The 270,315-nt window shown below is 35.7% G+C and overlaps 21 protein-coding genes and 4 long non-coding RNA genes across 32 annotated transcripts; 13 read left to right on the forward strand and 12 right to left on the reverse strand.

Moving 5' to 3' along the window:
• The first annotated feature begins 13,726 nt into the window (after positions 1-13,726).
• LOC132307663 (uncharacterized) lies at positions 13,727-32,044 on the forward strand. The gene is made up of 9 exons (XM_059805486.1): positions 13,727-14,319; positions 15,251-15,367; positions 16,690-16,772; positions 20,742-21,175; positions 23,168-23,343; positions 24,577-24,662; positions 26,674-26,807; positions 29,999-30,304; positions 31,061-32,044. Exons 1-9 carry the CDS (start codon positions 13,990-13,992, stop codon positions 31,240-31,242), a joined length of 1,848 nt encoding a protein of 615 aa, XP_059661469.1. The 5' UTR covers positions 13,727-13,989; the 3' UTR covers positions 31,243-32,044.
• A 1,317-nt stretch (positions 32,045-33,361) lies between these two features.
• On the forward strand, positions 33,362-36,230 carry LOC132307664 (ras-related protein RABA1f-like). The gene is made up of 2 exons (XM_059805488.1): positions 33,362-33,739; positions 35,428-36,230. The coding sequence occupies exons 1-2, from the start codon at positions 33,519-33,521 to the stop codon at positions 35,858-35,860; spliced, it is 654 nt and encodes a 217-aa protein (XP_059661471.1). The 5' UTR covers positions 33,362-33,518; the 3' UTR covers positions 35,861-36,230.
• Positions 36,231-37,443: 1,213 nt separating this feature from the next.
• On the reverse strand, positions 37,444-44,415 carry LOC132307665 (probable E3 ubiquitin-protein ligase ZFP1). 2 transcript variants are annotated; one of them, XM_059805489.1, is made up of 7 exons: positions 44,257-44,415; positions 42,416-42,577; positions 40,029-40,916; positions 39,239-39,633; positions 38,838-38,936; positions 38,436-38,600; positions 37,444-37,897 (listed from the first exon to the last, which is right to left on the reverse strand). In XM_059805489.1, the coding sequence occupies exons 3-7, from the start codon at positions 40,882-40,884 to the stop codon at positions 37,751-37,753; spliced, it is 1,662 nt and encodes a 553-aa protein (XP_059661472.1). In that variant the 5' UTR covers positions 40,885-40,916; positions 42,416-42,577; positions 44,257-44,415; the 3' UTR covers positions 37,444-37,750. The 2 variants fall into 2 exon arrangements, with proteins under 2 accessions (XP_059661472.1, XP_059661473.1); XM_059805490.1 differs by having other exon boundaries at positions 44,379-44,410.
• A 4,323-nt stretch (positions 44,416-48,738) lies between these two features.
• On the reverse strand, positions 48,739-51,596 carry LOC132307666 (uncharacterized). Of its 2 annotated transcripts, none has more exons than XR_009482291.1 (3): positions 51,456-51,596; positions 50,895-51,002; positions 48,739-49,171 (listed from the first exon to the last, which is right to left on the reverse strand). It is a non-coding gene; the product is annotated as an uncharacterized LOC132307666 (long non-coding RNA). The 2 variants fall into 2 exon arrangements; XR_009482290.1 differs by lacking the exon at positions 51,456-51,596 and adding an exon at positions 51,197-51,447.
• Positions 51,597-57,609: 6,013 nt separating this feature from the next.
• Positions 57,610-59,892, reverse strand: LOC132307667 (uncharacterized). Its single transcript, XR_009482292.1, has 3 exons — positions 59,507-59,892; positions 58,026-58,188; positions 57,610-57,882 (listed from the first exon to the last, which is right to left on the reverse strand). It is a non-coding gene; the product is annotated as an uncharacterized LOC132307667 (long non-coding RNA).
• A 1,947-nt stretch (positions 59,893-61,839) lies between these two features.
• Positions 61,840-70,253, forward strand: LOC132307668 (uncharacterized). Its single transcript, XM_059805491.1, has 9 exons — positions 61,840-62,144; positions 62,231-62,309; positions 62,418-62,496; positions 62,996-63,080; positions 65,230-65,338; positions 66,919-67,007; positions 67,082-67,146; positions 67,246-67,324; positions 69,497-70,253. The coding sequence occupies exons 1-9, from the start codon at positions 62,076-62,078 to the stop codon at positions 69,689-69,691; spliced, it is 849 nt and encodes a 282-aa protein (XP_059661474.1). The 5' UTR covers positions 61,840-62,075; the 3' UTR covers positions 69,692-70,253.
• Positions 70,254-73,927: 3,674 nt separating this feature from the next.
• On the forward strand, positions 73,928-78,449 carry LOC132307669 (transcription elongation factor 1 homolog). Its single transcript, XM_059805492.1, has 5 exons — positions 73,928-74,071; positions 75,759-75,891; positions 76,763-76,833; positions 77,997-78,018; positions 78,107-78,449. Exons 2-5 carry the CDS (start codon positions 75,779-75,781, stop codon positions 78,174-78,176), a joined length of 276 nt encoding a protein of 91 aa, XP_059661475.1. The 5' UTR covers positions 73,928-74,071; positions 75,759-75,778; the 3' UTR covers positions 78,177-78,449.
• Positions 78,450-80,037: 1,588 nt separating this feature from the next.
• Positions 80,038-90,450, forward strand: LOC132307671 (protein SAWADEE HOMEODOMAIN HOMOLOG 2). The gene is made up of 9 exons (XM_059805493.1): positions 80,038-80,249; positions 81,258-81,343; positions 81,455-81,500; positions 81,574-81,730; positions 86,239-86,302; positions 86,430-86,481; positions 88,512-88,655; positions 88,797-88,916; positions 89,437-90,450. Exons 1-9 carry the CDS (start codon positions 80,196-80,198, stop codon positions 90,208-90,210), a joined length of 1,497 nt encoding a protein of 498 aa, XP_059661476.1. The 5' UTR covers positions 80,038-80,195; the 3' UTR covers positions 90,211-90,450.
• A 5,194-nt stretch (positions 90,451-95,644) lies between these two features.
• LOC132307672 (uncharacterized) lies at positions 95,645-98,005 on the forward strand. The gene has a single exon (XM_059805494.1). The coding sequence runs from the start codon at positions 95,721-95,723 to the stop codon at positions 97,905-97,907; it is 2,187 nt and encodes a 728-aa protein (XP_059661477.1). The 5' UTR covers positions 95,645-95,720; the 3' UTR covers positions 97,908-98,005.
• Positions 98,006-102,232: 4,227 nt separating this feature from the next.
• LOC132307674 (uncharacterized) lies at positions 102,233-103,430 on the forward strand. Its single transcript, XM_059805497.1, has 2 exons — positions 102,233-102,562; positions 102,662-103,430. Exons 1-2 carry the CDS (start codon positions 102,389-102,391, stop codon positions 103,322-103,324), a joined length of 837 nt encoding a protein of 278 aa, XP_059661480.1. The 5' UTR covers positions 102,233-102,388; the 3' UTR covers positions 103,325-103,430.
• Positions 103,033-107,660, reverse strand: LOC132307675 (uncharacterized). Its single transcript, XR_009482293.1, has 5 exons — positions 106,799-107,660; positions 106,569-106,692; positions 105,352-105,366; positions 104,996-105,258; positions 103,033-103,132 (listed from the first exon to the last, which is right to left on the reverse strand). It is a non-coding gene; the product is annotated as an uncharacterized LOC132307675 (long non-coding RNA).
• Positions 107,661-108,058: 398 nt separating this feature from the next.
• On the reverse strand, positions 108,059-114,571 carry LOC132307673 (uncharacterized exonuclease domain-containing protein At3g15140). Its single transcript, XM_059805495.1, has 6 exons — positions 114,273-114,571; positions 113,837-114,039; positions 109,633-109,713; positions 109,299-109,424; positions 108,865-108,988; positions 108,059-108,363 (listed from the first exon to the last, which is right to left on the reverse strand). Exons 1-6 carry the CDS (start codon positions 114,513-114,515, stop codon positions 108,163-108,165), a joined length of 978 nt encoding a protein of 325 aa, XP_059661478.1. The 5' UTR covers positions 114,516-114,571; the 3' UTR covers positions 108,059-108,162.
• An 8,709-nt stretch (positions 114,572-123,280) lies between these two features.
• On the reverse strand, positions 123,281-123,975 carry LOC132310358 (homeobox-leucine zipper protein ATHB-52). The gene has a single exon (XM_059808542.1). The coding sequence runs from the start codon at positions 123,972-123,974 to the stop codon at positions 123,369-123,371; it is 606 nt and encodes a 201-aa protein (XP_059664525.1). The 5' UTR covers position 123,975; the 3' UTR covers positions 123,281-123,368.
• Positions 123,976-139,545: 15,570 nt separating this feature from the next.
• LOC132310360 (uncharacterized) lies at positions 139,546-140,708 on the reverse strand. Its single transcript, XR_009482594.1, has 2 exons — positions 140,292-140,708; positions 139,546-139,932 (listed from the first exon to the last, which is right to left on the reverse strand). It is a non-coding gene; the product is annotated as an uncharacterized LOC132310360 (long non-coding RNA).
• Positions 140,709-142,577: 1,869 nt separating this feature from the next.
• Positions 142,578-145,636, reverse strand: LOC132307676 (uncharacterized protein At4g28440-like). The gene is made up of 2 exons (XM_059805498.1): positions 145,228-145,636; positions 142,578-143,083 (listed from the first exon to the last, which is right to left on the reverse strand). Exons 1-2 carry the CDS (start codon positions 145,466-145,468, stop codon positions 142,893-142,895), a joined length of 432 nt encoding a protein of 143 aa, XP_059661481.1. The 5' UTR covers positions 145,469-145,636; the 3' UTR covers positions 142,578-142,892.
• A 1,355-nt stretch (positions 145,637-146,991) lies between these two features.
• On the reverse strand, positions 146,992-150,522 carry LOC132307677 (D-amino-acid transaminase, chloroplastic-like). The gene is made up of 5 exons (XM_059805499.1): positions 150,283-150,522; positions 150,114-150,166; positions 148,623-148,798; positions 147,653-148,326; positions 146,992-147,404 (listed from the first exon to the last, which is right to left on the reverse strand). Exons 1-5 carry the CDS (start codon positions 150,317-150,319, stop codon positions 147,307-147,309), a joined length of 1,038 nt encoding a protein of 345 aa, XP_059661482.1. The 5' UTR covers positions 150,320-150,522; the 3' UTR covers positions 146,992-147,306.
• Positions 150,523-151,446: 924 nt separating this feature from the next.
• On the forward strand, positions 151,447-155,538 carry LOC132307679 (small ribosomal subunit protein bS20c). Its single transcript, XM_059805501.1, has 3 exons — positions 151,447-151,748; positions 151,892-152,058; positions 155,172-155,538. The coding sequence occupies exons 1-3, from the start codon at positions 151,598-151,600 to the stop codon at positions 155,403-155,405; spliced, it is 552 nt and encodes a 183-aa protein (XP_059661484.1). The 5' UTR covers positions 151,447-151,597; the 3' UTR covers positions 155,406-155,538.
• A 148-nt stretch (positions 155,539-155,686) lies between these two features.
• LOC132307678 (ethylene-responsive transcription factor 4-like) lies at positions 155,687-158,021 on the forward strand. Its single transcript, XM_059805500.1, has one exon. It carries the CDS (start codon positions 157,043-157,045, stop codon positions 157,739-157,741), a length of 699 nt encoding a protein of 232 aa, XP_059661483.1. The 5' UTR covers positions 155,687-157,042; the 3' UTR covers positions 157,742-158,021.
• Positions 158,022-163,426: 5,405 nt separating this feature from the next.
• On the forward strand, positions 163,427-169,750 carry LOC132307680 (protein yippee-like At5g53940). The gene is made up of 5 exons (XM_059805502.1): positions 163,427-163,669; positions 168,443-168,486; positions 169,073-169,181; positions 169,295-169,350; positions 169,447-169,750. The coding sequence occupies exons 1-5, from the start codon at positions 163,574-163,576 to the stop codon at positions 169,523-169,525; spliced, it is 384 nt and encodes a 127-aa protein (XP_059661485.1). The 5' UTR covers positions 163,427-163,573; the 3' UTR covers positions 169,526-169,750.
• A 498-nt stretch (positions 169,751-170,248) lies between these two features.
• Positions 170,249-176,082, reverse strand: LOC132307683 (uncharacterized). Of its 3 annotated transcripts, none has more exons than XM_059805507.1 (7): positions 175,695-176,082; positions 174,578-174,661; positions 174,036-174,176; positions 173,161-173,226; positions 172,654-172,821; positions 171,300-171,587; positions 170,249-170,568 (listed from the first exon to the last, which is right to left on the reverse strand). In XM_059805507.1, exons 1-7 carry the CDS (start codon positions 175,971-175,973, stop codon positions 170,455-170,457), a joined length of 1,140 nt encoding a protein of 379 aa, XP_059661490.1. In that variant the 5' UTR covers positions 175,974-176,082; the 3' UTR covers positions 170,249-170,454. The 3 variants fall into 3 exon arrangements, with proteins under 3 accessions (XP_059661490.1, XP_059661489.1, XP_059661492.1); XM_059805506.1 differs by having other exon boundaries at positions 170,250-170,568; positions 171,300-171,629; positions 175,695-176,080; XM_059805509.1 differs by having other exon boundaries at positions 170,250-170,568; positions 171,300-171,629; positions 176,021-176,078.
• A 1,191-nt stretch (positions 176,083-177,273) lies between these two features.
• LOC132307684 (PRA1 family protein H) lies at positions 177,274-182,798 on the forward strand. The gene is made up of 4 exons (XM_059805510.1): positions 177,274-177,794; positions 178,211-178,347; positions 182,216-182,287; positions 182,369-182,798. Exons 1-4 carry the CDS (start codon positions 177,340-177,342, stop codon positions 182,437-182,439), a joined length of 735 nt encoding a protein of 244 aa, XP_059661493.1. The 5' UTR covers positions 177,274-177,339; the 3' UTR covers positions 182,440-182,798.
• Positions 182,799-183,723: 925 nt separating this feature from the next.
• On the reverse strand, positions 183,724-209,689 carry LOC132307681 (uncharacterized). 3 transcript variants are annotated; one of them, XM_059805505.1, is made up of 21 exons: positions 209,395-209,689; positions 208,705-208,822; positions 205,555-205,611; positions 205,195-205,222; positions 204,979-205,101; positions 201,696-201,807; positions 201,464-201,501; positions 201,259-201,312; positions 193,775-193,843; positions 193,486-193,602; positions 193,230-193,298; positions 190,628-190,707; positions 188,412-188,531; positions 188,059-188,332; positions 187,855-187,944; positions 187,579-187,746; positions 186,812-186,945; positions 186,551-186,689; positions 184,467-184,591; positions 184,176-184,358; positions 183,724-183,922 (listed from the first exon to the last, which is right to left on the reverse strand). In XM_059805505.1, the coding sequence occupies exons 2-21, from the start codon at positions 208,797-208,799 to the stop codon at positions 183,883-183,885; spliced, it is 2,115 nt and encodes a 704-aa protein (XP_059661488.1). In that variant the 5' UTR covers positions 208,800-208,822; positions 209,395-209,689; the 3' UTR covers positions 183,724-183,882. The 3 variants fall into 3 exon arrangements, with proteins under 3 accessions (XP_059661488.1, XP_059661487.1, XP_059661486.1); XM_059805504.1 differs by having other exon boundaries at positions 188,059-188,335; positions 208,705-208,831; XM_059805503.1 differs by having other exon boundaries at positions 188,059-188,335; positions 209,395-209,688.
• Positions 209,690-240,722: 31,033 nt separating this feature from the next.
• Positions 240,723-245,029, forward strand: LOC132307685 (probable protein phosphatase 2C 39). The gene is made up of 5 exons (XM_059805511.1): positions 240,723-240,905; positions 242,779-243,027; positions 243,314-243,590; positions 244,010-244,164; positions 244,728-245,029. The coding sequence occupies exons 1-5, from the start codon at positions 240,873-240,875 to the stop codon at positions 244,863-244,865; spliced, it is 852 nt and encodes a 283-aa protein (XP_059661494.1). The 5' UTR covers positions 240,723-240,872; the 3' UTR covers positions 244,866-245,029.
• Positions 245,030-245,833: 804 nt separating this feature from the next.
• Positions 245,834-248,081, reverse strand: LOC132307686 (squamosa promoter-binding-like protein 4). The gene is made up of 2 exons (XM_059805512.1): positions 247,421-248,081; positions 245,834-246,506 (listed from the first exon to the last, which is right to left on the reverse strand). The coding sequence occupies exons 1-2, from the start codon at positions 247,804-247,806 to the stop codon at positions 246,293-246,295; spliced, it is 600 nt and encodes a 199-aa protein (XP_059661495.1). The 5' UTR covers positions 247,807-248,081; the 3' UTR covers positions 245,834-246,292.
• Positions 248,082-253,200: 5,119 nt separating this feature from the next.
• On the forward strand, positions 253,201-258,274 carry LOC132307687 (uncharacterized). Of its 2 annotated transcripts, XM_059805514.1 has the most exons (5): positions 253,201-253,543; positions 254,040-254,261; positions 255,434-255,546; positions 255,900-256,295; positions 257,521-258,274. In XM_059805514.1, the coding sequence occupies exons 1-4, from the start codon at positions 253,358-253,360 to the stop codon at positions 256,267-256,269; spliced, it is 891 nt and encodes a 296-aa protein (XP_059661497.1). In that variant the 5' UTR covers positions 253,201-253,357; the 3' UTR covers positions 256,270-256,295; positions 257,521-258,274. The 2 variants fall into 2 exon arrangements, with proteins under 2 accessions (XP_059661497.1, XP_059661496.1); XM_059805513.1 differs by lacking the exon at positions 257,521-258,274 and having other exon boundaries at positions 255,900-256,471.
• Positions 258,275-270,315: the final 12,041 nt, after the last annotated feature.

Raw genomic sequence — 270,315 nt, forward strand, 5'->3', positions numbered from 1 at the left:
TAAATCCCTATCTCTAATTAGTTTTATTTCACTTTCATTTTAATTAATTGTTTTCTGGTTTAATCAACCAATCTCTATCTTTTGCAATCTTGTGATACGCTAGAGTTGAAGTTAAATTCCAACACGTATAATCCCTTGGGACGATCCCTACTCACTCTTACTACTTTAGTAGTAGTGTTAGTAGTGATTTTTATAAATTTAAACTTAACCTAAAAGGCTTTTCTTGAACCGCACATTCACTACATTAATTTGGTGTGTAGGAACGGCCTCGTCAAATTTTGGCGCCGTTGTCAGGGATTAGGCAACGTCGTATTTGTGGAATTCATTAGGAATTAATACTCTTTTGATCGTGTCCTTACTTTGTTATTATTTTTCTTTAGATTACTTATTGTGTTTGTTCATCTTTGACAAGGAGCATTGAGTTAGGATCCAAGCAAATGAGCCATCAAGCAAATGAGTTAAGCAAGCAAGGAAAAATGCTAAAAATAAAAAAAAATTGCTAAGCTAAGCTTTAAATTTGGAGTTGAAGTGCTGAATGACCTTTGTGAGACTTTCTTACTCAATCCCTTAATTGAATCGTCGGCCCGCGTGGAGGCTAGTTTTTAATTTCTTAGATAAATCGTGAGCCCGCGTGGAGGTAATCTTTAATTGTTCTTTGCTTCATTATTGTTTGAGCATGGGAGTATGGGATCATTGTTTGTGGAGGAAGTTTGTTGATTGTTGATTTGTTGCGAAGGAGGAGTGCTTGCTTGTTTTGTTGTGATTTATGTGTCATTTGTGGTTTTGTATAGACCTTGTCATATCATTCATTCTAGGCTTTCACATGGAAAATCTAGAGGGTAATCTTGGCTACTTAGGCCCACGCTTCATGCAAAACCTACCTCTTAATCAACATGACCCCGGAGTTCAAGCTCCAATTCCTCTAATGGTCCTTCGTGTTCATTATAATCTTTATGCATACCATGCACATACTTGCATTGTGTTGCCTAATTTTGAGGCTAATCAATATGAAATCAAGCCCGAGACCATTCAAATGTGCCCACTCTTTTGTGGCTTGGATGAAGAGGAACCATATAGGCATCTTAATGAATTTCTTGAACTATGTTCCACCGTGAGATACATGGATGTCCCGAAGGAGGTCCTTAAATTACTCCTCTTCCCTTTCACACTTAAAAATAAAGCAAAGCATTGGTTCAATACTTTAGGGTTAAATTCAATAACATCTTGGGCACAAATGCAAAATGAGTTTTTTAAAAAAAATTACCCTGTAAGTTTGACCAATGTAATGTGTGCTTCAATTAGAGAGTTTTCTCAAAGGGAAGGAGAGTTGTTGCATGAGGCTTGGGAGAGATTGAATAACTTGCTAAGAAAGTGTCCACATCATGGTATTCCAAAATGGCAAGTTGTCTAATACTTCTATGAAAGCCTATCCGACATGCAAAAGAACATTGTTGATACCTTATGTGGAGGTTTATATTTTGGAAAACATAAAGATGACATTTGGCACCTCTTTGAAAAAATGAGTGAAAACTCTTTGCACAAATATTACACTTCTCGGCTTGATCATGGTTTTACTAAAAAGGAGAAAAGTGTAACAGTGTGTCAAATTGAAAATTCAAGGGAAATTGTAGCCGAGGTTAAAACTCTTTCTCAAAAACTTGATCAATTCTTGTTGAATCAAAAACCGGCTATCAATGTATCTCCTTTTCATCATACAACTCATCTTTGTGAGCCTTGCATAACATGTTCAAGTGTTTTGCATACTACTTTCGATTGTCCCCATAGACGTGTTGTTAATGAACACTTTGAACAAGTTAATGCTACATTTGCTCACCCTTATTCAAAAGCATATGTTCCATTGTAGAATGAAAGCCCTTATCAAACTAAAAATCTTCAAAGAAAATACACCCACCTCATAAAAGAAATGGAGGTTCTTAAAGGTTCGTCTCTTCTTCTTTCCATCATCAAATAATGAATGACTTCTCACATCCTCAAATGTATGATTCCCAAGTGGGCTTCCATTATCCTCAAGCACTTTCTAGTAATTCCACATTTGAAGACAAGGTTTTGATGGCCTTGGGTAGCTTAGAGAAGGATACCAACTTGTTGCATTCCCACTCTCAATCTATATTAAAGCTTGAATCCCAAATTGGGACCATAGCTAATGCATTGAATGCAAGATAAATTGGGAAATTACCTAGTCAACCCGAGAGGAATCCAAAGGCCCAATTTTGAGTGGAAGCAAACCCTATATCAGGGTATTCTTCCCAAGCTCAAGCGTAAGCCATCACCACCTTGAGAAGTGGTAGGCAAGTGGACAATAGGGTTGAACTACCAAAGGAAGATAGTGAATCGATGCAATCTAAAGTTGTCACCCATCTAATTCCCAATTCCACTCCTACTCCTTTGAATGAAAATGTTCCTAACCGGAATTCTCAATCTTCTCCATCATCCTCTCAAGTTACAAAGTCTTGTGAGCCAAAAGCTCCATTCCCTTATGCTTTAAAAGAAACTTCGCCTTATGAGAGGCAAGAAGGGAAAACACATGACATGATGGAAGTTTTTAAGCAAGTCAATATCAATCTTCCTCTTTTGGATGCCATTAAACAAATTCCACCTTATGCAAAATTCTTGAAAGATCTTTGCACACAAAAGAGGAAGAGTAAGGGACCAAGCCCTAAAATAGTGTTCCTTACGGAGCAAATGAGCTCCATTCTTCAACAAAACACTCCGCTTAAATTCAAAGATCTTGGTGCTCCGACTATTTCTTGCGTAATTGGAACCCATGAAATTCGTAGAACTCTTCTTAACTTAGGTACAAGTGTCAATTTGATTCCTTACTCCATATATGTCCAATTAGGGTTGAATGAATTGAAGCCAACCTCGGTGGTGCTTCAAATGGCTGATTGATCGGTTAAAACATCTAAGGGCATGGTTGAAGACATTCTTGTCAAGGTGGATAAATTCCACTTTCCGGTCGATTTCGTAGTTCTTAATACTGAACCGGTTGTTAATCCCTCCAACCACATCCCAATCATCTTGGGAAGACCGTTCCTTGCCACCGCAAATGCAACAATTAATTGTAGATCCGGGATTATGGACCTATCTTTTGGCAATATGATAATCAAACTTAATGTTTTCCATGCAAGTCGACATCCCATAAATGAAGATAAGGGTTGCCTTATAGATGTGTTAGATGAGGTTGTTAAGGAATCAATTCCAACGATGGTAATGAAACAACCAATTGAGGATAGTCTTTCATCTATTTTATCTGATGATCATCTAGCTTCTTGTCTTCTTGAAATGTATGGAAGTTGTGGATTTGATGATGAAAATTCAATGAATGTAGTAAGCAATCTCATGGAATCTGTTGCAAGCTTAGATTTTCTATCTTGGAAAACTCCAATAGAACCTCTTCCTCCACTCTCTAGCACTCCACCGGTCTCATCTTTAATCTCTCCACCAATTCTTTAGCTTAAAACTCTACCTTCCAATCTCGAGTATGCATTCTTAGGACCAAAAGAGACTCTTCCGGTTATCATTTCTTCAAGTCTTGAAAAAGACCAAGAAGATGGTCTCTTAAGTGTGTTTAAAGAAAATAAGGAAGCCATAGGATGGAATGTGGCGGATCTTAAGGGAATTGACCATTCAATTTGTATGCATCGCATACTTATGGAAGATAATGCAAAACCCTTTAGAGATGCCCAAAGGAGACTTAATCCAAACATGAATGAGGTAGTTAAGAAGGAAGTTGTCAAACTCTTAGATGCCGGAATCATTTACCCAATCTCCGACAGCAAATGGGTGAGTCCAACTCAAGTATTTCCCAAAAAATCAGGGATTATGGTGGTTGAAAATGCAAAGGGTGAGGAAATCTCTAAGCGTACCGCCAATTCATGGCGTGTATGCATTGATTACCACAAATTGAATGCTGTCACTAGAAATGATCACTTTCCCTTGCCATTCATTGATCAAATTCTAGAGAGATTGGCAGGGCAACAATATTATTGCTTCCTTCATGGGTATTCGGGGTACAATCAAGTAGCCCACGACCCACTAGACCAAGAAAAAACCACCTTTACATGTCCATTCGGCACATTTGCTTATAGACGGATGTCTTTTGGTTTGTGCAATGCACCTGCCACATTCCAAAGGTGTATGATATCAATTTTCTCGGATATGGTGGAAGAGTATCCAGAGGTTTTCATAGATGATTTTTCTATTTTTGGGTCTTCATTTAGTGCATGCCTAAAAAATTTAGATCAAGTGCTTAAGAGATGTCGTGAAACTAACCTTGTACTTAGCTGGGAAAAGAGCCATTTCACGATTCAAGAAGGTATTGTTTTGGGTCACGTTATCTCAAAGAGAGGAATAGAGGTAAATAAAGTGAAGGTCGAGCTTATTTCTGAATTGCCTCCACCTTCAACGGTGAGAGAGGTTCGCTCCTTTCTAGGTCATGCTGGCTTTTACCGCTGTTTTATCAAAGACTTTAGCAAAATTGCTCGACCCTTGTACAACCTTCTTGCCAAGAAAACTCCTTTTGTCTTTGACCAAGCATGCCTAGACGCTTTTCATAAATTGCGTAAATTATTATCATCTGCTCCTATCATGCAACCTCCCAATTGGTCATTGCCATTTGAAATCATATGTGATACTTCTGATTATGCCATGGGGGCAGTTTTAGGACAAAGAGTGGGTAAGCTTCCTTGTGCCATATACTATGCAAGTAAAACTTTCTCGGGAGCTCAATTGAATTACTCCACTACCGAGAAAGAATTACTTACTGTAGTATATGCTCTTGATAAATTTCGTTCCTATCTCTTAGGGTCCAAGGTTGTTGTTTATTCTGATCATGCCGCCTTGAGGCATCTATTGACAAAAAGGGAAACAAAACCTAGGCTAATTAAATGGATTTTGTTTATTCAGGAATTCGATTTTGAAATCAAGGACAAGAAAGGCATCAAAAATGTGGTTGCCGATCATCTTTCTAGGTTATCGATAGAGCCTTTCCCTAGTCTACCCATTTGTGACTTTTTTTCGGATGAACAACTCTTTCAAATTTCTAATAGAAAAATGCCTTGGTTTGCCGACATTATGAATTATTTGGCAATAGGCAAGCTACCAACTTCTTGGTCGAAGAACGAAAAGAATCGTTTCTTTGCCAATATCTGGAATTACTATTGGGAAGACCCTGTCTTATACCGATATTGTCCGGATCAAATTGTGAGAAAATGCATTCCGGAGAGTAAAATTCCAAGCGTCCTAGTGTTTTGTCACACTCTTGCATGTGGTGGGCATTTTAGTGTAAAGAAGACCGCCTTGAAGGTTCTTCAAAGTGGGCTCTTTTGGCCCACTATTCATAGAGATGCTTACAATTTTTGCAAATCATGTGAGAGATGTCAAAAGATGGGGACAATGTCTAGAAGAGATGTGATGCCCTTGACCAATATACTTGTTATTGAGATCCATTTCCTATGTCATATGGTTTTCAATACATTCTTCTTGCCGTTAATTATGTTTCCAAATTGGTGGAAGCATGTGCTACCAAAACAAATGACCACTCCGTGGTCATTCAATTCATCAAATCCAATATCTTTGCTCGTTTTGGTATGCCAAGGGCTATAATAAGTGATGGAGGAAAATATTTTTGCAATCAATTCTTGAGGCACTTATTTCTTAAGTACTCTGTCACTCATAAGGTAGTCACTCTCTACCATCCTCAAACAAACGGGCAAGTTGAAGTGTCCAACCGGGAAATTAAGCATATTCTTGAGAAAACGGTTAACACCACCCGGAAGGATTGGTCAAGAAAGCTAAATGATGCTTTGTGGGCTTATCGGACGGCATACAAGACTCCCATTGACATGTCTCCTTATAGACTTGTATATGGAAAGCCTTGCCATCTTTCGGTTGAGCTAGAGCATAAAGTCTCATGGGTAGTTAAAAAGCTCAATTTTGACCTTGATAAAGATGGAAAGAATAAGCCACTTCAATTGAGTGAGTTAAAAGAGTTGAGACACAATGCTTATGATAATGCCAAAATCTACAAAGAACGAACCAAAGCCTTTCATGATAAGCATATTGTGAAAAAGTCTTTGGAACCCAGTCAAAAAGCTTGGCTTTTCAACTCTAGACTGAAACTCTTTCCTGGGAAATTGAGAACCAAATGGGAGGGTCCTTATGAAATCATCTCTGTTATACCTCATAGGGCGGTTGAAATCAAAAACTTGAAGAAGGGGAACATTTTCAAAGTTAATGGACAAAGGTTGAAACCTTACATCGAGGGTCAAGTCTTTCAAAGACATTTGGAAGTTGCACATCTAGTTGACCCGGTGTATAAACACATAGAAGATTGCATTGACAAGGAACCAAAAGCTCCTTTTGAGCTTAATCCAACAAGTTATTCAAAGAACCATTTGTTGGGAAAAGTTCAAAGCATTCATCACCCCAATAAGGAGGGGATGCATAACAAGATCTTTGATTCGGGCTAAAAGAGCCCAACGTCTTGTCAGAGACGTTAAAGACTAGCAAAAACATTCATAGGGTGTCAAAACCCTATTCCTCCCCCATTTCTATCTTAAATTTTATTTCTTGTGAAGTTTAGATACTTGTTTTTGGTTTATATACATTGATAGGAACTGTGATTAGAATTGCATGAGCTTTCATGTCATTATTGAGCATTCTGCATAGTTTAATCGATCTCAAACCTGAGTTCGATCGATCGAACTCCATTATGCATCCAACACTTAGAAAAATTTTCAACCTGCAGAAACCTGCATCCAAATCACCTCTCTGTCCCATCGTTCAAACTAATTCTTAGATCGATCAGGAGACCTTCGATCGATCCAACTTCAAAGTTCGATCGATCTCATGATTCAACACTTAGAAAAATTTTGAGCCTGCATCAACCTGCATATTTCAGCTCTCTATCTCATCGATCGAAACATCCTAAGATCGATCTGAACTTCTTCGATCGATCCAACTTCCAAGTTCGATCGATCTTCAAGTTCCAACACTTAGCCAATTTTCTGAACCAACAACCTGCATATTTTTGCTCTCTGTCCGATCGATCGAACTCTTGTTCCGATCGATCTCAGTTCTCCATTTCATTGTTTGGCTTTGTTTTGACTTTTTCAATTTTGAAAAATCCAAAAATATTTTTTATTTTATTTTATTCACATTTTTGTTTATTAAAAAAAAAAAAAAAAAATTTGTGGAGAGATCATTCAAAGTTCGATTGATCGAACTTATGAGCGACAGTTTTTAAATAGAGGATAAGATCTCATTCTCCCTCATTTCCAAACCCTAGTTCCTACGCCGCCGTAACCTCACCCATTTCCTCCATCTCCGACGAGATCTCCAGAATGAACCAGGTGTCGCTCTCTCTCTCTTCTCGGATCTTCTTCCTCTTCACATTTCATCTCTACTCTCTTTGATTCAAGGTAAGATCCAAGACCCCATTATTGATTTCACACCTCGATTTGTTAAGAGTATGCTTTAAATGTTTGATCCGTTCCAATATTCATGATGATTGTTGGCCATGGATGAAGTTTTAAGCTTTTCATGTATTTATGTCCATATTCGTCTTTATGCCATATCCATTGTAATGAGTCACTTTGATTTTTGGGAGTGTGAGCCATTATAGGTGATTGGAATTGATGATTGTTGTGTTGATGGGCCCACGCATATGTTCGTGTGGGTCCCGTGCTCCCACAGTCACAGATCTGTGACTTCTCATTTTTCACATAACACAGTTCGATCGATCGAACTTGTGTCTCAGATTGATCGAAGTTGTGAGATTGATCTCACTTATTTTCAATCGATCCAACTTTTGTAATCAATCTCACTTCTTTTTCTGATAGATCGAATTTCACAGATCTCACACACACACACACTTCATTCTTCATATCTTGTGTTCATGCTATCTTATATATGCCCAATGCCTGTGATATTCCATATTGGACGCATTTCATACTTATATTGCTTAACATACTTCACATCCTGCCACTTGCATAGATTCATGTCCTATCTGTTTTGCCTATTTTACTTGACATACATGTTTCTATATTGTGCTTCAAATTTCTTATTCTGGCACTAACTCCCATTGTAAGATTTCCTTTTTGCAGACCATAACTAAGAATGACAGTTCTTCTACTTCGGCCACACCTGAGGCTCGTGATCAGATATGTCGCTTAGAAGAGCACCTTCAGAGTTTGGAGGATATGTTAGTTGCCCTTAGAGCTGACATTGCTACCCTTCGTCTGAATATGATGGCCGCCTTTAAAACTGACATTGCTCGCCTTTGTACGGAGATCTTAACTGCCATTGATGACTTAGCCAGAGAGATCCGCGGAGTTCCCTCTGCCTGAGACTCCCAGTCTCTTTATCTTTTTATACTTTCTATCTATGTTATGTGTCTGCTACACTTATGATACTATTATTTTTGCAGCTGGGTCTGTCGACTTTGACACTGGATGTATTGCACTTTATTGTTATTTTTATCTATGATGGATGTCGTATGTTTTTATTGATACATCTGTCTTTTAAATTCCATCAGGTGCATCACAGTGATTTCAGTGAGAGAGTGCTACCCAATTTTTAGGACCACCCTTATACCTCTCTCATCTCTTTATCTGTTTATCCCATTTACACTTGTATGTCCACTGTGCACTGATTATCCCATTTTGTTATCTGATGAGTTTATCCAAGTGCCAATTTTCAGGACCACAGTTCATCCCAAGTTTTGGAGTTTGGGAGGGTCATGCCACCCACTTTGGATACTTTAGTCTCGATTATTCTATGCCTTAGTTGCACTGGTATACTCTTTCCTTTGTTCTCTTGCACATTGAGGACATTGTGTCATTTAAGTTTGGGGGGAATGGTGCTTTGCAGTGTTAGTTTTAAATTCAAAATTTTGAGCATGACTTGTGTATTTGAGGGATATTTCTATGATTGGTCTATATCTAGCTATGATTTTGATCTTTTGAGGACTATATTGCTTAAAATTTAAAAATTGCTTGACTTGAGAGTCCAATACTACTTGTATGCCTTGTGGAAGCCATTTAGAAGTAAATTTTTCAAAAGATTGATATCTTGTTTGTACTTGTGGTCCACATCATCTTGATTTTATGATTGTTTTGAGATTCACTCTAATATTCTACACTAGCACAGGCGCACACTAGCATTCATTTTGGGGTACGTGCTTTGTTAATTATTGAATTGGTTATATCCCAATTGAGCTAGCAGTGCATTGAAATATTTCATTCTTGATAAAGGTGGATAACAACCCCTTTTCACTAAGTAGCCGGGATTCTAGCTTCATTAAGCACTGAACTTCTCGCGCCGAAAGGTGGAGGGCCCAAACTCTAGGTTAATAATTGAAAAAAAAAAAAAAAAAGTTGCAAAAGTAATAAAAAGCGAGGACTTCTCCCAAAAGGTGAGAAGTGGGAAATGATTAGATGGAGGTTGTCTTGATTTGTAACCTAGTTGATTTGAGCTTGTAAGTCCTTAGGGGTGTTTGAACACCTAGTGCCCTAAAGCCGTCTAGTTTGGGAGTCATTGACCTAACGCTCGACCTCATCGATCACTAGAAAGCTTAAAAGATCAACACATTGCACTATGCTTCCATTTTTTATTCTAAAAAAAATAAAAATAATAAAAAAAAAATTAAAAAAATCAAGTGAAAAGAATAAACGCACTTAGAATAATAAAGCTTTAATAAAAGGTCTACTTTTTGTCTTGATGATCGGTACTAGATTTGTGTGCTAGTTTGAGGGTAAGGATGTGAGTAATTCTTTAGTTGGCTTAGATAGCAACATATTTGATGCCGGTCCACTCAAAAGGATTATAGAGTTGTTTTGATTTGCATGATCATTTTTTTTATGTGTGGAGAATCATATTTGCTTGCTTGATGTTAAGATTTTGGGAGATTGCTTAGAAAGGGTTGAAAAATTGCATACTTGAGGTAGTTTTCTTCCAATACTTGTTTGCAATATTGGTACCTCTTGAAAGAATGAGCTTAATGTTTGTGAGTATTATTTCTAGAAACCCTCATAAGACTTCACTTGTCCACTAGGGGTAACCTAGGGGTTTAAAAGGTTTGTTGCATATGTTAAATGAATCGTATTCCCTACGAAAGTGGCGTTATCCATTTATTCCTTTCTAGTTTTAGTTGTTTAGTTGTTCATTTCATTTCTTTACTTCGTAGTTCATTGCTAGGGACTAGCAATATTTAAGTTTGGAGGTGTGATGAGCGCTGAAAAGTACACTTTTAAACCCCTTAAACTTGAGTATTCTAGGACCTTTATCTATCTTATTTTTCCGTTTTAGTACTTATTTGTGTTTTTGTCTATTTCAGGTCAATAATGTTAAAATGGGCTAAAAATGGTTTCTTAAGGCCTTTTTGGAGTCAAACTAAGTCTTAGTGATGATCCGGAGCAGAAAGAGGATGATTTGGAGCAAAAAGAGGCTAATGCTGAAAATCTGCCAAATTGGATCTATCCAACTCTCAAGTTGGATCGATCTAACTTTCTGAAAAAGTTTGATCGATCGAAAATCAAAGTTGGATCGATTGAACATTGCTGGCAGCAAGCTGTCTTATTCCGTGCGCGCCCAAAAGTCCACCTATCATATAGTACGGGATTAGATATTTTTGGGGTTATATTCTTGACTTAGTGACTAAGAAAATGACCTTCTATATAAAGGGAAGTATCCCATTTGTAAATGAGCTTTTTATCTTTTTATTTTTACATTGTATTTTTTATTTTCTCTCTAGCAAAGTTAGAGATTAGGGTTAGAAGAAAAGGGGGAAGTGGAGGCATATCTCAAGATCCATCTCTAGACCACTCTCTCTCTCTCCATCTCTAGAGCTTCAAAGAAGAAGAAGAAGAAGAGGAAGAAGAAGATGGAGCCATATTTAGAGCTTGATTTCATGACCACATCCACCTCCTCCATGATTGGCTAGATCTACACTTAGGGCTTGGATGAGCCCTAAGTCTTATGTAATCTAAACCCTTGTATTTCTATTTTTGGGGATTTATATATATTGTTGTGATTAGTGTTCTAACCTTGTGAATTTCATGAATCTTGGTATATTTATATGATTTCTATGGTTTAATTATTCCTATTAATTCTCTAGTTTATTTACATGTCTATGTGTGATTAAATTAGGAATTATTTCTTACATGATTCATATGGATTAATTCTTTCTATTGATTCTCTATTTGATTACATGTTGTCTTATGTGTGATTATTTGGAAATTAATCTCTACACTAGTTTTTCTATATTAATTGCATGTCTATGTGTAGTTGATTGAAAATCTAGTGATGGCTAAGCATGGGTTTTCATCGAATGGGTTTGTCAATTAATTTGATGGTTTATACTTATACTTAATGGGTTGTTCTACAATTTAATTCATGCTTGTAGGTAGGTAGACAATCTATGCTTGCTTAGATATTCCATGCCTTATTATTATAAATTCCATGATTCTCTAGATTGATTTGTGCTACAATTGTTGCTACTTAGATGGGTCATGCTTAAAATTGATAAGTTGTGCTACACTTAGTTTAGGTTGACAATTCATACATAAATTAGATGGTCTATGCTTAATATTGCAATTGGTAGTCGCATTTTGTTCACAACAATGTATTCCCTATTAATGGAAAACAAGTGGTTAACTACATAAGCTTAGTGGTGATTCCAACACCCTGAGACCTCTCTTCATATCTCTTAAATCTCTATTTCTAATTAGTTTTATTTCACTTTCATTTTAATTAATTGTTTTATAGTTTAATCAACCAATCTTTATCTTTTGCAATCTTGTGATACGCTAGAATTGAAGTTAAATTTCAACACGTATAATCCCTTGGGACGATCCCTACTCACTCTTACTATTTTAGTAGTAGTGTTGGTAGTAACTTTTATAAATTTAAACTTGACCTAAAAGAATTTTCTTGAACCGCACATGCACTACATTAATTTGGCGTGTAGGAACGGCCTCGTCAATGATATATTCAAAGAGAAGAACATGAATGATTTTTTTTTTTTTTTTTTTTTTTTTTTTCTTCTTTCTTTTTTTTTTTTTTTCTCCTTTCTTTTTTTTTTTCTCTGAAATTGAAAATTTTGGGACTCTCTAATAATTTGTAGATAAAGGACCAGTGACAATTGTAATCTTAATAATTGGTGCATTTTGAAAATTATCTTTGTAAAAGAGTTTTAATTAAAATGAAAAATTACGTTTATTTCTCCGATTAAAATTAAAAAAACTGTTTTAAATGTATAAATTGATAGTATGTTAATATATATATATATATATGTGTGTGTGTGTGTGTGTGTGTGTGTGTGTGTGTGTGGCCCGTGTGGGGGAGAGATAAACATAGAAACCGTGGGAATCGTTTCAAAAGAAAGAGTTCACGGCACCCCAATTTTTTTTTACTCCAATAATAATAATAACTACTTTTATCACCTACAAAACTAATTATTATATAAAGAAGTATATCATATGAGAAAGAATTTTGTAGGTGGTAGACTTGAAAATAGAATAATATTTTTGCAGAGTCTTTTTTATTTTTTTCACCCAAAAATCTTAAAATATGGGATTTTGTAGCCATATATAGACGAAAAACATAACATCTTAACTGCTAAAAAATACCGTATTAACGTATATAATTTTGTAAAACTATTTTAACATAAACATTTATTTCTTATATTAAAATTGGGCAAAAAAATGTAAAGGAAAGTAAGAAAAAGAAAGAAAAGAAAGAAGAACCTGTGAATCATTTCAAAGAAAGAATTGGGCAACACCCAAATCTCATGACTCCAACAATTTTAACAGCAGCTTTTATAGACTAAGAATAACATTTTTGCAGGGAGAAAGACGTTTTTTTTTTCTACATATATATAGACCATAGATAACTCTTGACAAGAGGCATCTTAACAATTGATGACTTTTGAAAATTATCGTTATACTTTTTAATACGCAATGGTTTGAAGAGGTGTTAACCAAATGTCAATTAACTTTTCTTTTAACGAAAAATAACTTTTTAAAATGTATTTAAATATTATAAATTGAATATTCTTTTATAGGATATATAGATATGAAAACATACATTTTTATAATTGAGTTTTTATAAAATAATTTTCAAAAAACTGAACATTTTTTGTACAATTTTTTAAAAGTTTTCTGAAAACAAGAAAACTGTTTTTATGGTTACAAACACTAAATTTTTTAGAAAATTGAACCAAATAGAATTTTTATATAGTTTTTAATTTTCAGTTATCTAAAAACAAGACAAAAAATATTTTCAGAAAACCATAAAAATTAATTTTATAAAAATATACATTTTTATAATTGAACTTTCAAAAAACTAAATAAAGTAAAAAAATTTATATAATTTTTTATTTTCAATTCAATGAAAACAAAAAGAGTTACAGGCCAAACAACCCAAAGATGCCCAACAATTCTAAATAATCCGATGGATCTGATTGCAAAGATACACAAATAGAACCGTTGGGAATAGGACAATCCTATGCGATCCTAGTGGATTGATTCTTCCAGTTTTTAACATTGTAAGTCCGTTGGGCCTACAATTTAGCAAGCCCAACCTTTTGGTTTCAATATTTAAGTATATTGGGCCTACAGTTTAGGAAGCCCAACCTTTTGGTAGCCCAATTGCACTTGAAAGGACAGGTTTTTTTATCTGACAAAACCAAATCAGGTTAGAACTTTGGAAACGGAATCGCTAGCGATTCCGCTTCGAAATAGTGCCCAGGGCTCAAACGAAGACGACTGCTACAGTAGCTATCTGGCGATACTGATCTCCGGTGAGCTCCAGCAAACTCCGGTCCAACACAAACCTCATCTCTGTTCCGAAATCGAAGCTCTTAAGCTTGTTTCAAAACATCAATTTTTTTATCCGTTTGATCTTTCTTTTTTTCCTCTCAAAACAAAATCAGAGAAATTGTTGGTTCTCCCTCAAGTGTGCTTGAAGATGATGGAGGATTCAATAATGGAAGTTGAAGGTGATATGAAAAAAGTTAAAACAGCAAGAATGACAATCCAAAGAAGAATTGACAACGGTCACAACATTCCCACACCAGATAGTTTCATCAAGAGAATCATATTATCTATAACGAAGCCATCGTATACTCTACAACGGCTACCAATCAGGAGTTTAAGGTTTGAAAATCGCTGCAGATTACGCCGCCTCTTACACAGACTCGTGCGGCGACACAATTGGAAAGAGGCAAGCGGTGTACTGAGCATGCTGTTGAAAGGGACGGGCAAAGACAAGTCTCCCGCGAGAAATCGCAAGTATATGGTAGGAATGCAATGGTACTTATTCCCCCTTTTTGCTTATGTGATTTGAAATTTCAATTGAAGCTTGAGAGGTCAAACCCTTAATGCAGTATAGTTGCCTCACTCTTAATGAGTAGTATGTTGGCATCAAGATTTTTTTTGGTTCAAGAAATTTTAACTAGGTTAGACTTGGCATTCGAAGTTACAAATATTTTTAACAATTTTTTTGGGTTGGTAAGAGAATTGACACACCCAACTCTCACACTTACACTCACTATTCTCCCAATGGGAATTTTAATCTTCAACCTTAAGGAGGAGGGGATGCCACTTGAGCTAAAGAAGTCCTGTAGCATATTTATTTATTTTTGTATATAAACAAACTGTTTTTCAGTTGATTGAATTTTGGGAAAATTAGAATGAAATCAATTATTGTCTATTATGAAAATCATATTGATGAGGAATTCATTTAGTATAATTAGTTTTCTGTTTTGAAAGTGTTGCGTGTGGGCTTGTTCTTATGTGGGCAAATAGAAGCTAAAAGGGACAAAAGAAAGGAGATAAAGAGAGCATGAGCAAAATGCTAATAGGAAGTAACATGGTTTGGTCATTTTATAAAATTCATGTTCCCTTTCTTTTAAAATTTCATGTGATGCTTTTACTCTGCTAGCTTGTGAGTAGAGGTGGCACCATGCTCAATGTCATTGTGAACAAAATAATGAAGGAAAGAATAGAGATTCCACCAAAGGTTTTCCTTGCAATTGGCATTATAACCCATTACGAAATTACTGAAGAAATATGGGCAGATAATTGTCCATATATGGAAGATTTCTTTGACTAAATTGTGCAGATTTATGTGTGTGGCTTTTTAGCTTACTGATGTGAAAATTTTCAGCTGTATCTTGAATTGAAGTTGGCAGGTCCCATGCTTATGTTTATGTGATTTATATTTTCAGGTTGCAATGAAGCTTCTCAAGCACATAAAAAGTGACAATCTCAAAGCAACAAAGATCCAGAGCGTCTACGATGTTTGGTTGAAAAAGATTGGATGGATGAAAAATTGGCCGTTAGAGGTACTGAAAACATTCTTTATCAGATGACAAAAAATTGTTTCTTACATGCCATATTGCCAAATTTTGGCATGGGTTCTATATACGTAACATGAGGCATTACTCACAACATAATGGAGGTCCAGAGTGGACTGAGTAAGGTGGAATTCCACGCAAACGAGAGAGAGAGAGAGAGAGAGAGAGAGAGAGAGAGAGAGAGAGAGAGGATGGAAGTGTGCAAGTTCACCATTGACTTCCTTGGTGAAGGTTTAGAGGGTGAGGTGAGAGCGAGAGAGTAAGAGAGAGGGTGGTGGTTCCTCTAATTTCCTTCCTCTTTTTTTTTTTTTTTTTTTGGGTCCTTGGAGAATGTCTTTTTAATATGTGAGTTTATTACAAGATAAGAGGGGATTAATTATATGGCAAGGCTAAGGTGCATTATGTGTGTAGATGTCAAATATAACAAGGGTAATAATTTACTAGAATAAATAATGTTAACATGGTTGGTTGAGATGGGGATAGGTTGTGCAGGAGTCAAAATGAAATTTCTCTCTCCACAAGTCAAATTGAGGGTCAACTTAACTACTATGAGAGAGTGGTTTGCATTATTGACGAGTCCTGGACTTCAACCACCAAACCAAGTACCTCTTCAGATCCCAAAAATTCCTAAGTCCTACTTCCAACTCAGATGGCGAGTTCCACAACTTGCGCGTTGGCCACTTGACTTTTAGCTAGGTGGGCCATTATTTATGACGTGGCAAGTGCCATGTGGGATAACACATTTGATACTTACACCAAACAATTTGCATATGCTTTTCTTTAATGTTATTTTATTTTCTCTCCCTCCTTCCTCCCTCCCTCTCTCATTTCTCTCTCTGTTCTGTTGTTGTATTTGTCAAGGTATTCATCGTTAACCTTTTCTAAAATTATTATTGATTTCGGTCATAACTGACAATATATGTCTTGTAATAATAGTTGCTTTTAACATGAGTTACTTAAATATAAGTAGATACATGGGTCAAAGGAGAAAGCAGGAGTGAAGTAGAGTTTTGAATTTATTGAAGTCGTAAAATTGTAATTTTACAACAAAGTATTGGTCTTTAAAAGAACTTTTGCTTTGAGGAAGTGCACATATAGAGTTCACCTTAAAATTTTCCATTCCAATTCAAAGTCAAGGTCAATAGTCCCTTTGGCGCAACTTCAGAGGCAATTATAAGTTCTATTTATGTACTTCTTACATCAGATGAGTCCCATCAATAATGGATATGTTTAAACTAATCATTAAGACAAACTATTATGTGCATGTTTGTCATGTTGACTGTATTTTTGAATTTGTTATAATTGAGCAGCATAGATTTATGGTTCGGCTGGAGTTTATCCTGTATTGTCTTACACAAGGAAATGCTGAGGATGCACACCAGGCTGTTATGTGGTATAGTTATTAATTTCATGTATCTTTTTTTATTTGCATAATCTTGGAAACTGATGTTGTATTAAAACAGTAACAACTAATTAAACCTCCTTGTATTTTAAAGATTCAGCTATCCATATAATAAAGCTTTATGTGGAACTGCACTTATTCCAAAAAGGGTTTCATCTGGCCGTGCTTATTATATAGAAATAAGTCGTAATATTTTTTCATTGGAAAGTTCTGAAAAGGGCATTTATTGTACATGAATCCATTACTTCTCAACATAACAAAGCATAAATGGCATCATGATGCTATGTACTTATATTTTAAAATGTAAATTTCCTGTACTAACATTCCATACATGTTATGTTTTTGTAATTCAATCTTTTCTGGACTCTTGCTAATAGACTTGTGATTTTGGTCATGATTCTAACATGAAGTTTCTATATTGCCTTTTGTACAATTCCACATGTTTGTTTGAGAGGCAAATAGTATAAAGAATCAATCAGAACACGTGTCTAAAAAAATAGTTGTATTTGTTGCAAGTCATTATTGTTGTGTAGTTTATCTTTATCCTTCAACCATGATGAGTTGGTGTTCTCATGATTAATACAGTCTTAGATGCTAGCAATTTATGTTTTGCCATGATGTAGGACAAGAATAGACTCAAATAGAAGAAAGGAAATAAGAGTTTTGGGCTGAAAGTTCAAATGAACAGGATTGGGGTTCAAGAGGTGTTAGTAGAGAGAAAGGATTGAAAACAAGAAAAACCTATTGGAAACACACCAATAGGGTCTAGGCATCACGCCTAGGGAAGGCCTCACACCCTCATATCTTGTGAATCACTCACAAAGAAATTTCATAACACTTTGTTATTCATTCATTGACTGAGTAATCAGAGTTACATAGTATCCTTTTTATAACAACTGATGCCACCCTTGGATTACCCTACAATTGAGGTAATCAAAAGTTGACTCTAGCATAATTAAAGTAACAAATAACTTAATTGATGCAATTTCACCATAATTGATGCAATTTCACCCAATCCCCCCAATTATGCAAGACTGCAAGTGGAACCCACTTCACCTAACATGTGCCAAATCTAGGCTTGAGCTCTAGAATCCTATTTCCCACGCCTTTTATACATTTTAAAATGTTGCTGCCACGGTCCTCTACTTGCTGCCACTGTTCTCTACCATGCCAGCAGAAGGGATGGCAACCAGACCCGGGGGGGGGGGGGGGGGGGGTATTTGGTGCAGTCCCTTTAAAAGCTTTCATCTTTTTTCTTTCTTGTGTTTCATTGGCCTTCTCTGCGTTTATCTTGGTAAGGGTGCGTGGTTTCACAATTTATGTCTCAGTACCCAAGTTTCTTTCCTTTTTCCCCGCAATTGTATCCTGATACTCCGGTATTTCGTTCCTATTCTCCTACAATTCTCTTTCTGGGGCGTAAAATAGCCTCGCTGGCATTTGTGGTCAGAAACCATCCCGGCATTTGAGGGCTGTCTTGCCGAGTTCCCTGTCTATAGGCTGGGGACTCATTAACAGTGAGAGCCATCCCATCTCAAACCCAAGACAGGTTTTCACCCACGATCCCATCCCCCTCGGGACAAGTAATCATAGAGCCTGTCCCTGGCCCGCTACAAGAGAGAGAAAGAGCCAATACGGAGTGGAGAGTTTTCCATTGAAACAAACAGGAATTGAGATTCTTGGAAGCAGATGCCATATCAAACTCTAAAAAATCCTAAGAATGGCTTGTTTGCCGAGCGTAGAGAGCTCTAGTCTCCCGCACATGTAAGCATGTCTGGTGGTGGTTGCGTCTGATGGACGCAATTCTTTTGGAGCATTGCTTCCACAAAAAGAGGGGGGCTTGGATTGAGTGGGAGTTTTTGTTGTTGGGTTGGGGATGGGGGGGGTGGGAGAGGGGACTGCTGAGAGAAGTGCACTCCCTAAAAAGGAAGTTAGGTTAAATATATATGAGTATATTTGAGCATTATTAATTTAAAGAAAGGGGATAGATGTAATTTAATCATGTAATTGGGCAGGGTGGGATAGTAACATACCCGTTCTCGCCCGAACTTGAAACAAGTTTATTCTATATATCTCAAACTTGCCCTTACCCCTAAAATAAGCCTTTATGTGAAACAGAGGGGGGAACAACATAAAGAGAAATATGAATAACACGATAATCAATATTATAGAGCTGAATTGTTTGACATAAAAGCCTTTATGTAGACAGAATATAAACAAATTCTAAAAATTCCTAAAATAATAAAGTACTGAAATATCCCTAAAATTAAAATATTGCTAGAATAATAAAAATAATAATTTAACCCTAATTATCTATTCTTGACCCTTCTCCAAAAGGTACAGGCAGAACACGTGCGGCTCATATGTGCCAGTCATTTCTCATTCTCCATCAACATACCAGTCTCGGATAATTCAACCTACTAGGTTGTAGATATGTTGGGTACTTGGGTATGATTAAGGATCTTGAATCTGGCAAATTGAGTGTAACCTAATTCATACATGTAACTAATTATTAATTTTGGTTTCACTTTTGAATATGTTATTATGGAGAAATTGGAATTTCAATGAATATATAGGATGAATGAGAGAGCCTATATGATTCTTACTGAAACCCCATTTTACTGGCACTGCCCTGGAAATGTTGCCATTTTCCGTCATGGTTGGAATTTTCCCCCATGGGTAGGAAACTACTCAATGCCTTTAAAAGATATAGTGATAAAAAATAAAAAATAAAAAAAAAAGAGAGAAAAAGAAAGAAAAGGATCGACAAGTATAAGGTCAGAAGGATGACAATCCTTTCTAAACCAATGGAAAGAAAAGGGAAGAAGAAACAATGAAAACTGCAACAACAGAAGCAAATAGAAATATCCCAACCATGACAAACGAGCTCGACCTTCTCAAGGAGGGCAGAAATGACTTCTAGGGAACTCTGGTTTGGAGCACTTTTTTTGTTTTGGGTGTGTGTGATAATTTTGGTGCTCTGCTTTTGGCAGAGAAAAAGTCTAAATCATGCATGATTTTTTATTTTTTAAAATGGTTTCCCTCATCATCATATTCTTGTTTGGAGAAGACAGTTTGGTTTTTTATATATAGAGTTCTCCATAATTTTTTATACAACAAATTGCTGGGAAATGCATAATTAGTGACCAGATTTGCTAAAGTTGCGTAATTGATATTATGTCCTGAGATTTATATTGGCTAACCACTACTTAGTGACCTTTAGTGATGATGCTTAGGCAACTAGTGGGCAGTTGCCTAGTCCTAACTTTGTTTTGACGTAGCCCTGGAGATATTCCATATGAAATGTTGCAGTCGATGCCTTTACGGTTAGAATGTGTGCTGCTGACTTGTTTTTCTGCTGGTTTACATGAATTATTTTCTACCCACTCCTTTTGAATTCTTCACTTAGAAAGAAATTTCAAGGGATGGTGTTAATCTTGTTATTGTTTGTTGTTAGCTGGTTCTTAGCTCCATATTCTTTCTGTCTCTCTTCCGTAGTAAGGTTCCTCACCCTTCTCGCTCTATGCTTCTTTTTTTAACACATTTGTATTTTTTCAAAAAAAAATAAAAAATAAAATAGGGCAAAACCAAAACATTTTCAATAGGTTGATCATTTCCCATTAGAGATTGGTTAATAGCCATTTGAATTTTCTAACTTTCCATGTTAACTTTAGTTGATACAAGGGATTATATTCTTAATTACTACACATTCTTGATGAATTTGTGGTTTAAAGACTTTTTCAATCAATTTTAGGTATAATAGAGCATGTGAACGATTTGATGTTCAGCAAAAAAGTGGGCTAACCCTTCTTTTTGGCTTATTGAATATTTGATTTGTTTTTCTCTTTTGTAATGATAAATGCCCTTCAGATTGGAAATAGAAAAACAATAATAATGTGTACTATCGTGGATGAGAAGTTTTGAAGAACTTTATCTTAGTCAATTATGTTGGTCTTTTCTCAGCCTAATGCAAGAATGTGATTCTGGGAATGATCCAATGTCAAATATGGTCGTGGGCTTGACCTTTTTTCAGATGTGGTATTCTTCTATTCCAAAAGAGATGCAGTGGGGGAAATTGGATGAGCCTTACGCTAGTTCGCAATCAGAGACGTTGGGAACAAGGTCCAACACTCCGGTTGAGAGCTTTGAGGAGCATGACACAGTTGATATTTATGAAGCTGATTCGTCTATTAAAAAAGTAGATGTTCATGACGCTGAATCCTCCTCTAGTCGTGATTCGAAAACCTCTGTTAGGAATGAGGCAGACATTGCTTTGGACCAAAGCTTCCAACCCCAAAGCTTCTATGTGAACTCTGCTAAAGACAGTGGACATGATAATTCTTCTTCTTCTAATCATGGTGATGACATGGCATATGCTTCCATTTTCCATTTACGTGGTAAGTTTTGAAGTTCTTTTATTTACTTCTTATTGTAATCTTTGTTTTATATGGTTGGGTTTTTATGATTGAGTAATACTTGGAAATGGATTTAAGAAGTGCATCTGTACTTCACTCATTTTTTGCATGAACAATAAACTAGAGTATTTTGGGAAACTGTTCGGTGGTTCATAATGCAATTTCACATGGATTTTTATTCTTAATCTCTTTTCAATAGGCCTTCTCGCTTTTGCTGATTTTGAGGTCTTGCCTGATGAGATCTTTGATTTGTTTGTATATTGCATATTATTGTTTTCCTGTTGTGTTCATCTCAATTAGCTTTCCTAGTTATATATCTATTCTATTCATTTTTGTTGTATTGCAAGGAACTAGTGCTAATTCTTCAAGCACATGCTTCTGATTTCATCTAGTTCAATTATTGTTTACACTTTGAAGTGTTGATACTCTTGCATATAGATTTAGATTGTATTTGATAAACGCTCTAAATTGGCTTTGTAGGCATAGAAAGCCCGTCTTAAAACTTAAAGGTTGTTTGGCAAGACTCTCCGGATGGGCATCCTAGATGAAGTAACTTCTTTCCAAACTCATTCTGGAGAAGCAGTCCAGGTAGCTTCCGTGGTGACTTCTCAGGGAGCTGGTCATAAACTTGATGTGACAAATTTTTATCTCTCTTAATTATCTTTATGATTTGATACAAAATGACAACCTGTCCTCCACTTCATGTTTTAACTCTTAACTACAACAGCCACCTTATACTGCCTGTATGGAACACAATTACCCCAAAAGAGAAAAAGGTTCTTTTACCCTTTGTCCCTCACTAAATTGGCAAATTATTTATTTATAGACAATATACCAGAAAAAATTGATATGCTTGGTAAAGTGATTTCCCAAATAACACAAGATGAGATTTTGATCTCTCGTGCTTGCTTCAAAAGGATTCTAAGAAGAGGCACCCGTCAAACATCTTTTTGCTCCTTTTCAAAGTCCTTAAAAAGCCTATTACATAAACGGACTCTAAATCAGGAAGTTACTTCAAACAACCATATTTTTTTTATAAGATGGCAGCATACCACTCAATGCGCTGATTCTATCCGCAAGTGTTGGCATTGGCATCAAGACCCACCTGAAAAACTACTGGGAGTATCTGGACACCAGTGAGAGTAATTCTTAATATTATCCATTACATTATGAAGGTCATTTTGACACAAAAAGTTGACATTATTGCCTTTGAAGTACTCTAGAAAGAAAATCACGATAGCATTCTATATATGAAAAACAAAATGTAGAGGATGGACCAGTATTTTCCTCACTTAGCATGCTCAGATGTAAAATCCACTGATCTTGCAATGCACTTTGTGATGATTTCAATAAAGTACTTTTAATTGTAGATTTATTATTATTATTATTTTTAATTTCTTATATAATTTAATTAGAATTTCAGGCTCTTAAACCAAGCCATTATCTCAAGTGGTTTCTTCTCATCCCCCCATATGGGAGGTTGAGGGTGTGTGCATCTTATATATCATAAAAAAGAAGAAAAAAACGATTCAGGTTCTGAAAGAGAGTTTATAAGCATTTCCTTCCCAAAATTATTTACCTTTTGTTTCCTGTTATTTCTCCAGATAAAGATTTTTTATTTTTTTAATTTCTTTTCACATTCGAAGCAAAGATGCTGTGATTATGTGTTTCGGTGGTAGTAAGTCACCTATCTCTGTTAATGGCATACTCAAATGACAGTACGAGTGTGAAAATCAATTCCTAATATGTTGGTAGGTTTTGCTGAAAGCTTATTATTCTTGCTGTGAAAAAGACTTGAGCACTTTCAATTGTACATAGAGTGATAGTGATAGCAACAAATACTACTAATTTCTAAATTTTTAACTTTTGTAAGTGTTTTTCAGGCTTTAGAATATCCTCATTAGATTTGTTTCAATTGTTTCATGAGCATAATGTATATCAGATACTGAGCCTGTATTTGTTCTTCTCTAAAAGGTTTAGATTCATGGCTGTTGCCTTTACGGTTGCCGCATACAAATGAGAATCTAGAAGACTTCAACCATTTGCATAAAGAAATGCTTAATGACTACTATAAGAATGCAGTGAAGTATTTACGACTTGCTCTTTTCGCAACAGCTCCATTATTTGAGGCCTTAGTTCCGTTGATACAGGTAATGTGTATATTTGTTTTCATTCAACGTATGCCAACTTCTTTAATTTAGAATCCCTCTCTCTCTCTCTCTCTCTCTCTCCCCTTCTTGCAGTGAAGAAAATATGATTAAACTGTGTGCTGCTACACCACAGTTCTTCTAGCACACATTGGGTAAGACCACACAACACCATGTTACGCTATCACTATTCATTTGCATTAGCAACTTCACCACTGCCCTAGCTGCACTGTCGGCGCTTTTACCTTTCCGATCGTTCCTTTGTTGAGATTGTGCATGTAAAGATGTATGTATGCAATTACTAAACATAAGTTTCCACTTGTTATGATCATCCTTTTGCCTTAAATAATTCCTTCATACAATTTTATTCGTTGAAAGAGTTGATTGTGAGAGAGAGGAAATGTAATGGTTTTACCCAAATTAGATTGTCACTTTGCTTGTGTGTTTGTATGCATGTGTCCCTGTTATGAGAATGCATAACTCATATTATGGGGCACGTGGTACTTATATAAAAATATTATGGGCATGGGATACATGCCATTACTTCAATCCTTAGATTGGAGTGGTTGCTAAAAAAAGTATTTTTTTTTTTTTTTTTTTTTTTTAATATTTTCCATTAATAAGCAGAATCCTTAGTTAAAATAATTTATGGTTCTCCTTATTTCTTCCTCGTCTATATACCAATGAGGCCTCCAACAAATCCCTGAGGCCTTGCAGATATCACTTTTTCCTCTCTAACTTTTCTTATATTTATTTTATTTTCCCTTGTTTGCTTAAAATAACAAAAGGAGGTTTTGTTGGATGAATGGTGTCATATTGATAAAGGGTAATACAAAACAATATGCTACATAAGAGCCCCAAAAATTTGCAAGAAACATCATGAAAAGTTTATAAATAATAGAAAAACACGGGTCCATAAAATAGGTATAATATACAACATAACATTGTCTAAAATGTTGATATAGGTGCTACCACACCAATTTACTACTACATTAAGTGGTCGGAGATATACACAATATATAAGCAACACAACTCATTTGACTTTGATGACTTGCAGGTCACATTGAGATTGTGCTTTCTTTGTAAATGCATCGAGTTGGCCCTCTTCAACTTGGTTGAGTCAATTCAGATGGCCAATTCTTTATGGTGCTTGTTATTTAAATAGAGCAAGTATTGTAACTCTTTCCTTAATTGAAGTTGAATGTGGATTTTCTATAATCGAGTTTACTTTGCCAGATACTGCTGCTTGGCCATCAAGTTCAGAATGCCCTAAAAGTGCTGGAGAAAGTCTGTCATAATTGTGACACAGCGCTACCTTTAAGGTATATATAAACATATATATATATATATATATATATATATATATATATATATATTGTGTGTGGCTGAGTTATCACTTGTGTTTGGTTGCTAAAGAATTGAGTGAGTTTTGAAGGAAAAATAGAAATTATATTCATGAATAGAAGTAAAACATTCTTTTGGTCGACTAGAGGAATAAGAAAAAAACTTAGAAAATAAGTTTTCAGCTAGAGGTGATAGAAGTAGCAGCGAAATAGGGACAGCAGCTGTGATAGGGTACTAAAGCTGTCCCTTCCTTACACTCGACTTAAACCATCTTTGGACTACCAAGACTGTTTAGTGGTAACCTAAGTCCTGAAAGAATTGTTTTCTTGATAATTGGCACATTATGGCAATGTTTAAATATTCTTTGGTCGAAACAGTGTTCTTAACATCATGAGAGATGGGGTAGCCATGTCAAGGTTTTAAATGACGGCTGTCACTGTGTGTAACAGACTGCTGGGCCATTACATAATTGACAGAGTCACGGTTGTTACTGTTGTGCACAGATATATTTGTGTGTTTTCTATTCACACACAATGACCCATAATGGTGCCCCGACGACCTACATGGTGCCCTAAACCTTGTTGGCAGCATGATGTAAATACCCAGTTTTTCATCTTTTTTACTTTTCTTCCCCTACAACTGAGAAATTCTCCTTCATGGTAGTTTGTAACTTAATACTCACAAGATCTAGCCTCCAAATCTTAAAATACTCGAGATTTGAGCTTCCAGTTTCAATCAAGAGCTTTCAGGAAATTTCTTACTTATCAAAAAAAAAATTGTTTTGAATTTATTCTAATTTCTCACTCTTATCTAAATATCTAACATTATCATTAAATCAGTGTTTGATGTTTGGTATTAAGGAATTTGTTCTTGGATCTTGCTCCATTGCTTCAGATCTATCATTTAACCGATAATTTTTGAAATTGCATATAATATTTATAGACTATTAGTAATTAACTGATCACAAAGTTGCTGAAATCTAATTAGGAATTAGTAAATGGTCTGTGACATGGAGAGATTAGAATGTCATTTCAACGCACCTTATTTGATATCTTTATTTATTTTCACATTGAAGTGCATTTGTAATCATAAATTGGTGAATGTAAAAATTAATATGCTTTATTGTCGACAGTGACTTAATGTTCAACGTACTGGTACTACCCATGTTAAACCATCTTTAATTATTTAACAAGTTTCAATGAAAAAACATTAATATCCCATAATTAACCATATTTCGGGGTAAAAAACATGTATTCCAATGCATTCTCGGCCAGGTTGTATGTTCTTAGAAAAGTTTAATGCCATGAGGACCGTAATACAACATTAACCCGTTACACCTTGTGTCCTTTATGGCAGAAGTGTTTCTGTTACAACAGCATTTCTAAAACCTTGCAGCATCTGTGGTGCCAAAAGGTTGTGGTTGAGTTTGCAGAATGGTGGTAATAATGGTTCTACAGAGAGGTAGTGGAAGTGTGTGAGAGTTCATCCTAGCATAGTAGTTAACTGAATTGATGCTCTTATTATTTACTTATCAAAAAAAAAAAATTGATGCTCTTATTATTTACTTATCAAAAAATAAAATTGATGCTCTTATCATCCCTCTTCCCTGGCCTGCTGAATTTACTATCAAGTTTCTTCTTACCAACAAAGAAAAAATAGTTTTAGGAGCCGTTATCATAATTAGCATAATTCACTGAATTAAGAACCATTTGACAGCACAGCAGTAGATAAACCCTTTCACAAAATATAAGACAAATCTAATTATTTCAGTGTCTGTACTTATTGAGAACAAAAGAATTTTGGAGGAGCTGAATAAAGCATAAAAATGTATAAAAGGTTTAATTAGAGATGAAAGTAGTTGATATTTTCTTATTGTCATTGCCAGATCTACTTGCTCTGGCTACTTGGTGCTTTAAAGGTTCTTATTACCTATAAAAGCACAGATGTAGACCTGGTCTTAATTTATTTTTTTATTGATTTTTGGTGCAGATTGAAAGCCAGTATCTTGGAGCAATTCGATAGAAATAACCATGTTGTGCTTTCAACCTGCTTTGAAGATATTATGAAGAAGGATCCAACATGTAGCCACTCGTTGGCAAAGCTCATCAACATACATAAAAGTGGTACATGCTTGTTTGAAAACTTGATCTCGCACTATTCTGGTCGATAAAAACATAAATATGTATTTATATATTTGATTAAGTAAAATATATCACTAAGGAGTTTTAGAGGAGGCACAATCCAAGTGCACGCGGAATATGCTAGGGGCACCACCTCCACGTAAGCACTCTGCACGCAGTGACGTGAACATATCCCTTCAAACTGATCCATAAAAGACTTGGTGTCAACCATGAAAGTCAAATAGAGACACAGGAAGATTCCGCAACCCCATTTCCATTGAACTTTGTAACAAGAAGTGATTAGATGCCTCTTCAGTTCCTTTATGCTTATAACACCACCTGGGGAGAATCTTTTCTAACCAAATATTCAATTTTCAATACTTTATTAGCGGAGGCCATCCAAGCAATGAAAGTCATGTTGGAAGGAGCTTCTACATCGCAAATCCTTTCTGCCGAAAGGAAGATGGCCTCTGCCCTAATGGCACCTGTAGTAGGAGCTCAAACCAAACTTCCTATTATACCAAGGATTCTAGCTCACTGCATCTTCTCTCCATTGTGCACACTCATTCTGTATAGCATGTGAAAGAAAGAATCCACAATCTTTAATTCCCAGTACTCTACTATGTCAGGGCCACTAAACCACACTTCTTGCTGTCATTCTTGTACAGTCTTCCACGATTATCTTCCTCTCAACTGCAATCAGATAAATTCAGAAAGACATCCTTAACACCCTATAACGACACCACATATTCAAAACCTCACAATTCCATTTCCTGACACAAAAGGCTAGTGCCCTTTTAGAACTCCTCCAATCGATTTTAAATATCTTCCACAAACTGGCCAAATATCATTCTTCAAAACTGCAAGAATTCCAATTCCCTTTGTCAACCTCATACTTCCACTTCATCACTTCAACTAAATACAACCCTTCCTTAATGCAAACCTCCCTGACCCAAAGATTTCCTGAAGGTTCTAAGGCTCCTATACCTGATATACGCTTCCTTAACCAGTTGAAAACTCTATTTTCAATCCACAAGATTATATTTAGTTTTATTTTGGAAGCCTGCTCAAAGGATATCCTTCTGGAACTCCTCCAACCTCTTCCAATACAGGCATGGAGAAAATCAATATAAAATAGGTAAGCAAATTGGATAACATATTCTTCTTGAAGTAAGCTCCCTTCCCTTCCCTTCCCCTTACCCAAAACAAATAAATGAAGTAAAGTTCCCTTCCCTTTGGCAAATACTCTCTTTTCCCTGGACTATTGTTTTTTTTTATATTTTTATTTCTTGTGTTTCAGTTGATCTATGAGGTAGATCGCTCTCTCTATGTATCATTTCTGTTCTTTATATATATATATATATAATTTCACATTCAGGAAAAAAAAGAAAAAAGAAAAAAGAAAAAAGGTGACTTTATATGACAAGCCATGCAGGGGTCCAAGATAAACTATCATGAAGGTACCTGTTCAAGATTTTCGCCAATGGGATATATGATCTCCACTTCACCCACTGCAATCAACTCACTCTTTCCAAGATTCACATTGAGGCCTGAATCCGTCTCAAACAACAGCATGCACCTTAAATAAAGCTTTACACACAAGCTTCTCCTCCAAGGGGATACATGTTTTCCTCTTCACCCACTGGAATCAACTCACTCTTCCCAGGATTGAGATCGAGACCTTAATCTGTGTCAAGCATGCAGCTCAAATAATGCAGATGTTTTTTTTCGACCCCACAGAAGATCAAGGTATCATATGTGAGCAACAGATGTGAGATGGAAACGTCCCGGCTGGACCCAGGAACCTGAATCATCTCTCTCATATAGCCCTGTCTACAATACAGACCTATTAAGCTATCAAACCAACACCCCCATTCACTAAAAAAAAAAAAAAAAAAAAAAAAAGTAGGAATCTACAATACAAGCCTTCATCCACCTTCACTTGTTGCTAATTATCATTCCACATACAACAGAAAACCCAATCCGTATGATCATAGGTGTTCTCTATATCCACGTTGCATTCACATATCTCACTATTTCTCAACCTTGAATTTACACATTCATCACTGACCAATATCCTATAAGAAATCTGTCTGTTCCTTTCAGAAGCATTATGGGTTTCTGACAGCACACAATTTACCACTCTTTTAAGCTTCAAAATGAGAACCTTTGCCCAGGGGCGGAGCTAGGATTTCATTTTAGGGGGGCGCAATGTGCTTGATTTTTTTTTTTTTAACACATTGGTCTGATTATGGCCACAGAAATCAACGTAGGTCTAAACAATTTGTTTCCTTTTTAAAAAATCACAGCAAATTCGTAAAAATCATTTCTACTCCTAAAATGGAGTTTGTTGAAAATCACAGCAATGTAGTGGCTTGCCTTTGTCGACATCTTATGGAAGGTACCAATCAAGCCACTAAGTCTGGATTCTATAATGTCTACTTGAACACCCTTCTTTGGAACAGGAGCATTTTATGATGCGTTAAGGGTCCTCCCTAAATCCCCCTCTTATAGAATTGTGCCATTGTAGTCACCACATGGCCCCACACTGCATCCCAGCCACTCTGAAAGAAGGGAAGGCAAAAACATCTGGATGCAGGACCTCATTCCCATTCAAACTTTTAAATGCCACCGTAACTTCTTGTTGTAATGATTTTTTCGGCCATACCTATTCATCCCTCCTATGGACTCAAAAAACTCCATTCTATCTGTACTTGGACAGGGCTACTTGTCTTGGTATAATGCTTCATATATAACTGCATGATTCATGTTCTCTTCTCCTTTTCCCTACCTAGCTCTTCCCCGTCCACCATAATCCACCTTATATGGCTTGGTGATGAGCATTTGCTAACCTATGAAAAAAAATTGAGTCTTACCCCTTTGTTTAACCATACTGCTGTAGACTTGTCCTCTAGCTGAATCTTTCATTTTTACAAACCTTCCAAGCTCCTGGCCCTGTTTCACTCTCATTTTTATCCCCTCGTTTGTTAATCTTCTTGCTTCCTCCTCCCGATCCAACTCCTTAATAGCAGCTAGCAATTGGACCTTTAAGACCACTAAATAGCAATCAATTTAAAACAAAGAAATCAATGTTAATTATATTTCAAAGTTACCATTTTAACATCATTATCTGTTTAATGTTCTGATTTTAAATCTTTTTCCAATGTATACACCTTTGCATCTGTAATTTGCAGGGTATTATGGCCTTGAACAATTGTTGGAAATGGTTGCTTTGCATTTGGATGCTACTTATGCAGATTGCAATACATGGAAAGAGTTTGCTTGTTGCTTCCTAAAGCTTTCTCAATGTGAAGAAGAACGAATGTCAGTGTGTCTTGATGGAACTCAAGGTGGGCACAAGCAAAGGTACTCGGTTCATTTCAATAGGATGCCACAAATATTTACAGATGGAATTTTAGGAAAGCCTTGGAGGTTCCGCTGTAGATGGTGGCTGACACGTCATTTTAGCCAGAACATACTTGAGTCAGAGCTTGCGGCAGGTATCTTTCCTGTTCTATCTTTATTTAACACAGGGATTTCTTCTATGGTTTCTTCTGATCTTACCTATGGGTTTGGTTTTCAAACTTCTTAATTCCTTGAGAAGTTGATTGGTCGACACTTACATGTTCTGAGGCCCACATCGATGGTATAATGGGTAGTCTTAGTGCTTAAGTGGGTGTGGGGAACCACGAGTGACTAGTCCTTTTGGGCCACAGGCCTGTGACAATGATTGGGCAGAGTTGTTGTGTGCATCATATTCCGAGGAGTGAGTCCCCCTTGCGAGGGCGCAATGATCTGGACAGGGAAAGCCTATCATAGACGTGTAGATGTGTTAGAAATCCACATGAGGTGTGTACTACTAGGTGGTCTTGGGCTTTTTAAGTGTGCACAAACTATCCCAGAAGCGACCAGTCTTTTGGTTGTAGAACCGGCATGGTGACAATTGGCAGTAAACTGTAATTCAAAACAAGAGTTTTTGTTTGACTTTAGTATAAACATAGTTTGATCCAATTAAATTTGACCACTTGGTGTACTGGTTCAATTTGGTTTGCTTGACTAGGTTGGGTTTTGGGTAGGCTCCCCCATTATTTTGCTGGAAACATGAGTTCCTTTACACCATGCTGAAAATTCTAGTAAGAACCACTCACCAAAAGCAATGCACTTTTAAACACCTTTTATGTGGATTTTTTTTTCTTTCAATGTATCCATATAATGAACCGATGTATTAATTTTTTATATATATATTTTCATGACAGGTAACTTAGAGCTCCTAACTTATAAAGCAGCCTGCGCAAGTCATCTTTATGGACAGGACTTTACATATGTTGCGAAGGTTCACAGTTATTTAGAGGATAAAAATGGGGAGTTGTTGAGATACTTGCTGAGACACATGCAGGATTCCGTTGGAATCTATAAAAATTTTGACAGAAATAATTAAATGATGGAATGGTTCTGAGAATGAGAAAATTTGCATGCCTCTTTTCTATATTTTTTTTGGGGTGTGAGGATAAAATATATTACATCAGGAAGAAGAAAATTGATCTCCGTAAGTTATTTATCCCCCGTGTTCTGGGCAATAAAGGTGGTTTCATGGCAATGATGGCGACGCGTGATGAATGGTGGCGGCGATTCGACCAAGAACCTTGCTACGCTACGTGAGCCGATTTCCCAACGTTGGAGGATTCACCGGCGGTGTCAATGAAGACAAGTGGAGCTAACTGCATGGGCTTCTGATGGCAGGACAATGATGATCGCTTGCCAATGGGGTTGGGAATTCCTAGACCATTTTCGATGGATTGGATATTCCAACGATATGTTGAGGGTTTCGATGAATTAATGGGTGGGTTTGAGTTACTTCAAGATGGTGTGATTTGCAGAGGCCTTATGAACAGTTGGATGGGTTTGGAAGATGAAATATGTAGTACTTAGGGTTAGGGTTTTGCTTGATGGTGATTTGGCTTTGGGAAATGCATGGGCATGTTCATAAACGCCCAATTCCCCCGGCCCCCACATCCCAAACGCCCCAAGGCGGGGCCACCCAACTAACCAAACACCAAAAAATAATGGAGTACTAGTATAAAAAATTTATTCAAGTGAAAAAAATGTTATACAAAAAATATTTTACTCCAAAACAAACTGAACAAAAAATATTCAAAACAGTATGGGATGTTTACACTTAGGCCGGTATGAAATGCATTATGTGTTATGATATTGTTTTCTGATATTAGTATTTAAATTTGAACTGCAAAAACAAAAAATTTAGGACGGCTGATATTAGTTGGAAATGATTAACAAAAGATATCATATTTTTTGGCTCAAACCTATATCACCAAATTGGCGATATTGTGTGTTTTGGTAATGTACTAAAGCTGAATTTCCTAAAACAAAATTTCATTACCAAATATGGTTTCGATTTTTATCCAAAAAATTTGGGGCTTGTATGGAATGTGTTATGATATTGTTTTCCTAATATTAGTATTCAAATTTGGACCCCTATTATGTTTGGGACTGCTGATATTGGTTTGGAATAATTAATAACACATTAGATTTTTTGACTCAAATCTATATCACCAAATTGGTGATATTGTGTATTTTGATACTGCGGGGGAGGAATTAAAGCCTGAATTTCTCAAAACAAAATTTTGTTACCAAACATGGTTCAAACTTTTATCCAAAACACTCTTTATAACAAAATGACAAAAAAATAACGCCTAAAACATATATTATCCCAAACGGGCTCTTAAGTTTAGTTTGGGAGGGATTTGGTAATTGAGTAACTTTATTACAAAATTTGTTCTAAATTTTCACATTTACCAAATTTAAGACGCGGATAAGGCTAAACATAATTTTAAATTTGTTTACTTTAAAGTAATCTTTGATGACAAAATAATCTAAATCCACAAATAAGCATTAATCACGCATTAATCACTACAGGATGTCTACAACTATCAAATTTCAAAGGAACTACAAACAATATTTGATGGCAAAATAATCTAAATCAACAGTGATCACAACATTGTGATATTTCTAACCAATTTCAACAAAAATAGAGTTCATATAAACTTTCACAAAAGGTTCAATAGTTTATTTCATGTCAAAAGAATGAAGGAATGATCAAACTTTCACAAAACGTTAATAATAATATTAGTCAAAATCTTATTATACAAATCCATAATATATATATATATATATGGGAACCCTGTATTTGTATAAAAACATACGCATGCAAATTCACGTAAGCACAAGTCTCAGAGTAAGATATAGATGTATATTTACTGTCATTGAAGAAAATTGTTGATGAAAGATGTTGTACATAATTTGCTCTCAAATTAGTGAAATTATTCCAAATTAACTACAATACATACAAATAAAAAGAGAGTTGTATCAGAAAAATACTTTTCAAATATTCAATGGATCCATAAATATTGATATTTAATACTATTTCATTTTGAATAGTATTTTACTCGTCTAGAAGGCTACAAGTCATGCTAATTCATCTAAATTGCTCTGTAAGAATGATTATATTTAAATATTCTTGTTTTAGCAATATTCTTGTTTTTGTAATAGCCATTATAATTTTGCTCTGGAAAAAAAAGTTAGTATTAGGTTTGTTCAAAACTTTCTCAGTGATTATATGTGTATTTGGTCTCTCGTGTGAATTGCGAAAACAAATATCTTCTAGAGAGAGAAAGCGATTGGAATTGGGAAAGATAGATGGCGGCGTACAGAGCTGACGAAGACTACGATTACTTGTTCAAGTTGGTTCTGATCGGTGACTCAGGTGTGGGCAAATCGAATTTGCTATCGAGGTTCGCGAGGAACGAGTTCAGTCTCGAGTCGAAATCTACCATCGGCGTCGAATTCGCCACCCGGAGTATTCGCGTCGATGACAAGGTCGTCAAGGCCCAAATATGGGATACCGCCGGACAAGAAAGGTTTTTTTTCCCTCAAACCCACTTTCCAGTTTTACTATTTTGGTGAATTTCTGTTTGTTTGATCAGAAAATGTGTTGGAATAATTGGTTTTTCGTTCTCCGAGGCTGAATTTTTAGTATGCTGTTGTTTTTCTCAGTTTTCTCGGTAGACAAACACATAGAAATTTCTAAGCCAATATGTTTTGGATCTAACACCTACCCAAATGAAAATTTCATCAATCATTGACTTCTTATGCCTAAAAACTGTATAGAAAGATTCTGGAGAGTAGGTGTAGAAGATACACCTCAAATTATATTCATCCTATCTGTCTACTGAGTCATCAAAATTCTAAGAAGTTATTCAGCTGAAGTATGAAGTCATGCTTATATGAGTCACAATGTTAGTTGGTGTTAGTGGCCTCTTTCATTGAGGAGTTTTAATGGCTAAATAGAGTGCATCTGTTTCTACCGATCTGTGGGTTTTGGAGATCTTTCACTTGAGAGTGAAGTATACTTGATTATTACTTGACATATGACTCTGAGTGGCTCTTTAAGCAGAAATGCTTGATAAAGGAGTTGTTTCTCCTATAGTAGTTGAACTGTATTTGACCTGAAGTTGACATGGGTTTTGTTAGTTGTGTACTACATCTTATATACGGAGACGCAATGTTAGTTGGTGGCCTCTTTCTTTGAGGTGTTTTAATGGCTAAATAGAGTGTATATGTTTCAACTGATCTGTGGATTTTGAAGATCTTCACTTGAGAGTTAAGTATACTTGAATAATATTGGCTTTACAGTTAGGCAGAAATGAGAAGTTGTTTCTCCTATGGTAGTTGAACTGTATTAGACCTGAAGTTGACATGGGTTTTGTTAGTAGTGTTTACAGCTTATAACATCTGATCAATATTGGAGTTTAAATTGGCTCTTTGTTTCTCTTGAGTATAGGCTCCGACTCAATTCCGACCTCTTCTAAAGATGGTACTTTGAGAACCAAGGTGAATGGCTACAATTTACAAAGCAGGGTAGTGATGATGTGGTCCATTGACCTTTCTCCTAGAAATAGACTCAAAGTTGATTCCTTTGAGACTCGTGGATACTTTCAGGAAGTTGAGATTTGCAATTACTGTTTTCTATTTACAAGGCCATTGAATTATGGTAAAATTATAATTAAGATAGCCTTGGTGATTCTTATAAAGTTAGATCAAGTCACTTTGTGGTTGGATAATATGTCTAGAGGATTTCAATTGGATAAGTAGATTCTAAGAGAAAGTAGGGCGCGCACACATATTTGCAGTCTAACGTAATGGAATTGTGATTTTACAGTATTTTCAATAATTTTGAAAAGAATAGGGTGCCCCGAACAGTAGCTTATTTCTCCTCCAAACCCCCAAAAGGGGGTGTATGTGTCGCGGGGGTGTAAAGAGTACTAGCTTAGCTGACTATGGAGGAGTTCAAGCTAAGCTCTTATATGTTTACATTAAAAGAAGTGGTTCATCTGATCTGCGTAGCTTTCCATGGAATGTTTGATGCATACTCTAAATATAATCTGAACAGGTGTCTCAGTGTCTCAATACCTCTGTTTTGTAGGGATTTCGGTTTGACATTACCTTAGAGTTTCCAGCTTACTGTTATGATCAGTCCTTTTTAGTTGTAAATATCTACTCTCTGTATTTAGTTCTTTGAATAATTACTTCATTTTCTTTGCCGAAGATATCGTGCAATCACAAGTGCATACTATCGAGGAGCTGTTGGTGCATTGATTGTGTATGATGTCACCAGACATGTGACATTTGAGAACGTTGAGAGATGGTTAAAAGAGTTACGGGATCACACAGACTCAAACATCGCGATAATGCTCGTGGGGAACAAGGCAGACTTGCGGCACTTGCGTGCTGTTTCCACCGAGGATGCAAAGGCCTTTGCTGAGAGAGAGAACACCTTCTTTATGGAGACATCTGCCCTTGAGTCACTGAATGTTGATAATGCATTCACAGAAGTGCTCACCCAAATACACCGCGTCGCCAGCAGGAAAGCTCTCGATATTGGGAATGATCCTGCAGCCTTGCCTAAAGGGCAAACCATTAATGTCGGAACCAAGGATGATGTTTCGGCTGTGAAAAAAGTTGGTTGCTGCTCTGCCTAAGCACAAAGACGAGGACTGATAAATGATAGGTTATACTCCCTTCCTTGCCCTAAATTCAGGAACTCTGCATTGCAACTCATGGGTTCTCTATGCGTTCAATATCAGAGTTTCAGCAGTCTGAATACCTGAGGTTATCTGAGGTTGGCCTTTTGTTTGGAGTCCTTTTGTAAAGGCAGCATGCTGTTTTCTTAGTTTTTACTCCAGTTTTTACCATCTGTGTTGGTTCATTTGTTAATTGATGCTGTTACTATTGTACTATTTTCACTACATTAGTGTCCAGGAACAAGTTACTGAATTTTGTATCCTACTAAACACTTTTTGTATCCTACTAAACAGTTATAGTTCAATATTGTATGTTAAAGATGTTAAATATGCTTCTCAATTATTGCTGATACAACTACAGCAGAAAACTTTCTTGAGTTGTTGATTAGCATCATCATCCAAGAGAGGTTTGAGGACGGTGTCTTTGGAGGGCAGAGAGGAAATAATCATAAAACCATACAACAAGTGCATAAGAGGAAGGTGTCGTCGGAGACGCCAAAGAAGAAATTTTTCTCATCAAATTTCACCTCAACACTTGACAGTTGAGTCATAAGGTAATGAAAATATAGAGCGATGAATTCAAGTATTTGTGCCTTCACATGTATAATTATACTTGTTTTTTCAGGAGCAATTTGGACATATGCTAATTATTTATTTATCCCACATATACTAAGCAGATAGTTATCATTTCCTTAATCTAAATTTTTTTCCCACTCATTAATGGCAGTGAGAACTCTTATCATATTTAACCATGCCAATAGTATTGTACGACTTGTTAAGGTTTTATATTTTTAAGCTCTCTGTATTTGTTGATTTACATTTTCAAGAACTGTGAAGGAAAGGAAGTGTATCAATATGCCCTATCCCTATTCAAACAATTTGGCTCGTAATCAAATATTACATGTTAAAATATGATTAAATAAAAAGGATAGAACAGCAAAATTTGATAGTAGATCCAATTATTAAGCAAATGTGTCAGCCTTGTGTCAAATTTTTGTTTGCTTGTCGTGATTGGTTCTAGGACAACGTAATAATCTATCATCGCTCCCACTTGAAAGCGAAAATTGCAACTTTCCTTTTAACAGCTCCTAATTCGGAGAAGGATAAAATGATTGGAGATAAGGAGAGGAGCAGAGGAATGGAGACAGGAAAGGAAGAGTGAAATGGAAAGAGGGAAGGAGAGGAGTCGATAGTCTTTCATCTGCTTGGTAGAAGGAATATTGGAAGATTGGGAAGGAAATAAAAAAACCTTCTCTAGTCCGATATTCCTTCCCTCCTCCTAGAAGGGAAGGGAAGGGAGGGAGGGAAAGGAAGTCCTTTTCTCCCTATGTTTTTTGCACTCCAAGAAAATTATAAAGGTAAAACATGTGCATTCGCTCAGCTGCTGCTTTTCTTTCAACACAACCAAACAATATAAAGAAATTATCCCTTTCTTTCCCAAAAGGATACTTCATTCCTTCTTCCCCTTCCTTCCCTTCCAAATTTTCATCTCTAGTACCAAACCGAGTACAAACTGTAAAAACCTAGAATCACACAATCAATACTAATAAACAATAACATTATAAATTTTCACATCGAACACGATTGTGATTATATATTAACATATATCATCAGAACATGAAACATGATCGAATAATGAATGAAAAAGTCTGTACAACTTTCAGAGACAGACATAAAGCCAACAAGTAAATGTTTTGGACAGTGTTGACTGTTGGTCATATCTCTTCAAGCATGTCTATATTTATGTATATAAAATACATTACAAAATACCAACCATCCAAATAAATAGATCAGAGGAAGAATTAAAAGCAATTCTTTTGAATTGGTGTCCAAACATCACTCTTCTTCCTATAAATCCTTTCTTTCAGTAGTCAACGCTGCAGATTTGCAGATGGGGCAGGCATTCTTCACATGCAACCACTTCTTTATGCAATCTACATGGTAGTTATGTCCACAATCCAGAATTCCAATCTTCTCCTGGTTCTTGTAATCAGTCTGAAAAATCCCAACAAGCCCGCACACAAAAATAAAGAGCATTCAGTTGTCTAATAGAGACTCAAGTTAGATGGGATAAATAGTGAGAAGGATGGTGATAGAAACTACTACAATAATCATAGTAACAATTTCATGATTCCGAATTTATTCAATGCCAGATTAACATTTTGGAAAACAATGAAAATGACAGCATGCAGCAAGAACTTAAACTCAGGTCAAGCTTAAATTTTCATATTGAAATAAGCTAAGCATGCTAAAAAGCATATAGAAGGAATAAGAAAACAAAGATGCCAAATGCATTGCCAGCTCAGAATATTCAGAAAAAGTACGGCAATTTAGCAAACCAGTCAGGATTTATTCTGAACAAGATGTGACATTAGTTTATATGTGATGAACTTGGAATACATCTACACCACCTTCACCAATCGAAACAAAAAGAAAAAAAGAACTTGGAAATTTGGGATACACCTTCAGAAGAATCAGAATATCGTAAATAATCAAAATTTTAATCAATAACTAGTTGGATTTATAACAGTACCTGGCAAATGACACAGAAATCAGTTTCCTGGTCCACACATGCCATCTCTTCCAGATTGGTACATGTGGATGAAAGATATGTTCTAGATTTTAGATGTCTTAAGATAGTTTCCTCCGTCAATCCAGTGCCAACATTGCCAATCTGTTCCCCTAATGCAAGAAGCTCCTGAAATTTATTTTTTAAAAAGAAAAATTCAGGTTATTTATATATACCTTTCAGGTCTGCTCGAATTATGAAGTTCAAAACTATAACCATAAGCTATTCTAATACATTATGATTCGATAACCCAACTAAGATTTTTTTTTTGATGTGTCTAAATTATAAATTCTCTCATTTTAAGAACAAGTGATGAACTTTTTTTTTTTTTTTGATAAATAGTGATGAACTGCTTCACTGACTTACCTCGTATGTCATGTGGTCTATATCCAAGCGCATATCTCTATGATGATCAATGGAATTCCTTACTTCATAATTGCCTGAAATCTCTAGTATGGCCACTTCCTACAGGCATCAAACAAAACTATTTAGCCAATTATATGGGGAATATTCAGGGAAAAAATATACATATGGGGAAAAAAATGGTATAAAACACCAAACAATTATGATAGCAGACATAGCAAATATGAAAATAAACATAAACATCAACCAAAAATTTGAAGAGTCAATTATCACTATTTAGCCAATTTATAACGACAAAATAAGCATGAACAGTCAATTACCCTAAAATACCATAAACTTACTTTCAAATAGAACACACACGCTTATATCAGTAAAATGACAGCGAGTCAGTATAAAAAAATTACATCTGTCGGCAGAAATCTAAGGTGAGGTAGATTGCGTTGCCTCGAAGTAGCCTCAAGTATGACTTCTCTTCGTTGAGGACGGTATATCCTAAGGCCAGTTGGTGGAACTGGTCCTGCATATCTAGGCCCTGCCTCCATCCCATCCTGAAAAGGATTCATACTGCTATGTGAAGCACTATTTGCTGAAAGTCTGTGAGGAACAGCGGCTACTTGAGGATGGAAGTTAATATCATGACCTCTCACTCCTTGGATAGGTGGTGTATGATGAAGACTTTGGTGCCCTTGGTGGATGGGAGGATGCAGGAAATTTATGGAATTTCTATTGATAGCTGGCTCTTGATATCCTTGCACACCCATGTTCCCAGCCTCCATGCAACTTCCGTTGACATTGCTCCCTGTGTGTGTGTGTGTGAGAGAGAGAGAGAGAGAGAGATGTAATTAGTTCACTTTGTCATGGGTCTAAGAACTTATCATTAATATTATGTTAATACTTAATATAGGAAGTTAATTGTTCTGTCCTTTCATGGAAAACAGGCAATATGACAACACCTTGAAAATACAGGTGTCTCTACTCGGACAAGAATCATGGAGGAAACCATTTCAATTTTCAACCCAATTATTCAATAACGACTTCACAAAATGAAAGGATGAAAATTACCATTCAAAAATTCTAGCTACCATGACATAGACTAAAAAAACGATTGTTGTAAAATATAAATAGGGATGAAGAAAGAAACAAGACAAAACCTAAAGAAAAAATAATGTCATTATAAAAAGCTGAAAAAATTACCATGCAAATAGGTTAAAGCAGGTGCCTGATTCCAGGTCGAAGTGCCTCCATCACCGCCATTACTATTAAACTGTTGGTCCAACCATGGAGTGCTGGCCATCTGAAAGGGATGTGCGAGATAGTTTCCTTGAATCAAATGGTTACGGTTATGAGCTGCAGAATCCATTCCCATAGCACCTGATCTGTTCCTTGCAGTTCTGTGAGATGCACCGTCCATCATTGTTGGAATCCCATTCACTCTGTACTCAGGCAGTCCAAAAGATGCAGCATCCACCATAGGAACCCCATATTCAAAAGGCCTTGTATTCAAAGGAGCTACTGAAGAACTAGAGCCTGCTGAAGCATTATGATACTGAAAATTCCCTGGGATGCCTTCCGCATTCTTTCTCTTAAAGGAATCTCTGAGGCCATCCATGTAGTAATTGTTCCTTCCATAGTCATTTGAAGGAACTCCAACGATTCCATAATTGCTGGAAGATGGCAATTGCTCATGAGACCCATGGTTTTGTGGGAGAGGGAACACACCGGTACCAGATGGAGGAGTCATGTATGAATTATGGTAACTGGACACAGTAGCAACACCTAAGTCAAGATTTGCAGCAGGATGATGATGCTGAACACCACTATACTGTGTTATCCCATAGAATAAAGCGTTATCATGACGCTCTGGTAGATGACGGACGTCAAAATTCGTTGCGTTCCCTGGAGCAGGTAATATCGTGTGGATATTTGGCTGAGCAAAATTTGTTGCACCCCCAAAAAGCACACAAGGCTCGGGATGGAGATGGCACTGGGCTTGTTGATCCATTTCCAAATCAATCATCGGGCAAGTGCATGGCATATTCCTTTGGCCCATGTTGTTGAATAAAAAGATGCCGTGAATAATTTCTGTTTCAAGAGAAAATATCATCACTGTAGAGATGCAGTAGGACATACCACTTCGATGTATTATTCTAAAAATATACAACTTTACCTTACACTTGACATAAAAATTTGCATAAATTTACAAGTTCAACTCATCCGGTGATTAAGTATAATAAGGAAAAAAACTCTGACAGAGATGAATTCAAGATAGAAATACATACAGCTAATTTATGTTTAATATTTTACTATAATACTGTTATGATGCATCTGGACAAACTAATAAGGTAACATAACTGCACAAAATAAATACTCCTCAACTCAACAAAGCCTTTTCGCAAACTTATAAGGCAACATTACTGCACAAAATAAATACTCCTCAACTAAACAAAGCCTTTTCTCACACAAAATAAATACTCCTAGTACACAAAAAATATTAAGATAAGGGTTGCGTATGGACTATAGAGATGCTCCGCTGGTTAAATCAAAGGCGTTTAAGATACCAGCCAGCCTCTATAAGTCTCGTGCAATTTGGCAGACATTTTATTCTTTATTTTTCAAATTAAATAAAAAAGAAAAACCCTGTAAATGAGAGAGAGTTTGTTTCCTTCCTGCAATGGAAAAGGAAAAAAGAAGAAAAAAAGTTGTTTCCTTGCAAGTTTCAACTAGCCCTATGCTTTCTCGATGAACGATTGAACGCCAGAAGACCACTTACCGGCAATGAACAGACTGTAATTTTGTGCAAAAATCTTTTAGTGACATTAACATAGACAAAGATCTTTGCAATGAATGGACTATTTTGAGTTCAGTTTTGCTATGCTTGAAAATAACACTCACAACTTGAATTTAATAGAGTCTAAACTGATACTCTGAAGAGTTGGGTTATGTTTTCAAATGTTTAAAGGCTGTTTTTTCCCCAAAAAAAAAAAAAAAAGTAAAGTATAAAGTATTACGTAGAAAGTAAATCAATTCCATTAATGAAGTTTTCAGTTGAAACTGAGGTCATGGTTTGTTTAAAAAAATTCATTAATTTGGTTTCATTAAAGCAATTTGGAACATAAAGTTGAGTAACTTTCAGACCCTGGGACTGGCAATAAATTTCCCCGTGATTATGGATTGCTGTCAATAAGAATCATTAACTCCATGTGGGAGGTTCAGGAATTTCCAGTTGCAACAATTGGATGGCAAGCATTCCGTAAGTCGGCAAAGAAGGATGTGGCTAAAGCTGGTTTCATACAATTTTACTTTCTTTTATTTAGATTTTTTCATTTAAATGAAGTAGATAAATGATATGCCAACTCATCAAAAAACTTTTTAGAGGTTGGCTCATATGTGAAGCACCAATTTAGTATAACATGAAGAGGCATTTGCTAAATAAAAAACATGCTCTGTAAACAACCTTTATGTTGTTACTTTTTTGACTTCCAAGTGATAACTAAGCACAGCATCATCCATAATATAACTAATTAGTAGTACATTGTAGAGTTAAAAAAAAACATTACTATTCTTTGAGAAAAGGGAAACACCTCGATGAAAGCAGTGCTAGAAAGCGTTGACTTCATGAAATCATGGACTGTCTGTAAAGTAATGTAGCACACGGCACACCAACAACACACCCTTTTCAGCTTTACCCGAAATAATTTAGCACAGAACCTCTACTTTCAACGATTCTAAATCAATATAGATACCTGTAATAGTCACATAATCAGTAAAATATATCTTTCGTACTTATCAAAAAAAAAAGTAAAATATAGCTTTCATAAAAACCTTATTTCCTTAAAAGGAAAATTAATAAATTAAAGTTGCAGAGTACATTGCCAATTAATAACAACTTCCAAACAAAAGAAAAAGGATGGCAGCAACATTGAGAACAGTATATTGCTAAAAACCTAAGAGGAAGAACATATGCAGGGGAAAAAAAAAAAATGTTCCTGTATTAAGTCTTTGAGTAAAGAGAATATCAAATTCTAAAGTGTGTGGAAGGACCTAATGGAGAAATGGGGGAACAAAAAATTTGTTTCAACCAAGAGAAATGCTAATTTTGGAGTTACACAGGTGAACCGCTGAAAAGTTCCGAACCCAAGGGCAATTCTCTGCTCAACTTGACTTTTGCTCGCATCTCAAATTAATTTTAGTACACTTTAAATCTAATCATAAAACCAAAAATTATTAAAAAAAAAAAGGAATATTTCTTAGATACACATGCTAGGAGTTTAATAAAGACCAGAAAGAACTGGCGTTACCGAAGGATTTTGCTGATAAAAGTTTTGGACCTTCACCCTACAAATGGATCTTAAATACTTTTAGGTCACAAGAACTGCTAAGAGGAGTAAAATGATAATTCATGAAGTGACACTCCAGTTGTTATTAATCTTTTAATAACCCGCTTCAAGCCAATATACTTAGAAGTATATACAGAAAACATCTCTGTAGAAATAGCTTAGTAACAAGTAACAAACACAACTGGGAACAATCATAAACAAAAGAGCACTGCACTGTAAAACAATTTACATTGCCTTTGGTGCCTTTGATTTCGAATTGGGGAGAACTTAGTTGAAATTTAGTTTAAACCTCCATTCCAAATCCATAGCGCAGATTCGGTGCTCCCAAACATTTAGTTACTTTGTTAGTTTATTATAAAATCATGCAAAGAAAGCAGTTTCCTTAAATTAATAAGAAAAACTCATTTCTTTGTTGAAAAAATAATAATAAGCTTGTAATTTTAAAAAATATAAGGAAAAAGAAGAAGAAGACGAAGATTCAAAATTAATTTTTTAGAATCTAAGTTGGTCTGGTATGAGTAACCGGATTTGTCAAGTTAAGTGTTTTGTTTCTGAGAAACAAAAAAAACAACAAAAACACATCGAATTTTTCTTTCTTTGCAAACAATTTTTTTTTTCTCCGTAACCAAACCAAGTATAAAGGAAAGCCAATCAAACAGACATAAAGAGAAGATTTCAACATAATTTCATGATGGGTCAACCATATAGGATATACCTAACAAAACACATACTATCAAAGCATAAAGAAGGCATTTTTACCATCAGATTATCCAGGGCTTCTAAGTTTCAACTTTTTGGGTATTATTGGCAACAAATTCAAATGTATCTTATGCACTTCTGTAATAATAAAGGAAAAAGCCCTAATTTTGAATCAGAGATAAAGAGCATCGTTTAAAACAACAATCCATAGAAACCATGTAATTAAACTTTCATTCAACGGGTAATGCCTGTCTGTTTATACATGCGTATACGTATATATACATATAAGCCAGAATTCTAAAAGGAGATTGAGAAAAAAAGAAGAGAAATCACGGAAGCTCGAAATTGGCGAGAAAAATTCTGGGAAGCAACGAAGGAAAACTAACCAAATCGAGGGTTGATCAGAGCGAGAGATCGAAAGATCTGGGAGAGACAGAAAGTGAAATCTTCTGCGAGAGAAGAGAGAGAGAGAGAGAGAGAGAGAGAGAGAGTTTCAATGGAAGATCACCTGTTGTTCTTCTGTTTCTATTTTACCGTTTTGTTACGGGGCTCTTTGCTTTATGACCATTATTTTATATTTAGACCGTGTTTGGTACAAAATAAGAATATGGTACTCAAAAAGAATATGAATTAAAAGTTTAAAAAGTGATTTTCAAAATCCTATGAAATCAGGAAAAAAAAATCTTGTCTCATAAATTCTGTTTTTACAAGCGTAACACTAAAAGTTCTATAAGTTAAGGTCATTGATTTTTTCTTGAAATATAAGACTTAGTTTGGTTAGACGAAGGTAGTTAAAAAGGAAAAGAAAATGAAAATATTTAGATTTTTTAAAAGTTTGATTAGCAAAAAAAAGAAAATTTTGTGAGAAAGTAATTTTCTATAACCGCCCAATTTTTTTACAAATTTTTTCTACAAAAAACACAATAAATTATACTTTTATGAGAAAACTATATGAAATTCCAATTATATCCCCTTTTCACTTTCTAAAATAAATTATGTTTATGCATGATTTTTGGTAAGAATATTAAAATAGCTACCCCTCTCTTTACATATCAAAAAAAAATTTAATTTTAAAAAAAAATAAAATATGTATTAAATATAAATTTAATTAAACCTAATGTCATATTTAATTAAAAATAAATATTTTAGATAAATCATAGTATTTTTTATTAACTTTCATGTTATCCAAACTATGAAATGGTATTTTCTCACAAATTTCTTAAAAAAAATTCATACTAACCAAATGAATCCTAAAAAATTTATTTATTTTTCTCTTTATTTTACTTTCTTACACTTTCAGTTTTGAGCATTGATTTTCATCTAACCAAAGAGACCCTAAAGAAAAAGTGATTTAGATAAATTTGAATTAAAAGAAACTAAAAAAACAATAAAATACATAAAGCAAAATGAAATGGGCAAAAAAATAAAATAAAATAAATAAATAAAGACAAACTCCACTTTTTGAATCAATATATTATAAAAAGTGTAACGCTTCAAATTCTCTTTAGATTGCTAATATAAAAAATAAGATTTTCTCCATGGAGTATTTGTTTTAGGGCAAAAATTTTATAAGAAAAATAATTTAATTTTCTACGATACCTAATCCTACAAAAAAAACAAAAAATATATATATATACATGGCTAAAGACCTAACACAAGTCTCGTGGTTGCGCATTCTGTCTTTGGCCTGAGTATCAATGCTCAAAAATTAATACCTAAAACAATCGAAAACAATTTAAAGTGTTGTCTTTGGTCAGACTTCTTTTCCTCCCTCCCAAGTTTTTACCTTTTTTTATGTGTATATATATATATATATATATATAAGGGACCAATAAAAGGACACTTTTGAGTTTGTGTGCCTGGTACTTAAGATTGAACCGTAAATTAGTACAACAATTTGTCAATATTGTTTGGAAGAGGTATGGGTACATGTTACAATCTGCAAGAGTGGTGATTACATTTCCACCATGACAATCATAGCCAAACTAATATATATTGACAGTACCACTTTATTACAGTAGTAAGATGTGGTTGTGGTTCAACAGTAAAATTTTCCTATTTAACCGAGAAACCCAAAAAAAAAAAAAAAAAAAAAAAAAAAATCAATTTTCCTAGCAGCCAAACAAAGAAGGGTAAAGAGATAAGTGGGTCCCACGCATTTGGTTAACCTTTCCTATCTGCAGTGCATTCCGAATATTCCTCCCCTGAACCATTGGTGTGCTCTTGGTGAGGGCAACATGGCAAAAGGGTTATTAGTGTATGGGCTACAAGTCCAATAATGAAAGTTTGTGTCCGTCGTCCAGCTTGTAATTTGCTTAAACCAATGGCAATGGGGTTTGAGATCAGATTCTTTCTCACCCAACAAAAGGAATGAGCTGCTCTACTTTCTTTTATCTATTTTTGAAGGTTACCTACACCACTATCACCAACTTCTTCAAGATTCCCCGACTAATTTATATATAGCTTTATACGATAAATTATACCGACCTCTCCCGTAATTTGTCATAACTATAGAGATTTTTTCTGTGATTCAAAAAATTACTTTGACCTTTCTTAAAAATGAAACTAACCTATACAGATCTTCCATCCTAGTGATGGACGGTTAAATGCACTAACAGATTTGTCTAATTTACTGAAATGTCCTCAAATTGTTATGGTAAATGACTATAGCACCATTTGTATGTACAAGAGAGAGGAGATGGACGAAGGATAATATAGAAATTTCAATTTATTTAGTACATAACATCAGCAAAATAACTTGCGTTGACCGTAATAGAACGAAGGTTTATGTATGTTAGTTTCATTTTTATTAAAGGTTGGAATAATTTTTCAAACTATAAGGGATGTACTTGTAATTATGACAAAACATAAGGGAGGTCCATGTAATTTATCCAAATTTATATATAGATCGATGCAAAGATAGGTAACACATTTTAATAAACTCTTATTACAATGTTTTTATTTTGAAATTAAAGGAAATTCAGTTTAATATTTAGGTTCCGTTTGTTTGGATATAAAATATTTTCACACGTCCCGTTCGATGAACTCGACCTGAATCTTTGTCAAATACTAATAATATATATATATATATATATATATATATATATATATATATTACCTTAAAAAGAAAAATGATATCTGACAATCTAAACAAACGAAGTCTTAAATTAAGTTTTCTTCAATTTCAAATTCAAAACATCAATTCGGTATTCACGAATATAGTATAATCACTTAATATCAATTAGGAATTGAAATTCATTTTTTTTTTGTAAAATATCATTTTCATATTTTTACTTTTTTAGGGGCTGTTTGGTTGCAATTCCTCACACGGCTGAGTGTTAAAAAAATATTCATCCGACTGTCACTAAGACAAACATCTGTTTTTATCCAATGTTCTTTTGACGGATTTTATTTTATTTTATTCTTTTTTATGTTCAAAAAGACAAAAAGTCATCATAAAATGCAATAATAGAAGTTTTATTTTTATAATGTGAATATATTGATTCAAGTCCATGCGGACCATGCGCCCATATGCACATGTTATTGACCATCCTGAGTTAGAAAAACGAGTCAAATTGAATTGTGTCAACGTGTCATACGCATAAGTTATCGACCATCCTGAGTTAGAAAAACGAGTCAAATTGAATTGTGTTATGCGCACTACTTTCATGTGTGAATAATTATGAGTCCACCCAACTAGCCATAACTAGTTCTCGAAGGATGAAATGTCTGTACAACTGTATCACAAAATAGGTTGATATGGTCTCATCGTAAATATATAAATAATTTGTAATTATAAAATTAAAAAAATAATAAATAAAGAAAAAAATCTTAGAAGTGATTGAATTTATTTTTAAAAAAATTATTGCGTTTATTTATCACATTCTTAATTTTATAATTATAAATTTTTTCTACATCACCTATCAAAAAAGCTAATTTATTTACCGATGAATAGATAAATCTTGTGCTTTATATTATTTAGTTTCCATCTTTAACTCTATTTATATTGATTTCAATTATAACCCATACTTCTTTTTCTTGCCGCTTTGTATCACCATTTAGTTCCCACTTTGACCATAGATTCCAATTATAACATTATTTTTCTTTCTTTCTTTTTGTCTCCAACACCCCCCTTGAGTTTACGTTAAAAAATAAATAAAAATGTTTACAGAATACTCCACAATTTTTTAGGAAAATAAATGTTTCATATAGTATTTAAGATAAAACAAAAATTATATCAATACACTTTATATCAATATATAAATAATATGCTAGAAGGACAATTAATTAAATGATCTACTTTATATTATTGTTATATAAATTGAATTAATATGATAACAAATAATTAAATAAATAATGTGGACAAATCTAATATGTGATACCATCTCCTTGAAACAAATTACGTCTCGCATGGTGTTAAATGGTATTTGTGACACTTGTCTTTAGATACAACAATCTCTCCATCCATCAATAATGGCACTACGCAACAATGGATCTAGCAAACTAAGGCCTTGCTTCGATTGCATTTCAGAGAATAGTTTTCAAGAACAAAACGATTTTTAGTTTTTTCAGATTTCAAGCCTGCTTGGTTAAGAGAATTTACAAAACAGTTTCCGAAAAACAAAAACTCATAAAACTACTTAGTTGTATGAGTTTTTGAAAATAGTTTTCTGAACTAATAAAATAAATAAAAATATTATTATACATCACTCTTTTATTTCTTTAATTGCTGATATTAACTATTAATGTAAATAAATAAATAAATATATATATATATATATATAAGTGTTGGAGGTGAATTTATTTTAGCAAGTATACTGAATAAAAGTTTCACAAATACAATATATCAAGTTTAATTAAAATTTGACTAAATTTAAATACAATAAAAGAGTTACATTAATTACTTCAAGTGTCATATGCACTTTTAGTTGTACAAACATTAATTTTAGTCATACATAACCAAAACAAAATATTAGAGAATTACACAAATAGGTAATCAAAGCAAAACATTGGAGAATTATAAAAATAACTTCATCTAGCATTGCCTCTGAATAATGCCCATATTTGATTTGTCAGATAAGTTCCAAGGGCTCCCATTTGTGCTGCACCATCATCAGATAAATTAAGTGCATTCAGTACACCAAATTCTTTTTGGTACCTTAGATTTAAAGGAATCTTCATACTCCTGCATCAAATTCAAACACATACAATCTACAAGGTCATCAAAATCTTCATCTGAATTATTAGACGATGAAGACGATGTGTCACTCCAATCTATGTCCATCTTGATTTTCCAAGAACCTAGACAAAACAAAGTTGATGTGCTATAATTAAACTAAAAAATTGAAGAACAGTTTTTTGTAACTCCCAAAACAGAAAACTATTTTTTGTAAACCCTTTTTCGGCAATGAAAGGAGTCAAAAGAACACTTTTTTTTTCTTCCTTTTTTACTGGGGATAAGAAGCAATTTTAACGAAGCATGATCTATAATTAAACTTTCACAACAATCTTACACAGAATTTCCTTCATGAGTTTCTAGTTTAGTTGCAATAAATTGCATTGTTAAACTTCTTGGAAATGGCTAATGGATATTTAAAGGTACAATATCAACATTGGAAGAAAAGTGTTGTGGCACTTTTAAACTATATTTTACTGGCATTTTTTCTCTTGAATATTTTATAAACCAGTAAACCACCACAAATCAATCTAGTGACAATTATAACACATTATTCACATAGGTTTGTTAAGCCCAACTAGTTTGCAGCCACACAGGCAACACTCAATCCCTGAGGACTCTCCATCTCTATGGCATAAGTAAAATTGATTTCTAAAGTCTTCCATATTTGTGTGGAGAGTGTCGAGTATTGTAGAGAAAGTTGAAAGATTATAAAATATTAGATAACTTATAGAGATTTCTAAAATATTTGGGAGTTATGTAAGTTGTAAATATCTATGATATTTATGTGGAGAGTTATAGTTCTAAATAGTAGAATTCAGCCTAGCCCCTTAATTGTAATGAGCCTACCTATATATATATATAGGATGAAAGTTTAGTTGAACCAAAAAGGATAACTGTTGAAGGTGAGGGCCACTGCAAAACACCATTTAGGAGTGTGCAAGCAAGGTGACAAAATTGCTCATCAAATTAACAGGGGAAAAAAATGAACTTTGAGTCCAACATTGAACTCATAGACTGGAAATCAAAAAATAATTTTTTACATGCCACATATTTTTACCAAATAGAAAACAAAAAGTTATGATCACAATTTTTTTTGATATATTTATATTGTATATATCAAAGCCCTAAAAATGAAGAAATCCGGCAAAGTGAATCTCTGTAGTATCAGATTTTTCAAGAACCTACATCAGATCCCTTGTTATAACATGTATGGTTATGTTCTTAGAATTGCCATGAACTAAAAAGCAAATCCCTAATTCTGACTATGTGCTTAGAAAATTTCAATTTAATCAATCAGATTATTCCGAGGCAATTAACACCATCAAATTATTTATTTTGTTGTGAAAAAATAATTAGATGATGCCAACAACATTATGTGAAAATGATTAAAGTAAGATGGACCTTTTCATTATCTTTGCCTGAATTAAATCCCAATTGATACAAGTCAATTAACACCATTGTTTTGTTGTGCTGCATAGTTTTTGTCCCAATTGTTACAAGATCAAAATGAGAGTATAAAGAGCACTAATCTATCAGAAAGAAAAAGAACTATGAATAGAAGACAACTTCATAGTCAAACTGAAAGAGAAATTTAACCCCAAAAGAAGAGAAATGTAAAGCCAAAATTAAGGAACTAACAAAAATAAAATTAGAGCAATACCCAAAATTATTCTTCATAAAAATCCCAAGAAAATCTAACAAGCGCTCAAAATCATCATCAAAAAATAAAAAGAGACTATACCCAGATCAGATGATAGAATAAACAACTAGGTTCGATGGAAAATTCTCAGCTTCAGTCAATAGATATGAATTAATAATATAGAACAGAGGATTAATCAACAATACCCTCAAGAGCGACAGAGAAAGACTCAGCTTAGCTTCTTTAATTTGCTCTCTGCTTCAATCTTGAGAGAGATTAAAAGGGTTGAAAGTCTGAATGAAGGCTTCAGTGATCTACCACGAAACATCAATTTAATTAGCCTCTAAATATATGTATGCATATATATATATATATATTCCATATAAATATTGCTCTACCCGAAATGAAAAAAAAAAAATCTATCAATTGATAAGATCATAGATGATTGTGAGAGAAAAATCGCAGATCTTGTATGGATTAAAGAAATTTGAGGGTTAGAGAGTTCTACTTCAACAGAGAGACGATTGTGAGGAAAGAAGTGCAGATCTGGCTTGAAGAAATTTGAGAGAGGGCTCTTCAAAGAGGAGGAGAATCTGGAGATAAAAGGTCAAAACTCATGTATAGCTAATTTAACGTTGTAAACGAGATCAGAAAGAGAGGTTGAAGAGAATAACGATGCATTGCAGAGGGGTTGAAGAGAGAAAAGATGGATGTTACGCGGTTTTGTGTTATAAACGACCGAGAGTTTACGTAGTTGTTGTCCGTACTTTTAAGTAGCGTTCAGTTCTCCGTGTTTTCCAATTTTGCATCTCAGTGTTTTCAAAACTCTGAAAACAACAAATTGTTGTTCTCTGAAAACCTTTACTCTCTTATCTCAGTTTTCAAAAAACTGTTTTTATAAAACAGATCCAAGCAAGACTAATTTTGCTGTTTTCAAAATTTTGTTACTATAAAAACAAAAAACAGTTTTTATAAATCCAATCCAAGTAGGGCCTAAACTTTTGTGCTATCTTATTTGACTAAAAATGAATTGCGCTCAATCTGAACTACTTGATTCGGACCATTTGTATATATGGATCGAATCACAGGACTTGGGTCAATGTAGCACGGACCACTTGACCATTAGCTATAAGCCACTATGGGTTCAAGAGGTTTGTAGGGAGAGAGGAAATAACTTTGGAGTCTGGGTTCCTAAAGTATCCTCTAATGGTAATTTCCAATTGGGGATAATGTGTATTTATAGATTACCTGTCATCTTTTGGAAATAATGTGTCACTTCAGTTTGCATTATTTTGCCTTACAAAAACACCAAACCATACATTCATTCACTTATATGTGCATGAATAGAATGGAATGAAATGTCAATTAATTTTAACCATTTATTTTTTTGATATGTAATTTAAAATGGGAATGGCTATAATATCAAAATGAAAATTTATTCCACAACTAAACCTATGAAATAAACATTTCATTTCAAAGTAATTTTTTTTTTTTTTATAAAAAAAAAAATCAACTTCCCAAAAAACACTCATATTCCAAATCTAAAATATTTTTGTTATTGCTTCGACTCATATTCCCCAAAAAGTAAATCCCGCTCTAATAGCTCCGAATAAATTAAATATGTGCATTAAGCCACCGCCGCCACCACCTTTGACCATAACCACCTCCGCATTTCACCCCCACCACCTCCATTACCTTCCACTACCATCACTGTCGCCGCCACCATTGTTGCCCCTTCAACCGCCACACCATTGCCGCCGCCACCACCTTCTACCATAACCACCTCCGCATTTCACTCCCACCACCTCCATTACAAAATTGTTCTTACATATTATAAAATATTACTAAATTATATAACTATATATATAATATATTCACTTTTGAAAGTGAAACCCTAGATCTATTCCCTTGCAGCATAGAGAAAAAACATAATTGTTATGCATCAAACATTTGATCATGTTTTAAATTGTTATAATTGTGCTGAAGCTTTATTTAATTATTAGGTTGAAAAATATTACATGGGGCGGGGATGGGGGCTAATGTGGCCCGGCAATGTGGGGATTGGGGAGGGGGTTGAAAATTAAACGGGTATGGGGATGGGAATGGGGGTAAAAAATTTGACCAGGGATGGGGATAGGGAATGAGATCCCCGCCCCACCCCGCCCCATTGCCATCACTACTTCCATCACTACCATCACAGGCTTCTACCAATGCCACCGCTTTCCACCACTAACACCGTCATTGCCACCACCCCTATCATTATTACCACCTCCATTGTCACTACCACCATTACTACCACAACCACAACTTTTGATCGAAAAATTAATCTGATTTATTTCATACCCTTTCGCTCAATGAGAAAATGGGTCAAATTCTACAGGATCAAACCTATGAGACTTAAGGAATATGGAAGGGAATAAAAAAGGAGAGGGAAAAATAAATAAATAAAAATGAAGTAAAAGAACCCAGATTCTAAATGAACAAATTCAAACTTGAAAAGGATCTTTCTGATTCTCGAAGAATGAGGGCCACCACCACCACACTGTCACCGCCTCCACAACCTTCGACTGCCACCGTCACCACCATCGCCACTATCACCACTGCCATCGCCACTGACTTCCACTTTCACCCCCGACACTGCCATCGACTTCCACCACCACCACCACCACCACCACCAACGCCTTCCACCACCACCACCGCCGCCTCTGATCCACTGCCTTCCACCACCACCACCACTGCCTTCCACCACTGTCGCCTTCCATCACCACCGCCGACGCCTTCCATCACCACCACCGATTTTCACTACCACAACAGTCTTCCACCACCGCCACTATTTCTTTTGTAAAAAATGATAGAAAAATATTATTTTGTTAATTTAATTTATTTGTTAATGGGAGTATTTTGAAAAATTCAATTTAAAATTCATTCCATTATAAATTTTAAATTGATCCAATCAAACATTAGAATGATTATTATTATTCCATTCCAACACATTTCATATTTGCGACCAAACAATATAATGAGAATGACCATTCCATTCAATTCTTGCACACCAAACATAATATTATTACACCAAACACGACCAGCCATGGACAGGCCTCTTAGGTTTGAATTGGTTCTTCTCTTAATATCTTCAACCTCTTATGTTCTTCGCAATATTCTTGTATGTCTTAGGGCCTGTTTGGTGTTTGTTCTACCATGTTCTATGTTGTTCCCTGCAGTGCTACAATAGCCCATTTTAGAACACATGTTGTTTGGCCCGTCTTATTGTGTTCTCAACAGTAGTGGAACACTTTCAGAACACATCCACTATTTGGCCCAAAAGGTGGAACAATAATTTGGTGTTCTGTGTTGTTCCAGGCCCATCTTTTTTATTGTAGCGGAGATAATTTTTGTTAGGGCAAATCATTTCAGCCTCCCAATCGCCTCCGTCTCTATTATCGTTCTCAACTCTGGAACTTGCTCCCTCACTCTTTCTGCAATTGCAAACACAAAATCTACAAGGATTAGAAGTTCAAAACCCGCCCTAATCTGTATTCTCGTTCTCAACTCTGGAACTTGCCCCCCCCCCTCTCTCTCTGCAACTGCAAACTACAATATCTACAAGAATTAGAAGTTCAAAATCTACAATTTTTTTGAACTCTGCAATTTAGATCGTGAGTATGGGTTTTGTTTTAATTTTTTTGCAGATTGTGAGTATGGGTTTTGTTTTAATTTTTTTTAGGGCAAATCATTTCAGCCTCCCAAATGCCTCCATCTCTATTCTCTCTCTCTCTCTCTCTCTGCAACTGCAAACTGTTATGGGTTTTGTTTTAATTTTTTTTAGGGCAATTCATTTTAGCCTCCCAAACGCCTCCATCTCTATTCTCGCTCTCTCTCTCTCTGTGCAACGGTAAACTTGTATGGGATTTGTTTTAATTTTTTTTAGGGTAAATCATTTTAACCTCCCAAACGCCTCCATCTCTATTCTCGCCCTCTCTTTGCAACTGCAAACTTATATGGGTTTTGCTTTAATCTTTTTTAGGGCAAATCATTTCAGCTTCCCAAACGCCTCCATCTCTATTCTCGTTCTCAACTCTGCAATATTTTTTTTAGGGAAAATCATTTCAGCCTCCCAATTGCCCTAGTCTCTCTCTCTCTCTGCAACTGCAATTCTGTGTGTATGGGTTTTGTTTTAATTTTTTTTCTAAATCAACTAATCAATCTCTGTAATTATAGTTTTGCAAACTAATCAAGCTTTGTAATTAATTTATTTTAATCATCAAAATAATAATAATAATAATTTCTATTCCAAAATTCTCATTCCAAATTTCCATCCCAAACATGTTTTGTTTCCATTTAAGAACACTACATCACAAAACACTTGTTTTGTTCTAGGCTAGAGTATTACACTACACTACACAACACTTCCCAAATGGGCCCTAACCCATCACGGTCTCCTCCTATTCCGAAGAAGATGTTATGGTATTGGTTGTATTTCTCCTTTTAAAAAAAACACATTAAAAGGCATCAAAGGCATGTGAAATCCAAGCACCAAAAACATGTATATTAATAAATAAATTTGTGGTGTAAAAATAATAATAAAAAAAAAAAGAGTATTTTAAATGTTGAACACCATCAATATATTTTTTCTTTTGGGTAATCATAGTTGTCCACCCATTAATCTTTAGCTTACCATATCAATTGTTGTCTCCATAATTTTACTTTCCTTCACTCATGTATGTCATTGTAAAAAATGATATGTATTACCTCGATTTAAGTGTTGTGGAATAAAATTTACTGATTTAAGTTGAAGATTTTAGGATTTTTTTTCCTATTTGTTCAACTTGATTTGGGTTGAAGATTGGTTAATGACCTTTACAATTGATGGAAGAAGAAATATAAGTCATAAACCATAACAATGATCAAACCCACGAATATAAATTTTTCTTATAGTTTTATAGTGGTTTTTTTTTTTTACCATTTGTAGGTGCAAAATAATAGAAAAGAAGCAACGAACTAGAGATATTGTACAGAGATGAGGGGATATTTTGATGATGTGACCGAACCTAGGATTATCTAGATTGCCTACGTATCTTACCTCATATAGTGTGGGAATCAGGTCGGAACGTAGTTCTGGTGAAGAGAATTGGATCTCTCTTTGGAGACTTTGCCCATTTTTTCTCCCTCCTCTTTATTGAGGGTCCTAAGCCCTTTTTATATAGGAAAAATCCTAATCGATTCTTTTTAGGACTCGCATTGCCTATTCCTTAAGATTTTAAATCACATCATACTATCCTTATAATAAGGATTTGGTTTCCATAGATTATAATCCTTCTTCTAATAGGACTGTTACTAAAATGGGTTTAGTAATGTATTCATAATTGGGCTCGGGGTAGGGCCTTCTTAATGAGTTCAGCCCATTATGCTCAGTTAACCCGGCCCAAGTTTCTTGCAGAGACCCAATTTGAAGGTTGAATAGTCTCATTATTTGTGGTGGTCCCCTTATGTGCTGATGTGTCTTGTCTTAATTGGAAGGGGATATTTTTGCCCCCACACCATTGTTATTGGAGAAAATGGTTCATCTTTGCTGCCATATATTCAGCCACGCGATTCGCGATGGATAGCACGAATTAACCTTGAAGATGTTAAGGGCTCATTTGGCATGCGTTTTGTTTTTGGCTAAAACAGAAATAGTGTTTTTGCTATAGGAATGCTTTGGCAAAAATCGGAAGCACGTTTGTGAATGATGTTTTGCTGTGGAAATGTCGGAAACAGAAATATGCAAAACATGTTTGGCAAGCCATGTGTTTCAAGAATTTTGAAAACAAAACATGTTTTGTAACTCCAGCTATTGTCAAAAAAAATAAAAGAAATAAAAAACATGTTTGGTTATCATTGTTTTTAATTTATTTTTATAAATTTTAAATTTATTTATAAATTTATTCCTATATAAATAGTCATCATATTTTTAATAGATATATTGAAATTTGAACACAAAAACACACACACACACACACACACACACACACACACATATATATATATATATAATCAAAGTGTAATTACAGAAACAACTGCTTCAGTGAAAATGTAGAATGTTAGTTTTAGTAATTGAACTAATAATTTCAACCATTTTGCATATTATCTTGATCTGAAATTACACTTCAAATTATTTGAAATTTCCTGATATAGTTTGTTCCTTTGGTGATAATTGTCCATAGGTTTGTGTTTCTTTTATTTTGCTCATTTTGTGCATTAGCAAAAGAAAAAAAAAAAAAAAAAAATACTACACAACTCTGATAAGAATTTTCGGCTCTTGTAAGTCTGCATTGGTGGGAATTCAACTCCAAAATACAGACTCTTGCCTTCTCTTCTATAAGGAAATGCAAACCCCCACCAAATTACAAACACATCTTTTTTGCTACCAAAAAAAAAAAGAAAAAAGGAAGAGACATAAATGAATGAAGAAAGCCTTCATTTGTGCAAAATATTGGTTCCCATTAATTGCACTACAAAATTCCTATTTTTTTTCCATCCCGAGACCAATGTTTTGGCATCAACTTGAGTCTTGATGATATGTAGAGTTCCATCTTTTTACTGTGCTCTTATGATCTAGATATTAAGATTACCTTTGACATTTATAATCCATTTATTTGGAGTCAAACTTCCATCTACAAAACATCTATCAAGGAGTCAAACATAAAAAAAAAAAAAAAAAAAAAAAAAAGCACCCTGCTAAAATGGAAGCTTGCAAAGAAGCTTCTCAAATCATACTCATTTTTCTGTATTAGGAAAAATGACAAAGAAATTGGGAACAAATTAAACAGTGGATTAAATTAAACAGTAGTAGGTGACATGGGACCAAGGAAAAAGAGGTTTCCTTGTGTCTCCTTCACCTTTTAAAGCATCAAAAGGTCAGAGTTTATCGCACATGAGATATAATTCAAAGTTCAAACACAATTCACTTCATTGTTTACAAATTTCAACAATAGGATTCAAAAATGAAGAAAAAGATGTTTAACAAATAAAAAGATGTTTCCTTATGTTTTCCTTAACTGTTTAGGAAGGTATCAGAAAAACTAAAAAGATCTTACAAGAGACATACTTCAAAAAACACAAATTTCACTTCTATGGAACAAGCTTCAATAGTAGGACACATCATCTTCATAACACCACACATCACCTTCAAGAGAGTATCAATACACTTCATATCTACAATGGTAGCATTTAAGTTGAAATATATTAACAATAATATTAGCCAATAATAGTAAAAGCAAAATAGTAACAGCAAAAATGATATATATTACAAGTCCACAATAGCAACAAATATATTACATATAAAGGAAAAAACATACCATCACTTTCAGGAAGATCAAGAAAGCCCAAGAGAATTCTATATTCGATCAGAAATAGTATTACGCAACTGATCCATTTCTCAAAGTTGAGCCGGAGGCACATGCTCAACAATCTCATCGTCTTCACCATCACTTTAAGGGGGAAAAAACAGTCTCTGTGATACTATAGGGAAAGAAAACAAACTTTAAAATTAAAAAATGAAAAACAGCTAACTAGAACATTGATTTAAAGACATCTTCCAAGGGGTGGGTGTTCTTGGCAAGAAATCATCCTGGGTAAGATTAAGTTGGCATGGTCAGTTCATTACATTGGAGTAACTCCACCAAATTTATATATTGATGGTGAAATGTATGTATTTTCAAGACATAAACAACATATCAGCTAGGTCAAATAAGTTTTTTTCCATCATATATGCATACACTCTCTCTTGCTTTCTCTTAAATAGTTACTCAATAATATTAATCAATCATGCAATAAAATATGCTTAATAATCATCACTTTCCACCAAATTATATATCTATCAGTTGCTCAACAACCATTGATGCAACAGTCAAAATCAGCTTAACAAACCAAACACAACTCATTGTCCACAGACCATAGCTTTTCTTGAACAAGAGATCTAACGGATGGACGTTTTCCTAAAACTAACATGGTCAGGTTAGAAAAATACTGGAACTAACTTTTTCTTTTTATTTTGTATGTAAATGAATATGTGAATTTATATTAGTGCTAGGCTAATTAGCTAATGTACAAAAAAAAAAAAAAAAACAAAAAAAAAAAAAGAAAAGAAAAAGCCTCAACATTCATATTATCCAAAATTATGAAGTACACAGAACATATGAATTATCCTGAACATTTAAAGAGTTGAAATACATAAACCCTTTCAACACAGTAAATAAAACTCAGACAACAGATAACCCAGAATCTTAATGAGACATATTATTGATAATCTATTTTCAGATCGAGATGGTTCGTGCTACTGCACATGTATAATTACCAAGAAATCATCCAACCATATGAACTAATTTCCTTGAACTTCTTGAGGTTCACAACTGTATTTTGAGGTTACTAAACACCCTCCAAAGAAACCTATCAAATCAAAGAAGCTAGCAATCCCAAATTGAGATCACTTACCCACTTCCAAAATCATGCATAATGAGCAAGTATACATATATATATATACACACACGTATATAGGATAGGGAGAGAGGAACAACAGATCCAATCATCGCACTCCTTGGAAATATGGAATACGCAATGACTCCTCAAAATCAACATATCCAACATTACAATATGTTGCTAATACGCAATGAATTTTATCAGGAACCAAAAGCAATTGAATCAAACAACTCAAAAATATACATTTACAAGCAAATATAAACAGAATAAAACCAATTTCATAATAACTTCTCATTTGATTGATTCAAACAAACTGAAACCAGAAAAACCAAATCAAATTGGGGGCATTCAAATTCCTCACCCGCAAGATCACAGAGTCTATAACATTGGCATACTTCACAGCTAAATTGAGCGACGTGCAATCGCATAACACCGCACATGACTCCTTGGAACCTCACCGAGTAGGTCACCGTGGTTCACCACGATCACCGTCAAAAAGGCGGCGACACCAGACCCCAAAGAATGTCCGGCAAAAATCATCTTATACGACGATCCATTTTTGAGCCATAATCACTTCAAATTCTCTGATTCGTGCCTTATTCTTCGACAGAGACAACAAAAGAGCAAAGAACAGTGGTCGGCTTGGTGGATTTCAGCCAAACAAGCACACACAACAGAATCGCCACAAAATCGCCTTTGCTCGAGCTCTCTAGAAAACCCTATAAAATGACTGAAATGTTTTAAGCATGGTTTATATTCGTGTTACAAGTCTGGTTTAAGTTGAGTGATTTTACTTCCTCTGCTACAGTGATTATTTGGGCCAACAGTACCCAAAACATGGTAAAACACCAAAATGATGTTTCAACTTTTGGCCCAAAAATTGAATCTGTTTTGACACTGTTGACAACGAAGCAGACCGAACCAAACATGTTTTGGGCTAAAAAATTACTACTGGCCTGCAACAAAAACACATGAAACAAAACAGATACCAAACAAGGCCTTAGCATTTTACTTGAAGAAGTGTTATATACAAAGAATTACAGTATTTAACAATGGTCTTAAAAATTAAAAAAAAAAAAAAAAACTAGTTAAAAAAAAAAACTAGTTAAAAAAATTATATATATATGAATGTTTGTTCAGCTACATAAAATCACTTTTATTTGACTTGACTGGATAGATGATTTTAATTTTTAGTTCTTTCTTTTTTAAGAAAAGATAATAAAAAAAACAACAACAGATTCAAAAGTTCATTTAAAAAACTTTGTAGTAATATTCAAAAACTTATGTATAAAGACGGTAAAAAAAACACTTTTATAATCTGAAACGTACTCATATAGTCATATACTATAAAAAAACGGATGTTTGTACGAAGAAGTCGTAACCCTAGTTAGTTAATTCGCGTATGATACGTGAATTAAACGCGTATGTATGAATTTTGAAAAAATACTTCCGTTTGTCGATCAAAGTTGAAAGATAAAGTAAAATACGGGTTTTTTTTTATTACTCTGTATCTAACGCGTTTATTCGTTTATTCGTTTTGGTTGCTCTGTTTAATTCGTAACCTAATTATTATTTTTTTTGTTTATGAAATTCACATTTCTAATAACTAATAGCGTATTTTTCTAAAACACAAAATTTTGTAGAAAATCGTAACCTTATTATTATTATTTTTTGTTTACAAAATTCACGTTTGTAATAACGTATTTTTCTAAAACACAAAATATTGTCTTTTCTATCCTCTTTTACTTGGTATAGCCATTATTTTTGAAACTAGCAAAATAATATTATTTGTTGGGCAAACTATTGTGTTTTCTACCCTCTTTTGCTTGGTATAGCCATTATCTTTCAAGCTATCAAAATAATGTTATTTGTTGTGCAATCTCTTATTGTTGTCTCTCCAATTATGATCTTTAATCACAACAATGAAATATATATATATATATATATATATATATATATATATTTGTGGAATACTATAATCTTGAAGAATCATAAGTTTTTATTGATGTTTGTAGATATTTATAGATTTTTTGTTTTGTTGTGAGATATTTTAAATTTTGTTAATATCTTTATTATTATAATTATTTTAGAAGTTTGTAGATTATCACACACTTAGATGTTTTAGTAGAATATTACATTATATACTTATAATTTTTTTTTTTTATGATTATTGTGATAGTGTTAATTGTAATATATTTATTTCATTATTTGTTACATATTTTTTATTGTCCTTATATATATATATATATATAAAAGAAAATAATAAGATGTGTATAGCCGAATTTTTTATCCCGAATTTTAGAGTATATAATGTATTATACACGTACATATTCGTATTCGTGTTTTTACGTCTCCGTATTTTTTTGCCGAATTTTTTAAACGTATTTTAAAAAAAATATCGAATTATACTCCTACATTTCCTTACCCGTTTCGTACCGTATTTTACTAACTATGTTCGTACCCTGTCGTATCTATGTCCAACACCGACACTTCACAAACACGTGTATGACACTTCATATACGTGTCCATAAATAAAAATTAAATTTTATTCTTTTCTACACTTCGTTGAATACTTAGCCAACACTTCCAAACATTTTTTAACACAAGTTTACCGATAATCTTAAAAATAATATAAATGTGTTCAATTTTTTTCTTTAAAAAATATTGACATTTTATGTACATAATCACAAGTGAAATACAAGATGATATTTGTTGATTTGAAACCAAAAAAAAAAAAAAATTATTATGACAAAATATCAGAATAAAAGTCATAACAATAATGATATAATTTTATTATTGAATCATTTAAAAAGAACTCTTACACCAAACGGGGCTTAGTTTCTGTAATATTTGCCGATTAATTTTAGACCGCCGTTGTATGCTCATATGAACAAAAACGAATCCAAAACTTGGAAGCAAAATAACCGAAGATGGGAAGTCAGCTGAAAAACCCTAAGAAGCAGTTGCAGCTAAACCCCAACTGGGCACAACTAAGCGAAGTACACTTCTTCCTCCTATCTTCTCTCTCTACACACCTCCACTTTCTCTCTCTCACTTACTCTGTCTATTCACTTGTGACGCGCAGAAACTCAAAAGCAATGGCTCTAAACCTTATTCAAAGCATCCAGGGAAATCAGAAACAGAAACCCAAAAAACAGTATTAGGTTAATAAATTTGTTTGTTTCTTCTGTTTCTTTATCAATTTTCTAATCATTCGCACTTATCTGATTTTGTCTATATATATATATATGTATGTATACATATTTTAACAGGGAAGCGCAAAGAGAGATCCAATGTGGACCCCGACGATACTCTGCCTAATCCTCTCATTACCACTTCATCCGATTTTAGGTACATGGTCTTGCTTATTTGTGGCCATTTTTATTTATTTATTTCCCAGAAAGTTCACTTCTTTAAGGTTTTTAATTGTTTAGTCTATATTTTAAATATTGGCAAAATCTCTAATTAGCAATGTTTATTTAACAATAGCTAAGTCTGTATGGCAATTTGGCTCAGTTAAATTTAGTTTTTATTTTTTCCTTTTCTTTTCCCGAACAATGGAGAACCAATATATATATATATATATATATATATATATATATATATATTTCATTCCTCTATGTTTCCTTGACAATATAAAGGAGGTAAGCTTAGAAATGTATTTTATTATACATATTTTTCATGTAAACTTTTGAGAAAATGACAATTATTATGTGTATTAGAGACTCTAACAAGGCGATAAGCTTTTCATTCTTATAATAAAATGTACATTATCATGGTTTTTATTTTCTGTCACTTATAAATATTTTATGCTTTAGTTATTGTCATATTACTTATCCACCCTAGACAGTCTGACAGATACAATAGCTATGGACTGTGAAATGGTTGGCATCAGTTCCCTGGGAAACAAAAGCGCCCTTGCACGGGTCACAATGGTATTCTTTAGTTCCACTTGTTTTTGCGTCTCTCATTTTTGTTTTTGTGTGTGTATTTGTATAAACTGATTGTGTAGCATGAAGATCAATGGTATGTTCATGATTTTTAGTTTGCATGTTGTGAAGGGCTTCATGCTTTTTCCAATAGAAAGATGACCTTGAATGCTTCATTTTTTTTACTAGAATTTTGTTTATGAATCATGAAATTTTATATCAAGTGGGGAACACAACAAGAACCAAACAACCAATTGCGTGATCCAAAAGTACAGTTTTCACCTTTAATCTATTTCTGTATGAATTAACTGACCATTTGGAACTACAGAACTGTCCTCTGGCGTAGTGAGTTCTTAGAACCAATAGAATAGTTCTTAGCATTTTCATTATTAGCTTGCTTACTCCCAACAAATTTGTAAAGACTTGGTTGCCTAAATACTAGCTTGAAAACTGCAGGGGCCAGAATTGTTAAGTAGAACGCCATCTTTATCCTGGTGCCCCCTCCTAACCAATCAATCCATCCTTTCTGCAATCCCAAAATGGCCCGAGATCCTTATGTCTCTTCAATCTCCTGTTATGACATTCTTCTGAGATCTCTTTTTACTGAAGATCTCTTAAACATTTACTGCCATGGACATTCATAGTTGACATTTTGTCAATATGCCCCATCTTTTTGGGCTGTGATACTATACTACTTTTGCCATCGTTCTTGATATTCCACCTCCTAATAGTCTTGGAGTTTATCTTTTGATTTTATCCTAATTTAATCTAAACCAGTAGTTGGGTATTTATGTCCTTAATCAGTGTAAATTACTCAATTGATGTGGTTAATTTGTCTGTCAACAAGTTCACCAGTCCTTGAGAGAATTAGTTATCAATGCACACCTGTTCAACTTTAAAAGTTGTGAAAACATAAGAGTAAACATAAAATTTAAATTACTAAACAAGTGTAATCAAACTTGACTTTGTCCAGCAATAAAAAACATTTATCTGTGAGACAAGGGTATGTTTTAGCTAGAAAACTTCAGTTGTTAAAGATGGATTTGAGGCAGTGGAATAAGGAAGTTGTCTGCAAATGGGGTTTGTAACGCTACAGTGATGGAAGAGATTAACGATTTTGACATCAAAGAAGAAAGGTAGGTGCTAGCGGAGGAGGAGAAGGGGCTTAGGGAGGATAGAAAGAAGTGCTTGAGAGAATTGCATTCTTGAGAAAAGGAGTTGAAGACATAAATCTAGAGTACTGGGAACATGCCACTGAAGTGATTTCATTCATAGTTTTGTGCATATGATATGGCAATATTATATCGTGTAGTCCTTTGACAATACTCAGCACAGATTCTGTCACAGATTTCGAATGATATGCAACATTACTGGCTTCCCATGCAGTATATTTGGACAAAAATTTCTCTAAGAGCTTGGTGATAGGTAAGGTCCCGTTTGTTGGTTTTTAAGCAGCAAAATCAAGATGAGTGTTTCAGTAGTGTTGCATTTTATTTATCATGAAACTACACTCATTGGGTGCTTTCTCAAACTTGTGATACGCTAATAGCTCATGTTATAGTTGTGCATAGTTTTCACTTTTCAGCCATGTTACATTGACTTGGGTATGTATGTTGAGTGTGGGTATGTAAATGAATCTCAGACATGTCAAATCTCCAAATAAAAGAACACATGGACATTGCTAATTATTGATATTAAATAATACTTCTATTTTATTTTCAAGAGTAAATAATGTATTTATGTAACATAGTGTTTTTAGGCATTTCACTCATTTTAAAGCAAGTAGTATAATAAATTTGAATTATTGGGTATACTTTTTAGGTGCATCTCCAACCAAAAGTGTCGGACACATATCCATACTCATGCCTGAATATTGTGTCCGGGTACTTCACTTACTTTTGAAGAGTCCATGTAATATAGGTTTCAAGTCAGACAGTGCTTTAACTTGTGAATATCCTAATGCAAGTTTTGTCACCCGTATATTCACAAATGGTATGCAGCATATTTGTCACCCCTGTACTGACAAATATTTTTTATTTCTAATATTCTATTGAGCAACATCCAAGTTTATGTTTCAGATTTTTCAGACTAATTTTTGAGGTACTTCATTAATTTTTAATGTCATTTATTATTGATGAAATCTGGTTTATTGCAGGTAAATAAGTGGGGAAATGTTGTATATGATGAGTATGTTCGCCCACTAGACAGGGTTGTTGACTTCCGTACAGAAATTAGTGGAATCCGACCTCGTGACTTGAGGAAAGGTTGATTTGATCTTTATCTTTGTTGTCACCCCCCTTCCCCAATCCCCCTCCCCCCCCCCCCCCCCCCCCCCCCCCCACCCCACACACACACACACACACACACACACACCCCCACCCACACCCACACACAGAGAGACCTAAGTTTTTGTTCTACAGATTAACAGATGTGTATATATATATATAGCATATTATATGTTAGAGAATCCAAATGATGATTTTTTGCTTTTTTTCCTATTCTTTTCATATTTAAGTGCAATCATATTTTATGTGATGTGTGTATTATGAATGTGTGATATCATGAAAGAGTATTATGACTGTATGATATCATGAAAGAGTACATATGAACTGTTACGATTCTAGACTATCTGAGAGAAATGGTTGGGTCCTGATTTTAGGAAGAAGAAATTTTATCATATATTAAAAATGATACTTTATTAGCAGCATGATTCTGATTTGCAGTTCTCTCCTCTCAGTACCTGGATATCATTCTGGTATGTATCTTCTATTTTCTTGGTATCTGGATGTCCCATGTGGTGTGGATGATGCAAGTGTCTGTGTAATATAGTTATTTTGGTTCAACCTTGCACACATAGCTGAACTTCAGTCTCTGTACCACTTTCAAAGCGTCTTTCGTGTGCCATTGCCAATTAATCTTATTTGTAAATGTTCCATATTAACCTTCCATTTTGACAGACATTTATATGGTTGATGTGCTCCTCAAATGCAATGATTGATCTCTCAACAGTATTCAATTAAAAATTCAGTAGTTTCATATTCCTTCATGGATATGGATAGTCACTGATGTCTAATCTAATGCTTGTGAGCTTATCTATCATCACCATGAAAACAAAGGGAAAATAAATAAATATAGAGCAGTTTTACTCAACAGGCTAAGGATCATTATTCATTGCTTGGTGGAAACTGGAATGGTAAAATTTGGACCGACAAGAGTGAATTTGTGGCTTCAAGTCTGCAATAAGCTACTTTATTCAAAATAAAGCTAAAAGTTAGGTCGGTCTCCAATGTCCCGCTCCTAGTAGTTAGCACCCTGCACAGACAGGATATACTCTGGGTAATTCACTTGAAACCAAGCGATCTCTGAAAGCATTATTCCAGTGCCCTGGAAAGGGTTGGCTGAACTCATGGACATTTCCTTCTCTTGCTGCATCTTTTTTCTAGATTGTGCCAAGATCAACAATTTGATAGAGGCATTTCACGGTTGAAATGTATCTTATATTTTGGTGTTTCCTTTTCTTCCTCTTTTATTTTCTTTCCGTCTTTTTTAAGTGCTCAGATCTTTACAAGATTTGGAAGTTATTGTAATTTTATTAAGAGATGCCTTTTGGCTTTCTCATGGATGAGTTTCATAACTGATTTGTTAATATATTTTCTATATAGTATGATGATTTAGCTTTTATGTTAATGATTTATTTGGATATCTAAATTTACATAGAATTTTCCATGTTACCATGTATTTAACATCTAATACTTAATGCAAATATGGTTTAAGTATTGGAAAATTTCGAAACTATAAGGACATTTGTAGAATGCCTCATGCATATTAATTATGTCATCTGCAGCAAAAGATTTCCGTCTTGTTCAGAAGAAAGTGGCAGAAATGATCAAAGGACGGATTCTCATTGGCCATGCCTTACGCAATGATCTTAAGGTTTGCATATCTGGTTTCCTGGTTTCGTCTCATGAAATAGTCATCCTAGTATTTATAGTTGATTTTCTGTACAGGCATTGCTATTAAGTCATCCAAAGAAGGATGTGCGGGATACCTCGGAGTACCTACCCTTCCTAAAGTACGTCTCCCCTGGCTTATAGTAATTACCCCTATTTGCTGCAGTTGATATTGAACATTAGCTATGAAGTTTCTTATAAACATGTGTGATCATAAACAGGGAAGGGCGTAGTAGGGCACTTAGGCATCTTGCAGCGGAGTTTCTTGGTGTGAAGATTCAAGATGGGGAGCACTGCTCTGTTAGTTACTTGACTTTCTGGTGTTTTCTTTCTTTTTTTTTTTGGTCATTTAATATGCATATTAGTATCCTTTTGCCATTTGTTATAACATGTACAACGAGTATATTGGATAATGCTTCATTTGGTTGGATGAAGCAAAATCCACTTGGAGCTCCAGAATTTTGGCCAGTTTTGTCCACTAATATAGTGAGTTGGCTGAGACTCAGCTGTTTTGGAGGTACTAAGTTGTGTCCAGGCTTGTTTTGGACATGAATTACCTCCCACTGACCTCATTTCATGGACCTGATGTTTCTTGTCGTATAGTAGGTACTTCTGATTGCCAAAATTTGTGAGTATCATGTTCCTTAGGCTTCCCATTAGTTAACGTGGAGATGATGGTTATTTCAAACTGAAAGTTATATCATCTGCTAATTCATTGGCTTTTAAAAGTAATGCCGCTGAACTATCATGCCAATCTTGCAAAATTTAAGCAACTGATAGCATACCTTGTAAAATGAAGAATTTAGAAAGTTAATGGTGGCTGAACTCTGTGTGTGTGTGTGTGTGTGTGTGTTGTAATTGTTATTGTTTTGCTTCTTCTTCTTCAACTGTTTACTTATTACTTTTATTTATTGGGTGAAATGCCCTCACCTATCCTGAGGTTTGTCCATATATCTCCCAGATGAAACCTTTGCCAAAACTATCTCTGACCTCCCCTAACTCAAATAATGGTAACAATGAAAATACTATTTTACCCCTCATCTTTTATCTTCTTCTTCTCCTCTCTTCACCCGGCCCAAACCCACAACAAGACCCACCACCCCTATTTTCTCTCTCTAGAATCTCCAACTCCTCCAATGGCATCGCCAGACACAAGCAAGACCGCCAAACTCGAACGCTACAACAGCTACATCAAAAGAGTAAACAGCACCAAGCTCTTAGCTGCTTCCTCCAAACTCCTCTTTTGCGCCTCCGTTAATTGCCCCAGTCTTGATTTTCTTCTTCACCATGAATTACCCACCACTTTCTGACAGCCACCACCACCACCACCACCTCCACACCACCCACAATTTCCTCTCCTCCACCTTCTACAGCGGCGGTGCCAATTGGGAAAAGCAAGTCCGCCACTCGTCCGCCCAACGCCACCCAACGACTTCTCCGTCATCATCACCGGCGCGCCGGCTTCGTCGATACCCACTGCTCCAACGCCCTGAAAAAGCGTGGCGATGGGTCTCGATAACTTCAACTCCTACTACGACCCGTCCCTGATGGGAAAAAGAACAGAGAGATCTTTGTGATCCAATCCCAGATCAGACAAACCCAATAACAAGCATGTGGGGGCTTTGAAAAATGTTAAATCTATATATTTTGTGTATGTGCATCCAATGAGAGATTAGAGAGTGTTTGGGAATCTGATAAAACAGAGAATTGAAAAGATGAAGAATCCAAGAATGGAATACACAAGAAAAGTATAACACAAAACCCAACCATTCAAGCAGAGGTATACTGTTTATATGAGAAAGAAATAACACAAAAGGAAAATCGTAAACAGAGGCTGACAACTACATGTCATGGTTTTAGAGAGAGAGAGAGAGAAAATTCACCCATATTTATTGTGCAATAAGATGAGAGAGAAAATTGTAATTGTGGAGGTAATTTGGGGATATGGTTGGAATTGAATTGATTTCCTTGTAGCGATTGTTAGGGCTTGGCCGATGGCGTCAAATCCTTACTTCAAGGTGGTCATCGGTCAACGGTGTCTAATTTTGGTATGTGTATATATATGTATGACTTTGTTGTGGGCTTGGGCCGGGTGAGGCTGAGGTGTGCGGTGGGGGTGGTGGTGGTTGGTTGGTGGCGGCGGCTTGGTGGGTGGTGGTGCGATTTTGATTTGCTTGAAGAGAGAGGCGGTGGGTCTCGTTGTGGGTTTGAGCTGGGTAAGGAGAAGAGAAGTAGAAGATAAAAAATGAAGGGTAAAGTAGTATTTTCATTATTACAATTAATTGAGTTAGGGGAGGCCAGAGATAGTTTTGTCAAATGTTTCATCTGGGAGATAATTTTACATTTTCTTTGGGAGGGTTAATTTGTTTTGGTGTTTACTTTGCTATCACTCTTGTATCCACCATGCTCTGCTAGGGCCATCATGAAACTTGAACCCATTTAACAATGTCTTGGTGATGTGTGTTGTTTCAGATAGAAGATGCTCGTGCTGCAATGCTGCTGTATGAGAAAAACAAGAAACAATGGGAGAAGAGTGTCAAAGATTTCACCAGGCTCATGCAAAAGCAGAAGAAACGTAAACCAAAAAGGAAACCAAAAGAAAAAGAAGGTTTAAATACAAACCATGCTGCTGCTACATCTCAGCATCAACTTCCCGTTAGAAGTTAATGCTTCAGAAACAGTCCAACTATACATCAGTTGCTTCATGAAAGTCTATTAGAAAAGTTCGATCGAAGGAAGAAAAGAGCTTACAGGATGATTAAAGATATAGAAGTGAAGAACGGAGTAGAGACAGCAATTGTAACTGCCATGTATAGATCACTCCCATTTTGCGAATCAGCAGCTGTGCCTGCTGCTAAATTTTTGGCAGAATCTATCTTGTTTTACCAGAAGACGACAACGGATTAGATAGGCTCAAAGTGCTATCTCGTGAGATAGCTCATGAGCCAGCTCTGTTCGCAATTGATTTTTCTTCAATGAACAACAATTGTTATTTTGCTATAATAGAGGAGGAAATTGTGTTGTAAACTTCATTTTTGTTATTCTTCTAGAGGAAATTTAGCAATGAACTAGCAGGGATTTATGTAGAATAGATTTTTTGAATTATTAATGAGTGATGTTCTCAAGAGAGCTCTCTATATTTAACCACTCCATTGAGATGGTTTTTTTTATATTTGTGAAAATTTAAATGAGTCATTTAATGACATTACTCATATATTAATTTTGGTCATTTTTAATCAACTATTAACAGTTTTGAGGAATGCACTCACATTGAGACACTGTATGAGAAATAGGTTTCTGATGTGGTGATGATATATTCCATCTTCATTGTACATGATCCGAAGGATTGCCCCTCGGGACTTGATTTCATTCAAGGACAGAGAGTTTTGAGTTGGGATCCTTTGCGGTACAAAATCGTGCGGTGTTGCATTGCATTGAATGGATCTCATTTCAAGCACTTGTGATATGTGCGATTGTAATTTTAGCTTAGCAATTAAATTTTACTTGAAACTTTTCAAATAATTATGTTACAAGTTTGCTTAATAATTACCGTCATCAAAGAATAAATCATCCAGTCTTAACCTTGAATTATGTATAAATAACATGTAGCCATAAGAAAAAGAAAATGACGACTTTTCTTGTATTTTAAGTTTTACTCCAGTTAGCAAAACATTTGTCCAAATCGCATGTGACAGGGCAATTGCCCCTACTCAACTTTTGTTATATTTTAGTTATGTATATTTCAATCCTTTCTTTTTATTAATTGTTATTTTTCTTTCTTTAAGCCTATTTGCCTATCAAATTTTCAAAACCATCAAATTTATCTCTTTCACATTAATCATTGATATCTCTTTGCAGATGACTGGATAGCTCAACTCTTTCAACTCACTCAATTAGAATAACCGATTCTCTCCGGCTTTATTAAGGTCAAGATTGAGCTTTTTAATCGCTCACGTAGCTTTGTGTTCTAACTCAACCGGAAGATGGCAAGGCTTTCCGTAAACAAGTCTGTGATGTAATGTACCATAACAAATGGATTCCAAATGACCTCTATTAAATTAATGTAGTATTACTAAAATACCCCTGTTGATATGTAAGTGACAAATATAAACCATACTTTAATTTATTATGAAGGATTAGACAATGAGCTTACTAGCCTGTGATTGACTGGTCTGTGGCTGAAACTGCGGGCAGCGAGGCTTGATGTGCCCCGACTGCTAACAATGGTGACAAATCACTCATCGGGCTGACCCCGAAGATACTGGAACTGTGGGTGCAGAACGATTCTGCTGTGGTGCCCCTTGTGGGTGTGTACTGTTCCCGGCCTTAGCCTTCTTCCACTGATTCTTGGAAGATGACGGAGCATCGCACTTAAAAACCTCCACACTTAAATTTCAGTAATATCTACTTTATTTTGTGGGGGGAAACTTGTGATTATTTAGTTGTATTATTTGAGTCATGATATTCAGACTCGATATTTAGGCTTATACGTCAAAGTGAAATAATTACCGCCATTGATGCTTGAAGTAAGGTCGGCTGTCAATAGCTCAGTGGTTAATGTCTCTGGTAAATTTTGGAGTATCAGGTTTCGATTCTTTGTACCTACTAATCTAACTTATAACCCTAAAAAAAAAAAAAAAATTATATCTCTTTCACCCTTGTATTATTATTCCTCCAAGGGCAACCGATCTTCTTTCAATATATCTCTTGACCTTAAGCGAGTATTTTTTCACTCAATCTCATACTTTGTGAATAAAACTTTGATTTTAGGTCACAAATAAAAAAGGTAATAATTTTGTTAACATCAATGAATTGATTTATTTTAAATAATTAAAACAATGCCAATGTTTCCCAATTTACTGAAATTATTTCATATATTAAAAGAAATTATCATGCAACATTTAAAATATGAAAAGTCATTTTATATATTTATTTTGGTAAAAAAAAAAATATATATCTTTGACATATGCCCCATTAAATTAAATTTCTCACTTTATCTGTGCATTCAAAGTAAATTTAAACTTTTAACATTTAAACTCGATTTTAGTGTCATCATCCTTTTTTGGTTTTCGTTTTTTTGTCGACGATGGTGGTGTTTGGAGCACTCATAATTCACCATCAGCCGACCCACGTGGACAAAATAATTACTGAAATTTTTTTTTGGAAGTGTCATCATTTCAAGTAAAGATAGCAAAATATCCCATCCCATCAAGTACCCGTTCCACCCCGTCCCATTTAGAATGGTTATGGGGTTGGTTAAATGTGGGGATGACAATTTCTTTTGACCCGTAGTGTCTCTGTCCCACCCCTAATGGGGCGAATTTGGTAGCCCCCTAATTGGCTTTGGGACGGGTATGGTATAATAATTGAAAATTTGAAGCGGGTTCGGGACGGAGCGGATTTAGTGAGAAACCCATCCCAATTATACATGTACCTTTAAAATTTATATATATATATATATATATATATATATATATATATATATATATATGTGTATGTGTGTATATATATATTACTCATATATATATATATAATATTTAATTTTTTTTAAGATCCTTGTTACTTTGTTGTAGGGGGTGACAAAGTTTGACACGACATGAGTTAAACGGGTTTGTGTTGATTTTAAACGGATTTAGTTTGTAAACAAGTTAATACGATTAACACATTTAGCTAATCATATCGTGTTTTGTGTTAAGGTGGTTCAACCTGCGTAATCCGTTTAAGTATACGTGTTATAAATAAATTTATATTTAAGTTCCAGAATAACTATCTAAACTTGTGTCTTATAATTTACTTTTTTGTAAACTAGAGACTATTTAGTAATTTGGTTGGATTATAACTTATATTTTCTTAGTATTCATAATTTGATTGAGTATTATTATTAATTTAACTAATATAATTTTTTGTTTTAGTAAAAAGGTCATTAAACTAGTTACATGTGTAACTCGTTTAATAAACAGGTCGGATTAGTGTTGTAGGTTCTTGAATATTAAACGGGTCGTGTATGGTTTGAGTTATTTACTATAATACCCTTAGGTCGACACGACATGATTATTACCTGCGAACACGAATTGCCATCCCTACAATTTGTTGAAAGTGTCAGTTAATATATAATATTCATTATTTAATAATTTAAAAGCTGAGTTAACTTATTTATCAGCCCAATTTGAGTACAATGAGCTAGTTTTTCTTACTAAATAATAAAAGTGGCATAATTCGTCCCACCCTGCCTCGCAATTAAAAAGAGTACACAGGGCAGAGTCGATACTTTGTTTGCCGAAGTAGGCACGAGAATGATATATCAATTACAAACCCGTCTTATAATAGGGGCAGAGTTGATATGACAGATTTTCTAACGAGGCGGAGTTGGTATTAGCCAAACCCGCCCCAACTCCGCCCCGTTGCCATCTTAGTTAAATGGTTTTGGGGCGGGGATGAGAATTAGGACTGAAAGTCCGCAAAGTTATGGGGCGGGAATGAAAAAAGGTCACCTCGCCGGTTTATAGTGTTAAATTATAATTTTGCCCTTATACTTTATTTTATGTTCAATAATATTAGGATATATTAAACAAACCAACTTTATTTTATTTCAATCACTAAACATTCTTTTGTAGTATTCTTATTTGAGAACTGTTATGTATTCTTTTGATATTTTAACAATAATTTTAGTTTTAAATTTCAATTGAGAAGTTGAATATTGCTTTTATGTGTATAATAAAAAAAAAAAAATTATTTATTATTTATTTTAATTAGATTTGTATTACAATTAGGAAAGAACTTACTCATTCCATCTTAACTTCAATTTTTTATGTTTTTGTTTTTTGGGATCTTCTCAAATATTCAACCCAAATCCCACCCCAAATTATTACACTTTTGAAGGGTAGTTTGGAGAATGTACATTTTTATCAGCCTTCGCACGACGTCGTGATAAGTTGTCTAGAATGTTAGGCGATAAAGTTGGAGAATTTCTCTTAAAATTGAGACCTTTATAAAATCCTTTCAAGTCTGTGAATTTTCTTTGGAGCCGCGAACGGTACGGATTGTCAGGTATGCTTCCGATATTTACATGATCTTTATCAATTTCTTGGTCTACGGCGTTTTGTTTAGGGTTTATTTTTTCTAGTGGGTATCTTCGCGAAATTGAAGTATTTTTATCTGTGTCCTGGATTCCCCTCCTATTTCTAGGGTTAGATATCGATATTCTTATGGGTTCCTAGTGCGCATCTTCCTTTTCAAGTTCGTTTCTGGAGTTCTTAAAATTTTAAAAAATTGATAAAAATTGTTTATTTTTGTTCAGATTAGATTTCCAGTATTCCATGTTTAGGTTCTTCATTTAGGGTTTGTGTAATATGTAGAAGAATTTTAGGAATTGGTTAGTTACCGTATTGGATTTTTTTATATTTGAGAAATTTAAACATTGTTTGGTTAGCACCTTGGAAGTGTTCGTATTGACTTTGGAAGCGAGACTGGTTTGATTTTTTTACTTCAAAAAGGTAAGAGAAGGATTTATAAGATTTCATTAGACATCACTTTAGTGTTTTGATACATCTTTTAATAAGTTCTTCTTTCGGCTAGGGTTTGGTGCTTGCAATTATTAATTATTCTTTTTTGTTGAAAATGGGTCTTTTATGTGATTTCATTACTGCTCTTGCTGTTTAGATTTTGGTTCTCCCTTCCCAGTTTTGGTTGGTATTGGTTGGTGCAGTGGTAAAAGTAAAACCTTGGCGTTTAGTGTGAAGACATGGTCTGAAGTCTCAGGCCTCCACTATGTGCAATTGAAGTCAGAGGATAGGTCACCCTTTATAACTAACTTTACACCTTGATAGGACTAGTCCTGGGCATTCACCTTTTTTCTTGGGGTTGATAAATACTTGGTTATCTCTTGAGTTGCTACTGTATTTGGAGGAAGGAACATTTTGCGTTCTGTTGCTTTTAGTTTTGGGGCTAATGCAGCTAATTTTCTTTCTTTCTTTCTTTCTTTCTTTCTTTCTTGTGGTTCCTTTATGTCTTTGATTTCTTTGAGAAGGTAGGAAGATAATTTTTGATATCCTCACACAGACACACTCTTATATATTTTGAGATTAAGTAGTTCAAAATTCTCATCCTCCACTCAGCTGAGCCCAATACAGCTACTAACTTGTGTAGTTGGCTTTCTCATTTGTCGAGAAACGAAAACAATATTATGTGGTATCTCCCAATATTAAAAAAATTGTTGATTAAAAAATGAGTGGAATGTATTTACATTAGGTTAAAAGTTGGTATTTTATTTTTTGTTTTCACTGTTGTCATTACATTTCCTATTTTTTCTTGTCTATGCTGGTTTTGGGCATTTTGGTACCCAATTGGGAATTTTTCTTGTAGTGCATTATAGTACTGGTTGTATGATTTTGTTATGGATAAATTACTATTTTGAATGTCTTTCTCCTCTTGAGTTAAGAGACTTTTTTACTCTGATAATTTTGTAGGATTTTCAATTTAGTGTTAGATATTGCCTCTTGTCAGATATCTTTTGAATAATCTTAGATTCAATAAGCTCATATTCTGAGTTAGAGGTTGTTACTGCTCATGAAAAACTACTCATAGTACCCGTTAATAAGCATTTTATGAGTCAACTACAGTTTGGCACTTCAAGTTGCTTTTAGTACTTGTAAATTCGTTTTGTTGAATAGAGTTAATGAGCATACTCAATGATATAGCGGATGATGTAATACTTGAAATGCTGATGATACTGCAGGAAAACAACTGATTTGACAAATGGGTAAAAGGAAGTCAAGGGCAAAGCCACCACCTAAGAAGAGAATGGATAAGCTTGATACTGTTTTCAGCTGTCCCTTCTGTAATCATGGGACCAGTGTGGAATGCCGTATGTAAGTGTTTATTAATTGTTATTTGCCCATGTTATATTAATGAAGTTGGGAGAGGTGATTATGCTGAGATATCTTATTTGAGCTCTTCCGAACAATAATTCATGCTTCTGGGTTGTATATGACTGTATGCTTCAACTTATGTTCTTATTAAAACTCCAAATTCATTTAACCTACTTGTTTGTTTTTCGATCAATACAAATAGAATAAATAATCATAAACAAAGATCCCAAAGTCATGAAACACTGAACCAGGTCTTTATGATTTTAACCAATTCAAACAAAATGAAGAAAAATGTATAGTCTGTAACTCAAGACAGTTTTACGCTCATAATTATTTTGTTGAAGATTTTAAAAGTAACTCCTGTTTTGTGATGATTTTATCAGAGCACTTTGTGTCATGTACTTCCTTTCTGAAATTGGAGAATTACCACCTTAAATTCGTTTATACGTGTTCACCTGAAGGTCTGATTAGTGATTTCAGTCTACACAAGTAATATATGCATCTTAGTTTTCCATGGATGCAGGATCTTGTAAAATCATTAATTCTTATAATTAGAATCCGGTCAACAAATACAATTTGAAAAATTTCGAAAAAAATACAATATGAAATAGTAATTTTACTTATCCAGATCCAGTTTTTGAGTTTTAGGGATCTATTTGCCTAGTGGAGCATACATGCCAAAGAGAATCACTATACTTTCAGTATTTCCATATTGTCTCAGTTTTCATTATTTGTTTTTCTGGCATAATATATCGTTGCAATGGATTGATGCAGTGAAAAATATGGAAGGGTTAGATTTTATTTGTTTTGTTGTTTACAGTCTTCAAAATTTTGTTTTACGTACTGAAACATTAAAATTATCTGCTTCCAGTGATATGAAGAACTTGATTGGTGAGGCCGTATGCAGGATTTGCCAAGAAAGCTTTAGCACTACTGTGACAGGTATGTACAAGTTCATTGCTTATAACTGAGAGTTACTCATGTCCAAAAATTTGGTAATACTCTGGGATATGGTGGGACTAGGACTCTGGACTTCCCCACAACCTGTAATGAAAGAGTCAAAACCTAGTAATGGGGCATGGTCTTGTATTTCTGAATTTGATGAAAAAAAAGAAAAATAGAATGGATTATTTATTATGGACTAAAGGAGTGGATTGAGTCTCGCTAATTTTGGATGAAAGAAGAATAAATTTTAAAAACTTTGTTATGAAATAAGGAAGTAACTTTGTTTTGAAAAAACTTTGCAAATTGACAAATTGCTATTAGGATTGGTTTCATCAGCTACTCTTCTACTTCCTCTATTCTAAAAGTCATGTTCCATTTGAAAAGTGTAAAAAGATTGTATATTTTTCAAAATATCCTCAACTTTTGAAAACTTTCCCAACTAAGAATATGGATATAGAGTTGGAATTCCAAAAAGGGACAAGCTGAGGGAGTATAGCACAAGAAATTCCTCATTTTTTAAAATTAACTTGTAATACTTGTAATGGGAGGTCCATAATCCCTAGGCGTACCTTAGTTTATGCACATTTAATTTTGCTGCCACACCACAACCTCAGTTGTAAGTATGAAAGAAAAAGTCCTAATTAATTGTGCCAGAAGACAAAAGAGGAAGCCACAGATAGGTTAGCAATTATGTTCCACTATTGCATCAGTTGGTGTCCAAGAGCTATTACAAGCACAAAAAGACAGAAGGGGAAGTGTTTTCTGCCTCTTTACATGTTAAATTGATGGACAGCATGTAAATGGGGATCAAATTTGGATACCTTTAGGGTATGTTTAAACTTGGAGGATTTAGAGAATATCTGAATCTGATCCAATATAATTATCTAATGATTTTAGAGGATGGTCTAAATTAGAATTCATTGGTTCCTGAACCTATTTGGTATGGTTTCCCCCCTCCCTCCTTTCTCCTCCTTATTATGCTTGCTGTTTTCGCCTTTCGGCATTGAGTGCTTGGTTCCATTGTCTAGTGGTGACAGCATCTCTCTCGCTCAGTAGTTGCGATACAAGCTGGGGATTTTATCTTTATGTTGACTTTAATTTGTTCCTTTCAAATATCTATCTGAGATGAGCTGATCATTCTTATTATCTTTCATTTGCAGCTTTAACCGAAGCTATAGACATGTGAGTTAAATTTATAAGAACCCTAAACTTATTACTTTAATCATTTTACCAGGCATTTCTTGATGTTACTAAATTGTGTTGGCTACAGATATAGTGAATGGATTGATGAATGTGAACGTGTCAACACCGTTGACAACCTCGAAGACGATGGTGCTTAGAAGACAGATCAGATGTTCAGAACTTCTGGTTGTACCATGGAAGGAATAATAGGAAGTCTCTGTTAGTTTAAGAAGTTGTACCATCCATTAGGGAGGTTCTTGATGGGAGAAGATAGCAGATCTGATACTACCGAGGACATCTTTAATGTATATAAAATGTTTTCAAACTATTTGGTATTATGTATTTTATAACATATTATGGATGTTACGAGGATGTTGCAGTTGGTGACAGAATCATCAACTAAAAATTATCTACTCTTATCAGTTTACTTACTGATGCTTTCTGTAGGCAATTGTTGTGTGTTGTTATATGGCAAGAATCTGCAGCATTGACGATCATTTATCCAAAACATTGTTTGGATTCTGAATTAATGCTTCAAACAAAATTGAGACAAGCTTGGAAAGTAATCAGTTAGAGTTGTGTGTTTTTTTTTTAAAGTTAGCTTTGCAAAATAATTTTGCTATTTGCTTTAGCCGTCCGAAACAAGTTTTCTATGTAAATGCGTTGAAGCAAAAGAAGGCTGCTGATTCATAAAATGTCCAAAAACTAGGGACAAAACTGTTTGAGATGGTTTATTTACTGTTTAAATGTGTTTTTAGTTAAAAAAAAATTATGTTTAGATGTGATTGGTAACAATTAAAAGCCCTTTTAATAGTTACCATGTTTAACTCAATAGAGCTTATGAATGAAGTTAGAATTGGGAGTTGTCATCATTAGACAATTTTATTCTTTTTAATTTTTATAAAGATGATTTCTTAATAAAGTTGCTATTATCAAATTTGATAACATCCTATTAAAGGATATTATTGTAAAATTAGTAATAGAAGTGTTTAAAAAAATATTGTTACCAAATAAATAAAAAAATAATTTAATTGTGAAAAGTACTTATTATAATGTGTTACCTAAAATACATTTACTAAGTATAATTTTTTTTTTTACAGCTCTTACTAGTCCAAAAAGAAATTCCATCGAAAAGAAAATTTTTCTTCAGTCATTTTTGCTTTCAGTTTTTTTTTTATTATATGTTATATCACATATTATTTTAAATTTTTAAAAATCAGTTGTAATACTTTTCTCGATCTCTTAGCATTAATTACAACTAGTATTAGGGTTGAAAAAAAAAACATTAGTCATAAAAAACCCATGAGACTATAGCATATCATTTTAAACAAATAACTCACTGATTTACGATTTTAGCAAATGATTCCTTAACTATCACAATTTTTGCATAGTATTCTGAATGTTAAAGGTAATGTTATTTTATCCAAGGGCAATTGAAATAATTCCTTTATCAATTAACTAAGGAAAAAGTTGATAGTCGGAGTTCCAAGTGTTATAGATAATGAGTTTGTGTTTGCTTTAAATTTTTTTTTTTTTTTTTTTTTTTTTTTTAAAATGTTATTGAGATGTCACTTTTGGGATGATAATTTTTTAAGAAGACATGTAATTATTGTATTGTCTTATTTTAAAATTACTAAGTTGGTTTGAATATATATATATAAATTTTTAAAAGTGTAAGGGTATTTTATGAAAAAATGTAAAATATATTTTTTGAATTAAAAAAATGAACAAGTATTTTGGACTACCCAAAAGAAAAAACTGAGAACTAAATTGGGACGAAATTATTTTATTATTATTATTTAAAAAATACTTAAATAAATAAAGTTATATGGCACATTGACCAACTGTGAGTTTGTGGACCAATGTTTTATGTAATGACGAAAGTACCCTTGTCCACATCAGCTATAGTCACGCCTAAAGTGGAATGGTGCCCTTTTATTGTAAGGGCAAATTGGTCTTCACACCCTCTGTCAAGTGCCCTTTCATGGCCTGCTTTTCTTTGCAGATTTACCCTGTTTACTTATTTTGTTTTTGCAGTTCTTTCGACCCGAGATCGGAACCCAACCCAAACGGGCGCTCCTCTCCTCCCTCCACCCTCTCTCTCTCTGAACTTCGACAGTTTTTTTGGACCCTCTCTCTCTCTATAGCGCTGGGAGTTGGACTGAATTGAGGAGCTGATGGGGAGACCTCCGAGTAACGGAGGGCCCGCCTTCCGCTTCAACCCGGCTGAGGTAACCTTCTTCTTTCTTATATATTTGATATATATACACACACACACACACACACACACACACACACTCATATTCACATCAATTGGTTCAATTTATGTGTTTTTATTGTTATAATTGGCTGCTTAGATATCTAGGTTCTGAATATGATGTTGATTTTATCTCGTCGGGAAGTTGAATGTTTTGTGCTATTTTTGTAAGAGTAATGCTCCTAATAGGACCCTATCATGAGAAGAGTCATGAGCTCTACTTATTTGTAATCCAGCTTTCTCATGATTTAATCTCTTTTTTTTTTTGTTCGACTTTCTAGACCATTTCCATTATGGGTTTGCAATTTGGAAGAAAATCTTAAAAATTTCAAAATAATATGTTGTGTACTTGTTATTCTTATATATATACATATATATATGGTTTGAAAGGCTTAAGTTCTACAACATTTGTGGTACAACATCACGTTAGATAGATAGAGTCTAGCAGTTAAAATAATACCTTTGCCTACGATTTTTGCCTCCTTAGAGTTTGTCCATCTGGTGTATAAGGGCTAGACTGGTGCACGAGGCACCCGCCATTGCGTGGTTTGGGGATGGTTAGATGAAATTTTAAAGTTGATAAAACTTCCTGTAGTTCAATTCCTCCTCACCTCCCGTTAAAATTTTGGAGCTACTGTAATTTGAGACAATAACTTTGCTAAAGCAACAACATTTAATATGTGGTAAAAAGATTTTTAGACCTGGTTATGCAATCTAAGATGTTCAATGAAAACATCTTTTTAAAGATCAGATGGAACAAGTTGATCATGCATAATTTAAAATGCATGCCAATAAGGCAATGAAACTCTTCCTTCTTTGCATTACGGGTATCCATTTAATGCATGTGTTAATTAGCCTTCTTTGTCCGGCGTGATACAGTGAAAATGCTATTATGTATGTCATATGTCGATATCGGTTTGGAGGTTTTAGATATATTTGAGAAATACTCAATGATATAATTCATTACTGGCTCTTTCTTAAGGTAGCGGAGATGGAAGCTATTCTGCAGGAACACAATACTCAGGTGCCGACACGTGAAGTTCTCGTAGCTCTTGCTGAGAAGTTCAGGTATTTAGTTAATGTGCATTTCTCTAAGAATAGTAACACTTGGAGGAAACTTCTTGTTTGTATTATCAGCATCAGAAGTAAGGTTGTGATGTGGTTTGTCTTTGGTTGTAGTGCTACAGCAGAACGATCCGGAAAGGTTGTCGTTCAAATGAAACAAGTAAGACACTTTTTGCTTTACTGCATGATGACGACCGATGAAGAATCTTTTGCTAATTTTAATTTCTGTACAGGTATGGAATTGGTTCCAAAATAGGCGGTACGCTCTTAGGGCAAAAGCAGCCAAGGCTCCTGGTCCTGGAAAGTTAAGTGTAACACACACACCTCAGGATGATTCATCTACAGTGAGAAATGTGCCTCAAGCCCCTCAACCCGTACCTGCTCCTCCAGGTAGAATTGGTTTATGTCTATGTCCGAGTCTCTTAAAATCACTTATTGCCTTCCTGAGTTTTAGCATGCTTATTTGGTGGTCGCTAATATTTTTGTCTTATGCTATGTTAAGCTCTAGTTTGTATCCCAACTTGATATTGCTCCCTAGTCACCTGTACTCGATTACTGAGTTTTAGCACACTTATGGGTACTCAATTACTGTATGAGAGTCCATGTTCATTCTCAACTTAACAAAACCTTTGCTATTTGGTATTGGTTATGCGTATCCTGTTTTGTTTGAATTAATGTTTATTGAAATGCCTAAACTATTGAAATGGAGTTGGCTATTTTTTTTTCCCATGTAAGCTTTCATTAAACCACAAAACCAAGAATACAAGGCAACCAGAGAGGCATACCCTCACCATACAATTGACAAAAACTATTTCCAAAACCCAGAAATGATGAAAAAATAAAGTAGAAAACCACCAAAACTTCCAGCCAAAGGCCATTTAGAAGTCAAGCAACTATAAACACAAAACAACCACAATTAGAATCACTCTCCTGCTTAAAAAGCTCAGGAAGAAGAACCAAAAACACCATTATCCGCAAATGACAATCAGACATAGTAATTCTGAAGGTCAGATAGATGAACACCACCAATTGCACTAACTTCCCAGAATATCATTCTGGCTAATTGAACTGCATTTGGAGCTACCCCTTGATGGAAATTCATATTTCTGTTCTTCCAAATACCCCAAATTACAGTATTAAAAAACATTCTATACCATTTGTTCTTTTTAGAATCAGATCTGAAATAATTCTGGAGCCAAAAAATCAATTGGTTCCATGAAGAAATCTGGCTCCAATCCCATTGAAGGACATCAAACAGCCACCTCCAAATAGATCAAGCAAAGGAACACTCAAAAAATGGATGTTCAACACTATCCCCAGCCTTATTACAATTATGATAAACTGAAGTGAGACAAATACCTCTGAGTTGAAGATTGGAGAGAGAAGGAAGTTTATTCTGAAGAGCCAAACAGGTTGTAAAACTTCCTTTAGGCCTGCTTTGATTCCAACACACTTTATACCAGTTCTTTTTAGGATGATTACCTCTCAGACTCTTCCATGCAGACTTGAAAAAGATTTTACCATACTTCCACAATAATATATCAGAAATTGCTTTGGGCCTGCTTTGATTCCAACACACTTTATACCAGTTCTTTTAGAATGCGAATGTTGGAGATCTAATTGAAGCTGAGGATATCTGGTTAATGCTGACAGCAGAAATTGGATTCCAGATATCCTCAGCTTTAATTAGATCTCCAACATTCGCATTCTTTGACAGGTCAAGCCATTTCACAATTCTATGCCCAAAGGCTTGAGGTAGAGATTCACCCTTCCACCATGGATCAAGAAATAATTTCACAGCCTGCGCATCTCCAAACTTAAATGGAACATTTGGAATTAGATCCTTTCTGACTTCCAATAGGTGCTTCCAAAACACAGAAACTTGGAACTACGAGAACAGCTCCAAATAGATGGATTTGCAGCCTTCATGCTTGAAACCGTGCAATCCATAGCTTATCTTTGTCCTGAATAAAACCCCAGAAAAGAGTGGCTTTAGCAGCTCCATCAATTTCTCTCACCTTCCTGATCCCAGCCCACTTTCTGATCTAGGTTTAGTCACCTGACTCCAATTCATGAGGTGGATTCTTTTTGAATTTTCTTTGCTACCTCAAATGAAGGACTTAATCATTTTATCAATCATAGAGGAATAAAAAGCAGGAATCTCGATAGCATAATGATAACACCAATGATTAAAAAATGAAAAAATAACTATTTTTACCAATTCCACTCTGCATGCCAATAATAGTTTCAATGAATTCCAGTTACTAAGCTTGGGAGCTATATTGTCCATCAACCAGCACAATCTGAGTGTTTCAAACTCCTGTCCACCATTGGAAGCCCCGAGTTTTTGATAGGAAATTCACTAACTTGCATTTTCAGAATACTTTTGTGCAATCTTTTCCTCTTAACTGAAGAAGAAAAAAAGTTTCGACTCTTGTCATAGTTCACAGCCAACCCTGAGACTAATTGGAAGGACTGCAGCAATTTCTCTATACTTCTAGCTGTACCCACATCAGCGTTGGCCACAGTCAAGAGGTCATCTGCAAAGAAACAATGAGAAAAGTCCACACCAGCCTTTATAACTGAATGACAGTTGCAAATTTACAGTTTCAACCTCCTCGTGCATTTGGCTAGAGAAAAACTCAGTGACAAGAGTGAAGAGTAACGGAGATAAAGGGCATCCTTGTCTGAGGACTTTCTGAGGTTGGAAGAACCCTGCAGGAGATCCATTGACAATGATGGAGAACCAGGCAGATTCAAGGCATTCCCTAAACCATCCAATCCATCTTCTACCAAACCCATAGGCTTGCAGTAAATTGAAGAGAAAATGCCATGACATAGAGTCATAGTCCTTTTTAAGATCAATCCTTACAGCCATAGATGGTTTCAACCTAAAAGATTTGAAGCCCCTCACTAATTCATTAACCAGAATTACATTGTCATGGAGACTTCTGCCCATTATAAAAGCATTATTTTGTCTACCCACAATATTCCCCAAAATGGAACCCAGTCTGACAGCCATTATTCTAGTAATGATTTTATAGATAGTATAACATAAGGCAATAGGCCTAAAATCACAGGCCTTAAAGCTACTTGTCTTCTTTGGAATTAGGTAGGTAAAGGAGGAATTGATATTCTTAGGCAATTTAGACAGATCAAAAAAGAACTGAATAGCTTTTATTACCTAAGCGGCTCGGCACCCACCACTGCCCAAAACTTCTGAAAGAATCTGGGAGGGAAGCCATCGGGCTCAGGACTCTTGTCTGAACCTGAAAGGAGTGCAACATTTTTAACTTCTTACTGATATAGGGGCTTCCAGCATTTTAGGTTCAGCAGGGGAAATACATTTTCTGACAGCTAGAGGCAAAGAAGATTGAGACTCACTCTGATATTTTTGGAATAATTTTTTAGTAATCAACTAACCATAATTTGGTTGACAGACCTTGGCTGCAGAGTTGGTTATCTTTATCAATTTGGTTAACTGATTATACTGAAATTAAATATATTGATACAGGTTTTGTTGCTTATCTAACTACATTTCATGTGAATACATTTATTTGTGCCTAGTGGTTTTCATTTATGCAATATGTTGCACACATTCTCTTCTATAGCTATTTTTTTAGCTTGAATTGTTACCTCTGGACAGATTATTATTGTACTTTTTTATAGAGTATATCCTAACAGTTTTTTTTTTTTTTCACTAACTATCCTATCGGGAATTTTACTTTTATTTTTATTTGTTGTTGTTGTTTCTTCTTTGAAATCTATTTTCCATTTTCCCATATCTTGTAATCCTAATTGATTCACATAATGACATTACATGTTCAAAAATGTCTCTCTCTGGTTACCGGTGCAATACCCAGTAGCTATCTAAATCAAAGGTTATGAAAGCACATCTTAATGTACTATCATTCAGCTATCTGATTGACCTGAATAGTGAAGAATGTGCATGATTGTAAATGTTACCCTAACGAAATTTCTTGATTTGGATGCACACACTGTACTTTGTATGGTCCTTGCGATGTGAGAGTGGAAGTGTTAACCATGTACGGTAGACAGTGACGGACCTAGAAAATTTTGTGAGGGGGGGTGGACTTTTAATTTGTGGGGGGCAAATTTATATAGTGGATCCATTTTTGTAATTTCAGTGGGGTCATCTTTATAAATTCTCAAAAAATTGGTATAAAATGAAAAAAAAAAAGAATTCCAGCGGGGCGAATTGTAATTTTAGTGAGGGCATCTTCATTAAATCCCAAAAATTTGAAGTATAAAATGCAAAAAAAGAATTCCAGTGGGGGCGAATTGTAATTTTAGTGTCATAAATTCCCAAAAAAATGAAGTATAAAATGCAAAAATAAAAAATCCAGTGGGGGCAGGTCCTATTGTGGGTCCGTGCCTGCGGTAGATGCCTTAACAAATCCAACTTCTGGTTCTGCATATGAAGGGACTGTACCAGAACTTTCTGGCCAAATAATTCGTTCGAGATAAATTGGGTATAATTTTCAAATTGGAAGCATTATTACTACCATGAGAGTCTAAAAGTTTGGCTTGTGACCAAGCAGTACGTTCAAATCTCTTATGTATTATATTTTGAGATGTTCTGTAGTTGCTCATTGAAATCAGTCTTAGGCGTTGAGCTTGTTTCTGATTATTCTCACAGGATGAATTATTATTCTCATAGGAACTTTCTACAATACCTAGCTGTCTGCCGTGATAACTGTCATGTACATCTGTGACTTCTGGCTGTCTTCCCAGTTTTTTTCTATTTGCAAACTTATCTTAGAATGACTTCTGAAATACTTCCACCTTCTTTATAACTTGTTTGAGAATTTCTTTCCACTCGACATCTTATTTCAATTCATTTTCCCTATTTATTTAATTATTTATTCGAAGTACAGGAAGGACTGTTTCAGATAATTCTCAGTTGGAGTTTGAAGCTAAATCTGCAAGGGATGGTGCTTGGTTAGTATTTCTGGCCATTAAGGTTTACAACTTCTGGATGTTGATTATTTAATACTTGACCAGATACTTTCTGATAATTAACTACTACTTTTTGTAAATATTTATTCATTTGTGTTCCTTTCCTCAGGTATGACATTGCAACCTTTCTATCTCATAGATATCTTGATACGATTGATCCGGTATTTCTTGCTGCTGATTTACCTTAATTTATTAATACTAGTAAAAAATTATGTGTAATGCATGTGGTTAAAAATGAATTTGTGATCTTACTGAGTTGTGATTCTAATATTAACAAAATAAAATTACTATTTTAACATCTCTAATATTATTTAAATATTTAAAATTATTTGTTGCTTTGTTTTTGAAAATATTTTATCTTTTATGAATTCCTGAGTTACTTGTGCAAAATGTTTTCTAATCATTTTTATTTATTTATTTATTTTGCTTTTGTTTTTATATTCTTCTTTGCAACTTATCACATCATTGTAGAATTCATCCCGTTCCTCTTCCTTAAAAGAGAGAAGGTATTTACTTTAAGACTATTGATAGATTTAAATGAGTAAAATTTTATCAATAAGTTTTATGAGTAAGATAAGAGTTTTGCCTCAGTTTTTAACTCTAATAGTTTCTCCAGATATCCAATGGGCAACTTACATGAATAAATAAAAATGTAAATACTAGCGACACACACACACACACACATAAAACTGTAGCCCGTCTCAAACATTCAATGTTAAAAATAATATTTAACTTAAGCTACTGCCCCAAAAAACAAAAGTATATATGTATCTTAATGTACTGCATCCTTGGTTGCCTAGTTTTTCATTTATAGCCCCTTTACACTAATATTTAAAAGAAGATATGGATAAAGGAATGAGGAAACAAAATCAAGCAACAGAATTAAAATCCTTTATCTGATTGATCATAGGCATCAATCAATGGCACGAACTCCAAGGAAAGAACCAGGTAATACAGGTTCCTAATGGTTAAGGGTCAATCCAAATGTCAATACTATAAACTTAGGAGAATTGAGATCGATATTACTTACATTATGGTGACATTGGTTGCCGCTAAAAGGAAGCTACCTGCATCAGAATCAAGGCGTAAATAGGATCACTATCTTTGCCAAATGGTTCTTGAGATGAAATCATAGTTGTGTGGATAAACGCCTGACAATTACAGAATTCGATCAACCTATTGCAAAATTTATTCATTAGTTATTAGCCGTTTCCTTTCTTAAACTTCTGCAATATATAAAAGTACTAGTTAGATCTATATTGTATGTGAGAGAGAGAGAGAGAGATTCTAATATTGTGCCGTGGGTTTTCTTTGCGTAGATAATTACGTGAGAAAGATTCTAATAATGTGCCATGGGTTTTCTTTGCGTAGACGATTACAAGAGAGAGGTTAAGTTGCAAACTCGGTGAATTATAAAGTACTGTACGTACATACAACTTTTGTCACTTATATATATATATATATATATATATCTTTTGGATAAAGTATTATAATATAAAGTAGATTAAAAAAAATATAAAGAAATTCTACCTACATTTCATATAGGTATATAAGTTGTTAGAAAGAACATACATACAATGAAACCCCTACCTAGTTTGCATGGATTTGTTATTGTGATTGTTCTCTATTGTTTGTGAATGTGTTCTCTCATGTTTTTTTTTCAATTCTTCATGGCTATTATATCTTTAGAAATATAATATACCATGGGTACTCTACATTACATATATATGCCACTTGATCCTTCACCCATTGGCATGGTTGTCTCTAATCTTTACCATAACTTATCTTATGGTCGCACCAGATTTATGCAAAAACAATGATTGATGGATTAAAATGGTCCTTATTCAGTAACTTGGGATGCTATTCATTTTGCTTCTGATTTCCTTCATGAATTCCTATATTGTGCACAGAACCTTGTCTGAAAAGAACAAAAAAGAAAAAAGTGTACGCAGGACTTCTGTTATTCCACTTTTATTGTTTATACCTGCAAACCAAGTTACAGTTATACTAGTTTTTCTTCTTCTTTTTTATTTTTTTGGTAAGCTAGTTATACTAGTTTTTCTCCTTGAATGTGTGCTAGAAGTTAAAGATGCAGTTCCTTTTTCAATTTGTCTGTCTTTATGGGTTACTTTTTCATGACCCTTTGCATTCTGTTTTTCTCATATAATTGAAATTCTGCTGGCTGTTTCAGGAAGTTCTGGTTCGGTTTGCTGGTTTTGGAGCTGAGGAGGATGAATGGGTTAATGTTCGCAAGCATGTCAGACAGCGGTCTCTCCCATGTGAATCATCAGAATGTGTTGCAGTTCTCCCAGGAGATCTAATACTCTGTTTTCAGGTAGTAATTTTTGTATATTGATGCTATAAAAAAATCCTACGTGGTCAACTGCGTTGTAAAAATATATATTTTTTTATTAGATTTTTTATTTAGATCTAATATTCTTTTATTAGATCATTTTCGATGTTAAATGATTTTCAGGAAGGCAAAGAGCAGGCTCTTTACTTTGATGCCCATGTTATTGATTCACAAAGACGGAGACATGATGTAAGAGGGTGCCGTTGTAGGTTTTTGGTGCGTTATGATCATGATCAGTCTGAGGTAAAAAAATTTAGCACACTTCATTTAGACTTTTTAATATACCACTTTTGATGAATTGATAAAAGGAAACATGTGTTTTGATCCAGAAATTACTTTGATTAATTTGTGGGGATTTTTGGGGTGCTCAACATTTTAACGTGTCATGTAGGAATGGGTTCTAGGTTTTTCACTTGAAATGCGTATTCTTCGTCAATGTCGCTTGGTCACAATTATTTTTTGCAGGTTCCCTCCCTTTTCCAAGTCTTAATGTGAAAGGAACTCCCAATTTTGACACCTTTGATTGAAAAATGAAAACAATTCAATTATTTTGTTTTTGTTTTTATTTAACATAGTTTTTCAGACAGAAAAACACATACCATGTACTCATTCCATTCTTGCATTTAAGAAAAAAGCATGCATTAAAAAGCACATTCTATTGTGCCATCTGACCCTACCATACACCCTGCATTTTGAAGTTACTCATCTTTTGTGCACTTTTGTTGGATAATATTTATTCAATTCTTAATTATTTTACCTTCAGGAAATTGTGCCTCTGAGAAAGGTTTGCCGACGGCCTGAAACTGATTACAGGTTGCAGCAACTTCATGCTGTAAACGAGTCAGCATCTGTTAAGCAGCATAAAATTGATGCGGATCCTTATATAGGCAGCACTTTGAGGGTCTATCCTCCAATTGAAACAGCACAAAAGCAGCAGAAACAAGAGGAACATGCACAGGTAGCAGCAGTCCCCCCTGCTTCTCATGCAAAATTTCCTTCAGCCACCGAAACTAATGTTCTGCAACCAAAAATTGCTGAGACTGAAAGTGTTGGTAATGTGGCAAATTCAAATGTCCAATCGGGTAATGTTGTCACGAGGAATACTAGTAATGTGGCGGGTTCATGTGTCCCACCAGGTAATGTTGTCACGACGAATACTAGTAATGCGGCAGGTTCATGCGTCCCTTCGGGTAATGTTGTCACAACGAATACTAGTAAAGTGGCCGGTTCATGCGTCCCTCCTGGTAATGTTGTCACAACAAATACTAATAAAGTGGCGGATTCATGCGGCCCTCCGGGTAATGTTGTCACGACCAATACTAGTAATGCAGTGGGTTCATGCGTTCCTCCGGGTAATGTTGCCATACCGAGTGCTTCTAATGTAGCAAATTCAAACATCCCACTGGGAAATGTTGTCATGACAAGTACTAGCAATGCGGCAAATTCAAACGTCCCACCGGATAATGTTGTCATGGTGAGTGGTACTGCTAGAAGCAACACCATCAGCGGCTCTGATGAAAATATGCCACTAGGATAGTAATTGGAGTTTGACAGCTTTTTCATTTTCCCTATTTAGATGGGTAAAATTTGATTGTTGGAAACTAGTTGTGACTTTTCCTCAAATTGCTGCAAGTCATATATTAGTTTAGAAAAAGCTTGGAATCATAAGACTCATGTTATTGTTGTATTTACCGGATTCAAAATTTCATTTATGTTACCATGTTTTGTACGATAACTAGCGTCATTGACTCTGGAATCTGGACTCATCTTTGATCAATCTGACTTGGGTTATGTAGCATGAAACCTGCAGATGTCTGCTTTTCACCATCAGATGCTTCATGTCCGTGTCTTTGCATAGTCTTTTGTACATTATTATTATTATTATTATTATTATTATTATTATATATTTTGGGGGAGTGGGGTCCAATACCAACCGTGAGAATTGAATTCATTAATTCGCTAGTCACGGTTTTGACTGTAGCGACTGAAACCTATTGTTTTTGCACTGGGGTGGGTCAACTCTGCAAACATGTTGGATTAATGTAGCACCAACGGGTGGGGTTAATTTAATTGCGGTGCACCGCAGACTACCGACCCCGTTTAATTGCGGTGCACCGCCGACTACCGGCCGCGAATGCTCTCTGACTGACTTTAGCACCGCAATCTTGGATGAGGAATTAGGAACCCGTGTGCACAGGATGGTCTAGTGCAGGAAGGTTAGAAATTACTCTATACCAAATTTTATAGATGGAGTGAATTCTATATTATGTGTTAAGGCTGCAAAAGAATTGATAGATGGAGTGAATTCTGTATTATGTGTTCAGGCTGCAAATATATCGGGTCGAGCTGAACTTGAACATATTCACGAGCAAACCGAACGAAATTGTGTTATCAGTGTGGAGTATAAATTGACCTGCGTAAGGAATGTGGCTCTTAATGGCTGGATGGCAATGTTGTTGTTGGTAACATTAATTATCGGAGTGATTTAGAATGTGAAGGTGGGGTTTGGTCATGGTCAAGGTCACACTCCTAGGTTGGCTGTGCATGGACCACCTGATATTTGTAGTGGTGGAAGATTATGACTCCATGGACCCTACCCAATCCCAAACCTTTTGATCATAAGCCCTACTAACCCACATCACCTGAATTTGGTCCCATTTATATATACCCTAAATCTAGTTTAGTCCACTAAGAAAAGTGATTATGATGGTTACTTAGCTTTTAATTGTAATTTTGTCCTCTTCTGCAGCAACTCTTTTGTCACTCTCTCTGCTCTCTTCAAGTCCCCACATCATTATTGCTGTCCCTTCTATGATTCTGTGATTAAACTAATATCAATGGTCTTGAATAACTATATATCATGTGTGACCATCACTACATTGTAACACCAAATCAACCAATAATCCACTACTCATATTTATTGATTTGTGACGTGTCAATACATTATTAGTGGAAATTGTGTGAAGGTATGGGTATTACCACAGAGGGTACAAACTCCAATGACCTTTCTCACACTCACGCGCTCACTCTACGCAGCTTTCTATCTTTTGGGTGCTAGCACACTGAAATCCGCCAGCCAGGCTTTTGGTTCTATGGAATTGAGTCCCACTCTCGTTTGTTCCGTGTAGATAGATATATAGATATATATTGGATCTCGATGGCCTTATTTGCATGGAATGTTTTTCACCTTTTATAAAAGCGCGTGGGACGAAATAGGGATCGCTTCATAATTCAATTCATGCACATCATCATGGCCTCTTCTCACGGGCTCCAGTCACGTGCACTCCTGGATTCTTCTGTTTCACCTCTAGTCCCCTGTCGGTTCCCCGATGACATCAAATTTCCCAATTAGCCCTACATATTCTTGATAAATATCGAGAATGCCACTAAATTAGATAACGTGAAACCTCTTCTGGTTTGTAAGTGAAGTTCAAATAGGTAGATGCTCCATTGCAACCCTAACAATCGAGTAATAAGCAAAAGAATCAAACTATCTAGGAAAACTCTATGCTTGTTTAAAATTTAATTCACATTTGTTTGTTAAGTAGAATAGTCAAGTTCAAACTCACTCTTAAAAATTATTTAACAAGCTAGTTGAATTATTCTCACATAAATGGTAAATATGCCAATTAGTGCAACCCCGCATAGTCACAGAGGGACCAGTGTTTAATTTTTTTTTTTTTTTTTTAATTTTATATTAAAAGATTTTATATCTGTATAATTGTTTCCTTTAAAATTTTAACATGCACTTATATATATATATATATATATATATATATATATATATATATAATCATGACATAATTGTAAATATATATAATATATCTATCAATTTATCACTTTCTCACATAATATGATATTTTTTTTTCACTTTCCCAAAATATTATATTCTTTCCCACTTAAAAAAAAAAAAAAATCATTGATTATATTTTAATCTATTCTAACAATGTTGCAGTTGAGTTGATTTTCATTCTTCAGGTCAAAGTTACAGCTCAACAAATTCAAGCCACAACTTTATACCACAAATAAATGGATTGTTTCCATCACATTTTCAGTCTTCAACATTTCACAAATTCACAATCCAAACAAAGTAAACAGAGCAACCATTTATCGGTAGACAGATTCGGTCAGTCGTACTTAGAGGATCATAGTCATTTATTTTTAGCTCCAGCTAATCATAGTCATTTATTTTTAGCTCTAGCGGTTGTTTTATACCTTTTGTGTAAAAATATATCCCCCAATAACAACCAATCAATGTCATGTCTGGACCTCACATAATTGTTACAAAATTACTTAATATATGGTTGATTCGTTAATGGAATGAGAAAGAGGGAGGAAAAAAGAATATGCTCATGTGGCTGTATAAAAAGGTTGTGTAAATTTACAATTTTACACATTGGTGACGTGATAGTGTATCTTAACAGACTACTGGAGATAAAAAAGCAGTGTATACAAACAGCTGAAGATAGAGCATCTCCAACCGTTGTGTATATTTTTTTGTACAAATATGATGTGTTAGGATATATTTACACACAAATTTTGGATTATTTATTTTTAGTTATAGTAGTTGTTTTATACCTTTTGTGTAAAAATATATCCTCCAATAACAACCAACCACGTGTTATGCCAGGACCCCACATAATTGTTACAAACCTACTTAATATATGGTTGGCTTTTTAATGAAATGAGAAAGATGGAGGAGAAAATAAATATGCTGATGTGGCTGTCTAAAAATATTGTATAAAATACATAATAATTTTACACATTGATAATGTGACGGTGTATCTTAATAGACTGGTGGAGATTAAAAAAAAAAAATGATATTTTAACATACTGTTGGAGAAATTGAATGAGGAAGAGAAAGAGAAAAAAAAAGTGAGATAAAGATAGAAATTTTTTGGGCCCATTATTAAACCTCTTTTGGTCACCGTCCTCATTGGACCAATAAAAAATAAATATGTCTTCTTTCATTACAAAATCATAGTATATTTATATTTACCTATCATATTTGATTTGGTAAATAAAGATGTACCCACCATATTTAATTTATCCACATCAATAGTGAGACGGTGTACAAGACCAAAATATTGTCCATATAAGAAAATAAAAAAATTTGGGGCCTTTCTATTGGGCAGAGTTTAATAATAGGAATAAAATAAAAATTTTAGGAAGATTATAATATAAACAAATAAAAAAATTGAAATTTATAATATAAGGAAATAAAAATTTTGGGAAGGTAGTAAAATAAACAAATAAATAAAAATTGAAAGTTATAATATAAGGAAATAAAAATTTTGGATTTTTATAGGCTAGAATTTGATGATAGGAAGGAAATAAAATTTTACGAAGCTTATAATATTAAGAAATAAAAAATTTTGAGACGTTCATATTAGTTGGGCCTTAGGTGACCACCTAAGTCACATGGAGCGGACCTAACACATTAAATCTACTTACTTTTACTCACATTTAATGTGTTGAAAATAGAATTAATGTGTTAAAAAATAAAATAAATGGTTTGAATTTTTAAGATACAGAACAAGTATTATAACTTATGCTGCATCAAATGACTCAAAAACACACGTGAAAAGGATAACAATTTACAACAAATTGAAGTAGAGAATCATGAAAGCATTACCATGCTCAACTTCCCGAATAATTTTTTCGTGTTCGAGTTACCCTTCGGCAAATTTGCCAGGATAAAGAAAATAAAAAGGGAGGGGGTTATCGATAAGGAGGCTCCATGGGTATCCCTCATATCCTTTTATGCAAAGGAGAGGCATTTGGTGTCTGTTCCTAAGTGTGTTGTAGTGTTCCCGGGCCGCTATACTAGCCCATTTTGATTCCACAACATGTTTGGCCTGTATTGTTTTGTTCTCAACAGTACCAAAACACTTTCAAAACAAATCTACTATTTGGTCCAAAAGCTGGAACAAGATTTAGGTGTTCTATATTGTTCTAGTCCAATATTTACTGTAGTTAAATAGGCCCTAATGTCGTTCATTCATCCTATTTTTCACAACCACCTCCCACCCTGACGACGACGAAGACGACACTTCTGCTTGCGCTTCTTCCTTCAGCTCCTCTGCCGGCAGTACTATTACTTGTTCGTTGATCTTTTTTAGGGTAAATCGTTTTAGCCTCCCAAACGCCTCCATCTTTATTCTCGTTCTTTCTCTCTCCAACTGCAAACTGTATGGGTTTTGTTTTAATTTTTTTTAGGGCAAATCATTTCAACCTCCCAAACGCCTCCATCTCTCTCGCTCTCTCTTTTTGCAACTGCAAATTGTATGGGTTTTGTTTTAATTTTTTTTAGGGCAAATCATATCAGCCTCCCAAACGCCTTCATCTTTATTCTCGTTCAATTGCCCTAGTCTCTCTCTCTCTCTCCAACTGCAAACTACAAAAGCTACAAGCTTCAGCCGCTCTCTCAACTTTCAAGTTTGCCCCTTCTCTCTCTGCCACTGCTAACGTGTATGGGTTTTGTTTTAATTTTTTTTCTAAATCAACTAATCAAGCTTGTAATTCTTGTTTTGTAAACTAATTAAGCTCTGTAATTAATTTATTTTAATCATAAAATAATAATAATAATTTATATTCCAAAATTCTTACTCCAAATTTTCATTCCAAATATATTTTATTCTCATTTCAAAACGTTAAAATACTTTATTCTATTTTAAGCTAAAACAAAACACTACACCACACAATACTTCTCAATGGGCACCTCAAAAAAGTGCGTCCGGGCAAGAAGAGTACTTTTATGAAGCACCAAGGGTATTGATGTCATATTAATAACCTAGCGTTACTTGTAGTAGTTGCTATTGAACCTTTATAACTATCGTTACTTTTGGATAAAGACAAACCACATTTCGTCATCTTCCATTAAACCTCTCTCCATCTCTATCTCTAATCACTTTCACTCACTCTCTCTCTCTCTCTCTCTCACACACACACGCACACACCCACCCACCCGTTCTTTTCATCTCTTGGATCACTTCCACTCAAAAATATAAACAAGATTTGGTGTATTTCAATGGCCGAAACAGCACAATGACGGACTCAGACAGACCCCACCGGACCGGAAGTTCAAGCAGCGAGCTCTTCATCTGCTTCACCTCTCGCCTTTCATCGTCTTCGTCCTCCATGAAACTCTCTTCAAAGTCAATCTTAAGCCCGGCACGCTCACGAGACCTGCCTGTGACTCTCTCCAACTCTCTCAGTCGGAGACTCAGAAGCAATGGAAGCATGAAAGGAGGCCAAGCGTCGCCGATGTTCCCCACCGGCGGCAAGAAACGAGGTGGTGCATTCGAAAACCCAGAACCCTCGTCTCCCAAAGTGACCTGCATTGGGCAGGTTCGAGTCAAGACCAAGAAACAAGGGAAGAAGATGCGAACCCTCTCGAGAAGGCGAAGCGGCGAGGTGAGTTTTCGGAAATCGGAGCAGAGCCGTGAAGGGTTGAATCAGAATCAGACGCTGTATAATCAACCCAATGTGAGTAGTCAGTTTCATCAACAGAATCAAGAGAGTTTGAATCACAGAAATCAGAGATGGCTTCATTTGCCATTGACGATTTGTGAAGCTCTGAGAGCATTTGGGTCTGAGTTCAGCTGTCTGTTTCCGTGCCGGTCCTCGTGTTCGTCGACGAGCGAGAGGGAGAAGGAAGAGAAGGGTTCTGGATCGAACGGCGGCGGTGGCGGTGGTCGGAGTTCTTGCGGAGCTGTGTTTGCGAGGTGGTTGGTGTCATTACATGAAGTTGGTGAAGGAGGAGGAAAAGGGAGGGATATAGAGTTGGTGGTGGGAGGAGGGGAAGAGGAGATAACAGAGTTTAGTGAGAGAAACTCTAGGAGGTATCATGTGATGGATGAGATTGAAATCAGAGATGAGAAATGTGAATCGAATGGTGGTGGTATTGTGGAGGAAGATGAAGCGAGAGTTAGCATTTGTGTTCCGCCCAAGAATGCTCTGTTGTTGATGAGATGCAGATCTGATCCCATGAGAATTTCAGCTCTCTCTAATCGTTTCTGGGAATCACCTTTGCCCAAAGATGAAGAAGAAGAAGAAGAAGAAGAAGATGATGATAAAAACAAGGATATTAATGGAGACGAAGAAGAACAAGTGAATGTAGTTGAAGAAAGTGAAGTAAAAGATAAGCTGAGAATGGAAATCAAAGAGGATATTGAAGTGTGTGAAAAGAGGGTTTCAGTTTCAGTTTCAGATGAAGCTCATAAAGAACCAGAAAACTTGCAAGAAACAGAGGCAGGGCTTGTAATGGAGATTACACAAGTAGCCGAAAAAGTAAAAGAAGAAAACCCAGAGAATGCTAATGAGGAATTACAAGAACAAGTAGTTCAAGAGGTGAACCAGACAGCAGTAGAAGGAGAAAATGAAGCAGTACCTGATAGAACTTCCACTGAAGCTCTTCTAGATCAAGAAACCCTAGAAATTGAAGAAGCAAAGTTGTTGACTCTAGAAGAAGAAGAGAGAAGAGCGAGTCAGTCTACTTCAATACTGTCAATACATTCAGATTCAGAAGATAAGGACGAAGCAGAGGTTGAGGTATTGGTAGAAGAAGCAGAGAAGTTAACTAAAGAGACAGAGACCCAAGTGAGACTTTTGGGAGAGACACCGACCCAAGAGAGATCTGAACCAGAGGAAGATACCAAAGAAAACCTCGAAGACGACGAAGAAGAAACAGAATCAAAAGAAGAGAGAGAAAGCCACGCAGAGGAAGTAGAGAGAGAAAGTGATCAGGTGAAGGAAGAGAGAGAAAGCTCAGTGTTGCCGGACTGCTTGCTGCTGATGATGTGCGAGCCCAAGCTGTCAATGGAGGTCTCCAAGGAGACGTGGGTCTGCAGTACGGACTTCATCAGATGGTTACCACCAGAAAGACAAGTCAAACCAAAAGACGGTGGTGATGAGCCAAAGAAGAAGAGGGACAGCATTGACTCCAATCCTGCGCTTCCCACTCGCCCTGCGCGAGAACAGCCGCTCCAGCAGCCGCCGCGGTCGTCTTGCTCCTTTCCGTTGCCGGTCACCGGCGTGTCCATGGGGACGGCGATAGAGCAGAAGCTGGTTAGCGCCGTGGGGTACGAGCCGTTCGCGCTCAAACGTTGCAAGTCGGAGCCGATGAGAACGGCGGCTAAGCTCGCACCAGATGCCTGTTTCTGGAAGAACAGGAAGCTTGAGCCTCACCGTGGTGCCACAGTTGGGGTCGGCGCGGCTGGGGTCGGGTTCTGACCCGACCCGGTAAGAGGGTATCATAATATGTAGTCTCTAGTGTTGCACAGTGCTTATACTGTTTTGGCTTGTTAATATATTTTCATTTTTACGATTTATTAATAATTTTTGAAGTAATTCATTTTGAACTTTTTTACTCTCTGGTGCAGTGCACAGTCTGCACCATGCTGTAAAGTTTTCTAACACAATTAATTTAGTTTCAACAATTATTTTTCAAAATAATGTGTTGAAATAAAACTTAATTGTGTTAAAATTTTCTCTCGATGCCATTAAATTGTGTTTAGTACCATTATTTTTCAGTTGAAACAATGCGATGAAACATGATTTAATTACATCAAATACATTCCTAGCTTGCTTCCACCATTCTCATATTGAGCGCGCTTTTACCCTCTCATTCAGTGTGATTTAAATTTTACAGTTTTTATGTGTTTGAATTCGCTCTTGTTTTCACTCCGTATGACTAACGCGCGCACACACACTAGAACATGATAGTAGCTTAGACGAGTGATAGATTTCATATAATCCATATTTAAGAAAGTTGAATTGTATAAATGCAGCCAAATAGCTTTTTATTTGAGTAGTTTAATACTCCCTTTTTAAGGCTTGTTTAACATTCAGTCACATGCCCAGTGAATGAATAGAGATATAATGTTATGAAAATAATTTATGTTCTCTTACTAAGAAGAATCAAAGATCACATTGTGTCCAAACAGATATTAAAAAACACATGGGACAGGTTGGTTCCATATGGAATCTATTGTTCATTGGTTTAAAAATTGAAGTAGGTTTGTACAAGCACGTGATTTTGATCCTCCTTATGCTTCTTTTGTACATCAAACAATGGCCAAATGACAATCTTTTTGGTTGCTTCTACATACACTTAAAACCAATCCTTTAAAGCATTTTTACTTGCCCAAAAAAAGGGTATTGTTTTCAAACCATTTCCTTTGCTTGAAAAGGTAAACACTCACTCTTCTAACAATGCCATTGTCTTTTGATCAAATAGCTTCATGATCCTGTGAAACTTTTGTTTGCCATAATTGACTTCATTTTTCCTTCACATTTATAAGTGCCATCACCCAAAAAAAAAAAAAAAACATTTATAACAATCCACTCCACTCCGCCATATATTATGATATTGTCATATGCTTTGAGTCCAAATTCGCATGATTTTGTTCTTGGGTTTTAACTCCAAAAGGCCCGTACCATTTGAAATTTGGAGTGTACCAATCTTACATGCATACACTTCTCCTTTCAACACATAGGCGACACGGGATTGTGCACCCGTAACCTGCCAACATAGTAGTCTGCTAGTGCCTTGCATCGTTGTATCATTCTCTGATACCATTTATAAAATAAAGATCATTCTAGTATGCTATATATACTGATTTTAAAAGAGATAAACCGTTGATAACTTTAATATTTGGATACTATTTTGTATCAATTGATTGGTTTGTGGATAAATTAAAAGAGAGTAAAATATAGAAAAATATGATTCCTAAACAATCCCTCTACCAACCTAGTTTTTTGTTCAATGGGCAGCAGTCATTTTTGTTAAAGGGATGAACAAGAAGCTATGGTGGATTCATATTTTAAAGAGATCCCAACCCATGATTGTCTTTCCCTATAAAGTATAAACACAAGGATAGTTGCTTTTGGGTTTGAGAAGGTAAATGACAAGGACAATGACAAAAGAAAAGGCTGAGAAGCAAGTGGGGTTGTGTGTTGGGCTTTAACTGGACCCATGGTGGGGCTAAGCCTTTAAAGGCCGCTGATTCTCTTTTTAACAAATTGCACATGACGCCAGTCTGCGCATGACAAGTAAGTCTGTGTTGCTAAACACACATCTTTATGACTACCCTTGAAAGGAGGAGAATGTAGGATGGATATTAGGATAACAAATGACCTAACAAAGGACCCAACCCACTGAATTTATGACCTTTGATTTAATATATCATCTGACTTGTCTCTCTTGTTTTCGGAGGCGTTCAGTCATAATCTAAGACCGCGGTGACCAATTATACACATCAATCACTGTGACCAATTATACACATCAATCGCACTTAAGTAGATTTCTTATTTATTCTATTTCTTTTTTCGTAACTACAATTTTCTCTAAGTAGTTCTCTTGTTCTTAATTGGAACTTGTATAACTGCCGCATTGTTATTTAGGTAAGTACTCACACATCCACAAATAATGTATGTATGAACTCTTCACCTTCAATGGAAGGTAAGAGAGGTTATACTAGTTGAACTAACGTATTTGTTATATCAAACTTAGCGAACACAAGAATAAATGAACACAAAAATTTAGCGTGGTTCGGCAGAGCCTACATTTACGGTGAAGATCTAGCGAAAGCTTTCACTATTCAAAAAATAAGAGATTACAAGTTTCATCCCTTCATTCTCTTTCTCTGCGATTTTCAGTGTTTCTTAGTTCCGCACTCCAAATCCTAAACGCCCTTGTATATCGGATTATAAAAGAGTACTAATTAAAATCCACGACCCATAAGTAAAAAATGAATTTTTTTTTTTTCAAATTCGGGTCACAACATCACAATGTTATTATATTCATGTAAGACTATCATATGATTTTAGACAATGTTTATGTAAATACCAAATAAAAAATGTAGAGATTATAAGGCAAAATGTTCAATATCAATGGTAAAAATAAGCACTTCATCCACAAAGGATGTGGTTTAGGTTACAATCACTTTCACCACACCCACAAAAATGACATTAATACGAAGTGATGGCCGGTGGTTAACAAATTAACAACTACTTAGAAAAAAAGACATGACATAAGAAAGTTGGCAGTCTCACAATATAATATTATTATTTAGGTTCTCACAGCAGCTCCTAAGAAAAAGGCATAAATACATGAAGGAAAAAAGGTATCTAACAGAAATAAAAAAAATAACCACCTGGTTGTATTCAGCTATATATATAGCTTTGATTTTCCACTCAACAAATTCTTCCCTTTTATCTTTTAATAAAGTTAAAAAGACGTGCAAGAAAACAATAAAATATATATATGGAAAAGGACACTCCATCAAACATACTTTTGAATGACATTGTCTCCATTGTAAAATCATGTTACACATTATTGGGTAGGTGGTCATATGGTTGGGCTATAGATGAACATGTCATGCACAGCACATATTTCTGAAAGAGATAAGAACGAAAAATCAAAGCTCTAGAATTCACAGCAATTCAATATCTAACTTGTTAGTTGTTACTTTGAAACTTCATATGAGCTGCGACAGATTAGTCGTTTTTTCACACTTCTAATTAAGCTTATTCAACGGATTAATAAATATTATGGATATATATTATATATGCCACCACCAACCATGTTGAATTTTCTTGGAGCAAGTTGAGTTACTTTGAAATGCAATCCTCCTTGCAAATTTCCATTATGTTTTGTTTTGATGTAAAATGTTCTTAACATGAAAAATATTCTCTCTTATTTTCAGTGAAGTTTGAAAAAAAAAACTGTTCAGTTCTTAAAAATGCATAACAAACACACATATACAAAAGCACACGCATATATATAGTTTATATTGTTTTATATGTAGATTGTTGTATTGTGTGCGTGTGTATTCTATATCTTTACATGCACACACATATTTATGAATTCCGAGTGATGACTTCAAAAAAGAAAAGGAATGTATCTAATTTTTTTCAAAGTACCCTTCATTTTTCCTAATAATGTTGCACAATGCTTTAATAAAATGACTAAAACGTTTTCAAAAAATATTTTAAGTCTAAACAAACAGAGTATTCTACTATAGAAAATGTCCAAGCCAAATTAATCTAAGGGAGAAACAAGACCAAGTGTGGTTCGGTTTTATGCTTATAAGCTTATTCTAAATTCTTAATGAGTGTTGATTCTCGAAGTCATTAAAAATATTAAAACTCCACCACGTTCAAAGAATGACCAAACAAGTTATACATTAATACTGCCCACTTGATAATTGGGAAAGCAACATTTTTAACTTGATCTACATGAAGAACTTAATATGCAGATTATTAATTTCATTATCCATGACCAAACCAGTGGGACATAATGTCAAGCCACATTTAGTTTACCCAGTCCATACACAAACACACACATGTACACAACAAATGGAGTTGGAGGAAGGAATACTTGGATGTAGTTTTGGTCCCGAGTGAGTTAATGACCAAACAATGTAGACATTAATACATGCTCACTTGATAATTGGGACAATGACATTTTAACTTGATCTACATGAAGAGGTTGTGAAGGGTATATGCAGATTATCATTTCCATAATCCATGACCAGAGATTGAGACAAAATGTCAAGCCACGTTTAATTTACAAATCCACCAATGAAACACGAAGCTAAATATTTTAAATTCTATAAATTCACACACACACACACACACACACACACACACACAAATAGACACAGAGAGAGAGAGAGAGAGAGAGAGAGAGAGAGAGAGAGAGAGAGAGAATGGGATGGCAATGGAAGAAGGAATACCTGGATGTAGTTTTGGTCCCAATTGGGTTACTGAACATGTTTGGCTATCACCTCTTCCTTCTCTACAGGGTGCTAAAGCATCCCGACAGGACAATGATCGGCTATGAGAACAATAGCAAGAAAGCTTGGGTTGAGAGAACTATGCAGGTCAGTGAACTCCGTCCCTCTTCATCATTTCAGCAGGTATTAGCATATCTCAGCCAAATTTAGTTTAACCACTTCCACAATATTAATGGGTTTTTGCAGGTTGAAGCCAAGGAAAGAGGGCTAGCTTTACAAGTTATCAATAGCAACATGTCGGCAGCATCTTCTCTGTCTTCAATCTGCCTAGTTCTGAGTTCTCTAATTGGAGCGTGGATCGGAAGCTCTTCGGAAAATGTCTTCACCAGCGATCTTATTTATGGGGACACAAGCAGTTCCATCATTTCCATCAAATATATGACTCTTCTTTCTTTCTTCCTAGTGGCTTTTGCTTCTTTTGTCCAAACTACGAGGAATTTAGTCCATGCCTGTTTCCTCATAACCATGCCAAACACAGAAATTCCTGTAAGCTATGTTGAGAAGGCTGTGCTAAGAGGTAGTTACTACTGGTCAATCGGCATGCGTGCACTCTACTTTGCCACCACCTTGCTATTGTGGATTTTTGGTCCAATCCCGATGTTTGTTTCTTCAGTGATTCTGGTAGCAGTGTTGCATAACCTAGACACCAATTCGACCCTGTTGCATACATTTCAGCCATCCCCAAGTCACAATCGTTTTCAGAAGAATGGAAAGGAAAGAACTTCTATCAGAAGGGTTACTGAGGGCCATGAGAGACCACCAGCACATGGTTATCAGGACATAACAGGAGAAGGTGTCCGCACTGACCAAAACCTGGAACTACAAGAATTTACCTTATCCGATAGATAAATGTCACTAGGTTCACAACCAACCAGCTTGCTTTTTTTTTTTTTTTGATAAGTCAACAAGCTTGTTTTATAGCTGAACGTGTGTAAAATCCATTCATCACTTTCCATTTTCTTGTTAATTATATAAAGTTTCCCAGCTTCAAAACAGTAGATTCTTGAATAGCTTTTGTGGTTCCTACCTGGTATATTTTTCTAGTTTGAGAACTGATTGGTGTGAATCAGTCAATAGAATGTGCAGATCCTCTCCACACCGTTTGGATCCAGAATCCTCCACACCCAGGATCAAGTCTGTAGCTCCTCTCCAAACAGTTCCGGCGAGGAGACTACAGAAGGATCCTGAATGTGGATCAGAAATGGAAGGACCTTGGCTGTTGATTTAATCAACTGATAAGGTCTTTTCTCAGCCCTCCCAGTGCCTCATAGGGTCAGCCGGTAGTTCTGGCCCATATGGAAATCAGCCTACATTGTATTTTACCAACCAAACCTACCAATTCTACAAGTGTTATTAACATTTTTTTTTTTCTTCCCAAATGACATTTATTAACAAAAGAAAGCTATACAACACAGCAAGAGGACATTCCATCCCAATACAAGAGGACTGACAAGTCCCACTTCCAGAACTTCACCACTAAGAACAACACAAGCCGCCAGTTGATCAGCACAATCTGACAATACACATATGACAACAAGAGAAGGCACCATTCTAGACCTACCTTTCTAGCATTTAACAGCAAATTCTCAAAACTAACAACATAGCTTTTACATAAATGCAATTTACAACACCAATGATTAAGAGAATTCACATAACAGTATATGTACTCCTGATTAAAAGCCAGCTGACTCAACAAAACAGTTTCAAAACCCCACCAGACCAGCAACAGGAATAATTCAGAACAGAACATATCAGTCATGGGATAAATTTTGAAAATCAGAAATGGACAGACCCCTCTTGTCCAAAACATCCCATATAATCACTATAGCAGATAAGTGTTATAACACTTACGGATAAACTAGATTGACATCTAGATAGCAATGTTAACAAACAAACAAAGGTCATGATGATATTCCACAACTAAGTAGAGAGAAATAATTTACCAACAAGAACTACTATTAAGGCAGGATGTTAGAAACTTTTGGCTAATCATAAAACAGTGTTGAATAATTGTCAAAATCATCTCCAACAAACCTCTGCCCAATCAATAAGTTGTGCCTTTAGTTTATAAGATTGATCTTTAACCAGGGACAAATAAATCAGGAAATTGCCAAATGTTCGGAGCAGTGGTCTCAATATTTTGGCATTTTCAGGATTCTTTAGTTCCTTTATATGCTGTTCCAGGATTTGTTGTATGTATTTCTTTGTATTCAACTGAAGTACTTTTGGTTGTAGCTTAACCTACTGTATAGAAGTCCAGGAAAATTGGATAAAACGAGAGTTCATGCATTCATGCTTTCTGGTAGTTCCCCAAAGTCTTAGAAAGAAAAGGAAATCATTACTCAAAATCCATATCAACTGCTATTATTACGCATTGGCCTTTACCCAAGCAATCTTTTATAATACTACGCTAATTATTATATAAAGGAGGGATTGCATTGTGATCAAGGAAAAACCAAGACTATAAAATTATATAAACTGAATGGATGTGCTCTACAAATTGGGCAGATGAAATGAAACCTGTTCCTTCAATGTCTTCCATTACTGCGTATTATCTGAACTTTGTTCCTCATCACTGATGTCCGTTTCAGAGCTATCTGTGGGTCTTGGCTGTAAAATTTGTTGAACTTAACTGCACTTCATCTTTATTTTGACTTCTGAGTATCTTTACTAGTAGGATCTCCCATGAAGAAGTTGATAGAAAGCTCGCCCGAGTAAGGGGATAAACCTACAGACTTGATGCCAAGAACAAATATTGATAGCACAATCTGTTAGCAATAGTCCTGCAAATAGTAAATGAAACAGGTCTGTGAACATTTTATATAAAATGACAGGTGATGAAAGTATAAGTCACAGCCTTGAAGGCGTTGCCTTACTGTTATTCGGCGAACCTGAAAGCAGATAAACAAGAACAAATTAGAGTTAAAGGATAAAGAGGAATACTGCAAAGGAAACACAGCAACCATCTTAATTTGTTCCCATATAAGCAAAAAACAACACATTTCATATAAGAATATATATATATATATATATATATATATATATTGTCTGGATTTTTCTTTTACATATTAATATAAGTAGAATATTTTTAGTCTTTGTTTAATTAAATTTTCTGTGACAGTAGTTTACACGAGGCAAGTACATCGAATACATGCCTTTTAGATGTCCCACAAGTTACTCACTGGTTTTTACATGGTTAAGAAAATGAAATTTCGGAACTTTTCCAAACTGACAACTTCATTAGTCATTTTTTTTTTTTTTTGAAAGGTTAAGCAAACTCACACACCCATGCCTCCACTAAGGCTCGAACCCACGACCTCCCCTTTGGGGAGGTAGGTTTGTACCAGCTGGGCTATTGACAACATCATTAGTTGTTAGCATTATTTCTTAGAGTTTGGCTGTCGTAAAGCCTAAAGGGAAACGAGTTTTGATGTTCTATCAAAACATCAGCAGCGAAGTTTATCTCTTAGCTACGTCAGAAATCAGATGATTTACACTTTCATTATTACTAGCAATAGTCCATTTACTCATGTTTATTTGCAGCCCAAATTCTGGCTCATTCCAAGTAAGGGTGGTTTTGTAGATTATTTCAATGATTAGATTAGATATTTTACTACCTTTTACAAAATGTTGTTACGTAGACGATGGATTGAGAGAATGCTCACGAAACTCAACACCCTTAGTTTTTAAATATATGTTCTAGAAAAAGATTCTTGAGGAAAGCCCATTTATCAGATTTTCTTGTTACTACAATTGCTATGCAGAGAAATTGTATCGTAAAGGGACTTGACCATATATACCATAATGGAGGGGAATGATGATTCATGTTTTGATCCTAATTTTCTCGAAAATAAGGTATATGAACTTCATTGCTATTATGTCCACATTAAGTTAATGAGGTAGTGATATTCTTTGAATTGGTACGAGTGTCCTGAAAAAATTACAAATTATGATTTCTAATTGCTAACATTTATCATACTTATCAAAAAAAAAAAAAAAAAAATTGCTAACATTTATCATGAACATGGATTTAACAAGCGAAGGAGAACCAATTCGAATACAAACAAAGAACAAAGGCAGTTGAGAAACTAACCGAGAAATCATCTGAAAGTGTCTGAACAGGCAAAGGTGGAGTCTTGGCGTCCAACCGGTGCCGGGTCATTGCATTGGAGCTATCGATTGCTTTCTCCTTCAACCATGTTTTTACTCTTCAAGACCTAACTTTCGAATTCCACCAAAACCCAATTAATTAGAAACAAAATAAAAGCTCAAGGACAGAACTATATGTCCACACACACGCATACAAGCAAACAGTGGGTATACCATTCTTGGGCTCGCTTTTGCACGAGATGGAGAGAGCGGAAGAGGAAGACAGACACTGGTGGCGACTTGGAGAGGTGAAGGGTCGTCTGTGGTTGCGAAAATGGATGGAGTGGAAGGAGGTAGTTCGATGGGTTCGTCCTCTGGTGCGGTTGTGGTGGGTGGGACTTGGGCAAAGCCATTGTTTGGTTCTGGTTCTGGTTCGGAGGAGGGCTGAGACAATGTGGAGTGGAGGGAGAGCAATGTGGACAAAAGGAAAATGAACAAGGAGACAGTTGGGGATGGGGATGTTGCGTTGGAGGAGAGTAGGTGTTGACAGTTGTTGTGTATCATTGTGGGTTTAGACACAGAGAGAGAGTCTGATTAAGTCCCTATTTTTCCATTTTTCTCTCCTCAAATATCTGCTTTAAAAGGAATGTTTAGTATCGGCTTTGTTATGGGAGACTATTTTCGCACTCTCATTTTTTTTTTATTTTTTCCTTCTTAAATAAATGCACTCGACATCAAATATTACTATTTACCGACTTGTATTACATAAGTTGAGAGAAAAAAAGAAAAAAAAAAAGACTATTTATCCCCAGTTCCTCTTGAAATAGTGCGTTTAGGGATGGACTCCTCTTAGGTCCAAAATTTTTTTCAAAGGAGAGTTTGTGAGTGTCAACTTAAAGAAATATATATATATGTATCTCCCAATTGGTATGTTCAATACTCTCCCATTGCCCATTCATATATGTGTATGAGCGCCCAAACCTGTTTGAAAAAAAAAAAAAAAATCTCCCAATTGGTATGTTCAACCCTCTCTCATTTGCACATACATATGCGTGCGTACGAGCGCCCAAACCTATTTGCAGGCCTATGCATACTCATTGTCTTGTTACCGAGTTGCAATTCCTTGATTGCACACATGGTAAAATCCGTGCTCACCACAGGAGAGCAGTTCATTAAATAGAGCTCAAGCTGAGTTTCCACAGCACTTCTCAAAAATGACTTGGTTCGACTTGACTGATTTACAAACCAAATTGCACAGCAAAAAGCACCAACTCAGTAATTTTCAACATCTTTTCTCAAAACACACAAAACAAGATGCAAATGGCGCCAAAACATAGAGCCAAACTCAGGACCCTCGCATTGCAAGGAGAACACATCCATCGAGTTAAGCAGATATTTGTTCACTTTTATCTGTTGTCATACAATGCCGAAAGAAATTACACCTTCCACAGCCTTCATTGCAATAACGCCAAATCAGCAAAGCAAAGCGGAGACTTATGAGAAATCAAATTCCTCCTTTTTTAGCAATGACATACTATTACAATTGCAATGTAAACCTTGTGCAAAACAAATATGCGGACCAAGCCGTCTGCGAGCATCTACCTAATACGATTTTTAAAAAGAAATTCAACATTTTCGGGAGAATTAGGATTTCTCCTTGCAGTAATCTGTAAAAGTGCACCATCGGCGAGCATCTGTTGCAACACTCTTGCTATGTTTTTTGTGTCATCGATCCCAAGATGGTGACTTCCTAGCAATGGTATTTGAAGTTCCTTCATCATTGTAATCATTCCTGTGGCCTGCCATCCAAATACAGGCCATGTCAATAACAGAAAAGCAAATAGAGAAAGAACACATCACTTGGGAATGATAGAAATTCAGAGTGCAATTTGGTCTGGTCCGCCAAATTGGAGCTGGACCATCCAACATGACATTGGAGGCCAGTTCTATCCCCATATGTGGCAGCAGTGGGTCATCAATTGCATCTTCACTGACTCAATATAAAAGAGATCTTGTTTACAATGCAATTAAATCCAACCTGGACTAAAATTAGAAACCAGTGTCTAGAGTTGAGAAGTTAAGCATTGTATAAACTGTCTCCCTTTAGTCAATTATCAGGTTCATGCGATAAAGCCTTGGTTTGGTTTATGTTTGATGTCAATGAATGAAACACAAATTGCATAGCAACACTAGAAATACAAACTATTTATCTAAGGTAGAAAATGCCACGTCAAGGGTAAACAGAAAAGGAAAAGAGCAGCCAATTTGTAAGAATAAAACTTAACATCTCATGTACTCACCCTCCTATTGTAAAAGTTCAGATAGACATCCTTCAAATTTATCCATTCCATAAAGTAGGAGGGAAGTTTCATCTTTGATACTTTGCATTGCTGAGGTACCTTTGTTTTCAAATCCCAATTCCCACTACCAAAAGTAAAACAAAGATATGTCAGAAAAACAGGTCCTAGATGTTGCTTCCACTTTCCACATATAAAATCATTTATTCTTGTCCACGGAAATGGAAGGCATACAAAGATGTTATTTTGAATCAATGTTGCCCAAATTTACAAATTTATGTTTCTATACATAAGAGAGTGTAGCTTTTGTCTTGAAGTGGCAATTAGGTAGACCCAAATCCAGTTAAACTTGAAGAAGAAACAGAAATGAATAGGTTTGAACCAAAAATTTAGGCGAGCTTCTCTCTCATATAAGCTCTCCAAAACAGTGAACTCACCAAGTTACAAATGCAGCTTTATTTAGAGGCCCACCCAGCTCCTTTCCCCACAAGTGATGCTGAGCCATCCAAACTTCAAATTGTTCAATAACTTCCATAAATGGGATAGCTGTATCATGCCAGACACTGCAAATCTATGTAATCTATATCATCCTCCCAGCATCAATACAGAAAACTAGAAATATCTGTTTTTCAAGGATATCAAACAGCAGATTTTGTAACAATTTTTCCAGACAGAGATCTTCCTTAGGAGGAAGTACGAGTTACTGAATTAAATTGTCACAATATGATAGATATGATTAGTGTGCTAGTTAAAAACGAAATAACAACATACCGATCAACGCCTAGTTTTCCGTACTTTCCCTCAATATATTCGTCTATCCTTTGCACACTCATTTCTGTGGGCCTTACAAACCTGTATGGAACGTGGAAAGAAGAAAGTAAAATCAAGCTCCTTCAATGCAAATTATTGTTTCTAACATAATCATGAAAAGGAAAAGACTTTATTAAAAAAGAAAAAGAAAAAAGAAATCAGCATGAAAGTAATGATCTTGCAGACTGACAAGGAAGGCATCAGTAGTAAAGAATGTCCAATAGCTTTCCAATAAGGTGACTTCTCGGGAGACTCATAATATGAGGATCATTCCTCCATAGATAAGTTAAAGCCAGAAGTTTTATTATGCTCAGAAAGTATGTTTCTCCGATGAAACATCCTCTTATTATCCTTATAGCGATTGTAACCCAACCATCTTTTTGAGGCTGTTTGCCTCGGCAACTTTCACTGTTGATGAATAGTTGAATTGACAGCGCCTGTACAATGGTTTCTTACCATAAAGCGGGGCTACTATGAGGACTTTTGGTCCTTTCTATGAGCTTTTTCTCGAGAAGGTCATACATTTGATTACTGTTTAAAGCCCATATTTCCTGTTTAACTATTTTGTCTTTCGAAGTTAAAGAAATTGTCTGCAAACATTTTTCGTTGATAAGACGATAAATGAAATTCGTACGAAAACCAAGGTTATCGGTTCGATGTTTCATTTGTCGCCATTTCTCTACTGGTATGGTAGGATCCAGAGAAAATTTTCAACTGTGTGTGGCAGTCGTAGCGGTGTGAAGATGTTCTGCTGAATAGGATGGGTAGTCCATAACCAGAGAGGTGACGAAAAGTCTGATCAACCCATTCTTGCTCTAGTCATGGACAACAAATTTCATACTTATTGAGGTCATCCTTTTGGGTAAAGGTGGGAAAGGTCAACACATGAGTAATCTTACTTCAATCATTGCTGAACAAACAGTGCTGAACAAATAGTATTAAAGGGAGCTCTTTTTGAGACAGGTCTTTAATAAAGGTACGGCTATAATTCAGGATTCCTAAAAAACTCTGTAGTTGCTTTTTATCTTGTATGAAATAGGATACTTATTGAGGTCATCCTTTCGGGTAAAGGTGGGAAAGGCCAGAAGAACAAATACATGTTTTCTCTGATCAATCTAATACAGAAGAATTTAACAATTCTGATGGCTTAGAATCTGTTGATGTTGACAAGGTTGGATTGAATACCTCCGATTAAGGCATTAAGGAAAACTTACAATAGTGGTCCAAGCTCGGTGTGAGGCTCTGATACCAAATTAAGATCACTTCTCTTTTCCGAAAAGGAACTGATCAACCCACCATCCTATAACAATAAAGAATTTTAATCTTGATAATCATGAAGCAGATTTTTTAAGCAGGAATCACATTGAAATATCTAACAAAGACATTTCGTTGTCTACAGATCGGTGATCTTTCACTGTTGATGAATAGTTGAATTGACAGCGCCTGTATCGTGTGCTGGATTGGTTGCAAACAGCCTCAAAAAGATGGTTGGGTTACAATCGCTAAAAAGGCGGAAAAACATTTCTTACTTTTTCAAGAATACAAATACTTTTGCAAAAATCAATCGTATTTGTATTCTTGAAAAAGCAAGAAATGTTTTTCCTCCTGGGCAATTTTGAGAAAATAATTTATATATGTTAAATTAAAATCTTTTTCCCAGTCAATTGTGAGGCACTGTCTTAGACGAATCATTTCCCAATAACTGAAAAAGATATTACTATTTGGTTAAATGACAAAAAATTTATCATACCAAAATTACTCTAGAGAACCATCTGGATGGGACAAATTTCATTCTAAGACGTAACTTTATTTACAGTTATCTTCCTTTACAGATGGCTCAGAATCTGTTGATGAAGAAATACAAGCTGACCCACAGCTCGAAATATCTTCCGGTTTTGACTGGTCAATTGAACCTGTCGATTGGGAAGTAATTAACAGTCGCAACATGACCTTCTGGATCTCCAGTACTATTGGATGGCGTGAATCCTTGCTGTAGATCTTCGATTGCTGTTCCGGTTTGAGCAGTCGATGAATTGAGACCCATATTTATCTTGCTCCAGAAGATTTTATTATTCGTACTGATAACCAAGCAGTCAAGGACTTCCACAGATTTAAAGTGATATCAGAGAAATTTTGTCTTAAAAGAGGTTTCATCTTCTTGATGAGAAGTAAACTGCAGTACGAATAATAAAATCTTCTGGAGCAAGATAAATATGAAGTCGTTTTATTGCCAATTTAATTGCCAGAAGATATTTCGGGCTGTGGATCAGCTTGTATTTCTTCATCAACAGATTCTGAGCCATCAGAATTGTTAAATTCTTCAAAGTTAAAGAAATTGTCTTTTCGTTTAACTGTAAAGGAAGAAAGTGGATGTCGGCAACTTTCACTGTTGATGAATAGTTTGTCGGCAACTTTCACTGTTTTGCAAAACGACAAGAAACAATAGAGGTAATAGACTTCTATAATCCTGGACTTCCATTCCTAAACCAGGAGAATCATGATCCATTTTGAGGTTTGAAAGTTGGAGTTTTACTTGAAGAACTCCCCAATCGACAGGTTCCATTGACCAGTCAAAACCGGCAAACAGCCTCAAAAAGATGGTTGGGTTACAATCGCTAAAAAGGCGGCCATCTTTTTGAGGTTGTTTGCCTCGATCACCCATCTGTAACTGAGAATGTTTTACAAGAGAGGGAGAGAGAATACAAAAGATTTCTGAAAAAGAACTTCTGGCAATTAAATAGGTAATAAAACGATTTCATATTTATCTTGCTCCAGAAACAATTCTGATGGCTTAGAATCTGTTGATGAAGAAATACAAGCTGACCCACAGCCCGAAATATCTTCCTCTCATAGTTGAATTGACATCGCCTATATCGTGTGTTGGATTGGTTGCAGTCGGTTAGCATCGGTTTAAATAGATGAACCAAAAGGAAAACAGTCTTCAAGAAGATAAGATGGAATCTTGCTTTGTACTGTTCCTTAAATTGGATGTCGGCAAAAATCTTCAGCAAGTTTGACTGCAAAGCAGGCTTTGGCACCTCTCTGGTTATGGACTACCCATCCTATTCAGCAGAACATCTTCACACCACTGTCGAATTTCTAAACATCCCATTGGTGTCCAAGGTATTGATGCAGAAGCTCCAATGAATGTCATTCAATTTAAAGCAAGGCTCAGAATCTGTTGATGAAGAAATACAAGCTAACCCACAGCCCGAAATATCTTCTAAACAATTCTTTTTGTTTATTAGGAAATCCTTGACTGCTTGGTTATCAGTACGAATAATAAAATCTTCTGGGGAAAAAGATTTTAATTTAACACATATAAATTATTTTCTCAAAATTGCGCCTTTTTAGCGATTGTAACCCAACGATCTTTTTGAGGCTGTTTGCCTCACACCAAATTACTTTGTTTCCCTTATTGATCCTAATATCAAAAAGAGCTCCCTTTAATAAAGAAGTTACAGAAAAATAAAGTGTCCAATTATTATGGAATGTGAACCAAATCAAGTAGTTGCTTGCATTGCAGCCAACCAATGCTTTATAGTTTTACAATAAGTTTTTTTTAATTTTTTTATTTAAGGTTATGAACAAAGATGTGATTTATTAAATTTAATTTTGCTACTGATTAAGATCATATGCTTATTCTATTTGAGTGAGGGTATTTGTTGCCAAAACTTGACTCCAAATATCTAATTCTGTCATGTCCGCCGTGCTATGTCGGCTACTTACAAATGTACTTCTAATCATTTTTCCCAAGAAAAATTAAAACTAACAAGATGCTAACAAGACTATGTGGATGTCTTTAGTGATGGATTACAAATGCAAAAGTATTTTGATTCAAATTTTATTTTAAAACAACCTTGAATAAGTTTGTTTAGCAATATTAATCGTCTCTCTAACTGAAAAGTCAAACCCTTCGAAGTGAAATCTAGAAAAGTCAAACCCTTCTAAGTGAAATCAAGAAATGGTAACTACTGATATATTATCAAATACACTTAACAAAGAAACCACTGAAACGTTTCAGTTTTCAACACTCAACAGGACCTACCAAAAAGCCCTTAAGAAAGAAAAACATTTATATTCCCTAACTCACAGAACAGAATGCACAAAAAGAACAGGTTATTTCAATCATATTTGAACACACCATAAGAAAACGAATTCAAACCTGTGGAAGAAGTCCACAACATCCATGGTTTTTGCATCAATCATCAAAACAGGAAACTCAAGAATCTCAACTTTTCCCTCTAAATCAAGGACAAGAAAAAAATCTAACTGCTGAGACCGCATGTTCCTGCACTCCGACGCATTTAATTTAAGCTCCCCAGAGCAATTATGATTGAATTTCTGTAGGTGTACAGGATCATCCATCTGCAGAATTGAGAACCACAATTAGACCAGCAGCAAATTGATTCTTCTCTTAGACAGTTCGAATCGAACACGTGGTGTGCAAAATACATAGAAATCCAATTACCAGCAAGCCACAGTCAAATTTTACCAGCAACACATTTCAATAAGCAACATATATATACACACACATACTCATGTATGTATGGAAAGGATTGGTTGAATTTAGCTACTTTATGCGCTTTGGGAAAGCTTACCATTGTGCATTTACCCTGCGTGTAGTACAAACACATTGGCTTCCAACGGTTGCTATTCTTGGGGGATGCATATTCAATTGAAGGAGTTGATTCTTGGGTAGAGAGAGAAGCAGAGAGAGTGACTCTACGAATTGATTGAAGAGTGAGAGTGAAAGGAGATACAGATAGAGGATTGAGGGATGACAGAAAACTCCGACGAAACAGAGAAGAACTAGTGACTGTAACCCTAGAAAACGCCATCATAACGACGCGGTGCGGCTTTTCGAGTTTTGGGGGTTTAAGAACGGTTTTAGCAGTGGATATAGTCTCAAAAATGAAAAAAAAAAAAAAAAGAAAAAGTTATACTACATTTTTAGGCTATTATGTTTGGATTTAAAATAATTTTCAAAAAATAATTTTTTTTATTTTTTTGGTATTTGGTTATCGTAAAATATTTGTGAAAAAAAAATATTAAAATTATTCATTAATTTTCGACAAGATATTTTATACTTAGCCCAATAAATTTGACTTTAATTTTAATCTAGACCTTTACCAAATACAAAAATAGTAAATATATATATATTTTACCTCAAAAAAAAAATCTTTTTCAAGAAAAATATTTTACATTAAGACTCCGTTTATTTGGGCTTAAAATATTTTTAAAAAATATTTTTTTTTATTTTCTTATGTTTGGTTGTCGTAAAATAATTACTAAGAAAAAAATATTAAAATATAATAAAAATAAATTATCCATCAATTTTCGGCAACATGCCTAACCTGATGGATTTGACCTCAATCTGGACGTAAACCTATGCCAAATCCCGACAAAATGAAAATAAAAGAATATTTTACTTGAAAAAAAAAATATTTTTTAAAAAACATAGCCTAAATTTTGATTGGTTTGATTTTTGTGACATCTTTTGGCCATTAATATGTAAGTATTAGAGCATCTCCCATTAATATGTCAAATCTTATGTGACATTTGCAACAACTATTTTTTACACCAAGAACTCCTCCAATCATATCTCAAATGCCTACTTGGCATTTAGCATATTATTAAATATGTCAAATTTGACTTATCAAAAAATGGTATGCCAAATAAAATTTTCTCATTATTTTAATCTATAGATCCCACAAACAATTCAAATTTGGCACGAAATTTTAAATATTAATAAATTAATAAATTAGACATATTGATAGAGTATGCTAAAATGTCATATGTCAATTTGTCACATCATACCTCAAATAAATTTAAGGTATGAAACTTGAAGCATTAATTGAAGATGCGCTTAGTCTTGTAGAAGACAATATGGAGTGGATTGTCAATTATACGATTTGAATTGGTGAGATGATTCATGTCCTTTTGTAAGATGAGCATGTTCTCAAATAATTTGTCTAGCAGGTCACTTGTATCATCACATTTCGTTTTAGTATGACTAGTTAATTTATGCCTGAATGTCTCTCTCTTTTATAGTTTAGAAGGTAAAGTGAGAAAACCACTCCAAATGTTTACATTTTGAACAAATAATACATCTATTCTTTATGTTGTATATATAAGTTTGTTAAATTTTAAAAAAACAAAAAACCAAAAAGGCTTATGTTATGTATATAAGTCCCATTAAGTTTGAAAAATGAACAAAAAATGGCTTAAAATTACTGTTGATGTATAAAATTTTAAAAACGTCATTATCTCTTCTAATAATGCCCTTATACACACACACACACACACACACACTGAACTGACAAGGGTAAGTCATTGTCCTCGATAGTAAGAACATCGTTGCAGAATATATCAAGTTATCGTCGCTGTTCTATTGTCGATAGTTTAGATATACGACGGTGATGATGAAGAAACAACCCAAAAAAAAAAAAGAGAAAGAAAAGATAGAAAGTTTAGTCATTTAACATTTAATTAGTTTTTTACGTATTTTTTTATTCAGTTATGGAAGGGTATTTTAGTCTTTTGACATTTAATTCCTTGGTTGCTCTAAAATTAAAGGTTAAAGACTTATTAGAATGTAAAAATAGTAATACACTTTTAAAACGTATAAAAAATTATATACTCTGCACGCATATTATAAAAGTATTTTTTTACCGCAACTCAAATTTAAAATGTGAGAAAGCCATGTAAATTTTTTATATTGTTATTAGTGGAAGGAAATCGATTGATGAAAAGGGCTTTTTGACTTAAATCCTCAATATGAAAGGTCACTTAGGTTCTTAGGTACACTTCATATTCAAACACTTTGAATCCAATGCTCTCCCTCTTTTGTCTAATTATATAGTAGGATCAGCAGCCCTATGTCAGCTGAATATATGTTCAAAATGGAAATGAAATTAAAGTCTATCTATCTCAGCTTTTGACATATTAATTCTCTCAGATGTTGAGACACTATTTTTCCACTTTGGCATGCCATAAGTTAATGACGGACTTTCTTCTTATTATGAAGTCACCAATATTAATGAATCTCAAGAGACTCACTGTCAGCTCTTACTATACATGCATCCTGCGCAATGATCATCTGAAAATATTTTTATATGGTCGTTTACAGAAATCAAAAGCTCTTTTTTTTCTTTTTCTTTTTTTTTTTTTTTTTTTTTTTTTTTTAAGTTAGTACTCAAACTCTTCTAAGAAATTATTTACATTTAAGAGAAGTCAAAAATTAAATTTGATTCTTTATGAGCCAAAAGTAAAAGGAGGAGGATGGTTTTTTTAAAAACACTCTGTTTTTCTTGAAAAAAAAAAAAAATTTCTTGCTATTTCCAGCTAATCAAACGAAGGATAAGAAGAAAAGGCTTCTAGTTCATTCAACGGGAATGTGAAGAAGAAGCAACTTGTAATATTGAAGTTTTAATAATTAAGCCACTTTGGCATGGGAATACAATATATATATATATATATATATATATATATATATATATATATATATACAACTTTGAGTAGGTTTAGCCTTCAAGACCGATGGTCTTCCACAGACCTGCACTAAAAGACTGATGGCCTCTTCCACCGTAGCTATTAGGAGTATGACTATGAGGGAGAAGAATTATGCTCGTCAAAGTATGTAGTTATGGAGGTTTATGCAAAACTACCCTACAATGTTGAAAAAAATGATTATTGTTGATGTCAGATTTTGATATTGTACGTGCGTGTCAGAAGTTGACCCATGGAGCCAAGTTGTTCCACTTTGGCATGCCAAATGGTACTAGAGCCTATTAAATGGAGTTAAGCAATTTGTTGAAGGTTATGTTGACTCTTAAATAAGATGGTTATATATGAACTCTTTACATAAATTTGACTATTTTAAGGATGAATTCATAACTGTTGTTGCTGAATTGTAAATAAGGTTATGTTGACTCTTAAATAAGATTGTTATATATGAACTCTTTACCTACACTTGCATAAATTTGACTATTTTAAGCTCAGTCATGATGAGTTCATAACTCTTGTTGCTGAATTGTTGGGGCATGTTTTGATTAATTGTATGGCCGGTGTCAATAGTTGAGACAACTATTATGAAGTCCTTTGACAAATGAAATAATTTTAAAGAAGAAGAAGATGGAGGAGGAGGAGAGAATGCAAAGGTAATCTCATTTAATTGCGTCCATTGTTCACTTAAGTAAAAGAAAATATTCTCAAAAATAATTGATATTCATCTATATAAAGCATACAATATTGCACATAAACAATTTGAGCCGAAACAATGCACATAAACAATTTGAATCAGATCAGGGACGGACGTAAGAGAATCAGATCAGGGACGGACGTATGTGAGGCCCAGTAGGGTTGTTGGTACCTCTTGGGATTTTTTTTCCGTATATTATATACTTTAAAAGGTAAAGACTCACTAACAGGCCTGTGACCTAGTGGTACCACGCTCTTACCTAAGTAAAGACGTGTGTGTGAGTATCACCTAATAAAAAAAAGAAGATGAAGACTCATATAATACAATTATAAATTTATTGAATGAAATTATTATCAACAAACATTTACGGATTTGAATTAATTATCCTGGTTCAAAAAAAAAAAAAAAAAAAAAAATTATTCTTATTATTATTCAGCATTGCCCCCACTAAAAATTTAAATATATGAGTCCATCACTAGGTCAAATTGAACCCTTCATCTTCTCCTTGAAAGATGAAGATCCTAATATATGTAATTAGAAGTAATAACCCATTTTTAATGTGTATATATTCATAGATTATTTGTTAATAAATAAAATTCATAATCACTATAATCATCCTTGCCTCATTCTCATATAAATGGTGTCCGCTACATGAATTTTCTCTTCAAACTTTTTTATTACATGTCATTTCACCTACTTTAACTTTTAAAAATCATTTCTAATAATCTTATACCATGTTATTTTTTACTAAAATTTCACTTACCTCTCCTGAGATTTGTCAATATTCCACATAGGTCCCTTTACATTTCATAATTCCACTTACCTCTCCTGAGGTTCTAGTTTATGTAACAGATTTTCCCCTGCCTGACCATTTTGCCCTTCTAATGTCTGAAATTACAATAAACATTTCATAGGCAAAACGGTAGAAAAGTCATTGATAGGGGAGATAAGTGAGATTAAGAAACGTAGCGGAGGTGTATGTGAGATTTGATAAACCTTAGGGGAGGTAAGTGAAATTTACCCTATTTTTTTATCACTTTTTCGATCTCTTACCTTTTATTAGAATTAATGTACGTGTACGTGTACGTGTCTAAACCATCTAAGTCTACTATCTCGAATTTTCTCACCAATAGACTTTACCCCTAATTTTTCTCTCACATTTTTATTCGTGGTGTGACGTCCTGGATTTTTTCAATATTTTCAGGCTTTTTTTTTTAATTGTGCATGGGGATGCGTGCCATGGTATTCCGGAAGTTGGTTGGGATGTTTCTTTAGGATTAAAACCCTTAGAAAACTCACTTGAGTTCATTGTGGTCATTTTTGAAATTTTGGACCGGAAGGTTCCCTGTAGGTCCAGGGTTGCCCGATTGCGCGGAAATGGCGAGGGCTTAAATTAAAGGCCTTTGGAAGGCATTATTGTTATATTTTCAGTGCTGCCTTAGTGTAATTTCATGAAAGTTGCTTGGAGGAAGGAAGTAATTAGCTATGAAAATTTGGGTTAAATGACGTAATTAGTAAGAAGTTGTGTGGGACTATATATATGATTTATTTGTAATTTTGGCCACTATTCACCTTCTTATTCCTCACATTTTCTCTCTCTATATCTAATCATATATCAACCTTCATATATAAGTTTCGAAAAGTTTAGATTTAAGGCCCTTAACCCATGATTTTAAGGGTGCTCTAGAATGGAAAGTTCTTCCTCTCCTTCTCCTCTACACACCCATAGAAAGAAATTAGAGATTTGAGCCACTTTGGGATCGAATTCGGGTTTCTTGGAGATAAGATTTAGAAGAGGCGCTAGTTAGAGATATTGTAGAGCATCTCTTGATCTACAACATGAGGTGATTATGAAGTCTATTGGAGCACTTTAAGATTTTGACCTAGTCGTGGACTTGAGCTTATGTGGTTGCTTCAAGAGGAAATGTTGATCTCCTTCGCCTCCTCTTTCATCCTACGGAGCCAGTTTCGCGAGGGAGGTATTTTGATTTCGGTAGGATTAGGGTTTTCACCCTAATTTGAGGTAGAGGTGTCTAATTCATGGAGTCTTGGGGTTTTGTGAGTTTTTATGTGTTGATTTTGTGTTATAGCATGCTATGGTTACATCATTGTAGTAATTTAATTGATTATATGAAACTATAAGTTATTGGCATGTTTTGTATAAGGTTTAGTTGTGTATAATTTATGTCATCTATGTGGAAAAGTGACAAGTATGATTGTATGTTAAATTTGTGCCAATAGTATGCTGAAATGATTTTGTGAGAAAATAGTTAGTATGTCTTATATGATAAAAATATGCCAATCTTGCATGTAAAGATAATTGTGTAAATGTTTAATAAACATGCTTGATATTTGGTAAATTAATTATGTGAAGTAATGCGTTGAGTTTCGTGGTAGAAGCATGCTTGGCATATTCATTTCATGATGCTAGTTAGGTGCATTCGTGGAGGTATTTTAGCTTATGCATTGGGTAGAGAATATATGAGTGGAAAGGGGAATGTAGAAAAGATGAGGTTTCAAGTTAGTGGAATTGTGATGGACGGAAGACAAACGGTAGTCTTATTTTTGAGATTTCGATAACTAGGCCGCAAATGGTTCGATGAGTGGTGGTCTCACGCCAGGAATAGCTAACCAGTGTTCCAAATAGTGGACAAGTCGTAGATTTGTGCCATTTGGAGGTAGTAGCCTCTAGTGTGGATTTGTGTAGTGAGATGGTTGGTTAGGAAAATAAAATTGTGTGTAGGATAAGATCATGGAATTGGTTCGGGAGGATTCATGACATAAGCATTGATTGCATTGTTAGTCTCGTGATGGACTTGTGTGTGTGTGTGTGAATGTGATTAAGTTGATACATATATATTGTTATTAATGCAATGTATAGTTGATTTCATTATTTTTCCCGGAATAACATGATCCTCCTATCTTAACCTTCATTTTCTATATGTGTCTATTTCGGGACTTTAAGAGCGATGTTTTGCAAATACTTTATTGAGCGGTACGTGGTGCTAACCCCTTTTATTACAAACATTTTTCAGGAAAGGAGTTGTTTAGGATGACTTTTGGAGTCAATGGCATGTCTTGATTCATTGTTGATGTATTTTGTTGTAAACACACCTTATTGTATATTTTGAGATTTCAAACTCAATGTTGTTCCTTTCTTTCTTTATAGACATAAACTTATGTACTAATATTAGGGAATGTTTATGTAAGTGATTTCAAATTGATGTAATTGGGGCCAAGGTGCCATTTCATTTCAAAGTATGCTTCCTATGTTAAATGCATACTTTTGCATGCCTCATTTACTCACATATGTTGTAACGACATTTCTATGCCATGTTGTTTGACTTAGATTATTGTTTGGATAGCATTAGGATCCATATATTTGATGTAGGTGAAGTCCATAGCTATTAGTCCTTGTAAACTGGCCATTTTTCACCTCCCAAGGTCTGTCGGCTGGCTGGTGATATAAGCCAGCCGACCGACAGTGCTTTTTTGGCTCGAACAGAATGTAGGGAAGCCTGGGAGGTTGTTTCGGCCGGCTGACCATCCATTTTCGACCAGCTGACCCATGGCTTCAGCCGACCGACACAACCCAGTGTACCAGCTTTCATAGTCCGACTTTAAATGACCATATCTCCTTAATTTAATTCCAAATGGGTCAAATTTGAGTCCAATTTCAAGGCTTTTAAGTCAACTTCCTAACGATACCAATCTCAGCCATATATTCCATTTTTAAAGAAAGTTATGGTCTTTTTAGTACGGACTGCTCTGGGAATTAATCCTTGTAATCGAAGGAGGCGAATGTGTGAAATCACCATTCTTGTGTCTAGAACCTTGCGATATGGGTTCAAATAATCACTTGGACTTATTTTGATCTTGTATGACTTACTCAGAGTCATCTCATTTATTTCCATACCTAGAATTGACCATTTTACCCTTGGGTACGGGTTCGGGTAAGGACCCGGTTAGTGTTTCGGATTCCCGAGTTTCGGTCGTTCTAAGTGGCCTGGCCTACTAGTCACTCCACTCATCCATATTAACATTTTCATTACCGTTACATGAAGGCATTATTCTTTTTTCTTTCTTAGGCCTAACATTCCACTCCATACAATATAGTTGGTCTAATGACGGTCCTATAGAATTTCCTTTTAACTTATGTGTTCTCTTATCACATAAAATTGCACTAGCTTGTCTCCATTTTGTCTAACCTGCTCCAATTCTACTAGTTACATCTATATATCTATTAAATTTGCATTCCATATACTTGGTTTACATCCAATAATTCTCAAACCTTTTGATTCTAATGCATTTAAGCGTCTAAGAGCCAAATTATGATCCTAAAACTTGTATGGATAGGATGGAGTCAACCATATGCCATCCTTGATAAGATACTTGCAATAACTAAGGGCAAATTAATTGTACAGATGTTATATAAGGCTTGTTTGGATAAATAAGAGAGAAAAGAAAAGAGAAAGATAACATTAGTGATGGGAGAAAATAAAAAAGAAAAGAAAAGTTAGTTATAACTTATAACCTATATTTATGTTTCGATAAATTATAAAAGAAAGGAAAGAAAATGATGAGATTTTTATTAATTTGGAAAAGGTAAATAAGAGGAAAATAAAAGAAATTATTTTGACCAATTTACTATCATACCCTGATGTTAAAGTGGGCTCAAATATCTTTTGAATCTATGGTTTTTTTTTTCTTCCTTAAATTATGAAAGCATCACTTAAGTTGCTATCTTTTCTTTTCAAAACTTTCACTTTTGGATGGATAACAAAATCATTTTTCTCCAAATCCTCTCTCCTTTCTCTACTCATTGACAAACCAAATATGAACATCACTATCCCTCTCTCTATCTTTTTTTTCTTTTCTTTTCCTTATAATTTCATCAATGTATCCACACTAAGCCTAAGGAGTTCATACAAATGGTTTGCCTTTATTGATAGACCGCAAAAGTTGAATTGCATGCAATTAAAAAGTCAAGAACTTTATATGAAGGAACTCGAAGTTGAATTACACGCAATAAATTAAAATTAATTTGAATATGATGATTCGGTTATCTCACTTGCCATAATATAACGTTCTCCTTTCATTTCCTGTACTTCTAATTCTTCCAAAATTTAAATTTGAAGATAACGATTATTGAAGTCATAAAAATCAAAACATGGTTCTTATTTGTGAATTCTTAGACAACCTTTCATCACTTCAATCTAGCTTTGATGATCATAAAATCTGATAAAAGTGTTTATTTGTGAAATTTTAAATTATTCATAACACCTTTTCTCACCTTAATTGTTTTTGAATTACCAAAAAATATTAAAGACAAACAAATATTATTCACAAAAAAAAATAAGTACTATATTATCGGTAGTGTCGAAAGTACTAAATATTTACCCTTGAATTACTAAGATTTTCATTGATATTGTTAAAGAGAGACATGCATAACATAAAAATAAAAGGATAAGGGCATGTTTAGTGCCACAATTAATTAACCACAGTGTGAGGACTCATTTATACCCATTAAACAAGCATAGAGCTCCTCAATCTTCAAAGACTCCTCAACATGATCATCACTCACCCAATTAGTAGTAGTAGTAGTAGTAGAATAACTGATCACATGATGATGATCCTGATCATGCATACTAGAGCTCCATCTCTCCTGATCACCACAGCTAGAGAGAGATCTAGAGAGAGAAGAAACAGCCGGAGGTGACACTACTGCTGCTGCTGCTGCTTGGTTCAAACCAAACAACATCTCTCGAGCCTTCTCCAGCTCTCCCCTGAGGTGTTGGACGTCTCGCTCCAGCCGTCTCTTGTCGGCCAATGCCGCTTCAAGATTGAGCCGGAGCTCGTTGTAGTCGAGCTCTAGGCTCTGAGTCTTCCACCGGGCTCGCTTGTTCTGGTACCAGATGGCGATTTGTCGCGGCGGAATGCCGAGCTCGCGGGCGAGACGGAGCTTCCGCTCCGGCTCCAGCTTCTTGTTGGAGTCGAAGCAGGTCTCTAGGAGGCTCACTTGGTCTTGGGTTAGTCTCTTTTTGTTGTGTTTGGACTGGGATGAGTAGTGTCTTTGGTCTTGGGAGTTGAAGAGGTTCATGTTTGCTTGTGTGGAGAGTGGGTAGTGGTTATGAACTTAGGATATTATATACTAGTTGGTGGTTTGTACTTTCAATTCATCTATTGGCTTCGGATGACTTTGTGTTATATAAATAATATACATGTATAATACTACATATAGTGAGTGTGTGTGTGTGTGAGAGAGAGACACAGAGGGGCGGCTTAGGCTGACTTCACATTCATAAAAGCACGTGGTATTCACGTGGGGATGGTCCTACCATGCCAGCGCAAGAAGAAATGCCTTTAATTTATTGGGGTGTAATTAAATATAGTAGAATAAAACTTTATCCCTTATGGGATTAGGAGAACTTGAAATATATATATATTATTAATAATTAAATACGAGCATACAGAAAGAGCTCAGAACAGTTAATTTGACAATTTTTTTTTTTGTTTTTAGGCTGGTCCACTGCTCGAGGCTACCAACTTTTTGTTTTGTTTTTATTTATGATCTATATATGCAGCAAGATTATTAATTTATTACTAAATGAGTGATATGACTAATGACTAAATATATACAAGCTTAATTCTGATAAAAAATAATAATAATAATAATTCAAGCTTGATTTATAATTGCACCATGTTAAATAAAGATTAAGAATAGGATCATAAGACTTTTTTTTCATGCTTATTCGGATCGCTGACACTTGTAGGTGAATCGACCCATGCATTGATCAAAGACACTCATTTCTCACGACTCCAAGAATTCAGGTAAACTAAACTTGTCATACCTTTCTCTCTCTCTAGATCTTCCATTCATTCTCTCTCTATCTTCCATTGACCCTGCTTCCTGTGCTTCTAACTAATGACTAACATCTTCTTATTTGCGAGAAGACATTATACTGTATCAATTTCATCTCTTGTAGTCTTATACAAATTTCCCATATTATTTGTCTAATTCGAAAATTTTGATTCAATGTTAATTTTTATTTCTAAGTCATTTTTGATCATATTCTTTTTATTTATTTATATACTACTTATATGATTATATCACATATTAAATGTCTACTTCGATAATTTTGACTCACAAAAATTGTGAATTAATTTTTGAAAAGGACAACTAATATAAGACGGAGGTAGTATGTTTTATTAGACCCTTCAAATACTACTTTTTTATAATACACTATATTAAAAAAATAATAATACACATTATTAACAACTTGGCCACTTGTTCTAGCCTCACTAGAAATAAGATCAGAAAACTCGAGTAAGTAGATTCGAACCCACAACATTTTCTTTAAAAAGAAGATATCATACCATTGAAATAGATTAATAGTCATTCTCTCAAAATTGTAAGTCTGTATTTACCGTTCTAAACTAGACTTCACATAACTAGTTTTTCAAACTTTGTTCTATGTAAACCATTGTTACAAGACTTACCAAATCAGAATTGTTATGAAAAGTATTTGATGAACACTAAAAAAATTATTCCAAAATTTTTGAGAGCATGCTAATTAACATCTACATATTTAAAATTTTGACTTCACAAATTAAACTTTTAAATGTTTAGCCGTAGAGTTTCTATTATAAAATGAGTGACCATTCAAAGTAAAATTCTGGGTCCTCCACTGGAACATAATGGTCCTTGTGTTTCCTCTAGCATCATCACTAGCCAAATTGTCCAGACCTCAAAAAACACATTTTTGTCCTTGTGATTGAGAATACATAATTTTATAAATATTTTTGACCAAAAATCAGTCAAAATTTGAAACTTTCACTTGCTCCAACCATCTCAATCATTTTCCTGAAGTAAAGAAGATGATCAAAAACAAAAGAAAGGTCTTCCTTTTGTCTTCCCCCTTCCTATAATTATAATATAATCAAGCTTTGAAAATAACAGCCGCCAATTCAATCCCAACCTTTAACAAATTTGACCCTCAATTTTATTGTTGTTTGCCTTTTGTAAGAGCATTTTCAGTAGGTTCTTTGAATTTACCACATCAGTATTTTTTAATATTTACGTCAGTATTTCTCGTAATCACGTCAGCGTTTTAAAATCTCTAAATTTTAGCTATCGAATATACTCCAATGATGCATTTTCACTCTCTAAAAATATTAATATTTTTTAAATTTTAATAAATTTTATTTTTTAACTTTTTCTTAACAGCTATATTTTTAAAATGGCTATGTCATACAAAAAATTTAAACAATACAATAGTTATTATTAAAAACAATACGATAGGACATAAAAGTAAGAAGGAATATTTTTAAAAGTAGATTTTTTTTAACAAAATAATGGTTCAATTATTTTGAGGAAAAAAAAAAAAAAAAAGAGACCAAAAGAAGCCAAAAATCAATTTTTTTGAATTTTTTTACAGACAAATAGAGCCTTAGGAACAGAGTTTTGAACTAGAAAAAAAAAAAATTAAAAAAAAAACTGATGAGGGCCCGCATGGTAGGCCCGCGCTCGCCAAGTGGGTTGTGGTTTTCAACTACTCATTCCCATAGCCATTGGGTGGGGCCCAATTTTTGGATAGACCATTGGAGGAGTCCAATAGCTAAATCTGACCCATAATTGCCCAAAAGGCTCCCATGGAGTTGCTCTAAGAAGTCTTTAATAACATCATCCTTGCCTATATTCTCCGTAAGTATGTGAACAATATGAATTCTATTTTTCCATTCTTTTTTATCATATACCAAATCTTTTTAAAATTTTAATTTTTTAATTATTTTATCTCACGTAAGCTTTGGTTAATATAATGAGGACTAAGATGAAGATTAATGTTTAATGTGGAGGTCACTGCACCTTCACACCAAGGTGTTACAATACGCCCTTCACTCATAACAGATTGGATACTTACTTAATTTCTTATATTTGGAATGTGATTGTGTCATTAGATCATGTTACACTCTTTTCGTACACACACGCGCGCGTATAAGTGCTAACAACTTCTTTTTCAAACAATATGAGATGTGACAAATTATTATCAAACTCGAATTTGATGTGTTTATGCTTAGCAATTAAAGCTTATATCATTTCAAAAAAACAATAATGACCCTTATTAATTTTATATAGACCACTGGTAGAAATTGTCTTGGATTTGAAAGCCATAACTAAAGCTCAACTGATGCAGCCAGAACTTTATATATATTGTTTATGCATGTTTACATAAAAGGTGCATATCATATTGAAGGGTGCATTGTCCCCCCACCACTTAGTTGTAATCTGCAATATTCATGCACCTGTGATGTTTGCATGGGGTCTTGAATGAAAAAATATTAATTAAATTTTGTGTTTATATAAAGATTTTGACATTCTATATACCCATTCAAAGTTCACCAGTCTAACCCTTCAAATGCATGAACATTAACAAATTGATTAAGGCATTAGGGCCCCTACTTGACATTTTTATTTTTTATTTTTTATTGAATTTTAACCATAATACAAATGGAAAAAATCGATAGGCCTCCTAAGTGCGCGCCTCATAAAATATCAGGTCAAAGTATGACATTCTATATACCAAGTTCAAACAGTCTAATTTACCTTTAAAAAAAAAAAAAGAAAAAAGAAAAAGAAAAAAGTTCAAACAGTCTAACCCTTCAAATGCATGAACATTAACAAATCAATCAAGGCATTGGGACCCTACTTGACATTTTTATTTTTAAATTTTTTTATTAAATTTTAACCATAATGCAAATGGAGAAAATTGATGGGTCTGTTAGTGTCTCATGAAGTATAATGTAACGACCCTAGCTGATGCTAAGAATTTTATAAAAAATTCGGCATAACCTCCCCTAAAAAAAAGGCCTACAATACCCTGTTTAAATTCATTTTTAACCTATCATGGCTCAATTTCCGAATTCACGGCAACAGTATATGATCATACACAATCAAATAACACCGATAATTACTTTAACGAAAATTATCCTTCCCATTCGTCAACAAGGTTACATGACAAAGTTTTGCAAAATATACATATATACCTTTATACTTTTAGTGCTTTGCAAAAATAATGGGAAATATACAAAAGACACAAAACTGAGCTTCTAGTATCGCTCAAGCTTGAGGTGGGTTGTCGTTCACCGGTTCTTTTCCAAGACCTGAAAAAAAATGTATAAATAGTAGGGTGAGCTATATGCTCAGTAGGTGACACTTAAGACAAAAATCTTGTGTCCTTGTGAATTCAAGCAAAGTATAGGCCAATGAGAGATAGGGATCATACAACGTAGGGGATCAAATACAACATACAAGTCAATTCCAAGTATAAACAATGCAATGCAATGCAATGAAATGCAATGCATGTCAATGACACTCCCCATTTTCATTCTCAAAATCATCACTTTCAAACGTTAATACAGCCCGCCCTTTGGTAACGCCGCCGCGACATGAAAGGAGGATTGGCTAGTGTCCCTGACCCTTGGTAACCCCGCGGCGTCATTATGGGGCCCAGCTAGCGCAACCACGCTAGGGCGACTCCCTAATCCCCTCTAGGCTATATTAACCTCCGGCCGTTGGTAACCCCGCAGTGACCGGGTTTCGCATAAAACCATTTTATCAAAAACACTTCTCTGAAATTCCCCATATTTATTTCAAGAACAATTTCTCCCATTTCATGCAAACCCAATGGTATGTGCATGCATATATGTTCCATACATTCAATGTCATGGCATTTAAAATTTTCCATCATAAAATTAAACATTCAACATGTTCAACATCTCCCAAGTAATTATTAACACATTAAGATACAACAAAATACATTTAAGCATGTGCATGTATATATATATATGAGCTCAACATCATGAATTGGGAAATTTGGCGCAATTTAAATAAGCATACTCTCATACATCAATTTCAGCATGCTAGCACATAGTAAACATAGGAAATCAACAACTAAATATAATTTGCACATGAACCAACCATATTCAAGATCGTGAAAACCCTCTAGACATCATTAATACCATTATAGATATAATTAACTCTAAATTAAGCATATTTAATACAACATGGAGGTAAAATTCACAATAGAACAAGACTAGAGTGGATTAAGATGCCCCTACCTCAAAATAGGCAAAACCCTAGAAATGGGTTTAAATTTTTGAGCTCCAAGGAAGGTAGCAAAACTAGAATTGCTAGTACTAGAACGTAGAGCTCGTCACACTCGTCGTTTTGCCTCAAACGGTACCTAAATCCGGCAAGTAATGAAGATGGAATCAAGGATTGAAGTTGAAAAAGAAAAAAGAAAAGAAAAAAAGCAGAAGCAGCGAGAGAGAGAGATATGAGCTGCCGAAAGAGAAAACAAATTGGAATTAAATGGGTCTGCAATGACCCTTATAACTCAAGTGGGCCCCATAGTTGAAAAGTCAAAAACTTTACATTCTCCCCAACTTTAAAAAAGATTTCGTCCCCGAAATCAAGACATACCTGGAGAAGAAAACAACGCTGGGTACTTGGACCGAACCTCCTGTTCGAGCTCCCAAGTAGCCTCCTCGACTCCATGGTGTCTCCAAAGGACTTTCACCATTGGTATCGTCTTGTTCCTCAACACCTTCTGCTGAGTGTCAAGGATCTGAACTGGTCCTTCCTCGTAGGAAACATCCTCATCAATATCCACATCAACCCAACTCAAAATGTGAGATGGATCCGGCTCGTACTTTCGTAACATCGATACATGGAAAATATTGTGGACCCTATCCAACTGTGGTGGCAAAGCAAGCCTGTAGGCAACCTCTCCTACTCGGTCCAAAATCTTAAACGGTCCAATAAATCGTGGCGACAACTTGCCACTTTTTCCGAATCTCATCAATCCCTTCCGTGGAGAAACCCGTAGAAAAACGTGGTCTCCCACCTCAAAGGATAACGGTCGTCTCCGCTTATCCGCATAGCTCTTCTGTCGGCTCTGAGCTGTAAGTAACCTCTGTCTTATCAACTTAATCTTCTCAGTAGTCTCGAGTACAATGTCGGGTCCTAAGGCGGCTGTCTCACCTACCTCAGTCCAACAAACAGGAGACCTACAAGGTCTACCATACAACGCCTTAAATGGAGCCATCTGGATGCTCGCCTGATAACTGTTGTTGTAGGCAAACTCAATAAGTGGAAGGTGATCCTCCCAACTACCTCCTAAATCAAGTACACATGCCCGAAGCATATCCTCCAAAATCTGGATAGTACGCTCCGACTGACCGTCCGTCTGTGGATGGAATGTCGTACTAAAATGCAACGCTGAACCAAACGCTACTTGAAGTCCTTCCCAAAACTTCGAAGTGAACTTAGCATCCCTATCTGATACAATGGTTACAGGAACTCCATGTAACCTTACAATCTCCTTTACATAAAGAACACCAAGCTTCTCTGCATCATCTGTTGCCTTAATAGGCAAAAAGTGAGCCGTCTTGGTCAATCTGTCAATGATGACCCATACGGCCTCATTGCCCCTCCGTGACCTTGGAAAACCTGTCACAAAATCCATAGCAATATGCTCCCATTTCCATTGCGCTACAGGTAATGGTTGCAACAAACCAGCTGGCCTCTGATGCTCGGCCTTCACCTGCTGACAGGTAAGGCATCTAGCCACAAACTGTGCAACATCATTCTTCATCCCGCTTCACCAATACTGACGTCTCAAATTGTGATACATTTTAGTACCACCTGGATGAACTGCAAAATGGGAAGTGTGAAACTCCCATAGGACATCCTTACGACATACTGTGGGAACCACCAACAAACCCCTGAACCGTAGACCCCCATCTGCATGCAAGGCCCAATCTTTCACTGTCTCACCACTAGAGATCAAAGCGTGGATGGCATCTAAGTCCGGGTCCTGTCTCTGTGACTCAATCACTCGTACAACAAGAGTAGGCTGAGCCACAAGACTAAATAAGAATGCCGACTCACTGCAACCATCATCATCACAACACTGTAATCCTATCTCTGCCAGATCTTCAAGCATCTTCCACTTCCGAATAGCTAAACTGGCCAAACTTCCACGAGATTTTCGGCTTAAGGCATCAGCTACAACATTTGCCTTACCCGGATGATACTGCAAATCAAAGTTGTAATCTTCCAAGTACTCAACCCATCGTCTCTGTCTGTTGTTCAAGTCCTTTTGGGAGAAAAGGTACTTGAGACTTTTGTGATCTGAAAATACCTCGAATCTCTCACCATACAAGTAGTGTCTCCAACACTTCAAGGCAAACACAACTGCCGCTAACTCCAGATCATGAGTAGGGTAGTTAAGCTCGTGAGTCTTCAACTGTCGAGACCCATAAGCCACTACTCTACCATCCTGCATCGACACACATCCAAACCCGTCACGTGAAGCATCACAATAGATCACATAACCCAAGCCACGCTCAGGTATCACCAACACTGGAGCTGTAGTCAATCTTGTCTTTAATTCCTGGAAAGATGACTCACAGGCCTCATTCCAGACAAACTTGACCCCTTTCCGAGTCAAACGGGTCATAGGAGCTGCCAAACGGGAGAAATCCTTCACAAATCTCCGATAGTAACCCGCTAAACCAAGAAAACTGCGGATCTCAAACACATTCTTGGGTCGCTCCCAAGTCAAAACTGCTTCAACCTTTGATGGATCAATTGATACTCCACCTTCTGAAACAACATGCCCCAAAAACTTCACCTCCTGTAGCCAAAACTCACATTTCTCGTATTTGGCATACAATCGGTGCTCCCGCAAAATCTGTAAAACAATACTCAAATGGACCTCGTGATCTTCCCGAATCCGTGAGTACACAAGAATGTCATCTACGAAAACTACCACAAACTGGTCCAAGTAATCGTGAAAGACGCGGTTCATCAAGTCCATGAATGTCGCTGGCGCATTAGTCAAGCCAAAAGGCATAACAAGGAACTCATAGTGTCCATACCGTGTACCGAATGCTGTCTTCGGGATATCCTCATCCCTAACCCGCAACTGATAATAGCCAGACCTCAAGTCAATCTTCGAGAAACAACTGGCTCCCCTCAACTGATCAAATAAATCATCTATCCTTGGCAAAGGATACTTGTTCTTGATGGTGGCATGATTCAACTTCCGATAATCGATGCACAACCTCAACGAACCATCTTTCTTCTTAGCAAACAAGACCGGTGCGCCCTACGGTGACACACTCGGTCGGATGAAACCTTTCATCCTCAAATCATTAAGCTGCCTCTTCAATTCTTCCAGTTCAATTGGTGCCATACAATACGGTGCCATAGAAATCGGCGCGGTACCTGGCATTTACTCAATAGAGAACTCCACTTCTCGGTGTGGAGGCAACTCTGTCAAATCTTCTGGAAAAACATCCAAGAAGTCACAAACAATCGCCGGATAAACTTCTCCTACGATATCATCTTCTTCGGCTAGAAGACTAGCTAAGAAATAATCACCATGACTTCGTCCACGAACTCCATAAAACGATGAAATGTGGGAATCACTCCGATCTCCCACGAAAAAGAAACAGTCTCCCTCGGGAGTGCAAACTGTAACCCTTCCTCTGTAACAGTCGATCGTGGCATGAAATGAAGCCAACCAATCCATCCCGAGAATAACATCAAAGCTAGTCATCTCCAGGAGGATAAGGTCAAACACAAAGGTCCGCCCGGCTATCACAATGGAGCAATCCCACACAACTCGGCTCAATGACACTGAAACCCTAACTGGCGTATCAACACTCAACGCCCGTTCCAAGAAACTAACTTCCAACCCCGATGCAAGTGCAAATGATGATGAAATGAAAGAATGAAATGCACCAGAGTCAAATAAAACACGGGCCCAACAACCAAACACTGGAAATATACCTTGAAGGACTGACGGTCCAGAAGATGCATCAGTCTGTGCCAGTGCAAAAACACGTCCCTATGGTACCTGTGCCTGAGGACTGCCAACCTGAACACCTGACTGCTGCACTGACATAGTAGGAGTATCCTTCCTAACTGATCGTGAACCCTGTGAAGACATAGTAGGCTGTGGTGGTGGTGGTCTGAAACCTGACTGAACTGTAGCCAATTGTGACGGCTTCTGCTGTGACCCTCTGCCACTAATGGTGTCTGCTCTCTGACTCGGACAATCACGAATCAAGTGACCCTGCTGGCCACACCCATAACAAGCCTTCGGAGCTGACGAAACTGAAGACGATCTCATCGGACGACTGGACTTGTAATGTCCGGGCTGCTGACACTGATAACAAACAACTGCACTCCTGTCAGATCCAGCTGACATAGGAGTGGTAGGAGCAGATCTTGTAGACTGTTGCCCCTAAAACTGAGATGGACTGCCCCTGTTCCTTTTCCAAGAAGATCCCTCTGAGGATGGCCCTGCACCCCTCTTTTGCTTCAATTGCTCTCTTCTTGCATCATTCTCTCTATTATCAGCCTCCAGCATCAAAGCCCTTTCCACTGCTTCAGAGTAAACCTTAATAAACTGTGCCGTGATCAACGGCCTCATTCGATCATTAAGACCCGAGACAAACTTCCGAATCTTGTTAGCTTCATCTCTCACCACTTCTGGAGCAAAACGGGAGAGTGAGGTGAACTTGTTCTCATACTCCGCCATTAACATGTTCCCTTGAATAAGATTATGAAACTGGTCTTGTAACTCCCATCTTTTGGAAAGCGGAAAGTACTTTTCATAGAACAGTTCCTTGAACCTGTCCCAACTCATCTCGTCAATCTTATACTGGTTAGTGATCGATTTCCACCAAACCTTGGCATCCATAGTAAACTTGTAAGTTGCTAGGATGATCTTCAAGTGATCCTCTGTCACATCCATTGAGGTCAACTGAGTTTCGACTTGATCCATATAGTTGTCGGCTACCATTGGATCCGCACCGCCCTCAAACATAACCGGCATCAGCTGAGAAAACACCTTAATGATCTTGAGACGCTTCTGAGCTGGAGTCTCCTCAACTCGAACTGTAGGTTGTGGTACCAACTACGGTTGAGCAACAATCGTTGCCCTCACGACATTTTGCAACAAACGATTAAACTCCAGTGCCACAGAACCTTCACCCACTTCTACGGGTACGGGTGTTTCAACATTCTCTCTTCTTGGGGGAACAGCTCTTGGGGGAATCAAGTCCCTAAGAAGCATGTTCTCATCATTTAGCTCCTCCGGATTGGAGCTGGAGCTCTCACCAACATCACCCCTTGTTAGTCTAGGGCCAACTTCTCTAGGTTCCTCACGCCGTGACATCGTGCTATAAAATGAGAAAATGATTCAGAAACATGACACTAAGGTCCACTGTGGATGACTCAACAAGAATTAATACCGTACAACACTTAGCATGCAAAACTATGCAAGAAACATTTTAAAATAAACAAGTAAGCAAGTAAGCACATAGGCAGTTAAGCATGCTCATTTAAATAAGATACCACGTAGCAAGTAGTCAAGTAAGCAACACAAACAACATTCCATACGACTCTATGTAGGCCTCTACCCGTCGTCCTAAAGGTTTTCGAACCTTTACTCTGATACCAAATATGTAACGATCCTAACTGATGCCAAGAATTTTACAAAAAATTCGGCATAACCTCCCTTAAAAAAAAGGCCTACCATACCCTGTTTAAATTCATTTTTAACCTATCATGGCTCAATTTCCGAATTCACGGCAACAGTATATGATCATACACAATCAAATAACACCAATAATTACTTTAACGAAAATTATCCTTCCCATTCGTCAACAAGGTTACATGACAAAGTTTTGCAAAATATACATATATACCTTTATACTTTTAGTGCTTTGCAAAAATAATGGGAAATATACAAAAGACACAAAACTGAGCTTCTAGTATCGCTCAAGCTTGAGGTGGGTTGTCGTTCACCGGTTCTTTTCCAAGACCTGAAAAAAAATGTATAAATAGTAGGGTGAGCTATATGCTCAGTAGGTGACACTTAAGACACAAATCTTGTGTCCTTGTGAATTCAAGCAAAGCATAGGCCAATGAGAGATAGGGATCATACAACGTAGGGGATCAAATACAACATACAAGTCAATTCCAAGTATAAACAATGCAATGCAATGAAATGAAATGCAATGCATGTCAATGACACTCCCCATTTTCATTCTCAAAATCATCACTTTCAAACGTTAATACAGCCCGCCCTTTGGTAACGCTGCCGCGACACGAAAGGAGGATTGGCTAGTGTCCCTGACCCTTGGTAACCCCGCGGCGTCATTATGGGGCCCAGCTAGCTCAACCACGCTAGGGCGACTCCCTAGTCCCCTCTAAGCTATATTAACCTCCGGCCCGTTGGTAACCCCGCAGCGACCGGGTTTCGCAAAAACCATTTTATCAAAAACACTTCCCTGAAATTCCCCATATTTATTTCAAGAACAATTTCTCCCATTTCATGCAAACCCAATGGTATGTGCATGCATATATGTTCCATACATTCAATGTCATGGCATTTAAAATTTTCCATCATAAAATTAAACATTCAACATGTTCAACATCTCCCAAGTAATTATTAACACATTAAGATACAACAAAATACATTTAAGCATGTGCATGTATATATATATATATGAGCTTAACATCATGAATTGGGAAATTTGGCGCAATTTAAATAAGCATACTCTCATACATCAATTTCAGCATGCTAGCACATAGTAAACATAGGAAATCAACAACTAAATATAATTTGCACATGAACCAACCATATTCAAGATCGTGAAAACCCTCTAGACATCATTAATACCATCATAGATATAATTAACTCTAAATTAAGCATATTTAATACAACATGGAGGTAAAATTCACAATAGAACAAGACTAGAGTGGATTAAGATGCCCCTACCTCAAAATAGGCAAAACCCTAGAAATGGGTTTAAATTTTTGAGCTCCAAGGAAGGTAGCAAAACTGGAATTGCTGGTATTAGAACGTAGAGCTCGTCACACTCGTCGTTTTGCCTCAAACGGCACCTAAATCCGGCAAGTAATGAAGATGGAATCAAAGATTGAAGTTGAAAAAGAAAAAAGAAAAGAAAAAAAGCAGAAGCAGCGAGAGAGAGAGATATGAGCTGCCGAGAGAGAAAACAAATTGGAATTAAATGGGTCTGCAATGACCCTTATAACTCAAGTGGGCCCCATAATTGAAAAGTCAAAAACTTTACATATAAGGTCAAAATTTGACTCCTCTTGGATGCAAACAATTTCTTTAACCTTTTAATTTATATAGAACACTGTTATTTGTTGCGACATACGAGTGTCTGTTGAAACACTAATGTGACACAGTGTTTTCCCTTTGCATAACACTGCAACAGAATACAATGGCACTTTACCAGATTCGAGCAAAGAGGCAAATCCAATTTTGAATAATTAAGAATTGAATTTAAATAAAAAATAATAATAAAAACTTGAAGTCCCATCTTACCATAATGTATTATAATGAGTTGCGAGCCTAACACTAATCAGTAGGATTTGGTGGTGATGTTATAAAACAAAGTATATGTGTAGTTATCAGGCCAGGTTGGTAGTTGGGAGTTTATCTAATAATAACTGAATTTATTTAGTAGTTACAAATTTAAAAAGTGGATAATCGCGAGGATTTCACTTCATTAAAAATAAAAAAATAAAAAAATATATGTGTGGTTGCTGAAGAATCTTTGAGTGATGCTTCCAAAAAGTAACTAGCATTCTGTACTACATGTAGATTTTTTATTATTTATTTATTATTATTATTATTATTTTTTATTTTTTTGTATATTTTTTATGTGCTACTGGCCTTCTTTTTCTATGTTCCCAAGAGTACTCACAAAAATTGCTATAAGAACAATCTATTTTCTATTATAAGGAGTCGATATTTGAAAACGATAAATAAAAAAAGTTTATGTTATGTTTGGAAGTATCGAATTGGTGTCTTAGATTTGAAATTCGAAGGCATTTAGTTCAAAATTTATCCTAAATTTTTTCTAATCTCAAATCCAACGTGTCAATTCAGTAGTGCCAAACATGACATAAGAGCAAGGCGAAGTAAAAAAATGCAAATTAGAATGAGAATGATAATGTATGACATGTTTTAGATGGTATTGATGCTGATTAAATCAATTTATTATTTTTATTATTTAAATTTTTTTGGCAAAAAATACACGTACACACCCACTTGATTACTTGAACCTCCAACTTTTTATTTTAAAGGCGAGAAAGTACTAACAGCCTACAACCTTTAGTAATCACTTCAGTTTGAAACATGGCAAAATCCATCTAAAAAAGAAAAATAAAAAATAAAAAAATGTCAACATTGTCATAAATAAGTTGTGAAGGAATGAAGTTCCAATGTGTTATTAGGCCGGTGCGGTGTAGTGCCAGCCCAGCCGTAGGGCGTGTATTATTTGGGGCTTTATGCAAAACACACTAGCATCATTTTCATTTCTCCTTTAACCTCTACCTCCCTAACCCCACTAACCATCGCTAAAAATGCATAAATACTAATAAACCCCGTTATCAGGAGATCGAAGAACTTGTATATGGTGTCACAGATTGATTGATTTATATGACCACATTTATTTGTAGCTTACCAAAGACATAGAATTAAATAAAAGAGTTGGTGCGACACTGCACATGCACATAAAAATGCCACAGTAGGTCCTTTGCACCCCACCTCCACACAATGGAAGTTTATGGAAGCAAATTGAAGTGTGGTATAATCTACAAATGTCCCTCTTTTTGGATAAGGAGGGCACATAAGCTAATTGGTGGTATTGTTTGAATGCATAATATAAAATTATAATGTCATGAATTGACAGAATTCATATCGAATTCAGATGAAAATAGAACCAAAACCATATTAGCAAAGAGGGATGTATCTTTCTTTGATATGTATGCATTTAATTTGAAAGCTACAAGATGAACTAATTTATTTTAATGAGACATATTTGTACACAACACCCTTTGCAAATGTGGCAATGAAGTTGACACCGTCGTTAATTGATGGAGCAGAAAGTGGACCGGGCTTCGTTATGGCCTGTCCACTCAGCCCAGAGCATTCCATTTCAAGGACGACCCACCAGCCCAAAGATCAAATCCGCCATTCCCAGGCCCGGTCTTTTCATCATTACAGGGCGGACTGATATCTACTATGGCCCAAATATAGGGCCCACTTAATGTCAGCCCAAGTTTGAGAGTGATGAGAGAGGTGTTAGGGCAAATGTGCAGAAGTTAGAGGATGGAAAGAGGATGCCTCAATTGCATACGTCACTGTACTTCCACTTGACACCTATCGTAATGATAAATGGCTCGTCTTGCCTCGTGACCTTCTCTCGAATTCTCAAAACTTCTGTCGCTCCATCCCCGCATGGGCAGAGAACCCGTCGTTGTCCCGGCTGTGCTACCGGAGGCTCTGGGGAAGTCAGAATAGGAGAGCACTCATCTTGGGGTGGGCTTACTACTTAGATGCTTTCAGCAGTTATCCATTCCGCACTTGCTTACCCAGCGTTTACTGTGGGTAACTTTCTGAATATAAAGAGCAATTTCTGTTACCTTCATTAATGTTAGAGAATTGCTTTCCCAGAAGTGTCTCAACAAGCCAATCAAAGATCTCTCACTCTCTCACACACACATACATTTTGTCAATCCAGACAGAAAATCATCTTAACCGATACTTGGGCCCAATAATGAGGCCGAACAGGGAGGACATGTAATGATTTATATATATATATATATGCGGATTGCCATAGTTATTATAAAAGCTTGAAGGTATAGAGAAGAAGACTGGATCAATTGTGATCGTTTTAAAGTCTATTGAGCTTGGTGCATCTTAGTTTCGCTAAATTGTGTAGAAAAACAGAGTAGAAGACCCTCTCCCACCAAGATCAAGGACTTGTAAATAGATTTTCATATTTTACTCTGTTGGATACATGTATGTCTCTTCATTAATATATGATACATATGCTTCTGATGAAAGTTTTACAGGAAACAGGAGTAGTTTGGATGCAAAGTATTGCAAAAAGAGGTTTTCTGCAAATTTTGACAACTGTTGAGTTAATGGAATCTCAGTACAAGGTTGTCCAAGAAATACAATGACCAACGTTAGAGATCGTCTCTTGGAGGTTCGGAAGTTGGAACTGAAAAGACATGAAATGCATGTTCTAGATTGTAGTCTCTAATGAAAATTATAGCTCCATAAGGAAAAACTTTGACGAGTTATGCAATGTATTGGCGATGCCACTTACAATCAACGAATGAATTATGACTTAGGAAGTTCATCGCTAAGATTCATCTAGTTTACGAGTCTCTATATAACATAGAGTGTCCCATAAATAAAATCATCATTTTCATCATCATTGCCTTTATTCCTTGCAAATAAGACAGTCGAGTAAAATGCAAAAAATAATTAAAATGTGATTATAAATCCATAACATAATTGTCTATGCAATTAGACAATAAACAATTTGGGAAATGATTAAGGTGTATAAAGCTCTGCATTACCCTAATTCTTTTTTCCCCTTCTTCAAAAGCAATGGCTAGGGCTTGTTTGCTAGCACCTTGTGTTATTCCAAGAAGAACCAATATTTAGCTACACAAACAGCCTTTCAATAATATTCCCGACTTTTAAACTTTAATCATCTCCAAGAAACAAGAATAAAAAGTTAATTAAGATATCCCAATATTTTAAATTAAATTCCAAAGATACATTGAAAAGAAAAGGGAATACATCATAAAGCTCAAAAAGCATGAAGCCTTTGCTAGTAATTCAACAAGAAAATCACAAGAATTTTGGAAAAATGAATAACCATAACACTTGCAATTACATACTGACTAAAATAATAATGAATGGATGTTGCATATATATATCTATATGTGTGTGTGTGCGCGCGTGCGCGCCTGTGCAAAGGCATTTAGATATGAATTCATACAGAGTAGCACTGAAAATCAGCAAGGAAACTTGTCAATGAACCATCTGATGATTTTAATTGGAAGCTTTATAATGCTCACTGCCAATTTTGCAAGTCCGCCGCAACAAAAGCAGCAAGGGCACAAACAACTCAGCACAGTCCTGTCATTTAGAAAAAAAATGCAATCATTTAATTATTTTATGATAATTTAGTGCAAAATCAATAATAATAGAAAGAGAGCTGTTATATATGTTCATTTTCTATATATATATATATATATTTTTTTTTACTTCTCTCCAACTATGAAGAAAGAAAAACTGCATAAAAGAAGATTGATTGGGATTCATAGTACAGTAATGTTAGTAGGAGAAGAAAACCAAAACTAACATGAGTTGAATAGTATATGTGATGATATATATATATATATATATATGATTTGATTGAGATTCAAAAACATGTGAATTGAAGAAATTTAGGGAAATGAAAATGAAAAAAATGGAATTAAGATGGAAAAACTGACCCGAGGATCCAAACAACAGCACCAACAACAGATAAAATGAGAGCAAGAAAAGCAAAGGGTAGCCCTATCAGGAAACCAATTGGCTTGCAACCTCCTGATTCATTATCTCCCATTCTTCTCTTTACTTGTCAAACTTATTTCTTGATTTCAGAGAGACAGAGACACAGAGATTTTTATTAATGGAGATTGTAATGTAGGAGCCAATTTTACGCGGAATAGGACTTTGGTACCATAATATATAGCTTGACAACACTATCCTCGAGAAAATTACTAAATTTTACCCAGAACTTCCATGTGTTTAATAGAAGGCGATGGGTACTTTCGTCATTTAAAATAGTACAGCCATGAGCCACCATACTTGAACTTGCTTGGTCACACACAGAAGCCTCGTCTCTGGTGTCTGGTCTGACTAATGACGTTTTTAGAGTTTCTAAACGTGTATGACTTTGTACATGCGTATGTGTGTTGTTGGGGGTGTGAAAAGTATGTATATATAAATATATATCATTATATTACTACTCTATTGTAGCACCCATTGACATATTAGATTTATTATATGGTTATATAGTCGTATTCGGACTGCCCAAATACCAGTAGTAACGTGGACGGCTATATTTATTTATAGCTGGCGGGTCAAGCGGGACTGCAGGTTATTTTCTTTGTTTCATGTTAGTCTTCCAGAAGTTTATAAGTTGTGTGATATAATAGTCAAATCTTTTAATCAATTAACAACATCAACTTTCACATTTTTTAAAACCCTATAAATCCGCTTCACATTATCGTGATAAGGTGTGTTGTGACTCAAATATTCAGGCACAGGCACGAAATTCTAGTAGATGGTCACCGTATGGATGTATTACATTTAAAAAGATAAAATTTTAATGATAAAAATATCCTTACAGAATTCTAATTAGCGAAGAGTTTCAATTAATAGTAATATCTCTCACCATCCATCTCTATCTCATAGTCAAACCATTCTTTATTTTTCTCTCACCCTTTTCTCCATTGCCATCATTGATTCCCGATCATAACCAGGATACACAAATATATCACTTTACAATACTTGATGAGGAGGGTTTTCTTCCCGTTATCTCCGGTGTCACCACTGTTGTCGTCACCATCAGGTCGCCCAGAGAGACTACTGGTTTCTCTTCCATGGTGGCATTCTCTCTCTATCCTCTTCAAGTTGATGAACTCGGTTCTCTAAATCTGTCACTCGATCAACGAGTCATTCTTGTTGGTTTCATGCAATAAAATGTTGATCATACCCAACAACTATGCATACATACACGCACCACTTTTCTTTTTTCTTTTTTTGGAGTTATGACAAAAATTTTAAAAACTTGTTATTTATTATTATTATTATTATTTTTTATGTTTTGTGAAATTTAAATTTCGGGAATTGAATTGCAGTATGCTTATATATATATATATATATATATATATATATATATATATATATATATATCTCTGATGATTTCTTTTTTAAAATTTATATATTATTTTACATCTATGTAGAGAGAGAGAGAGAGAGAGAGAGTGTGTGTGTGTGTGTGTTTTGATAAAATTTATAAAAGGAATTTAAAGAATTTTTAATTATAGTTGTTTTTTAAGTAACCCTAAAAAAAGGAGGATGAAAACCAGAAGGTAATAGAAAAGTAATTTTGTCTTTAAAAATTTATATTGTTTTAATGGACATACCAGTGGAACTATTTAATTGCCATATTAATTTATCTTTTTGTGCCATGTACATTCTACCTAATACTATGTAAATTCTGCTTAACAAATCCATTTAATATTTCTGCCTCAGCATCACAACTCTTTTGTAAGATAAGCTATTTGTATTTTTTTACACCCAATAATTACTATTCGAGACCATTACCAACCTTCTACACACCAAACAGCTAAAAAATAAATAAAAATGATGAACACAAAACTATAAAATTATGAAATTATCTCTTTCATATTTTGCAGTTGGGGACTGAGAAATGTCGCATTCAATTCTGCCACTTCGTAGAAAAAGTCTCACATTGAATATCTCCCTTGAGAAACATACCCATTCGATTCTGCATACATACATCACCAAGACTGTTTCTCCACAGGAGCTGTGATTTTATAACAAAGGATTCATTGTCTAAATTCTAAAGGATCACAACCAAATTCTTTTGCCTTTTTAATAATATATATATGATCTCCTGTTTAAATTAATAGAAAATTTGGAATTAACCCAAATGTCATAAGAATGCTGCGACAATGTGCAAAGAAGTGCCCAGAGACAGCAAAGAGTTGAAGCAAAAGTATCCCTATCATTAGCACAAGAATCTTTCTTTTTACACTTCCATTCCATATCCACCAACAACAGGTTTCCCTGCTAATACTAGACAAATCTTACTCCATGGTTGTCATACTAGAAGAAGTATCATCACAAAAGCCGATTTCAGTACAATTGTGCACAAACTTTAAACCATCTAATCTATCTGATAAAAGAAGGAAATATGAACAGTAGCAGATGGCAATAGAAATTAGAGTGAAACCAAGTTTTGCATCATTTAGATTTCTGAGCTTTTCTATATCTCTATTTATAGGCTGCAAAGATCCGATTCACTCTGCCGCCACATTCACCAACTCGTACTCCACCATAGAGAGATTCTTGTCCTCTTTAACCAAAAATGTGACAGGTTCAGTGACCTCAATACGACCCCATTTGTCAACTGCTAGCCTCATATATCCCTTAAACATTACAATCTTTGCATTTCGGAGGATAACAGTTGCACCTGGCTTCATCAAATCAACTGGGCAGAGAGAAATAAAAGCAATAATGATAACAATAAAAAGAAGAAGAAGAGGAAGAAGCTGACTAAAACACATATCAAAATATTTCAAAAAAAAAAAAAAAAAATATTATCAACTCCAACAGTTTCTAGTGCTTTCCACAATTCCTTGAAAATGCAATGAGGTAATCCGATTGAACACCAAGTACTAACCATTTAGAAAGTTCTAACAAAGAAGACTGAAATGTAGAAATAAACATCAAAGGGAAGCCAACTATAGCTTAGATTTATGAAAGAAATGAGTCTGGATAATTAAGTCCGCGATCCAACTACAAATTTCGCCAGTCAGGTACTTGCTGCATCACCATAAATGTCAAGACAAGGAGTTATGATGATGTTATCATCAGTGCCAACAAACTTATCATTAATTTGTGTTTATACAAAATTTTGAGATTTATTTCGTGATTCCAAAATGAACATTATATAGAAACTAAAAATTAAGTCACTTTATTTCAATAAACTTGTTGTCATTAAGTTGATTAATATAAACTCGACAAGTCGTGCATTCAATAGAACAGTTAAAATAAAAGATCAAGCTCACAGTAACACCATTACATCCCTTAAGCCCTTCCCTTGTCCTTCTATAGCTTTAGACTAAACTTAAGTAGTAGATGAGGTACAGTTTTTTTAAACTTCATAATTATACAACATCTCCGTTGAAGTCCTTTCATAAATTTCTTTTGTCCTTCCAAAAAATTCCTAAACTAGTTTATTCATTCTATGGAAGGACCATCCTTCAAGGCCCTTCTCTTGTCCTTCTATAGCTCTGGGCCAAACTTAAGTGCAAGTATAAAATGAGGTCATTTTTTCCATTGAACCTTCAGAATTAGATAATAAATCCCTTAAAGTCCCTTCAAGCAGTTTCTTTGTCCTTCAGGAAAATTCTACAACGTAGTTTACTAAATCATGGAAGGATAACTATAAAACTGCAACCAAGGAATAACTCATTTTTTTCCAAATACAACCGTCATTCGCATTGTACAAGTACTTCAAGGACTTCAGAGTGCATGTACTTCATCCAACAGCTTCTGGTACCAGCTTCATGTGATCGCCATATATTCAAAAACTTTCACGCACTATAACGCACCAAAGAATATTATCCACGTAAACATGTTGAAATTAAAGCGCAGCAAGACGGTGAAAGATCAAATTTACTTTCAGACAGTTTGACAGAAGTTAACAAGCACAAACCACTCAAATCCCCCTTATATGAAAGCCTGTCTGAAAACAATACTAGTGCTCCCCACTTTTTAACAAATATATTATTTTGGCATTTTCATCAAGCTCTGGGTCCTCAGCATCCATTTTTACAACAGATGCAAGGTTGACGTAATCATTTCTTTAGGAAACAAATTATTCAACACCTTCTCCATTATAAATACCAAGTACATAATTATCTTGAATGTTAATTGCAAGAGGACCAAGAGACCAATTTGCAATTCTGACCATCTGCACTGCCCCTAATCTAGCTTAAACAATCAACATTAGATCATTCAAAAATATTTACCATCGGGCTTATCATGAAACCAAATATATCAGATGGGAGTTCCATAAAACCCTTGCATTTATCTATTGATTCCAATATCTTCTTTCTGTTTAATTTTATGAATTATATACCGGACTGCAGCTTCTTACTCCCAACCGTTGACATTATATTTTGCTTTTCTTTCTTTTTACCTGGCAAGGAGGGGGAGGGGAGGGGAGAGGATAGGGTAAGTCGAACATGGGCTCCCACAAGACTTAGGGGAGTAGTGCCTCTACCGACTGGGCTACCCAGCTCACCCCATTAACATTACAAATTAAAGCAGCAAACATCACAAACTAAAGCAGCAAATATAATGAAATTTCTAAGGGCACGTTAAAGAACCCTAAACCAGCAATTTCAGTGTTTCAAATTAGGGCTCTCAGACAACATATAAATGCCAGATGATATCATTCTTTAAAGGGGAAATAAAAGAATCATGTAATAAACTTGGACCAAAAAGAGAACAGAGCATTCCCAAGAAAAAAAGAAGAAAACAGAGCACATTGAAAGTATCATTTCCAAGAATTCCAAATAGATCAAAACCACCATAGGTAAATTGATAGCAGAGAAAGATTAGTACCTTGATCATTGCGCGCAGTGAAGAGAATCGTGCCAGTTTCGTCGCCAACGAGGCATTCGGTAATGCGAGTGTTGCGGAGGTGTTGAGACACCGACTGACCCTTCTGCAACACAGTGTTCGAGTCCAGAACATTCACGGTGAGTGTATGACCGTTCGTTTCCGGTTTGAGGTTATCGACCTTGGTGAACACTGGCTTTCTCAGCCCTGGTTTAGCGACAGTTTGGCGTGTGCTCGACTCCATTGATGACTGAAAACCCTAACCCTAAACCTAACTCTAGCACTGGTTTTAACTGTGATTAAAGGATATCTTTCTCTCTCTTCAGTCTGATTTCTCTCTCTTCTTTCTTCATATTCCCTCAGACTCTCACAGTCTTACTCTTCATATTCCCTCTCAAATTAGAATCTCTCCCTCTCGGCTTCGATTACCATATTTGGGGTTCACGGGATTGGAGAGTTGATTGGTGGGCTCAAGCCCATTGACATTCATCACATGGGTCAAGTAGATTGGGCTCTGTATGTATATGACCAAAAAATTTATAGTGATGAGCATTTCCCTCGTAGTAGGAATGAAATGAGTTAGATTGGGAAATTTTATTTGGTAATTTTACTATTATATCCCTTTTTGATATTTCAACTATATAAACTTTTTCCCGGTATAAATATAATTCAAAATAAAAAGGGCAAAAAGGAGAAAGAATTATTATTATTTTAATTAAAATCGTGACAAAAATTGACAACACACCTGCATGTTCAAAGGAGATTTGAGCCCTTTCTAGCTTGAAATATTCTCCCTGAGGATCTCAGTTAATTTAGAACAACATGGAACCCAGTAATAGGCCATGTCTTCTTCATCAAAGGAAGTATTCATTCACATTTATTGCAATGCAATCTCCTACACCAGTGTTAGTGATAGTCTTCACTAGTAAAACCCACAATATCTTAACATTATTGTATTTAAATCATGGTTCATCGTATCGTTCAGTACACGACATATCGGTCGATACGTGACCCTTTTTTTAAGTCGCGCGGATTTGTTATATAAGAAATCCCAGCTTGAGCCTTTGACGTGGAACTAGCTCGCAGGGGGAATGTGATGGTCAGCGGATGCACTATGTGATCCTCACCTAGGAGATTTGCATTTTCACTCACTAGAAAAGCTAATATGCGACTCGTATCGACCAATTTATACTGACTTTGTCCGAGTCCATTATACTACGACTGTGACCGATATACCGCGATCGTAACCAATATTGCGAACCATGATTTAAATATAGAGAGATTCATTTCTGTTACAATGTCATTTCTTTTATGTGAAGAAGATACCAGCGACAATTATGATTAGAGTTGTAATATAGAGTTTGAAAATCAAACACATTTGACAATATTTATGTGAATACAAGATGATGTCATCATGATATCATTGAATATAATGACATAATCCCAACTCATATAAAAAAGACAGAATTGGATTTCAATTGTATTAATGGTTAGCTAAGCAACCCTCTTGTGTGAACTGGGAAATGGCCATAAGGCTCGATTGGGAAAACTTATACATTTGATGGTCATTACTCATTGTGACAGTGACTCCAGCTTACCATTTTCGGTGAGCCTAACACTGCTCTTGAATCTTTATGATTATGTTTGCTTAGGTCCAATAATAATTGCCAAGAGATTAATTCGCTGCTCCAAAAGCTCATGTACTTCTAGTTAGCCAAAGGAGATAAAAAGAGAATGACAGCTAAGAGAAAGTGTAATGCTTGGGAAGACCATCAAAATAATTTAATTTCAATGAATAAAGTATTTAGAGAGAGAGAGAGAGATATTTTTTAATTGCAAACATAGTTCTGGAGTGATCAGACAAGCTCCAATTGTAGGTATTTCCACAGATGAGATAAGCTTCAATATTTTTACTGAATACTGCTTTTGCCATTTTCATTACAAACAAGCAATAAGACCAGCATGACAGGACATTTGCTAACATACCCAACAAACAAGACAATCATAAGCAGTGAGGTGATTCAAATGCAAAACCAAATGCATTACTTCCCGGTGTAATCTGACTTGAATAACTTTGTTTTCCTATGCATAGAGAACAGGCAGCCTTTGTGTTTCAGGGCCTGCTACCATATCATCCCAAAGTAGATCCGAAAGCGCCATTGTCAATTCTCCTACCTTTCCTGTTACAAACAACCATATAAGAAAGCCATCCATGAGTACATTCTCAAATCACAGTAACAGTCAATTTGTTGAAATTTTCTGATACCGGTTTATCATCTATGCTATAAAGGGGAAACTAGGCCTTTGGTAATTTGAATGCTTTGTCTAACAATGGCTGCTCACTGTATCAGAACTAAGGGGCAATCCAAATCAAAGACCCTTTTTTTCATTTTGAAGTTTAATCAGAATTTTGAGTGTAGTTGCTTACCATCTCCAATGGGTTTCTCATCCCACGTGATGATTGGTAATATAGGAAGTGTGCTTCCAACATACATCATTTCCGCTGCACTTTTGGCTTCATCCACAGTAAGGTTGTCAATTTTCACGCTTGTCAGACGACCCTGCTCAACCAACTTGGGTGCTAGTTCAAGAAGTCTCAAAGCAGTGCATCCACTGAGGATCTTATTGAAGGAAGGCAAAATGAGTTCCTTATCATGGGTTATAAAAGCCACATTCACATTTGGACCCTCGGCAATATAACCTTCATCATCAATCCAGATAGAAGCGAATGCTCCCTTCTCTTCAGCTTCCATTTTTGAAAGGACATTTGGGAGGTAGTTTACATTCTTTGAGGTGGCAAATAGAGGTGACTTCATGGGGATAGTGCATGTTATCACCTTAACACCTTCTTTGCACTGGGAGAAGTCTTCCTTGATCACTACAGCATAGAATGCAGACTTCGGGCACCCTGAAGGCGAGAGTAGGAAATCTCCTGGACCTGAGCTCAACCAGTACCTTAGAGTTCCTTTCTTGCAATGTGATGCTGCTGTAAGCTGAATAAGAATGCTTCGAAGAGTTGACCGAGGAAAGGGAGAAGAGACCTTTGCTTTTGCTGCTGATCTAAGGAAACGATCCAAGTGGACATCCAGCTCGTATAGGTACCTGAAGGAAACAACTAATTTAACAGCTATCAGAAAACCTAATTTTCGTAAGCCCGAGGTTTAGGACCAATCTATGGAACCAAGGTTTCATAAACATGTGTGAAAGAATGTCAGAAAATCTAGAGATTGTAGATTAACAGATAGAACTCAGAAGCATCTGATTGTGTGTCAAATGTAAAGTAGGTCCATTTAATGCGGATCAAAATTTTGACCTGTATGCATAAACATTAAAAGAGTGCTGCTGAATGTAAAGTTGGAGAAATGTTAATATATATGTTAGAGAAATATTTTACCCACCCGTCAAGAATAATAGCTGTATCAAACACACCATGTCCTCGATGCACCATATGATCATCTATTGGGATAACCATCATTGCAGGATCAAGAATAATTCCACCAAAAACACTAGAATACATTGCAGGGTATGGTTGCTCTATCCCAGAATTCCACTTTTCATGCAATTTCTCTTGCAACTGATTGATGCAACAACAAAGAAAAACTAAATAAAGTTACGTAACAGGCTAAACAAGATGGAGTGTTGTAATAACTTCATATTTGGACCTTACTGGGGAAAACTAAAAATAATTTTTATTTAAAAAAAAAAAAAAAACCCTTAATATTTGGTAGTTCAAGAGTAAAAAGCAGTCTTTCACCAATAAGTGACTAAACATATCAAAAAATATATCCACATAATGTTGTTGGGATTGTGATGATAATTATTTTCAAGTACCATGAAAAAAAAAAATTAACATCAAAATTGGGATCAGCTGACTGATACAATCTGGAGCAAAATATTGACAATTACCATCAAAGACAAAATGGCAGATTGGTAAAGTGTTCTAAAACATACACCAACATTCACATCTTTTAACTGAAATAATTTTTCTCATCATTGCACTAGCAATCTATCGTTGGAATTTTTTAAACAAAAGATAAAGTAAACAAAGCTGTGTCAAAGTTGGTATGCATCCATTTCAATTTCTACTAGTACTTTCTCTCTAAAAGCGCGAATAGCATAGCCTGGTTAGATACACCTGAAATTCATTGAATCACTATGAACCTATCCTGGATTGAAACAAGTTCTATATCTAACAATATTTCAACGAAATTCAAATTTCCTTTTTTGATAAGTAAAATTCAAACAAAAAGTATTTGAGAAAAATCCTTTCCAAGAAAACGTTGACTTGCACAGTTTCACATATAAGTAGAGAATATAAGGACCTGTTAAAACCATTAAAAGTCTAAAATATATACAGATCCATCTCTTACCTTTTTGTTTTTCACATTTAATTGAAAATTTGATAACTTCAATTACTTATATTAGCAATAAAAATCTTAAGTGCCATACTTGTGCGCTAATTTCATCCTACCATCACCCTTTTTATTCCTCTTGTTCACGTTTGATCTCCAACTTCACTCTCACGAATATAACTTATGCTCTTCAAACATAAAATGTTCCACAACACCTAGACTTAGAGAGTATTACAATTACATTAAGATATACCAAGTATTTTAACATTTATAAATGAATCAAGAGTCTTTATATCTTAAATTGTTTCAATTGGGCATTTTCAAGAGTACATGGTACACAAACCAGCACATTATACAATCAAGGACCCCAAATTTGGTACAATTTGTTTCCCACATAGATATTATAATAAGCTTTCAGGAAACATTCATTCAAAAGTAGTATCAATTCACTTGAACTAACTACTACACTACCAAGAATTAAACACTAAAAATTAACAAAATAAATAAAGAGGAAGCATAGGATTTTGAGTATTGGACCTCTGATGATGATGAGAAAACATGAACTTTAAAGTCTTGGCCATTCTCAACCTCTGATGTAGCAACCATTGCATCAAAAAGAACAATATCAAACACAGACCACCGATTACTATCAACACAACTCGTTCAAAAAAGAAAACCCTAAAACTAAATTAGAGAATAGTTTTACCTGATTTCTCAACCGTAGAAGAGTTGGAGGTTTCCATGGTGCAGGGAGAGAGAGAGAGACGACAGTGTAGATATAAAAGGAGGAAGATGTGTGTAGTGTGTGTAACTGTGTGTGTTTATATATAACATTATGTAATTTCAAATGCATATGTCATATATGTGTGAAAATAATTCATATTTGTTGGAGAAAATTGCCGTTAGCGTTGGAGTGTTTGGAGAGAAGTGAAAAGCACTGACAGAGACGACGAGAACCGGTGGCTGACTTTTGTCGGGTCTCAAATTAGTATTTTCTTAGCAATATAAAATTGCAATATGAGTTAAATTATATTATAAGGTGGCAAAATGAATCATGATTCATCAATTAACAGTTTATATCAGTTCATTTTAAAATAAGTATGAGTGAATTATTTTAAAATATAATTCAAAATAAAAATTTTGAATAGGTAATTGCTGTCATGTTTATAAAAAAATATAAAAAAATCAATTGCCGTTTGGGTTTTGTTTTTTATTGTGGCTTTTGCTGTGCACAAATACAATACTACACTAAAGTTAGTTGGTTCGACTCTCTCTCTATAATAATTCAAGATCACCTAAAGTAGTTCCCACTCACTAAAATCTCTCTCTTTATATTATTACATATAAAGAGTACATCATTGAAAATGTGTTCAGAAAGTTTTTCACATCCTATGTTATCAAACACTATTTGATCATATTTACCCAAAAATAAAAAATAATATAAAAAAAACACTATTTGATCACAACACTTTTGTACAGGTACACATAAATCCGATTCAAATCATGATCCAATTTGAATTAATTTGATCGATTGGTTCCATTTTGAAAGTAGATTGATTTCTATACTGATTTAATTTAAATGAAACCATAACTGTTATGTGCTGCAGAAATTGCTTGATTTCTATACTGATTTTTCTGAATAGACTTCGTATAATAGGTAACAATAACTGTTATGTGCTGCAGAAGTAGAATTATATAATTTGTAAATAGGCCTTGAGTTGATGATATAGGGCTATTGACGTTTATAACTTGGTTACTCTTGTAATTACTATTGGGTTGTGGTTAGGAAAAAGTTAACTATTGGGCCGTTTAGAGAAGCCCAATCCGGTCTTGTAAGAATTGTAAGAATCGTATCCAAACAGCCCCAAATTCATAACTTCTCTGTCGCTGTGGATAAGATAGGGAAAGAAAGCGGGAGAGTTGAGCTAGCTTTCTTTGACGCTCGTATTTCTTCTTCCGATTTATTCTCTGCAGCAAAATACGAGATCCTTAGAGAGAGAAAGTTTGTGAGAGAGAGAGAAATGGCTGCTGCTATACATTGCCTTTCTACTTGTTGCGTCCTTCCTAACAGATTCAGTGCCCTATCACTCAATGGCTCTCCTTCTGCTCAGCCTAAAGTTTTCAGGTCTCTAAGCTTCTCCGCTAACACATCGCCCACTGTCTTCTCCAAAGGTATTCGAAATTTTCCTATGCAAAAACCCATTTATTTATTTCTTGCTGAAATTGCTTTCATTCATGAATTGAGTTAATCTATTTTTCAATCTCGAACAAAACCCTTGTTCTTGAGTGCCAACATTTTCATCAATATTTTTTAGGATTTTTTTCAACGAATCCCATGGAGGTTCCGATTCGACGCTCCATTGTTTGCGACGCGACTCCAAATAAGAAGCCAGATTCGGCTGCAAAAAGAGCTCGCCAAGCGGAAAAGAGGCGCGTCTACAACAAAGCAAGGAAATCTGAGATCAAAACTCGGATGAAGAAGGTAACCCATTCCAACAATTTGACTTCTTTTTTTTTTTTTTTTTTTGGGTTACATGGTTATCTTTTTTGATTTCATCGAATCCATTTTTTTTTTTTTTTTTCGCTAAATAAGAAAATATGATCAACTGATTCATGTATGCAAATTGGGTATACTTTAATTGACCATTGTTGAATTTCATATGGGTATTTCAGCTTAGAGGTAGTAGTATAGAGATTGTGTTTGCTTCTGATCATGACAATGGCAGTTTATTTGATGTGTTTTGTGTTGTGTGCTGTACTGTAGACTGTGGTAGGGTGGCTGGTCTTTGATCAGGCTTAATTAATAGGTGTACATAATTCTCACACATCTCAAACAGAACAAGCGTACATAGATCTTACCTTTTGTTTCTATTAGTCGCGAAACTTGGAAAGTGAAAACAAACTATCAGGAAACCTTTTGTCAGGCAATTGAGTCTGCCCACAAATAAACTAAAAATGAACTTTTACAGCTATAGAGAATTATATTTATAGCAAGGGAAAGCTGTCAAGATTCTCAATAAAGGAGGAACTTGACCACGGCCAGCCAGCCTGAACTGCTAAAGAAAAGGAGCTATGGAGATGAATGCCCGTAGATTGAGGCTGAGCTGGTTGTCAATGAGTATTGTACTTTGCTAACCAGGCTCGTGAAAGGGAGGGAAAAGCACCAGCTAGTGAGGTGAGGATTGATTACCAATTGCTGTGGTTGGCCATTTTAAAATCGTCTAGACATTTAGAGAGAACAACTAAGACACGGACTCTTTGGCAAACTTTGGTTGTGATTCTCAGTCTGACCATTGGTTTCCCTCTCAATACTCCGCTATACTTTTTATTCTGCACAAATTGTATGCTATTATTCTTAATTCTTCAAATCTTATTCTATAGCATTAGGTCCTTAATTTGTGATATTCAGTTATAAGATTAATTACTCATGATAAGTTACCTTAAAGTACTCAAGAATTGAATAGAATCTAGTCCAAAACCTTACCTGCACTTGAAATCTTCCGCAACTTGCTCTGTTTCAAAAACTCAATTTAAGCTCTGAACTTGTATCTTCTATGTCTTTTCCAGTCGAATCACTTTCAATTCCTCTCTGAAATTGTCTTAATATTTATTTAAGTCTAGGAACTAGGGTTTTGAGTTTGGATTCTAGCTAAGTTTTTGCTAAACTTTTGAATTATTACTCGAATAATCTAATCCTCTTTCAAGTGCTCTATTATTATTATTATTTTAATTGGTTTTAATCATGTTTGACTGGAATATTGCTGGCCAATTTACTTCTTTCAGTTCTCTTCTTCATTCATGGTGTAATGCTGAGTTTGGCTCCTTTTATTTTATAGCGCCTGTGAAACACTTTTTCATTATTCATTCTACCTGTATCTTATCATCTTTCTTTAGCGAAAAACCCTTTATCTACAACTACTATTTACTATTATAGTGATTGGTGATTTCTATATATGAAATCATGAAGAACAGAATGTTTTTGGAGAATTGGAGGCTATATTAATTGAACTTCTGTTTTGCACTTTTTGTGTTAGGTTTTGAAGATTTCTGAATTAATCTGAAAAGATTATTTTGTCAATTACACCACTAATATATGATGTATTAATTTAAATGGAATTCCAGGTGATGAAAACTTACAGGTAACCAAGGATGTAGAATTGCTCATAAAACTGTCTTCCTGATCTACTTTCTGTGATATATTCTTTAGTGGAAATCCCCTTGATCAATTTATGCTCTATGGGACCGACATTGAAGTTCACTTTTATTGGTATATTTTAGATGTATTTGTCATATGAATTAGCGTGAGAATAAATGGTGGCAAGATAATAGATTTTTCAATTGCAAGTACTTTGCATCAACGTCCTCTTATTATGTCTATGTTTTCTAGCATAGATTGTAGGAGAACTGACTTGACATCTTTTCTTTGGGAATATTTGGCACTTCATATATGAATTGAATAAAATCTGATGCTCATTGATACTTCTGAGATGAAGTAATTGCAAAACTACATTATGGAGGGATCATTTGGAATAAATTTTTAGATTCATTGGAACCAAGGTTGACTGCTGGGATCCAGCTTTGGTTGGACCGAGAAAAGAGGGGAATGGAAATGAGTGCTTATTGCTAGGAAAGACGTCAATGACTGATTTTGGTCTCTCAATTATTTTATTCATATAGGTGGGTAAAATGGAGACGAACTTGTTGGGGCTTGGTGGTCAATGCCTTAAAATCAAAACAGGAGGAAAATTATATTCCAATTGATAACCACTATGGTTTATGCAACAGAATTGCTGGTGGTATATCTATGGAGGAGGCATGTTTAACCTTATTATGGATTGGCCAAAAACCAGATTACCAGAAGTTGTAAGAATCTGTGAAGCCCTGGCAATAGCATCAAGGGTAACAAAACAATATATAACCAGTTGAGGTGATTTGGAGTTATATGAAGAAGCTGGTTACTAAATTTTTAGCTGAAATGAGTCAGAATGAGTTGATGGCTTAAAATGGGTACTCACAAGTTATGGATGGAGTTGATCAGAAATCTGGACATAATATCTTTCTTTTTCTTTTATTTATTTTTTTGGTAGTTGAATCACACACACACACCCATTATCATCCCATTGGGGACACGAACTCTCAACCTTCCATTTGAGCTGAGTCTTTGGTGGTAAATCTAGCATAATCAATCGACTGGAATGTAAACAGTATTTCTGTATCAGAGGCCTGAGCCACCAGCATGAGCAGTTAAATTTTTTTTTTTTTTCCTTTCTGTTTTTCAGGGAACCTTTTAGATGCTTCATTTCTTGGTCAATTGCGATTGAACTTTTTCCACCCCTATATTTCCATGAGAATCGTAATACTTTTGATTTCCATCTCTATATCATCCTTTGTTCCTTCTGGTTACAACAATAATATTAGTAGTTATTGAGCAAGAAAAGCCGAAGGTTGAGCAAGAAGGGTGAAGTCACTGTACTAACCATTAAAAAAAAAAAAAAAAAAAATTGATATGTAAATAGAATATCAAATGAAACACCTCATGGTCTTTTGGGAATTATTGTTACCTTCTTTCTTGTATATTTATTTATTTTTCTTCAGGTGCTGGAAGCACTTGATGTGCTCCGAAAGAAACCTGATGCGCAACCTGAGGAAGTCCTTACCATTGAGCAACTGATTGCGGAGGCCTACTCAGTGATTGACAAAGCAGTGAAAGTGGGAACCCTTCACAGGAACACCGGAGCACGGAGGAAGTCCAGGCTTGCGAGAAGAAAGAAGGCGGTTGAAATCCACCATGGCTGGTATACCCCTGGTCCTCCTGTGATCAGTGCTTAGTAGAATTTGCTACCAGATCGTGCAAAAAGGTTATGTACTTTTGTTTTAGTTTTACTTATCTAGGACCACCTCTATTGTATCTGTTACAACTGCTGTATATTTTCTTGCAATATAGCTCTTTCATTTTGATTCACCCCTTGTATTCTTGGTCCTTATTTTGACCATATTCAAAGGGTCTTTCATCTTAGGCGTAGAATTTTATATGGTCATCACTTCTAGTTAAACAGCCATTGCCTGGACCTCATACCTAATTGTTCTAATTATTGCCCTCGTTTTGATGGTTATGACAGTATTAACCTCCTCCTGTTTGATTTTGAAAAGGAAAAAGAAAAAAGAAAAAGGTCTATTCAGAAAAAAGAAATGGAAATTTTTGTTTTATTTTATGATTAGAATCACCCAAAGCACAAAACAAAACAATCAAGGGTCTTGAGATGAACAAATTTGAGAGACCTAATATTAATTTGTAAAAAGGGTGAATCCTCCCAAGTACTCAAATGTTACAATTTCAACTGTTATTGTACAGTAGTAGTGTAAAAATAATACTATGTAATAACAATAAAATCCGGAAGCTAAACCAAGTCAAATGCGGCAGTGATTGAGAATTAATGCCTGTCATTTTTATTTTTTTATTTGTCTTTGCCAGATGGACGAGACTAGGATATATATGGCCTATGTTATCCCTGTCGGAACACGTGTCAACATCATGGTATAGTTACGTTAGTAACCATTGTGAGGTCCAATGGGGTGAGAACGGTTCAAATGGATATCATCGTAACGATCCGTCTCATGCGGAGGAATATGCCGACACCTTTCACCGTCAGCCGCACACAAACAATCAGACTAGCCGTCCGTCATCCTCCCCCCTTTTCGGGAACAAATGGCGCGCGCCGCACACAAACACACAGCCAAGCCCTCTCAACGCCCAGCCTCACTCCCACTCCTTTAAGTAGCCAATATTCATATCTTTTACTAATATAAATCACTACTACAACAATTAATATTGTCTGTTTGTTGGTGGGAAAAAAAAAAAAAAAAAATTTAACCTTTCAAAAAATGTGTATATATATCTTGTTATTAAAAAGAAAACAAAAGAAAAAAAATTGATTAATCAAAAGGAATATATATATATTTTTTTCCTGAAAATACACGTCATGAATCTTTATTAAGAGATTGTGTAAGTTTAACCTTTGAATTTTGTACAACGAAATTTGAAAATTCAATAAGTGAGATTTTGCGTGACTGACAATAGCAACCATTTTTTCCTTTCTAAACGAAATTTTGATCAAGGAAATATGAATATTCATTAATTAATAGAAAGTAGGGTAAGAGCTAATAGATAATTACTTGAATTCGGTCTCATTGCAGCGTTTTCAATTCCCAAACTATCGAGTCAATACAACTCCTACAATTCTTCCTTTTTCTAGTGACGTGGATTGTTTTGAGTGGATTCTAAAACTTCCTTGAATTTAACCCGATCTATTTCCCACATAACAACCTATAACCCACTTTAATTATATACACGCTCCTTCATGGCGCGTGGCTCCTCACTCGACACCCCCTATAAAACTCACTCGACACCCCTTTGCTTTCCTCATAGTCTCTCTCTTTCGATAAGACACCACGTAGTAGTAAAATAAATGGCGCCAAGGGAGAAACCGAACACCGCCGTTAATGGCGGCGAAGACAGATTTAATGGCATGGAATTGCGTTACAGAGGCGTCAGGAAGAGGCCTTGGGGTCGTTACGCAGCCGAAATCAGAGATCCCGGCAAAAAAACCCGCGTCTGGCTAGGCACCTTTGATACCGCCGAAGAAGCGGCGCGTGCTTACGACGCCGCAGCCCGAGATTTCCGAGGCGCCAAGGCCAAGACCAACTTCCCCAGCCCTTCCGAATTCATCGCCTCCTCCGCTGACAACAAAACAACGGCCGTCGCCGCCGTCGCCGTCAATAGCAACGCGCGGAGCACCAGCCAGAGCAGCACCGTTGAGTCATCGGGCTTTGCGCGGCCGATCGCCGCCGCTCCTGTTCCTCCACCGTCGCTTGACCTCAGTTTGGCGCATCTCAGGGGTAGCTGCCATTTCGCCGGATTTATACCGGCGGCGCGACCTCTATTCCTTTTCAACGGCCTTTCGCGTCCTGAGACTCTGAATAATCATCTCAACATGTTCAGAATCAACCGTCCGACGACCGACTTATGGCACAAGATCAACGATGGGATACAGAGCGACTCTGACTCCTCCTCCGTCGTTGATTTCAATTTCTCTAAGAAGCATACCTCCTCTAGAAAAGTACCCGATTTCGATCTCAACCTCCCTCCTTCACCGGAAGTTGTCTAATTTCGCCGGATCATCACCACCACCGGCGACTCGGATCTCTGCTTCGACGATCGTCGTCCTAAATTAACAAAAACATTAATAGGGATAATTGCAGCCTGACAATGTATGGATGTGCTGATATTATATATATATATATAGGAATGAAGAGTTTGTCAAATTTTGGTTAAATTTAATTTTCTCTCTCAATTTTTTGTTTTTGTTATGATCAAAACATTGTTAATTATACAGTTGAGCTAGAGAAACTCTCATTTTTTTTTTTAATAAATCATGTCGTTGAATACATACTGTATACAACTTTGGGAAGTGTTACTGGTAAGATTGAGCTTGTATTTTGGTTCCGTGTGGGTCAGGCTGGCTAGCTAGGCCATGCAAATGAAAACACTAGGCGTACGTTAGATGGTTTCACTGCTTATGATAGCGGTGGTAGACGTGATTGTAATGCAGCCAGAGAGTCATGGTAGAGACCAATTTGTGACGCGTGTATAATCTGTTGTCTGTGACGCACGAATCACTAGGATCAGATCGGACGGTCAGCAAGTTGAAGGAGGTGATTGTGAGAGACTGGGTTCGTGGGAAACTGTCTGATTATTTTATTGCGGGCGGCACCGACGGCGGAGCCGCTTTAGTTAAGCGACCGCGTTTGTTGCTTGGGTGGGCCCTTTGTCGTTGACGAGGTAGATGTCGGCATTCTCCGTGTCACCTGTACCGATATTTAATTGTTGCCCTCTTCACTTTCATTATTTGCACTTTCGACTTTTACACTTGCAAGTGACAACTTTACAACATTTCTTTAAATTTTTAAATTTGTCAATATTAAATTTTTAAATTTGTCAATATTATCACTCTTACCTAACTCTTGGTTACTGTATTATTTTATTTCCATACTGACTAGTACAATAACTTTTAGCATAACACTAATTATCTCGAGATAATATAGACAAATTAAGAAATTAAAGAAATAAATGTGTTTGAATATACCAATAAAATAAAATAATAATACAACAAAATTTATTTTCATTTCATTTGGGGGTTAGTAATACACAAAATGGTAAATTATACTAATTTTTTTAAAATTTGGACAAATCACACAATAGCTAGGTAGGATGGCATTACACATAGATAGGTTAGCTAGCCGCTTTGAAGTGATTGTGATTTTAAATATGAAAAGACAGTAATGTATTTATATTATAGTATTAATATATTGGGTAATTTGCACTTACACCCTCCTGAGGTTTGGGTCAACACCACTCAGCAGCCGGTCAGCGCACTAATTTACATCGACACCCTCTGAGGTTTCAAAAGTGTTCATACACACAGGCACGGACCCAATAGGTGACCAGGAGGGTAGATGTCCCCCCTGGATTTTTAATATTTTCATTTTATACCCTAATTTTTTAAAATTTTATGAAAATGCCTCCCCTAAAATTACAATTTGCCCCACTGGATTCTTTTTTTTTTTTTAGCATTTTATACATCAAATTTTGATAATTTATGAAGATGCCCCTACTAGAATTATAATTTGCCTCACTGATTTTTTTTTTTTCATTTTATACTTTAAAATTTTTAAAATTTATGGAAAAAAACCCTATTAAAATTACAAAAATGAACCCATCATATCATTTTGTACTCACAAATTAAAAAGTCGCCCCCGCCCCCCCCACAAAATTTTCTAGGTCCGTCACTGCATACACACCCCCTCTAATTGAGAAAATGACTATTTTAATCTTTGACTTAGTCAACAAATACATAAAAAGTATAAATTACTAATATAACCCTATAAAACTAAATTTTGAAGGACTAAAATACCCTTCATTTTACATCTCTCTAACCTTACACAATACACATCTATCCTCAAGGTTCGACAACAAATGCTTTAGCAGAGAATAGTGCTGGGAGGCAGAACCGTTAAAGAGAGGTTCGACAATGGCGAGGTTGGAGGAGAGCTTGGAGGCAGCACCGTCGAAGAAGAGGTTTTCTTGGAATAGGGTTTTGGAGTGGAGCCGCGGTAGAGAATAGCGCTAGCCGATTCGCTCCCCGATCTAAAGCTTCAATGCATCAAGGATGTCTCGATCGCCACCGTCGTCGAAAAGAAAAAGTCGTTTCCCTTGGATGAGCCACCGTTCGACTGATTCACTCAACCAGTTATGGGAATTGATGGCGTTGAGCGACGGTGGTGCTGTCTAGCGACGTTAAGGTGTTGTGGCGGCGACGGATTCTGCGATCTTGGCTTGGTCGGAGTTGGTGACTTTTGACAATTGCTCCACCGCGAAGTATTTGGGCAAGTCTGACCTTGAGCGAGAATGGTTCGTCTTGGTGGTATGTGTGCGTGTGTGGGTATGTCAGCAGTGGTTAATGGCACTGGTTGTGGTGTCGGTGATGGCGTTACTGCTATATAGTAGTGGCTGTGTATGTGTTAGGGGGGGTGGGGGTGCAAAGGTGGTTGTGGTTGTGGTGGTGTGTGTGTAGGTGTGACGGTGGTTGTGGCGGGGTAACTGTCGGTGTGGCGGTGGGTGTGCGGTGGCGGTGTAGGTGATTATGTATAGGTGTGACGGTGGTAGGTGGGAGGGGATTAAGAATATTGATTAAGGTTATTTTTGTCAATTAATAGGTTCAGGGGTAAATTAATATGACTTTTGAAACTTCAGGGGTATCAATGTAAACTAATGCGTTGACCGATTATTGAGTGGTGTTGACGCAAACCTCACGAGATGTGAATGCCTTTATATTATAATAATATATTATATTACATTACATTTTATACAAGAAAAGAATAAAATTATTATTTTATAAATTTTGATTAACCCAAAAAAAAAAAAAAAAAAAAAAAAAAAAAAATACACTAAGGATATAATTGAACACAAGTATTAAATCTAATTGTGTAATTTGTCAAAATCTTAAAAGGAGATTAGTATAATTTACTCTTAATTCAATACATAGATTCTTAACTTGAAAATATGGATCGAAAAGATAAGAGGGAGTATTAACTAGATGTTACATGTAGTGTTTGCAGTACTACAAGCAATTGAGAGGATCTTTGACATTGATTGCCATTTCTGTTGTGAATATGTTAAACTTATGTAATTGACAACTTGGACAAAATTAATGCATGACCCATTGACATACAGATTTGTAACTTAATACGAGAGAAAATTAAAATTATATTTTATTTACTGAAAACATAATGGTGACTTGACAGACTTGTATTACTGTTTAATTACCCTAGATATTTTATTTATTTGTGTGGGGAATGGTATTAATTATAGGAACCAAATGGTTCCTATATGCTATAAGAGAAAACCTTGAAGTCAGCTTCACAAGGTTCTACACTTCTACGTTTCTTTTTTATAACAAAACTTAATGACACTTAATGCGGTTTTATTTTATTTTATTTTTGTTTGTGACAAACAACCATTTAATGCAGTCTAAGTCGGTGAAAAATTAATGAGGAGTGTATTTGTATGGATGTAGTAGTAATTAAGCTCAACAACTTGAAAGAAATTCAGATGCATTTTGGACATCCCCTTGAATTATTTGATGGGTACAATTACATTATTTATTAGGGCACTTGGCAATGTTTTCTGGTCTCTCACTTTAAATTATTATTATTATTTTATAAATATCTTCTTCTTCTTCTTTTTTTCTTTGTTTTTTTCTTCTTTTTAACAGTAATATCATCTATCTTATTTTATACTTACATTCATTTTGTGTAAGGATGTTGTATGATATATAAGGATGTTTAAGCAGGTACGTATTAAATTATATATCATCAATATACATTACATCCATGTTTTTAATTTGTTGGGCGAAATTCAAGCTCAAAGAATTTAGAAACGATTCGATTTCAGGTTAAATTAATTTGGAATTAAAATCTTAATAGCATAAACATGATTTTGAGCCGTGAAATATTGATTCACTTTGATATTTTCGTGGGAATAATTCGTTTACTTTTCAAATATATATAATATTTACTTATGAATCGATTTGATCATGTGGATCTGAACTCTCCCTCGTAACATTGCTTATGATTCGTTTACTTATGTTTGCGTAAATTACTTAACTCTCCCTCATGATATAATAATGAAATCCACGTGTCAAAGGGTCGTGTATCGACGGCAGCTTGAGGTGGGGCCCAGTATTGGTGGTCCAGAACCCATGAAAGAAGATTTCCGCCCTCTCCGGGGTATATACGCGAAAGAGGACGTGGACATGGACTTAAACTTGCATGGCTGTTATGGGAGTGGGGACATCTCAATATCAAAGTGGGGTAACTGCGGCTTCAACGATTTGGACTTAATTGCGGTGGTGACGTGTTGAAAATAGAGACAGTGATGAATCCGGCGCGGACTGGTGATTGCTTGGTTGGAAGGGGTGGGTGGTTGGGTGGGACCCACAGAAAATGTGTGGATGTGAGACAGGAGAGATTATTGAATGCCCCGAGTACAGTGAGGGTCATTGAATTATGAATATAGTGGTGAGTCTCACCACATCTAAGGGTTGGTATGTCCCGGGAATATATACCCGAAATATTTAATAATTTTCCGTGAGACAGGTGGTGTTCCTTCTTAAACAGATAGTTAGAAAAGGGAGGTGCAATGTATGTAGGAGAGAGTCTTAAGGTTTAGGGTTTTTGGGCGGCTTTACCTTATCACTAGCAGTTGTAACAACTGTTTGTTGCTTTGTCCCGCCACCATTTTGGCGCATTTTACCTAAGGTGGTCTATTGTTACAAGAGAAAACTTGTCCCACATTGGATCCGGATGGGAAGTGACATGGGTATAAATGGGTGGGTATGCAGCATTACCCAACAGTTCGAACTTTTGGGTAAATGGGCAAGCGCCCACCCGTTTCATTAAGTGATCATAGATATAAAAAAAGGAAAAAGAAAAATTATTACATTATTCAAAACTAATTACTAACGGACAGTCGAATTGATTCAATTTTGTACTTTAACATTTGGATTAATGAATTTCTTCCATTTAAATGGTGTTGCAATGCATTTACATGGGACGGGTGCATGTTACCAATCAATTTCTTATCCCAACGTGTAAAAAGAGAGTATTTTGTGGTGGAACGAGTAAAAAATGTGGAAATCATGTGTCAAGGGAGTTGAGCTCCTTTATTTGAGTGTTCTTCGCTAAGAGGAGAAAATGGTCTCCCGTAGCCTCCCTAGGTGCATTCTTTTTCCTTACAAAAGTTAAAAAATAATGAAAAGTAATTGATGATTTTCTTTTTATGTCATTAATTTTTATAAGAAATTATATTTCTTTAACCTTCAAATAATTCCGAAATAATGAAAGTGATTATCACACTACCTTTCCTCACTAAATAATTCTTGAAATAATAATGGTAGGAACTAAGAAGGATGAAAAAATTGAATGAAAGGAATCTTTTACCTTCCTCTTTCCTTTCCTTTCCTTTCTTTCCTTCTACCAAACATGTTGCTATGAAGAAGTTCTGAACTACCAAATCCATGGTTTGAGAATTTGGGCAGCCCGACCCATTTGCAACTGGCCCACTGGATTTTTTAAGCTAAAATTCTTTTTTGTTCTCAAACCAACATGGAATTGGGCCGCTTGGCATGAACTTAACAGGAACACTAGCACCAGTTATGCGGCCCATCATGTGAGGATGACATACCCAGCCACGTGTCTCGACATTTGGCGTTCAGATTCGACATTTCTGGGATGAAGGTGGGCGGTGTCCTTGTGATGTCATCTAATTCTCTCTCTCTAACGCGCAGACTTTCCAACACAGTCTCTGGATAGTTATATCAATTAGGGTTTGCTGTGAATGAATCATTAGTCAGTGAATTTTAAAGGAGAGAGAGAGAGAGATGGGAAGGATATTCGTGGTGGAACTGGAGGGTAAGGCTTACAGATGCAAGTTCTGCAAAACTCATTTAGCCCTCTCGGGCGAACTTGTTTCCCGGGTATTATTTTCATTTCTCATTTCACTTTATTCCTCTTTCTTTTGTGTGTGTTGTCTGTGTGTTTTTATAAATATGCACACACGTGTTTTTTTTTTTTTTTTTTTTTATTATTATTATTATTATTATTATTATTTTTTATGTGTTGCCAACTTTTCTTCTTCATGTAAAAATTCTTTCAAAGTGATTAAGGCAGATGCTGAACTAGATGTAAAAATTCTTTCAAAGTGATTAAAGCAGATGCTGAACTAGAAGGGGATATTCGTGAAATTATTGTGCATGTCTGTGTTTTTAATTTTTGGAAGAAAAAAAAAGGGGATATTTGTGAAATTATTGTTTTTAAGGAATAGGCTCATGCTATGTTCGGTTGCATGGAATTGGTGCTTTAGAATTAGAATTTGAGAAAAATTAGTTTATAGCATCATATAATATTTGAGGGTTTTAACAATTTCAGTGAGCGAAAAATTTGTTATCAGTTTCTGAAAGCATTGCTGAGAGATGGATGTATCATGTACGGGAAGACAAGAAAGGATAGATTAGAAATGAATACATTCGCAAAATGGTTGTAGTAGCAATAAATGGAGATAAAAATGAGAGAAAATCGATTAAGAATTTAAGAGGTTTGACATTGGCCATGAGCAAAGAGACGACTAGATGTGCCAGTTACGAAGATTTAAATGGTCCACGTTGAGGGTAAATCTAGGGGAAGGGGAAGACTGAAGCTAATGCGGATAAAGTTATTAAGAAATGATATGATAACAGGCGATTTAACTAAAGCTATAGTCTTGGATAGAGCGGAATGGAAAAATAGGATTCATAATTTTATATAGCCGATTTCAAGTAGTAGGGAAAAGGCTTTGTTGAGTTTAGTTGAGTTGTAACTAATTTGAGCCCTTAATTACTTGTTCATATAAGGATATAATTCACAGCATCATATAATTTGAGGATATCTCAGTTAGGCTGGCTGTTAATTACTTGATACAATTTATCTTTTCTGGGATTTCCTAGTATCTATTGGCTATAAAATAAGGGAAGCTCAGTTTAAATGGTTTGACCGTGTGCAATGAAGAACAATACTGCACAAGTGGAAGATTGAAGTGAACTATAGTCAGTGTACTAATAGAGGAAGTGAAAGATCAAAATGAACATGGATTGGATTGAAGTGGTGAAGAAAGATACAATAATGCATGTTTAAGATGATGTTATGATGTTAGACAAAGCATATCGGTGAAACAACCATTGATATAGTCATCCCCAATTATTTGGGACAACATTTTGTTCAGTTGAGCTCTCAAGTGTTTTAGTGGATTGAACTTACCCCTCTTTTTTCTTCTCTCCTTCTTTTTATGTGCTTCATGTGGCACAACGGAAGCAGAAAACAAAACCAACATGGAGATCCGAAAACTAAATAACAAGTAATAATACAAGCACTATGTTCAAAGAGAGGAGATTCCACCATTCATTATTAAAGAAGAGATATTACAACTGTAGAGAATACACACTCCCTACCTCAGGAGAAATTACACCGTTAAGAGGCTTTGAACACCAGATCGTCTACACACACTCAATGCTCAGGCGTGGTGCCGGATACCTACGCCTTTCATGATCTATTACTCCATGAGACACTCACTCAGCATCTCTACCCCACACACTCACTGATTTCTATGCCTTTCACAATCTACCATTCATGCACTGCTGAACACCGCCACATAGACCAAACATATTCTTTTAGTTGATATGCATTTAACGTATACATCTATGCATATTCCATTCACTAGTACACACATTAGTAGTCCAGTGATTTTGAGCCACTTCAGCAAATTTGTTGAGGTGGCTCAAATTCATTTGGCCAGTGATGTGTGTTAGTGAATGGTGAGTCAATGCTTGGTCTATGCTGGTGTGCTTGTTTATGCATTGAATGTGTGTGCAATGAATGGTGTATGTGTGTGGAAGGAGTAATGCATGCATTGAATGAGAAAGTAAAAGGGGGAAAGGTGTCAGAATTGACATATAAAGAATGAGGTTTGTATTTACAGTGCATTTAATGCACTGTTGCCTGTTGGCTAAGGTGGTTTACTTCAAGGGTGGTTTTGGTGAATTGTATGTTGGTAAGCTTTCAAAAGTTAGCCTATAAATATAGGCATGGTAAACAGAGAAGCCCAAATCATGAGTGTGAAGAACAGAGTGAAGAAAAAGAGCCGAGTGAAGAACAGAGCAAGAATGAGTGTACGTATTCGTTTTAGAAGAGTGTGTGTCTTCTTCTAGTGAGTGAGTATGGAACGCTCCTTGGTATTCCGTTGAGAGTTGTAATCCTCTCTTTTCTTGAATAAAAGTTGGTCGTTCTTCGCCCGTGGACATAAGCAATTTACTGAACCACGTACATCTCGTTTTTGGTTGTTTGTGTTATTTCCATCTTATTTTTCCTTTGCTGCCATTGCATATTTGTGTGTGTGATACTGGGCAGATTAATTCCTAACAGTATGCCTACAAAAATTTATGCAATAGTTACTTCAACAAACTCTTCCTCTTCGCAATTCGTGGTCACCAAAAAGTGATATGTTACTGGAAATTGCTGTCTTCATCCATAGCTTAAAAAAATAAGTTATGTGCGTCTATTTATTTTTTATGTAGCATTGTTGTGTGTTGTTCCTGGGCATCACTCTTCACGATTACTTCTTTCATATCCTTTTAGACTGCTTTATTCGCCCTCAGAGTCTCGACATGATGGATAAATTATTGATTGATATCATGTCCACTTCCTGGAAAGGGGTTGGGTGGATAGGTGGTTGTAACAAATAGAAAGTCCCAAAAGACAAAATAGAACCAACAAGAGCATTTTTAGCTATAAAATCAAATAGAACTGCTGTCTAAGTAGCCAGTATGTTCGTTCTTATTTTACTAAATCAAGATGCTTTCTTCTTTTGGAAGCTTACAGAAATCAAGTTGTAATTTACTCTTACCTGGAAAAAGAGCCGACTTTTGTCATAAACCAAAAATCACAGGTTTAAGTGGATTAGTTTATATCAAACACATGAACTATGAAATGTTAAACATGTACATGAACAATGAATCACGGGATTGTAGAACCGTTTGCAAGTACATTTATACGGTATTTGATTGCAGTTTGGATGATTTGTTTCAGGCTCTTTGCCTAGGTGGTATGACTTCCATCTTCCAAAGAGGGGGTCGAGCGTTCAAGCCCCAGTGAGGCAAAATGGGTGTGTGTTACTTACTTTACGATATATATATATATATATATATATATATATATATATATATATATATATATATATATGCTTATGTGTATGTATATACATATACAATATGTTGTCCTAGTGTTTAATTTTTTTCCAATTTTCTCCGAGTTACCATAAGTTGATATTCACCAATGCTTATTTGTGGTGTGTTGTCGGATCATTACCTTACAGCATGCCACATCACTCACTTGAGAAAGAACTATATATTCTGGACAGTGAATATTTCTTTAGTCTGGCTTCTCCATGTTGGCATCACAAGAGGGCATCGTTTTAATTTGTTTCTTCAGTGAATAAATGTACTGCAAGCTGTCAATCTGAGGAACAGGACACTTTTTAGTGCATCCAACTTATGCTAACTCAGACAGCTTCCATTAGAGGGAGCTATAATGTAAGAAGGTATAATGCAACCAACATATAGAATATATAAGTAGTTTCAAAGGGGGAGAGATGTGTATCTGTTGAGCAATGGAGAGGGAATAAGATCGCTGGAGATCTGGCCAGAAAATTGATGGGGTGTGGTCACTGGATTTGGGGCTTTAACTTGCCAAAAATTTTTGGTCGGAGTTACAGTTTCAACCACTAAAATATGTTGAAGTCTCCGGAGTTCTCCACAATCTTTGGTCAGCAAGAGCTTTCGCTGGAGAACTTCTGGTTGGAGAGAGGTTTTTGGTCAGCAAGATCTTCGACCAGTGATTGTTTGGTTTTCTTGTCTTTGGTTGCTGAGAGCTTTTGGTGTTGAAGTGTTATAAACACTAATGAGAGCTTGAATTCTTATCATTCTTGAAAAATTAGACAGCTGAGTGAATATTGCCAAACAACAGCTGCAAATGAACTGATGATAGCCGAAAATATCTGTTTTTGTGAGGCTTGCAGGGATAACTTGGGATTTGGTAGTTTGGTGAGGGTTTCGTCGGCGGCGGCACAGAAATGGGAGGTTTTAGTGACAAAGTTTGTTGTATATGACTTTGATTACCAGAGGATGCCGCATTTAAATATGGAATGTGGATTTGAGACTTTAGAGAGACCACCGGAGAAGGATTGGCCAAACAAACACAACTCTTCTATAACTTCCCAAAATCATGGCTAAGGAATTTGAGATATTAAATTTTCATCCATCTCGTACAAGATTATGCTTGAAATATGCTTCCTATGTTTAATATTTTACAGATGGTTCCAACTCTCACCTCACCTCCTCTCTGGAAGACCACTACCGAGTTTCATATGCTGGGTGGATTATGATACTAACTTACTTTTGGTAATATGTTGCACAAAGTAAGTACAGACTTGACCCTGGAGTGTAATCTTTGGCAGTACACGCTTTTATCATACTTCTTTTTCTCTTTATGAGCTAAATAGTAACTTAATTTTTGTGAGAAGAAATCAAGAATTCTTCCTTTTTTTATCTTATTGTTCTATTTTTGGTTCCTGATCTCTGATTTGCACATTTTATTTTTGCATAGATTTTTTAGTTTTAAACTGCATGTTTCAGATCTCATTTGTTGCTTTGTGATTTGGTCAGGCTTTTCATGGTCGTCAGGGAAAAGCATATCTCTTCAATAGCGCGTGAGTTCTTTGTAGTTCTTTGACAGACCATTTATTTCTGAATATTGTTTATTGTTGGTTAGATTTATCTGCTATCTTATGTTTGTGTAACTTGTGGTTTTATTGATGTTTTGCAATGCGGTTAACATTTTAACTTGTGGTTTTAAGCTGAATTTGACATATTGGCTAGCTTGGTCACATTTGATATCACCATGTTTTTGAGTTTGTCTCCTGAATTTGAATTTAGGCTTGTAAACGGATTGGACTGCATTGTATTCTAATACGATCAGTTAACAAAAAGTTGCTATAAGATCCTATCTGATAGTCTAACAAATAACCCATTATTTAATATGCATCCAGTTTGCTATTTACCTGTATCATTAACATAATACTCTGGATTAATGTTTTTATTCTAATATGTTATTAAGAAAAAAATTGAGTTGATGGACTGAATACTTATATCTGCTGACTTGATATATGTCATGGATGACAAACCTATAATTATTTTGATCCGCCCATGAGAAACTACATGTTGGAGTTAGATTTTCCTTTTCAGATAGAGTACTTCAGTTCACTGAACTTTGTACTACGAGTGTGTCTGATATAGGGTGAATTTCACTGTTGGACCTCAAGAGCAGAGGATGATGCTTTCTGGAATGCACACTGTAGCAGATATTTTCTGCTGCTGTTGCGGACAAATTGTTGGTTGGAAATATGTAATCTCTCTCTCTCTCTCTCACACACACACACACACACATCCATGCACAAATGTTTGTAATGTCACATCAACTTTAGCCTTTAAAAAAACGTTGGCTCTTTCTCAAATCAGGAAGCTGCACATGAGAAGAGCCAGAAGTACAAAGAAGGCAAGTTTGTCCTTGAAAGGTATATACTCTCTAAACTTATGATTCACATCTTTCTCCTCATCGTGCAATTGCCAGCGGTCTCTCATTTGAATATCCTGCACATGTTATGAAACAGAGAGAGGATCATCGATGGACTCGACACCGAATTCTATATCGACACCCACCCTACCATGAGCGATGCCGAAGATCTCTAACTTTTCTCTCACTTTGTATTAATAGAATGTATTCCATATTTTGATGTCGAGAATGGATGCAGTCCTTTCGAAGATGTAAAAGCTGTTTTCTGGTTCTTCAATTTCAGACTGCTAAAACTGCTATGTTGATTTTATGAGCAGTTGAACCTGCTTTGAGATTACCTTTGTTTTTTTTGTTTGTTTGAATGCTTTGACATTTTCTTCACGTTGTGAAGGAAAATCCCACTTGCTGTGTCTTTATCTTTTAAACCTCCACCCCATTAGATGATGTGCTGACATTATGACCGTTGGAACAAGAAAACCATGACCATTAATTCTCTAGAGAAAACTACTTTGTATTTTTTTTTCAGCACTTGTCTTAATAAAGATGGATTTTATTAAGCTCTGCAAGCATCTGCTGAACACATGATTGTTTGCCTACAAGATTTTGATGCGATCCCATTATTGCAACCAGGTTTCATGCAGACGCTATAAAACTTATACAAGTTTCCTACATAACACCATGAATTGAACGGTGGTGACCAGAAGATTTGGCACCGTTTATTTCTATGTTTTGTTCCAGAGACTTGTTTTAGAAATTTAAAAGAATGTTATTCAAAATGAATCCTTAACTCTGCCCAACTTTATTTTCAGAGAGGGGTTTTCAAAAACTGTAGCACTGCTCTGTACTTGGACAAAGAATAGTTTCAGGTGCTGATATGGTTTGCTTTGCAAATGGACATATCTTAGGGCTCTCTTATATGATCAAAGAAGATATATATAAATGAATAATATTACAGTACATGATTCAATACAAAGAAAAAACAACGGCCATTTTCATGCCAGAGAAACCATGCTGTATTGTTCGATACAAGCTTGACCTTGAACTTTGCCAAACAGCATTAGCTTCCCAAGTTTTTACATACTGTTTCAACAAACGGCTCTCCTCTTCAGCTAACAGTAAGATTTCTCTTCTTAGTGCCGGTTACGCAAGCCCAATCATCCATTGTTGACACTGAAATGCCTTCCAAGAATTGTGAATAACGTTCCATAATAAATGGAATCTGCATTAACACACAAGGACACTATTAAGTCAGGTCAAAACACATACCTCTAGTTCAATTAACATGGATCCAAACCTAGGAAAATTCAATAGCTAACATAGAGAACAGTTATGACTTCAAGTGGTTTCATCACATGTATGGGTATGGTTTAAGTGGAAGAACTTGTCATCCTGCATGTTAATGGAGAGGAATATGGAAAATTTTGGTAGCCAAGACAAATTTGTGTTAATGGAGACAATATGGGGAAATTTGTCAGGCTGAGAAAACCTAGCTCAACCACCATTCATATAGATTTCTCATTTTCCATGAGTACACACAATGCAATTTTAGATGCAGGAAACTTTTCACAAACTAGGAATGATTTTCATCCCTCCCCTTTCTTGAAGAAAGAAAGATTCAAATTCACATAATATTTAACCCTAGAAATGCAAACCATAATGTCCCAGACATCAGCTTGGAAGTTGGTACTGATTCTTTTTCGTTTTCCTTCTCGAGTTTACATATGCAGCTACTAGTAGTGGACTATCTTTTCATATTCTTCTCCTCCTCTTTTTTTGGGAACAAGTTAAATAGTTGGAAAATGTCCCTAGCCAGAAACATAGAAGCTTGAAAAAGAATAAATTTTGCAACTGTGAGCTTCCAGAATTTACTATCTCCTGCATTTTCGCTTTCCCCAAAATTTAACCAGCTAAATATGATTCATAGTCAAATCAACAATGCCATGAATATACCTGCTCAGATATGATACCAGAGACACCGACAACTGCTCCAGGCTTGGCATAAGAAACAATATGATCTGCCAAATCCAGTAGAGGATTTAAAAGTATATTTGCAATAACCACATCGTACTTCCCTGTTTCAGTGATGACTCCCGTGCCACATGGATTTGGCCCTTCCACACCTCTACATAACAACTCATTCGTCAAGGGAGGGCTCGGTTTGTTAGGGACAAGATGCAATTGCATTTTCTCAGGTTCTATGTGGTTCAGAGTGGCATTCTGACGTGCAGATGTTATTGCCTGGGAATCAACATCAAATCCAACAGATAGGGCGGCACCAAACTGAATTTTCCATTTGCAAAAACAGATTAAAAATTCGAAAATCTATTGGCGTAGCAAATCAGGAAAGATAAAAATGAATAGAGAGTGGCAAATAGGAATGCATAATAGAAGAAGTGAAGAAGAACAATGTATCCAGTTTTGAAATCGTAAATGAATATGTTGATGACAAAGTGTCCCAAATTAAATAAAATCAAGTTATATGTGCTTGATGAAAGTTAAACAAATAATTTATAGCTTGGGTGAAATATTCAACACAATTTTGTAAATGTTCTGCTGAAAAGAAACATACACTTCATTGGTAACACACCCGGATGAAAAGTTGAAGCAAAACCACAAATAATTGTGATTTGTAAGAGAATATAATACAGGATTAACTATCACCGGCACATGGATGACATTGTCAATAAATAAAAAAAGCAAAGCACTTCTCACCTCATGTAGTTTGATTTTAATCATTTTCACAGTCCCAGTAATTGTTTTAACAGAGAACAGAATAAACACCTGGATGAAAGTTGCTCGTCTTTTAATCACTGGTCATATCTGTACGGAAGCAAAAGCTTTTGTCTTTTTATTAAGCCTAGAAAATTGACTATTTTCAAAGTTCTTTGTGTTACAGTGGCTGGGTATTTTTGGGTGGTCTTTCTTTTTGTTTAGTCCCATTCTCCAAATTCTTCCTCTCATAATTGATTGCTTCTTGCCTCTGAAGAACATTTATCACTTATTTTCAGTTGAATAAGATAGTTTTTGGGAAACCCAAGAAACAACCATAACTAGTTTTCCTCCGTGAAGTGATGAATATATTTCAACTTTAAAGGTGAAGAGATAACGTATGATACTGTGACTCCTTCAGGTCTATAAAGATCAATGAAAAGACAAATGTACCATGAAATACATAGATGTTTAAGTTTGATGGACTAACCATAAGCAACATACTATTTAGGGTAATTAGTTTTCGAGTGACTTTGATATATGAGGCCCCCAGGTACCTAAAGCAAAAATTTCACTTATAACAATATTTGTGTACCTTAAGGGCAGCAATTGCAAGGATCCCAGAACCAGTGCCATAGTCCAAGAAGAGTTCTCCTCCTTTTATTAATCCATGCAGCAGCAGCAGACACAACTTAGTTGTAGGGTGTTCCCCAGTTCCAAATGCCAGTCCAGGATTCAAAATTATATTTGTTGCTTGAAGGTCCTGCAGCAGTTCAAATGATGAAATTTTATTTACGTAAATGCCAACATTAACTATAAAGTTAAATTTGTTTCAGTGAACTGATAGAATTCTTAGTCTTTGTAATATGGAAAACTGATTCTGGAGGAAAGAAGAGGCATATATATATAGATGACTTTAGTAGTACTAAAAGCAGGAAATTCAAGTAGCATGCAATCAGGTGTTCTCTACATAAGTTGAATAAAGAAAATGAACCACAAGCAAAAGCTTAATGATTTTACAGAAGCCAATAAAGACTTGTCCTTTTATATAGAACAACAACTGCAATGGGCCGTTAGAAGGAAACTGCAGATGTAATCATACTGGGGGAGTTCTCCACTCAGGCACAATCCAAAGTCCCTCAGTAACTTCCACTGGCTGAAATGATTCCTGCAAGAGAAAGAACAAATCCAAATGAGACTATTGACAAGATATGATCAAGAATATGATTAATGAGCATAGCTTCCAATATTGAGCAGGTGGGCCAGCCAGTGCCACAATAAATTGAATTACCCAAATAGTGATTAGAAAATCATGAAGTTGTTAGACAAACTAAATTTTAACCAATTTATCATTATATGGAAATTCAAAGTTACTTGCTAATGTCAGACATAATAGTCTCTGACATTAATAGTGAACATACTGTATTCAAAGTTACTTAATAGAGAACATATTGTATACGGAGATATAGACAGACAGACGCACACACGAGAAGGTAAGGGAGTGAATCAGCTCAAGCCATCAAGTTTCACAATGTGCCAAGCACATTGTTCAAAATAGGAAACATTCAACCCATGAATTAACTCCTTGCAAATCTCACAGCAAATAGTGAATAAAGTCGGCAGATGAAGTGGCTTCTAGTCAGCATAGGAATGCCTTTCCGTAAAAGTAATTAATGAAATTTAAAGAGAAAAGAATATTTAAGCAAGCAATATTGATGCAGTGACTGTCAACGTTCCATCCAGTGCACCTGCAGAAGAATAGGATTTCAGGATCCTGCTGAGTGACAGTTTGTCACAGTTTAATGTCTGGCAAAGCCAAAATTATTTGGCTGCCACAATACATCAAAAGATCATAAACAACACTGGACTGTATAGTTTGCATAAAGAAGTAGAAGACATAGAAATGACATAATCAAGGAGACAATAGTATACAAGTTTTTTTCTGAAGCAAAAAATGTATAAAACAATCAATTGAACCTGAGTTTTCTTTATCCAATCAGAATGGTCACCCATAATGACCTCATAACGAGGTATCTCTTTCAAGCCTATGGAATCAGCAGCATGTGAAATGCACTCATCCACATCTTGGCAATTGAAAAATATGGAACTAATGCACACCTGCACGAAAACAGATCTTTTGAGCAAAACTTTAGAACAATTATCCTTTCTCTTTTGTTTTTAGTGATCAGTACACCAGCAAGTGTGATCACATCAGAATTTAGGAACACATTTTTTTTTTTTGATAAGTCCAAAGAATATCTCAACCATCAGAATTTAGCAACACATACCAATATAAAAATGACAGAAAGTCAACAAAAATTAACCAAATAAAAGAGATAAAGATACAAGTTACAAAAAATTAGCCAGATAAAAAAGATGAAGATATGGATTTATTTCAAAGGATTTAACATAAGACTATCCATGTTTCCTTCATAAACAGAAAGTTAAGCCAGTTTCTATGTCCTACTTAAAGTTAGAAATTTTGCAAAATCAGCAGTGAGAGATGGTAAAATGTCTACCTCAGCATTATGCTCATAGATGTCTTGTTCATCCATGCTGGTAGAACTTGCACCAAAACATAAAAGGGATTCCGAAAACATATCCTGATCAATCACAACAACTGTTGAAGTCGCAGTGGAAGCATAATCAAATAAAATAAAAGAATAGGTAAAAACTGATGAGTTTGGAGATGTACGGCCAAAGCCGTTCAGAGCTCCTTTGTGGATGTAGGAGACTTGGCTTCTTATGAAAACACTTAAATTGTTATATATTAGAAGATCTAAGAAGATTTACAAGATTACACTACATGAGACAGTCTTTTATGTAGGACTTGGTTATATAATTGCCATTTAGCACATCTTCTTAACTTTTCATTATCCTAGAAAAATTCATTTATTCTAAATCATATATGTATCTAGACATATACTAGCAAATTCTAAATTATATTTCCAACAAAAACAACATGCAGTTCAGACAAATCTTCATTCAAACTCAGGTCAATAAAGCTTCACTCTCACCATTCGGTCCAATCATAAAATCACAAGTTCTAGATATTTTCATTCATAGAAGATTTGGCTATAGGTTTATCACGAATCCTCCGCCATTGTAGCCCAGTTAAATCACTCTAGCTAAGTCCATGTCTTCATACAAATAAACCCCACAATAAGACAAACATGTTTCAAAATTCCTTTTTCATAACAGTGTGAATGAACGATGATTCACGCTAGTTGTTTACTTGACTCATCCTCCTTCCTCCTAGTTCTGAACTATTTGAAAAATTAATTTAAAAAACAAAATGAAACTAAGTGATGCATTTTCTTCTCTTACTCTAATTGGCAAATAATACATTTATATGGAATTTTAGTACCCATGATTCTTAATTAGCGGGAAAACATGGGAAATTTAATGATATGTGTGTATACATACAATTTTAACAAAAGTAAAAATAAAATTTTCACATAATTAAATTCCAAAAAAGTGAACCAAAAAAAAAAAATTGTTTTATGGTTCAAAGCTCCACAACAAATCATATACATACAAATATGTGTGTATTAAATGAAAAAAGCAATACCACAACAAAATGAAATCCAATTTGGTTAGAAAAAAAAAGAAGGGGGGGGTTAAGAAAGGGCTTACAGCAACATCTTTTGGACAGTGAATGCTAACAGAGATGTAAGGAGGTGTGAAGAGTAACGGAATCTCCGGAGAAGAAGAAGTTGAAAATGTAGCGGGAATCGAAGTGAGCCTCCATTGGGGTAGTGCTTGAGTGGGTGCGGAAGAGAGAGCTGAGAAGTGAGTGAATGGAGATGTTAAAGATGTGGGAGGCCTAGTGCGACGATGAATGTGACGGATGGAGAAGACGGTGGTGTATGCAAGGTGTTTGAAGAAACGACCGCGAAGGAAACAGACTGACATTTTGTTTAGTTTTCTTTTCTGAAGGAGAGAAAGTTAGTCACACCAACCGTTGAGACTTCGCGCCACTCTTTTGCTCCACAGGTAGGTGTAATTTGAGCGGCTTTATTCTTTCCGTCTATAGATGATAGAATACCAAGAAAAAACCAAATAGATGAATTATAAAAGATAATTGAGAAAAAAGATAATGAAAAAAAGAAAAATAAAAAAATAAAGATAATTATGTGAGTTTGTAAAAGGAAAACAAAATTTCATTTTTTTTTTTTTAAGTAGTTAGAAAAAGCTAGTAATGTTCAAGGTTTTTCTGCTTTTACTTTTTTAAGCCAACATAATTTATCATCTTTCTATATTTTTATTTTTTCCTTTCAATTTTTTTCCATTCAAATGTACTCTAAGGTTATGTTTGGTAGGTAAAAAAGAAAGGATTAAATTAATTAAGATAAAAAAAATAAAAAAAGGAAACTGAGGGTACGAACTCCTTATAGTGAACAAATTTAGTATTAATAAAGTTTCGTTAAATTTTAATATATCACTCCAAATCATTCCATTCTCTTCCTTCTTCTGCATTTCAAAAATTTTCCTTTCAATTTTTTTTCCTCTAAGGCTATATTTGGTAGGTGAAAAATAAAGGATTAAATTAATTAAGATAAAAAAAAAAGAAAAAGAAAAAAGAAAGAGAAAACTGAGAGTACGAAACTCCTTATAGCGGACAAATTTAGTATTAATAAAATTTCGTTAAACTTTAATGTATCACTCCAAATCATTCCACTCTTCTTTTTTTTTTTTCCAACATAAAAAATCATCTCTCTCCATTTCTTTTCTTTTAATTTCTTCCTATTTTTTCCCATCCAAACTTAGTCTAAACTCTAAAGTAAGAGAGAGAAATCTTGGATGAAATATTGGTAATACAGATTTGCACTAATTCAACAAATCTTTTAAATAGACCTATTTATTCTTTGAAAAAATGATATATCCACGTTCACTTTTTCTCACACTCACGTTTATTTTTATTTTTTAAAATGTCAATAGTATAATTATATGTAATGTGAAAATATATATATATATATATATATATATATATATATATATATCACACTTCGCAATTATTTTAAAAACTACTCGTACATTCAAAAAATAATTTTGTTATATTATTTTTTAAAAATTTATGGTGGAATGCAAAAATAAATAAAGTGTAATTTCCTTTTTCTTTTTCCTTTCGTTTCATGTGTTATATTATTTTCGTCCCAAATTAAATGTCTTATTTAAAAAACGTGACTCACAAACAGGCATCTGTTTTTGAAACAGGAGGAGTACTTATTTGTCCCCTGGAAAACAAATTCCTAGGGAGGAAAAGTCGGAGGTGGGAAATATGGTGTTCTCATCGAACCCCTTATCTCTGAGCGTCCCCGAGCCCGCATTCGAGTCTTGGCTCCGCGACAGTGGTTACCTCGAAATCCTTGACGAACGGACCTCCGACCTCCACCGCCTCACCTCCGCCACCACCGCCGCCGCCGCCTCCGACCACCGTAACTCCACCACAGCCTCCACTAACTCCGCCACTCCCATCGCGAATGGGTTCTTCCGCTCAGTCTTCTCCTATCTCGCGACCATACTTTCTCTCTTCACCCTCAATCCCTTCGCCAAGCTCACAGCCGACGACTTCTCCGGGGAGACTCCGTCGTGGACCCTTGGATTCATCGGCTTCTGCGACTCCTATTCGTTTCCTTCTTCCCCATCGCAGGCTCGATTGAGGGTTCACGAGAACGTCAAGCGCTACGCTCGCAATTACGCCTCTCTGTTTATCCTATTCTTCGCCTGCTCTCTGTATGCCTCTCTATCTGTCTATTTATTATACTGTGTATGCCCTTTTTAATCTGATTGGTACATTCTGGTTAAAGTCATTGAATTGCTTATACTCTATTCTTGTTTTTGCAAATTGGTTGTGAAAGCAAGTAAAATACTTTGTAAATACTAATTGAATAATGAATTAGACCGTCAGTTGATCTTGTTAGGAGCAGGAGCAGAAGGGTGTTCTAATATTAAATATATTGATTGGGGTTTCCATGTCAGTGTTGGAGTGAGTACATTTTATGGTTTAAGGGGAAGTAGTGGCATTCCTGGGGAGGGATATAGTAAATTAGTTGTTACTGATTATATAGGTATGCATTTTTGCTTCAATTATTTTTCCATGCTAATCATGTGGTTAATAGTTGTTTTTGTTTATTGTTGATGTGCCGTAGGTATCAAATGCCTCTTGCTCTTGTTGGTTTGATATCAAGTTTAGCTCTCTGGGATCTGTTCAGGTTTTGTGCTGAACGGTGGGGTTTAGATCAATACCCTGTCACTCAACAGAGCTTGGTTCGCATTGCCCAATGTGGTGAGTTCATTTAAATTGTTTCCCAATGCTTTTTTCGTAAGCTATTACTTGGTTAGAAACTCATAAGTTTTTCTTCTTTTTATGCATCAAAAAGGGAAGAAACTAATTTGGTGCAGTTGGAGCTTAGTTAAAGACATTATGTAAAGTTTGGGTTTACATTTGTTAAAATTGTTCATTCATAATTGCATGTGATAATGCTAACGGTATAGCAATTTTTATTTTTTATTATTTATTTTTAACCTTGCTTTGTGGGATCCAGTTATGACATATTGCTCCGGCGCTTAGGGCAGGAAGTATGGGTCAAATATTTTTCTTTCGGTATCTGTAGTTTAAGAATAAGAAGAAGCCCCTTCTTTTTTAGGCAGTCCGGGCAAAGAAAGACTTCTTTTTTAGGCAGTCCGGTCAAAGAAAGGCTCTTCTTTCTTAGGCTGCTAGTTAGGGCTCTTGTTCCGTGTGCTATGCATATGATTATTGAATTACTTAGTTTTTCCATCCTCCTTTTTCATTTTATTTGGACCTAGATTTTCTATTTTCATTTTTTTTCTCGAGCTAATACGCTCAAGGAAAAAATATTTTATTGTTACCCTTCACTCTACTATTCCTTTTAGGATTATAACTTTTTCATGAATATTTGACCTTCCTAAACCACAACATCACAGCTACGCTGCTAGAAGTGAATGAGTACCCAAAGGAGCAACAGGAAAGTCACATATTCTGAAATCTAAACGGACAGGGGCCTCCACTTAGGGGTAAAAAAGGTCAGAGCATCAGACAATGATTGGAGTCCCAATTGTCAAGCCCTATTGAATGACGTTCGGAAACATCTTTGCAATTATTTTATGATTAATAATCCCCCAGGCTTTCTTAATAAATAGATGGAGAATTATGACTTTTGGAGATACTTCTAAAGGCTGTGTTTGGGTAAATCTGCACTTGCATGCTTTGAGTAATTTTATTGTTACCACTGTGTTGATTGGACAACTTAATAACATGGAATTCCCCTCCTTAGCGCCAAAGGACAGGCTTCAGCAGTTGCAAATTCCCAAGTTCATTTAAATTTGCCTCTTAATCAAGGATTGCTAGGGTTGTCAATAGCACAGAGCCATCAAAATCCTCAACCCCTCTTCCTGAGATTGCCTATGATATAACTACACAACCCCAACTAGGAAAATTTTCCAAGTAACTAAAATACTTTATCCATCTGACTATAGGAAGATAATTCCAGCTTAGTTGTCCAACCAAAGGGTGGTTGGTTCCTTGAATAACAAGAATTTGGGGCTGGATTGAAAATCATATCTATGACAAACCTTTTATCTTTTTTGCTTTTTCCTACCATGACCAAATTTTTTAATGTTACTTGTAATTCAAATATTTTATTTACTAAGTGCAAACAAAATAAAACTTTTATTTTATCCAAACTTATTAGTCGGCTTCACGATTTGTTTTTTGCTATTCATGTATTCCTAGCACTAAGGAATAAGGAGGAAAACATAGGTAAAAAAAATAAGCAGAAAGCAATGAGAATTAAACAACCACTTATTGGCCTCTAACGGAGGTTGAGGAGGGAAGGAACAGAGTCTTTTTCACCCACTGTTCCACTAAAGGATGTAGCACCAACTTTCCTATGCTCCCTAACCATGGTAGAAAAGGACACAGCTCTAGCTGGCTGCACAGGAGCCGCCACTCCAGCTACTGCCTTTGGTGGTCGAGCCTCCACCCCAACTCCCTCCTGCTGAGCTGGTACCTCTATCCCAGCACGATCTGGCTGTGGTAGAGCACCTCCTCTAGCTCCCATCTGCTGAATTGTACACTCCAAAGTCCTAACCGTATCAGTAAGTGCTCTAAACATCTCCATAATCTCAGGAATACCAAGGTTGGCAGCCGGTCCCAAAGAAGTACCAGCTGTTGTGTCATTGCCTCTGCCCAGGGGCGACTCAATATAATTTGAGGCCTCGGGCGAAAAATATTAAAGTGGTCTTTTAATGTGTAGTATATTAATTTTAAATAATAGTTAATACTATTTATTTAAAAATCACTTTTCTTGCTTTTTATTAGAAAATGGAATAAATTGCTATAATAAACTGCCACCTTCTATTAAAACTCCTAAATATCATTTGTTAGACCCCAATCAATAGTAGAGATTTAATAGTTCAAATCGTTGAAGAGTCCCAAAATGCCATAATATGTTAGAGGATAAATGTGAGTTTAGATGGAGTAAGATAATGAGATTGTAATGAGTGGAGATGAGAAAAAACCTTTGTAATGAGGGGAGGGATAGGGAGAGTTTGTAATGAGATTATGAGAGGAGGATAGGAGGGGGGGTGGAATTGTAATGAGAGAGGAGGAAAATCGTGAGGAATAAGGGGGAAAAAAAAAAAAAAAAAAAAAAAAGAAGATAAAAGTTAATAAGAGAAGATGAAAAGTTATATCAATTCCCACAATTATTGGTCAGATATTTATTCAATAATTAATACAGCTGTTGCAATGATAGAGGAGAAAAGGACTTGAAATGAGGAGAGGAGGGAAAAATAATAATACTAAAAGAGGACGTGAGATAACGATAGAAATTAGGAGTTTTAATAGAAGTTGGAATGAAAAGTTTTAAAATGAATTAAATTCTTTGGGGCCAATATTAAATCTCTACTATTGTTTGAGGTCTAATAATATAAGGAAATAAAAATTTAGGAAGTAGAAATAAAAATTTTAGGGGCCCTCTATTGGCTGGGGCCTTAGGTGACTGCGTAAGTTACCTAAAGCTCCATTTCTTCTTGCCATTTCCTTCAATATAAATTCAAATCTGTTAGTCTCACACATCAATGGTAACTAGTTAGATAGCTAAGCTAAGTAGATAACATATTATCATATATAACCCCATATATTCCTAAATTCTGTATAACAGTTGTGAACAGCAGGTTTCACTTAAACCTAGTGCTATTTTTCTCTTTATATGATGGCAAATTGGCAAATGATGCTAGAAAACTTAGTACGTCACAAGAAAAAAGGCCTAATGTCATGGAGGCGCAGATGTGTTTTGAGTGCCACGTCAAGTGTGTATTAGATGGTCCTTGGCTTCTTATATGGGTTCAAGGAATTGGTTCATTATGACAGCGGTATCAAAACCAGTACAGAAGTACTATCATGTGGTTCTGAAAAACTGTTGTGCAGGTCATAGTGTCATACACGGAGGTGTAGGTCTCCCTTGCAAGGGTGCAAGAGTCTGGCTGGGGGAGCTTGTCATGGATGTGTATACGTGTTTAGCTTTCCATTGAATGTATATTGGGTGGTCCTGGGCTTCTTAAATGGTTACGGTATATCCCATAAATGACAAGTCCTTTTGGTTGTGAAATTGGCCCATTGTGACACCAAGCAGTTGATTTCAATTTCATATTGCAGTTAAGGAAGTGAGCCTGAGTGCATATTTTGACAACAACAAGCTTTTTAGCCTAGTTTTGTAAGGCACCTAATCATCTTTGCCATAAAATGGGGAATGAGAGAGTAAAAAAATTACACTCGAAATTATGTATCTACTTGTATTTTTGCCCCTGCTCGGTTGTTCCGTAGCCGGTTAAATTTTTTTTTTTAATTGGATTGATTATATTTTAAGAATTGGACGTAAAGGATGTTTCTTGACTTAGCAATCAAAGTTGGAAGCCAGTTACATTCATTTGTCAGAGATAGAAATCAAAACTTATTTACTCTTTTCATTATTCAGATAGATATTGGGTTGTCTTCTTTCCTTGTCGTAATGATGATAACTTGTAGCAAAATTGTCGGTCCAAAGAACATGAACTGTATCGTCAGGCATCACTGATGTATGGTTGAAATTGTTTTATTATCTCCAAAATATTAACTGTGCTCGTCATTGCAGCAACTGCCATTATTCTGTTCTGTTTCAATGTTCAGATGGCACTATTCTGTGCTCTTGGTGTCAGTTATGCAGGTGAGTTGGATTTCATGGGCACTCTTTTTAGGGTTTTTTCCCCTTAAATTTGCATTGACTTTTGTATGAATATCTTTGTAGGTATGCTTTTGCATGCCTCATTCCGGAAGCTGACACCAGCAAAGCAACCTACTCGGGGGAGAGGGAAATAGAAGCATTTCAACAGCAAAGAGATACGGTACGGTTAACGTTATTTTTGAAGGCTTGCCTTGTACATATTGCTGAGAGGAATCAAGTTGGCATTAAAGATCGAGGTTAGGGGGTGGTGTTGGGGGGCGATTGGGTGGGGGCCTTCATCCTACTACTAAACAAGAAGGAAGAAAAGGACGATAATAGTCGATGAATTTTTGAAAGCTTTCGTGTAGTTTGTGAGCAAAGACTTGAGGCTTCCCAATCAGGATTAGCTTGGTGATTTTGATTATTATAATCTGTTAATTGTGTAATTTAACCATCTATTTGAGTGTGTAACTGGCTCTATTCATTAATGAAAAGAAGGCTTCATGTTTTCTTACATTGTTTTGTTAGGCGATGTGGTAGCTTCCATCAAATCACACGTGGTAAAAAATATGCCATTGAATCTTGTGGTTTTATGCCATTGTTTTATACTTGTAGCTTCTAATAAATCATTTTCTGCCTACCACTCAAAACTCTCAAAATGTTTCATAAAAAATTCCGTTCATTTTTCATTTCATGCTATTTACATTTAATCAAACGGAGCCAAAAGGACTGCTAGAGATCTCCATTTATAACATATTTGCTTTCAGAAGACATTGTATCCATTCAGAAGTGTACAATCTGTAAATTCCAATTCATTAAACAGCAGGGAGCTTGACTAGTTTATTTTTAAATTTAAATATTATTAGTATTATTTTTATTTATAATTTCATAAAAAATACACTCGCACACCAACTTTCTCCTATAAGAACTTAACAGAAAGCACCATTAGACACTGGTAATGATCACAATTGGGTTGAAAAACAAAGATGAATATTTCTTATAAGCCAGGTAAAAATGTAGTTGCCGATTAAACTCGAATTGACAAAAGAAATTGGCTGCTAAACATCTACATCTCCGAAAGATGCCAACGTGTATCTAATTATGGTTTAGTTGTCCACAGCCTAACTCACATCAGATTTGGGGTTGAAGCAAACCGTGAAGCAGCAATATCATATTTCTTCCTTATTCTTTTATCTGGAACTATTTATGAACCAAAAGGAAAGGAACCAAGAGAAATTAGGAATGCTGAAATAGCCTTTTCAATACGACATTTTTGTCCCATAATGTTTGGCAGACATAAAATGCTGCACAAAACTTGTATCAAGATTACCATGAATACAAAATTTGTACCAAGATAATCATTGACAACTACTCTTATTAATATTATATTGACAATGTGCCAATAGCAACCTAGTTACACATCAAGATTCAACTATAAATGACAAGTAATGAATAATAAAATTTCTTGGACCAAGAGAAGAATAATAATGATAATTAAATACAAGTTCCCTCTATAATGATATTTACATTGAATAAAAATTAAATAATAAACAGAACACACTAATAAGCGCAGACGCAAACCATCTTCCGACCTCCTTTTAAGTTGGGTTCAAATCTCGTGAAGCTTGGCCTTGCCATCTGCAGTGCGCAAGTGTATAGGTCATGAACAAACATATATCGTACTAATAACAAAGGATCAACTTGCATCAGAGCCACTAGAAGAGCAGAGCTAGAGGCACCCACAAGAACAATTTATTGTTGGGCCTTGATCTTCCATTTTCAAGCCATGAGGTCTTGAAATAGGCTGCTCGAGAATTAAGTACTCAGATGCACAATTTTTCCCTAGTACTGAATCAATTATCAGGTATATGAAAACAATCACTTGACAAACCTTGAGAGCAAGAACCTCGCAAGTGAACCTAGATTGGCGTTTGAATGAAGTTCCTTGTTTTGTTGCTTCTTCCGGTTATCGACTTCCACATTTGTATTCTCCGTCTTTTCAGTAGTCGTCTTGCCCTTAGTGAAGATGTGAGCTGCCATCTCCTGCAGATCTTTCAACGAAGCCTCCCTTGAACTGCACATATTTTCTCCCAAATGAGTTGCATAACTATACAACAAAAACCATATTCAAGTATATATATAATGACATGGCAAGCATAAGAGTAAGAAGGAACTAATGAACCTTCCCAGCCGATGGAGCAACCTTGTGACAAGAACTTCACAAGACCCGGGCTTCATTAGCTCCATATCCATGAGTGAATTCACCACTGCATGCACAACCGACCCTTCTGAATCATCAGCAACAGCCTGCATTATATATACCCCAACACATTTATATAGGAAGATTTTGCATCTCAGCCCAATTTGGTCCATAAAACTCTGAAAACTCCTACATGTAGATGCGTATATGTTTGGGGTATAGGATCTACCCAAGACCTTGGTGGAAAGACTAAAAATACTGAAATACCATCATTAAAAATGTGATCCGACTGATTCGCAGACAAGTATTTTCTTAGGAAAAAAATAATAATAACTACCCAATCTAAATTAATAAAAAGAAGGGGACCTTGCTATGACTAAAATCAAATAATGCTCCTAAATTTCCGTGATGGGGCTCATTTATGATTGAATAATGAATTTCAAAGCAAGCCCTAGCTACTATAAATAGCTTATCAAGGAATACCTGGTCAGACTCAAGGTTAGATATATTGGCTACACAGACAGGCTAAAACAATGTTTCTTGGTGGTGCTATAGCTAGCTCAACGGAAAGAACTTGAGAAATGAAGCTCAATATTTGTGCTTATACATATGCCACACATTCGTATTTACTTCTCCAAAAAGCATCTTAGTACTACTATGGTATAAAGGCATTTAAGGACATTCAATATCTCAATAAAATCCTTTGTGTCTGCTTGAGCTACTCTAGAAAACTACAACCAAGTTTTAGGGATGTTATGCACCAAGATTCAAGCCTTCAAACTTTTGAGCTGCGGATCTATATAACAGATAAATCTCGTACTTATTGAACAATAAAAAATAAAAAATATTTGAATAGTTCTTGTCACCTTAGAAGTTGATTTTGATTTGTAAAATATAATTTCTCACGAGTAGCAACGACACACAAGGCTAAGATTGTGACATTGTCACCAAGTAGAATCATTTTTTTACATAATTGACTAATGTTCTCATGTTGAACGCTTTATACCACATAAAACTACATTTTACCATAAAACTAAAAAGAATATTAGGAAAATATGGAAATTTAGTAGTGTCTCCATGTCATTGTGTTTAAGGATTTGGATAAATACCAAAAAAAATTACCCTACCCATGTAACATAGCTCACAACATTATCTAGTCCAGAAGCCCTTATTTATGTCATTCTCAGTGCATCTCAACTCTAACCACCATAGTTTTAGGAAAGAACGTATAGATCCTTCATCTTCTGAATTCATCAAATCCTACTAAACATAAGATTTTTAAAATGGTATCTTAATTAAGTTATGAATGTAACTTTCAGCGCACTTAATCATCAACTTCATACGCCTCTTTCAATCTTTTGTATCCAACTGCCGTATCAAAATCATGGTGTTCTTTGAATTCAGCCGTAATGGATACTTTACAAACTTCCCTCTCAACATATTTGTGTCTTTCAAACCTTTCTCAGCCCTAGTTATGGCCAAGCCTTTTAACAGGAGTGCAGGACCTCTCGGCAAAATGCCATTTCAAACAAGAATTAGGTAACAATCACTTTCAGATTCTACGGAAATATTTTTTCTGCTTTTTACTTAAAAACCAGACATATAAACCCACAGGCATTAATTTCCTATTCCAAACCTTAATCTTTCTCACTCCATTCTATCTTTCCATAAACCAACCTATTCCTTGTTTTGAGGTTTTACTCATTTTCGGACTCCAAACATCTGATCTCTTTCTTTGACACGTTGAAATATGACCACACGTTACGACTAAATCATGTTATAAAATTAAGTTTTCTCCAAGGATAACCTTATACTCCTTACTTATGGTAGTCACCAATGAAGCAGTTTTGAAGATCAAGTCATCATCCGAGTTCAACAATTTTTGTCTACTAAATAATAAATTCATAATGATAACTTTTAATTTTAAAAACGACTCTGCATTTAAGTTGATTTTATATCCAAATGTGGCACTTATAGATATTATTATCTCAAGGATGCCTCAATTCCAAAACTATGAGCAATGCAAGGTTACCTCTATCACAAAAATTGGAGTCCCTAGTGCTCACCTCTTTTAATGAAGGAATGAGCAAAATTGATAATGAGGTGGATGATGATGCTGCAGAAATTCTGGCACGGTCTTCTTCATCACTTACTCGGTGTGATCTTGAAAAGGCATTTTGTGCATCAAGATAATCGCGAGAAGGTCTGAAGTAGGACGGAATGGGGAAGAGGAGAGGGAAAAATAGTATGGCATTCAATTAGAATTTATATAATCAAATCTCAAACATTCCACTCCAAGCCAAAAGACTAGCAGCAAGTCAACATACCCTGAAGAATCATAATTGTTTGTTAATTGCTCTGGTTTTGTACTTTCTTGCTCATCTCTGTTGAGCTTACCCAGTGCAGACCTTTCTCGAGCATTTCCTCCTTTCCTTGATCCCCCTTGAATCACAGCTTTTGCCTGAATGAAATACCAGCAAAATAAAGCATTTTAATGCAAACCAGTAGTCCCATATGTAATATTAGATAATTCTTCAGTGACCAGTATAATTTAGAATTTTAAAATCCAATCAGAAAAATGTCAAAGAATAAGTCCAGAATTAATGGACAAAATTTAAAAGCCAACAACAATTATATGTAATTCAAGGGGAAAAGAGAGAAAGAGTTAATGAATTCTAGAAAGACAAAGATCGAAAAAACACTCTCCACCTATGTCGTGCTTATTGTCTTAACTTTACACAACTGGTCTCAAGGGCGGAAAAAAGGGTAGTATTAGGTATTTTACAGTTGGCATAAAATCTTTGCTACACCCCTCATGAACTCAAATCCAGAATATGAGTAAATAACAGGCATGTCTGAGTTCAGATGATGAACTTCAAGTAGAACATCAAATACCCGGATTTCCATGAAAAATTCAGAGCAAGCTGATAATTTTTGTGACAATTCACAGTTGTCAATGCATATTTAACAAAAACAAATTATTACATAATGAAATTTTGATTTATGATTTGCTTTTTATAAAACTCTGAAATTAACGTACAGTGCTAGCAAGCTAATTGGAATAGACTGTAAACTATTTTAAAAAATAAACTACCTCTGCAAGGTTTACTGCACTGTCTTCAAGTGATGAACTTGAAGTTCTTTCTTGGAACCCCAGTCTGGATTTTGGAGTTCGGGGAGAATCAAAATCGTCATGTTGTCCGCGGTAAACAACAGTGCCACTGGTGGAAGCATCCTCAAAAGAAGCATATGTGCTGCTAGACTAAATGGCATATTGAAACCTAATCAAGATAATGGAAAGGGGGCCACAAGGAGATACACATTTCATCTACTTAAAATTTTCACCATCTCACTCACAGAGTAGAGATACCTGAGTACTATGATCACTAAATACAGCTGATGACTGAACTCGCGACGGTCGTACAACAACAGTTCCTGTCCCACTCACTGACAAATCTTCCTGTAAATTAAGCACATTAAACAGCCTCAGGAGAAATAAGGACAGGCGACTGTGTATCTATCACTGTTCCAAAACATAACAAATGCTCTGAGAGATAAGTTGACTGATTATTACATTATCATGGTAAGAATCTTGGTCCTCATCATGGCTGTTATCTCCGACATCTTCCTCAAGGGAAACTTCTGATGAATCATAAAGGGCACTTCCATAAGTAGATGATGATCGATAACCACCATCAGAATTTTTACTTGGGGTAGCTTGATTGTACGGAACCTCTGCTTTTCTCTCTCTAATTTGAGGTGGTTTCAGAACACTTCTCACTGTTCCAGTACCAGACGATCCGCCAATGCTGAAGTCCCATCCAGCATTTCTTAGGGTTCTTCCCTGACTACTGTATTACTGGTACCAGTCAATCAACAATTAACTTACACAACAAGCATAACAAGTAATCAAGATAGTCAACCCACCTGGCCCGGACAGTTTCTTCACCTCTTGAATCTCTTGTCACCTTCACCGTGTCAGATGCCCCACCTCTAGGGCTGTTTCTAGTTTCAGCTTCTTCTTCTACTTTGAACTTTGGGCGCTCTCTGTCAAGACAATAGCAAACTCAATTAGATCACTATGTTAAATAAGCTAACAAAAATGCTCTTGTGAATAGAATAAAATATCTGTTGATATGCTGACATCTCCATCAATATCTCCAATATCTTCAATGTGCGGAAAATATCTGTGGATGTCTGACATGGATGTCTTTAACAGCAAGCCAGAACAAGCGGAACTATTACTCTGTTTTTTTTCTCCAATTTATTATGACCAAAGTTAAATTTTCTTCCATGCGGTATGCTAATTTAGAACTTTTCATGAGACAAACACACGTCTTTGAATCAGAAATCATCAAGAACTAATGCCCGAGTAATAGTTCAGCTTGTTCTGGCTTGCTGTTAAAGACATCCATGTCAGACATGAACATACATTAATATATTTTTAACACAGATGTAAACTCTAACAGTGTGTTTGAATAAGCAGAAGGGAAAGGAAAGGGAATAATAGCATTAGTTAGGACATGGGAGAGGAAAGAAGAAATGAAAGCTAACTAGGAAGCGGGGAAAAGTAGTGGTGACCCCCTCATCTTGTTTGGGAAAGATGGTGCCTAAAAAAAATAAAAATAAAAATAAAAAGTAAATATATATTTTATCATGCAACTAAAAAGGGTAAAAGATAAATTCACTTGTCATTAGATATAGGGGCAAAAGGGCTTAACTTCCCTTCTTTCCTCCAACTTTTCGGTTTTAGTTCCTCCTTTTTCTTTCATATTCTTCCTCATTTTTAATATAAACATATTTCATCTTCTCCTCTTTTCTTTTCTTTTACTTTCAATTCTCTCAATCGAATAGGCCTAAGGGAGGGACCATCTCCACAGCCCTCTCGGTGCATTTACAGCCTCATTAAAAAGATATTGGGATTTGGCCAGGCCATTCTTCACTAACTGCAAAATAATTGCTCGAAAACGGATAAAAAAAACTTAAAGTATCAACAGAACAAATGATCAGCACACAATAAAAATTCTCTGTTCAAAGAAACAAACGCCTATTCATTCTGTCTCGGCTCTCACGCATCAAAGCATCCTTAAATTCTCTCTCCTCTGTCTCTATGTATATGAATTATGTAGCTTATCGGAAAAATGTAAATATATTATGTACAAATATGTGTACACAGTGAAAGACAACTAAGTGAACCTTGCAAAGATATAAATAAACTAGTCAACTTCAGCTGGTCCTTCCCCATCCTCCATCTTCCCTTCCTACTTGGTCATTTTGCACATCTCACTGTATCCAAGTTGGTCATTGTGTATCTCATTGTACCATCACATGATAAATAGCAAGAACTTGAAAATCAAAAACAAGAGTACACAGTAGAAAAGAAGTTAGTTCATACAAAACTTTAGGACCCTTGGTTCATACAAAACTTTAGGACCCCCCGAGCCACAAGAGAGGTTTCCATATACACAATAAAAATCAGCCTATTTCTCCTCCAATTCTAATTGGAAGTCGTTTTTCTATCCCTTGCCATCTGCCTATATAACCCCCTCGCCACCAGTCCACTATTTACACCATATGATGCCCTCTTAAAAATTTGTAATGTCTATTGGCGTCATTGGGTCTACAAATCAGATTCAAGGCGATCTTAGCAAATTAGTTCTCAGCTGAACTAATCATACCAGGCATGGCCATGCCAGCATCTGGTGGGAATTGTGCGCTAGGCTGACATTTGGCTTGTTACATGCTAGTGCAAATGGGTACACAGAATTTGGGAAGTTACTCGTTCCCAATACAAATATATGGTAGCTACTACTTCACCATGGAAGGAAATATGAATCAGTGAACTTCTAAAACAATGTGCATCAGAGAGAGAAATGTGCGCAGTTTTCAAGTTCGAGTAAACAAAAATGTGTTCTCATTTATTTATTTTTTTCATTTGAAGGTGATTTAGCTATTATGTTAACTTACTCGAATTATCATCAGGTTGAGAAGGGTAGTCAGGTCAAATCCTAGTTTCACAATTACAAGGCTGTGGCTACAGCTAAAAGCAGGCAGATACAGTATCACCCTCATTTTAAGAGCTATAACAGCAAAATTTTATATACATTTGAAGTTAAGATACTAGGAATAGGAAGGCAGCACACCTTATTCTCTCCAAAAGCCTTGGACTCTTCCTAGCGTTCCTGATAAAACGGTGCTTCAGAAGTTCCTTGGCACTTAGCCTCTGAAATCAACAAGACAAAAGATATGGCATGAGAAAATCTATAATTTTCAGCGATGGTCAAGCTTAGTAATGGAAGATCATGCCACCACCTCATCTAATTCCAACTGCATGGTTTTAATAGGCAAAAGGTGGAGACAAACCTTTTGTTCTCTAGTAAGTTGAAGCATTAGATTTATAAATTCTGGTGTATGGATCAAGTAAAGTTGATCCTTTAAATGAACTTCACAACAAATACAGACCATTACAAGCATCTTGTTATTACTTGCTTTCAGCCTAACAAATAGCCACAAAGGAGTCTTGAAACTATATATCAAGTGCTTTTCTATTCATTTAACTGTGTCAAAAGTTACTAACCAAAAATGCCATCATATTGAATTTTCAAAGTTTTCATGCATAAAACATACACAGGAAATGTTACTCTAGACAAGTAAATTCTTTGACACAAATTTGAGAGATGAGAAGACAATCCCATTTCAGACACAGTGACATTCAAGGCTTCATGTCTGAAATCTCAGTCATAAGCAAGTTGCAATATTCATATTATGTGCTTCATAAGTGCCTGAGACTACTGACTGTGCAAACTCTTGTAGGGCAAGCATCAGGGATGCAGCTCAAGGTATCAAACTTATGTTTCATGGATTGTCTCACCTTTCAAAACTATGCATCACTAAAGGAAACATGTACTCCACACCCCAAACTGATTCCATACCGTCACAGATTGAAAATTTTGAAGATAACCTCACTTTTTGTTGGCAAATGTTACCTTTACTCAAGATATAATTTTCTCACAAATTCACACGTTCCATTTCCCAAGACATAGACAGGAAACAACTTCAAAGGAAATTCTGTATTGTTGCATCTAAAACCAACTCTCGTGCAAGAAACTTTAAGGTGCCAAATGTGCATATCTAAATCATAAAAAAATATTGTTATGCACTTATACGTGAAACCCAACCTTTGCAGAGCACTCCAGAATGAGAGTTGGAACCTATAAATTCTTTTTGGGGGTTGCCATATGAACACCATGTTCATGGGAAGAGGAATTTTTTCAATGTATGATTGTGCTCGGTAGTGATAAAAAGGTTGGGCAAACTGAAAATGGAACCTCTACTCCATCAAAGGATCACCTGTTCCGCTCTCGTCACAAGGCCCACAATAAGCAAAGGGGAGTCGACCTCCACTGTCTAGGGCGTTTAGGCTGTTTGGAAAATTGGCATGGACCCTAGGGGAGTCACAACACTTCTAGAAATGCTCCAGCTTGGAAGCTGAATAACATCTCAAGAAAACCATTTCTACCTGATTGAACCCAAACGAAAAACTTCACTAAAACAAAAGTTAATATTTCAACAGGTCATTCAAGGAGAGAAGACTGCCCCTGGTAATTTTTACTCATTCAGTATAGTTATGTCCTTGTATCAAAATTCTTGGTCTCTAAAGAGTTCAATGTCAATTAATTATAGAAGGAAATGTCTGCAATGGACAAAATGGAAACATTACCATAACTGCCAGTAATCCAATAACTTACTATGCCAGAAAAGAAATTGCTGGAAAATGCATTTTGTTTTCATATAGATGTGATTTTTCCAATCTTATCCAACAAACATTCAACACCATGCATAATTTAAATAGTCCTGGTCTTTTTTTCTTTTTTCCTTTTAGTGATTGTAACCTCAATTGGAGGTCCAACCTATGAAATCTACACGGCAAGTGCTAGGAAGAGCAGTTATGTGTCTTTTAGAAGTATCCAAAATGCATGCAACACCATGTAGAGTTTTGAGTATCAGAGATTGTTAAAGTAATTGTCGACATACGGCACCAAGAACTAGAGGGCCAAAACTAGAGTCAGATGACCTCATCCATTCACTTTATATATTGTCTAGATATTGAAAACATCCTGTGAAGTTCTTCTTAACAATTTTCCTTTCTCCTTGTCCTTTTGTTGTCGTGGGAGAGTTGAGGGAAAGGGCAAGTGAAATCTGTCCATAGTTCATTGTTCACACAAATGCATATCTCATCCCAATTATCGTTGGCCATAGTCTAGTGGTGATCCCACCTAACAGAGTGTTGGAGGGAACACTGGAGATTAACATAAACTTCAGTTTTATGTTTGCACGAAGTGGCTGCACTCAAACTTAAACGCGCATCTTCACATTTGTTAGCCCGAAGGCCCTAAAATTTTATCATTGCGCCAAGCAATGGCCCCAATAAGCATCAAATGTACAATATGTGAATTATGAATACATATAAAGATGACACCAGTGTTAACATTCTTAGGCTTTCCAATTTTAAAGACTGATAGCAGAAGCATATCCAATTACATATAACTCAATAAAACCCTTTCTGAAAATTTATAGAATTTGCTACATAAAACTGATTAAGTAAAGTGGATAATAATATAGTCCTAAATAACATGCAGTTTCATGAACAACCCATAAGTTTCTCCATAGTCCATAAGCCAAGAAAGTTTCAAAATAAGAAGAGCCAAATAGAAGGGAAGGGAGTAGGAGGTTATGAGTAACTACCTCGGCTGGCACCTTCTTTAAACACAGCGAAACAAATTCTTTCATAAGACGAGAAAAATGCTCATCCAGCTGCACAACAAACATTAAGCGTCAATGGCTCTGAATTGGAAAGATTGATTAAGGCATATGGTAAAAAGAATCTGACTAATCAAAATCAACCAACAAGAATAGTTAGCCAACATGAAATCAGAAAGCCTACAGGAAGAAGGAAACTAAGAAAAAATGAGAGGGAGAAATTAAATCATAGAAAGTAAACCTGTGGTGGATTTTCTCGAGGTATAATGAAAAGAACTCTCATTGGGTGGAGATCTGCAAGTGGTGGTTCCCCTCTTGCCATCTCAATTGCAGTTATCCCTAAAGACCAAATATCTGCCTGTATCAAGCAAAGACTTCCAGCATATGAAAATTGATCATGGCTCGAAAAACTAGGATATGAGAAATTGAAAGGGGAGAGAAGTCGACATTGATGATGCTTCGATGACAACAAAGAAAAACAAATAACCCAAAAATAAAAAGGCACCAAAGGATACTGATGCAATAGATACCTTCTCATTGTATCCATCTGAATTCTGAATTACTTCTGGAGCCATCCAAAAAGGTGTTCCTACAAACGTCTGTCATTAATAAATGCATTAGTGTGAAGTCATGATGACTCATGCACATATTTTCCCACCTCATTGTAAGGAAATAGAAAACAAAAACAAAAAAGGAAAAACCGAATATAACTATATAACTTTTAGAAAAATCATCCATAGATAGCATAAGTAGGCAGGGATAGGAATCCGGGCAGTCAGAAAGTATTGCTGTGTACTATGAATTTTTTTTCTTTCTTTTTTTATTTTATTTTATTGAACAGCAGAATTTTTTTTTTTAATAAAAAATGGGAGCTTTTACTACACGATCAGCAAAAGGGACTTTTACACATTCAACCGAAATTTCTGTGACCATTAAACCTTGTGTTTATGAAAATGATGATGCCTGTTTGGCACTTAATGTGTGTGTGTGTGTGTGTGTGCGAGCGTGTGAGAGAGAGGAAGAGAGAGAGAGAGAGATTTAATAAAACATAAAAGTATACTTTCTAGTGATAACACGCGTTATACAGCCAAGGGCTATTATTTATTGCTATTATTTATTATACAGAACCATTTCAAACTGAACAATAATCTAAAATATGTACACATCTTCAGCACCAAAACCTCTTTTACTTGTCAAAATATATATATATGTGTGTGTGTGTGTGTACACACAACTCAACAAAGCCTTTTCCCAAAAATTTGGAGCTAACAAAAGTAATTTATAAAAATAAAATAAAATAAGGTATTTGATTCAGGGTGAAAGAACTACAAGGAAAAGAGAGAGGCCAACAAGGAAATTGATGAAAAAAAAGAAAAGAAAAGAAAAAGGGTGTTAGAATGTTATATATATATATATATATGTTGGGCCATTATGTAATTACATTATATTAGTAGGCCCTTGTGTTATTAAGGAGGCTTGTATCCCTTATATAAGCCTATATAGGCTTATTTGGTGTGTGTAGGTGAAAGATATATACATTTGTTCTCTCTGTTCTCTCTATCTCTCATGATAAACAACATGGTATCAGAGCGGGTTGTAGTTGTGATTGCATCTGGGTTGGGTTGTTCTTCTACAAATCAAAATCAAAATCAAAATCAAGATCGAAGCCAACTCTATTCTTCGCTGAAGATTTGTTCGTCGTTCTCAGATCTGACTCGCTGAAGATTTGTTCGTCGTTCTCAAATCTGACGCCTTTCGTTTTGCTGGTCGAGGCTTCCTTGGCTGTCGCAAGTTGCAGAAGCTCCATCATCGCGATCCCTCTCCGCTCCGTTGTTAGATCGCTGTTTTTTTTTGTTGTTGTTGGGTTGTCGTCACCGCTGCAAGGGCTAGGGTGTGTACTAGCCTTGTTTTTCCATTGTGAATCTCGGGTGCTGGAATTTCTTGTCGGTGGTAGCGTTCTGGTTCTTGCCGGCGCTGATTGTGAAGGAGAAGGGTGGTGTTTGGCTGCAGGAGTGAGGCTATTCCAACCCTGGTTTACTAAACCTGGGATAGTTATTCCAACCCTGGTTTCGTAAACCAGGGATAGCCCAGATTCGGCCCGTTTGACCAGATCCGATCCGTTTGTCCAGATCCGACCCGTTTGTCCAGATTCAACCCGTTATCCGGATCCGACCCGCTCGTCCAAATCCGGCCCGTATCCGGATCCGACCCGTTTGCCTAGATCCGACTTGTTCTCGGATCCGACCCGTTTGCCCAGGTTCGGCCCGAATACCAATTCTGCTTCATATTTTCTTCTCTGTTTTGCTGGGTAAGACATGGCCTCCACTTCAGATTTGTTTTCTCCCAATTCTGGTCTTCATTCTTCCATGACTTCTGTTAAACTCAATGGGAAGAACTATATACTGTGGGCTAAATCAGTTAAAATTTTTCTCAAAGGTAGAGGCCTTGGTAATCATCTGACTAAAGAGAAACTCAAGGAAACTGATGCTTCTTTTGATGCATGGGAAAAGGAAGATGCTCAGATCATTTCTGTGATGATAAACAGTATTGAACCCCAAATTAGTACAACTTTACTTTATTTAGATACAGCAAAGGAGATATGGGACAGATTGCAGCAACTGTATTCTGGGACAAGTAATATCACTCATGTTTATGAGCTTTGTAAGCAGTATTATCATCTTGAACAAGGTAGTCACAGTATAGAAGAGTATTATTCCAAAGTTATGGGCATTTGTGAGGGAGCTGAATATGTATCAGCCCATTACTGCTGATGTTCGCAGTATGCAACAACAACGTGAGGACTTTAATGTTGTTCGTTTTCTTACTGGTTTGTCCTCAGTTTATGAGTCTTTTCGTTCACAGATTATGGGCAGTCCCACACTTCCATCTCTTGCTGATGTGTTTTCTAGACTTCAGCGCGCTACACTTGTCAGTGATACCTCCACTTTGAATACTGGGCAGAGTGGTGAGCGTTCAGCATTGATTGTTTCAAAGGGTGAAAATACTGTTTTCCGTGGAGGTCGTGGGGGACGCTCCACACGTGGCGGTCGTGATTCATGGGGAGGACGTGGCCGTGGCAGGGAATCACGAAAATGTACTCATTGTGGTCTTTCTAATCATACTGTGAATTTTTGTTGGGACCTTCATGGGAAACCATCTAGTTATGCAAATCAAGTTTCCTCCTCTCCGAATGATGTTGCTTCTGGGTCTCATAATGTAGTTGAATCAGATACGGTCCCTGTCTCACGTGATGAGTATACTCAGTTTTTGTCTTATAAGCAAGCATCTAATTCATCTTCCACGGCTACCTTTGCCCAGTCAGGTACTGCACCCACATGTCTATTGTCTTCCACTCGCAGTCCTTGGATCATAGACACTGGAGCATCCGATCATATGACTGGATGTTCTTCTCTTCTATCTGATTTTAATTCTGTACCTCCTTCTCAAAGAGTTACCCTTGCTAACGGTTCCTCCGCTAAGGTTTCAGGTTTGGGGACAACTCAACTTAGTGATTCCTTGTCTCTCTCATCTGTTTTATATGTTCCTCAATTTCCCTTTAATTTAATGTCTGTCAGTAAGCTTACTAAATCTCTTCAGTGCTCTGTTACATTTTATCCTACTTTTTGTGTGTTTCAGGATCTCAAGACGAAGAAGACGATTGGTACGGGGAATGAAGCTGGTGGCTTATATTACTTTGATGTGGCACCTTATCCTGTGGCTCTTCAGTCTTCTCTGTCTCCATTCCAGTGGCACTGTCGTCTTGGACACCCGTCACTTCAAGTTTTGCAGCGTCAAGTTCCTAGTCTTAGTAATTTGAAATTCTTGTCATGTGAGGTTTGTCAACTTAGTAAGCACCATCGTGTGTCTTTCAAGTCTAGGGTTAATAATCGTGTCTCTAGTCCTTTTCATTTGGTTCATTCAGATGTATGGGGTCCAATAAAGCATTCTTCAATCAATAAATTTCATTATTTTGTGACATTTGTGGATGATTATTCTCGCCTGACTTGGTTGTTTTTAATGAAAGATCGTTCTGAGTTATTTTTAATTTTTCAAAAATTTCGAAAATAAATCAAAACTCAGTTTGGCTGTCCCATTCGTATTTTACGTTCTGATAATGCTAAGGAATATTCTGCAACCCCTTTTGATACCTATCTTAGTGATAAAGGAATTATTCATCAAAATTCATGTGTTTATACTTCTCAACAAGATGGAGTTGCAGAACGTAAGAATCGACACCTCTTAGAAGTAACCCGTGCTCTTTTGTTTCATATGCGCATGCCTAAACGGTTTTGGGGTGATGCTGTTCTTACTGCCTGTCATCTTATTAACCGTATGCCGTCATCTGTATTACATGGCAAATCTCCACATTCTATTTTATTTCCTGATTCTCCTTTGTTCTCTCACTCCTCGAGTTTTTGGCTGCGTCTGTTATGTCCACAATCTTGGTCCTGGTTTTGATAAACTTGACCCACGTGCCACAAAGTGTGTATTTCTTGGATACTCTCATTCTCATAAAGGTTATCGTTGTTATAATCCTGTTTCTCAACGATACTTTATTAGCGTGGATGTGACCTTTTGTGAGTCCGTCCCATATTTTTCAGATAGTGATTCAATTCTTGATATTACTTCTGAGTCGCTTCTTCCTGCGGTTCCACTTCCCTCACTTTCTCTTCAGCCTAGATCTCCTTTGCCTGCCCCGTTACAGGTGTACACTCGAAGACCAAAGCCATCTGCTGTCGTGCCTCCTCCATCGTCTTCAGAGTCTTTGGATCCAACACCTTCCACTGTGTCTGAATCCTTGCCTATTGCACTACGTAAGGCTCCTCGCTCCTGTGTTACTAAACATCCCATTGCTCAGTATGTCTCTTATAATTCCTTATCGCCATCTTTCTCATGTTTTTCCTCTCAATTGTCTACTACATTTGTTCCTAAAACTGTGCAGGATGCTTTGTCTGATTCGGGCTGGAGGAAAAGCCATGCAAGATGAAATTGATGCTTTGCATCAGAATGACACGTGGAATCTTGTTCCTTTATCTCCAGGTGTCAAACCAGTTGGTTGTCGCTGGGTCTACACTGTGAAGTATATTCCAGATGGTTCCGTTGAGCGGTTAAAAGCTCGTCTTGTTGCCAAAGGTTATACCCAGACTTATGGTATTGACTATGATGAGACGTTTGCCCCTGTTGCTAAGATTTCTTCTATTCGTGTTTTGATTTCTCTTGCTGCTAATAGACATTGGCCTCTGTTTCAGTTAGACGTTAAAAATGCTTTTTTGCATGGTGATTTAGTCGAAGAGGTTTATATGGAGCAACCACCTGGGTTTGTTTCTCAGGGGGAGTCTCTTCACACTGTTTGTCGCCTTAAAAAGGCCCTATATGGATTGAAACAATCTCCACGGGCTTGGTTTGGAAAATTCTCTGAGGCAGCATTAAAATTTGGTCTTAACATATGTCAGACTGACCATTCGGTATTTCACCAGCGCACTAAAGCTGGCTTCATCTTTCTTGTTGTATATGTAGATGATATTGTGATCACAGGTGATGATTCTGAAGGCATTGCTAAGTTGAAATTGTTTCTGCAATATCGATTCCACACTAAAGACTTGGGTAAACTTAGGTATTTCTTGGGTATTGAAGTTGCTAGATCCAAGAAGGGTATAAGTTTATCACAACGAAAATATGTGTTGGATTTATTAGAAGAAACAGGTATGTTGGGTGGTCGCCCGGTTGATGCTCCTATGGATTCGAATACAAAACTTGTGTCTGATAAGGATGATCTATTTAATGATCCGGGCAGATTTTGTCGTCTAGTTGGGAAATTAATTTATCTCACTATCACTCGACTTGATATTTCATATGCAGTTAGTGTTGTAAGTCAGTTTATGGGAGCTCCTAGAATGCCACATTGGATTGCTGTTCTTCGGATTATCCGATATCTCAAGCAAGCTCCAGGTGTTGGGTTACTATATAAATCAAATGGTCATCTCAGGGTGGAAGGTTTTACAGATGCCGATTGGGCTGGTTCTCCTTCAGATAGGAGATCTACTACAGGCTACTACACATTTGTAGGAGGCAATCTTGTTACATGGCGAAGTAAAAAGCAAACGGTGGTAGCTCGATCTAGTGCTGAAGCTGAGTATAGGGCAATGGCTCATACTACTAGTGAGTTGACCTGGATACAACATTTTCTAAAAGAAATTGGGTTGACAGTTGAAGTTCCTACTCCATTGTTCTGTGATAATCAAGCAGCAATTCACATTGCCTCAAATCCTGTGTTTCATGAGAGGACCAAACATATTGAAGTTGATTGTCACTTCATTCGAGAAAAGATATTGCTTGGGAGCATCTCTACTCCATTCGTGAAGTCTGAAGATCAATTAGCTGATATGTTTACCAAAGCATTGGATCATAACCGGTTAAGAACTATCTGTTCCAAGCTAGGATTATTTGATATATATTCTCCAGCTTGAGGGGGAGTGTTAGAATGTTATATATATATATATGTTGGGCCATTATGTAATTACATTATATTAGTAGGCCCTTGTGTTATTAAGGAGGCTTTTATCCCTTATATAAGCCTATATAGGCTTATTTGGTGTGTGTAGGTGAAAGATATATACATTTGTTCTCTCTGTTCTCTCTATCTCTCATGATAAACAACAAAGGGAAACAAGATGGCCTATAATTTAGAAGAGTATATAATAAGATAGAGCCAAATGGGAAACTTTTAAGCATGCTCAGCCCTAAGTGGTTTGGCCTTGAGGCTTTATTGAAAAAAAAATAGAAGAATTTGTAAAGGGGGAACACGGTAAATGAGGGGGCAAAATAGCACTTAAAAGGAGCAGTGATCAGATATTCATTGTTAACATTGCCAAACGAACTATAAGTACCACCAACTTAAAACACACGGCCTTCTTTAAATCTCACTTCTATAGATTAATGAATTAAAACTGTTTAAAATTAATATCACCACTCACATCTACACACACGGAGAAATAACTACCAGACAGAATGCCCACTCATGAGTGGAACAGTTCACAAAAGGAGGGTCCCTAACACTTTAACTTGACAACAAACAACAGCTGAAAGAAGAATGACCTATAAAGTCATCCAACTCAACTCAACAGACTTTTCCCAACTATTTGGGGTCAACTAAATCAATTCCATTCTGCTCTATCTAAGGCCTTTACCTCAATCAAACTACATGTTATAAAATATTTCCTTACTAATTTTACTCAAGTTCATTTTGGTCTTTCCCTGTCCTAGCATTACCCTCAGTGTGGACCATGTTACTCATTCTAATTGGTGCAAACCATGATAACCATCTAATTGATTTTCAGTCATTTTCTCTCCAATGGGTGCTACTTCAACCATCTCACGATTGTGTTCATTTCTAATTTTACCCTATTTTGTCTTCTTTTTTTAATTTTTTTTTTTTATCAGGTAAGTAATCACACACACTTTGCCCACGCCCAGGCTTGAACACCTCCCCCCTCTTTTTTTAGTATGGGGAGGTTATTTCATTGGGATAGAGGCCCTTTCCCTCACATCCATCCCAACATTTACAGTTTCGCTGCACCCACTTTATGCATATACACTGGATTACAACGGATTAGCTGTCCAACATTCGATCTTAGAGGAATACACCAGATTACATAATATCTAGATGCACTCCCCCATTTAACCAATCTTGCCTTGTAACAACTCATCTCCAATTTTCCTTCATTGTGAATTACCAAGCCTAAACAGCAAAAAATGCACTTTTTGATATCTATTGATCCTCAATTTTCACTAAATTCCTTTTTGTATTTCTAGATTTACTAAAATCACACTCCATATTTTCAATTTATTCCAACTGATCTTAAATCTTTTTATTCTAGAGATTCCCTCCAAATCTTTTATTTAGCACTCACCCCTTCTCTAGTTTCATCAATTAAAACAATATCATCAGTATATGACCCAGAAAGTTATCCACAGATATTAATCAAAAATGAAGCCAAACACAAAACAACAATACCTTTCTTCTTGAAATTGTCCGCGTTAATTGCGCAGAAACACCAAAGTCTGCAACCTATCACAAGGTCGATAACATGAACTTTGAGCAAACAAGAAAGTAGTGCATCAGGCTCTGTCCACAATATGTATGCACTTCTTCCAATTATTCAGCCTCAGCATAAGTAATACAAAAAAAAAATCACATTGTTTGAGCACAAGGACTGTACCTTAACATCACCATTCTCAGTCAACAAAATGTTTGCAGCTGCAAAAATTATAATAAGGGCTGTCATTAAACCAATACTTACAGAAGACAAAAGGCACATTTCGTAAGGATATTAACATAGTAGTACAAATGAGAAGGCACTGATTTTTCAAGCAAATGTATATGAAATGAAGCTTTAGTATGAGATTTGTAGAAATGTCTTGGTATCACTATAATACTGATGTATTTAAAACCTTTGATATCTCTGTGAATCTTCCCTTCATTGTGGAGATATTCAATTGCGTGCAGCAAATCGCGTAAGATGCAAGCTATAGACATTTCATCCAGTGGCTGACCTGGTTGAATCTGAATGGGCACAATCTGAATTAGCATCCAAAATAACACTGCTTAAGAGAGAATTAGTTTACATAGATTTATCACAAAATGTGTATTGTAGATATATACATACATCTACACAGACAACAGGAAGGGAAAAGCAATTCATTCTGTCCACTAGTTCAGGAAATTAAAATGCGAAGATGATGATATCAACAAAGTGCACCAAAGAAGTTTTGGTAAATTGCACCACTAAAATGGGCTATCTGGCTAGGTGTACTGAAGAACATTAAATCTAGATTTCTTTTTTCTTTACTTCCTTCTGATCTGCTATACTGGACAATTAGTGTGTCAATAGTATATAAGATCTTTTTCAGTTGCAAAATTATGGCATTAGCTCTAAATCTGAAAAGACTAAATCATAGGAATGGATGGAGGAAAAATAGATAGATCAAAAGACATTAATCAAAAAGAATAAGCTGTTGGAATAAGGTGATGTATGTTACTATCAACTTCACTAGTTCTTCAGAACCTAAAACCTCAGTTACTGCTGGGGAAAGTGGATCAAGCTTGTGGATTTACGAGATCCGGAGAAGGCGAGAAGATTTCATTGAAAAACTGTAGTATGACATAAATGGCAATACAGCGTATAATTTCTATATGAAAAACCCTAAGATAGCTACCAAACTCTGAAGGCTTGCAACAATAGTGAAGGGTGATATTGGTATATCTCATAAACTTAATTTAAATACAAATAAGAATCCTATTTTTTACCAACTGGAGTCGGCTATATGAATCCTATTTTTTTATTCTGTTTTATCTACGGCCACAACCTCAGTCAAACCACATGTTATTAAATCCTCCTTACAATCTCTATACATGTTAATTTTGGTTTCCTCCTTCCCCTAGAATACACTCGATGTGGACCATGTCACTTTTGCTAAATGGTACACTTAGTTGTCTTCTTAACACAACTCCAAACCATCTTAATCGATTCTCCCAATTTATGTCCAATGCTGTTTACTTCAATCATGTAACAAATGTGTTCATTTATAATTCTATCCTTTCTTTTACCGCCGCACATTCATCTCAAGATTCACATTTTCAACACACTATGCATATGCTGTTTCTTATCTGTCCAACATTATGTCCCATAAGAACGGCTAGTCTAATAGCTATTTTATAGAACTTCCCTATCAATCTTAGAGGGATAAGACAATCACACAATATACTAAACACACTCCATTTAACCCATCTTGCCTTGATTATATTATTAACATCACTCTTCATTATGAATAATTGACCCTTAATAACAAAAATGTTCACTTTTTGGTATCTATTGATCCTCAATCTTCACTTTATACCTATTTTTATTTTAGATTTACTAAAATTGCACTCCATATATTTATTTTTATTCCTATTTATGTTACATTTTAAATTCTAAAGTTCCCCTCCAGACCTCAAATTTAGCACCTACTTCTCTAGTTTCATCAATCAAAACAAATATCATAAGCAAATAACATACATCATGGAATCTCATCCTGAATGTATCTCAGTTCATCCAAGGCAGCAAGATATTGGCATAATGCTGACCCTTGATGTAAACCTACAATAATTGAAAATTCACTTGATTTTACAACAACCATTCTAACTGTAGTCGCGCATCCATTATAATTCATAAATGTCCAAATACTTTTCACACCAAAGATAATAAATTCAAATGAATATTTAATGCCAGATTATGCTCTTGCTCCAAAGCAATGATCAAGATTCAAGTTTCTATTAGATAGAACCCCGTATAAAACATTAGTTGAGTCGCTAAATCCTCCTAAAATATAAACCTCCATTGAACTGGAAGAATTGGCATGAATCTCTCTCCAATACTCACTCCCATAAAATTGGTAGCCCATGCCCCAATTTCTTCCACCTATTTATCTTATATTATTTTTCAATATGGATGCAAGGAGTTCCACTCCAGGTCACAACAAGAATATATATAGGTCCCAATCCTCGAGAATAAGGACGTGACTATTTATTATTCAAATTCATTTTTACTCTAGCAACAAGACGAAACTCCACTTAATAGTTAATACCCACATATATTTTAGACATACTTACTTACTTGCATTAATACATGCCTAGGAGCTCAGTGGCAGTATCTATTCTGAAGTGCCTTGAAATTCTGTTTATGCTCATACTCACTCTAGTTTTTGGCTTTAACTCAACACTCCAAGTTTCTAGATCAAGAAAGAACAACGAACCTACTTCAGACAAGTTCCAAAAATTCATATAATGACATTTAGGAGATAGTCACTTACTGAGGAAAATATTACTTTTTAAGAGAGATTTTATGATGAAAAAGGTATTCCAATTACAAAAGAGCTATCATATGATTACTTTTTCCAAGATAAAGTGACTAATCCTTTCCAATAATAGTTTCAGAAATATTTTATGATGAAAAAGGCATTTCGATTACAAAAGAGCTATCAAATGATTAATTGTTCAAACATAAAGTGACTAATCCTTTCCGATAATAGTTTCGGTTCTAAATGCATCCTCTACTAGAGTTTTTATGAACAATTTGATTTCACTCCATTGTTTTAATTTTCCTAAACTAAATTTCTGAATTGGTATATAGTTATATTATATATAACACTTGGGTGATTTGTGCATTTCCAAAACCTTGAATGAAATCCAAGGATATCCACTTACACAGCCATTTTTGTATTGTGCTTCTATGAAGTATAAACCAAGTAGTGGAGCCTTGAGGAAGAAGCTTAACAGTAAATATATAATTTAAGAAATAAGTGGTTTATGCAATTCATTATACAAGGGGCACGGTTAATTGTCATTTGTTTAAAAGAAATTAAAATGACTTTTGCAACCTGATATGCCGTTTAATAACGAATAGAAAAGCTACTTTGCTTGACTCCTTTATCAAATACATCAATATCAACTATATCCATTATATAACAACTAAGCACCAATATGATTTCTGGAATGGTATTTCATTGCAAAGCTAGATGAATATTCTCTCACAAAGAAACAATAAAATGACATGCTTGTAATCTATATGGTACATATGCTATAGATGGAAAATATGAACATTAAAAACAACTATTGAATTCTCAAATTCTTCAAATTGAAAAAACAAAAAACAAAAATTGCAGAAATGTTCTGAAGTGAATACAAGTAACCTACCAGATCAGCAACAGAGCCACCAGCCATGTATTCCATTACAATCCATAATTTCGTTTGGTGGAGGTAGGAACCATAATACTCCGTAATGTATGGAGAACGACATTGTGATAGAACTGCAATTTCCTGGAGCAATGATTTAGATGAGAAACTTAAATAATTTCTTTGCAACAAAATTTTCTTTGCAACAAAATCTCCATCAAGAATGTGGACAAATACCTTCTGAATGTCCTCAATTTCATCCTCTCTGTGGAAGAAAAATTTCAGAACAAACTTCAGAATTAACACAATACACAAACTAAATAATTTATAAATACAACTACAGGTATCTTATGCCGTGATATAATTGGATTTTCTTTCACAGAAGGGTTGTGCAAATCGTTATTGGCCGGGCAGCTATTACCAACGATCAAATTACTCTTTTTGCTTTAGGGCAAAAGGAAACCGTCTGATACTATTTTTTTTCCCTCAGTAGAAGGAGAAAGAGAATACTGGAATCATATATTAGTAGTTGGAGCAAGCATCTAAACTTGTAAAAGTGAGGACAGATTATCAGAACAGAAATATCTATATACTCACGATTCTTCCAAATCAATAACTTTAATAGCAACCTCTTTCTTAAGCTCCTTATCAAACCTGCAAACCAAGACAAACATCAGGGCTACTGCATCAGTGTACAAACAGATCTTCACATTATGATCATAGACTACTAAAAAACTCATGTGTTTGTAACAGTAGAGTTCAATTTATAACTGAGAGAAACACACAAGACATTCGCAGTCTGAACTATAGTCTATATCTGCCTATGTATTTCAGATGTAATCATGGTTAATTTTGAGTCATGAGACACAAGAAAAGTACATCTCTTTGATATAGCCCTGTGTTTCACAATCTTACAGGGATCACAGAGTTAAACAAGTGGACTAAAAAATAATGCAAACTAACATGCATAGGCAGACCTGTGAAGGGACAAATTTTTTTAATAGATTTCCTATGAATAACGAGCATAAAAATATTTAAAAAATAAATAAATAAAAGTAAAATAGCAAATGGCCCCTCCAATGTCTATAAAGATCTCAATTTAAGCCGTATATTTAGGGGGAAAGGTCATGAGGGAACGAACTAGCACCCTATGTTACATTAGAGTATGGCAATTCATACCTATATAGGGGTGGATAGGTCTTATGGATACCTTTTGTGAATAGCTGACTCTTCAAATTTAGTCAATGTCTTTTTCAGTTTATTTAGTTATCAACATGTCTCAATCACAATCATAGATGCATAAAGCAGTAAAAAATAATGTATAGTGTTTATGGATACCTTTTGTGAATAGCTGACTCTTCAAATTTAGTCAATGTCTTTTTCAGTTTATTTAGTTATCAACATGTCTCAATCACAATCATAGATGCATAAAGCAGTAAAAAATAATGTATAGTGTTCAACAGAAATAATTTTTTTGTCATGGATTGTGTTCAACAGTAATTGGAAGCATGTTGGTTATATGAAATTTCTTGCAAGATTTTTGGAAGTAAAAACATGAAAACATGTGTGGTAAAAAAGTGTTGCAAGATTGAGAAACAAGATGGCTAGTTAAAAAAGGCCACCCTTTTTTCTTTCTTGGTACTGTTTACCACTACAGTGTTTTGTTACAGTGCGAAAACCTTAGGAAACACCAATTTGGTGTTTCCGATTTGGACCTCTTTCGGCAAGAAACGTAATACTATTCAAATCGCAACAAAAGTTACCAAACATGTTTTTGGTGTTTTGTTTTATTACAGTACACCACCCGCAACGTAAAACATGAAACAAAAGCAGTTCCCAAACAGGCCCTAAGTTGCAAAATGTTAAACCCAAGAATCCCCTAATAACCTTTGACCCAAACTTATGCCAGACGACCCTTCTCGTATTCTTGATGCTACCAGTCAACAAACTTGATCACCGACGGGTTTAATTGACAGGTTTGCTCCTTGCTTTGAATCACTCAATTATATAGAGTATGATAGTCTCTGGTCTAGAACGATTCTTAAAACTCTCTTTAAAAGATAGAAACTCTCAATAATATATAAAGAGATACTAGACATCTCCTAGACTGACAATAATCTCATATTAATAGCCAATGTAGGAATCCTATATGAAATAGGAAAATAAAAAAAATTAAAATTCTGGTTTTCAAAAGTTCCCAAACAGTTTTATCTTGATTGGTTGATCACAGCAAAGTTCGAGTGATCAAACTGTTACAGTAGTCTTCAAGCGATCGGCTCGCCAGGCTCGATTAATCGACCTATCGATTGAAGCTCACTAGAGTTGATTCAAGTTATGTTTCAGCAATCAAAGCTTTATTTAAAGCTCGCTGTTTTTCAACAATTTTTATGTTCTTAATTTCAGTGAATCCATCAAATTTTTAATAGGTTAATGAGTTTAATTTTGAGAAACAAGTTTAAACACTATTTTTGAGCCTTTAAAAGAGAAAACCTAGGTCTTGGAAGGTCCGTCTATATAACAAATCAATTCAACCTAAATTCCTAAGCCCACTAAGGTTTTATCTTTACCTTATCCTAAACATGTGATTGAGCTTGATGAAAAGTTTGACATGTTCTTTGTTGTTCTTCATCTTCATCACTCCTATAGTTGTAGACAAGCTCAAAACATTTTGTTCAACCACACGACTCAATATTTTAACAGGACAAAATCTAAATATAAGCGCATTACCCTTCTTTTTTTTTCATTTTATGCATATAATGATTTATGAAGTACTTTTGATTAGTAGATAATCTTATCTTAAATATTCTTTTATGTTAAAAATATATACTAAGACCCCTATTGTAAAGAAGAAAAAAAATTATGATTTACAACATTTTAAAACATTACAGAGATGATCCAATATCAGCATTTCACCATAATACTCTCATACTTAAAAATTAGTGAATTGGCATGAGTTGGCATGCATGCACTTCAGAGTAGTTTTACCATCTCCTATGTTACTTAATTTTTGATAAACTACAAGTTATACCATTTGCTATGCCAGTTAAATGTTGATAAACACTCAACATAATAATAAAAGATATAGAGTGGCTAATGGGACTGCAAATTATCAGCAAAACTGATGCATGTACCATCAATCCAGATACATACCATGATCATCTAGAGTGTCTTAAATATAGGATCACTGGAAGCTCATTGTGCAATTAAATCAAGTGATGCAGTGTGCATCATTCATTTATCATATGCAAGATTTGGCAAACCGAACAAAAAATAATCAAATGCTGAAACAAGAAGTCAAATCTCATCCTCTAAAATGATGGAATGACAAAAATTGAGTGTGAACCCCACATTAAGTGCTCCCATTGATCTAGTAATCTCATGTATCTTTGTTTCAATAAGAAATAATTTCATTTATCGTTAAAACTACAGAGAGATGAGTAATAGAAACCTAAAGCTTTAATGTCTTAGTTTTGATGACCTTCAAAATAAACTTTTTTTATTGAATTTATATTACACCAAAAAACTTTATAGATACAGAAAATGAATTAGAACAATCCAGATCATTTCATCCTACACTTAAATAACTGTGAAGTTTTAAACTTTTTGAAGTTTTAAATGTCTTTAATACGCATAGAAAAACCCAGGACTGTAAAGTTCACTTAATAGCATCCTGTTGAAGCAAAATGTGAGATTCGACTAGTAGTAGTGGAATCATAAACAGAACAGAATCAAACATCTGACACTTACGCTTTGTAGACATCTCCAAATGACCCTTTTCCAATCAGTTCTAAGTCACTAAATCTGGACCCTGAGGCCTCCGCAAGAGCAGCAATATCAGCCATCTTTATATACAAACCCTTTCGGCCTTCATCCTCTCAAGTATGTAAATCAAACAAACAAATCAGAGGAACGCTTACCAAAATAATAATAATAATAATAATAATAAAGACCCTCAATTCAAATATCTCTATATATCCTACTCTGACTTCTACTTCAGATAGCTGAATTGGTAAATTCAGAAAATGGGTTTTTGTGTGATTCAAAAAGTTGGCTTCAACAAAAGCTTAGAAACAACATTAAAATCACTAAAATCCATCAATATATGACTTTCTCAATGTAATCAAGCATATAACAAGCAAAATCAAACGCAATTCGAGACACAATAAATGTTTAAAAAGTAAAGTAAATTTATAGCACAATGTAAGAACTCTGGCGTCAAATTACAGCATTGAGTTTCACCTTGCAATACAATCGAAAAAAATTTGTTAGGTAAAGTGGGTAACAAAAAAATGACATCCCAACCAGTTGAGGTTCTCGAACGTCACTGCTTCAATTTGTGACAACAAAACGAAAGCGAAATACCAGCGAAAAATATCTTCAATGTGGGGTTTGTCAAACAACTTTAGGGGTTAGTAAATCTTAGGGTTTCGAACTTACCCGTAATGCGAATTTTGAGTGGCAAAAGAACTCGTCGATAACGGTGGATTTATAGCAATGAAGAAAAATATACAGATCCAGAATGTGTCAAGAAGCCATGGATCTCCATCTTTCTTTCTCTCACTGCTTACTCTCTCTCTCTATTCTCTCTCCTTCCTTCTGGGGCCTCGTTTCAGAGGCTTTGCTTGCTGTCTTGAAGCAGTAGGGATCGAGGAGAAGGAGAGAAAAAGAATGTCGTAGTTTCTAAAGTTGTTTTCTCCTCCTGTGGAGTTTTATTTTTTTTTTTTTTTTTTTTGTTGAGAAACAATTTGCTTTGAACCGGGTTTTGTAAAACCGTTGGCATCTGGTTCCCAATATTTCACTTTAATTTAACCCAAAAAAAATATATATTTCACTTTAATCTTACTTACTCTCTAAGAAAATTTTAGGATAAGAGTTATCAACAATAAATTTGATTTTATCTTATTATTATTTTGTTGAATTGGTTGTTCAAATGATCATGATAGAATCTTGCAATTTGTTGGGATAATATCATCATCTATTAATATTTAAATTTTGTATTTACTGCTTTAGAAAAAATAACTTCTCTCAACATTGTGGTATAAATGATTTGAATTCATCTATAAAAATAAACTTCGACATTGTGGTATAATTTGGCCTAAAGTACTGACTCAAACTTAATGGTGGGTCAAATTTGTAATGAGTATGGGTTCAAGAAATTTTTAGTCTCTAGGGCAACCATATCGCTAACACCGACATTCATAGAATTTTTTTTTGTTGAGAAATGTTTTGTGTTTCTATTTTCATTAAAAATTTAAATAATGTTTTTGTTGTAAAATGCATCTAATAATGATTGGAAGTATGTTTGGTAACGTAATATTTGTTACAAGATTTATAAAAGCAAAAACATATGATTAAAAGTGTTACAAGTTAAAAAATAAAATTGACTAGTTTAAAAATGTTTTTTTATTTATTATTTACTGTTATTCACTACAATGTCGTGTTGCTACAATTAATTTAGTGTTTTTAGTTTTAACCTCTTTTTAAAAAATAACACACTAACATTATTCAAATTATAATAAATATTATCAAACACATTTTGTATTTTGCTTCCCTATAATATACCATCAGCAAAAAACACCGAGTAAAACCCGTTGTCAAACATGCCTAAACAAATCAGGGCAAAATTGAAGGCATAAGACTTGAAAATTAGACTTTAGGAAGAATATTTTCTTATTCATGATTCAATAATATATATATAGTAATCAGATCATTCGTATAAGTCCTATAATCAGGCTATATCTCTAAAGAATCTGTCCACACCTAATGTACAGTTATATTATCTCTAAAATAGGACAGAATCGCAAGAATAATATTTGCAAGAATAATATTTACAAGAATTGTTAACCATTAACCCAATATTTCAACAATAAAGTCATAGAAAGAAATGGAATCCCTGAACCCAAAGTCAAAAGTTTTGATGAATCAAAAGGCCATTTTTAGTAACTACTAGTAGCATATTGTGCTTGGAAATAATCACGTTTCTGGGTATAAGTTTGTGACTTAAAAACTTTGTAGCGTAAGCATGTTCTGAATTTAAAGGGGAAGTAATTTTATCAACCACTTTTTGTCCACTTTATGAAGTAGATGTAATGCTATGAACACTCTCCAACAAAAAAAAAAAAAATACAGTAGGACTCAACAAAAACCCATTCATGAGATTTAATTTGTGTTTTGTGGGACTACCTTTCTTAGAGTTAATTTGTCCAGTATCATTTCTTAGCTGGATTTATCCTTTCTACCTAGTTCATTATTATTATTTTTTTAAAAGGTAAATTATATTAATCTTATCTTAAGTTTGGACAAATTAGGTTTATTACCCTTTTTTAGCTTCTAAGGTCTATTTCTTAGTTCAAGATCCCTCTTATGAACTTATAATCATGGAATCGACTCGATCATCAGATTATAGATTATAAGTTCATTCCATACCGGACCAGACCATTCTCATTATGAGACAAGGTCGAAAATTGATTTTGAATGTGAAAGGTCAATAATGCCCTTATGTTATAATAATATATTATATTGCATTTTATGGAAGGAAGTGATAAAATTGTTATTTTATAAAATTTGGTCAATAAATTTTTTTTTTTTTTTTTTCAAAAGGTAATTTGGTCAATAAATTTGCTAGAAAGAAAAGTTAGAGGATTGTTGATGAGTCAAATTTCATCTCAAATTTCAGGGAGGTCCAAATATTAAAACACAACAAAAAAGTAAAGTGTAATTTATCAATTTTTTTAATATTAAATGGTCTTTCTTTCCTGTGTGAACCTTGCAATCATGTTATCAATTCTAATTTAGTTGCGAGGATGGTGAACATTGATTGGCACAATGGTAAGATTGGGGGGCTACCTTAACCTAGAGTTAAGGTGCATACATCATCATTTTGTCACATAATAAACCGTATAAAGTTTCATATATATGCAGTGTATGATACATGACAGACTCGCTAGGTTTTAAGCAGTTGTTGAATAAAAGTGAGGGTGGGTTAAAATAATAATAATAATAATAAGAGTGAGGCTTCTTTCTTGGATCTCTATCGGTGTACCATAAGATGCGCGCTTTTAAATCCAGAACAGACAGTTGATGCAAGTGATTTTTTTTTTTTCGGAAGATAAGTTGTATTGAAAAAGTTGATGCAAGTTGCTTCAGCTTACGAATTCTTCTTCTTTTTTTTTTTCTTCTTTTTTTTTTCTTTCCTAAGTCAAGGGGGTGAAAAAATATTAGTACGTATTTGATTTTGTGGATGCAACCTTTCATTGTTCATCCACAAAATCAAAGCATATTCAACAAATGCCAATATGAAAGGTTGCATCCATAAAAATGATTTGATTTTGAAATATCATATTATGTAATATATTAAATATATATATTCAAATCAGATCAAAATCAAATCATTTTCAACAATTGCCAATAAGACAAAAATATGATTTGATTTTGTGAAAAAAATTTGATTTTAAATATCATAATATGTAATATATTAATATTATATATTATATTTATTTAAAAATCATACTTCATTCCTTTTGAGATACAAAACTACTATTTAGATTAATATATATATATATATATATATTTATAATAAAAAAAATTAATTAAATTAAAAATAGTTAAAGAAAAAAACAATAAAACCTGATTTTAAAACCCTAATTCAATGCTCTTATAATTTTTTTAGTAGAATAAAAGTAGGTTCAAATTGAGAGTAATGAAAAATAAAAAATAAAAAAAGTTATTTAAGAATGTAAATCTTTTGGCGCAATATTTGAATGGATTCCTAAATAAAAACGTGAATGAGGAGGTAAGAGATGAAGACAGAGAGAAAAAAAGGAAACTTAATGGAAAATTTAGGCCCTGCTTGGATTGGATTTGAGAAAACAGTTTTCTGTTTTCATAGTGACAAAAAAACAAGAAACTGTATTTTACTTATGCTTGGATCCATTTTGTGGAAACAGGTTTTGAAAAACTGAAAACTGATAGTTACAGATTTTAGAGAACAATAAAAAGGTGTTCTCACAATTCTTGAGTTACGATTCTCACTTTTTAGGAAACACGGAGAACAGCTCATACTTAAAAAAATCACTTTGGAGGGCGTCGTTTAAAACATCATCATCCTAAACTTGACGATTTTTCCATCTGAGTCGTACACTCCTCCTCCTCTATCTTCTCTTTCTACGCGCAGAAGTGATCTCAGTTTGGATCATCAAAGTAATTCAACCTCATCAAGAAGCTTCTCCCGGTCGTTCCTCACTTTCTCTCTAACAGAACATAACTCAGCTTTCTATCCAGATTTCTTCGTCGATTAGATCTCATCTTCTCTGGATTTCTCAGTGGTGTTGGGCTAGCGATCGACCGGAAAAAGGCTCATGATCGACTGGTTTAAAGACACTCTTTCGGTAATCCATCTCTCTCTCTCTCTAACATTATGTGGGTTTTCTTAGTTGGATCGATGGATTCGATTTGTGAAATTTGTGGTGGATTTGGTTGGTTGGATGGATTTGGGTGTATATTGTGTTTGTACAACTTTTATTAAGTATAGTTGCTGAAATGAATTCACTTCCGATACTTATTTAACATATATATATATTTGCAATTCTTACTTTACGCAGTAACTTAATCATGGAAAATTCTCTTCAAAATAACTTGTATTCTATGTTGAGGTAAGTTTCGTCAAAAACAATTCCTATTATGAGGTAAATTCGCAACGCAAATTATACAGTTACATATAAAATCAATGATAACTTGGGTAAAGTTGCTCAAAATAGATCATGCTTCTAAATAGAATTTTTTAATTTTTTTAATTGTTTGTTCTATGATGCAATTCTAGCCACTCATAATCCCATATGGACATATATATATATATATATATATATATATATATATATGAAATAGTAGTATTTTTTCTTCATCTTTAATTTTTTATTTATTTTTAATTAGTTCTACTTAAAAAAATGTTATGAAGCCTTATTCTAAATATAAATAATAGAAATGAATATAAAAAAATTATATATTTGAATTTAATAATCCATTATTTTACTTCGTAAGGGTAGTTTTAGTATGCATTAATCACTTTTTTTTTTTCACTTTCATACTATCCAAACTAACAAACTAATATTTTTTTATAATTTTTTGGATAAATTTTCATGTTAACCAAATGCATGATAGAAAATCTATTTTCTTTTCATTAACTTTTTATTTCATTCACTTTCTATAAAAGACTGTTATCTGAAAACAAGTATTTTTATAACAGTGTTTTTACAAAATTGAACCAAACAGAATTTTTTGTACAGTTTTCAGTTTTTCGAGAACTGAAAACTGTTTCTATAGTTACAAACCAATCAAACCCTAAATAAATCTTCGGGCAAAAAACGTGAATGAGGAGGAGAGAAAGAGAGAAAAAAACAAAGAAGTGACTTAAGAATATAAATCTTTGGGAAAAGGAAGGTTATTTAAGAATATAAATATTTTAGCCCAATATTTGTATTGGTTAGGGTTTGTTGATGATAGTTCGTGAATAGGATGAGGAGATCATTCCACGTCTGTCGGGGATGCTGAGATCAGAGACTGAGTGGAGCTCTAAGTTAGCACAATGGATTCTCCATAGAGGAGATTAAGAAAGAGAAGACAGATTTGCTTAAAACCCATGGTAGCGCGAGTCCTAGGAGACCATCACTTATGGTTATAGTTAGGGTGGTGTATATGTATTTTCAGTCCCCAAAAATGGTGAGGGTTAAGCTCTATTTATACTACTTTATTTGGGTAAGGACCGTTGGTCATGAAAGCTAACTTCCTCTTTATCCAATGGTTGTTTTACCTAGGTAAGGACCCTTGGTTATGATGATAGCTCTTTTTTTATCCAATAGTAATTCTGTAAGATATACATTTAGAGTATTATGTGGTCTATTACTCGAGCTCAGCTATTGGGTGTTAAACATTCTTTCCCTCTTGTGTAGACCTCGAAGTGAAGCGATTCCTTGGAACTCAGATTCTCCCAACTGAAGATAAGGAAAGAGCCTTCTTCAGGGTTCCGCCTTCTCGGCCACACAGGCTCTATCCTAGCTCAGTGTCTCGAGGTCCTTACAGTTAAAAAGAGCTTGAGAGAAAAATGCCCGAGGTTACGCCTACAGGAAGCAACCTCGGAAAAGAAGGAAGGAGGGGCCCATCTGACTGGAGCAGGGCGAGTCCACAGAAGAGGAAGGGTAGCGACCCCTTTCTCGGCCAGTGAGTTCAGTTATAGGACGAGTAGCTCGAGGATACTATCTTTTCAGGAGCACGCCAGATAAGTACTGGCCAGGTGTGCTTATTTTCAGAGATGGTGCCACTCAAGCAGACATCGTGGCACGTATATCAACATTTTGCCCCTGCTCGAGATCGCGAGGAGGGAGCTTAAGGCTGTGATGAGGGAGCTTAAGGCTGTGATGAGGGAGCTCAAACAAAAGATTGAGGTAGATAAGTGAATTTTTTAAAGATATAAGTGAGCTAACTGAGTTCCCTACGAGAGTATGAGAATGAACTCATCGAGGAAAGCTTATAAAATAGATGAGTTCACAAAGGTAAACTAAATGAACTCTTTAAAGAAGTATGGAAATGAACTCATCGAGGAGAGCTCATTAGAGGGACAAGTTTTGTCTAACAGAAATAAATTTGCCAAGGAAGTTAAATTTGAGGAGATGAGCTTTCTCAAGGAGAGCTCATTAGAGATAGGCGTTTTACAAAAGCAAGTCATATAAAAGTGAGGAGATTTACACAAAGGGCGCGCTGATCGAAAAAAAAAATGCTATAAATTAACTTTATGAAAATGAGCTCATAGAGGGAAGCTCTCTCGAGAAAGGAGTCTTATAGAGGGCAAGATGACTAAGAGGAATGCTCTCAATAAATTATCCTTATGAAGATGAGCTTGCCAAAGAACTCAACTTTGTGAAGAAATGAACTTACTGAAAGGAGTTCGTAAACAAGTCAGTTTTTGTAAATGATGTTAAACGAATGGAACTCGATAGAGTGGTCAGCTTTATGAAGAATTGGTTAATCGAAGGGAGCTTCCCAGAGAGCTAGTTTTGTAAATGTAAGTTAACCGAGGGGAGCTCAGTAGAAAAGTCAGTTTCATAAATGTGAGCTATCAGAGTGGAGCTCAGTAGAAAAGTCAGTTTCATAAATGTGAGCTAGCCAAGCTCTGCATCTCGAGGTCCTTATAATTAAAGGAGCTCAAGAGAAAGATGCCCGAGGTTACGCCTGCAGGAAGCAACCTCGAAAAAGAAGGGAGGAGGGGCCCATTCGACTGGAGCAGGACGCGTCCATAGGATAGGAAGGGTAGCAACCCCTTCCTCGGCCAGTGAGTTTAGTTATAGGGGGAGTAACTCGAGAATACTTGGTCCTTTCAGGAGCACGCCAGATAAGAACTGACAGGTGTGCTTATTTTCAGAGATGGTGCCACTCAAGCAAACATTGTGGCAAATATCAACATTTTACCCCCCTGCTCGAGGTCGCGAGGAGGGAGCTCGAGCAAAAGACTGCATGTAAAAAGAAAATATTTGTAGAGAGGATCTCAATCAACCCATTGAGGTTTATCCGTAGAGAGGAACTCCTCGTTCCTTTTTTCTTTTAGCCAGAACCGAGACTTATCAGTGCTCAGCTATCAATTATTATTATTATATATATACATAAGTGTCTGTGTGCTTAAAGTTCCTTTTGGATGGCGTAGGGATCCCATGGAGCTTCATTCTTTATTATATATAGGTGCACCCCGAGTCAATGTACTGAGTACATTTTATCCAAGTTGAGATGTTCCTCGCACAACAAAATCATATTGTTAGAAAATAGATTGTAATGGAATGTAATAATTAATAAAATAATTCTATCTTGATTCCAATTCAGGTTATGTGGTGTAATTTGCATCACCTAGTAAAGTTATGAAATAGTGCGAGATGCAGTTTTTTTTTTTTTAACAGTATTGGTAGCTAGAATGAATTTTTTTTTTTTAAACAAAATTTATTGATAAAAGGAACTAACAGTGAGTCAAAATAAATTAAATAAAAGGAGCTGAGCATGGGGTATAGATATATTGGGGCGCATCAAATGTGCCACAAGGAAGCACTGGTGAGCAATTCAAGAAATGAGAGGTGTTGTCCTGAGCCGGAGAGGCACTAGGCGAGGAGGTGTCAATCTGAAGTTGTACTCGAGTTGCAAGGGGTGCTCGAGGAAGAGATTTATTTTTACAAGGTGGATACTAGTTTTGAGCAAAATGGTGAAGAGCGCGAAAACGGAAAACAAGGGTAATCAACGAGTAATAATATATTCTCTCTCACATTTTTTTTTTAAAAAACAAGGCCATGGAAGAGATACTTGAGAGAAAAGAAAACAATCTTGGGATGATTGACAATAAGTCTTAGCCTTCTGCCCCCTGGCTGGTAAAAGCGTTGACGCAACAGCTTCTAGCAGACAAAAGATAATATTTGTCTCTTAAAGTAGAAGAAAAGAGACTATACAGAAATTTTTTTAAAGCTAGCATAATGAGGGCCATGTTTAAGGGGGAATTTGAATACGAGGAAAAGACCTGGCCTCGCAAGAACATCTGGAAAAACAGGAGGCTCTGAGCCCCTTAGTACGTGGATTATTTAAGCACGGGAAAAATGAATTAAGCACAAGAAAAATCCCCAGTATGAGGGAGGTTGAGGGAGATACCGAGTGCAAGTAGAGGACCATAAAACAAAGGATGGGGTATATTTTCACGAGAGGATCCAAATCTTAAAGTGACCTATGAACAATAGGTTTACGGTGAGATCGTACCGAAAGAAACTTTAACAAGTCTAATGACGATGAGTGGACCATCATCCAAATGAGTAAAGACTTCGCTACTGGAATATTCAGTTTTGAAAAGAGGTTGATAAAGTCAAGCTCGCGTTTATTAATATTGGCATTGTGCAACAATTTTAGTTGGATGTGAGGTGCGAGATCTCACTTCCAGAAGGGTGGCTCGAACTTACTGAGAGGCAAGGCTAGATGTTATTTGCATACACAAGCAAGGAAATTAAAAAAAGTTTACTTTGTTGGTTCATATGGGTCTCTTGATCAACTTTGAGCTAAGAAAGAACCAGAAGGAAAGAAAATGAAGTTATAAATCCAGGGTCACAAAGAAAGAAGAAGAGAAAAATAAATAAATATAAGTTAAAATAAAAGGAGTCCTCTAATCATTGGTAACATTTGTAAGATTATTTTGCAATTATTACTACTGTAAACTTCCGAGGAAGTGCTAGCCCGAAGCGGTGCTCAAGCAACAAGAGGAGCTAACCCGCATCAATGTTCGAGCTGTGATGGCACACTGATTTGGAGCATCGCTCGAGCATTAGAGGCAAAGACTGGTGACCTCGAGGTGGTTGCAGAATCCTTGAGAAATTGATGGTTCGAGGGGTTAACAGGTGAAAACGTGAGTTCTAGTAACACCTACGAGTATGGTTTATGAAACAATACATTGACATAAATCTTGCTCGAGGGAGAGGTGAGAGGATGGTGCTTTTTTAAGGGAAGTATCGAGGCTCCAGGATCGAGTTCGGAAGGAGTTGGACTACGTTCCTCACTTTGGGTTAACTAGATAACTCAGGATGGTCCGAGTGATTTTGACAACAAGTTTAGTTGGATGTTTTCAACTAGACCGAGCAAGCATTAGCCTTAATCGGAACTCAAGTAGCAGGGGAGAGGCCCCAAACAACGCTCGAACGGCTCTAACCGACCAATACCAAGGTTTCAGCTAGTTCCTATGGCCAGATCCTTTATGACCTCTCGGGCGGTGACTTTGTCGTCTTGCTCCCAATATTGTGAGCTCAACCATGATGATGTAGCGCCTAAAAAAAAAAAGATGAGACTCGAGCGAGAGTCGCACATGCGCATAGAAGCGAGGGGATTCATAAGGGGGTTCTCCTGTGATTTGCAACATATGGGCTAGTAGACGAAGCCGATGCGCACGCAGTCGCATAAAGTAAATATAGTATCCCAATCTCATTACTAGTTTGAGAATACGTCTCAACCTAACAATTTCTCTGCATTCACTTTTATTTTAGTCCATAAAATATTCATTAGGAGAATATAGTATCATCTCACTTTAGCATGAATAGATGTAAGGTCTACAGGCTCAACCATGTCAGTAAAAAAAAATATAATAATAATAAATAAATAAATAACAAAATGAGATTGCGTAAAGTTGTGATAACTCATTTATTATACTTGGCAAACATTGATGGTGCCGTGAAAACACTAAAGAGAAAGAATGTTTGATGGGATAGTGACACAAAAATGAATAAATTAATAAATAAATTAAGAGTTATTGTGGGTCTAAGATTATACAGTAACTTTAGTCATTTGGTAGACACAAATGACATGTACAAATATTTGCAAAACATAGAGCACAGCCAATTATTAAGTTTGTGATACCCTTCGGATCCGAGACACGGGTTGATCAGGCTCAGGCCCAAGCTCGAGGGAATATCAAACAATTAAAGTATTTTAAAACGAACACAGATGACAAAAAGAATAATAAAGATAGAATAAAACTGAAAGAAAAAATAATAATAATAAAATCCTCCATGTGTAACTGAAAATTGAAACTCCAATCCTCCAAAACTTTAAAGTTACAACTTGGGAATCCACCGATGGACCCCTAACTAAAAATTCAACTGAAACTGAAAACTGAAAATAGATAATGCTAGAAATATCGAGAGAAGTCCTACGTAGTCAGATGAAGGTGAGACTCTCCTCGACAAGCATGATCAAGCTCTAAAGCTGGAACCGTCCTGTACCTGAAAAGAATAATGAAGAAGTGGGTCAGACCTACGAGTAAGTTCTAATCTAACTGCAATCCATACAGTGACTCGATACGCAGATACACCGTAAACACCTCACAATATCTATCTAGTCCATACGTATAAATATATCCACACTAAGGGATATTCACTAGTCTATAATAGGGGTCTCAACCTGAATAGAAGGCAACATGCGAATACGAATCCAAAGGTGGGCATGAGTACCTAGACCTAACAGGGTACACCTCAACCTATTATAACCAGCTACGCATCCACTGCATATACGCAACCTAACCAACGAGTCTGAGACTCAAGCTCAACTCGTGGTACCATAAACATATATATAAAGTCCGTCCAAATCCAGGGTAAGCAGTTCAACTATTTACTAAACTGTCATACAATAAGCCAACTAGTTAGTCACTCAACTTATTCAGTTGATATGACTTAACTACCATCCGTTAATCCAGGAAGTCATCCAACTTGGTTACAGCTGATCTGACTTAGTCACAATTAGGATTCGATATCTTTCAATCCATTCCATTAATCCATTAGGTTAGATTTATGCGTTTTGAGCTAAACCGTCCCTAGTATGTCACCGTCCCATACCGGTACATATAATCTTCCATATCCAGGTAAATTACAACATATATAATAGTTTAATAATTTACAGACCCAAAACCACCATCCAAATAATTGCAGAAAAATATTTAAAGCTTCAGCAATTTAAATCCAAACATTTAACCATATAGTTGTAGAAAACGATTTAATAATTCAGCAACTAGCCTCCTAAGCATGCATAGATCAAAATTAATAATTAAATGACCTTATCATGCACTTGAATGCATTCTAAAACAAGTTTTATAAACACATTATATTCCATCAAATTGCTGAAATTTAATTCAATAATTAATTCAACTTCCATTTGTTAATAACATAGGAAGTGCCTTAATTTTTACACTGTTTATCCCGACCATTTAGAATTAAACTTTATTCAATTTAGGGTCTTAATAACACTTAAAATGCATTCCTTAATCCCTCTGTAAAGTTCCAAATTCACTCAAATAGTCTCCATGCTCCAACAGTGAACGTAGAAAATTAAAAAAAACTGAAAACAAATCAAAAATAAAAAGGGAGCCTGCTCCAAAATTTGGAGCAGGCTCTTTTTCCAGCCTAGAGCCGGCTCTAGGACTTCTTAGAGCTGGCTCTACTTTGTTGTGGGAGCCAGCTCCCACTTCTATGGAGCCGGCTCTCACCTCCTTTGAGAGCCTTCGTCCCCGGTGCGTCGTTTCAGCTCTTGTGCACCTTCTCCGGCTTATTCCTAACACTCTGTTAGTTTTTAAAACCAAACTTAGGTGTCATATTAATACCCAGTAGCATCCCAATGGCTTGATAACAACAATTAAAATCAATTACAGAGATTAAATTTGCTACCGAATTAACCCGCGTTAGGAACAAAACTGAAACTATAATTCTATTCCAACCTCTCTGTTTCTCTTCACAGACTGATCTTAGGAGTCTTATATCATCCCATTAACATCCCCAGGGTTTGTTTACAGAAGATAGAAGTAAGAATCGTAACTAAAATCTCAACAGATTTTAATATGCTTTAATGAACAGAACTGGGAGCAACAATACACGAACTGTAAACAGAGTTGAATTCAATGCAAACAAATCATCAACAAGCATACATTAAACACATACGTTTCATTTACTAATTAGTTAATCCCTAGAGACTATTTAGGTGCACAGAACACGAGCAAAAGGGAAGGAGGAAGATAAAGACTTGCCTGTACAGTTTTATAAACAGAACCTCGTCGCCGTTGTTCTAAGCTTTCCGGCAACCACTGACTACCTTCTAGCCTCCTCTGGTTCTGATCTAATCTACCAAAAACCTCCCTTGGTCCTCTCTGTTATTCTTCTTGACAGACCGTTACGATGCTCTGTTCTCTCAACTTCTCTTACAGAACCAAGACTTGTTTTTTCTCCAAAACCCTTAACCAACGAAATCACCATATTTATAGACGTACAACCCTAAACCCTAATCCTTGTTTAATTAGAGCCAAAGCCCTAACAGAAACCTTAGTCGGCCCATATACTAAACCTACGTCTAGAGTGCCGGCATTATAAACATACGTAAGTAAAAACCTAAAACTATCATTACAAAAATAAAATAAAACAGTTAATGCACAAAAACATAATATCATTAACAATCCAATTTTAAAAAATTTAATAACAGAAAACAAAACAATTTTACTAATTAATTAAAACAAAAATCAAATTTAAATAACCACGGAAGAAATACACAATTAAAATAACCAATTAATAGAATAACACGCAATTAAACAATTAAATAAAAGATAAATGCCACTATATTAAACAATTAAATAAATGCCAGGACTATCCTTTTAAAATTAGGGGTATTACATTCTTCCCCCCTAACAAAAGGAATTCCGTCCTCGGAATTCGCTCTTACCTTCTTCCAATATTTCAGGAAACTGCGAGCGAATGACATCCTCCCTTTCCCAAGTGGACTCGGCTTCATTGTGATGACTCCACTGCACACGAACCAAAGGGATAACCTTATTGCGAAGGATTTGATCCCGACGGTCAACAACACGACATGGTGGCTCCAAATAAGTTGCATCCGGCTGCAACTCAATCTCCCCAACATCGATATGCTGATACCGATCCTCATCGCTCAGAAATTTCTGCAACATGGACACATGGAACACGTTGTGTACGCGGTCCAAATTATCCGGCAGTGCCAACCGATAAGCAACAGCTCCAACTTGATCCGTAATCATGAATGGACCGACAAACCACGGAGACAACTTCCCTTTCGTCCCAAAGCGCATAACACCCTTCATAGGAGATACTTTGAGAAGAACCTAATCCCCAACCCGAAATTCTAAAACACGAGTGTGACGATCAGCAAGCTCTTCTGCCTACTTTGGGCAGTACGCATGCGATCTCGAATAAGAACAACCTTTTCAGAGGTATCCTTGATGAACTCAGGACCCAAGAATCGATTCTCTCCAACCTCCATCCAACAAACAGGTGATCGACACGGTCGACCGTATAACGCCTCAAAAGGTGCCATCCCAACAGTCTTTTGGAAACTATTGTTATAAGCAAACTCCACAAGTGGCAAATATTCCTCCCAGTGGCCCTTGAAATCCAGGACACACGATCGAAGCATATCTTCCATAATCTGATTCACCCTCTCAGTCTGTCCGTCAGTCTGAGGATGATGAGCAGTACTAAGGTGTAACTCCGTACCTAAAGCCTGCTGAAAACTCTTCTAAAATCCAGATACAAAGCTCGAATCCCTGTCCGATATAATAGACAATGGAATGCCATGTAGCTTCACAATCTCTGAGATGTAAAGCCTCGCCAACTGCTCCGAAGTGTAGTCAGTGCAAATAGGCAAGAAATGAGCTGACTTGGTCAACCTATCCACAATGACCCATATGGAATTATGCCCCTTGAAAGAATTTGGCAATCCTTCCACAAAATCCATAGATATGATCTCCCATTTCCATTCCGGAATTGGTAGTGACTGTAGAGCTCCTGGCGGCCTCTGATGATCAATCTTAACCATCTGACAAGTACTACACTGAGAAACAAAAAGAACGATGTCCCTCTTCATACCTGCCCACCAAAACTGCCGCTTCATATCCTGATACATCTTATCGCCTCCTGGATGAACAGAGAACTCAGAGTGGTGAGTCTCAGTCATCACATCCTTCCTCAAATTATCAGCAGAAGGTACCACTAACCGTCCCTTGTACCTTAAACCTCTATCAGCCCCAACATAGTAGAATTGAACCTCTTCTGAAGCTATCTCTGCGACCTTGTCGACACACTGCTGATCGGTGAGTTGTGCTTGTAAAACCTTGCGAATGATGGAAGGTGTAACCACCATGCAAGCCATAAAAGCATCCGATAACTCATCCACACTCTTCAAAGCATTCCACTCAGTAGTGAATAGAGCAGAAAGACTACCAACAGGTCGGCGACTGAGTGCATCCGCCACCACATTCGCTTTCCCTGGATGGTACTGTATAGAAAAATGATAGTCTTTTACAAACTCCAACCATCTGCGCTGTCTCATATTCAGCTCCCGCTGAGTGAACAAATACTGCAGACTCTTGTGATCACTGAATAATCTGAAGGACTCACCCAACAGATAATGCCTCCAAATACGCAAGGCAAAGACCACTGCTGCCAACTCCAAATCATGTGTTGGATAATTAAGCTCATGAGGCTTAAGTTTCCGAGATCCATAAGAAATCGGTCGCTCCTCCTGCATCAATACACATCCAAGACCCTGCAACGAAGCATCCGTGTAAACAAGATACTCTATCCCGCTCTGCGGAGTAGCCAGAACCGGTGCAGAAGTCAGCTTCCTTTTCAGCTCATCAAAAGCTCGCTGACAGTGTTCATCCCACACGAACTGTACACCCTTCTTGGTCAGATGAGTGAGTGGTCCTGCTATCTTGGAGAACCCCTAGATGAATCTCCTGTAATATCTTGCCAGATCGAGAAAACTCCGAATCTCAGTAGGTGATGTAGGCTGTCCCCACTCAACCACCGCTGAAACCTTGGCCGGATCCACTGCTATCCCCTTTTCTGACACCACGTGACCCAGAAATTTCACCTCCCGCTGCCAAAATTCACACTTCTCGAACTTTGCATATAACTAGTGCTCACGAAACGTCTGCAAGACCATGCGAAGATGTCTAACATGATCATCCTCCGACCGAGAATAGATCAAGATGTCATCAATAAAGACAATAACAAACTGATCCAGATAAGCCCGGAAGACTCTATTCATCAAGTCCATGAACACTGCAGGTGCATTAGTTGTCCCAAACGGCATAACACGAAACTCATAAGAACCATATCTCGTGACAAATGCTGTCTTAAGAATATCCTGCTCCCTAACCCTCAGCTGATGATACCCAGAACGCAGATCAATCTTGGAGAAATATGTGGCTCCCCTTAACTGATCAAACAAGTCATCAATCCTGGGCAAAGGATATTTGTTACGAATCGTAACCTTGTTCAACTCCCTGTAATCTATACACAGACGAAGCGAACCATCCTTCTTCTTTACAAAGAGAACCGGTGCTCCCCAAGTTGATGTACTCTTACGAATAAAACCCTGGCTGAGTAACTGCTGAATCTGATCCCTCAGCTCTCTCATCTCTACTGGTGCCATCCTATAGGGTGCCCTAGCAATAGGCGCAGTGCCTGGAGCTAAGTCTATCACAAAATCGATCTTGCGACTAGGTGGCAACCCTGGAATCTCCTGAAATACATCCGAGAAATCCTGTATAATTGGTATGTTATCCAATGATACAGTAATCCTCTCATCCTTTTTCTCCTCCACATGGAACAAATAGGTGCTACCGCCTCCTTTAGAACGTGGCATAGCTACTACATACATATCCTGACCAAGTATGGTAAAAATAATAGATCTATCAAAACAGTCAACTTGGGCATGGTAGTGAGACAACCAATCCATCCCAAGTATCACATCATAAGTGTGCATGTCCAGGACCAGTAGATTGGCTAGAAATCTGAGTCTGCCAATATCTAATGTCACAGGCCCATCACTCTCATGTATAATAGCTGTATCACCCAATGGTGTAGAAATATCCTGAGGTCTAGCGCATACCCTCGTCCTTATCCCAGATAAAGTAACAAAAGTCCTAACTACAAATGAGTGTGTAGCACTTGTATCAAATAAAACACGTCCATGCAAACCATGAATAGGAAACTTACCCTCAATAGTCTGAGGTGCCTGAACATCCTGTGGCATGGGGTTATACACCCTGCCATAATGCAACTGCTGTGGTGCCTGTCCCTGAGTCTGCGGCGGTGCCGGTAAAGCCAGATGTGTCTGTCCCTGAATCCGTGGAACCTGTGGAGCTGGTAGAGGCACTGGTGCCCTCTGTCCCTGCTGCACATACTGTCCCTGTCCCTGTCCTGCTTTAGTACACTGCCTGGTGGTATGACCATACTCTCCACAAGTGTAACAACTATCCTGGAAAGTACTAAATGGCCTCCTCTGTCGGTTAGCCTGTGGCTGACCCTGTCCTGCCTGTGGTCCCCCATTCTGTTGCCTCTGAATAGGTGCCCCATTCCGATGAGCATCCGAACCACCCTTGTGTTTCTTCCAAGGCTGTTGTCCCTAGAACTTGCCTTTGTCATTCTGTCGGTGACCATTGCCATTCCCCTTTTCAGCTGACTGATTAGTAGAGTCTTTATCACCCCGCTTCTCACCACGAGCCTGTCTGATGTCCACAGTCAACTGATACTGTTGTAGAGCGGCGTCTACCACCTGAGCATAGGTAGTATAGGCTGGACTACCTGTAATAGCTCTCTTGATAGACCACATCAGTCCCTTGACGAAACTGTTATGCTTCTTCTCCTCTGTATCCACCTCCTCCGGTGCAAAGAGAGACAAGCGTGGGAACTGCTGCTCATACTCCGCCACTGTCATATTTTCCTGCTGCAGATTTAGAAACTCGGTCTTCATAGCTGCCCTGACTGCATAGGGAAAATATTTCTCGCCAAAGCGAGCACTAAACTCATCATAAGACAATGTCATCCTCTCCTCTGGGGTGGTAACTGACTCCCACCACTGTAGTGCATCCCCTACTAGCTTGAAAGTAGCAAGCATCTGCTTCTGAACCTCTGTGCACTGAACCAAATGAAGATGACGCTCAATGTCCTGTTTCCACTGGTGAGCTGCCCTCTCATCGGTTGAGCCTGAGAACACAGGTGGACTCCCCTTTGTGAAAGAGCTCCTAGCCTTTCCCCAAGAATCCGTCTGAACCACTGGTGCTGGTACAGGTGCCTGCTGAACCTGTGGTTGGTTCCGGAGTGCAGTTGTTACCCCAGCCTCTATAGCCCGAGCAACAAGGTCATTGAGGTGTGGAGGAATCTCTGGATCTCTGACCCAACCCTGAGTCTATTGAACTTCCTCCTGCTCCTCCTGAAACCCTGGCATTTGCTGCTCTTCTTCCATTTGCCGACGTTGTAGACGTTCCTGCTGTCTACGTACCGCTCTCCTCTATCGACTGTTCATGTTCTGTCCTCTTCCAGTGTTAACCATGCTGTTAACATAGAAAGAAAGACAGACATCAGTACGAGTTTAAATGAACCGTAAAAGAATTCAACGAATCCTAAACATAAGCTCTATATAAAAAACGCTACGCGGAAGTCTTAATACGAAACGTCCTAGAGACACTTGAACCTGGAGTGCTCTGATACCAACTGTGATACCCTTCGGATCCGAGACACGGGTTGATCAGGCCCAGGCCCAAACCCGAGGGAATATCAAACAATTAAAGTATTTTAAAACGAACACAGATGACAAAAAGAATAATAAAGATAGAATAAAACTGAAAGAAAAAAATAATAATAATAAAATCCTCCATGTGTAACTGAAAATTGAAACTCCAATCCTCCAAAACTTTAAAGTTACAACTTGGGAATCCACCGATGGACCCCTAACTAAAAATTCAATTGAAACTGAAAACTGAAAATAGATAATGCTAGAAATATCGAGAGAAGTCCTACGTAGTCAGATGAAGGTGAGACTGTCCTCGACAAGCACGATCAAGCTCTAAAGCTAGAACCGTCCTGTACCTAAAAAGAATAATGAAAAAGTGGGTCAGACCCACGAGCAAGTTCTAATCTAACTGCAATCCATACAGTGACCCGATACGCAGATACACCGTAGACACCTCACAATATCTATCTAGTCCATACGTATAAATATATCCACACTAAGGGACATTCACTAGTCTATAATAGGGGTCTCAACCTGAATAGAAGGCAACATGCGAATACGCACCCAAAGGTGGGCATGAGTACCTAGACCTAACAGGGTACACCTCAACCTATTATAACCAGCTACGCATCCACTGCATATACGCACCATAACCAACGAGTTTGAGACTCAAGCTCAACTAGTGGTACCATAAACATATATATAAAGTCCGTCCAAATCCAGGGTAAGCAGTTCAACTATTTACTAAACTGTCATACAATAAGCCAACTAGTTAGTCACTCAACTTATTCAGTTGATATGACTTAACTACCATCCGTTAATCCAGGAAGTCATCCAACTTGGTTACAGCTGATCTGACTTAGTCACAATTATGATTCGATATCTTTCAATCCATTCCATTAATCCATTAGGTTAGGTTTATGCATTTTGAGCTAAACCGTCCCTAGTATGTCACCGTCTCATACCGGTACATACAATCCTCCATATCCAGGTAAATTACAACATATATAACAGTTTAATAATTTACAGACCCAAAACCACCATCCAAATAATTGCAGAAAAATATTTAAAGCTTCAGCAATTTAAATCCAAGCATTTAACCATATAGTTGCAGAAAACGATTTAATAATTCAGCAACAAGCCTCCTAAGCATGCATAGATCAAAATTAATAATTAAATGACCTTATCATGCACTTGAATGCATTCTAAAATAAGTTTTATAAACACATTATATTCCATCAAATTGCTGAAATTTAATTCAACAATTAATTCAACTTCCATTTGTTAACAACATAGGAAGTGCCTTAATTTTTACACTGTTTATCCCGACCATTTAGAATTAAACTTTATTCAATTTAGGGTCTTAATAACACTCAAAATGCATTCCTTAATCCCTCTATAAAGTTCCAAATTCACTCAAATAGTCTCCATGCTCCAACAGTGAACATAGTACGTAGAAAATTAAAAAAAACTGAAAACAAATCAAAAATAAAAAGGGAGCCTGCTCCAAAATTTGGAGCAGGCTCTTTTTCCAGCCTAGAGCCGGCTTTAGGACTTCTTAGAGCCGGCTCTACTTTGTTGTGGGAGCCGGCTCCCACTTCTATGGAGCCGGCTTTCACCTCCTTTGAGAGCCTTCGTCCCCGGTGCGTCGTTTCAGCTCTTGTGCACCTTCTCCGGCTTATTCCTAACACTCTGTTAGTTTTTAAAACCAAACTTAGGTGTCATATTAATACCCAGTAGCATCCCAATGGCTTGATAACAACAATTAAAATCAATTACAGAGATTAAATTTGCTACCGAATTAACCCGCGTTAGGAACAAAACTGAAACTATAATTCTATTCCAACCTCTCTGTTTCTCTTCACAGACTGATCTTAGGAGTCTTATATCATCCCATTAACATCCCCAGGGTTTGTTTACAGAAGATAGAAGCAAGAATCGTAACTAAAATCTCAACAGATTTTAATATGCTTTAATGAACAGAATTGGGAGCAACAATACACGAACTGTAAACAGAGTTGAATTCAATGCAAACAAATCATCAACAAGCATACATTAAACACATGCGTTTCATTTACTAATTAGTTAAACCCTAGAGACTATCTAGGTGCACAGAACACGAGCAAAAGGGAAGGAGGAAGATAAGAACTTGCCTGTACAGTTTTATAAACAGAACCTCGTCGCCGTTGTTCTAAGCTTTCCGGCAACCACTGACTACCTTCTAGCCTCCTCTGGTTCTGATCTAATCCACCAAAAACCTCCCTTGGTCCTCTCTGTTATTCTCCTTGACAGACCGTTACGATGCTCTGTTCTCTCAACTTCTCTTACAGAACCAAGACTTGTTTTTTCTCCAAAACCCTTAACCAACGAAATCACCATATTTATAGACGTACAACCCTAAACCCTAATCCTTATTTAATTAGAGCCAAAGCCCTAACAGAAACCTTAGTCGGCCCATATACTAAACCTACGTCTAGAGTGCTGGCATTATAAACATACGTAAGTAAAAACCTAAAACTATCATTACAAAAATAAAATAAAACAGTGAATGCACAAAAACATAATATCATTAACAATTCAATTTAAAAAAATTTAATAATAGAAAACAAAACAATTTAATCAATTAATTAAAACAAAAATCAAATTTAAATAATCACGGAAGAAACACACAATTAAAATAACCAATTAATAGAATAACACGCAATTAAACAATTAAATAAAAGATAAATGCCACTATATTAAACAATTAAATAAATGCCAGGACTATCCTTTTAAAATTAGGGGTATTACAAAGTTTAAATTGAAAACAGGTAAAGCCACGTGTATAAATAGTGAAAGGAAAATATAATTTGACAGTTAGCAAGGATTGTACAATATATTTTATTATTATTATTATTATATATATATATATATATATATACACACACACACACACACATGTATATACACATATATATGAGCATAGATAACAGTTTAAAGCCCTTTGACTTGTAGTGTTGGTGGTGAAATGAAAAATAAAGTTGTTTGTGAAACAATATCTAAGTAATAAGGTACATGAACAACAAAGGAATGAAAAATTGATGTTAATTACGTAAACCAATATAGTAGAATTAAAGTGGGTCAACTGTTCCTTATGCAAAAAGATACAGACGTCAGTGATATAAAAGGATAAAGCGTGACAGACTGTAATTTATAGTGGAAAGTCAACAGAATAATAGGGTAAGTGGACATGCCATTGAATGTGATAATCTATAATATAAAATACACAATGCACGTAACAATAACTGAGACCAAAAAAAGTTAGAAGGTTTGAAGTTAACAAAGGAATTAATATGGGTCTCCTCGGATTTCAAAACTAAAGATAGAATATGATAACAGAATATCATAACAGGTTGGTTCGAGGAAGTAAAATAAGTCCGAGCAAAGGGACCACTGCGAGATACAAGAGAGGGTATCCCTCGATCCCATGCAATGGTGAGGTTCGAAGGACCTACCGCGAGGTACAAGAGAGGGTATCCCTCGACCCCATGCAATGGTGAGGTTCGAAGGACGAGAGAACATGAGCCGTACATACTGCGACAAGTTTTCAGAGGACCCATTACAATCCCCTAGCAAACGACTGAGGAGTGATCATTAACGTAGGCTTGAATAGTTCTGTTTTTCCTGCGGGACGAAGGTCGGGCTACGTCTTAAGGTTAGGTGGTTCAGTACTGGAAAGTAGGGCCGGTGTGAGGTGTCCCATAATGGACTGTTTGGCTTAACGTGGACAGCCCCTCTAGGGACTTCCAGTGGTCCTAAATGCCGGATGGGGTGACGCAGACACTTTGCACACTCCCTTGGGGTAGAGGAGTGCCTCGACACAAGAAAGAAATACCCGTATCGAAACGTTCGGCGAGGCAGTGGAGCCTGCGATTATAAAACTGTGATACCCCTCGATTCTAGAGCCACGGGTGATCAAGTCTGAGCACAGACCCGAGGGATATCAGACAATTCATATGTAAACAAACAAGAGTACAAAAGAATTTAAAATAAAAAAATACGCTGAACAGAAATCTAAATATAAAAAATCCTCCAAATAAAATATTATAAATTTATTTAATTTAATTTTCCAATCCTTATAACTCGGGAATCTATCCAGTGGACCCTTAGTATCCTAAATGAACAATAATTACAAAACCAAACTCCAAAACTAAAATAAGAAATGAAATCCTAAGTAGTCGGAATAGTGAGTGTCTATATTTGCATCATTACGATCAAGCTCTAAGCTTGGTACTGGCGAACCCCTGAAAAATAAGAGTGGGTCAGGCCCACATACAAGTTCCATCCTACTACAATCCATACATAAACCCGATACGCAGATACATCCTAGATAGCTTGGTAATAACTAAAATAGTCCATATATATATAGATACACAATATAGGATGCTCACTAGCCTATAGTGTAGTTCAGCCTGCATAGAAGGAAACATGTAAACCACACTTTCCAGTGGCTATGTACATCTCCGGTCAGGGAACATCAGCTATATCTAGTTACTCAACCTTTACGATATACGCACCCTAACCATGATCCTGAGACTCAAGCTCATATCACAGCACCATAAGTACATATATAATATCATTCATAATACAGAAAAATAAAGCAACCATCCATTATGTCGTTCAACTGTTTTAGTTGACAGGACATGCATTCATGTAGGATTTAACTATTTTAGTTAATCCATTCCGTATGTATGAAAGGGTAGGAATTAACGTTTTGATCTAATCCATCCCTCCATATGCCACCGTCCCATACCGGTGCATATAATGCATATGATCCATAAATGATGCACACTCAAATGAACATCAAGTATATTCAGAAACCAACACAATAGAAATCAGATATAGATAAGATCCTATCATGCATCCAATATATGATTATAGTCATAGAACTTCCGTTGAAATTGCTAAAGTATTGATAAACAATTTAAACCATGCATATCCATCCAATTGACAAAACAGAAAATATAACAGTTCATCAATTTACATCCATAGCATGTTATAATGATCATCAGAAGTATTAACTGAGTACATTATACCCAAAATCCCAAATGAATCATTTCATACTAGTTCATTAAATTTACTAAACCAGACTAGCAATTTAAACCTTCCACAATTCTTAACATCATGCAAATTATTATATAAATTTAATAATGTCCATTATGAATCCAAAACAGGCTATAATGATACTCAGACGTATAAACTGAGCACATACACTCCAATCCTAAATACCTTCCTAGCAGTCCGTTTAACTGGCTAAAACAACCATTAGCAAATAAACTTCTATATCCTGTGACGACATGCATATTTTTATTTAATTCCATGAAGCCATTAACATTATATAAACCAACATTCCTGGGACTCAAATACGTTACATCCATCATATATATAGAATCCCAAATTAATTTTCATACTGGTCCATTTTTAATTTGCTAGCACAACTTAGCAATTTAACCATTCCCCATCATTGACAGCATGCTTATTAATCTTTTAAAATTTATGTCGTCTATTCCCATAGCCCGAACCAATGAATCCTAGGTCTTAAACATATTCTGTACATCATTTAAGAACCCCCATGAAATTTCAAAATTGCCCTTTAGCCCCTGAAGTAGCGAAAAATACCAAAAATACCCCCGTAGGGGTATTTTGGCATGAGAGCTGGCTCCCCCTTCATGGGAGCCGGCTCTGGCACCCTTGGAGCCGGATCTCCCTCATGGAGAGCCGGTTCTCTCCATTAGGGAGTCGGCTATCTCCCTGAGAACCCCTCTCCGCTTCCTCTGTTCGTCTTCTTTGATACCGGCAAACTTCAACCTTCTGTTCCAGATTTTTTTAAGTTTTTAGGGTTTAATCAAAGTCCAAATAGTCCTAGAAACACCTCGAATTCCATTATGAATTAATTTACAACAGTTTAAAATCATAATCAACACAGTTTATGTAAGAAACTGATTTCAGTTATTTAACATAAACCAAATTACAGTCCGGTATAACATACATCAACCATCAGTTTTAAAAGTTAAATTAATCCCTGGAGACTATAAAGAATGCACAGAACACGAGTTTACAAGAAGGAGATAGAATGAAACTTGCCTTTAGGTTTCGGTTTGAAACCTAAACCACCGTTTCTGAGTTCCGGCAACCCCAAGACTGTTTCCCCTTCTCTGACCACTGTTCTCTTCCTGTGTTGCTTCTTGGTTCAACCCACGAGTAACTCCCCTTTACAAATCCCTTGCCTATTTGTTTAACTCTCAAGACATTCTCTGTTTTGCCTCCCAAAACCCACTCTGTTTCTCTTTCTATGTTTTCCCCTTAAACCTTCTCTGTGTTACGGGAAAAAGGGTCCTTGAACCCTTGCAGACATATAGCTTATATATATATAGGCTCCTGTAAAACCCTAATCCTAATTCCAGCCTAATTATATGTCGACTACTTCATAACCCAACGTGATTACAAAAACATAAAACCCTAACATCATTAATAATAAAGCATTCTATAATACACGTCATTTAATACAAATAAATCAAATCATTAAATTAAATCACAATTAAACAATTAAAGTAAAACAAATTAATAAATACAATTAACCACTTAAGTTAAATAATTACATAAAAACAATTTAAAAATAAATTTCATTAAACACAATCCAATCAATTAAGCAAGTAAGCACATAAGTCACTTAATTAAATAAAAATGTAATAAAAATCAAAATTAAATTCTCATTTTATCCTTTTGAAAACTAGGGGTATTACAAAAACTGAGCTTGCGGGTGCTCTTGCTCTGCCATGACGCTGTTTTGCACTTGGGCTCGCCTTTGTAGTACCCGTCGCCCGAGCCCAGAACCGACGAATTAAGTAGAGTAATGGAGAATAGAGGATTGCCAAAAAAAACAGCGTAGGTCTAGCTCTCCCGAGCGCCTTCGATCAGGGCTTGAAGACGCTGTTGAAAGTGAAGGCTCTCTTGATTGAAATAAATAAAAAAGGATTGAGATTGCACGAAGACCTAAGTGAGAATAGGGAAGAGCGTAGCACGAAGAAGGCTTGGGCATAAGTGGTACTTAAGAGTGAGAAACAGGTGCTAAAAATCACCACTATCATTATATTGATTTATTCATTTTACTTGTCAGCATGTGCTCAAAGTTTCAAACCATAAGGAAGCTAGTGCTGGCCCAAAGTGGATCTCAAGCAGCAGCCTTGAAGTAGCGCTAGAGCTAGAGAGGACCACCGAAGCATTGCTCAAGCATTAAAGGAAGATATATATATATGTATACATATATTCATCAATATAATATATAATCCCACTTTAGTATGGAATAGGGAATAGAGTCTCCACACTTGATAGTAAAAAGAAGTGACAAGACATAAGGATGTGATAACTTATCAATAATAAATGGTTGACAAATACTGACAATGCCATAGGAACAGTGAGGAGAAAGAAGATTTGATAGAAAAATGACATAAGAAAAATTTAGTTTTCTTGTTAGTGTAGGACTATACTCTGATTCGTTGGTAAACACAAGTGACACTGCATGTCAAATAGAAACCGGTCCATCTTTATATATACATGTGTGCAGTGTGCACACTCATATATATATATATATATATATATATATATATATATATATATATAATATTAAATTCAGCCTAGGAAGCAATTTAGTATTAACAATGTAGCAGGAATTGAAAAAGCTTAAATTAAAAACAAGTTCATTTTTTTTATTATCATTATTTTTTTAAAACAAGCAAGTCACTTGCAAAAAATAGTAAAGGAAAAAAAAGTTGTTCATTAACTAGGCAGGGCTATGGAACAATAAACTAATAAAATACTATTTTTATGGACTTGATGGGACTTTGCAATTAAAGTAGAGAAAAAGGTGAGTTTTACAGGAAATGACCACCAAACATGTACAACGTAAAAAGCATAGCTGCATGGCCGAGAACACAGGATCTAAAACTCCATAACCCATGGTGTTTAGTCAGCCTTTTCAACACAAAGACAAAATAATATGATAAACTAAACAAAAGGGAACATAGAAAGTTATGTAGCCAGAGGTAAATAAATAAATATAATTAAAATAGAGATATAATAAATTTATCCAGATTTTTCAGAAAGGAAAAGTCATATCTGATTGATGCTAAAGTTGGGGTCCATAGTCCATATTCTTTATGTGAAAAAGTTAATGGTAAACCTTTGTTTATTATCATTACAGGTGAAGCGAGTTTAATGAATTAGGATCTTTAAACATCCGAGGCACCACAATCACAACAAAACTTGGTTATGTCGAGGACTGTAACAACATTTTTTTTTTTTTTTTTTTTAACTGGCACACATGAGACTCATGAGGAATCAATTAGAAATAAGGAAGAAGAAGAAAATGAGTTTTCAGGTAGCCAGAGGAGTATAAGATTCATGGCAGGCATATCATATTGTTAAATGGAAATGACAAAAACATGGTATATCAGTATAGATGAAATAAAAATTTAAAAACGAGCTTGTCAGTTTGAAACTAGAGCAAGCAATAAGAAAATGAGTTAGGAATGAAATCACCAGTCATAGAAGACTTATTCCATATCTATAAAGGGCCAATCTCTTGCAAGCTCGACATTTATGGAATGCTCCTCCCCAGCAGAGTCGCCAAAATGTTGATGGTAGTTCGTGAATAGGATGAGAAGATCATTCCACGTTTGTCGGGGATGCTGAGATCAGAGACTGAGTGGAACTCTAAGCTAGCACAAGGGATTCTCCATAGAGGAGATTAAGAGAGAGAAGACAGATTTGCTTAACACCCATGGTAGCGCGAGTCCTAGGAGACCATCATTTATGGTTATAGTTAGGGTGGTGTATATGTATTTTCAACCCCCTTAAATGGTGAGGGTTAACCCCTATTTATGCTACTTCATTTGGGTAAGGACCGTTGGTCATGAGAGCTAACTTTCTCTTTATCTAATGGTCGCTTTACCTAGGTAAGAACCCTTGGTTATGATGGCAGCTCTTTGTTTATCCAATAGTAATTCTGTGAGATATACATTTAGAGCATTATGTGGTTTATTACTCGAGCTCAGCTATTGGGTGCTAAACATTCTCTCCCCCCTGTGTAAACCTCAAAGTGAGGCGATTCCTTAGAACTCAGCCACCTAACCACTGATACTCAGATTCTCACAACTGAAGATAGGGAAAGAGCCTTCCTCGGGGTTCCGCTTTCTCGGCCCCGCAGGCTCTATCCTAGCTCAGTGTCTCGAGGTCCTTGCAGTTAAAGGGAGCTCGAGAGAAAAATGCCTGAGGTTACGCCTGCAGGAAGCAACCTCGGAAAAGAGGGGAAGAAGGGCCCATCCGACTGGAGCGGGGCGCGTCCACAGAAGAGGAAGGGTAGTGACCCCTTCCTCGGCCAGTGAGTTCAGTTATAGGACGAGTAGCTCAAGGATTGTAATGACCTGAGCTCGAGGGTCCGAATCGCTAACCAAGTCCTTACCTGAACCCGATGTCAACTAAGGGTACTGACGTCCTTTCCTATGTCAATACATAATATACGTGGTTTATAAGAAAATAATAACAATAATAAATAAATAAATAAATAATAGTAATAAAATGAGATCATAGTTACAAAGTATGTCAAAACGATCTCCTAACCCATCAAAGCCTTTGAAGGAGCGTCGTCCGCCACTTCCCTTCCATGTCTTGAAAAATGTTAATAATAAAGGGGTGAGCATAAGCTCAGTAGGAAGTGTCTAAGACACACATCTTATGACCTCGTAAATCCACGTATAGAATAGAAAATAAGAGAATGGGATCATACTATACCGGGGATGTAAACCATAACCACAATATCTAATATAAACACAAATGTCATCCAAGTCACAAATACACCATGTATGCCAATGAAATGCAATACCATGCTCATGTCGCTCCCCTTTTCTGAAACATTTCTATTTCAACATCCAAACCGTTAGTGTGATCCGAACCAAGACAAAGGTTCCTCTAAGGTGTCACGAGGGAGGGGTTGGCTAGTTTTTCCCCAACCACATGGCACCTCCATGGCGTCGTTTGGGTAGCTCAACCACACTACAGTCTCTTTCTAATCCCCTTCTAGATCACACTAACACCACGAACCACTAGGTGCTTCCTAAGCGTCCGGATTTTCGCAAACGTTTTTTTTTAAAGACATTTTCCCAAAATTTAATTTCCTTTGTTTTGAAAACACTTTTCCCATTTCTCTTCCCAATGAATGCAAGAATGCTCCATGTCTCAACTCATCAATTCAACAATAAAGTTTTCACACATACTATTCAACATAATTTTTCCAAAACACATAAATCCATTTCATATACATCATGCTTATATGCTTTCAAAAATAATTTAATACTCCACATTAATTTCTCAATTTAACAATTATGTCATCATAACAAGTGTATCAATTAACTTAAATAACCAAACTCACATTTTCATAACAACTCATTTTAGCATACCACTTAACACATAAAGCACATACAACACATAAATCATCTCATGATTATAACAAGATTAATACAATAAAATTATGCTTGAGCCAAATTTAAGGAGATAACTCACTGAAATCAAAGAATTTATGGGTTAGAATACCCCTACCTCTTAGGATGCAAAACCCCAAATTTTGCCCAATCCAAGCCCTATAATTCGAAATTTCCAAGTGCACCAAACAAGAAATTGCACAGATCAACTTGTAGATCTCGCCGTGAGCTTCAATTTGCCGTAAACGGCACTAAAAAATATTAAGTATTGAAGGAGTAATCAAGAATTGAAGATTGAAAGTTAAAAGAAAAAAGAAAAGTCTAGAATGAGGGGGCAGAGAGAGACCAGCAGGAGGGGAAGAAAAGAAGAAAAAAAATGGAGACCAAGATATGGTCTCATGACCACTTAAAAAGGGCTGTGGGTCCCACCAATTTTTTATTTTTTATTTTTTATTCCATTTAATATATATATATATATATATGTATATATATATATATAGCACGCCAGATAAGTACTGGCCAGGTGTGCTTATTTTCAGAGATGGTGCCACTCAAGCAGACGTCGTGGCACGTATATTAACAGGGTCTAATAAAAAAACGTGAATGAGGAGGAGAGAGAAGAGAATAGAGAAGAAAAAAAAAAATTAAGTAAGAAGTCATTTAAGGATATATATCTTTGGGTCCCAATATTAAATTTGTGTATTGGTTAGAGTTTAATAAAAAAAAAAACGTTTATGAGGAGGAGATAAAATAAAATAAAAACAGTTATTTTAGGATATAAATCTTTGGACCTAATATTAATTTTTTGTGTTGATTAGTGCTTAATAATATTAAAAAATAGATATAATATATTTTGTATAAAAAAATTTTAAATTTTTTGAATTTTCCTAATGGCTAGGTGTAACGGGTGGGTGTTGTTGGGTAGTGTTGAATATCCACCCATTTATACCCAATTATTTTTCCATCCGGATCTGATGTGGGACAAATGACCCTTACTACATTCTCCCCCATTCAAACTCGCAACGCTCTCGTTGCGGCTCGGACCAACCTGCCTACTTGGGCTGTAAACCTGGACGCCCTCCGGGCGGGGCGCTTGGAGTGACACCGAATTAATAATTGGGTCTGACTCTGATATCAGCTGTAACGGATGCACGCTTACTTATTTGCCTAAAAGCTCAAGCTATTGAGATAGCAGGGGCAGAGTTGGTAAGGGCTAGGGGTGGCCATGGCCCCCCCAAAAAAATTTTAATTTGTTTTAGTAGTCCTCAAAATATTTATATTGTAAATAAACTTAATATATGATCAAAAATTTATAATAAATTCTAATTTGGCCCTTCCAAAATATTTTCAAAACATTTATTTATCAGCCCAAGAATAAAGAGTGAAAATAAATTTAACTTATTTCACTTTTAACTCATACAATATCAACTTAGAATCTTTTAGCCATACTTTTGAAAACTTAAATCTTGTGAAATAAAAATGTAAGTTCATTATTATTGAAATCCTACACCAAAAGAAAAAAAAAATGTTACTTCATTTGCATATAGATATGTATAATATTCTTATATGAGTTTAGGAGAGAAAAAGAAGAAAATTATACCAATGTCCCTCATGTCTAAAAAAATAAATAAACTTTTTTTCCCAAACATTAAGTGAAAGTGAAAGTGAAAGAAAGTGAAGTGAAGGAAAATTAAATTTTCAAGTCAATTTGTTTAGCACTTCAAAAAACTTCAAGAAAATTTTATAAAATTATTATTTTAAGGTTAAATAACATGTAATTTTCCATAAAAGAAAGGGCATTAATATTGTAAGTTCACAAAACTTTCTCAATAAATCAAAATTTTCTTGTGATTTTTGAAAAACAAATTTATGGGAAAATTAAATGGTTATGGAAAATGATCTTCCTCCAAAATTTTCCTTTTCCTGCTAAGAAAACTCCTTAAAAAATTTTATTTACTTTCTTTCCTTACTATTTCCATCTAACCAAACGAAGCCAAATGTAATGTTTACAAGAAAATTATTTAGAATTATATATAAATCTCTATCAACAAGTGTTGGGAGTATGGGAAAAAAGAAAAACTATAGTATTGTGAGAGCACATGGCAGGAATGCCAACAACAATAATAATATTATAGATGTTAATATTTGTAGTTATAAATAAAAAAAATACATAGCTACTCATTATATAAATTATTAAAGTACTTCTCTATTTTAATCATAATAATTGTGTTATATTAAAACTTGCGAGATTTGTTTAGTTAGAATTATTTATTAAAGTTTTTAAATCTTTCATCAAGCTAATAATGATATATATTTGCCAAATTAGAATCAAAGTATTCAAAAAAAAAAAAAAAAAAAAAAATTTTAGAAATTTGAAACATTTAGTAAAGAAAATTTGATTTTATTTCTTATATTAATTTTTCATATATATATTTTTTGGTTGCACTTTTTTTTTTTTTTTTTTGGATTATATATTTTCAATATATATGTATATTTACACACCTACTAAGATCAATATTTATATAAAAAATTATATTATAATTATTTATAATTTTTTAAAATTTTTATATAATACTAGATCGCCCCCCTACCCGATCACTTTTCTAAAATTTATATAATTTTCTTTTAAAATTTTAGAACTTTCTTGTTGGGTGGAGCCCTAGGCAAACGCCACTGGCCCTTAGGTTGGTGCGGGGAAATTGAATCTCTCACAAAGAGTGGTTGGACTATTCGAGACAGTCTTATCGCTCACGGACTCACTATCACGCAGGATAAGTGATTGACTGGCCTAGGTGGAATTATCAGTCCACATATTTTTAATTCATTTCTTATATTTCTCTCTATGAGGTGGTTGGGACTCATTTATGGGAATGCCGTGGAATCCATGTCATGATCAAAAAGTATACTCGTTCAATTGTGAGTTTATTTTATGGGCGAAAATCTTAACTTAGTGGTGCTCACCACACATTATATTTTTGGTAATATCAAATCTCTCAAATCACTTTAGGTGAAATTTTAAAGCATTCCTTTTTATCTTTACGCATAACAAGAGAGGAATGGGGTAGGATTATGCGAACTTTACAATAATAGGAAATAAAAAGCCGACAAAATTGGTCCCGGCGCGAACGCGTATGGATAAGCAAGGAACGCGGACTCGTACAGAGGCAATGGGCGTGTCAACTGTAGGAGAGTCTTCATCTATATCTATACGCGCCTGTCTCTCTATTCTTCTCTTTCTCTCTCTACAGCTTTCGTTTGCATCTCTATCGACCTTTTCCACCTGGTCTACATTACAATACAATCCCTGTTTCAGCCATGACTGGTAAAGAAATCCTACACAAGATGAAGGTATCACATAACTAATCTCCCCCATTTCACCTCTGTATATATTACACACACATGTATATTTACTGTGTTATTTTGAAATAAAGATTCAGACCCTGATAATCTAGATCACTAATATCTGCAATTTGTGTACCTTGTTTGTGTGTCCATAGTATCTACTTAATTTGCAATTGATCACAATTTGAATGTTGTAATGTGAGTGTCATAAGTTGTTGATTTAGGGATTGTTGGAGATCACAATCCTCCCTTAGGTTAGAATTCCACCTATGAGGAGAAACCCATTGGGCTAAAATTCATGAATTTTACATCTCGGGGAGACCACATTAACCTTTTAATAAAATTAAGGTTTTACAAGTCCAATTACAAGAATATTGTCACATGTAATCGTAATTTTGTCTTTCTTTGTTTGTTTTTAGCATCCTTTGGAATTTGTCTTCACAAAAAGTTCGTTATCTTTCACTAAATAGTTGTTTTGTAGGGAAAGTTAGTTGAGGAAATGTAAATTATTGATGAATGTCAAAATAACTGGTGCTAAGATGTGACTTAATGAAGGTCATTGATATATTAAGTTATGATACTTGAAGAGACTATAATTACATAAATCACTGGATATGGTGCAAAAGGTTCCAATTTTTATTATCACCACCAAGGAATTTGTGCATGTGTAGTTGGAACAAAATGATTTCCCATCACAGTAAAAGACTAAATTTTTTATAAACTATTGATTGTTTCTCCTCCTTTTTATTTATTTATTTTCCCTTCCTTCCCTTTGTGTTCAAAGGTTCAATCTACAATAGCAGCTAATCAATTATCCTAATAGTCTAAAGTACATTTGATTGATGAGTTTATCTAGTTAAAACGTGCTTAGATAATGCTTTGTTTTTATGTTTGTATATTGGTTTAAAGCATCAGAGACTTTTTCTTAAAGCATGAAGATCTTGAAAGTGAGATGAATGATTCTGGTTTGAAGCATAGATGTATTTGTTTAAGAAATTGAAGGCATCTATTTGATGCACAGAGGCATAAGGTCCTTAACTATGTCATAAGAAACATATCATTTTGGAAATAGGATTTATTGATCGGTTGTCATTCCATGTAACTACCGTACTTTCAGTAACTGTGTAGAAAGATGACAACCGCTAGTTCTATAATCATGGAATGGTTGTGATATGGTTTTATTGACCTATGCTCTCCAAGTGGGAGAATGTTAATTGTGGAGACAACTACGTTTAAGAGTTGGTGATCACTGCGGGGTATGTACATTACAATTTAGTATTACCCCTCCCTATCATCCCCAGGTAATAGAACGTTGTAGTTGGTTAGCACAGGTTGTTGTTCTCTTTATCTGGCACTGAACTTGTGTATTTTGAAATGAAATGCCATGCTTTGCTCAACCAGTGACAGGGCCCAGTTGTTTGAGTGGAGTGAATTGGGTATTTCTGTGCCAAAATGGTAAAACAGATAGCTGTTTGATATAACAGTTGGTGCTATGGAAGTATACTACTAGTTCAAGGTTTAAGCTTAGGGAATTTGAAGTACTGTATGAAATGCTTAAAATTCCCTTAGATTATTTTTCACATTTTTATTGGACAAATTAAAATTATAATTTTTACAAGTTTTTAGTGCAACTCATAATTTTTTCCCCCTTTACTTGAGTTTGCATGACAGAGAGAGAACATTCTTATTTTAAATTCATTTTCCACTAGGAATGCATGACTGGTTATATTATGGTAGACTTATAGATGAGGGCACTCTAGTGAGGATGTTTATTGGGCATCTCTTAGCATTCTTCTATCGGTTTGTTTAGTCTTACAAATTAAATAAAAGGCCATTACTCCGCGTAAATGTTGAGCCATGCTTGCTTAATTTTTTGCAGGAAAAAGTTGGGTTAAGTTCATGTGCACCTGACACTGGAAAAGGGAAGAGTAAGATTGACAAGCACATAACCCATGGCTATCACTTGGTTAAGGGAAAATCACACCATGACATGGAAGATTATGTTGTTGCACAGTTTAAGCAAGTTGGGGACCATGAGCTTGGTTTATTTGCAATATTTGATGGTCATCTGAGCCATGATGTTCCTGATTATTTGAGCTCTCACTTGTTCGAGAATATTTTGAAAGAGGTAGTGCATGCTCGTGCAGATTATCATATGTTTTATTAAATTTTTTTTTTTTTTTTTTTTTTTTTTTTCATTTATATTTATTTATTGGTAGTATTTGACTTCCAAAGTAAACCTACTGCTTGTGCTTTCAGAACAGAAGTTGAACTTGATACAAGTTTTTTGACCTGGATGTAGAATTAAATACTTATTGTACTTGATCCTTGTGTCCTTGTTTGCTAAATATTTAATAATGGGTAATCAAAGGATGATAGAAATATTTCACCATCTTTTCTCTTGTTGCAAGTAGCCTGACTTCTGGAATGAGACGGAGCATGCAATCAGGAAGGCATATCGTTTAACTGATACAAATATTTTGGATAAGGCAGTTGAATTGGGTAAAGGAGGTTCAACTGCAGTTACGGCAATATTAATCGATTGTCAAAAGCTGGTAGTAGCTAATGTTGGGGACTCCCGGGCTGTTATCTGCAAGAATGGGGTGGCCAAACAACTGTCAGTTGATCATGAGCCTAGCAAGGAACGAAAGAATATTGAGAACAGAGGTGGTTTTGTATCAAACTTTCCAGGTACATACATGTCTGAAATACAAACTAATCTTGAAATTATAGACTCAAATTTATCTGAGGGCATTTTCGCTCTGTTATTACATTTGTTCACATCCCATTTAAAATGGAACTGCTCAGATTTTCAAATTGTTTAATCAAGTATATTAATTTTCTTCCACATGGGATAAAAGCAATGATGATGATGATGAAGTATATTAATTTTCAAATTGTTTAACAGTCCTTTTGAGTATTAGAAATCGTTTGTTCATGTTGTTTTGCCCTTTTGTTGTCAATTTTAACTTCTTTGTAAAAGCTGGATTGCCTCATAATTCCAAGTGGGCTTCCAACCCACAGCGAATTCCCCCAACTCATCCTCTCCCCACCCACAACCTTTAAAATTAGAGCACTAATGTCAAGGCTGCATCATATGTTAAATTCAGGTGATGTTCCACGTGTTGATGGGCAGTTGGCTGTCGCAAGAGCATTTGGTGACAAGAGCTTAAAGGAACACCTTAGCTCAGAACCAGATGTGTCCAGTGAGCTTATAGATGATGATGTGGAGTTCATTATCTTGGCTAGTGACGGCATATGGAAGGTTGGTTCTCTCTCTCTCTCTCTCTCACACACACACACATTGTTTTGGAACTAGGTTTTGCATGTAAATGGAGAAAAGAAGTTGTGATGCAATGCAACTGAATTTAAGAATGGGTTTGCTTCTGTGTGTAAACTCGTAGTTTGCTTGGACAAGTAAAATAATTAAAGGTAGTTTTGCTACTACGTAATGTCACTTGCTAATTGGCCATGAGCCTCCTCTGAAATGACTGTTTGGACATTAGAGGGGGGCTGGAGTAGTCTAAGTACGTTTTTTAGAGGCTGCAAGAGAAGTACATATATTGGGAACTATTCGATCCCTTTTTGGATTACTGCAGCTATATATCAGAAGCATGCATGGCAGGAGTAGCTTGGACTATAGTGATATGATCAGTAGATGATGGAAATTAGATAAAGAAGAATTAAGCAATAACATGTGTGTTTCATGTGACCAAAACTAGATTCAAAACTAGATTTTGTTATTTATGTTGTTATTTTGCTCTATTCTTCTTTTACTCTGTAATGTAGTCATGGTGAACTGAATTGCATTTTCCAATCTGAAATTAGGTTTTGTCGAATCAAGAGGCAGTGGATTGTATCAAGAACGTAAAGGATGCTCGATCAGCGGCGAAGCACCTTAATGAAGAGGCACTTGCCAGGAACAGCACAGATGATATTTCCTGCATAGTAGTGAGGTTTCACTAATCTGTGTCTGATTTCCTCTTTCCCCTTGTTGAAGGAAGAACATTTTAAGCCGATGTTTGCTTATCCTTGTGTTGTAGACGTATGTCAATGTTGATATTATGCCATAACAGGCCTTTTGTGTTGCTTTATTTAAATTAGTTATGAACGGTTTGCTATTCTGGATCTTTCTATTCTAATTTGGATTGTGGACTTAGTGAAGTAAAGGAAAAGGAGAAAGAAAAGAGAGGGACAAAGGGAAGTGGAATGCCGAGAAAATTTTGTTAAAAAAAAAAAAAAAAAAAAAAAAATTCTATCATCAAATTTTCCTCGTATTTCATGACCCTTAATTTTTCACGGACTCCAAATAGAAAATAAGATAAATGATAAATTTCTTTCTGTAATATCTGCAGCACAAAAGTATAGACACGTTTTAGGAGCTCTCTTTTGAAAGTAAACATAAAGGGCTCTTAGTCCAAGTGATATGACATTTACCTCTTTAAAGGGTGCCTTAATCTCTGAGAAAATTTCAGATGCCGACCAATCATCTTTAAACACAAGCAAAGACTTACACATTTTTGACACAATAACTTTAGTGTCTAATCAAAACATGTAAGCGGAGGCTTACACATTTTTGACACAATTATTTATGTGTCTAATAGTGATTGGTCCAGGACATTAGTTGCAATCACTTAAGTGTCTAATCCGAACATGTAAGCTAAGGCTTACACATTTTTGACACAATTACTTACGTGTCTAATAGTGATTGGCCAAGACATTAGTCCAAACAAATAACACCACCTCTTCGCGAATCAGATGATGGCCCACACGCTAAATACAGTTAGATCACAACTAAATAATTTAATAATGAAGATGCAAAAACAGAAATAAAAAGAATATGACAAAAGATATATATAAAAAAAAAAACTCATTATTAAAAAAAAAAACTAAACTTATTAAAAACTATATCCATTCTTAACGCGCCAAAGCAGTTGTGGCAAACTGATAGAATTTATTTATTAATCCAGCTGCACAATAACTCTGTTTTCGAATGCAGCAACCATAAAACTAAGAGCAACTTGAGACTCATCCAATCATAAGAAGCTAAGAGGAGTATAACTCAAAGGTTATACCATTGTGGGCAGCTCCTGAAAGTCACATATCAATCCGTGCTGGGGCTAATTCAACACCGGCTGGCGGACAACAACATAGACATAGAACAACAATATCGAAGAACACGAAACTTGGAAGGCCTAATGTGGATACAGTAGTCTACACAAGCTATCACAATTAGGAGATAAACATGTAGCAGGGATGGTGCTTACAGTGACGGGAATTCTGTACTTGTTTTTAACATAAATAGACGGAATAGGATATTATAAACAGGGCATGGGCATGGGCATGAGCATTGGCATGCCGTGGAATGACAGAAGAGAGTAAGCATGGAGGTTTCAACGGATGTGGAAATGTTTAATAGAGGGATTTCCTGGGAGCGTTATCTGAGCTCTACCTCTTTCATCAGTCTGCCAGCATTGATCCAGACCTCTGCGGCTCGATCCCTCCCCTTGGGACTCAGATAAGTTTTTCCGGCGACGTTCATTGTGTCCGGCCAAACGCTTGCGACAACTTTTCTTTGCGTCATCGAACTCAGCTAGCTCATGGAACCTGAATTTTGTTAAGAGTCACAAGGCATTGGTATGGTACTTGATACTGAAATTTTCAAGAAATGAAAATTTGTACCACCAATGGATTAATTAGAATAGAGATTAGAGCTTAGAAAATAATACACTTCCTTGTTACAATAGTAAAATAGATGGCCAATTACAGTAATTCAATTCAGGAGACAGCTTTTCAACTTCAGTTGAAAACACAGGCAAAGGGAGTGCAAGTCATGACTCATCCAATGCCTTTTTTTGTTTTTTTCTTTAACCACCAAGGGCTACAAGGTTCAAGTTCTAGAGTAAATTTACCCAGTGGAATAATTTAAGTAGGAGCTATTTTGGCTAATTTGAGTACGATTACGATCACTTTGTCCAAAATAGCGTCAAAAGTTACGTCTAGTCTCTAAAATTCTACTTCCAAAACTGCACAGCTAGGTAATAGTAGTTGCTTTTTTGAGTGAAGTTTATGCCTTTTCAAGGAATTTGGTGCATAATGCCTCTTTAATTGTGCAATTGTCCTATAAAAGACGGAACAAAAGGGGAAAGAGAAAATATCTAATCTTTCCATTGCCACTCCATTCTTCACCACTACTAAGAAGTTCAAAGCATTCACTTCCTTGCATTTTCTTGGCAAACAAACAGAATATAAGGAAAATCCATTACTCATAATCAAGATCTAGTAGTATATAACAACTACCGAAAGTAATTTGCAGGAAACTCCCAATTTTCTGGACTACATACATGTTCCCTTCTAAGAGTAGAAAATAGTAGCGTTTTCCGGTTGAAGTAACAAATGGAATCAAATTAATTTCTTTACAGCAAAGCTTAATCATAGACACAATAACTTCAAATTCACTCCTACTTCAAGTGAAAAACTGAATCAAAACACTGAAATTGAAAAAATTAGGGTTTGGGTACCTGCTGCATTGCTGACAGAACCGCTGCCGGAGGCCGCCGACAACGACAGCCGGAGCTTTGGCGTGAACCTCGCAGACCTTATGCCGGCGGTGGTAACGCTTCGCATCGGTCAGATCGGAGGCGCACTTCTCTACCTGACACCGCGGCAGTGCCGCCCCTCCTCCACCACCACCACCACCACCACCGCCGCCGGCGGCAGACCCTCTCCTTCCAGACCCACCAACAAAAACTATTTTCTTCTTCTTTTCATCAATTTCGAACCCCAATTCACCACCACCCTCTTCTTCCTCCACACCATCATCTCCATCTTCCTCCACCTTCTTATCCACCGCCTTGTTCTTCAAGTCTGAATATGGCCTTGCCTCGTACCGCCTGTGATGTTCCATTATTATGGGTTCCTAAGATGGTGGAAGAGAGAGAGAGAGTGAGTGAGTGAGAGAGACGGAGAGAATTGTAGTGTCTAGGTAGAAATGAATGAACCTCAAGACATACTCAGATAAATGTAAATATAAAGGTCGGATGGAGAGAAGAAGGGTGTGAGGACCACAACCACCTCTCTCTCTCGCTCCTCCAACTGTCTCTCTCTATATATTTTCTGAATCAGTCAGCGTTTGTGAGAGTGAAATAGCGAATGAATGGTAAGAATTGTACTAATCAAGCAAGGAATGGGATGGTTTTGATTTGCTAATGTTAGTTGTTTGAGTTTGATTCTAGTTAATGGTGGTTGGTATGGTACCTCTGTTCTACTTTGGGTGATGTTATAATTTACTCAAGAGGAAAATAATACAGTAATAATCTTAAACATGAAAACATTTGGCTGTTTATTTGAATGTAAAAAATATATATATATTTTAGTATTTGGTTGTCATAAAATCTGTACAAAGAAAAATAATATTAAAATTAATTGAAAAAAATTATTCATTAATTTTTTAAAAATTATTTTATATATTTTGTCCGATTGAGACTTAAACTTCTGTTAAAGATTTAAAAATATATATATATTTTATGTCAAAACAATCGAAGCTTGAATAACATGAATTGAAAAAAGTATAAATTTATATTAGATCTTGTCAATTTTGGCATTATTTTGAAGTGTTTAACTTCTTCGTTTATATTCTCCAAAATCAGAATTAAATTCTATGTATTTCATCCATTAAAATCATGAGACATAGTAAGATTTCAACCTGTTATACCAATTTTAGCCCATTGAATCAAAATGGTTTGGTGATTTGGTGAACCTACATAAAATTTTATGACATAATTCTTAATAAACCTACTTTCACTCGATTGGTAATACTAATAGTCCAATATTATGCTGCGGACATTAGAGGGAGTGATAATAAGAAGAGAGGCTTTCGTAAGTGATGTGTAAAAAGTCAAATGAATAATTTAATATGTCTTTTAATTAATAGTCAATAAACAGAGGTCATAGGTATTGTCACGGATGATGAGAGTATTACTTCGCGACAACAAGCTCAATAATGAGAAAAGTGGTCCACTGAGAAAAGTTGAAAGGTCATATTCTCGATTCCAACTTTATACAAGAAGAGAATACTTATTCCGATAAGAACTTAGGGCTTGTATCACATTATGTTCTTTTGCCAAATACAGCCATTTAAGATCTTAAAAAAATTGTATATTAGCGTAGTTATTAGGAACTTATCTTTATTTTTTCGTAATTTTAGAGACAGTATCAAATCGGGTTGGTGTTAAGATTCTCTTACTTTTAGGACTCTTTTTTCATTTATAAAGTGTTGTAGTATTCATAGTATAATATTTCAAAAATTTTTGAAATTAGAATCATGATAAAATAGAATCGTTTTCCTACAATTTTTGAATAAAAAGTTTAGCACGAACGATATGATCTCTCCACCTCAAAATATATATTAGGAGTTCGAGACACAAGGAGCATGTTTTGAGCGCAAGTTTCTTTCACAACTTCTGATGGCTTTTAGCACCAACACTTAAGGTTGGAGGTCATTCAGTGGCCATAAGTACTCTGTTGTCAAAGTCTAATATTCAAGATTCCAAACTTTGGAGTAGTGTAAAGTTCATGTGAAATAATGGGAGTTTGTTGCAATTACAAGGTAGACATTGAGAGGGACAATTCAGTTCGTTCATGGTACCACTGCTATAGCAAATTGGTCTAAATGACAAGATAGTACAGCATCCTATGCCATCCTTTCGTATGCACTGATAGGTTCTTTAGTAGTGTGCTTGTGAGGGAAGGGACCTGGTAAAAGAGTGAATAAAATCAGTCATTGTGGCCTTGAAATTGAAAATTTTTAACTCATTGAAAGGAGTTGGTGTCAAATCATTGCTATAACACATTCTTACGTACGTTGCAAATTTTTCAATGCATTAATTTTAGATTTCAATATATTTGTTCTAAATTTCTACCCATGTTATGTGTTGAAATATAATTCAACGTATGAAATAGATTAGTCCCAACGTCTAAGATCGAAGGTTTAAAAGTAAGGTTGCAACTCGGGTGAGTTGGGCGAACTTAAAGTATAACTTGAATCTAACCCACCATATAAAATACTAAACTCAACCCTAACTCTAACCCTATCTTCAATCTTAACTACTTAACACGAGCCTAACCCGTCCTTCTAATTTTAAATTCGGGTTTGCAACTCGGACTTAGATTTTGGATTAAAACTTTAGATAAATTCGGATTATTCATATAGTTAATATTTATCTCGAAAATTTAATATGATCTTGAATTAGTTTTAGATTAAATTACTCTTAAATAAGAAGAAGTTTAAAGATTTTTTTTGTAAATTTTTAATAAATTACAAACAAATTTTAAAAAAATTAATTCTCCTAAATATTAACATACAATAAGTTAAAATTTAACAAAAAAAAAGTTTAAAGAAAAGAAGTAATCATAATTTAAATATCATATATAATGTATTTAAAAGTAAAAATATATATGAAAATAATATTAGAATTCGGGTTCGGATTGGCTCGGGTTGCTAGCACTTCAACCCAAACCTAACCCTAATTAAATTCGGGTTGAAAATTTTCAGTCCAAGTCTAACTTTAATTGTAAAAATAATTATTCAATTCTTTGAAAAATCGAGCTGAGCTCGAGTTGGGTTCGAGTTAACCAACCCAAGTTGCACCCCTGCTTAAAAGTGGGTTGAGAATCTTGAGATCTCATTTCAATATTATTAAATTATGTTTTAATATATTTATTCTTTATGTTAAAATGATATTGAAATATAAAATAAATGTGTTAAAATATATTTTAAACGCGTTGATAAAGGCATAGCAGACTACAGCACGATTCCGGAGTCAAGGAATTAATGGCAGGGAAAAGAAGTGATAAACGCAACCATTGAAAAAGAATGTATCATTCCGAAATGAGTCACTTTCTACTATTAATTTGGCAGAATCTAATACGACTAATATTTTAGAAAGTAATTTCTTTTCTTTTGGTCCATTCTCGGGAAACCAAATTGGTAGAGATCCACGTTATTTTCGTAGTACTATCCTTTTTCTTTTCCTGTCCCTCTCCCCTCTGCCAAACAACTGAAAATAATAGCATGTCCCATGGTCCATCTCTTTCCTTAATTTCACTTATTTCCTAACAAACATAGTGAGCTCAACATTATATGTGGATTTAGACATGGATTTGTTATCCCTTCTTCCTCCCTCAATCAATAGAGGCATACTCTATCCTCTCCCTCTCCTCCCTCTTTCCTTTCTCTTACCAAACACAGTGTTACATGAATCAGATGGAAACATAAATGAGTATATATATGAGTTGAGCGTTAACACCACTTAATAATTTAAAATTTTGAATCGAATTGTAAATCAGAAAATTTGAATCGAATTGTAAATCAGACCTGGATTTTGATCCATGATAGAGTAAATTTTTGAAGAACACTTCTTTTTAGTCATATAGTTCTTAGAATCAAATGATTTTGTCATGCCCATAAAGCTTTGTACAAATTATACGGATTATATAGCCAGGTAACACATGGTTCAGCAGACCATAGATGACATGCACCCCCCACTGTATTACCATTTTTGAGAAAAGACCAAACTATGTCACATCTTTTTGTTTTTCTCTTTTATTTTTTTTTGGTTCAAGCAGACCATAGATGGAAGCATCTCCTATCTTGAAAGGAGAGATTTATGTGATTCGTTTTTGTTTGTGGGTTGAGATTGAGATAATTTTTTTTTTTTGGTGTTTTTTTTTTAACTGCGTCCCTTAATTGAATGTAACTATTTATCACTGTTGTGACGTCAACTGAGACGACTAATAAGAATAACTTATCTTCTTTTTGATTGTAAGCTATATGCCGAATCAAGTTTTTTTATTATTTTTTTGATACTTTATGAAGTCTTCGTTAGGAAACAAAGGGAAGATAAAGTCGATTTTAAAAAGTCATTGGTTATAAGGTTAATTTTACTTGAACCTCTTCAAATTTGATCAAATAATACATTAAAAATTATCACGCATTACAAATGTTTGGTTTATTTTTCACTTATATTCCAAAAGTTATTTATATCAAATATATTTTTGCATGTAAAATGACATTGCTACCATTCTAACTATCGGTTGACTTAAAAAAGGATTGAAATGACTTAAATACCAAAAAAAAGGGTTAAAATGACTTAAATACCCTTTGACCTTCATTATATAAATTTAAAATTATTCTTTATATATATATATATTTTATTTTTAAAACCAACCAAATTATAATTATAATTATAAATTTATAATTATTTTTTAAAACCAAATTTATAAATATTTTTTAAAACCAACCAAATTATAATTATAAATTTATAATTATTTTTTAAAATTATTCTTTATATATATATTTCTCATCATGTACAACAAAGAATATATATTTCAGGATAAAAGGGTGAGATGAAGAGCTTTGGGGGTGATAGGGTAATAAATGAGGACAATTTGGTTATTTCACGCTTTTGCTATTTTGAATTAAAATGATTAAAAAATAGGAATAAAATTGTTATTTGACATTTTTTCAACGAAAAAGTAATCAAAAAAAATTTGAGATATGAGTGATAATTAATTTCAAAAGTATTTGCGTGTAATATTTAACCAAACTTACCGGACTATCAGTAAAATTAATCCTTAATCATTAATTATATGTAAGTGGGATGCAAGTTCAAAGGTAAGAGAGGAGGGACGAAATAAGATTTAAGGAGAGAGAGAGAGAAGATAAAGAGGAAGGGTATCATTTGACTTTATTCTATTGTAATCCAAACTTGAGAGGTCGAATGAAAATAAAAATATATTTGTTTGGCAATATGAAAAAACTTATTATCCTAGTTATATGTGTTCATTTATATATTTATAAATACAATGGTAAAACAATAATTTCATCATTTCTTTCAACTTCTTAAAATAAGAGACGAGCACCCTCTATTTATATATTTATTTATTTATATGGATTCTTCTTTATCCCCGGTTCATCTATTTTTCTCCTCTCTCTTGCCATTTAGCAGAACTAAACGGGCCTTTTACTATTTAGACAGTAAATTTATTAAAATAAGAACGAGGAATTTTTTTTAAAAAGACATGAAAGTAGAAAAAGAAGAAGAAGAAGAATATGATATTTCGTGTTCTATTAAATCTCCATTTTGTCCATTTTTCACAATCTTCTTTTTTTTTTTTTTTTTGTCATTTCCATTTTTTACATATCATAAAGCATTTTTTTATTCTTTCACCACTATTGTCTAATTTATTTATATATATATTTTTGACATATCATATCAATAATGCTAACTTTTTCATCACAGAATGGTATCATTATCATGACAGTAATCGACGACCGAGATGCGAGCTCACAGTTAAGAGAGTGTCTTACTGTCTTCATTACATTTCTCTTTGTATGTATTGTTGTCGTCTCGGACGCGTAGGCAACTGGTAGCAGAGGCGGAGGCGGTTGTGACGGCATGGCGGAGATTAAGAGTATAGCAGTTATTGGTGGCGGACAAATGGGATCGGGAATTGCCCAACTCGCCGCTGTCTACGGCATCGACGTCTGGCTTCACGATACCGATGCCGACGCTCTCACCAGAGCCACCGAATCCATCTCTAATTCCATCCAGCGCTTCGTCTCCAAAGGTCACCTCTCTCAGGTCCCACACCCATCTCTCTATGAACTGAACCGAACACTTTATAATTCTATTCTTTTTCTTTCTCTATTTTCTTGTAAACAAAACAAAGCCCAACTCTGTTACTATTAGATAATCTTACACCGAATTGCTTATTTATGATTGGAAACTGATAAGATTTGTGATTGAATAATCTAAGGAATTTAGTTTACCGACGACTTCATTTTATTTCATTTTAGAGGTTATTTTGATGTATATAATCAAATTGGGTGAAATCTATTTGGTGTTTGATAATTAGTTTTGTTTTGTTTTTTTCATTTTAATTTGGTGTTGTTTGGATAACAATAGATGGGTCAGTTATGTTCATTTCAGTACAGGAAATAAATCCATTTTCTGTAATGCTTTAGCTGCAAATTATCTTTTCAGTCAATCAATTCCTTTGTTCCTTTCAGTGTCTTCCAAACTACTGAAATTTAACTGTTTTGAATCTTAACCAATGCTAGTAAATTTCACTTAATAGGAAGAAGGGACTAATGCTATCAGACGTTTACGGTGTACTTCAAACTTGGAAGATCTTCATTCTGCGGATGTTATAATTGAAGCCATTGTGGAATCTGAAGAAGTGAAGAAATTGTTGTTTTGTGAACTAGACAGGATCGCCAAAGTTTCCGCCATTTTGGCATCTAATACAAGTTCCATTTCGATAACTCGTATAGCGTCTGCTACAAGTAGACCACACCAGGTTTCCTTCAGAATACAGCAGCATTTTATTATACAAGTGTTTGGTAGTTGTTGTAGTTGTTACTTATGTGATTTATTTAATAGCTCTTGATTCTTGTATTTATCTTTTACTGTTAATTTTCTGGGAAAATTTGTTTAGTTGGATATTGAAGATGTTTTAGAATAAGTTGTTTCACAAAATTCATAATTTACGGTCATTAAACATATATATTATATATATATATATATATTCTATTGATTAATTTTTTTGATATGGATTCACATCAATAAGCTACCTAAGTGTGTGAATTCTCTAGCATTTGGTTATTATAGGCAATATTACATTATGTGTTTAAATAATTAGAAGAATCTGATAATGTTGTATCATCTCATTTGTGGGACTTGACAGTTTTAATACTGCTGCGTATCCTCTAATTTCTGAGAATTGACAGTGATAATAGTGCTGTTGGTTTTGCTTGCTCAAGTGTTCAGTCCCCAACTCTTTTCTTTGATATGAGAGAAACCTGATCCTTAATATAGTTTGGTATTGGGGTTCTAAAATTTTGAGAAAAGTATTTCAAAAGACGATTAACTATACATCCAAAAAAACTTTGGCTTACTTGAGTTACCATCATGGTATTAGAGTATTGATGTGCTTAAAGTCAAAGAAATTGAATTTTCACATTTGATGGATCCTCTTCTAATTTCCTTTGCCATCATTTTAGTGGGAGAATCAACAGAGCTTGGTTCAGTAACGTAAAAGCAACAATATGTACATATTTTTTTAGTTCCTAAGTAGTGTTAATTCACTAAGAACAGAAGAAAAAAATCTATATACTCTTTCTTCATTCATGTTATATTTTCACCTTTAAACTTTTTAATTGCAATTATTGCGTAGCCCGCTTTAAGCACCAATTTTTTCTCTGTTTGTATATTAATTTAATAATGCTGCAAAAATGTACTAGCTGTTGCATTTCACTATTACCTGCCTTTGCTCCTTTGTGCAGTTATCAACACCAGCCCGTATGAAATTTTAATGGTAATGTAAGAAAGAAAATCCCTTCATGTAATTTTATAAATGCTTTCCTTGTTGATGACTGAAATGTGACTTGTAATTAAATTCTTATAAATAGCCTGTTATCTACAATCTTAATACTTAAGGATCCTGATGTGATGAAAGATAATCATTTGCAGGTGATTGGCATGCATTTTATGAATCCTCCTCCTATCATGAAACTGGTTGAGATTGTTAGAGGGGCAGATACATCAGATGATACATTTAATTCAATTAAAGCATTGGCAGAGAGGTGAGCAACTTGATTACTTTGTAAATTTAAAATACCTGATTTCCTTTGCCTTGACGTTTTCCCTTTCCTTGCTTGGAAGGTGTTGCTCCCTCCTTTACTATCTCCCTGAAAAATAAGTTTTTAAAAAAAGACTGAATCTCTCTCTCTCTCTCTCTCTCTCTCAAAGCAAGAGGGTAAACATTTTGTTGACCATGCACTGTTGACTGTTGTCAATCTCACTCTGGTTTGTCATTTTGACGCAAGGACATATTCTTGCTTTTTTCTTTTGTTAAAGTTTTATTTGTTGGCATATAAGTATGAACTTATCTTGACCTCATGCTTGCCATGTGTTCATCTGGTGACCACGAATGTAGGTTTGGCAAGACAGTCGTTTGCTCCCAGGATTATTCTGGCTTCATTGTAAACCGAATTCTAATGCCGATGATAAATGAAGCATTTTGTGCACTCTATACTGGAGTAGCAACAAAGGAGGACATTGATACAGGAATGAAGCTGGGAACAAATCATCCAATGGGTCCTCTGCAACTTGCAGATTTCATTGGATTGGATGTTTGTTTGTCAATTATGAAAGTTCTTCATGCTGGCCTGGGGGACGATAAATATGCTCCATGCCCTCTTCTTGTGCAGTATGTTGATGCTGGTCGCCTTGGAAAAAAGAGAGGTATTGGGGTGTACAATTATCTTAAGGTACCTGAACAGAATAAACCATCATCTCGACTTTGAAGTGTTGACAGCTAGAAAATGACGAGGTAAGTGAAAATAATGCCATTTTTATATCTGATCCATGGCATTTTGTAAGATTATTATGCAACAAGTTACCTGCCGCTGAGCAGTATATGACCGTATTGCTTTCCCTTTTGTGCTTCTGAGCTCAGTGTATCACTTGCTTTATATTTTGACCATTCAATAACCAAGATTATCGATCTCTCTGCTTGAGGTTCTCTCCTCCCTTCTCCTCCTCTCATTTTTTCTAGTTGATTAGAGCAGAATGAAAATTTTACTAATTTGTTGAGAGTTCTTTGATGCCCTGGTTGGAACTCGGAAGGGTGCACTTGTAATAACGATGAAAAGAAAAGAAAATGAACCCCTCAAGTCAAACCCCACCTCGCATTTGAAAAAGAGTGATGCCAGTGGAATTGAACTTCTCAGTTGATTAGATATACAGACGAAGTTGATTTCGATTGACATTCATTATTTTATGTTTTGATTGTCTCCCTCTTGCATTATCCCAACTCCTTTAATCAAAATGGGGAGAGTGACAATGACGTTTGTGACCTATAAGTCCCAGAGCTCCCTTGACTCTATAGTGCACGTTGTTAATTTATTGTGATATTTCAATGTCTTGTTGTTTATAGCACCTGTGATGCAGTGTAAATCCATTTATATCCTCCTCCCCCTTCCTTCTTTGCCATTTACCTCTACGGTATCAAGAATGGCTAAAAGCTTTCATTATCATATTGGAGTTCTTCTTGTTACCATCTCAAATCCAGATAAAGAATTATACACGAGAATGGCAAGTGTTCTCGTGAAATTGCATGTTAAAGAGAGGTAAGAAACGCTGCAAGGTAGTGGCATGAAAGAGATAAATGGAAAATTTGAAAGAGGTTTTTGATATCTGTCTTTAAGTAAATTTTTAGCTGCAATTTTCTGAGTCATTTTACCTTTAACTCCCTTGTTCTAATTCTTCATTTTGTTTTTATTATTATTTTTTTTTTGGGAACAGAGTGCAGAAATGCAGTCAATCTGTAATTTTTAATAACCAGGTAATCCAATAAAATCATAAATTAGATGCAAATTTGGTCGAATATTATTGTACTGTTAATCAACCTAGTCATTTTCAGTTGGTTAAAGTCTTAAATTATGTAGTCCCCCGCTAGAACTTTTATGGTACTCCACTATTAACTCTAAACGAGTCTTAAATTTTCCAATCCCATCCATGATAATGCAATAGGTATGTTCATTGTTGCTTGCCAGCCTAGACATCTTCCATTATGTGAGACAGAGAAATCAAAAGGAGGACGTCTTTGTCAATAAAAGTCAGCAAACATGACCCACAAGAACAGCCTGTTAAGGAGCCCATGTTCATGACCAACCCCACACCCTAGAGGTGTCTTTAATAGGAGGTAGGTATCTATTAAAGATGAAAGTGACTGAAATGGCATCCAATGGTATATGAAAAGAAGATAGAAAGAGGAATTAAAGCTGACCTTTCTATATGCATTGTGGTAGCTGAATATTTTGTGATCTGGTCTAGGCAGAGGAGCAATGAAGTTCTTGTTTCAGTGCCCATGCTGCTCCTGCTTCTGCTTCATGAAGCCCAAGACAGGCAAACCAAAGGAGAAGGAAGCCAAACCTCCTGCCAAGGTAGAGAAGAAAGAAGAGAAGAAGGAAGAAGTGAAGAAGGAAGAAGTGAAGGAAACCAAGGGAGAGTGACATTCAGCTGCATCAGGCAGCCAGCGTCGTGGGCTTGTTGAGTAATATTTTCTCAATTACAAGAATGCATGTACTTGTTTCAATCATATGCATCTTTGGAAGTTGACTAATGAATCTATTCTCAAATGCCCTTGTATGGAAAATAAAGGGGTATTCAGTCTGTTCTTAATGTTGTTTGTGAGTCATCTCCCAATTGTTGTAAAAATGATTTGATCTTTAGCATATGTATTTTGGTTGACTGTAATTTGCAAAGAATATATCCAAGTAAATGCATAACAGAGGCTCTTGTGATCTAGTAGCTCTCTCAATTATAAGATGATGCACTCACACTACAATCAAAGCCAAAACCCTAAATTCATTAAGTGGCTTGATTGAAGAGAGAGGCGCCCCGGATCCTCTGCTTGAAACCCTTTCCCATAGGGGTGCTTTAATTTGTCACCAAAGATACTTCTGCATTTTAACACATTAATTCTTTTTTCAACACAATTAATTATGTTTTTCAAACACATTAAATTGGAAACAGATTTAATTGTGTTAAAAAAATAATATAATTATGGGAATTGAAAAATGAAAGCAAAACCTCAAATTAGGTGTCTTATTTCACAAGAAGAAATACAATCAAACAACTGCATTGTCTTTATGAGAGCTTGGACTCTCATCTTCTAACCTTGTATAAAAAATGTGATGAGTTACTTCTCTCATTCATACAAATCCAATGATCTGTTTTAAAATGTTCTATGGAATTTTGAGTGATAGAAGAATATAAAACGCAAATTTCCTATCCATTGAGAGAGAGATAGTGGACAAATAATGCGGTCTTCGTAGAGTAGTGTGATGGTGTTGACAATTTTTTATTTATTTATTTTTTTCCAAATAGGTTACAGGACAACGGTGATCACTTCACTGTACAACAAAACTTGGGAATGATGTCGTTTAACAAAAATTGCGTGTTCACCCATTACAAATGGAGTAATATTCAATGTGTTAATACATATCACGTCATGTCTGAAGGAATAACGGAAGTCATTTAAAATTTTCAAGATCATATCTACGTGATAGTTTATCAAATTAAGAAATACTGAAAAGAAATTTCATATATTTGGACGATTAATTAATCGTTAACATTCTAATAATAACAGTGAATTAGATTGTTCTTCCTTTGATTTTGAATACCAGTAAACCTTCACCTCCATATTTCCGAAATACACAAATTTATGGAAGCCCTGTATCTCTCACTCTCGATTGTTCTATATTTTGTAAGTTTGTAAGTGAATAATAAAACAATCAACCTTACAGATATTACGTATATAGATAGGGGTAGAGATGAGGATCAAAAGGGATTCTTATCCTATCTCCAATTAGATAGATCATAACTCTATCCTATCAAATTAATTATAATAATCACCACAATAATATTGTAAAAGCACTCTAGGATTCAAAAATTATAACAAGGTCCCGTCATACTAAATAACTACATATAAGTCCCTCCGCTACCGAATATCCATAAGTAGCACCAAGAAAAATAAATACTGTCCCACCTAAGGCATGCTTACTTCTTATATTCCTTGAGTAACCAATTTAATCCTCATGACCACTGAATTTCTTTTATAAAAGAATTTTTTAAAATAAATATTTTTCAAAATAAATAAATAATAGAAAAATAATTTAGTAAACATTTTACTAAAATACCCTGGCCAGGTTCTAGTGATCAAACTTATTAAATTGCATCAAGGGGATATTCTAACTCTTATAAAGAGTGTGGATTCCATGTTGAGCATTTGTGTTCCCAGAGCTCCCAACAATGTCATTGATATAGACAGTCAATAAATTATCCTATTTTAGAAAATTTGTCTTACTTTTTTTTTTTTTTTTTTCCCGAAAATTAAAGCAATTTTCGTATATGAATATAAATAATGTACAGGAGATGGGCTTTTGGCCCACAATAGAAAAAGGCTGGTACATGTCCAGCAAACAAGCCTAAATTAGGGCGGATACAAATTGTAACTGCTATTAACTGTGAGAACAGTGTAATGGAGTCACTACATACATTCCGATAGTAGCACAGAAGCGGCCAGATCGCCGAGCACTAGTCCGGCGGCCGAGGAGGAGGTCTATAGTGGGACGGCGAGATATTCCAACCTTGAAGAATCGATCTAGAGGAAGAGCAGTCCCTCAGATAACCCAATTTTAGAATTGCAGCAATAGTAGATAAGATCTTTGCACAAACCACCCTCTGCGATGCCTTTTGACCTTTGAAGATTCTTGTATTCCTCTATTCCCAGGTATGGAACACTAGAGCAGAAAATCATAATTTCCTATGTAGATTAATAGGAGTATTCGTTTTACAATAATTACTGATCCACATAACTAAATTGTCCCAATTGTTAATTGCTGTGTGAATGTTGCTCTTGTACTTGATGAAACACCAAAGAGGGGATGTGAAAGAACAGTTGAATAATAGGTGACTATGGGATTCAGTTGACATATTGCAGAAAGAGCAAATGTTGTGGTGTTTAGCCATTGATTTGCTATCAAGAGTGGACAATTTAGATTGAACAGCCAGCCAAAGATTGAATTTCATTCGAAGTATGGTGGGAGATTGCCAAACAAGATTATGCCATGGGATAGTGGGGAACTTACCTGCTAGGTGTGCAAGGGTGTGCTTGAAGGAGTAAAACCCTGTTGGTGAAGCTGTCCATCTCTTAGTGTCTAATCTGTGTACACAAGGTGTAGGAAGGGTTAACAATTTAGGAATCTAGTTGGTTAAAATAAGGGGAAAGTTCCAATTATTGTTGGTTATGAAATAATCCAGTGTTGTAGCCTTATTGAATCCACCCTCAGTAAGTAGATTAATTGGAAATCTTGTACACAATGGACCACCAGGAGCCCAGTTGTCTTACCAATATGATGTTGAGGCACCATTGCCTATGGAGTGCTTGATGAACAGTTTTGTAGAGTACCTTAGTTGAAGAATTTTCCTCCAACTCCAGGAGCAAGGTTAATGGTAGTTTCGTGTCCATAGGTTCCATGACTTAAGGAGATGCGAGTGGCACCACATTATCCAAAGCCTATTTGACTCATCTGTTAAGAGTTCCTAAATGAATCTAACTATCCTAGCCTTATTTGCAATTTCCAAGTTGGGGATCCCCAACCCACCAGCATTTTTAGGGCTGCATACCTTATTCCAAGCCACTTTAGAGCCAGAAGACTTCATTTCTGGACCAGACCAGAGAAATCTCCTAAATATCTTGTTAAGTTCATCAATGACAGCCTTTGGTAATATGAAAATATTGCACCAATAGTTTTGTGTAGAGACCAAAACAGATTTAATCAATTGGAGTCTACCTGCACAGGAAAGGGAACTTGAGGTTCTGTGAGTGATCTTGCTTACCAATAAGCTGCAATGTTGAGCTTTCAAGTTGGTGGAGATCAATGGTACACCTAAGTATCTCACTGGAAGTGTCCCGGCTTCAATTCCTAATTGTGAAATGATATCATGCTGCGTATGATCATTGATTCCAGAGAGATAGACTTCACTCTTTGATAAATTAATGTCAAGGCCAGACATAGAGCAAAAAAGGTCAAGTGCAGACTTCAGGACTGAAACTGAACAGATATCTCCATGACAGAAAAGTAGCAAGTTATCTGCATAGGACAAGTGGGTTATTTTTTTGTTGTTTACACCTCCAGTGGTATTTAAAAGAGGACATCTGTAACGACCCACTCCACCACATAGTATGATATTGTCTGCTTTGGGCTGGAGCCCGCACGATTTTGCTTTTGGGTTTCACCCCAAAAGGCCTCATACCAATTGGAGATGACACACTTACATATAAGCACTTCACCTTTTCTCTACCCAGGCGATGTGGGACTGTGCACCCGCAGCTCGCTAGTGTGGTAGCCTGACAGTATCTCTCGCACCCGCCCACGATACACCCGCCCACAAGGTCATCACAATCCACCCCCCTTGGAGGCCCGACGTCACCGTCGGCACACTTCCGGCTGGGTCAGGCTCTGATACTATTTGTAACGACCCACTCCACCACATGGTATGATATTGTCCGCTTTGGGTCTGAGCCCGCATGGATTTGCTCTTGGGCTTTTACCCCAAAAGGCCTCATACCAATTGGAGATGACACACTTACATATAAGCACTTCACCTTTTCTCTGTCCAGGCGATGTGGGAATGTGCACCCGCAGCTCGCTAGTGTGGTAGCCTGACAGTGTCTCTCGCACCCGCCCACGGCACACCCGCCCACAAGGTCATTACAATCCACCCTCCTTGGAGGCCTGAGCCCGCACGGTTTTGCTCTTGAGCTTCACCCCAAAAGGCCTCATACCAATTGGAGGTGACATACTTACATATAAGTACTTCACCTTTCCTCTACCCAGGCGATGTGGGACTGTGCACCCGTAACTCGCCAGTGTGATAGCCTGACAGTGTCTCTTGCACCCGCCCACGGCACACCCGCCCACAAGTTCTTCACAATCCACCCCCCTTGGAGGCCCGACGTCCTCGTCGGCACACTTCCGGCTAGGTCAGGTACTGATACCATTTGTAACGACCCACTCCACCACATGGTATGATATTGTCCGTTTTGGGCTTGAGCCCGCACGGATTTGCTCTTGGGCTTTTACCCCAAAAGGCTTCATACCAATTGGAGGTGACACACTTACATATAAGCACTTAGGTCGTTACAGTTGGTATCAGAGCCTGACCCAGCCGGAAGTGTGCTGACGAGGACGTCGGGCCTCCAAGGGGGGTAGATTGTGATAACCTTGTGGATGGGTGTGCCGTGGGCGGGTGCGAGAGACACTGTCAGGCTACCACACTGGCGAGCTACGGGTGCACAATCCCACATCGCCTGGGTAGAGGAAAGGTGAAGTGCTTATATGTAAGTATGTCACCTCCAATTGGTATGAGGCCTTTTGGGGTGAAGCCCAAGAGCAAAACCGTGCGGGCTCAGGCCTCCAAGGGGAGTAGATTGTGATGACCTTGTGGGCGGGTGTACCATGGGAGGGTGCGAGAGACACTGTCAGGCTACCACACTGGCGAGCTGCGGGTGCACAGTCCCACATCGCTTGGGTAGAGAAAAGGTGAAGTGCTTATATGTAAGTGTGTCATCTCCAATTGGTATGAGGCCTTTTGGGGTAAAAGCCCAAGAGTAAATCCGTGCAGGCTCAGGCCCAAAGCGGACAATATCATACCATGTGGTGGAGTGGGTCGTTACAACATCATTCCCACATTGTTGCTGACTATTAAGGATAAAGCATCCATGACAATTACAAAAAGGAAATGAGAGATTGGATCCCGTTGTCTAAGACCTCTATACCCTTTGAAAAAGCCTTAAAATTCACAATTAAGAGCAATTGTGAAAGAGGGAGAGGAGATGCAAGGCTTGATGAGAGAGATGAACTTTGGTGAGAAATTGTGTAAAGTTAGGCAGTGAATAATGAAATCCCATTTTACTGAATCAATTGAGGTCCACTTTGATTGCACATCTTGAAGGTCTACCATGCTTATGATATCCTCTGAGCAGCTCATGTGCTAGGAGAATGGGATCTGAGATCCTCTTACTATGAACAAATACTGATTGAGATTGGTCAATAAGGGAGGGTAGTGTTGATTGTAACCTTGTTGCAAGTAACTTAGAAATACATTTGTATAGAGTGTTCACATAAGAAATAGGTTTGTAATCATAAAGTGTGGTTGGGTTTTGGCATTTAGGGACCAAGACAATGTAGGTATTGTTTGCCTCCGTTAGTAGCTTGCCATTCCTAAAGAACTCTGAGATTGCCTTTGTGACAGACCTGCCAATTATACTCCAAACTTTTTTAAAAAATAATGCATTATAGCCATCTGGACCTGGGGCTTTGTCTTTGTTAAGTCCCAGCATACAAGTTTGAATCTCCAAGGATGATGGTATTTCTTCAAGGTAGTGATGTAGGTCAAGGGAAACTTGTTTGGTTATGAAAGGGGCTAGGTCAGAGATGTGGTATGTTGTGGGTGGTGGCTGTCCTAATAAGGACTGGAAGTGATTAATAACTTGTAGTTTGATGTCCTCCATGTCATAGATTATTTGTCCATCATCTAAGGAGAGGGAGGCAATCTTCTTCCTGTTATTCCTTGAAGTGAGTGACCTGTGGAAGAAAGACGAGTTGCAATCCCCCACTTTTAACCAAGTCATTCTAGACTTTTGCCTTAGGATATCTTCATGGATTTTTCCTAGTCTCAAGAAATCTGTTGTAAGAGCCCTTTCTAAGTCTATGAGAGTGGTGTCACTAGGGGCTGAATTAAGATCCATTTGGCAAGCTTGAAGTTCAAGTTGGACAACATGTAATTTGGAATCAATTTCTGAAGCTTCTTTACCACAAGTGCTTCTAAGGATAGGTTTTAGCAGTTTAAGTTTTTGAACAACTTGAAACATTGCTGTACCTTTAATATAGGTGTTCCAAACACCTTGAACTGAGGAGGAGAAATTGTTATGAGAAGACCAAGCATTGAAGAATCTGAATGGAACTTGTCTTTTTGGAATATTGAGGTTAATTGTAACCAATATTGGACTATGGTCAGAAATGCATGGGGTAAGGAAGTTGCACTCTGAGATTGGAAATGTTAATGTCCACTTCTGGTTTACAAGAGCCATATCAAGCTTCTTTGCAATGCAAGCATCCCCCATGCTTTTATTGGACCAAGAATAAAGTATACCACAGAATTTTAGGTCTTCAAGCTCAGCATTTTGAAGACAATCCTTAAAATCTGTTATAACTTTGCTCCATTTTCTGCAGCCACAATGTTTCTTTCCTATATTAGGGATGGCATTGAAGTCTTCTATTAACAACCAAGGGGCTTGTGCAAAGATGTTTGCATGGTGGGTGATATCATCCCACAGAGTCTGTCTTTTAACCACACAATTAACAGCATAGATGAATGAAGTGAAAAAAAAAGACATTTTGACTAATGATTGAGATAGAGCAGTGGATTGCCTGTATACTACAATCAATAACAATGAGATTGATGATATCTGGATTCCAGATAATCCAAATTCTTCCTAACTCAGAGAAAGAGTAGTTGTCTGTAATAGACCAAGTAGGAGCTATGTACCTGTGTATAGCTACCACATTTTGTTGAGCTACCTTAGTCTCCACAATGGAAACTAGAGCAATTTTTTCTTATTAGAGATTAATTTCTTAATCTCTGATTATTTAGAGGGTTGATTCAACCCTCTAATATTCCATGTGAGGAGAGAAATCACGGGAAGGGTGGAAAGAAGTGATCTCCAAGATGCTTTGGGCTAGTTGAGTAACCCTTTAGCATCAACCCTGTGATTATGGCCTCCTTCAACCTTGCATGTTTCTTCAAGCTTCTGATTGTCATTATCCTTTGGTTGCTGCTACCAGGATCAGTCAGTGAGGATAGTGTTTGGATGGAAATGGGAATGGTCTTGTTGACATGAGACAGTGGGAAATCTTTTGGATTGACAATGTTATGACCCCCTTGAGATTCTATGATAAGTTTTGTTTTCCTGGAGTTCTTCCTTAGTAGCTTAGTGGTAGGTTGGACAGTGAGGTGGTGGCATAAAGGAAGTGGTTTGCTTATGAGAAATGATTGGTATGGTTTTTGGTGAGGAGAAGTTAAGCTTTATGTTACATAGGGGGGAATGAGGGGTTGAGGGGGATGTGGTATAAGAGTTTTATTTAGTGATGGAGTTACTGACCTTTGTGTTATTTGAGTGTGAAGTTTGTTGTGATGGTGAAGTAAGGTTGTTTGTGGAATTTGTGGTGACAATGTCTTGGATTTGATGGTTAAGTGGAGAGAATTGATTAGAAGTATTTGGCTTGGCAGTGGGTGGTGTGGGAGGCTTTGTAGCAATGGTGGTGCCTTTATGTTTCTTCTTCTAACTGTTACCCATTCAGTGGTTGGTTAGATTGCAGGACTGTGATCCTTGAGTGAAGTGTGGCTGGTAGATGGATTAACTGCAATACCTTTACCATAAGCTGGATTGATGTATCTGAGAGGACAGTTGGCTTCTGTGTGGTTAAGAGCTTTGCATTTGCCACAATATTTTGGTAACCATTGGTATTCAACTCTTAATACCACCAAGGACATATCATCCAATTTGAGCTGAATATCTTGTTTTAGTGGTTTGTTGAGGTCGAGGTTGATGCAGATTCTAGCATTCTTTAGCTTTGTCCTTAATTTAGTGCTTTATTACCATACAAAGGTTCGCCTATCATACTTGCAATATGGCTTAGCCCTTTGGCAGTCCAGTAGTTGGGAGGTATGTTAAAAAACTTGGTCCAAATAGGTAGACATCCTAAGTGAACTGGTTGGGAATGATTATATTTGTTCTATCTCATTATAAAAAATGGATGCCTAGCTAGTGACCATGGATCATATGATAAAACATTATCTACCTCTGTGGTGGTTTTAAACTTGAAGAAGTATTTGCCATTCTCCCCAAGAATGGTGTCAGTTAACCCAAATGGTGTCCACAGTTTTGTTGCAGCATTTTGGACAATTTTGAAAGGGAGTTTTTTGTGTGTGGAGAATCCCACCAAATGGTAGGAGGACCAGAAATCCTGACCTTCATCTACGACCTCCTTTGGTAGGTGAATAATATTTGAGCAGTCAGTGAGGGGAGTAATGTATTCAAATTTCATTTTATTTGTTCCTTGTTAGACTACATTGGACCAAGTCCTTGTCTGCTGGTGGTGGTTAGGCTGTAATGGTGGGTGTGGAGATGTGTGGTGATTGGAATTGGACATAACTGGTAAAGCGTCTGCAGAACTTGATGGCAATACATGTGATGGGACTTTATCTGGTTGGTCAACAATTTCAGGGTGAATAATAGGAGGTGAGCTGGGACCATGTGGAAAGTTAGTTTTGTTATTTCCATTTTTGAGAAATAGTCAGTATAGGTGCCTGCAGGGGTGAATTGACCATTCCTAAAGATTTGAAATTCAAATTTGAATTCGAACTTGGGACTTCCAATGGTGGATGAGCCTCTGTTGCTGTGGTAGACCTGGTGGTGGTGGTGGTAGTGATGGGTGGGATTTGGTGGCTGTGGATGAGCTTCAGGAGCTGGTGTGACAGACCTGGTGGTAGTAGTGATGTGGGGTACTAGTTGATCAGCCTCTGGAGCTGTAGTTGGTTGATGTAACTGACCTTTCTCTGATAGAAGCTTGGTAACTTCAGCTCTGAGTTTTAAGATGATCTTGTTCTTTTCGTAGTGCATGTCCATTGATCTCCTTAAGTTCTTTTCAGACCATTCAAGTTGTTCCTGCAACCTTTCAATTTGATGACTTGGGGAGTTATATAGAAGAGGGTTAAAGTTCTTTGGAGGGTAGGAATGGGTTGATGCTGGATTAGTGTGCTTTGAGTTGTGTGAGGATGGTTTTGCCTTTCTTGAAATGATGGGAGATTTGTTTGTGATTTTGGTTTTTTGCTGGTTTGAAGCTAGCTTGGTATGAGGGGGATTGTGTTGTAGTGGAATATTGTTTGAGAATGTAACATGCTTTGTTGTTGAAGCGATTTTTCCCTGTTGTGATTGAAGGTTTTTTTTTTTTTTTGGGCCGGGGGGGGGGGGGGGGGGGGGTGAAGTTAGAGGTGGAGAATAGAATCCTGATTGGTTTTGTGGTGGGTGTAGGGAAATGAGAATGGGCTATCCTATTATGAAAAGTTGGGATGGGGGGAGGGTAAACTTCAGTAGAGAGCACATTGTGTGTGATGGTTTTCTGCACTATAGTTTTTTGTGGAGAACAATGTGGGTGGAGAGAGTTATCATGGTGATGGTGATATGGTGGTTTGAATGGTGGTTTTAGATGATTAGGAATGGGGTTTGACACAGATGGTGAAGCTTGCCTGTGGGTGGGATTCTTCAGGTGGGGAGGGTGCTTCAGGTTGGGAGGTTTCTTCATGTTTCGCTGTTTGTTTGTTTGTTTTCTATATGGAAGTTGTTATTGCTAAATTTGTCCTACTTCCTGTAAACGGGTGGCTGCATGAGGCTGTCTCGTGCATTATTATTATAGTGATGGATTGAGGAATATTTTTGAGAGGGGTGTTGTTGAAGTATAAAGAAAATTGAAGATAATTCTTTTAAATAAAATAATAAATATAAGAATTTAATTTTTTTGTGACTTGCCTAACTCAAATTCTTTGATCTTGTAACAATGTTTGTGCTTTCTAGATTATCACGGATGTGGGACGGGAAGAAATAAGAAAACCGATTTACTTTACTTTTTTTTGGATCTAAAATGCAAGAATATATATAGTAGATATTTTTAAAAATTGAGTGAGAATATCAAAATATGTGAGAGAGAATAATGAATGCAACTGGTGGTAAAGGGTGAAAAAAAAAATGATTATCTTTTGAATTCAAAAAATCAGTGAAGTGTGATATTTTTATCAATTAAGAGGGGACATTTTTAAAATTTTAACTATTTTGACAAAAAAAATATAACTAATAATGTAAATAAGAAAAAATTCCAGTGGATTGCCTTTATTATATGGGTTTATTACACAATAGTTGAACTACTGATTTGTTGGCTTTGTTCCACAGCACTAAGTTTTTGACTGGTGAGTCTGATCAACAATTTTATTTTATTATTATTATTTTTTTGTACACAACTCCCTTAACGTCAATGGCGGTTAATACAATGAAGAAAGTAGACGTCTTTATATGTTTTAAATCACGTCTCTGTTCTTTCTTTAGTCGACAAAATATGGTCACTATTTGTGAAAAAAACAAGACTTTAAATTTTTTTCCCCCAAAATGTACTATTTTTTAAATTTTCAGTATTCATATGACATCGTGTGTCTTCAAATTGATTCTATGTGCAATTAACCCTAAAATCATTCAGGTTGCAAGTAACTAGTTGCTCAATAAGGTTGCTTTTTTGGTTCATTATCAATCAAGTTGATTTCAAGCTACATTTTTATGTCAGTTTTAGTGTTTTAGAGGTGAGTTGGCTCAGTTGGGTTAACGAATTTACTGTTTATCTTGTTAAAATTTTAAGAATAAATTACACTCGTACCCCCTTCAAGTTTGGATTAAAAATAATTCATCTTGTGCACTGTTTGGATAATGACACTCTCTAAATTTGCCAAATTGAACAATCACACTCCAACCACCTCTAATATTTTTATTGAGGAAATGACCAAACTACCCTTCAGTCAATATACCTTTCATCTCTTCCCCCATAACCCTCTCTCCCCCTCTCCACATATAGCATGATGTCTCTAGGACCGCGAATCACTAGTCTTCTTTATTAAATATTGGTATTTGAGTGAAGCATTTTATCGATCAACCAAATTCTTTAGTAATAATATTGAAGATAAAGTTGTCAATGAAAATATATATATGTATTGAAGATAAAGTTCATCCGGTAGTACCGCTCTTTGATGCTATCTTTTCATTGGAATTTGTATCGAGCAGCAGTGTGCTTTTTCTTCATATGAATTCTCTTCTGCAAATGCAACTTTGCTGTGTTCAACCCATGCATATGTCTTAGCGTTTTATTATTGGTTTTGGCTGCTCAAATATCTTGAAGGTCACGAGTATGGGAGATTTGCTCTGTGACTAAATTATATTGATAATCACAAATTGATCCACGTTACAAGTTTTATTTTGCACTATAGCTAGCAAATCAGATATAACAATTTCGAAATATCTTATTTTACTTGTGAGATCCATGTTTTCTAGCAAAATAAATAAAGATTAAACAAGAAATTCCATGCTATACAACACCCATACTAAAAATTGAGTGCATGCAAATTCTTATATTATCAATTTTTTTGAACAAATTGCCCTTATCTTCAATTTTGACCAAATTATTTATAAAAATCCCAAAATACCCTCAACACATATACATTCTCACACACACACACATATATATACATATATATATACACACACACACACACACATATATATATATATATATATATATATATATATATATATGAGTCAAGAGTAGAAAATACCGCTAATGTATACTTGATCATAACAAATTCATCCACGTGACAAGTTTTATTTTGCACTATAGCAAGCAAAACAGAAACCACAATTTTGAAATATCTTAATTTACTTTGTGAGGTCCATGTTTTCTAACAAAATAAATTAATTCTATAAGACATGCAATATATTAATTTTTAATTTTTAATTTGAAGTGCCATATATATATATATATATTAATTTGAAGTTTAGCGAATTCATGGTTAATAGAAAAATCTTGATTTCTATACAACACATTATAATTATCTATGTAATAACTTGGAGAAATCTCAACCCTTCATTCTAGCTACAACGTGAATGGGACCTAAGATATGAACTC

The sequence above is a fragment of the Cornus florida genome, unplaced genomic scaffold (genome assembly GCF_030987335.1).
Source record: "Cornus florida cultivar Cherokee Brave unplaced genomic scaffold, ASM3098733v1 CherokeeBrave_3.0.0_Hap2_Chr05, whole genome shotgun sequence".
In the NCBI taxonomy this organism is placed as follows: Eukaryota; Viridiplantae; Streptophyta; class Magnoliopsida; order Cornales; family Cornaceae; genus Cornus; species Cornus florida.

Excerpts from the sequence above, each read along its gene's own strand:
- LOC132307665 (XM_059805489.1), bottom strand. The coding sequence starts at position 40,884 with ATGGGCCAAAGGAATATGCCATGCACTTGCCCGATGATTGATTTGGAA. Across the intron at positions 39,634-40,028 it reads TGCTTTAACCTATTTGCATG|GGAGCAATGTCAACGGAAGT; the intron begins GTAATTTTTTCA and ends ACACACACACAG. Across the intron at positions 38,601-38,837 it reads TAGACCACATGACATACGAG|GAGCTTCTTGCATTAGGGGA; the intron begins GTAAGTCAGTGA and ends AATAAATTTCAG.
- LOC132307671 (XM_059805493.1), top strand. The coding sequence starts at position 80,196 with ATGGGGAGACCTCCGAGTAACGGAGGGCCCGCCTTCCGCTTCAACCCG. Across the intron at positions 80,250-81,257 it reads TCCGCTTCAACCCGGCTGAG|GTAGCGGAGATGGAAGCTAT; the intron begins GTAACCTTCTTC and ends CTCTTTCTTAAG. Across the intron at positions 81,731-86,238 it reads ACCCGTACCTGCTCCTCCAG|GAAGGACTGTTTCAGATAAT; the intron begins GTAGAATTGGTT and ends TTCGAAGTACAG.
- LOC132307681 (XM_059805504.1), bottom strand. The coding sequence starts at position 208,799 with ATGGCTGATATTGCTGCTCTTGCGGAGGCCTCAGGGTCCAGATTTAGT. Across the intron at positions 186,946-187,578 it reads GTGCAGTAAACCTTGCAGAG|GCAAAAGCTGTGATTCAAGG; the intron begins GTAGTTTATTTT and ends TATTTCATTCAG. Across the intron at positions 186,690-186,811 it reads AACAATTATGATTCTTCAGG|ACCTTCTCGCGATTATCTTG; the intron begins GTATGTTGACTT and ends GTCCTACTTCAG.
- LOC132307687 (XM_059805514.1), top strand. The coding sequence starts at position 253,358 with ATGGCGGAGATTAAGAGTATAGCAGTTATTGGTGGCGGACAAATGGGA. Across the intron at positions 253,544-254,039 it reads CCAAAGGTCACCTCTCTCAG|GAAGAAGGGACTAATGCTAT; the intron begins GTCCCACACCCA and ends TTCACTTAATAG. Across the intron at positions 255,547-255,899 it reads ATTAAAGCATTGGCAGAGAG|GTTTGGCAAGACAGTCGTTT; the intron begins GTGAGCAACTTG and ends CCACGAATGTAG.
- LOC132307677 (XM_059805499.1), bottom strand. The coding sequence starts at position 150,319 with ATGGAAACCTCCAACTCTTCTACGGTTGAGAAATCAG. Across the intron at positions 150,167-150,282 it reads TTCTACGGTTGAGAAATCAG|AGGTTGAGAATGGCCAAGAC; the intron begins GTAAAACTATTC and ends TTGCTACATCAG. Across the intron at positions 148,799-150,113 it reads TTTTCTCATCATCATCAGAG|TTGCAAGAGAAATTGCATGA; the intron begins GTCCAATACTCA and ends TGCATCAATCAG.
- LOC132307686 (XM_059805512.1), bottom strand. The coding sequence starts at position 247,806 with ATGGAACATCACAGGCGGTACGAGGCAAGGCCATATTCAGACTTGAAG. Across the intron at positions 246,507-247,420 it reads TTCTGTCAGCAATGCAGCAG|GTTCCATGAGCTAGCTGAGT; the intron begins GTACCCAAACCC and ends AACAAAATTCAG.
- LOC132307668 (XM_059805491.1), top strand. The coding sequence starts at position 62,076 with ATGGGAAGTCAGCTGAAAAACCCTAAGAAGCAGTTGCAGCTAAACCCC. Across the intron at positions 63,081-65,229 it reads CCCTTGCACGGGTCACAATG|GTAAATAAGTGGGGAAATGT; the intron begins GTATTCTTTAGT and ends GGTTTATTGCAG. Across the intron at positions 67,147-67,245 it reads GAGTACCTACCCTTCCTAAA|GGAAGGGCGTAGTAGGGCAC; the intron begins GTACGTCTCCCC and ends GATCATAAACAG.
- LOC132307683 (XM_059805506.1), bottom strand. The coding sequence starts at position 175,973 with ATGTCAGTCTGTTTCCTTCGCGGTCGTTTCTTCAAACACCTTGCATAC. Across the intron at positions 174,177-174,577 it reads TCTATGAGCATAATGCTGAG|GTGTGCATTAGTTCCATATT; the intron begins GTAGACATTTTA and ends GTTTTCGTGCAG. Across the intron at positions 171,630-172,653 it reads TTGCAATTGCTGCCCTTAAG|TTTGGTGCCGCCCTATCTGT; the intron begins GTACACAAATAT and ends TGGAAAATTCAG.
- LOC132307672 (XM_059805494.1), top strand. The coding sequence starts at position 95,721 with ATGACGGACTCAGACAGACCCCACCGGACCGGAAGTTCAAGCAGCGAG.
- LOC132307669 (XM_059805492.1), top strand. The coding sequence starts at position 75,779 with ATGGGTAAAAGGAAGTCAAGGGCAAAGCCACCACCTAAGAAGAGAATG. Across the intron at positions 76,834-77,996 it reads CTTTAGCACTACTGTGACAG|CTTTAACCGAAGCTATAGAC; the intron begins GTATGTACAAGT and ends TTTCATTTGCAG. Across the intron at positions 78,019-78,106 it reads TTAACCGAAGCTATAGACAT|ATATAGTGAATGGATTGATG; the intron begins GTGAGTTAAATT and ends TGTTGGCTACAG.
- LOC132307673 (XM_059805495.1), bottom strand. The coding sequence starts at position 114,515 with ATGATGGCGTTTTCTAGGGTTACAGTCACTAGTTCTTCTCTGTTTCGT. Across the intron at positions 109,714-113,836 it reads GTTGTGGACTTCTTCCACAG|GTTTGTAAGGCCCACAGAAA; the intron begins GTTTGAATTCGT and ends CGTTCCATACAG. Across the intron at positions 108,364-108,864 it reads TGAACTTTTACAATAGGAGG|GCCACAGGAATGATTACAAT; the intron begins GTGAGTACATGA and ends TTTGGATGGCAG.
- LOC132307664 (XM_059805488.1), top strand. The coding sequence starts at position 33,519 with ATGGCGGCGTACAGAGCTGACGAAGACTACGATTACTTGTTCAAGTTG. Across the intron at positions 33,740-35,427 it reads GATACCGCCGGACAAGAAAG|ATATCGTGCAATCACAAGTG; the intron begins GTTTTTTTTCCC and ends TCTTTGCCGAAG.
- LOC132307663 (XM_059805486.1), top strand. The coding sequence starts at position 13,990 with ATGATGGAGGATTCAATAATGGAAGTTGAAGGTGATATGAAAAAAGTT. Across the intron at positions 14,320-15,250 it reads CGAGAAATCGCAAGTATATG|GTTGCAATGAAGCTTCTCAA; the intron begins GTAGGAATGCAA and ends TTATATTTTCAG. Across the intron at positions 30,305-31,060 it reads TGAGTCAGAGCTTGCGGCAG|GTAACTTAGAGCTCCTAACT; the intron begins GTATCTTTCCTG and ends TTTTCATGACAG.
- LOC132307684 (XM_059805510.1), top strand. The coding sequence starts at position 177,340 with ATGGTGTTCTCATCGAACCCCTTATCTCTGAGCGTCCCCGAGCCCGCA. Across the intron at positions 177,795-178,210 it reads CTATTCTTCGCCTGCTCTCT|GTATCAAATGCCTCTTGCTC; the intron begins GTATGCCTCTCT and ends GATGTGCCGTAG. Across the intron at positions 178,348-182,215 it reads GGTTCGCATTGCCCAATGTG|CAACTGCCATTATTCTGTTC; the intron begins GTGAGTTCATTT and ends TCGTCATTGCAG.
- LOC132307679 (XM_059805501.1), top strand. The coding sequence starts at position 151,598 with ATGGCTGCTGCTATACATTGCCTTTCTACTTGTTGCGTCCTTCCTAAC. Across the intron at positions 151,749-151,891 it reads GCCCACTGTCTTCTCCAAAG|GATTTTTTTCAACGAATCCC; the intron begins GTATTCGAAATT and ends AATATTTTTTAG. Across the intron at positions 152,059-155,171 it reads TCAAAACTCGGATGAAGAAG|GTGCTGGAAGCACTTGATGT; the intron begins GTAACCCATTCC and ends ATTTTTCTTCAG.
- LOC132307680 (XM_059805502.1), top strand. The coding sequence starts at position 163,574 with ATGGGAAGGATATTCGTGGTGGAACTGGAGGGTAAGGCTTACAGATGC. Across the intron at positions 168,487-169,072 it reads GCATATCTCTTCAATAGCGC|GGTGAATTTCACTGTTGGAC; the intron begins GTGAGTTCTTTG and ends TGTCTGATATAG. Across the intron at positions 169,182-169,294 it reads AAATTGTTGGTTGGAAATAT|GAAGCTGCACATGAGAAGAG; the intron begins GTAATCTCTCTC and ends TTCTCAAATCAG.
- LOC132307674 (XM_059805497.1), top strand. The coding sequence starts at position 102,389 with ATGGGATGGCAATGGAAGAAGGAATACCTGGATGTAGTTTTGGTCCCA. Across the intron at positions 102,563-102,661 it reads GGGTTGAGAGAACTATGCAG|GTTGAAGCCAAGGAAAGAGG; the intron begins GTCAGTGAACTC and ends GGGTTTTTGCAG.
- LOC132307676 (XM_059805498.1), bottom strand. The coding sequence starts at position 145,468 with ATGGAGTCGAGCACACGCCAAACTGTCGCTAAACCAGGGCTGAGAAAG. Across the intron at positions 143,084-145,227 it reads CACTGCGCGCAATGATCAAG|TTGATTTGATGAAGCCAGGT; the intron begins GTACTAATCTTT and ends CTCTCTGCCCAG.
- LOC132307678 (XM_059805500.1), top strand. The coding sequence starts at position 157,043 with ATGGCGCCAAGGGAGAAACCGAACACCGCCGTTAATGGCGGCGAAGAC.
- LOC132310358 (XM_059808542.1), bottom strand. The coding sequence starts at position 123,974 with ATGAACCTCTTCAACTCCCAAGACCAAAGACACTACTCATCCCAGTCC.
- LOC132307685 (XM_059805511.1), top strand. The coding sequence starts at position 240,873 with ATGACTGGTAAAGAAATCCTACACAAGATGAAG. Across the intron at positions 240,906-242,778 it reads AAATCCTACACAAGATGAAG|GAAAAAGTTGGGTTAAGTTC; the intron begins GTATCACATAAC and ends AATTTTTTGCAG. Across the intron at positions 243,028-243,313 it reads TCGAGAATATTTTGAAAGAG|CCTGACTTCTGGAATGAGAC; the intron begins GTAGTGCATGCT and ends TGTTGCAAGTAG.